This window comes from Hyperoodon ampullatus, assembly GCF_949752795.1.
Source record: "Hyperoodon ampullatus genome assembly, chromosome: 2".
Classification (NCBI taxonomy): Eukaryota; Metazoa; Chordata; class Mammalia; order Artiodactyla; family Ziphiidae; genus Hyperoodon; species Hyperoodon ampullatus.
Window position 1 is genome coordinate 197,406,836 of NC_136915.1, and position 281,732 is coordinate 197,688,567.

General features: G+C 54.7%; 2 protein-coding genes and 1 long non-coding RNA gene across 11 annotated transcripts; all 3 read left to right on the forward strand.

Moving 5' to 3' along the window:
* The first annotated feature begins 15,300 nt into the window (after positions 1-15,300).
* LOC307048865 lies at positions 15,301-16,889 on the forward strand. Its single transcript, XR_013810726.1, has 2 exons — positions 15,301-15,704; positions 16,571-16,889. It is a non-coding gene; the product is annotated as an uncharacterized lncRNA (long non-coding RNA).
* Positions 16,890-77,404: 60,515 nt separating this feature from the next.
* Positions 77,405-225,726, forward strand: NAV1 (neuron navigator 1; the record flags this gene model as incomplete). Of its 8 annotated transcripts, XM_079696769.1 has the most annotated exons (32): positions 77,405-78,126; positions 82,379-82,482; positions 98,623-99,408; positions 143,379-143,481; positions 147,637-148,002; positions 194,512-194,650; positions 195,097-195,394; positions 196,135-196,828; positions 197,307-197,750; positions 198,636-198,677; positions 199,279-199,427; positions 201,018-201,188; positions 202,179-202,231; positions 202,928-202,951; positions 203,059-203,136; positions 205,738-205,821; positions 206,010-206,121; positions 213,306-213,427; positions 214,117-214,125; positions 216,617-216,813; positions 216,917-217,109; positions 217,233-217,401; positions 217,685-217,782; positions 217,947-218,042; positions 218,256-218,415; positions 218,754-218,989; positions 219,610-219,764; positions 219,913-219,984; positions 220,400-220,596; positions 221,042-221,160; positions 222,775-222,972; positions 224,855-225,726. In XM_079696769.1, the coding sequence occupies 32 exons, from the start codon at positions 77,405-77,407 to the stop codon at positions 224,948-224,950; spliced, it is 6,486 nt and encodes a 2,161-aa protein (XP_079552895.1). In that variant the 3' UTR covers positions 224,951-225,726. The 8 variants fall into 8 exon arrangements, with proteins under 8 accessions (XP_079552895.1, XP_079552897.1, XP_079552896.1 ...); XM_079696771.1 differs by lacking the exon at positions 201,018-201,188; XM_079696770.1 differs by lacking the exons at positions 201,018-201,188; positions 202,928-202,951; positions 214,117-214,125.
* A 7,651-nt stretch (positions 225,727-233,377) lies between these two features.
* IPO9 (importin 9) lies at positions 233,378-279,956 on the forward strand (the record flags this gene model as incomplete). Of its 2 annotated transcripts, XM_079697022.1 has the most annotated exons (25): positions 233,378-233,521; positions 237,214-237,322; positions 250,964-251,025; positions 251,248-251,334; positions 252,066-252,267; positions 254,210-254,298; positions 255,017-255,103; positions 255,611-255,730; positions 255,843-255,933; positions 256,099-256,191; positions 256,795-256,946; positions 257,628-257,726; positions 258,607-258,713; positions 259,085-259,224; positions 261,470-261,629; positions 271,863-272,089; positions 273,977-274,125; positions 274,577-274,705; positions 275,311-275,586; positions 275,696-275,862; positions 276,412-276,545; positions 277,865-277,987; positions 278,299-278,403; positions 278,583-278,659; positions 279,008-279,956. In XM_079697022.1, 25 exons carry the CDS (start codon positions 233,378-233,380, stop codon positions 279,116-279,118), a joined length of 3,240 nt encoding a protein of 1,079 aa, XP_079553148.1. In that variant the 3' UTR covers positions 279,119-279,956. The 2 variants fall into 2 exon arrangements, with proteins under 2 accessions (XP_079553148.1, XP_079553149.1); XM_079697023.1 differs by lacking the exon at positions 237,214-237,322 and having other exon boundaries at positions 233,378-233,540.
* Positions 279,957-281,732: the final 1,776 nt, after the last annotated feature.

Genomic DNA, 281,732 nt, shown 5'->3' on the forward strand with positions numbered 1-281,732 from the left:
AACCAGCTTGGTGACCGTGTGACCGTGATCCAGACCCCGGTTTTCCTAGTGTGTGTGCAGTGAGGGCTGGGACCAGCTCCGCACTCTCGAAGCTTCCCACGGAGGTGCCCCTGCCAGCAGAGAGGGGACGTGCTGCTCCCGGGAGCTCAGAGCGTTGGCAGGATCGCTCGCTCCCAGGGCTCTGAAGTCTTTGGTTTTATTATAAAAGTTTGTTTAAATTTCGCGTTCTCCTTCACAGATGCCTGTGTTTGTTTTAATAAAAAGATAATGTTGAAAATTATTTACAGTAAGAGAAACAGAGGTTCTTGGAAAGGGTGTCCTGCCAGCCTCTGTGGACCCTGGACTGTGACAAGCCCAGCAAGGGGCCTGGGGTGGCTCTAAGGCTCTTCCCAGGCTTGATCTGCCTGGATCTGCCTGGATCTCCTTGAATCTGCCTGGATCTCCCTGGATCTGCCTGGATCTTGCTGGATCTGCCTGGATCAGATCTGGCTCTGCAGTGCTGAGGCTGTGACAGGGGGCTGAGGGATGGCCCCGCATTCCTGACCAGGACCCTCAGTGCCTGTCTTCATGTTTCCCGAGGAGGGGTCCCAGAGCCTCCAGGGGTTTGCAGGAGAAATGAGCCTGACGGCCAAAGATCAAAGAAAGGGCAGGAAAGTCCATGTGTAAACATCAGGAGGATAAAATGCTTGGAAGCAAGAAAGGGGGAAATCCACCTGGAGAGGAACAAGGGTACTATGGGGGCTGCAACCGGGGAATGTATTCCCATCCTCAAGCTGCCCTTTACACTGTGAACCACAAGGAATGTTCCAGGGAGCTTGGAAGGTGATTCAGAAATTCCTCGGGGGAGGCCCGGGGCTGGGTCCTCAGGGTGTTGTGAAACAGGCTGGATAACTTTCAGTTAAATCCACCAGTTCCCCTTCCCCGCCCCCCTGGCCCGATGGCCTTGTGAGGCCACGTCCCTCTCAGCGGCCTGCGTCCACACCAGGCCGGTGTGGGCAGGGAGACAGGAGGCACCGGGAGACCGGGGAAAGGAAGGCCCGCTCCCGGGAGAAGTGTGGCCGGGCAGTCTCTACGGCAGACCTGCTTCCACTGCTCCTGATCTGTTCCCTGTCCTCCTGTCGAGGACCTCCAACTTCCCTGTGGTCATCTGGCCAGACAGCAGAGGTGTAAGCAGTAAGTAGATTGAAAATAACCAGGCTTTAGGCAAGACCTTGGACGCCTCTGGTCCATCAGGGTCAATCGTATGAAATGAGACCCCGAGACAGAAGAAAGGGCTGGACGACAACCCAAAGATGAGCTCAAGAGACAGGGTTTACTCTTTATAGGACGGCCGCAGAGGGCAGGGTTGTGGCTCGGTCTCCTTTGTAGCTCACACTCGCCTTGCCTGGAGAGGTGCTTGGCTTTACTTTATTTTTTTATGTTTTACGAATTCCAGCACCAAGGAGTTCATTCCAGTTTGCAGGGTTAGAAGCGGGAGTGAGGCTGCCACCTGCCGGCCAATTTGTGAATCACACCCTCAGAGGCCTCCTAGCCTAAGCAGCCCTTCATCCTTTGTCCACTGGGATCACTTGCTTCTTAAATTTTTTTGACTCTCACTTGAGACATCCTAGGCTCCTAGCAGAGAAGCCAAAAGTCCTGGGACGCTGGTCAGAGAAAAAGGCCTTTGAAGGTAGTGGAAGCTTGTTTGGCTCAGGGCCCTTCTCTCTCCCCGGAATCCTCTTCATCTCCTCCGAGCTGCACCCCCTATGTGCCAAGCGCTGGGCTGTAGACTCGGGGCTTCCCAAGGCCAGGGGACATGTGGGCGCCGGATGTGATGCAGGGGGCCGGCACAGCAAAGAGCACTGGGGGCTCAGGAGGGAGGCTCCCCTGCAGGAATCCGGGACAGATTTACCTGAGCTACTGCACACGCTGATGAGCTGGACCACGTGGAAGTGGACAGACTTCTGGTACCTGCTGCTGCGTAACGAGTCGCCCCAAGCTCAGTAGCTTAAACCCACAGCAGTCACTTACTTTTCTCTCTCGTGGTTCTGGGGTTTATGAGCTCAGCTGCATGGTTCTTGCTCAGACCATACATGTGATGCAGTCAGGTGATGGTTAGCTGGAGTCATCAGGGGGACTTTCCTGCTCACGTGGCCGGCGACTGATGCTGGCTGGCAGCTGGACGGTTAGCGGGGACCCCTACGTGTAAGCTCGCCAGGCGGCCAGGCGGGGCTAAGAGGGCAAGTGTCCTGGGAGAGAGGAAGTCAGGAGGAAGCTGTCTGGCCTTTTGCCAACCAGCCTCAGAAGGTGCACAGAACTCCCTCCCCCACCCTACCCCGTGCTCTGCTGACAGTCCCAAAGCCCCACCCAGTTTCAAGGAAAGGGGACACAGACCCCGCCTCCTGATGTGCACCGTGGCAAGGCTCTAGAAGAGCATGTGGGATGGGAAACACAGCCCATTTGGGAAAAGACAGTTTCCAGAGGTGGGTAGGTCACTCCAGGTGGATCCCTTCAGCTATGCTGCCTTCAGAGGTGCATTTCCTAAGAAAGAAAGTTTTTACTGATGAGGTGTTGCCAAGAGAAAACATGAGGGTTTAGAAGTATCCGCTGAGCCGTCCTCACTAAGACTTGCAAAAACATTTCTCTGAAAAGGAGCCTCAGAGAAAGAGGTGGATGCAGGCTGCCCTCCCGAGGGGGTGTCGGGGACTCTGGCTGGCGGCCAGCATTGACCAAGGCAAGGGAGTAGTGGCCTCTGGGGGAGGGGCCCGTCCAGCGAGGTTCTGCCGAGACGGACTCCCAGAGGGAGAAGAATCCAGTTGGTGTCACCACGGCCAGTGGCCAGGTAGAGCCAGCGACTCTGCCCTGCTGAGTCTTCTCAAGCAGCCACGGGCAGGGCCCAAAGCGGGAAGCGACCAGTAAGGAGAAACCGCAGCACAGCGAGAGAGATGAGGTATGGCCGTGGTCACGTGGTAGCTCCCTGTGTGGGTGTCACACAGGCGCCGGGAGTAGTCCTTGTGCAGAGTGAGACCTGGCTCGGAGAGCAGACACAGCCCGCCGGGAGAAGGCAGGATGGCACCGCAGCGTGCAGGGAGCGAGATCGAGGACCACGGCGGGCCGCGAGGGCCCACGGGCTGGTTGGGCACAGGCCTGGATGCCCAGGACCCTCCGTGTCACCCACCAGCCTTTAGGGAAGGATGGGTGAGCCTGCTTCAAAGGCTGGACGAGCTGGGATGGCGAGGTCGAGCGTGGCTTTCTGGGGAGGGGGATGGGGGTGGGGCTGGCCCTCGGCAGCAGCCGAATGTCTCGGAAACAAGCTTCCGGAGGCACCGCGTTTGGGCCCCGAGACCCAAGGGAAGGGGACCGCGGCCCCTCTCTCTGCGGAGCCTGGGGCCCAGCCTGCAGAGGACTGGTCCAGCCCTCTCTCCAGGACGCAGAATGCTAAAGCCCATCGCCTGTGTTTTCCACTTTAGGGCACTGGCGGGCATCACCCGAGCCCCCTGTGGGCAGCTTTATGCTACTTTAGGAGGATTCGGTTTATTCTTCGTAGTCTGGGCTGCACAGACGTGGTCCCAGCCAAAACTTCCTTTGCTACAAAGGGCTACAGAGAAGCATGAAGTTGGGGACAGAATTGTGTCTTGGTCAACTTCTGCATGTCCAGTGCCTGATAGTATCTGGTCATAGTGTAAAAAGGAAAGAAGAAAAAAAAGAAAAGGAAGGAAGGAAGAAGAACAGAGTCAGATTTTTTAAAAAAAAGAAAAGAAAAAACTGTGCCTGGTGTCCTAGTCACACCTGATCTGGTCAGTTCAGGAGAGCCAGAGGAGTTCTGGAAACATCCATGACCCAGACAGACAGTATATGCCGAGTCAAAAAAGAATGCTGCAGAAGAACACACACAGTATGATTTCATATGTATAGTTAAAATAGTCTATGCATGTAGAGTGTATAACATAGTAAAAGCATAAAGAGATGTATGGGAATGGTTAATGCCAAGGGCAGAATAGTATCCCTTCTGTGGGGAGAGAGAAATTCAAGAGGGGAGGAGCTTAAACTATGTTCTCACACTGCTTTATTTCTTACACTGTATGGTGTTCACAGGTGTGATGGTTAAATTTATGTGTCAACTTGACTGGGCCACGCGGTGCCCAGATATTTGGCCAAAATTATTCTGGGTGTTTTTTGGTTGAGATTAACATTTAAATTAGTAGACTGACTAAACCAAATTGCCCTCCCTAATGTGGGTGGGCCTTGTCCAATCATCTGAAGACCTGGATAGAACAAAGGGGCTGACACCCCCCTCCCCCGAATAAGAGAGCATCCCTCCTGCCTGGCTGCCTTCAAACTGGGACATCAGCTTCTGCCTGGGTCTCAAGCCTGCTGGCCTTCAGACCAGAATTATCCCATCAGCTCACCTGGTTCTCAGGACTTCAGACTCAGACTGGAACTAAACCGTTGGCTTTCCTGGGTCTGCAGGCTGCCAGCTCCCTCGGCAGTACTTGGGACTAGCTGTCATAACTGCCTGAGCCAGCTCCTTATAATAAGTCAGTAAATAAATGAATGAATGAATATCCCATTAGTTCTGTTTCTCTGCAGAACCTTGACGGGTGCAACAGGTATGTTTGCTATATTGTTTTCCATACCTTTGGCATGTTTACAATATTTCACAATAAAATTTTTAATTAATAAATGATGAAGGAGTGTTAAGATGTCAGATGCTAAAGAGATTAAGTAAAATGAGAGCTGGAGGGCTTCCCTGGTGGCGCAGTGGTTGAGAGTCTGCCTGCCAATGCAGGGAACACGGGTTCGTGCCCCGGTCCAGGAGGATCCCACATGCCACGGAGCAGCTGGGCCCGTGAGCCATGGCTGCTGAGCCTGCGCATCCGGAGCCTGTGCTCCGCAATGGGAGAGGCCGCAGCAGTGAGAGGCCCGTGTACCGCAAAAAAAAAAAAAAAAAATGAGAGTTGGAAAACGCACTTAAGATTTAGCTTTCAAGAGGCCAACGATTGCCTTTGCTGGAGTGCCTCAGCACCACATCCAGAGCGGAGGCCTGATGGTGATGGGCGGTTGGTGGTAGGGAGTTCACGCACCCTTGGAGGCTAGCCACGAAGCGAAGGAGAATTCTGGTCTGCTGCTAGGATGGGGGGCAGAGGAGGAGGGGGTTAAAAAGGAGTGACTTCCCTTCTCCCGGGGGCTTCCACACTAATTCTGTCGGAATTGTTGGAGTCTGGTGTTCCTTTGGTCCCGGGGACGATTCCAGTAAAGTTTCTGGAAGACTTAAATTGCATCCCTAAGCTGTACAAAATGATCTTTAAAATATCTAGCCACAGAGGCAAATACTCCAGATGTCAGCTTTCTCGGTAGCAGTTTCCCAAAGAGTGTAACACCAACCCCTCTCATGGAAAAGGAGACAGTAAAGCCATAATTATCCCGTTAGCCCCAGGTCCAAAGGGTGCATCAGACCCACAATAAGTTAAGCTGAAAGTTCATTTTTTCCTTTTTTATCCAGTTGAGTAGTTGAATTTGGCTGGTGGAGTGTTGTTCATGGTTTCTCGGTTTAGGTTCTAGGGAATGGGTAGCAAGGAGCTGACCAAGCCACAGAGGCTGGGAGGACATGCTGCCAGTCTACCTCACTCTTCGCAGAAACACGGTCTGGGTTGTGTTCTAATTCTTCTTGGTCTCATCAAAGGAGCCCGAGCGGGGGAGATTCTGAGCTGGGCTATTTCTTCCCACCCCCTCCCAGACGGATGGCAAGGTTTTTCCGACACTCCATTCTCCCTCGGGTTCCGCCTGCTGGCTACGGGGAGAAAAGTGCCAGCAGGGGTCAGCAGTGTCCCACGTGTGGCTGGAGCCACCCACCCGCCACCTGGTCTATGGGTCCTGGCTGGTCCAGGCAGACGGGAGCTGGAGGTCAGCTTCCTGTAGGGACCTCGGCATCTCTGAGCATCACTGGCTCAAACCTCCCCTCCCTGAGTGGGAGGCAGGGGTACGTTCATTCAAAGACCAACTGACAGGGGAGTGGATGTGTGACCCAGACATCAGCGATGCTGACTCACTGCCCGGTTTTCTCCTGGGAGGTTTTCACGTGTATTGACATGTGCAATGCCATGTGTGGGTTGGATGTCAGAGATGTGTGTGTTGGATTTGCCCCATGAGCTCTTCTCAGAGACCCGGGGCTCCTGGCCGGGTACTCGCACTCTCCACGAAGGCCGGCAGTCCGCATGGCTGTGCGGGCTCCCACGAGGCCTGCCCGGTCCACACCAGCCCCGCACACTCAGCTGGGAAGGGGATTCTGCATCCCAGCATCTCCAGAACGACATCTCTGCGGCGAAGCCACGCGGAGAGTGTTTAGCTCTTGTCTCCAGACTCACCCTTGCCCTTGGCCTCACTGTCCGCCTCCTCCCAGCTCTGGTCGCCTCTGACCCCTCGGGTCCACGCTGCTGCTCCGCTTCACCGCGCCCCTGCCCCCGGGACCGCTCCCCAGCCCCCCCGCCCCGGTGTGGGAGCCCCCAGCGAACCAGCTGGGCCGAGGGGACAGCTGCATGGCTGGAAGCAGCTCCGGGCTGGAGGAGGGTCCAGTCTGTGCCGAGACTCGAGACTCTAGGCCCAGCACTTTCCAGGCGGCCTCCACGCGCAGCCAGGACAGGCAGATGCCCCGCCTTCCCGCCTGCAGGAAGGAGGACCCGGCAAAGCCCGGCACCTGGCCTGCTTTCCCTGGAGAAGAGTTACAGCCGCTGATCCAGGCAACAGGTGCGCGTGGGCGTTCCAGCTGCCGCAGGGCACATCTGCACACACAGGGGAGAAGGCTGCAGCAGCCGCGGGGACACCCCCGGAGGCGGGGGAGCCCAAAGGGCCAGGGGGAGAGAAATGTGGGGGAACTGGTATCAGCGCTCATAGAGCATCCCCCTCCCAGGATCTCAATGTGGGACCCCTGGCCGAGCTGCCCAAAGCAGCCTCACTGGCCCTGCAGCTCGGGGGTTGGAGGCCCGCGTCCTCTTGTCTCACTGCCCAGCCCTCTGGCTGTAGCCAGCTCCTGTCCCCTCCCGGCGGGCTCCGCTCAGCCTTTGCGGGCTGCACCCAGGAGGCTCTCGGCAGCTCACCTAGAAAATGGGGAGGGAGGTACTGGAAGGAAGGCTCTTCATACATGCAAATACTTGTGACCACGTTAGCGCCTCAAACTACAGTCAATGAAAGGGAAGGGGGGACATTTGGGGCTCCCACTCGGAGCCAGGCACTGGGTCCAGTGATTCACCGACATCATCTCATCAAATCCTCCCAACATCCCCGCCAGGTGTGCATTGTCAGCGTCCTCTGTCTCCCAGGGGACAGACCCAGGTCATGGGCACACAGTGAGGATGCAGTGAATCTGAGGCTTGACTACAGCCCTGACCCCAAAGCTGTGCTCTGTCCACTAGGCACCCTGCCTGAAACCTCCCATTTCCTGGTACATCCCACAGCGGGGCCCCATCCCTTCCTCCCGTGGAGGGGATTCCTTGCGCCCCTGCCTCCGTCACCTCTGTTCACCACAGCCAAAGTCACCTCGACAACCTCGTCACCCGGTTCACTTGGCAACTCATACCCCTAACGCCTCCTGTCACCCGCCCGCCACGGAAGTGGGCCCCGCGGCCTCCAAATCCTTGGGGTCACGCCCAGCACCCACGGACCGTCTGGGCGATGGTTTCCACACCCAGCCTTCCCCTCCCCGTGTCCAGCCTGCTCCCCGCAGCCCTAACTCACCCAAAGCTCTTTCTTTCCTCTACCTTCCATGCTTCAGTGTCCCCATGTCCCTCCTTTTCCCTCTCAAGAAATTTTTCTTTTTTTGGCCACACTGTGCGGCTTGCGGGATCTTAGAACCCCGATCAGGGATTGAACCCTGGCCCTCGGCAGTGAAAAGCACCAAGTCCGAACCACTGGACCGCCAGGGAAGTCCCACAAGACACTTCCCTAAGGTGTTAAGAATATTTACTGATATAAGAAAATGTTCACAGAATATACTAGGAGTATCTTACCATTTTACCTGTCATTATGTAATTCCTGAATACATTCTCCTTGTGAAAAACCCCCCAGCAATTCAAACATACGGAAAGAATTAACAATGCCCTGGGTGACTCTTTCCCAGAAGTAACCACTGCTATCAGTTTGGAGACTTTCCAGAGTTCTCTAAAAACATATTTTCATACAGGTATAATGCACATAGAAATATATAGTTTTGTGGGGCATCTTTTGACATAGCTTGGATCAGAGTGTGCTGATTGTTTTGCCACTTTGATTTCTCTTAATGCTCAATATTAAGACTCCACGATCATGTCGTGTACAGAAATAGCTCATATGTAAGTAAGTTCTGGGTGGAGAAATGCTATTCCTTACTGGGACCTTGAGAGTCAAGCTTGGGCTCTGCTCTCTGTCCCGTGAGCAAAACTGGCTACACAATTTATGGGGGCCTGTGTGAAATAAAAATGTGGGGTCCCTTGTTTAAAAACTCGGTAAGAATTTGAAGGGGGCAACAGCAAAGCATTAAACCAAACATGGGGTCCCGTGTGACTGTGCACGTGCCCATGAAGCTGGCCAGCCTGTGGGTGGTTGGAATCAATGCGTCCTCTGTCCCGACAGTGGACATTCCTGCCTCGGCCTCCACCTTGGGCCGTGTCCCTGGATTCTGCACCCAGCCTTCCCCGCTGCACTCTCTCTCCAAGGCCAGAGTCCTGGGCAGTCTTCCACCCGCACAAGCAAACTCCGGCAGTCCATGCCTGCCGGTCAGCATTGCCCTGGGGGCCCCCAAAAAGGGGGGGGGGGTGGCAATCACACCTCCCCCGTGCCTCAGGGGAAAGTCTCATGGGAGATAAGAGAGCACCGAACTACCAACCAAGAGGCCTGGCTTCCAGTCCAGCCCCGCCACTCAACGTGCAGCGTGTCCTGAGCGGCGTGTCCTTAGCGGTGAGTTGCTGACCTTCTTGGCACCTTGGTTTCGTATATGTTGAAGGAGAGGGTGGGATTCGACAGCCTTCCAGACCACACCCAGCTCTGAAAGTCTGTACGTAAGTGACTCTAAGAGACCAGAATGGTAATAACTCATGCATTTACCATACGCCACTTACATGCTCATCTAATGCTTGGGACAGGCCTACAAGGCAGGCGGTGTCGTTCCCGCTTTACAGACAAGGGAGTCGAGACTCGTTAAAGCAGCTGAGCAAGGAAGCGTCTGGGGTGAAGCACGTGTTCTAGAACCTGGTTGTGGTCATGGCTGCACAACTCTGTAGCTTTAGTACAAATCATGGACTCGCATACTTACAAGGGGTGAATTTTATAGTATGTCAGTTATACTCCAAAAAAGCCATTAAGAAGGGAGAAAGGAAGAAATGTGCAGCAGCTGCTGAGTGACAGAGCCCCTCCCCGGGCCCCACATGGTCTCCAAGTCCCCCTTTCCTCTGTGGATCTGCATGGCACCAGGGCACGTGGCCTCGGGTGCCAGGCTGCCGGGATGCAAGTCCCAGCTCCAGCACTGACCGGCTGGGGACCCAGGCAAGATCTCAACCTCAATTTCTTCACCTACAAAATAGAGACAAAAATGAGACGGATGTTAAGGGCTTAGACTAGCAGTCAGTACCCAGCAAGAGCTCTGTAAGTCGGACTGTTATTATCTTCTCGGGGCAGCTCCAGCCAGAGCCAGCCTCCCAAAAGGGAAGCATGTCTCCCTGCCCACCACATTCCTACCCTGCTGGTCCCTTCCAGAAGCACCCCTCTGGAAAAGCCATCTTTGGAAAAACACCGTGACTGGCTGTCAGCAGGGCTCACTTCCTGGTGATAGAAAGGGAAAAAAAGCATCTTCCCCATAAGGCAAGCCTCACTGTCCTGAAACATGCAGCCCAGTGCCAGCTCTTCCTCACAGACCGTTCCTCCCGGGTCCTCGTCTAGACCATCAACACAGGGGCCTGGCACCCTGAGGCCAGGGTAGCCACATGGGGACAACTGCCACACCCATACACCCCCATCCCACTCCCGTGAAGCTCCTTGCTGGTTAACGGATCAAGCCAGAGAGGATGAGGGTTGTTAGTAGACAGTCAGATTTCTATCGCTCAAAAGCAAGTTTTCTCAAACAACCAACGGCATTTTTCACAGAATTAGAACAAAAAATTTCACAATTTGTATGGAAACACAAAAGACCCCGAATAGCCAAAGCAATCTTGAGAAAGAAAAACAGAGCTGGAGGAATCTGGCTCCCAGACTTCAGACTATACTACAAAGCTACAGTAATCAAGACAGTGTAGTACTGGCACAAAAACAGAAATATAGATCAATGGAACAGGATAGAAAGCCCAGAGATAAACCCACGCTCATATGGTCACCTTATTTTTGATAAAGAAGGCAAGAATATGCAATGGAGAAAAGACAGCCTCTTCAATAAGTGGTGCTGGGACAGCTGCATGTAAAAGAATGAAATTAGAAGACTCCCTAACACCATACACAAAAATAAACTCAAAATGGATTAAAGACCTAAATGTAAGGCCAGATACTATAAAACTCTTAGAGGAAAACATAGGCAGAACACTCTGTGACATAAATCACAGCAAGATCCTTTTGGACCCACCTCCTAGAGAAATGGAAATCAAAACAAAAATAAACAAATGGGACCTAATGAAACTTAAAAGCTTTTGCACAGCAAAGGAAACCATAAACAAGATGAAAAGACAACCCTCAAAATGGGAGAAAATATTTGCAAATGAAGCAACTGACAAAGGATTAATTTCCAAAATTTATAAGCAGCTCATGCAGCTCAATACCAAAAAAACAAACAACACAATCCAAAAATGGGCAGAAGACCTAAATAGACATTTCTCCAAAGAAGACATACAGATGGCCAACAAACATATGAAAGGATGCTCAGCATCATTAATCATTAGAGAAATGCAAATCAAAACTACGAGGTAGGGGCCTCCCTGGTGGCGCAGTGGTTGAGAGTCCGCCTGCTGATGCAGGGGATACGGGTTCGTGCCCCGGTCCGGGAGGATCCCATATGCCGCGGAGCGGCTGGGCCCGTGAGCCATGGCCGCTGAGCCTGCACATACGGAGCCTGTGCTCCGCAACGGGAGAGGCCGCAACAGTGAGAGGCCCGCGTACCGCAAAAAAACAAACAAACAAACAAACAAAACTACGAGGTATCACCTCACACCGGTCAGAATGGCCATCGTCAAAAAACCTACAAACAATAACTGCTGGAGAGGGTGTGGAGAAAAAGGGAACCCTCTTGCACTTTTGGTGGGAATGTAAATTGATACAGCCACTATGGAGAACAGTATGGAGGTTCCTTAAAAAACTAAAAATAGAGCTACCATACGGCCCAGCAATCCCACTACTGGGCATATACCCTGAGAAAACCGTAATTCAAAAAGCGTCATGTACCACAATGTTCATTGCAGCTCTATTTACAATAGCCAGGACATGGAACCAACCTAAGTGTCCATTGACAGATGAATGGATAAAGAAGATGTGGCACATATGTACAATGGAATATTGCTCAGCCATAAAAAGAAATGAAATTGAGTTATTTGTAGTGAGGTGGATGGACCTAGAGTCTGTCATAGAGAGTGAAGTAAGTCAGAAAGAGAAAAAAACATTTCTCTAACATAGCATAATGGTGGCCATTATGCTAACACATAATATGGAATCTAAAAAAAACAAAATGGTTCTGAAGAACCTAGGGGCAGGACAGGAATAAAGATGCAGACGTAGAGAATGGACTTGAGGACACGGGAAGGGGGAAGGGTAAGCTGGGATGAGTGAGAGAGTGGCATGGACATATATACACTACCAAATGTAAAATAGATAGGTAGTGGGAAGCAGCCACATAGCACAGGGAGATCAGCTTGGTGCTTTGTGAGCACCTAGAGGGGAGGGATAGGGAGGGAAGGAGGGAGACGCAAGAGGGAGGAGATATGGGGATATTTGTTTACGTATACCTGATTCACCCTGTTATACAGCAGAAACTAACACACCACTGTGAAGCTATTATACTCCAATAAAGATGTTAAAAAAAAAAAAAAGCGGGTTTTCGGAGCGTATACCCCAGGGGATGTGATGCGGGTGGGATGGGGTGGGGCCGGGGTATGAGATGTGTTTTCTGTTTGATAATCGCGCTTCTGCTGGCAAATGCTCAGCACTGCGTACCCCATCTTCTCTTCGGCTCTCTCACTGAACGCTCACCCAGGCCTCGGTAGGCGGTGGTGTCCCCTGGGTGTCACCCCGCTTACAGATGAGCGTGTGCTTCGGCAAGGGCCCCGCCAGAGTGTGGACTCAGGTCTTCTGACACCCAGTGTTTTTCCACTGTTCTTCCAAGGAGGAGGCCAGAGGCTCCCTCTAACGACGTTTATTAAAGGCTCAAGAAATAAAGTGGTGTGCTGTGCTCCCATCCCTGCTTTACAGACGGCTCTGAACGCCTAACAGGAGCTGGAAGATGCAGACAGAACCTCGCGGGCCACATGGGACGTGGGAGCTCTGACAGTGCAAACTCCCGGATCGCAAACGTAAAACAGATTAGCATCGGTCCTCAGAGCTCAAGCTGGCAGGAAATGGGCAGGGGCCCCAGGAAATCAGGCCAGGCCTGGAAATGCTACTTGCTGAGCTTGCTGGGGCTCCCAGAGCCTCTCAACTCAAGCCAGGTCTGAGACCACAGGGTGACAACAGGCTCCTGGGCTGATTTTTTAAAACCTATTTGTCACGTTGACATTAATCCTCTCGTTAACAAATCTCCTGCCCTGATTCAGGATGGGCTCTAAGCCGTGGATGGAGGAGGGGACCAGGGGCAGCTGTCGGGTTTAAGGAGTCACAGGGGGGTCAGCAGGGCCTGGAGGCTGCCTCGCGGTGGGGCGGGGGGATGATCCTGAGCCTAAATCTCATCGTTTCCCTTGTGGCCAGCCCCTCCACTCTCCTCTCCCGGTGGCCAGGCCCTTGCCTTTACTTCTTATTGATTTTCATATTTAAGGAAAAGCCATTTGCTTGATTTAGAGCAACAGAGTCGTCACTGTGTTTGGAGGAAAACTGCTCACAGGCAGGCACTTGGTAGAGGCCTCTCCTGGGCTGGGGGGGACCCGACTTCCCACCCAGGCAGCCCTGCGTCCACGGTCCCTGTGGCTTCTCTCTGCCGCCCTGTCCCACCACCTTGTCTCTCAGGAGCTGTCACTGCCTCTGCCCTTCAGCACAACTAGAGCTGGTCTGTTTATCCCCTGCCCACCCCCCTACCTGTCCATATGCCAGCGTGTTTATCCAGACACACTTCACTGCTGCAGGTCTGTGACTGGGACATTTGGAGCAGGGTCAGGGGACTGGTATGATCAGCCATTCATGAACGGGAGAGAAATACTGATCTCACAGTGGAAGAGATTTAACCCTTACAAAACCATGGCTTGGGACTTCCCTGATGGCGCAGTGGTTAAGAATCCGCCTGCCAATGCGGGGGACACGGGTTCAAGCCCTGGTCTGGGAAGATCCCACATGCCGCGGAGCAACTAAGCCAGTGCGCCAGAACTACTGAGCCTGCGCTCTAGAGCCCGCGAGCCACAACTACTGAGCCCGCGCACCACAATTTCTGCAGCCCACGGGGCCTAGAGCCCGTGCTCCGCAACAAGAGAAGCCACCGCAATGAGAAGCCCGTGCACTGCAACGAAGAGTGGCCTCCACTCGCCGCAACTAGAGAAAGCCCTTGTGCAGCAAGAAAGACCCAACGCAGCCAAAAATAAATAAATAAATAAACTAGAAAAAGAAAACCATGGCTTTAGCCTTCTTCCCCATTCAGCACCCAAGGAACAGCATCTTCCTGCCATTACCAGTATGGGTGGGGCCCCGTGTGCAGCCTCACCGTGGACCAGAGGGCAGTTCAGTCTCTGAAACTGCTTTGCAAGCCTGCTGTGTAATCCTTGGTCCCTAGACCGAGGAGGTGAGGAACTCAGCCGGCCCACCCTATGAGCCCTCGAGAAAGGACAGTGCTTCTTCCGAGAGGACCAGGCTCCCCTTTGCAGGCCGAGGAGCCTGTGAAAAGCAAGAGAGATTCCAGTTAGCACATGGCTGAATGCCAAACTGGATGCAGGGTTGCATGACTCAGAGATCAAAATAATAATTAATGTTTACTGAGTAGTGCCAGCCACTCTTCTGAGTGTGCCACCTAGATTATCACACTTACTCTCCAACAATCGTAGGAGATGGCAACTGTCATTACCCCAGTTTACAGATGAAGAAACTGAAATGGTCAGAGGTTAAAGAATCCGTTCTGGTTCCCGTGGCTGATGAGGAGCAGACCCAGGATATGAACCCAGGCCACCTGCCTTCGAGCCCACACTTCCAGCCACTGTACCTGCAGGGCAAGGCCTCGCCCCATGCGTCCCTCTGAGACAGCCCCCTCCCCTGCGAAGAAAAGGCAACTCATTCCTTTCAAGAACAGAGACCATATAAAAATCCTTTTCCCTGGTTAGTTGGGAACTTCCTCAATGTCACTACCAGTCCACTGTCTAGTGGCCCTTTATCACCCCCTTAGGTCCACAGCCACTGTGACCTGGCGGACTGATTGGACGGGGGTGGGCAGGACTCTGCTGACCCTGCTCCGCTCGGGTTGACCCGTTGCTGGTGAAGCTTTGGGAGACCTCCCAGGGAGCTGGTCCCGGAAATAATCAATCCTGTTTGCTGGCCGGAGCTGGCGACGCCTCTGGTCCCGATCTGGTGGGTCCTTGGTCGCACTGCTGCCTTTCTCCCGGAGCTCGAAGCCTGCTCCAGAAGCCCAGGCACCTGACCTCCGCTGCCCTGTCCCGGGAGGCAGGGTCGGTGGAGGCCGCACTGCCGAGGCTGCACTGGGTTCTGGCCGAGGCCCCACTTCCAGCCACTCTCTCTGGGTCTGGTCGTTTCTTCTCCCCCTCCCTCCTCCCCCTCCCTCCTCCCCCTCCTCCCCCTCCTCCCCCTCCCAGGCCCTAGAAGGAGAAAGGGCCGTGGCAGGGTCGCGAGGTGGGGCAAAGCCCCGCGCATTTTACTGAGCACCTACTATATGCCCGGCCCTTCTGGGGTCTCCCCTCCCCTCTGCATCCGCGTCCCAGCCCAGAAAGCGGAACAGAACAGAGAGGAAGGAAGGGGGCGCGGGCGGAAGGGGGTGGGAAGGCCCGGCCGACCCCTCTGTCCGCGCTCCTAAGCACTGCCGGCCGGCGGCAGCCCGAGGGCGCGTGGGGGTGGGGCGGCCGGGCCTGGAAGCGGCGGGTCCCGGCCGAGGAAAGGCTTGATTGTGCGGAGGCTTCCTGCCCCGCCACCCAGCTCCGCCTTTCTGCGGCCGCGGAGGCGGGACGGAAGGCGAAGGCAGGAAAGGGTTACGGGAATAGCTTTCCAATGACAAAGTCTGGAAGGGCCCGGCGCCTCCGCCCCTCTGCGGGTTCAACTGGCACAGCGCGGGGGGAGCGGGGCGCTCGGCGGCGCAGCCTCCGCCCCCGGCCCGGGGAGGCGGCCGGCGTGTGCCCGGGGCAGCGGGTCACCAGGCTCCGCCCCGCGCCCGGCAGGGGACGCACTTTGTTCGGGATGCCGCCTTCCTCAGCGTCGTGGGGCCCGGGCCGGCGGCGGCCGTAGTGCCACCCGCGACCGGAGCGCGGACGCCGAGACTCCGGGGGCGCCGATCAGCGCGGGAGCCTGAGAACTTTCTCCTCGCGACGTGGGCCTGGCCGGCGCCGTCGGGATGCGTGGACCCGGGGCCCCGGGGCGCAGGCGCGCGGGTGAGTGGCCCGCGCAGGGACCGGGCGGTCGCGGGGTGGGTTCGAGTCTGATGCTCCCCGCTTTGCGGGACTGGGCTGGCGGGTCCTGCGGGGCAGGAGGGCCCGAGCCCCGGGGGGAGTTAGCTTGCGCCCGCGGGAGGCTGAGCGTCCCCGCGGGGCTGCGCGTCTGGTCCAGGAGTTGACTCACCATGGGCCACCCAAGTCCAACCTTTCTGAGCCTCGGTTTCCCTTGCCTTGCTGTTGAAAGTGTGTTGAGATCCTCTGATCAGAGACACCGAGGGCTACATTACACACACACACACACACACACACACACACACACACACACACACACACACCCGCCCACATCTTCTCCTCCCACCCCAGCGGAGCGAGCTGAACAGCTGGGCAGGTGACCTTGGCACACTGTTCCAGAAAACGTTCTCTGGCCCCGGGATGCACTGAGAAGCATCGCACGGGCCCCGGAGGCTGTCCTCCTGGCACGCCTGAGAAAGCTTCCCGGAGCAGCTGGGAGGGAGGGAAAAAGAGAGGGTGGCCGCTCTGGGAGCTCACCTAAGAGTCCCCGGTGCTTGGGCCCTGGAGTCCCTTCTGTTCTCAGAGCCGACAGAAACTGGTCGGAAGATAAAGAACTGGCGGAGTCTGCAGGGGGCAGAGAGGGGAGGCGTGAGTGGGGGCGGTGGGGATGGTGTGCAGCGGTGACGTCCACCCTGCAGAGAGGGTTCCTTGTCCCCGAGCCCAACATGGGAACATCAGCTGGTGAGTCAATGGCACTTTGTTAAGGCAGCCCGGGGCGCAGCTGGCGCCGGCTTCTGGGACGCGCCGGATGCCCCTCGATAATGTGCTGTTTATCTGGCTTCCCGTTTCAGCGGTTGGCACACCATTGGCTCGTTCAAATTCAAGCTGAGAAGCCTGCGGCCTTGTTCGCGCTGCAGAAGTAGAGGGTCTGCCTGGGTTTGCATCCTGCCTGCGTCGTTCCCCTACGCGGTGTCCCCTGCGACTCTTTTCTAACGGGGCTGCAGGACTTCACACAAAGAACCCTCCCCCGAGTAGGCGGAGCTGCCACTAGGTCGACCTGGGCTCCCTTCAGGCCAAAGACACAGATGACTCCAGCCTGCTTATGAATTTTTTGTATCCTGCTTTGAATTTGGGTTTGTGTGTCTTTGGGATTAAACTGGGAAAATGAGACAGGGAGTCGCAGTGATTGTGAGTTTCCTCGCCCGAGATGAGCTTTACAGTGGTCCGTGCTTCCACCAGTGGTTTCTAGGGGAAAGTTGCTGATCAGTTTGTAGGTCTGTATCAGCCTGTGTTGCTCACTTCCTGGATGACCCGCGAGCAGGTCGTTCCTGACTTGTGTACCATGGAGCACGAAAGAATGGCCAGGGCTTTTCTGATCTGTGCTCCAGCCTCTAGGGTCTGTTTCCCGGGCTCCCCAGGTTTAGAGGGAACAGCCCCTACTCTGAAGTCCCCTGGGGGCAGGTTTCCATTCTGCTTTGTGTTTTTATCTCCCTGTGGAGGCCTTCCTGCCCGCTGTCCTGTCTGACCACGCCCAACACTCAGCAGGCATCTTTCAAATGTTTGCCAAATTAATACAATTGGGAAAAAAATTTTTAGGTACCACCCAGAGGTCTCCCATCCAACTCCGGTGCCCATTTATTCTTATTTATGTCTTTCTTCGGGAGTCGTTTGATTTGCCTCCACCACCATCCCCCCAGCCCCTTTTCCCCCTGAAAACCTGGTCCATGATGAGGTTGATTTGTTCACAGGTGGGCAAGCTTTAAGCATGCAGGCCTTTTCTGGAATCTCCTTGGGAAGTCCTGGCCTGAGCAAACTGAGAACAGGAATGCTGTTTTTCCTTCCCTCCCCAAACCTGGCCCCCTCCTGAGTCCTTGGGAGCCTCTGGTATTAGCCCAGCTTTGGCCCAGCAGGAAAGAATGGCCTAGAGAAGAAACAGCCCTTGTCCATCTTTTCAAACTTGTCTCTCTTTTCATCTTTCCATTTTCCATCAATGTCACTTCCCTTTTCTTTTAAAGTTCTTTTGAATTCTTAAAGGGTTTGGCCTTCAGAAGCACTAGTCTAAAGAGGTCTTCCCCTCCCAGCCCCTGCCCTGCCCTCCCCTTTACAGCGGGGAATCAAGGCCTACAGGAGGGAGCGGAGGGGCTCAAAGCTGTGCAGCTGGCGCTGCGGAAGCCAGCCTAGAACGCAGGGCTTCTGGCTCCCCGTCTAGGGCTCCTTCCCTTTCAGCCAGTCACTTCCGTGCATCAGAATGTTTCTCTTCCTAGTACTGCCATCCGTAGATCTCAGAAGATGTTCCATAGCTGTTGGCAAGAGAGAGGGACAGAAACAAGGGGGAAGGAGAGCATCTCTGTCAAGGAACCAACCACCAGCTCGTAGAGTCTAGAACTGAGAAGTGGGTCTCTCCTTGGCAAACACTCCATCTTTCTGGCCCCGAGTCACAAAACGATCATTAAAAACACTTCCAGTTCCTTCTTCAACTTAAAAAAGAAAAAAACCCACCAACTTTTCAAGTGGAAAACACCCCCCCTATGTAAACAATTTCCTGGGCCTCGTCTGTTCCCTCCCCCTCCTAGGAAGGCTGACTCAGGCCTGATTTCCTCCAAGGGGCCTGGGATTTTGCTTCCCAGCTTCCTGTGGCTCTTGAGATGTGAAGGGAGGCAAGATGGCCGAGCCCCACGTCACTCTGGCCTGCCTGCGGCTGGGGTTCCGTTTCTCTTGCACAGACCATCATCCCCATCAGATCTGTTTGCTCTACTTGATTCTAGTAAGAGACACACTAACACACATGAAAAACTAAAGGTGCTCACTGATGCATGCTCCTCCACCAAGGACCATTAATAACGAGATGTCCCCACTTCAAGGGGCCCTGAGACTCTTCTGATGCCCAGTCCTCCGATGCTCTGAAAGCTTTCCTAAGTGGGGTTGTTTTCTCAGTTTCTTTTTTGGATTGTTCACTGCGGTGTGTAGAAACACAATTGATTTTTGTGTGTTGATCTTGTCGCCTGAAACATTTGTTTATTAGCTCTTTTGGCTTTTGTATGGGTGGATTCTTTGGGGTTTTCCATATGCAGGGTCATGTCAACTGTGAATAGAGATAGTTTTACTTCTTCTTTTCCAGTGGATGGCTTTTACTGCTTTTTCTTCCCTGACTGCTCTGGCTGGAACCTCCCATCCAGCGTTGAGTGGCTGGTGAGAGCAGGCAGCCCTGTCTTGTTCCTGATCTTAGAGGGAAAGCTTTCAGTCTTCAGCGCTGAGTAGAACGTTTGCTGTGGGTTTTTCATAAAATCTCTTTATCGTGTTGAAGAAATCCCTTCTAATCCAGCTTTTCTAAGTGTATTTTATCATGCAAGTGTGTTGGATTTTGTCAAATGCTTTTTTTCTGTGTCAGTTGAGTTCATCATGTGTTTTGATAATTACATTGATTTTCTTATGTTGAAGTACCCTTGAATTCCTGAGAAAAATCCCTCTGAAAGCTTTTTTTAAAAAAATATGCAAAATTTCATTTTTTTATTTTAAAAACTGAAGAAAATTTGACAAAGTGCTAACATTCTGTAGTTGGGTGGGTGGGTGCATGTTTATTATAGTTTTCTTTGTAGTTATTGTACTTTAAACATTTAAAGATTTTTATTGTGGTTAAATATATATAGCACAAAATTGACCATTTTAATCACTTTTAAGTGTACGGTTCGGTGGCATTAAGTACATTGTTGTATAACTGTTGTCACCTTCCGCCTCTAGAACTTTCTCATCTTCCCAGACTACAACTCTGTCCCCGTAAACAGTAACTCTTCGTCTTCTCCCCACCCCCCACCCCCTGGCAACCACCAACCTACTTTCTATGTCTGTGAATTTGTGAAAACTTCGTAATAACTAGAAAAGTCAGGACTTTGAGGCATTGAAGGGTTAAAGGACCTCACCCCATGTCCAAAGGGAACATCTTAGAGGGATTTTGATTCAGATCTTTTTGACTTACAAACACTCGCTCAACCACTGCCCCTGTGTCAGAGACGTTTGACGAGCCCGGGTGTAGACATGAGCTGACCCAAGTGTAGACGTGAGCTGATCCAGGTGTAGTCATGAACTGACCCAGGTGTAGACATGAGCTGACCCAGATGTAGACATGAAGTGACCCAGGTGTAGACATGAGCTCACTAGGTGTAGACATGAGCTTACCCAGGTGTCGACATGAGCTGACCCAGGTATAGGCATGAAGTGACCTAGGTGTAGACATGAGTTCACTAGGTGTAGACATGAGCTGACCCAGGTGTAGACATGAGCTGACCCAGGTATAGACATGAGCTGACCCAGGTGTAGACATGAGCTGACCCAGGTGTAGACATGAGCTGACCCAGGTGTAGACGTGAACTGACTCCGGGTCTTCATGGGGCTCGGAGGGCACCAAGGCCACCCCAGTGTGAGCTGCATTTTCCAGCTCAGTGGCTCCATCTTGACGGCCTGTCGGACTCACTGGGGAGCTTTGACCAGGACGGACGGGTCCCTGGGCCCAGCCCCAGATGTCAGCTTCCCTTGGTTTGGACACAGCTGCCCTCGTGACTCTGATGCACAGTGAGGGTTACGACCGCTTGGCGGCTGAGCTGATTTCGTCCCTGGAACCCTTGGCTGGTCACCGCTTTCAGTGACGCAACTCCCTCCCCATCTGGACAGTAAAACTGACCCACTTTACATCCCTCCCCGACTTTAAAATCCATTTGTAAATAGAATAAATGCCAACTTCCGTAGAACTAAACTTTCAAAGTTGGAAAGAACCATGTCACGAAGCCCCATGTTTGCTTTCCAGGTACCACAGGCGCCTCTAAACCATCCCCTCCAGGGTCCTCCGGCTGGGGACCCCCCACGACTGTGTGCTGAAGCCATCTGGTTCTGTATTTGAATGCTCTGTCCTTCAGGGTTCCTCCTGGGTTTATCTTTCGTGGGTGTGACTGCCTCTGGTGAAGATACCAAAGGTGAATGGGCTTCACCAAATGCACCCCCAAATAAAGTGGGGGGCTAGCAATAAACCTCGCAGAGCAAGTGCTATTGCCCCGCATGGTGACAGCCTTTCAGGGTCTGGAAGCAGGTGCCACGCGCTGCCCGGGCTCCTCCTCTGCCCTGTTTCCTTCATATCATCCTCACTGGGTATGATCTCAGGTGTTTTCTGGGAAGACAGATGATGTCATGGTAAGAATTTGGACCATGAAGTGAGGCAGACTGGGAATCAAGTTTCAGGTCTTGACTTTGAACGCAAAGTCCTCAGCACGTGATGAATATTCCACAGATATTAGCGATTGGAATCATATTCTCCCCACTGGCCTCAGTGCTGTCTGTGGGACCTGGGCCGCCAGAGCACCTGGTGGAGACTCCACTTCTTCCCCAGGGAGAGTTGAATGAAAATGCTTCACTCCTCAGACACTGTTCCCCGGTCGCCTGATCTCTACCCTTCCACCACAGTGATTCCTGTGATCTGGCCAGGTTGGGAAATCCACTCGGAGAGTGATTGGGTCACGTGAGCCCATGGAGCCTGCACTGGTCCAGGGACGGTCAGGGTGAGAGTCCCCTCACTCTCCTCGTTGCACGAATCACCCTTAGGAGAAGCCGGGGTCCATCTCCCTCCGAACAGAGGACGGCTCTCCAGTCCCGAGCTCCCTGCACATCGGCAGATCGCCCGTCATCAGCCGGGAAGGCAGCTCTCTTTCTGACGTGTGGATCGCCCCCCAGAGCCTGTGAGCTGGCTGTCCAGCTGGGGACACAGGATAAGGCATAAAGCAGGGAGAGGCCAGTGGCGTCTTTTGCCCTTTCCTGTGTGTGTTGCCTCGTGTTCTTTTGCTGTTCCCTAGCTTTCTGCAGACTTGGAGCGGAGTGTAGAATAGGTCCCCAGTAGGTGACTGTAAAGCCAGTCACCGGTGCCTCTTCGCCAAGCTCATTGGTGCAGATGACTGAGCTGACTGGGCAGGAGGCTGGGCTCCAGGTGCTGCTAAGATGCCAACTGTCTGTCTGTTCTCCTTTAACAAAGGAGACAGCTGACGCCCCGGCCGGGACCCACCGGCGGCTGCCCGCCTGGCCTCGTCTGGGGCGGTTCTGGGAGTCCCTGGGCCCTCCCCGGCACCCCCATGCCACGCACGCACTCGGGGGGGGGGATGGTGGCAGCTGCGGGGTCAGGGCCCGCCCCTGCTTCCCTGGGGACAAGAAAGGCGCCACGACAGTTAGGGTGCTTCCGACCTGGAAAGTTTTTTCCCTGTAATGTTTTATTTTGAAAAGATGTCAAATCAGTAGAGAAGGTGAGAGATAGGACAGCGACTGGATTCTCTGACTGGTAACGCTTTGCTCCGATGCTGTGTCTCTCTCTCTCCATTTATCCACATCAGTGTATATATAATAACACTTTCCCGAGCCATTTGAAAATAACTTGCTGAGATGGTGGTATTTAACCCTTAACTATTGCCCATGCATTTCCTGAGAGTGAGGACTTATAGCCCCACAATCACACCCAATGATAGTGAATTTAATAGCATTATTATATTTAACAAATGGGCCACATTCAGATTTCCCAGTTGTTCCCCAAATGCCCTCTAGAGAGCTGTGCATTTCCCCTCCGCCTGATGTGCTGGGGCCTGAGCTGCAGTTTTATCTCCCGAAAGAGGGAACTGGTGTCATGACTCCTTAAATTGGGACAGGGATGCCCTGAGTACAAAGCAGTTTGATTTTTATGATTTCAGTTTGTCTTTACAACCTCTTAGCGAGACGGGCACTAATCTTCTCCCCATTTCACTGGTGAAGAAACTGAGGTTCGGAGAGTTATCCAAGCGGCCCCGCCAACGTGAGCCATCATTACCGTTCCAGGCTGCATGTCGTGTGATCTTATTTACAAAAAGCCTTGTAAGTGTCACTCACGTGCCTTGTCCTCCCCATCTTGTCTTGTGAGGCATTAGGACCTGCTTATGCTGTCCCCATTTTACAGACGAGGAAAGTGAGATTGGGAGCCTCCAAGGCTGGTATAAACCACACTCCCGTAGTCCAGACACCATAAGTGACCTGCATTCCCTTTGAAGCAAGCTTAGGGTGGCTGCTTGTCGCCGGGCAAAGGAGAATCAAGCGTATGTGACCAAGGGGAGGGGGCAGGGCAGTGCGCAGGAGGTTCTCCAGTTCTCTCGTCTCATCCAGCTGGGGGTTCAAGAGAGTCGTCAAAGTGTCCTAAAACAAGAAAACGAAACTCAAGATTATAGGTGGGAAATAACCAATAAAAGGAATGAAAATAAAATATTGGGAGGAAGAGAAGGAGAAAGATTCTTATTTTCTACTATTTTGTCGGATAACGGTAGATATTGTCTAAAGGTGGCAAGACAGGGAATCGAGTTATTAGTGTATCATCCCTGGTTGTGTGGGGAACCACCCAGAGAACTAGTAGCAGAGGCTCTCTGGGTGCCACTTTTATCACTCCTGCAAATTTTACCCAGTTAGTCCAAGGACCACTGTCAAAGTGTTATATTTTGAGTTCTGTTTCTCATTTTCTCCTCAGAGTTGAAAATAACCATTTTGCATGAATTTAGCCTGTGTTCATCTGGCAATACATTGAGACTCTTTGGCTTGTTAGCTGGTCTGGAGCTGACACACCGGCCCCTCCCGAGGTCCACATCTCCTGTGAATCCAGACCTCTCCGCCGTTACCGATCTCCCTACCAGATGTCATCACAGGGGCACGTCTCTTGAGGCCACGTCAACCCTGAGTCATCCCACCGCTTCCTTTTGCTGGTCTTGGCCACTAGGGGGGCCCAGAACGTGGCCACAGGGTTGGAGTAGTTGTGGGAAGAGGGTGGGAAGGCCCTGCTGAGCTGGCCAGAGGGCCCGGGACACTCTGGCACCACGTCCAGCGCAGACAAAGCCCCGTGTCTGGGATCCGGGTGGGGGCTGGCGGGCCGATGTGTCTGGGAGAGGCCGCCCAGGGCAGAGGAAAGCCCGCTGGGCCACGCTAGGCTGGCCTTCGAGCTGGAGGTGGCCTGGCTGGGTCCCGGCACGGAGTCAGGCTCAGGAAATCCTTGCTCACTGATACCTCGAGGGGAAGGGGTGGGTTGTTCGTGGGTGTCCGTCCCTCTCTCCTGCCAAGGGGAGCCCCGGTCCTGACTCTCCCTGGTGGGTGAGAGGCCACCTCCTGGTCCTCAGCTGCTCCTGGGGCCTCTGCGGTGGGAGGTGGGGGTCAGTCTGACCCGGGCTCCTGTGACACCCCCTCCGGGCTTCCGGCCCCTCGTCTGTAAGACGGGGACAGTCATTGCTACCCCATGGAATGGCGAGAGTCGTCCTAGGGTTAGGGTCAGGGTTAGTGTGTCAGGAGCTGCCTGGCTGGAGCGGATGCTGGTCACTATTGTCGGACGCCCCACGCTGCCCCTGTGGCCGCTGCATGTGGGCCTCAGAGGGTAAACGCTGGCTGGGCCAGTGACAGGGCAAAGCAAGGAGGCCGCAAGCACTCAGTGCCCCAGCCCTGCAGACCACACTTCTGGGTGGATTGATCCCCAAAGGGGTGTTTGTATGCCAGATGGGGAGATGCTTCCCTGCCAGGGCCAGATGGGGAGGGGGGAGAGGTGCGGCTCTAAGATGTGTGATCCCTCTGGGCCCCAGTGGGCTCCAGTCTGCAGGCCTCTCGGCGGGGACTGGGAGAGTGGAGGGACCTGGGGCTCTTCTGGCAGAGCCTGCACACCCGCTGGCCCAGGCTGTGTTTCCAGGACATCACACACAGCCGCGGCTTCGGGAGGAGAGGTCGCAGGTGTGGACGAGGCAGAGGATATGGGAAGGTGGGAGATTTGACAGGATGAGCTCAGGCCCCAGGAGTCCAAATCCAGGCTGGGGCGGTCGCCATGGCAGCAGGACACCAGGGAGGGCTCAGCCTGGATGCCTCAGGCGGAAGGAGGGCCTGATTTATGAGCGGGGGAGAGCGGTGCTCAGCAGCCCCTGGACGGGGGCCTTCTACTCTGTTCGCGTCCACCCGCCTCTGTGTAGTGAAGGTGGCTGGCGCCTCAGGCTGGCCGCGGGCTGATCAGAGCCCGAGCGAGACTCCAGCCTGGAAAGCAGGGGAAGAAAACTCTTGCCCTCACAGTCCACGGCACCCCCCACACTCTGGGCCCTGGGCTGGCCTTTCCCTCCAACCCAGAGGGAAGGAACCCTTTTCTCCTTTTTTTCCCCCTATTCTGTTGTATTTTAATTGGGGTATGATTTACAAACAGTGAAATACACAAACCGTAGGTGTCCCGTCTCATGTGTTTTTAACAAATGAACGTACCTTGGTGACCACACCCCGGTCCAGATATAGAACATTTCCATCAGCCCAGTTTCCTCCTGTCCCTCCCGGTCAGGACACCTCTCCCACCATTGTTTCCCGGTTCTGATTTTTATCGCCAGATTCATGGTGCCCGATCTTGAACTTCACGTACGTGGATCATGTAGTGGGTTCTGTTGTGTGTCTGACTTCCTTCGCTCAACATACTGCTTCTGAGACATCCCTGTTGAATGATGTACTTTGTTCCTTTTAATTCCTGCCGTGGGGACGAACCGGTTTGTTTCTGGGGGAAGCTTCCAATGCTTTTCCTGTTCCAGGAGTCACATCTACCCGCATCACCAGGATCTCTGCTGGGGTTTTGAGAGTGAAGATGAGCTGGATGTCTTTGAGTTGGCAGTGTCGTCTTCTTTGTGCCGAGACCACACCCCGTTTCGTGGCTCCCTGTACGTGGCCCTGGTGCCTTTTCTTTCCTTCATGGGCTGGGAGCTACCTTCCCTCCTGGAAGGTTCAGATCATGGGACAGCTGGAACATCCGGCCCTGCTGGTGGCACAAAGCCGGTGGGGAGAGACACCGGAGGTCCGAGAGGGCGTCTGACCCAGTTTCCGGAGCTCCAGCTCAGCTCTGGTCTCTGGAGGGACCCCAGCACGTGCTCCGAGCCTGGCGCACGGTGGGCTCCCAGGAGAGGTTCTGAGTGGACGGATGGGTAGGGAGGGAGAGCCAGCCGGCAGATCTGCTGTCACAGTCGCCGAGGGCAGCCCTGCAGGGAGGCGGTGAGAGCCGGTGGGAAGCAGCAGGCTGCAGTGAGTGAGTTGCACGTGGGAAGGACCAGGATGGAGAGGCAGCGAGCCTGCTGCCCTGAGCCTGGACCCCCGGGTCCCTAACCCTAACCTGCCCCAGCCTCAGAGCCCTTGTCTGCCAAAGAGGACCAGCCCCTTGTGTCAGCTTGCTGGACCTGTCATCGCAAAGTGCCACAAACGGGGTGGCCTAAAACTACAGAGATTTATTGTCTCGGTTCCTGGAGCTGCGAGTCTGGACTCCAGGTGTCGGCCGGGCTGTGCTCCCCCGCAGACCCGTGCTGGGGGGTCCTTCCTTGCGTCTCCCGGCCTCCCAAATTGCCAGCCGTCCTCAGCCAGTAGACGCATCACTTCGGTCTTTGCCTCTGTCACCACGTGGCCACCTCCTCCCTGGGGTCCTCACGTCCATCTGTGTCCAGATTTCCCTCTACTTACGAGGGCACCCTACTTATCAGGGCAACTCTACTTGAGTGTGACCTTGTCCTAATTAATCACATCTGCAGAGACCCTATTTCCAAATACGGTCACGTTCTGAGACACTGCGGGTTAGTATTTCAACAACGTTTTCTTTCTTTTTTTTTTTTTTGAATTTTTGAATTTTATTTTATATATATATTTTTATACAGCAGGTCCTTACTAGTTATCTGTTTTATACATATTAGTGTCTACATGTCAATCCCAACCTCCCAGTTCATCCCACCACCACCCCCCTTCAACAATCTTTTCCTGATGATGCAATGCAGCCCCTCACATACCACCTGCCTCGTGACATGGCATGAGGCAAGGCATACCAATTCCTTTGTAGCTGTGTCGTGTAAGGCCAGGGCCGGGGGTGATTTTGGCCGGAGGACCTGCTTTAACGTCTCTTGCCCTTGTTCGAATTCCCTCCCCTCTCTGAGTCTCCATTTCCTCATCAGGTTTGGTCTCTAGCTTCTCCTCCAGATCTAAATCCTGTAAGTCTTTGCCTCTGCGGCTCTGAGTTTTCAAGCCTGGGAACCTGGGAGAGCAGTGGGGTCCCTGACAGGTATGGGGAGGTTGGGCCGGGGACCCGTCCGAACATCAGAAGATGCTCCCTCTTGGGCCTGCCCTTTCCCTCCTATGGTGGTTGGACCCTGGCAAGTCCTGAGCATCTTCTGTGTGTAGCCCTGGGCCATTGACCCTCACCTAGTGAGGGCTGGAAGGAGGCAGGCCTGCTATAAATAACACTCTCCGATCCAGAGGCCTTCTTCCTGGGCAGGAAACACAGCAGCCTGAGGGCAGGAAAAAGGTGTTTCCGAAAGAGAGGCCAGAAAAGGGAGAGGCTAGAGGGGGTTCAGGGGACAGATGGGCCCCCCAGCCCCGGAGGAAAGGCTCTGCAGAGGCAGCTGGGCGATGGGCTTAGGGCTGCTCGGGGGACTGGCTTCTGGCTCTGCCTGGGGTCTGTGTTCATGAGAACAGCCCGTGGAAAAGGCCCAGGAGGGGTTTGGGCTGGGAGGCGGGATTTCCCGTGGAGCGAGGATTGAAGGTGCCGTGTTCACTGACCCAGCATCTCTCATGCATCCACCGAACACTCGCCGGGACCGTGCTGGGCTCCAGGACAAGTGGTCTAGGCTCAGTTACAAAAGACGTGCAGAAAGCAAACCAGCGATACAGCCTGGTTTTCACAAGCGCCGCAGAGGCAGCTCAGGGCCCAGGGTGGGCGGGGGGTGGGGTGGGGTGCGGCGAGACAGAGGAAGGAATCGAAGGCCCTGGCGGGGGTGGGGACCTCCTGGGCAGTGAGTGCCGTTGGCTCCCGGGACTGAGTCAGGCAGAGAGTGGCTGTGAAGGGGGTCGGGGGCGTTCCAGGCAGACTCTTCACCTCTGTTCTTCGGGCCCAGACCTTGTTCAGGAAGGGCCTCCGGGGTGCTGGTGGTCTCAGAGCAGCCCTCGTCCCCTCCACAGAGACTCTGGGCCCTTGGGGAGCATTGCCCCACACCTGGCCGGCTGAGAGCACTGTCTCCCGTGTCCTGTGCTGAAGACATGTGAGGGTCTCCAGTGCCGTCTCCTTAAAGAGCCTTAGAAAGTCATCACTCCCCCCAGAAAAACAGAGGCTTGACTCTGCTGAGGTCTCTGCAGTGGCAAACGTCACCGGCCAAAGCTCGGACGCTGGCTCGTCCCTGGGGCAGGGGACGATGGCGAGTCAGCCCGAGCCTGGGAGGAGCCCCGACTCCTGGCCCTGCCCGAGCACAGGCGCCCTTAACTGAGGGAGGGGACTGTAGGCTGTCGTTTCTGTCCAGAAGCTCAGGGAGTGTCAGGCTGAGACACCTTTGCGTCCCCAGGCCACCAGCAGTGCTGTTGAAATGCCACGTGCCAGCCGTGGTCATTCAGCCACGGTGGCTGGTGATCTGGCGCCTTCTGAGGGATCTGGGCAAAGCTCAGCCTCCGCGCCCCCCTTCCTGTGAGGCAGCACTCGGTGGTTTGGGAAGAGACCCAAGGCTGGGCTGCACGCTTGCCTGCGTCCCTCAGCCCAGTCCGCTATAGCCTCGGGGCCCCGTCAGGCCTCCATCAGGACATTAACTCACCTTGGGGCAGTCACCTGCCAAGCCGCACCTGCCCCAGGGGTCCCTGGGCTCAGCCGGAGGGAGAACCAGGTCAGGATCTCACCCATAGCCTCCTCTGCTGGGCTCAAATGTTAGAGATACCTCTTGATCTTCCCACTTCTCAGGTGGGTAAAGTGAGGACCACCTGACCCGTGCCACTTAGACTGGAAAAAATGAGTCAGTAAAGCGCAGGAGTAGATGGCAGGACCCAGTCCCTTTACTGCAGTCACGCTGCGAACTGTCAGACGTGGTCTGTTCCAATAGGAGGGGTGAAGGGGCACAGGGCGGCTGTGTCTGCACCAGGAAGAGGAGGAAAGGGCTCCTGGGGGGCCGGGGCGGGGGCGGAGGGTAAGACGGAGGTGGGGCAGTGGGGCTCCTTCCCTTCCGCCACTTTCCAGTTGTCTGTGCCGGTGATGCGTCCCCCAAACGCCTTCTCCTGCACAGTGGGGACCACCTGAACCCAGCTCGTTTGACTGGTCGAGGGTGGGATGACCTCACCCACATAAGGCGCGGCGCCTGGCCCGTGGAGGGGAGTTCCCTCCGTAACTGGGGTGCTGTCGCGCCTCCCCGCTCAGGCCCGTGGGAGGCTTCCGTGAGCTGGGAGGAGAAGTTGCTGGCGTGAACTGGTTCTGGTCAACATCGCCCCTGACCCACCACCTCCGGTCCAGCTGGAGGGACTGGCCCCGTGCCCTCGGAGGGTCCGCCACGGGGGGTGGGGTGGGGTACCGCCTGGACCCCTGTGTTGGGTGGGGAGGCCGAGGCTCTGGAGCAGAACTGGCTTCTCGGTCGAGGAGCTGGGAGCAGGGCTTTGGGGCCAGCCATGGGCAGGGGGGCAAGTGTGCTGGGGCCGGAGTGTGAGGGAGGGGAACCCGGTCGCCTGGAGCTGTGGAAGGTCACCTCCCTCCTGGGGGATTCCGTTTGGGAGCCCTCGGGAACAGGGTGGTGCCTGTCCACTCTCCTGCCCCCGGGCAGGGCCCGGTGCCACCCTCCAGTAAGTGAGGGCAGTGCAGAGGATTCTGGGAGCTGGAGAAGGGATGGGGTTCGCCCTTTGTCTGCAGGTCCTGCATCTTCCCACCGCTGCCACCAGAGGGCGCAGTTGCCCAGCAGAAGCCCAGTCCCCACGCCCTCTCCTGTGTGGGCAGTGGGCAGTGGGCAGCGGGCAGCAGCGGGCAGCTCTAAACCTTGGGGGCTGTCCCTTCCTCATCCCACTGCCGGCCCAGCTCTGGCCGTCCTGGGCCAGCAATCAGCAGGCAGGAGCCCAGTGACCCTGCATCGGTGGTGGTTTGGGGTGCCCAGGGGACGGCACACCCCAGAGTGGGGCAGAGGGGGCTGGATTGGCGCTGGGCCCTGGGTTCCTTGCCCCATGGCAGGCCCTGAGACACCGGGACTCCCTGAAACCCTCCTCCTGGTCCTTTAGGGCCCAAGTCACTGTCCCACGGCGGGAACCAGGGTCTCCACAATCCAGATCTGTTGCATTGCTGCCTCTGCTCCCTGCAGGGCCCCTTTCCTGGGACTGTGGAAAGCTCCGGGGTCTGTGTCATGAGCCCTGAGGCCAGGCTGCGGTTCCAGGCCAGCCCTGGGGGCACGCAGCGGACAGTGGGCCTGGGGAGGGGTCAGCATCCTGCTGCTTTTCCACCCCCCGAGGCCCTCCCCTCTGCTCCCAGTCTTTGTTCCCTCCAGAGGTCCTGAGTGGGGCGTCCGTCCAGGGACTGGCTTGGGGTTGAGCTGGGGTGGGGACTTGGTGCTCTGAACCCTCTCTTGCTGAGACCCCAGAGTCCCTGCCTTGACCCTGGGAGCCTCGGGAGGTCCTGCCCTGCCCCGAGTCCTCCTCTTTGCTTTAAAGGGAGGGTGTCGGCAGTCCCCTTACTGCTGGGACGGTGGGATGTTGACAATGAATGGATTGTCCTAAACGTCGTGATTTTTTTAATATCGTGAGAGCGGTGATTTGTGGATGGGAAAGAGCAGCAGCTTCCAGCCTAAAGGATGGCGTGGGGAATGCGGGGAATCACCCTGCCCTGCACACATGCTTTGTACTAAAGCGGATGTGGGCAGGCACAGGCCTGGGTTTGAATCCCAGTTCTGCTACTTTGTGGCTGGGTAGCTGACTACGGTGCTTCAGTGTCCTAGGCTGTAAATGATGAGGCTTAAAGGTTAAACCTGCAGGGTGGTAGCTGGCACATGGCAGGCCCTCGAGGGACGTTAGCTTCATTTTCCATCATCGTGTGTCTAGGTTTTCCTTCCGAGTCCTTTTGCCCCAGACGTTCTGTCCCAGGGACCAAAGCTGTTTCCCCAGACTGCAGGCTCCCTTGGGGCCGGGCTCTTTCTCCCGCGTCAGTGTGGGGTTTACTGGAGGCAAGGGCTGTCTCCCCACGCATCCTCGGCCTCTGTAAACTTGGCAGCTAGGCCCTGCCCATCAGACTGGGCGCTGTCTCTGCAGGCAGGGGCTGTGTTTCCTCCTGTGCCATCAGACTGGGAGCAAGATTTTCAAGGTTGGAACAAAGGCACCTGAGGGTTAAGAGTAGTTCAGTTTGACAGTCGTTGAGGAGCAGGTAGTAGCACCACGTACTTGGTGGGCTCTGAGGGCATTTTTGTAAGGCTGTGTCCGGCCCTGGACCCCGGTGTCGGGTCCTTGTTGGCAGAAGGTGTTTCTGCAGTGGAGGCATCTGGGGTGCACATGCAGAGTTGGCCGGGCTGGATGGAGGCCTGGGAGGCTTTGGATTCCAGGCTCTGGGACTCACCACCATCCCCCCGCCCCCCCATCACAGCAGCCCTTCTGCAGCTGGCCACACAGGGACGGGGTTGGTGGGCCTGGCCTGGGGTGGGGGAGGGCAGCGGTGTCCTCTCCTCGGGCACAGCTGCATCTCAGCAGGAAAAGATGAAGGGATCCTGGCAGGACTGGCTGCTTTATAAAAGCGCCTGTGACTATCAGCCCCAATCTTCCCGCTGGGTGGGGCTTAAAAGCCTCGTAGGAAGCAGGCCACCCTGGGAATGTGCAGAACAGGCCCCGGCACCTCTTCTGCTTGAGCTAAGGGGTAGGGGCTGGACTCCAGGCTGGGGCGGCTGGAGGCGAGCTGGCCGTTGGGGGTGCAGGCAGGGCAGGGCGGGCTGGTCCTGTCTCTGGTGTTTTGTCTGTAAGGGAACCAGCAGGTCGCCAGGAAGGAAAGTGGGCTCTGAAACCACACACCTGAGTCCGGATGCTGGGCCCTTTGTGCCTGGATGATCTGGGACACGTCATGGGATCTGTCTGAGCATCAGTTTCCTCTTCCAAAAAGTGGGGGTGAAAGCAGCACAGGTGGTGGGCAGTCGATGAGGTAATGCACGGACTTCATGAGCAGTTTTTGCCAGGATGGATGGCCTGGGCCCTCGACTCAGCTGCCCTGTCCTGTGGGGAAGCCCTGGGGGGGGGGGGATGTGTGAGGAGGTGACAGGCCCATGAAGAGGTGACAGGATAGGCAGTGGGTGCAGACGTGCTGAGCAGGCAGTATGGGGGTGCTGCCCTGGGCTCACCCCTCAGCATCTACAGAAGCAGGAAACATTTGTCCTGGGAGGAGCCTCTCCAGACACAGGGGCCCACACTGGGGGGTCACTGCCCCAGGAAATCACTCTGGGGCAGCCCAGGCTGGGAGGAGTGGGCGGGCCTGGGCCAGGGGTGAGCACACGAGATTACTCGCCCCAGGATGCTGCCTGGGGGCGGTGGGACCCAGCTCCCTGCTGCAGGTGCAGGGGCATAGCGGGGTGAACCCCAGAGCCCCCTAATCCTGAGGCCAGGCAGAATCGGACACCTGGAGTGTGTGCTCCAGGCCTGACGGGGCCACTTGACTCTGGACTGACACGCCCCCCCGCCCGTCCGTTCTGCTTCTCTGAGCCTCCGTTTCCTCATCTGCAATGTAAGGGCACTGACTCCTGTTTGAACAGGTGTCGTGAGGCTAAAACGAGGAACCGGGGAAGAGCCGTGGAGCTGACAAGCAGGGCTTTGCAGGCCGACCCGCCTGGCAGGGCCCCACTTCTCGTTGGCCTCGCACGGGGTCTGGCCCGTCGGGGTGGGGGCAGCTCCCCTTGGGGGAAGGACCAGTGGTCTGAGCTAATCCTCCTCCACTGGTGCCAGCAGTGCTTTACCCTTGCGTTCCCTCACCTGCAAGGCGGAGCTGTGTGCTCCCATTGCTGCTCTAACAGATTTGCACCGACTTGGTGGCTTTGCCCAACACATGCCTGTGACCCCAGGGCTCTGTAGGTCAAAGGTCCGACAGGGAACCACCAGGCTAAGATCCGGCGTGGCTGGGCTGTGTTCTCTTGGGGGCTCCCGGAGAGCCCGTGGCCTCGCTTAGCAGCTTCTAGAAACTGCTCTTACTCTTTGGCTGGAGGCCCTGCCTCCATTTCTAAGGAGCCTCAGCCGGGCCCTCAGCGTGCCACCCTCTCTCTGTCTCTGCAGCGGGGCGGGAAAGCAGCTCTACTTTGAAGGGTCCGTGTGATTAGATCAGGTCCACCCGCCTCATCCAGGGTAATCTCCTCGCTGGCCCTTACCCCTGACCACATCTGCAAAGACCCTTTCGAACGTGTTCACAGGTTCTGAGCATCAGGGCGTCTCTGCGGTCCCGGACCATGGTGGGGAGGGGGTCCCCATCACAGAGAGGGTTGTTGACAGGAGTTAATACGAGTAAACGGGCCGCCCTGGAGAAGGGCTCAGTGAGTGTCTGTCTGGCTGTTGTCTCAGCGTCACCGCTAGTTCTCAGCTGCTTTCCTGAGGGAGAAGCTGCAGCTCCAGTGTCACTCTCCCTGTGCCCCGGTGTCCTCACCATCAGAGGGTCTGGGCAGCTCCAGCTCCAGGCCGAGGAGACACACAAAGTCCCCTTGTGCTGCTCGAGGGCGGCTGCCAGCAGCGGGCACGGGGCCCGGCCCAGGCTCTCCCGGGGATGCGGCATCCACCCAGATTGTGGGGGAACAGAAGGGCTCCTTCTTCAGAGGGCAGCAAGGCTCCAGGCGGACCCCCGAGGGAACTGAAGCCCCTCTGTGGGGAAGAAACCCTCCGTTGTGAGCAGCCTTGCTGTTTGCAAAGCGTTTTACAATCATTTTTATTAGCGGAGCCCCGGGGATCCAAGGACAGTGGGAGGCTGTCACCCACCCCCCGCCTCCCCGGAGCACACTGAAGCTCCCACGATCAGAGGCCAGACCCCCGGGCACACGAAGGAGAGGATGTGACCAGCATTGCGTCACCAGGGGAGCCGGACGTTCCCCCCAACACCCCCCCTCCCCCGTTCACTGAACCGAACCCAAAATCAACGCCCACACGCCCCGCGGCCCCTCTCAGGCTTTTCTCTAAAAGACCAACTAGCAAGGCCGCCGCCCCCTGTCCGCTCCTTCTCTCAGACGCCGTGTGTCCTCCCCCTCAGCCCGGGGCCTTCCCATCACATCCGGGCCTCTCCCCAGCCCGAGCACACACACAATGTCACAGCTTCACTCTGTTCCCCGCGGAGTCCTTCCCTCGGCCCCCGAACACCCGGCAGCTCCACCCTCACCCCCGTTCAGTCGGAGGCCCCCCGCGCCAGGCCTGTGGCCTCCAGGAAGCCCACCGCACTCCCCAGCGCCCCACTCTTGCTCCCCCGGCCCCTCAGGGCCCGGGGACACTGCTCAGGGCTCACTCCCTCCCCGCCCCGGTACTTAAGCTGTGCTCCTGGCTGGGAGAGGCGTCCCCATCTCCCGGGCAGCCTGCCCCGCTGTCCCGTGGCTGTACTAGCCCTAGGCGGGCTTTCTCCCCAGCCCACCACGGGCACACACAGACCCCCTCTTCCCTTGGGAATCAACAGTGTTGCACCACAGACTCCCTGCCAGGGTTCCTTTCCCCACTAAGTTTTTTTTTTTTTTTTTTAAATACATTTATTTATTTATTTGTTTTTAGTTTTGGCTGTGCTGGGTCTTCGTTGCTGTGCGCAGGCTGTGTAGGGCGCAGGCTCAGTAGTTGTGGCATGTGGGCTTCAGTAGTTGTGGCTCACGGGCTCTAGAGCGCAGGTTCAGTAGTTGTGGTGCACGGGCGTAGTTGCTCTGCGGCATGTGGGATCTTCCGGGACCAGGGCTTGAACCCGTGTCCCCCGCATTGGCAGGCGGACTCCCAACCACTGTGCCACCAGGGAAGCCCCCCCACAAGTTTTAACCATTTTTTTTTTTTTTTTTTGGCTGATTGATGGAGCTCACGATGGGGTAATAGAATAGCTGCCACCCCCTCCAGAAGTGACAGGTTACCTCCCTGCTGGTCTCTCTTTTCAGGCAGGCTCCTCTCTCACAGTTAGTGTCACTCCCTGCCTACAGTTCTCTGTTTTTTGTTTAATGTTTTCTCAGGCATTTTCCATATCAAGCAAAGCTCCGTACACATGCTTTTGAACGTTCTTCCTATGGGTGTTCCATAATTCGCTCGGCGGTCTGGGATCCCAAACCACAGGGTGCTGGCTTCGTTAGTCGTTAGTCGGTGTTTTGGAAAAGACCACCCCTACCCCCAACCTCTGGAAGACAAAAGAGACGACCAGCTGCTCTTCACGGGACTCTGATTACGATCTTGAACCAGGTGGAGTTTGGAAATCAGTGTCGCGCCCTGCCCACACCCTACCCTTCCTGCGGGACACTGGGCAGAGCAGCTGGCTACAGGGGGCTGACAAACACCCCACCCTGCTCGCGGGGAAACAGCTTCTGTGGGTGCAGGTGGTTGTCTCTGCGGGGTTCTCTGATGAGGCTGTCCGCAGACTCGAGGCGTGTTTGTGGTCAGAGGGGCACCGATGAACGGGGCTCTCAGCCCGCTCGGGGGAGAGGGGCTACCAGGTGGCTCAGGGCTGGGTGGATGCTGGGCTCTGCCCCCAACCCCAGCTCTGCTGCCACGCAGCTCAGCGAGGTGTCTTGGGCTCCGTATGGTCTGATTAAACCAGCAATCGGGGTCCCTGTGTGTATAGACAGCTGTGTGTACATGTGCCCCGGGCCGTCTGAGGCCCAGAGAGTGAGACCTACAGCTCCCTGGGACCTCCCTTCCAAGCCCACGTGGCCAGTGCCTCCCGTAAGGGCTGTGGCTCCACACACACCTACTTCCCCAGCCACGTCTGCACCCGGGCGTGCACACGGTCCCCGGCCGCACTTCTGGAATGCCCTCTCTACACGGTGCGGACCCACACGAGGGTCAGACCGGGAGACGGAGCCTCCCCGAGTGCTCTCACTGGCTGTGCGGTCAGCTGTGTCCCACCGTCGTCCTCCATCAGACCCCGACAGGCGCTCTGACCCCCGGAGTCCTGGGCCGGAGGCTGCCCCGGCCATCAGAGGAGGCGAGGCGGGCCCCCGGAGAGCAGGGAGACGGTGCGGGCTGGAGTGCGGCGGGGGGGCGCAGCAGCCACGGGCTCTCCCTGCCCCTGCAGTGTGGGGAGGGGCTGGCCCCAGCTCAGAGCGAACCCCTCGTGCGGTGGCCGTGTTCCGGGGACAGCTCTTCTTGTCCCCAGGTGGCAGGTCCCCTGGGAAGATCTGGGCTGCCCATCCCGGAGCCCTGGCGCCTGAATCTGTACTTCCCGGAACGCTCCAAAGCCTACTTGTTAACACAGCATCAGCACCCACTCCCACCTCCACCGCCCCCTGAGGCTGCGGCCCTGATCCCCGTCTGATCAATGCTGAATCTGTCCCTTCTGAGTTTTGGGCGGTGGCACGTCTGGCCCCATCTGGGCCCCGTGCAGTTCCTGAGAGGACCTCCGTGCTGCCTGCACACACGGACCCAGACATGCTGCCTGCGTGATGGGCTGGGCAGACGTGGGTTCAACAGTCACTGTGGCCGTTAGGCGTGTGGTTTTGCCTCCTCGGGCCTCAGTTTCCTCACCTGTAAAGTGGGAATGTTAATGACAGTCACTCCATGAAGTCATCTGGATTCAACAAGAGAATGTGAGTGACACCTGTGTGCATGGAGCCTGTCCCAGGGTGTGTGCTCAGAGGGGCTCCATTGCAGGGGCTCTGAGCCTCAGGCTGCTCACTGACCCCCCTACCCCAGCGTCTATCTGGTCTGAAAGTCCAGACGTGCCTTGTGCACACACAGAATTTTCCGGGGGGGCCTTCTAGACCCTGGGGAGGCAGGGCCCTGGGGCCGGATGGCTGTGTAGGGTGGGTCCCCCTCCACTCCCCCCCTCCCAGCTGCTTCCTGTTAGCAGGACACCCGGGAGAAGCGTGTTTCCTCCCTGCACTGGGCAAACCCCGGCCATTCCCTCACCCCCAGGACCTCTGTTGGGCCCTGTCAGCAGCCCTGAGGAAAGGGCTGAGCTGGCTGGAGGCTTGTCCGAGGTGGACAGCCAGCCCTGGCCAGAGATGCTCAAATGATCCAGGCTTGGGGCTGACGCTGGGTGGGCCACCATGGGCTTTGTTCCAGGGGGAGTCTGCCTGCCACCTCCTGGTACCCAGGGCGACGGTGCGGGGCATCACAGCCAGTGAGAACCCCTCTGATGCTGGGGCCGGCCCCAAAGGGGCTTAGATTTGTGAAGGATTTTGATGTCCAGAACTGACATCACCTTCTGTTCTTGAAGCAAATGACTCCAGGGATCTCGAAGCACTTGACTCAGCCCCAGGGGCACTCAGAGGGTGTCATGGGCCCCTGACCTTCTCTTCACTTCCAGGGTTGTTGAAGCAACCCTCTGTGATCTGACACCGTGTGAGGCGTTCTAGACTGCCAAGGGTGTGTCTGTGTTTAAACAATTACCTAGGAAGAGGCGGGAGGGCCAAAATACAGTCCGTGGGCCTGAATGGGGTCACTTTACTACAAAGGACACTGTACACAGTGGCAGAGCTTGAAAAGAACACAAGGCTTCAGCGACAATGCATTAGTGTTAATTTTCTGACCGTGAAGGTTGGGTGGTGGTCACATAGAAGGTACGGGCTCTAGGAAGTAAACACTACCGTAATGTGGGGTGATGACCTAAAGTCAGCAATTTACTCTCAAATGGTTCGGGGAGGGGGGAAGGTTCTTTGTACTAAAACTTGGAACGTTTCTCTAATTTTAAGGTGGTTTCCAAAAAGTTAATAAAAAATAAACAGAAAAGGTAAAGAAACAAAATAAAAACTACAGCTTTCCACGGACCCGACCTGAGCTTTTTTACATGTTGGGATGTCTCTTGTCCTTCAGGTGTATTTTCGTTCTTTTGCTATTTTAGGCCTGGCTTGAATTCACACAATCTAAGTGATTGACACAAGGCATTGTTGAAGAATATAAACATCACAAATCTGCCACAAACCGAGGTCAGTTGGATTCTTCCCACAGACCCGGAGTTCATACCTAAATTGGGGCAAGTGGGGCGGGGGAGTAGTTGCAGGAAGGGGACTGTGTCCTTAAGCTCGAGAAAGGGCTGATGGAATGATTCTGGTGGAAAAAATCCTCTAGGGAAAGTGCAGTGATGCTGGGAGCTTGTGGGGCAGCACAAAGAAAAGGGTGCCGCTCCCGGGGGTGGGGGCCCCCCTCAGGGTGCATTAGTAAGTCCTTCCAGCCTCCCTGTCAGAGCGCTTCCTTAGCTCAGCTGGACACCCTCCGAGACCCTGGCAGAGGGCAAAGAACCAGGCCCTGGAGGCTTCCGACCACTGGTGGCCCACAAGTCAGTTTACTCCTCATCTGCAGTTTACCTGCAAAATAAAGGGAAACCTATCACCTGCCCGCCTGGCCCACGGGATTATTGTGAGAACCCAGTGTGGTAATACATGTGAAGATGTTCTAACCCTAAAATACGGTATCTGTTTTATTCATTACGATTTATAATTTAGTGTTTATATCGTTTACTAGGATGTGTTTATTATGATAGTGGCGCCGCAGCCATCCTGGTGGAAGCCCCTGGCCTCTCTTGTGTCCTGATTAACCTGACCTGGAAAACACCAAACAAAAAATTAGAGCAGGTTCCCTCCCTAGTAGGAGCCTGTGGCTCACGTGCAGGCCGTGCCCAGGGCCACCCCTCCCTCCCTTGCAGGGCAGCAAATCCAAAGAGCAAGCAGCTGCCAGGGTCAGGAGGGCTTGGCAAGACAGCCCTGAATCCGGTCCCCTCCAGTTCCGGGGGCATCTGGCCACACACCCCGTCCTTATCTGGCCTGCAGCCCCAGGAGGCACAGGTCGGCTGGTGGGAAGGGGCCCCGCAGCCGGGCGCACGCCCTCCGGAGTCTGTCCTTAGAGGAGACAGGAGGTGAGTCTTCAGAGCGGCTGTGGGACATTTGCCTCGTGCCCGGGGGCGGGACACAGGGCTTTTCCGCCCTGTTCGCCACCTGGCTTCTGCTGGAGGGTGTCCCCAGGCTGGCTGAGTGCTGAGACCTGGGCGGCGGTAGCCCTTTCCCGCCCCTGAGCGCGGGCCTGCTCCCGTGAGTGCAGGTGTGGGAGCGCGTGGCCTCCGGGAGTTCCGGTCCCTGGAACCCGGGCCGGACAGCGTGGCCTATTTTCTAGCACCAGCCCTGCAGCTGCCTCTGCTCTGCCGCTGACCCTGGTTGCCCGTTGCTAAGGCAACCGAGCCTCGAGTTTCCTGAGCCTCACAGCATCTCGGCACCCATTTCCATTGTGTCTACGTGCACCCCGCCCCTGCCAGGATGGAGGTGCCTGGGGCTGCTCCGTCCCTGCCAGGCCTGGTGACCGTGGCCTGGTGACAGTGTGTGTGCTGTCAGTGCACCCCGAGCCACACTGTCTTGCGGCACTGGGCTCTGGGCTTGGCCAGGCCGGAACCTCCCGTGCCCACAGCGTGATGGGGGGCGTCGGGCCACCTCCTGGAGCCTGGTCCTCACCAGTGACGCCGCCCAGGCGGTGGTGGGGTTACTGTGAGAACGACATGAGATGGGGATGAGGTCGTGCAGGCAGGGCTCCGAGCACAGAGCCTGGCGCGTTGTAGGTGCCGACCCGTAAGTGGCAGCTCCCTCCCTTCCCTGCGCCGTCCTGGCTCACCTGCCTGAAGACAGTGTCTGCATCTACTGAGCAACTTCTGGGCTTCTGCGGGGGTGGGGGGTGACTTGCCCGCGTTTGCAGCACAGCCGAGGGGCCAGGCCCGGGCAAAGGGGGCCCCGGGGTGAGGACCCTGGGCCTCTGGCTATGGGACCCCAACACTGCAACTACAGGGGCCCCTAGATTGTCCACAGTCAAGAACAGGGGGCCTGGCCAGCCTTCTGTTTTGCCGGGAATTGCTTATTATAGTTTTATTTTTCTTGTGCAGTAAATTTCCCTTCCTAATATGGTTTTGTTTATCCCACTATTAAAGGGGGATTACATAGGAATTTACCCTAAGTAAATGATCATCAGTGTGTACAGAGATCTAGCAGCAAGAATGTTCCCTGCAGGATCGTTTATCACAGTGGAAAGGTTGCAAACAGTGTGAGCGGGCCCAGCACCAGGGGTGCCGACGACATCCCGGTCCAGCCGTGGGCAGGAGGGGACCATCTGCTGTGCCGCGTGCATCCTGGGGAGCGTTCGTTCATTCGTCCTGTCATCCTTCCACCTCCCTGTAATTGTCCACGCGGCTCACGTCCACTGAGCACCTTCGGAGCAAAGGCCTTTACGACAGAGTGTTTTATTCACGTGTGTGTGGATGAGTGTGATCAGAGATGCAGTAGAAAAGTCGGGGGTTCGTGATGGGACGGTGAGGACACTGGGGGAGCAGGGATGTTGGAACACCTCCAGGCTGAGGTGTGCAAGGTGCCGCGTGGCGGTCGTGTGGTGACCAAACCCTCTCCAGCCTGCAGCACTGCAGGTCCCAAGCTGTATTCTTATCTTAGCTCCTGAGAGCATCGTGGGCCAGGACAAGCTCGGGACTGGAGTCCAGAGACCCAGGTGCGAACTCCTCCTCCATCCTGAGGCCTCTGCTGCCGTCAGTGAAATGGGGACTTTAATGCCTGTCTGACCTACTTCCAACAAGTCCTCACTGGGTGCCAAGGAGGCCTTGCAGGGCCCTCTCTAACTGCAGGAGGACATGCAGGGTTAGTTTTTCCGGGACGAGAAGCTCTTTGCCCCAGCAGATGCCCTCAGGCATGGTGTCCAGCTGTGTCCTTCTGGGTGTCCCCTCGCAGCTGTCCAGCTCTTGCCTCTCCCCATCCCATCCGGGCTTTTCCCATCGGACCCGGGCCAGGCTCTGTGAGCCCGGCACCCAGGCCAGGCCACCTGAAACCGCCGTCATCATGGGAGCCTCCACGGATGGGCCCTCCCCTCAAAAGTAAATAATCAAACTTTGTTTAAAACCCCGATGTAGTGTTTATTTGTGTTGGTCAAGCTCAGATTGAATTACATGTGCACAGGGCCTGTCCCTGAGGAATTTACCAACTTGGCCAGACACCCTGACTGATTCAGAGGACGTACAGGCAGCGGGACATCCAGCCAAGGCAGGCCGCGGGGAGCTGGCCCAGAATACGGCTGCTGACCCCAGAGAACTTTTTGTTTGTTTCCTGATGAGGCTGTGTGTGTGTGTGTGTGTGTGCGCGTGTGTGTGTGTGTGCGTACACATGTGCATGCACCCATGCCATATTTAAACTCTCTCAAGGAGAAGGAAGGAAAGAGGGAGGGAGGGAACAAAAGCAAATCTTGGAAGAGGGGCCACGTGACCCCGGGTACAGCCGTGTGCAGCCCCTGCCCTGCCCTCCTCTGGACCGGCTTTTCCTGGCACCGTCCCTCACACAGAGCTTTTGTTACCCCTCCCATCTCGCACACACAACCCCCCTTGCTGTCTTGCAGTCAGGACCCTCCATAATGATAGAGGAATGCCCACACTGTCTTCTGCTCCAGGCCGGCCTGCCTTCCCCTGCGGTCGGCCCCAGACGTGGCTGCCCTGGGTGTGGCCACAAGGAAGCCTAGACCAGCTCAGCAGTAGGGCCGCCAGCCGCTGGCCCAGGCAGTTTTGTGGCTTTGCATGGCCTCCACTGACTTCAAGAGCCCACCCTTCCCAGAAGGCAGCTGTGCGTGGTGGGGTCAGCCCCTGCCCACTCTGCCCGGTGGGGCGAGGGAAGACCCGGCCATAGCCCCCCAGCTGCCCCGAGCCAGCCCTCGGGGCCACCCGGTCTCTAGACGGCCTGGTCCAGCCCAGCCCACAGCAGCTCTGTCCAGGAAATTCTAAGAGAGGCCCCGACAGCACAGCTGCTCTGAGAGTGGACTCTAGGGCCAGATTTCTGGGTTCAAGTTCTGGTGTCTGCTCTTTGGAGCTGTGTAACCTTGGGCAAGCCGTTTAACCTCTCTGGGACTTTGTTTCTTCATCTGTAAAATGAGGACAATAGTGGCATCCGCCAGGTTCTTGAGGTAGTTAGATGAGCTCTTATATGAAAAGTATGTAGAATTGTGCCAGGGACCTGAGGAAAGCTGTGGGCGGTCACATGTTTAGTTTTTTAAGAAAACTGCCCAACTGTTTTCCAAAGTGGCTGCACCATTTTACATTCCCACCAGCAGCATACAAATGATCCAGTTTCTCTGCATCCCCCTCAGCACTTGGTGTTGTCACTGTTTTTACATTTTAGTTGTCCAATGTCTGTGTGGTGATACCTCACTGTGGCTTTAATTTGCATTTCCCTGATGACTAAGGATACTGAGTTTCTTTTCATGTATTTACTTAACAGTCTGTGTATCTTCTTTGGTGAAATGTCTCTTCACATCTTTTGCCCATTTCCTAATTGAATTGTTTGTTTTTTGACTGTTGAGTTTTGCGAGTTCTTTACGTATTCAGCGTACTACTAGTCCTTTGCTGGATGTGTAATTGGAAAGTATTCTCTCCGACTCCATAGCTTGTCTTTTCATCCTCTTAACAGCGTCTTTTGCCAAGCAAAAGTTTTCAATTTTTGATGAAGTCCATTTTTTATGCTTTTCCTTTTATGGATTGTGCTTTTGTTATCAAGTCTAAGGACTCTCTGCCTAGACCTAGATCCCAAAGATGTTTTCCTGTTTCCTAGAAGTTTTGTAGTTCTATGTTAAACATTTAAGCCCATGATCCATTTGAAATTGACTTTTGTGTAAGGTGTGTAAGGTGTAAAACACAGGTTGAGGTTCATTTCTCTTTTTCTCTTCTTTTTTTTGTTTTTTCTTCTTTTTGAGGTTCATGTCTTTGCCTATGGATGTCCAGTTGCTCCAGCATCATTTGTTGAAAAAGTTATCTTTCTTCCATTGAATTGCTTTGCACCTTCGTCAAAAATCAGCTGGTCATATTTGTGTGTGTCTATTTGTGACTTCCTTCTTCGGTTCATCATTGATCTCTGTGTCTATCCCTCTGCCAATAACACACAGCCTTGATTATTGTTGCTATAGAGTAATTATCAAAATTGGGTAGACTGATTCTTCCTACTTTATTCTTCTTTCTCAAAATTGTTTTCGCTATTCTAGTTCCCTTATGTTTCCGTATAAATTTTATAACAACATTCATATCTACAAAAATTCCTGCTGGGATTTTGATAGCAATTGTGTCAAACCTGTATATCAGTTTGGGAGTAACTGACATCTTTCCTATGTTGAATCTTGAAATTTCTGAACATGATACGTCTTTCCATTTATTTATTTATTTGTTTGTTTGTTTGTTTATTTATTCTTTTTTGCGGTACGCGGGCCTCTCACTGTTGTGGCCTCTCCCATTGCGGAGCACAGGCTCCGGATGCGCAGGCTCAGCGGCCATGGCTCACGGGCCCAGCCGCTCCACGGCATGTGGGATCTTCCCGGACTGGGGCACGAACCCGTGTCCCCTGCATCGGCAGGCGGACTCTTAACCACTGCGCCACCAGGAAAGCCCTTTCCATTTATTTAGATCATCTTTGATTTCTTAATCAGCATTGTGTAGTTGTCAGCCTACAAAACCTGTACATGTGTTATTAGATTTGCACCTAAGTATTTCTTTTTTTTTTTTTTTTTTTTTTTTGTGGTACATGGGCCTCTCACTGTTGTGGCCTCTCCCGTTGCGGAGCACAGGCTCCGGACGCGCAGGCTCAGCGGCCATGGCTCATGGGCCCAGACGCTCCGCGGCACGTGGGATCTTCCCAGACCGGGGCACGAACCCGCATCCCCTGCATCGGCAGGCGGACTCTCAACCACTGCGCCACCAGGGAAGCCCAGTATTTCTTTTTTTAAAACTAGTGGTAAAATACACATAACAAAATTGACTATCTTGACCATTTTTATGTGTACAGTTCAGCTGTGCTAAGTGGAGTTACACTGCTGTGCAGGGAATCTCCAGAATTGTTTCCTCTTATAAAAGTGAAACTCCATTAAGCAACAACTCTCCATTTCCCGCTCCCCCCAGGCCCTGCCAGCCACCCTTCCTCTTTCTGTCTCTATGAATTTGACCCTAGGGACCTCACAGAAGTGGAATCACACAGTATTTGCTTTTTTGTGACTGGCTATTTCACTTAGCATAATGTCTTCACGGTTCATCCATGTGGTAGCATGTGTTCAAATTTACTCCCTTTTTAAGGCCAAATAATATTCCATTGTATATATATATGTATATATATATATATATATATATATATATACCACATTTTGTTTATCAATTCAGCCATTGATGGACACTTGGGTTGCTGCCGCATCCCAGTTATTGTGAACAATGCTGCTATGAACATGGTGTACAAATATCTCTACAAGACTGTTTTCAATTCTTTTCGTTATATATCCAGAAGTGGAATTGCTGGATCATATGGTAATTCTATGTTTAGAGGACCTGCTATGCTGTTTTCCATCGCGGCTGCACCATTTCACATTTCCACCAACAGTGCACAAGGGTTCTGTTCCAATTTCTCCACATCCTCACCAACACTAGTTATTTTCTATGTTTTCTTTTTTTATAGTAGCTGTCCTAGTGGATGTAAGGCTGTATCTCATTGTGCATTTCCCTAATGATGAGTGATTTTGAATATCTTTTCATATGCTTCTTGGCCATTTTTATATCTTCTTTGGAGAAATGTCTATTCAAGTCCTTTGCCCATTTTTAAATTGTTTTTGTTGTTGTTGTTGTTGAATCTTAGGAGTTCTATATATATTCCAGGTATTCCTTGTCAGATATATAATTTTCAAATATTTTCTCCCATCCCATAGGTTACCTTTCCACTCTGTTGGTTGTGTCCTTTGATGCACAGAAGTTTTAAATTTTGAAATAGTCCAGTTTGCCTATTTTTACTTTTGTTTCCTGTGCTTGTGGTGTCTTATCTTTTTTAGCAATGCAAATAGTATTATAAATCTTGGTTTCTATGTGTTTATTGTTAGTCTATAAAAATGCAATTGATTTTTCCATGTTTATCTTGTATCTGGTGACCCTGCTGAACTCACTTATTAGTTCTAGGAGTTTTTCTTGTAGATTCCTTGGGATTTTCTTCACAATCATGTCATCTGAAAATTGGAATAATTTTGTTTCTTCCTTTCTGATCTGATGGCTCTTATTACTTTATCTTGCCTTATTGCATTGGCTAGAATTCCCAGCACTGTGTTAAATAAGAGTGATGGGAGTGGACATCTTTGCCTTATTTCCAGTCTTAGGGATAAAGCATTGAGTACATTAGCTGTAGGACTCGTGTAGATTATCAAGTTGAGGAAGTCCTCCTCTATTCCTATTTTTCTGAAAGTTTTTTTAAAAAATCATAAATGGGCATTGATTGTTGTCAGATGTTCTTTCTGCATTGATTGATAGGACCACATGATTTTTCTTTGTTATCTTGTTAAAATACTGGATGACATTGATTGATTTTTGAATCCTGAACCAGCCTTGCATCCCTGCAATGAACCCCATCTGATCACAGTGTATAATTCTTTCTATATATTGCTGAATTCTATTTGCTAATATTTTAGTAAGGATTTTCATGTTTATATTCATGAGGGATATTCGTCGACAGTGGGGTTTTTTTGGTACTCTCTTTGGTTTTGGTACTGGAGTAATTCATTTCATAAAAGGTTCGAAAAGAGGGAAGTGTTTCCTCTTCTATTTTCTGGAAAAAATTATGTAAAATTGGTGTTACTTCTTCTTTATATATTTGCAGAATTCTCCAGTGGAACCATCTGGAGATTTCTTTTGGGGGAGTTTTTAAATTTTGAACTCAGCTTCCTAAATAATTAAATGGTTATTCAAATTATCTATTTCATATTGGATGAGTTATGGTATTTTGTGTTTTTCTAGTAATTCATCCATTTTGTCTAAGTTGTCAAATTTATTTGTGACTTGAGTTGTCAAATTGTGTAGACTTGTTCTTATTATTCCCTTATTATCCTTCTGATGTTTGCAGAGTCTGTAGTGATATCCTCTGTTTCATTACTGGTATTCATAATTTATGTAGTCTCTCTATTTTTCTTTGTCAACGTTGTTAGAAGTTTGTCAATTTTATTGATCTTTTCAAAGAATTCGTTCTTTATTTCATTGGTTTTCTTTATTGTTTTTCTGTTTTTAGTTTCATTGATTTCTGTTCTTATCTTCACTATTTCCTCCCTTCTGCTTGCTTTGGGTTCATTTTTCTCTCCTTTTTACGGGATCTTGAGATGAGAACTTAGATGATTGACTTGAGGCTTTTTCTCTTTTCTAATGTACGCATAATGCTATAAATTTTCCTCTCAGCACTGCTTTAGCTGTGTTCCACAATTTTGATATGTTGTATTTTCACTTTTTATTTAGTTCAATTTATTTTTTCATTTTTCTTGAGTTCCTTCTTGACTCTTAGATTATTTAGAAGTGTGTTGTTTACTCTGGCTTTTGTGGAGTTTTCTGTTATCTTTCTATTACTGATTTCTAGTTTGATTTCACTGTGACCAGAGAACACACCCTACATAGATTCTACTCTTTGAAATTTGTTGATGTTTGTTTTATGACTCAGAATATGGTCTATAGTACGTGTTCCAAAAGCACTTGAAAATAATGTGCATTCTGCTGTTATTAGATGAAGTGTCTATAAATGCTGACTAGATCCTATTAGTTAATGATGTTGTTGAGTTCTGTCCTTGTTGGTTTTCTGTCTAGCTGTTCTACCAGTTGTTGAGAGAGGAGTGTTGAAAATCAAGCTGTAATTGTGGATTTGTCTATTTCTTCTTTCAGTTCTATCGGTTTTTGCCTTACATATTTTGCAGTTCTGTTGTTTGGTACATACACAGTTTGGATTGCTGTCTTCTTGGCAGATTGATCCTTTTATCATTATATTATAATATCCCTTTCAGTCTCTAGTAATCTTCTTTGCTTTGAAGTCTACTTTATTTGGTATCAATATACTCATTCCTGCTTTTCTTTGATTAATTTTACATAATTCTTTTACTTTCAACCTGCCTATTATATTATATTTGAAGTAAGTTTCTTATAGACACCATATTGTTATATTTTGTTTTTTAATTCATTCAACCAATCTGTATCTTTTAATTAATATATTCAGACTGTTTACAATTATGTAATTATTGATGTGTTAGAGATTAAGTCTGCCATTTTATTTTTTGTTTTTTGCTTGTTCTCTCTGTTTTTTATGCCTCTATTTTGTTTTTCCTGCCTTCCTGTGGGTTACTTGAACATTTTTTAGAATTCCATTTTAATTTATCTGTAGTTTTTTTAATATATATAAATTTATTTATTTATTTTTGGCTGTGTTGGGTCTTCGTTTCTGTGCGAGGGCTTTCTCTGGTTGCCTCGAGCGGGGGCCACTCTTCATCGCGGTGCGTGGGCCTCTCACTATCGCGGCCTCTCTTGTTGTGGAGCACAGGCTCCAGACGTGCAGGCTCAGTATTGTGGCTCACGGGCCCAGTTGCACCATGGCATGTGGGATCTTCCCAGACCAGGGCTCGAACTCGTGTCGCCTGCATTGGCAGGCAGATTCTCAACCACTGCGCCACCAGGGAAGGCCCTGTAGTTTTTTAATTGAGATATAATTGACATATAATATTAGTTTCAGGTGTACAACATAATGATTCAATATTTGTGTATATTGCAAAATGACCACCACAATGTCTTTATTTTTTTTTAACTTTCAGTCTTTCACATTCAGTCTTTTTCTTTCAATATCTATCTATCTATTTATTTATTTATTTATTTGGTTGTGTGGGCTCCTTAGTTGCGGCTCACCAGCTCCTTAGTTGCGGTACGTGGGCTCCTTAGTTGCGGCACACGGGCTCCTTAGTTGTGGCATGTGAACTCTTAGTTGTGGCATGCATGTGGGATCTAGTTCCCTGACCAGGGATCAAACCTGGGCCCCCTGCATTGGGAGTGCTGAGTCTTATCCACTGCACCACCAGGGAAGTCCCCACAATAAGTCTTATGATTATCTTTGCGTAGCTTTTTTAGTGGTTGCTACAGGTATTAAATTACATATACATACCTTATCACTGCCTCCTGGTGTTTTCTTATTACCAATTTGAGGGAAGTATAGAAACTTTACTTCTTTTTCTATCCCTTTACCTTCCCCTGTTTATAACATAATTGTCGTATTTCCTTTATATACATTTAGGACATCAGACTGTGTTATAATTTTTGCTTCAAACATCAAACATAATTTAGAAAACTCAAGAGAAGGAAGCCTTATTGCATTTACCCATATTTTTGCTTAATGGGTTTTTTCTTCCTTCCTGATATTCCAAGATTTCTTCCCTTTCATATCCTTTCTGTTTAGAGAACTTCTTTTAGCCATTCTTTTCTTCTGGCAACAAATGCTCCTGGTTTCCCTTCATCTGAGAATGTTCTTGATTTTCCCATCATTCCTGAAGGATATTTTTACTGGGTTCTGGGTTGATAGTTCTTTTCTGTTAGTACTTGAAAAATATTGTGCCACTTCCTTCTGGCCTCCACGGTTTCTGATGAGAAATCCATTGTCATTTCAATTGTTTTTCCCCTGTAGATAAGGTTTCCTGTTTTGCTGGCTGCTTTCAAGATTTTTTTTTTTCTGTCTTTAGTTTGCAGAAGTGTAATTGTGATGTGTCATGTGAATTTCTTTAGGTTTATCCTGTTTGTCTTTTGCTAAGCTTTTTGGATCAGTAGGTTTATGTCTCTTACCAACTTTGGGACATTTTCTGCCGTTATGTCTTAGAGCAGTGGTCCCCAGCCTTTTTGGCACCAGGGACCGGTTTCGTGGAAGACAGTTTTTCTACAGACCAGTGTTGGGGGGATGGTTCAGGTGGTAATGCAAGCGATGGGGAGCGGCAGATGAAGCTTTGCTCACTTGCTGCTCACCTCCTGCTGTGCGGCCCGGTTCCTAACAGGCCACGGACCATGACTGGGGGTGGTGGACCCCTGTCTTAGAGTACTTTGTCGGCTCCATCCCCCTTCCCCTCTCTTACTAGGACCGTGAGGACATGAATGAGGTCTTCTGGTCCCTAAGGATATGCTTATTTTTTTCATCATACTTGAGCGGCTCTTTCTGCTGCTCATCCTGGGCGGTTTCTGTTGTTCTGTCTTCTAGTTCACGGATTCTTTGTTGCGTCTCTTCCGTTCTGCTGTTGATTCCATCCACTGAGATTTCTATTTCAACTCTTCTATTTTTCAGCTGGAAATTTCCCATTTGGTTCTTTATATCTTCTGTTCTCTGCTCCTCATTGCCACTGGCTGGGGGTGGGCATCCAAGCTCCGCCCTGGGTCTCCACTGACAATGAACTGGGGGTCGTGGCCTCACTACCAGTGGGTGGGGGGGTCCTGCTCCAACTTGGCCCATTCTGACACCACCCTGTCAGGGGTCTCACTGCAGCTTCAGCCTGGGGAGGGAGGGTGGCCTCTGGTCCCCACTCAGCATTTGCTGGTGTGGGTGGAGGTGGCTGAACTGTGCTATTGGCTGGAGTGGAGCAGTTATTGTCCACAAGTTTTCTATCTTGCTAGGCTCCCTCTTTCCTGGTCCCTTGGCTGGAGAGAGCAGGCCTTTGTTGGGGCTTTTTTCGTTTGTGCCCGTTGGCGTCACTGAGTTGCTGGCTTCTTCAACTCCAAGTCTGGGATACATGAGGCAGAAAGAAAACCCAGGGACCTCACCACCACGAGAACCTTGGGAGGTTCCCTTCCAATCTGGCTTTTTCTCTCCACCTTTTAGGGTGCTCTTGTGTTTGTTTTATGTATGACGTCCAGGGTTTTTAGTTGTACTTCATGGGTTAACAGGGAGAAGTACTCCACAGCTTCCCAGAATTATTTTTGAACACCTGCCTATGCCAACCTTTGGGGATGCAGAGACAAATGAAATTAATTGTTTGCATTCAAAGAGCTCAAAGGAGAGGAGACAGATGTGCAAACGAATAGATCAAAGAGTGCAGTCTAAGTATTTTGCTGGGAAACTAGATGCCGTGTGCTGGGGGCTGGAAGGCGGTGGGGTGGGGGCAGGGCTGGCTTCTTACTTGAGCTAAACTGTGAAAGATAAGCAGACTTCTGGCTGGACACTGTAGGACAGGGCATTCCAGCAGGGAACACAGCAGGTACAAAGGCTTAGAGGCATCAGAAAGCACCAGGGTTCAGAGAGCTCACTGCAGGCTGTTTGCAGAGGCTGGGGCATGGCTGGAAGGGAGGGCTGTGAGGAAACCCAGGAAGCTGGCAGAGGGAGGGAGTGGGGACGGGACCACAGAGCGCACTGTGTGCTGTGCTAACCTGAACGTTTAAGCGTGAAGTGATACAGTAGGATTTGTATTCCTGGCCAGTCATCCTGGAAGAGATGACACAGGAAGTGCAGAGGCCAGCGAGCAGGGTTCTGTCAGGGTTCAAGCGAGGGTCGGACGTGGACAGCGGTGGTGGAGATGGACCGCAGGGATGACCGCGAGGTATATTTAGGAGACAAGATTTGCAGGGTGGAATGGAGGCGGGAGGAGGGAGCCCCGGCTGAGAGAAGGAGGAGTCCGGCTGTGGACACGCTGGGTCTGGAGAGTCTGAACAGCCCAGTGAGGACGACAGACATGTCTCAGCAGGACGTTAAAGCCGGAGAGAGGAATGGGCTTGGGAACATCACGTGGAGCGGGGAGTGAAACTCATGGAGGCTTTGACACTTGAGATCAGAGCGTTGCCACCATGCTGAGAGGAGGGCGGGGAAGGTCAGAGCAGGCCCCTGGCGAGGCTGGATCAGTCTTACCAGGACCACCTTCCACGTTCCCAGGAGGAAAGCATCACGAGGGGAGCCCGCTCTGTGAGGGAGACACAGAGGAGGAAGTGGCTTCCACTGCTGGCGGGAGGACCAGGCACCTGTGGAGCCAGAGGGCCAGTTGGGCAGGCCCGGGGCCTCCTAAGTGCTGCTGGCGCTGCCTCCTGAGGGAGAGGAGGAGGGAGGGAGGCCCCCGGTGCCAGGGCTGCGCTGGCAGGACTCAGCCAGGAGCCGGAGCTAGGACCCCGGGCCAGGCTCCTGCAGGGCTCGGCTGTGCCCCGCCACACACGGGGAAGAGCGTGGCGTGAGCAGGGGCAGAGAGCAGGGCCTGGGGCCCAAGGGGCTCAGGAAGGGAGTCCTGCGCAGTGCCTGGAACCTCTGAGGGCTTGGTGACCCCAGGGGAAGTGTGCTCTGCAAGGGGCCACGGAGAGCGTCGGTGACCTCGGGGAGGGAGCCGAGGCCCATGTCCGCCCGGCCTGGTGACCCGGGGCCTAGCCCTCGACGCCGTCAACAGGCTGGACCCGACCCCGGACACAGCCGCTCCCCTCGTGAAGTCCAAGCTCACACCCACTCCTGACGTCAAGCTCCAGTGCTGGTTGCTCCCCGTCTCTCCAGCCTTTGGAGCCCGTGTGCCACCTATCTCAGCATCTCCCCCGCTGAGGCCTGGGCGGGGCCAGCCCATGTGGGCGTCCCGGGGCTCCTCTCTGCTTGGCCTGGCCCCCGCTGCACCCGGCTCACCCGTGTGGGGACAATGGCCTTGATCCCCGCACTTGGAGAGGGCCTGTTGGGGCAAGGCCCCCGCCAGGACCCAGCATCCCGGTGCCCAGCTGTGTTAATTGTCCAGGCCACCAACAAGCCCAGCCTGTTTCTCGGCTGCAATTAAGACAGAAAGCTCGTTATCTCCTGCTGTATCATCTGCAGACTCTGCTGAGGGCTTTCTCTCAGGAGCAGCACCTGCAGAGGCCAGTGGAGGTTGGCATTAACCCCTTCCCCGCTGTCGTCGGGACGCTGTGGTCCTAGGAGAGCCAGCTCCGCAGGCAGCTGGGGCTGATGGGAAGGGCTCTGTCACAGCCTCGCTGGGTGACCTTGGGCAGACAGGTGACCTTCTCTGAACCCTGGGAACCCTTTCCTCCCCGCCCTTCTGCCCGGGAAGCTGCTCGAGCTGTCGGCTCCCTTGAGTAACTGTGTACGCCCCGGGTCTTACCCAGTTGTGTACGAACAGTCCTTCCCGCAGTCGAGACCCTGTGCTTCTAGATGAAGCGTGTACATGGCCTGATGACCAGAGCTGCTTGTGCTGGGGGATCTGCTGGCTGGGACCTTGAACTGCCCAAAGGGACTTGAATTTAATAGGATTTGCAGCCCCACGTCGCAGTGTGTCCTTCAGCAAGTCACTTAATCTCTCTGTTCTCTAGTTTCTTCCTCTGAAAAATTAGGGAATCCAACTGGATAACCTCCGAGATCCTTTCCAACTGAGAAATCCCATTACCCACGATGATTTCTTCTATACAGCACAATTTGAGAAGGAAGGAAATGAGCATTTACTGAACCCCTAGCATGTGCCAGGACTTGCACGTGTATCATTTTTCCCATTTTAAATGTGAGGAAATAAGGTTCAGAGAGATTGAATAAGTTGTCCAAAGAGATTGAATAAGTTGTCCAAAGCCAAACATCCAGTACACAGAGGACTCTGGGCTGAACTCCACGTTGATGAGGCTGCAAAGCCACTGCTCCTTCCATGACCCCGTGTACTAAGAGGGCTGCCCACCTAAAGGACTCCTTACAAGATGGGGCTGAATGCAGCGGGAGAAGTGACCTAACTTAAGACAAAGCGGTCTGAATTCTGACCCCTTAACTTCTCTGGAATCATGGTTTGTCCAGGAAAGAATGAATGAGAAAGAACCACATTCCCTCTGGTCTCCAGTGTGATTGAGAGATTGCCTGAGATGTGTGTGCAGACCCTGAAAGAAAAATAAAAGAGTTTATATAATCTTCAGGCAATGGGTAAACTGAGCCCAGAGATGGCGCACAGCTGTTAAATCAGCAGCTGCTCCAGGCTGGGATGAGCTTGTGCACAGCAGAGCCCCCTGCCGCCTGCTGAGACCCCTCCTGGGCCCGTTTCTAGACTCTCCTGAGTCCACAGAAGCTGGCCTGGGCTTACCCATCAGTCGGCTGACAGGCTGGGACAGCTCGGATGCTTCACCAAGGTCCTGATCCTGGGCCTTTTGCACAGATGGCTAGTCTGCTCCTGAGTCATCCAAAGAGAGGGGTCTGGGGAGAGTCTGGAGCAGACAGGGCTGGAGGGGGTCCAGGAAGCTCTTGGCTGGCTGGCAGGGAGCCCAGACCCTGGAGCCCCAGGAGGGAGGGAGTGGGGGAAGAGGCCCTGCGTCTGCAAACTGAGGAGCTCCGACGAGTGAGAGGCAGGCCTCGAGTCCTCACTCTGGAAGCAGCTGACTGAGTTCCTCCCACCCGCCTCCCCGCCCTTCCCTGCCAAGCCCAGCAGATAAGACGATGCTCCCTGACCGGGTTCCCCACTGGGACCGTCATCGGGGGCCCCGCTTTTACCCCCCACCCCGTCTCTCAAGATCTGAGCAGCTCCTTGAGGTTGGGCCCTGGGCTGGATGCCCCATGTTTGAGGATTCTGGATTTGTGGTGCCTCGTCTTTTGCCGAGGGCTTTTCTGTGGAGCATTGAGGGCCTGGGAGCCGCACATCTCAGAGCGTGTCCTGTGGCTTCCAGTGCTGCAGGATGTCCTGTGAAGGGGGCACGCAGGTGGGTCCCTGTGGTCAGCTACAGTTTGGAAAAGCAGTCCAGTCCAGCTGCCTCTTGGAATATCTATCCGCATTAACATAGAAAAGGCTCCACAGAATTCTTTATTCACAGGCACCAAAGGAAAAATCCATAAATTGGATTTGATCAAAATTTAAAACTTGGGGGACTTCCCTGGAGGTCCAGTGGTTAAGGCTTCACCTTCCAATGCAGGGGGTGCGGGTTCGATCTCTGGTCAGGGAGCTAAGATCCCACATGCGTCATGGCCAAAAAACCAAAAACATAAAAAAACAAAAGCAATATTGTAACTAATTCAATAAAGAGTTTTAAAAAAATGTGAAACTTTGGTGTTTCAAAGGACACCATCCAGAAAGTGAAAAGATAGCCCACAGAGTGGGGAAAAGGTTTGCGAATCATATGTCTGACGAGAGTTCAGTATTCAGAATATATAAAGAACTCTTGCACTCAACAATAAAAAAGACAAATAGTAATTTTTAAATGGGCAAAAGACTTAAATAGACATTTCTCCAAAGAAGACATACAAATGGCCAACAAGCACTTGAAAAGATGCTCAACATCATTAGTCATCAGGGAAATGCAAATCAAAACCACAATGAGATGCCACCTCATAGCCACTAGGATGGCTGTTATCAAAAAGACAATAACGAGGGTTGACAAGAATGTGGGGAAATGGGCGCCCTCATACATTGCTGGTGGGAACGTAAAATGGTGCAGTTGCTCTGGAGAACAGTTTGGCAATTTCTCAAAAAGTTAAACACAGAGAGGCCAATTGACCCGGCAATTCTACTTCTTGGTGCATACCCAAGAGAACTGGATGGGGACAGGTTGAGAATTCCCACTTTCCAGAGAAGCAAAGGAGAAATAGACATCTAGAACATGAGGATAATAATATTTAGTACCTTGTAGGGTTGCTGTGACATTAAATGAGTTAATATATGTAAAACAAGGAAGAGAACACTTGTTGTTGTTATTACCTGAGCACATACTATGGGGTCATCACCAAGTGTTAAGTTGTATAGCTTCTTCCTTAAAGCCACCCTATAAGGAGGACATCAGCGTCTCCACTTCACAGATCAGAAAGTGAGAGTCGAGGCCGGGTTGGTAAGCGCCCAAGGCCATGTCACTAGTAAAGGACGGGTAGGGAGTGTAACCAGCCCTCCGACTCCAGGCACCTGCTGCCTCTAGTTCCAGCCTAAAATGTCCCCAGGAGTGAGGCCCTGCCTGACTTAGTACCTGTGCAGGTTTATTGAGGTACACTTTACCGGAAATGAAACCCAACGAGCTTTTACAGACGGATACAGTCCTTTAACTGCCATCACAAGCATGATTTAGAACATTTCCAGCTCTTCAGAAAGTTTCTGTTGATCCCTTGCTTCCTGGCCCCGGCAACCCCGGCCTTGCCTTTCTGGACTCAGGTGGTAGGTGCCCGAGACCAGCGGGGAGGGTGTGCAGGGGGGTGGGGACTGCTGCTTGGTTGGGGGGCAGCTGGGGGCCAGGGCAGAGCCTCTGGTCACAGCCGGGGCTGGGCCAGGCCTCAGGCTCATCAGCTTTGTCAGCCAGGCCTCCCTCCACCTGTTCAGCTGAGCACATGGCCGGGCACCGGGAAGGAAGGGGTGAGGCTGGACGGTCCTGCGGTCCCGGGCAGAGCTAGGAGTCCGCGGCCTGACTGCGCCTCTGACTCTGTGACTGGCTCACCCACGATACCCCCACCTGGCGCTCCTGGTGCCCTTCTGCTGCTTCCTGTTTCTGCAGCCTCAGCGCCATCCAGCCTGGCACCTGTCTTTTTCTTCATCACCTCTCTTCTTACTAGACTGTTCTTTGCTCTGAGGAGGACGATGGGGCTGAGTTCCCAGCCCGCTCCTTTGCCTCCTTGTAAGACGGGCTGTTGGAGCCCAAGATCCCTAAGGCGTCTCTCTGGCTCTACACTCCGGATTTTCTCCTCCACTCACGGCACCAGGGGGTCACCTGGGAGCAAAGAGGCAGAGGAGCGAGGCTGCGTGGTTGTCACCCCTTAGCAGCAAGTGACGGGTTGGTCCCACAAGGAGAAGTGTTCCCCGAGGGCCTCTTTGTCAGGTGGTAGGGAGGGAAAGGGCCGTTTGCATAGCCTCTCAGTGTCAGGGCCAAGCCCAGCGCTCCATCATGGCTGGGTGGGCCCCCACTGCTCCCGCCTGGGGAGGGGCTGACCAGGCCTGGCATCAAGGGGGGGCGGCGTGGGGAGCGGGTTGGCGCTGGGGAAAGCAGCACAAACAAATGTATGCAGATGTATGCAGATGTATGCAAATCTCTGCAGCTCTGCTGCTGCCCTCAGTGCTGGTCTCTGGGAAGGAGACCCACAGCCTCACCCCGGGGCCCCACCCCAGGTGCGCCGTTCCCTGTGGCCGAGAATCCCCCACCCCCATGCGAGGTCCGAGAGAGGGAGAAAGCTGAGTCAGGAGGTGGGGAGGCTGGAACGACAGCGCCATCCCCGAGCTCCCGGCTGCAGCCGCTACTCGGGCCCAGAGCCCCAAATGTCCACCTCCCTCACGGACACGCCGCTCAGGGTCTGGGGCGAGATGAGGCAGGGCTCAGCGACACCTTAGATGCAGGCTGAGCTCCTTTCCCCGCTCTGCACCCCGTCCTGTCCCCCTGGGGGAGGGGGAGGGCCCTGAGGTGTGGGGAGCTGCCCCACCCGGTGGGAAGCCAGCTTTCTAGGTTTGGGCCTTTACTGTTCCAAACGCTGCCTGCCTCGCCCCTCCTCTGCCTTCAGCCCCCACTGCTCCGTACGCACCCCCCCGACGTCTGCCCGCAGCAAATCTTGGCGGAACCAGCAGTGGCGACACAACCCTGGATCAGGGTTTGAGGGAGACACACAGGCCTTGCCCTCAGAAAGCCTACGGTCACTTTGCAAAGGCGGGGACACGGGGAGGGAGGCGCAAACCACCGCCAGGCCTAGAGTGGGGCCTGGAGGGCGCCTGGCTCAGCTCCTCGCTTTGCTGCTGAGGAAACAGAGTGGGCGAGGCCTTCCCTAGAGCACACAGCAGGGTCCCCTGACCACCAGGCCGGTGCTCTGCAGGCCACGCCTTGCTCGCTTGTCCCCTTAGTGGCTGTGAGGGGTCGACAGTGAGTGGGGATCAGGAATTGAAGGATGGAGGCCTTCCTGGAAGAGGCGGTGTTAGGATCGTGCTCTAAAGGCCGAGTCGTGAAGCGTGGCAGGACGAGGTGAATGGTTGTGCCACAGGACGTGAGGTTGCTTTGAGCCAGGTCTTGTGGCCCAGATGGCCAAACGGAGGCTCGCTGTTGGAGAGGCAGCTGGCCCGGGAACATTATCTCCCATCGCAGCTGCACCTGCAGACCAGGTGCGAGTCCAGTGGCGACTGGGTTCCGTGGGTGGCCCTGTCACTCTCAGAGGCTGCTGCTCTCAGCTAGGGGCCACGTCCCCTCACCCTCCTCCCCATCACCAGGGGTCTCTGTGGACAAACACAACAAAGACGTCTCCAAGCCACAAGCAGTGGGTCCCTCGGAAGGCGGAAATTTGGGTCTCTGGGGCTGAGTAGGGGCTGCGACCGTGAGCGCTCAGCGGCTCAGCGTGGGCCGGGGGCAGAGGTGTCCAATCACCCGCGCCGCGCCTGGCTCTCGTGGGCCTTCGGTGCCTGACGCCTTTCCCAGCCGCGGTCAGTCTCCAGCGCAGGCCTGGCTCATCCATCAGTCCCACCATGCCTGTCAGCAGGTCGGGGCGACGCTGGTTCTCAGGCTTCAGTCCGCTCCAGGCCGGAGACAACTTCCCCTCCCTTGAAGGGGCCGGGCGCGGGGCAACTGAAGGCCCCTAAATTAAGACCTCTGCTCTCCCCCAGCCCGGGGACCCCAGGCTCCACAACCTGGACCACTGCCGTCTTTGGCCCTAGTCAGCTTTCCGCCAGGTCGTCAGGCCCCGGGGCACAGCCTAGACACAGATGAGCCAGAGGTTTGCAGCACCAAATCCAGAACCGAGAGCGTATCCAAGTGCTGGGCACCTGCTGGCCCCATGCTCTTCTGATTCCTCCTCGTCTCAGCAGTTCTTCTGGCCTCTGTGCGCCGGGCGTGCACCGTGCTTGCTGTCTTTAGTGCGTCTCGGTGACGGGGCCTCTGCTGGTACTCCGGTGGGGGTGGGCAAGCAGCGTGGCCGGAGCCTGGGTGCTGTCTGCGCTCACCGTCAGGCTGGGGACCCCAGGGCCCCGGGGCAGGCTCCTCCCCAGCTCCGAGCTGGCCCCGCCGGCCCCGCCCTCCCCGCCTCTGCTCCAGCCCGGCTGCGGGGGAGGCCCCCGGGATGGAGCGGGTGTTCAGTCTCACTTTTGGCCCCACGGGTCGTTGTAGTGGGACCACCCCGAGAGCAGGTGGCAGAAGAGACCAAGTGCATGAGCATCCTGAGAGGCCAGGAGCTGGGAGCCAGGGGGTCTGGTCTGTCTGCGGGGATGGGACCGCACACCCCGGCCCCACAGGAGGCTCAAAAGTCCCTCCCGGGCGGTCACCCCGGCACTGTGCTGGCGGGGCTCCTCTCTGCCGCGCTGTGCGCCCCAAGGCCCCCGAGCTGGGAAGGTTGGGGCTCTTGGGACGACCCCGGAGAAAGGAAGGGAGGAGGCACGCCAGAATGGGAAGACGAGGCCGTGCCCAGGCTGCACGGGGTCTGGGGAGGCCGCGGGAAGAAGCCTTCAGAGCCGGTTGCGTAGGGGTCTGTGGTCAGACTAACTGAGGCCAGCTCGGGACCAGTAGCAGAGGAGGAGCCGGGTCAGACCAGGCTCTAGCAGAGCCCTCCGTGGAGCCCACGTTCACCAGGAGGACGGCTGAGCCGCTGGGTTCCCACAGAGGGAGGGGGCGGGCAAGGCAGGCGGGAGGTGGGCCTAACTCCTGAGGGCAGCGGGTCGGGAGAGGTGGGGTGGGGGGGCAGCAGGGCGGGAGCTGGCCCTCGCCGTAGCTGGCCTGGCCCAGCAGAGACCCGAGCAGAGACCCAGGCAGAGCAGCAGGCCTGAGGCAGCTGCACCGCCGGGGCCCTGGGAGCTGTCCAGCACGGAGCCTGCTGAAACCAGCAGGGGCCTGGCCCGCAGGAGGCTCTCCCAGGGGCCCTCTGTGGCCCACTGCCCGCTCTCGGCCCCAGGGATTGAGAGACCAGCGTCGGGGGTCAGACAGAGAAGGGGAGCGCCCAGCAGAGGGTCTGTGCCCCTCCTCCACGGGGACGGGGACGGGGACGGGGACGGGGACGGGTAGGGGAGCGAAGCAGCATGCGTTCAGTTCTGAGCATCAGCAAAGGGCGAGGTCTTTGCTCCGCTCTCCACCTCCTGTGGCCCCGAGGGAGGGACGCGAGCGCATCGGAGGGTCGCTCATGCTTCTAGTCTGACTGTATCACCGGGAGGGGAGTGGCCTGCTGCGGTGGCCACTGGACCCGCCACGTAGCTGGGGACCCAGGTTTCCTCCGCTGTAAAATGAGAGGGTGAGGTTGTCTGCCTCCTGGGTTTTGTGAAGATGAGCTGGGCTGAGGCGGGTGCCGAGCAGGTGGGGAGTGGCCGTAGCCGTCGGCCCTGTTGCTCCTCCTCCGAATGGCAGGCCTGGTCCAGCTGCAGGCCCACCTCTCCCACCAGGCTGGTCGTGAGGGTCCTTTCCCATCATTCCCAGGCTGGTCCATGTAGCCATCTACTGGACCTCATTGATTGAGCGTCTACTGTGTACGTGGGTGCAGGAGGTGCAACGATGCACAAATACGGTCCCGCCCAGGAGAGCTCCCAGCCAGGTGGGATGGGATTTAACAAGAGAGAAGCAGTGGGTCTGGGGTGGGATGAAAGGAAATGACCCCTGAGCAGGAGCCTTTGATGAGAGGAAGGATGAGAAAGGGGTGGGTGAAGGGGGTGAGGAGAGGGAGAGGTCCAGGCCTCCTGCAGCCCGCCTGCTGCCCGTCCCCTACCGTCCAGCGTTTCCCAGGCCACACACACGCCAGCCTCGGCCCCGCTGCCCCCCACACCTTCCGCCACCTCCCGCCCCAGCCTGAAGGCAGCTGCTTACCCGGGGCTTCCGGGTAAGTCTCCTTGTGCAGACCACAGCCTCATGTAACCGCTGACACGCCCCGGGGGCCTCTGGTTACAGCCCGAGGGGAGGATTCGAGAAGACCCCTTCCCACTGTGCCCACTGGGGCTGGAGGCCGAGCTGGGGGCACCCAGCAGCCGGTCCAGCAAAGGGGCGAGATTTCCTCCCCTCCCCCCAGGCCTCAGGAAGCTGTGCACAGCGTCCCACCTGCTTCCTGTTCAGTGGGGACACGTTCCCGGCCTGCTTCCTCCCCAGCTGCCTCTCGTTTCCTCCCTCCCTCCCATGGCCCCCTCAGCATGCAGAGGTGAGGCGTCCCTGCCCAGCCTGGCTTCCTGGGCCCCGGGACCCACCCCCCCACCTGGACTGGACGAGCAGCGGAGCTCAGGGCACCTGGTGCCGGAGTCTCAGGCTCCTCCATCCCTTGAACTCTGGAGCTGAGCCCGAGACCCACGGAGACAGAGAACCAGCTGTGCAGACGGTGCCAGGGGGCCCGGGGGTTCTCCTAGAGGGGACGATGTCCGAGCTGAGCAGGAAGGGTGAAGAGAAGTTAGCTGGAGGAAGACTTGAAGCCACGTGGTAGGGGCAGGCGGGGGGCTAAGACTGGAGGGTAAAGTCCGAGAGGGAGAGGCTGGGAGGTGAGGCTGGGAAATGAGAGAAGTCAAGTCGAGGGGGGTCTCGGGGCCCCCAAGAAGCTTGGTTTGATTACACGGGGGAGTCGTGGTCAGCCCCACAGTTTGGCCGGGTCCTGTGGCCGCAGCGAGGAAATGGTGTGAGTGGACCAGCCGCGGGGCAGGAAAACAAGGCGTCTGTCCTGGTGAGAAATAAAGGGACCTGAGTTAGGGCCGTGGCACGGGGGTGCAGGGGTCACGAAAAGCCGGCAGGACCACAGGTCTGACCAGACATCCTTGGCCTGGAATCGGGAACCTGGCTGTAGCTCTGTGACCTTGGACCATCTCTCACACTCTCCAGTCCTCAAGTTCATCATGCGTCGAATGCATCCCCACCTTATGGATGGAGCCAGGGTGATGGAAGCAAAGGCGGCAGGTGAGGGCAGGCGTCCTGCTGACTGTTGATTACTGGCTGGTAGAGGCCCTGTTAGGACGCCAGCCCTGCTCTGCGGCTCCAGCTTGGTGATGGGTAGATGGGAGAGAGGTGTGCTCTCTCTCTGGGGCCGGCAGAGCCCTCCAGGGGGCATCGTACCCCCATTGCCTTCCTTGGACAGGTGACCATCGTCAGGTGGGGCGTTAGAATCAGGAGGGCTCTGCCCTTCAGGAAGCACTTCTGGACCCTCTCCTGGGGTCGGGGCTTCTGTTAGCCCCACGTGGCCACGAGGAGAACAAGGCAGACCTCTGCCAGCTGGCCGGCTGCCTCCTACGTGGACTTTACCAGTCCAGGGTGGTCCCCCGGGAAGCAGGATCCCACAGCGGGTCGGGGTGGGCCTTCTGGGACGACAAGGTCGCACTGTTCTTGGATCCCTTGTTGCGGTCTTTCCTGGATCCTTGCCTTGTCATTTTCTTGTGTCCAACCCAATCTTTCTGGCTGGAAGGGGACTCCTTTTCTTCTAAAGCCCTCTTTTCAGTGGCAATGGGGAACAAAGGATTTATATCTGCAAAGCCCGTTAGCCAGCCTCCCCGTGACCTGCACTCAGGGACAAGCACCTGAGTCCATTAGTCTGTCGCTGGCTGGCCCAGGTACAGACCCCATCATAGGCCACAGAGCACAAAACAAGTTGGTTGGGGGCTTCGAGAGGCCCTGGCCCACGGTTGCCACAGGGGGGTGGATTTCCTGGCAGTTCTGCATCAGGGTAGCAGCCCCCCAAATGCCGGACTCAGGGCCTGCTCTGATGCTCCAGTCTTGGGAGCTCCTCCCCACAAATCTGTGTCTCTAGGAAGTCAAAGCCCTTCCCGTGAGCCCCTTTTAGGGGCAGGGGACCATCAGGCAGGCTTCCTAGCATGGGCTCTGACTCTTAGCACCCCTAGCGTAATTGATCTGAAAGAGACCATGCTAAGGTACAGAGGGAGGGAGGGAGGGGGTGTCTGTGCCATAAACAAGGAGAGAGATTTAGTGGGTTTTAAGCTCCACAGTCATCTCCAGGGAGAGCTTGAGAGGGGAAAAATAACACTTTATTTGGAAACAGCTCCGCCGAGATGCAGGCCCCTCTCAGCTTCCCTCTTCCTGCTGTTCATCACCAAATCTTCTGTGCTCAGAAACAGGCTGAGTTGTGAAATCAGGCCAAATCCTGGGCTCCGAACCAAGGGGGCAGCTCCGGCCAGGCTGTGTGCCCCGGAGGGGAAGGGTCTGGAACAGGGCAGCTCATCTGTGACTGTGGTCTCTTCGTTCCTATAGCTCTTGGGGACAGAGACCCCACAGTCACCCTTAAAAGTCTTAGTGCCATTGAATGACGTCCATTCGTGCAGAGGAAAGCTCCAGCAGAGACCTGCCCAGAATCCCCCGCGCCCCGTCACTCCCAAGTGCCAGCAGCCCAGATGCTTTCTCCTCGTCCCCTGGAGCACGGTGCAGACAGGCTGGACTTCGCAAAAGAAATTTTAAATTTTAAAATGTAGGGGAAGCTAACTGCAGTGGGGGATTCTGGAACAGAAGAAAGACATTGGTGGAGAAACTGGTGAACTCTGAATAGAGTCTGTAGTTTACTCAACAGTAATGAGCTGATGTTAAGTTCTTTGTTTTCACAAATGTACCGGGATATGTGAAGCTTCAGCATGAGGGCAGCTGGATGAGGGGCACACGGGGACTCTGTACTATCTTTGCAGCTTTTCTGTAAGTCTGAAATTACTTCAAAATATAAACTTTATTTATTATTTTTTTTGCGGTACACAGTCCTCTCACTGCTGTGGCCTCTCCCGTTGCGGAGCACAGGCTCTGGATGCGCAGGCTCAGCGGCCATGGCTCACGGGCCCAGCCGCTCCGCGGCATGTGGGATCTTCTCGGACCAGGGCACGAACCCGTGTCCCCTGCATCGGCAGGTGGACTCTCAACCACTGCGCCACCAGGGAAGCCCAAACTTTATTTTTTAAAAGGTGGAGGGAGAGACAAAAAAAGAACAGAGATGAGTCAGGAAATTCAAGAATAGTGAGGCTTAGCCTGCTTCGGTGTCTGATCCCTCCATCCTCGTGGGAAAGCAGAGTGCCCTCCAGGGGCAAAGCTCCTGCATCCGGTTTATCCGGAAATGACCACCCTCCAGCTCCAGTGGTCCCCTACCTGGAGTCTGAAGGTTGGCCCCCTCCCAGGGCCTCTGCAAAAGTTGAGTCAGTAAACCTGCTTTTTCCCTTTCCTTCTTTCTGACCTCTCTGACCCCCAGGGTGTCTCCCCTCCCAGCTTCTGGTCCAAGACAGACTGATTAAAGCCCTACTGGTCACCGATCCCCATCCAACTCCAGGTAGTGACTCAACTGGAGGAGTCTTCAAACACATCGTCTAAATGGAATCTCACGTGGAGAGCCAAGGTTTAAAACAGATCAACTTGAAGCTAAAGTGGGGGAGGCCCCCCGCACCCCTTTCCACCCACTCATGGGAGCTGCAGCAGGGTCCCCACAAGCCCTTTGGACTGCCGAGCCCTGCCCGGCTTGGGCACCAATTGCTTCCCCCGGCCCTGCCCCCGGTCTGGGGCTCACACCTGCCCCTCCCCTCCCCACCAGAGGGAGGGGTTTTGCAAGCGTCCACCCTTCAGGGGTCCAAAAGGATCACGCCGGCCACGAGTGTCAGAGGGCTGCTCCCCTGAATCTCTTTTGTTGCTGCAATCACAGCTTTTTTCTCCCTGTTTCCTCCCAGCGCAGGAGAAAAAGACCTGAACGCTGTCAGACCCGGAGTAACTGTGTTCTTGAATTAATCCTTTCCTCAACCGTGAAATCACTTAGAGTCCTTCAGGTGTGGGCCCCAGGGCCAGGCCTGCCGAGGCCTCCCGAGAAAAGGGCCCACGCGGAGGCTGCTCTAAGCCGGGCTACCCCAGGAGGGCGGGCTGTCCCCAGGCCCCCCGGCCCACACTCACGGCCGCCCTAGCCTGGCAAGCCTGCCTCAGGCCCAGCAGAAGTGGTACCAGCATCCCTCTGATGCCTGTGGCATTATTGGAAAAGTCAGCTTCGAAACCACAGAGGGCTTCAGCGTTGGGGGCTTGGGCTGGGGCGAGCTGCAGACAGCAAGGCGGCTGTGTGACCACCTGTCGGCCCCCCACCCTGGTCCTGGCGTGACCCTTGAAGCTGGTGAGCCGTTTCCCTGCTCAGCCCGGTGCATTGCTCTCTGAGGAAAGGACCAAAAAATAACAGCAGGAGGGCTTCAGGCTCCACATCAGGAATCATCCCAGAACTTTACGGGCCCGAAGCAGTTTGCGGAGTCGCCGTCCTGCGAGGCAGCCAGTAGTTTGCCGAGGCTCCACCTGCCCAGCTAACCCAGGTCAGCCCTGCCCCCCTGAGCTCCTCTTCTTCTGTGACTTGGGGACGCCCGCGTGGCGGTCCTGAGAGAGTCCCAGCCTGGACCCGCCGCCTCGCTATGACGCGTGCAGGGGTGGCCGTGGTCCGTCCTCGCCTGTGGCTGCTGCCTCTGTGTCTGCCCACAGAAGCCACTGTTCTGGACACGTTCACGCGCTCAGCGATTAGCCTGGAGGATGTGCCTTTGCTTCGTCTTCTGTGCGCCCGCACGCGCTCTCTCTCCTCTCTCCGGGGTCACGTGTGACCTGGGTGCTGGGAAGGGCACCTGGCACTGCTGAGCCATCCCTTCCTTGAAGGAAGACTGAAAGTCTGGGGCCACGCTCTACGCCTCGGAGCACAGACCTGGGCGTGGACTCAGGGATGGTGCCTTGGCTTTTAGGGCATTTAGGGCACCCACTGGGGGCTCAGGACGGGCACAGGCTTGTCATGAGCCCACTTGAATCTGGTCCTCCTGATGGCGTCCCAAGGGACAGACTATTACCCCATTTCACGGACGGACAGCTGGCCCCTAGAGAGACTGGGGGCCTGACTGGGTCTCAGACAGGTGCGTGAGTCTGGGTGGAAGCCAGCTGGGCATTGGGAGCCAGGCTCTCTCCATTCCACGTGACCTTTCCATCCTGGTCATGATGATGGTGGTTAAGAGAACAAGGAATGGTGGGTCACAAAAGGCCCCCCTAGTGACCCTAGCGACCACTTCCTGAGCTCCCGCTACCTGCTGGTTGGCGCTCATCACACCAGCCCTGGGAGGTGCAAGCTGCTGTTCCCATTTGACAGATGAGAAAACTGACGCTAAGATGCTATCGTTTGATGGTGTCACACATCGAGGAATGGGTGGGGCTGAGCTTCAAATCCAAATTTTCGACCTCAAGTCCTGCTCTTTCCGCTGTGCCGGAGGGTCTTCCTGTAGCATTTCCCACTCTGATGTGTAGGACCTTCTTTTTGTTGAAATCTCCATCCATCCTGCTGCAGTGTAAACAGAGCTATGAAAATACAGTACTGTGTGTTTATTTTGCCTTGTTTTTCCTGAGGGCACCAGAGCAAATACACAGGGTGACCCAGCCCCCGGGGACGTTCCGGGTTCCCTTCTCTCTTCCTCACCCGGTCCTCTCGTCGGCTCCCCTCCCCCCGCCCCGCACGTGGTGCTCCCCCAGGGTGCTTCTCCACTCTCCCACCTTCCCTCAGCATCCCTGCTGCTCCCTCAGATCTCATCAGCCAATCCGGTACCTCCAGCATCTCGTTGCCAAGCAACAGGCTTCCTACCTGCCCCATTGTGTTAGAATCTCCATGACGACAAGTATTGCCAAAAGAGAGAGAAAAAGAAGTTAAGTGGTGGTAGCAGGAGGTGGTGAGACCCTGTGTTCCAGGACATGGGTGCAGTTTTGCCAGTAGTAACTTGCTTGCTCTCAGGGTCCCCAGAGGGGGGTCACAAGTAGCCTGAACCAAAACCTAGGAGATGACAAGTCACCAGGCTGACCGTCTGCATGTGGGGCTGGAGATTCTCTCAAGGGCCCAGGATGAGAGCCACAGACATTTTTTATTGAGACACAGTGGGGCGGGGCCTGTGAGCACCTTTCTGTGGGTCAGTACAAGAAGGAAGAGGGAGGATTTTTCGATCGCTGCTTGACTGAGGGGGTTTCAGGAGCACATGGGGAGGCGTGTGTCTGAACAGGGCCACGCCTGGAGCGAGCAGCACTTGGGGACAGGCTAAGACCCAGGGCAGGCGTGGGAGGCGGGGGTACCATAAACAGGGTTTTGGACACACAGGCACCTGCCCAGGGGCCGTGGGTAGGTGAACCGTTTGGATTTTCCCGGTGGGCCGAGCTCCAGGCACTGGCCGATCTCGGCAGCCGCTGCGTCACCTCCACCTGGCCTTCCTGCCCTAAAGGGCTGGAGGAAGCTCGTAGGGAGAGGAGGGAAGGAGGAGGCATGGGAGGAGGTGAGGAGGCCTCGGATCCCCAGGTGCCCAGGCTGGGGCTCACTCCGGCTCCTCTGGCCGCCGTCTCCAAGGGCCTGACGGGGTCCCCATGTGGCTCGCAACCCACCTGCAAGGCAAATCGGGGATGGTCTCAGAAAAGGGGAGGACTGAAAAGAAAGGGGAGAGGGCCTGGGTCAGTTAGGACACAGAGGAACTGCCGACCTGGGTGCATGGCGGGGGCCTCCCAGGACCCTCAGAAGGGCAAAGATGTTTGAACGCAGAACCTCCTGTCCTGCGGCCACAGCAGGGCCTGCTTGGGCAGTATTTACTGTTCAAGGCGGATGGTGCACAGAAGACCCCTCCAGCCCAGGGCCTCGGCAAACCCACCCATCTCCCCTCTTCGCTGGCTCCGCCTCAGTGGTACTGCCGCGTGCTCCACGGCTGTTCTGAGGCCCGGGTCCTCTGCCATGCTGCCCGTGAACCTGGCCGTGAGCATTCTCTGCCTTCCAAACCTCCCCGCAGGACTAGACAGGCCCCAGTCCCAGTATTTGGTGCTCTTCACAGATGGAAAGTTCCTCCTACCCTCTGACTTGACGCCCCAAAGTCGAGCAGTTCGTTTTCTTCTCTGTGTTCAGTGTGGAGGCAGGGCAGCTCTGCTGGCAGGGCACCGGCCCACATTTTTGCCTCCAGTTCTGCTCTCCTGCCTGGCCTGACTGTTCGAGAACGTTGTGAAAGCTCTTGGCGTGTGTGGCCGCAAGGAGGGCCAGGCTCCCCACAGAGACTGCACCCCCCCACTGCTGTACCAGACAACTCGGAGAAGGGTGCAGTGAGTCAGACACTGTTGGGGGAAGACAAGTGGGGTGAACCTTTCTGAACAGTGATCTGCAGTTTGTATCTGAGACCTTTTATGAGACTCCCCCCTTGGACCCAATAATCCCCTTTCCAGGAATGTAGCCTGAGGAAGTCATCTGAGGCTCAGGCAGAGCTGGTCTGGTTGTTTATCACAGTGTTACAGGAAATTGTAGAAAACTGGAAACGGCCTAAATGGCTAGTGACAGTGCGATAATTAAGCAGGGTTTGGTTAATGCAGTCACAGAAGAGTTTATCGGCAATTAACAAGTATGTTTCTGAAAAAATGTCTGAAGATTTTTAAATGAAAAATAAAAATGCTTACTACATAGTAAGCGAAAAGGTGTAAAATGTATGTATATAGTATCATCACAATTTTGTGATGAATATATGTATGAGTGTGAATTGTAAAAAGCCTGGAAGAAATCGAAACACTTAGAAAAGGCTAAGTATCGGCTAGTAGGGGATAGAATTTTTCTTTATATTTTTGTAGATTTTTCCAAGTTTTTCCTAATGAGCATGTTACTTTTTTTATAAGAACTGCCCTTTTTAAGCACTTCCCCTGGGCTACCACGCTAAGCATTTTTCACACTGCTTTAGATTGAATTTTTGTGTCCCCTCAAATTCTTATGTTGAAATCCTAACCCTCAAGGTGACGGTATGAGGAGGTGGGGCCTTTGGCATGTGATTAGGTCACGAATGGGATCAGTGCCCCCATAAAGAGACCCCCGAGAGCCTCCTTGCCCCATCCTCCACGTGAGGACACAGTGAGAAGATGCCATCTGTGCACCAGGAAGGGGGTTCTCACCAGACTCCGAATCTGCCGGCACCTTGACTTTGACCTTCCAGCCTCCAGAACCGTGAGGAATAAAGTTCTATTGTTTGTAAGCCCCACGGTCTATGATATTCTGTTAAGCCAGCCCGAATGGACTAAGACACATTATCTCATTTCATTTTTACATCAACTCCGCGGTGTCACTACCCTTGTTTTTCAAATGAAGCAACCAAAGTTTGAAGGATTTAAGTAACTTCTGCAAAGCCACACGGTTTATAAATAGCAGAACCAGGCCCTGAGCAACACCCCAAAAAAGTTACCAGAAGTTACAGCTGTCGTTCAGGGTAAGCGGCGGATCTGCGTAGCTGTGGGCTTCTGGTCTAAGAGTGCAAACGCCCACATGTGCCCCCTCGCCTGGCCCGGGTCCAGCTCCTGAGCAAGCCTTCCAGGCGGGGGGAGCCTGCCCGGAGCCCCTGTTCTGGGAGGTACAGACGGTCACGAGTGGGGCCTTGGGTGTGGGCTCCTGCGTCCGCCCCCAAGTAGTGAGAGAGAAAAGGGGGTTCCCCCAGCTTCAGCTGAGGCGGGTCTCCCGCGAGCTTGCCGGCCACCTGGGCCTTGGGGAGCTGAGCTCTGGGAGACTCACAGCCGCTCTCTGAGATTGGGGTCTGCCGGGGGAGGGACTCTTCTCCTGCAGCCTGGCACCCGGGCCTTGGGCGACAGCCAGGCCTGGCCACTCCTCCGTGCGTGACTCCCACGCAGATGTGCTGCTGCCGAAAGGGGGATTGTCCCGGCGTGGAGACGTCGTGCGCCAGGAGCGGGGGTGTTCTCTCTGCCCCTCTGGAAGGACCTGACCCCGCTTTCACGCTGGAGTTGCCTGCCCCACTTTCCAGATGGCAAACCTGAGGCCTAGACGTGAGCAACTCAGGGAGATGCTTAGCACTGGAGTCCAGTCCGGGGGTCTGACTCCCAGGCTGCCACCAGCTCCTCCCACGCCCACTCACCCTCTCCCTCCAGGATCTTTGCTCGTGTAACTGGCCCGAGGCAGGAGGCCTGACTTGCACCTCACGTGGGTTTGCAGTCCAGCCCCTCCAGAGGCCACCATGGGGTTGGTGTTCCACAGCGGGCACCAGCCCACACTCCCCAAGGGGCAGCGTCTCCAGGTGGAGAGCTTAATTTAAGAGCAGTCCAGAATCCCCCAGACCCCTCCTTCCCCAGCCCCGTGGCCCTGGGCTTTGGGGCCTGGAAGTATGTGGCGCTTGTTGGGTGATTCCCCTCCGTCCGCCTGGCTGGACCAGCCATCCCTGGACCAGCACTGGAGCTGAGGGAGCAGAAGAAGGAAGTGAGTGTGACAGAGATGGAGCTGCTGGGGGGCCACGTGGGCTCCAGTTTCTCTGTCAGCTCCCCGCCCCAGGCTCCACCAGCTTCTGCTCCGGGGCCCATCTGGAGGCTGAGCAGTCACTTGGGAAGCCAGACCTCTAGTGACTGACTGGCCTGCAGGGTGTCATGAGAGAGGGAAGGAGAGAGAGAAAGACGGGGTATGGCAGGACAGTCGTGGGGCACCTCCCAGGGTCTGGGCATTTGCACCCTCGTGACACAGACCCCAAGCTCTCATCTGCGTTACAGGGGCCCTGCCAGGGGCCCTGGGAGCCCCCGGAGGGGTTTCGGCTCTGGGCTGCGTGTGCTCCCCAGGCCGGCTCAGCTCCCTGGAGGCACTTACAGTGGAGACCTCCAGCCCCCTGTGATTTGTGGGGCAGTTTGGTTTTTTTAATTAATTTTTTTATTGGAGTATAGTTGATTTACAATGTTGTGTTAGTTTCTGCTGTACGGTAAAGTGATTGGGATATACATATACATGTATCCACTCTTGTTTTAGTGGGGCAGTTTTTTTTTAAATTAATTAATTCATTTTGGGGGCTGTGTTGCATCTTTGTTGCTGCGTAGGGTTTTTCTAGTTGCGGCGAGTGGGGGCTACTCTTCTTGGCAGTACGCGGGCTTCTCATTGCAGTGGCTTCTCTTGTTGTGGAGCACGGGGCTCTAGGTGCCCGGGCTTCAGCAGTTGTGTCTCGAGGGCTCTAGAGCTCAGGCTCAGTAGTTGTGGAGCACGGGCTTTGTGGCTCCGCGGGCATGTGGGATCTTCCCGGACTAGGGCTCGAACCCGTGTCCCCTGGATTGGCAGGCGGATTCTTAACCACTGCGCCACCAGGGAAGTCCCTGTGGGGCAGTTTTAAATCATTGATTTTCACTGGCACTAAGTCATTTCTCTTGGCTAATTGAAAAGGAACCAAGGATCCTGACAGTGGAGCCGTTTACATGGATCAGATCAGTAAAAAACGCCACCCAGCTGACACACGCGAGCCTTCAGCTGCGGCTCGGGGCCTCCCCGGAGCTCGGGTGGGCTTCTCTCTCAGAGGCCAGAGAAACAGCCCCCCAAATGGGGACCAGGAAGGCAACTGGACCCTGAGCAGGAAGAGTGGAGGTTAGACCCTGGGAAGAACTTCCAGCCCAGAGAGATGGGTGAGAGATTCTGAGGGGGTGGGCGAGCCCCTCTTCCATCGGGTTTTCTGGGGTCTCCCCTCTTCCCGCCTGTCGGCCTGGACCCAGCCTGGACTCAGCCAGGACCCCAAGGGCTGGAGAAGCCTCTCTGGGAAGCAGAGATGCCGTTGCTGCAGGAAAGCAGATCCAGGCAGCTGCTCAGTCCTGGGAAGCTGACCCGGGGACGGGGCTGGGTGGTTCTCGGCACGAGCTTGACCACTCACTGTAAATGCCAGGAAACTGACCTATTTCACGTCGCCCGAGATGATCACAGCCGGTCCCATTTTTTCCTCTGTGAGAACTTGTTGCCATCTGGCCAGAAAGCAGAGCTGTCTGCAGTTTTTAGGCTAAAGGAATCCCCGAGGGTGTGGGCAGAGCCCTGGCTCTGGGGGTGGGGATGGGGAGGGGATTGCTGAGTCCCACTGCTCGGGGACAGTTGGGCCCCGACTCTGAGCCAGGAGCCAGCCAGGCGGGCGCTGCTGTCCTGAGCCGCCCCCACCCTCCGCCACGTCCCAGCCAGCGGACCCTTCTCCTCGCTCCCTGCCGGCGTGGTGCCCAGTCTGCCCATGGCCCCTGGAAGGGACGACACCGCTGGCTGTCCATCCTGTCCTCTCCACGCTGACCGGGGTGATTGCCTTCTCTGCCAAGGGCCAGACCCGGCTGAATGGCACCCCGCCCCAGTTTGCTGGAGTCCAAAGCCGGGTCTAGAGGCCAAGAGGAGGGGCGGTGGGGCCTGAGATCCTTCTACTGCAGCCCCAGTGCCCACCCACAGCTCAGGTCTTCCGTCATCTCGGTCCTGAGAGGCAGGCAGAGGCTGGACGAGAGAGAGGAACGTTTAGTAAACGGTGTTGCAGGCCTGTCCTCAGCCCTGGGAACCCCCATGACGCCTGGTCTTGGGTCCTTCGTGGAGCCAGAGCACGGGTGTGGGTGGGGGGAGGAGGGCCGGGAGGCGCCCAGGCCCTGCGTTTCCTCCTCTCCGCACGGGGTGCTCCCCTGGCTCCCTCCTCATCCATAACCCGCGTGAGCTGGACACGGTCTGGGGCCCACACACGTGGGATGAAAGTTGTGCGCACACAGTCGGGGGTCGGGCCCACTTTTCCAGGGAGAGCCTGTGAGCGCTGCCGGCGAGCTGGGAGCACTGGAGATGGACCAGGACGGGAGGACACGGAGGGTGTCCTCACCTCCCGGCCGGATGGGAAATGGGCCAAAGGGGAGCGAAGCAAGGGACATGGAGAGAGGGCAGAAAGCCGGAGCCAGGGTGTGTGTGTGCATCTAAGCGTGTAGGCGCGTGTGGGGGGTGTGTGTGAGAGGGTATGTGTGCATACAGCTGTGTGTGTCCCTGCACCGACATGGGTGGGTGCGAGTGAGCGGGGTCACTGTATCTGTGGCGTTTGTCCAAGGGCTGTGGCAGCTCAGTTGCCTCTTTGTCCCCTGGGGTGGTTCTGTCTCTGGGGACCAGACTGGGCCTCTGACCGGAAGTGAGGCCCGAGCTGGGTTTGGCCGTGGGAGGTCAGGGTTCCAGGGTGCAAGAACGGACGTGTCAGCTGGGGTGGGAAACCTGCCCGTGGTCCAGGGCTGCAGCCCAGGGATCTGTCTGTGCTTCCGGCCCCCGAAGGTCATTCCGCCCACCTTCCCGCCTGTGGAAATGTCACCCCTGGGCCGTCCCTCCTCATCCCGCAGGAGGACCTCAGCTTCGAGGGGCCTCAGAGAAAGGACACCTCCCAAGGTTTACTTTGAACCGTGTCTGACTTTGTTTGCCCTCCTACCCCCATCCCGTAGAAACTGGCCGTCCCACAGATAATAAGGGCGTAGAAACTGAGTTTAGAGGGAAGCGTTTATGTTACTGGGACTGGAATGGGTGACAGAGGTTCCGGCGGGAAATCTGGGTAGAACAGGGATAAACTCCGTGCTGATGACCTGTTTGACTTTAACTAGCATTTCTTCAGTGATTTTTCTGGCCAGCCACTGTCTTAAGTGATTTTCTTGTCATTACTCACTTGATTTGTATCAGATGGGGATGATGATGAAGATCCCAGCTGTACAGATGAGGGAGCACGACAAGGAACTCGCTTAGGACCACAAGCCGGACCTGCACGGGGTGGGGGGGTGAGGAGGTGGGGACTCTGCCTCCAGGACCTCCCGCGGTGCAGAGCTGGCCTCAGCGAGTCCTTTTCCACGCGCCAGTCCACTGCCTTCCCCCTTCTTCCTGAGAGGCAGCTTTTCCTCCCTCTCCACGCACCGGGAAACGGAAATGATGTGCCCCAATTCACGCAGCCCCGGGTGGACTCATGGGACCAGCACCCGGGAGTCCCACCTCCCAGGCTTTTCCTTTTTCAAATATCTTTTTCTGTGTATTTATTTTTGTCTTTTTCTCTGTCTCTTGGCACATCTCACCTCTGAGTGCTGTGGTTAAGTGTTCTGACCCTTTTGAAAGGGGCCCCCCGGCTGCGTTTGCAGCACGCGGACGCGGCCCCTTCCCGCCCCCGCGGGAGGAGCTGTCCGGTCAGCACCAGGGCCTCTCGATGTTGCCCGGCGACCGCAGACCCGGGGGGACGCCCTCCTCGCCTCCCTCCCGCCCCCACTTTTGCCTCCTTCTGAGCTTGAGCGAAGCATGTGTAGGCCAGAGGGGGTCCTGGTTCTGGGGTCTTTGGAGCCTTGAGCCAGTAGCTCTGTTTGTCCCCTTGGGGCCGGGGGCCAGAATGGTTCCGGCTGAAAGGTGGGCGGCTGGGGGCGGGCGGGCGGCAAAGCCGGGGCAGGCAGAGCCCTGGCCAGAGCTCGACGGCCTCGGCCCTACGTGATGCCGCCGTTTACTGGCTGTGTGACTACCAGCGCCTTCCGAACGTCTCTGTGCTTTGGTGTCCCTGCCTGTGGAGTGGGGCAACTGCGAGTTGATACACACGAAGCCCTTGGCGGTGGGGGGAGGCGAACGTGCCTGCTGGGGGTGGGGTGCTGGGACCGGGCCGCCCCACCCAGGAAGCCCCCAGCCTCTCAACTCCCCTGGTACCCAGGACACTGTCCCCCTCGGCGCGTGAATTTGTCTCCTTCCCTTCCGGGAGGAGGACAGCTGTCCTTAGCACCATTTCTGCCATCTCTTGAGCACCTGCTGGGTGCCAGGCACTGTGCTAGGTCCCTCACCTTTATTCTCTCGTTTAATCTTTAAGACTGCTTCTTGCAGATGAGGTCTTTGGGCTCAGAAAAATCACATAATGTCTCTACAACCACGTAGCAAGACGAGGCAGAGGTAGGATTGGAACTCAGCTCTTCCTGACTCTAGGGCTGGACTCCCTCCTCGCCCGTGCTCCTGTCCCTCCTGCTGGTGGATGGACACTGGGTGCCGTCCTATCCACATGGACGGCGTGTTTCCTATTGATGCCGCGGCTTCTGAGCCGGGCCTGGCAGGTGCTCTGATCCTCCTTTGCTCTGCTGGGGGCTCTGGGAGACCAGGCGGCCCCGTCTCCATCGCTGGGCGCCTTGTCCATGTGATCGTAGCCCTTACCAGTTGTCAGGCACTGTTCTAAGCACTTTACGCTTATAACTAACTTAGTCTCCAAAGCAACCCTGAGAGGCAGGTCTAGTCTCAGCCTCATGTCACAGATGAGGGAGCAAAGGTTATGGACGTTGCCCGAGGTCGCACCATTGGCAAACAAGCTTTGCACCCAGCACTTTCCTCACCACCCACCAGTCTCTTTGAAGAGCAGGGGCTGTAGGGGCGCCGGCAGCCCGTGGGCTTCGGGCGCGACCATCACACCCTCTGCTCCCCAGACCCGAAACCGCCCCCGGCCAGCCCCGACCCCGCTGCTGCCTCTTCCCGAAGCCTCCCAGGTCCCGCCTCATCTGCAGACTGTGACACACGCTCCCCACGGCGCTTGGTTTCGCGTCTGTCCACACGACGTCCGTGCCGTGATGAGGGTGGCTGTGTTTCCTCCTGGGCAGACTTAACTCCTTGAGAGCAGAACCCGGGGCTCAGCCCTCGGGGGTCCCCGGCACCACGGTCGGCGAAAACAGGGGTCCTGCTGTGGGTCCTTGTGTGGCTGCAATGAGCTTTGTGATGAGGACCCCAGAACGAGAGTGCTAAGGGACCCCCGAGGCTTCAATCCGCTCACCGAGGTGGCGTGAAACTTCAGCACAGGGCACTTGGAGGGTGGAAGAGCAGAAAGGGCGTGTTTAGGGGCAGGGGACCTGGTAGGAGCCCGACACCACACACACACACACACGCACACACATGCGCACACACACACGCACACACACGGCAAGAAGCGGGCTCCTTGCTTCCACGGCCAGCCCCGCCAGCCTCCTGCCCTTGAGGCTCCCCAGACATGTGGGAGGCACCCCAAGGGATGAGCAGCGGTCACAGCCGAGCACTGTGGCTTGAACAGAGCCCCGCCCCAAGGAGACAGACCGTCCTGCTTCTCCGGGACGTCTCTGTCTGGCGCTGAGAACCAGGACAAGGGCTGGTACAGCGCACCTCTTCACCCCCGTACCTTATCCAGCCTGCTCTGGACAGGAAGCGGGGCAGCAGGGAGGCAGAGGGGGGTCCCCTCATTTCCCAGGAGGAGAGCCTGAGCCCGGGGCGGGCACGGGAGTCCCCCAGATCATTTGGTCCATTTAGAACGCAGCACGGGTGCTGTCCTCGGGATTCAGGAGCCCACCCTCAAGAACATCTCTCCCCTTTCTTCCCCAGCACCGCCCCCCCCGCTGGAGACCCGTAACCCCGGGGTCTTCCTCCTCGATCCCCACCCTTGCCCAGGTGTGACCTGCCACTGGACCAGTTCAAATCCTCTTCCCATCGAGCTTTGGAAAAAATGGTGATGGAGCAAAAGCAGCAACTGCATCTGCTCCATTAGCAAGTGAGGAAGAGGCAACCTCCATGGCCTCAGGGCTCTCTGGCTGGAAACCCGGCCAGGCCCAGAGGCAGGGGCCCCTGGATGTGGGGAGAGGAGGGTCTGATCAAGGGGAGCTGGGGGTGCGCTGAGGACAATGCAGGTGAGTGGGGCTCATGGGCAGCACCACCCGGGCGGGACGGGGCTCCCAGGAGAGACGCAGGCAGAGCCAGGATGCAGCTCCGGGTCCTGTCGCAGATACAGCTCCCAGAAGGGGTGGTCTGGGGCACCAGGTGGCTTTGTGCCCCCATTGGGGCTGAGGGGAGAAGCAGCAGCGGGTCATGTGGCACTGTGCCCACCTGTGCAGGACTAAACTTGGGGATGCTGAAATGCAGAACTGTGGTCTGGGGCCCTGCTCATAGGTGGTCAGCTGGTTGGCCCTGCTGGTCAGCGTGTGGCTCAGCCCTGTGTTCAAGGCCCAAGTCAGCAGCTCAGGTCCACGTGAGCCTGTGAGCAGGTCCGCCCTTGGGCCTCTGGTCCTACGAGGCATCGCCAGAGGTGCGTGGAGCTGATCGCTGGGGCGGTGGCTAGAAGGGGTGACAGCAAACCTGCTCTCACCTCCACGGGGAAGGTTCTACTGCAGGTCCTGAGGCCAGGCTGAGGCACGGTGTCCTCTTCTTGACTTAAAGACTCCCTCTTTCCCCACCTGACTCTGGTTTCTAGGTTTTATCCCACCCTCATTTTGCAGACTGGGCATGGAGAGGCTAAGACATTGACTGGAATTCTCACAGCTGCAGGCAGCACCTGCCTGATGCCCTCTGAGTGCCTTTACAAAAGCACTTCCCAGGCCCTCCTGTAGGGCTGTCCTGGGCCTGCTGGGGCTGGGGACACGGCAGGCCCTGCAGGAGAGAGTGTGAGCAGGCGGGGGGCCACTCAGAGTGTCCGTCCAGGCTGTGGCTGGTGGGTGGTCAGGGGGTACATGAGGCAGAAGTGGGGTCAGGCAAGCCTTGGACATGATGCCCTGTGGGTCCAGGTGATGGGCAGACACTGGGGGTGGGGCAGCTGGCTGTGGCCCCCTGGTCACACTGGGCTTTGCCTTCCTTCTGTGCCAGAGGAGGTGGGGGGCTTCACATCATCCAGTACAGGTACCAAGTCATGGACATGCAAAGTAGAGGAAAGGGGGAGGGGTCATGGCATTTCTGGGTCTCTTGGAAATCACTCCATCTGTCAGCAGAGCAGACAGACTCCCACGGTCATTTCAAGCTTAGTCCTATAAATCCATCAACGCTCGAGGGTCTCCGTTGGCTTCTTACAGTTTAGCCTGTGGTCCGTGCTGTGGCCGGCAGCTCTCTGCACAGCAGGGAAGGGCACATCCCGGTGGCCTCAGGTGGACCGGCCATGCTCTGGTGGCCTTTCCTCTGTGCCAGTGTCCCCTGTCTCCATCTCCACCCAAGTCACCGCGAGCATCCTCCTCGTATAGACATTTGCTCACATCTGTCATCATTCCCCAGGGATAAGTTTCTGGCTCTGGGGCTGTTCCCATGGCCGTGTGTCAGGGCCCTGTGGTCCTGCACTCATACCACGACTGGAAATTATAATTTTCTAAGAGATAGTAAATTTGACAGCAACCAATGATAACATTTAATTTTCATCTCTTCAATTTTAATGAAGCCCTTCGTTTTTGTTATGTTCTGGCCAAAGGTATTTATTATTTTATGAATTTCCTGTTCAGCCCTTTGACCCCTTCCTCTACAGGGTGTTTGCTTTTGATTGATTTGGCCGAGCTCCCTGTATGTAAAGGTATTATTAACTCCTTGTCTCTTATATATGTTGCGAGTATATTTTCAGTGTATTCATGGTATGAACCTTTGGAAAGGGCTTTTCTGTCCATACAGGGATTTTAATTTTTATGAACTGAAATCTATCAGTGTTTTCCTTTATGACTCCTACCTTTGATGTGATGCTATAAAGACCTTTCCCACAACAGAATTACGAGACCATCCATGCATATGTTCTGCACATTCTTTCATGATTTCATTTTCTACATGGAACTCTTTCATCTGGAGTTGATTTTCCGTGTCTTTGTAGCCGGCTTCTAATTCCCTTCGAAATGAAAGCCATTAATAGATCAATTAATTCATTTATTAACATGGCGGGGAGGGGAAGCTGGTCAAGGATACATGAGAAAGAAGGGGTAATTCATAGATCGGGGTCTGGAAGAGAAGGATCAGGTGGCAGGGGGTGCCCAGAGGGACCTGCCTTTATCTCAGGGTAGGACACATCTCTGAGACCGGAGGAAGGGGCGGAGATCAGTTTGGCCAGGTCAGGAGGTGGGTAGGGAAGGGGCTAGGAAGAAAGGCTGTGAGCTGGGTGCCCACATCTCCGGGGACAGAGTGGGTGGGTGGGGATGGTGGGGAGGGACCAGGAGGGGTGGTGTCAGTGACAGAGGCTGGTGTGAGCCAGGTGGCAGGGCCCTGACCAGGGCGGCGGTACAAGTTTAGGATCTGTAACTGTGATGGGCTGCCCTGCCTTTGGGCCCAGTGGGATCTGGGAGATTACACTCCACTGGAGAGGTGTCCTGGGGGAGAGCCGGGCGTCAGGTAAAGGGGCAGGTGGCAGGAGCAAGCTGGGGGCACAGGGAGTCAGTCCACCGTGGGCAGAACATTCGAGACTCGGGTACAATGAGAGATCCAAGAAGGAAGGGGCTGTGGGAGGGGAGTCTGCCCCGATCGGTGGACAGGAACGGAGTCAAGGTCAGATTACCCCGTTTGTACAGGGCACTACAATCCCCGAGCACTTTCACGTGTGTGTTTGCAGGAGGTAGAGGGGTTCGCCTCGAGCTGGGCCCGAGACCGAGTCAGGATGTGACCTCGGGAGTCCAGTGCCCCTTCCCGAGGGCACCGCCTAACTGTCCCCATTCTCTCTGCAGCACAGTAGCCCTGGCGCCAGCCTTGCTGACCATGGACGGGACGGCCAGTGTGAACTCTGCCGGCCGCCCTCACTACACCTCCTCCATCCCTGTGCCTCGAGCTGCTTCCCAGACCAGGACTCATACACCGGCCGCCTCTCCCCGGCTGCGGCCGCACCAGGCCGGCCTGGCCCTGAGCCAGGAGCGGGCGGCCTCGCCAAGACTGGGCAAGCCGGGGGGCCCTTCCAGAGGTTCATCTCCCAAGGCCTCCCGGGGGAGAGGCTCCCCCAAGGCCTCTGGGGCAGCGAGGGAGTCAGCTGAGGGGGCTGAAAGCCTCGCCCACTCCCCCTGGAGCAGTCCCAGGGCGACCCCCAAAGCAGCCCTCTCCAGCCGGGCTGGGTCCAGAAGTGCCGGGGAGACGCAGGGCACCCAGGGAAAGAAGAGGGTGGCCCAGGAAGGGATTCTGACCCGCCAGACCCGGGGCAGGAGCCCCTCCCGGACCAGTTCTCGTGCAGAAACTCAAATACCAGGGGCTCCCGAAGGTCGAAAGCCATCTCACCACCCAGGAAAAGATCAAAGAGATGTACCCTACAAAAGTTCTGGGGGCCCCGGGTCTTCGGAGCCTGATGCCCGGGCAGCTTCGGGGCCTCGCTCCCCGGTCTGCAGCCCCGTGCAGAGCGCACGCCCGCCGCCCGCCCCGGGGGTCATCAGCTTCTCCTCGGTCCATCAGCAGAGTCAGCCTGTTACCGCTACCGTGGCCCCCTTCCGCTACAGGTGAGCTGCGGAGCCCGCGGAGGGAGGGGGGCTGGTGGAGAGAATGGAAGGTGGGCGGGGCCTAGAGAGCTGGGGCGGGGTTAGGACCTTAACAGGGGGACCCGGACCCGACTCTGGGGACGCCGCCACAAAGAGGCTCAGAAGGAGGGTGCCTCCAACACGGCCGTGCGTCAGGGTGCCGTGGGTGCTGAAGAGTCAGTTACCTGGGTAGGCAGGTAGGCAGGTCGGTCTCGCCCAACTCACCAGTGGGACAGCTGCCACCACTGAGTTAGACTGGGAGCATGTGACGGGCTGTGCCTTCAGTCCGTGGTCACTGAAATCCCCACGGCCCCCCGGGCCGCCCCCACTGGTGCCCTGCATCTGCCTGTCTGCTGCCTCTCTCTCTCCACTTTCCACGCTGCCTGTGCGTATCTGTCCCCGGGGCGCTCAGACGTGCTTCTTTCTGACGTGGTCACGTTGGGCCACGTCACCACCGTTGGCAGTGGCCAGGCCACCGTTCATACCAGCATGGTTAACAAGCTGGCCTGTCCTGCTTTCTTCAGACACCACAAGTGGAGAGCACAGAAAAATGCCTCCGTCAACTGTGGTTCTTTAATAAAAATATAACTCTTTACTGAAATGGCCACCTTAAGTAAGCGACATTCTAATTCCTAAGTATGACACAGGTTAGAGATGCTCAAATGCAGAGGAAGTGCCTTCCCGGCTACCCGAATGTCCTGGGTTTTCTCTCTGTGCTGATTCGAGGACAAGCTCTCCCACGGTTTGGGTGGAGATGCTCCCTGGACACTGGGTCTCCCAGGCTGGAGTGCCTGGGGTTGGTCGGGGGAGCTGCACCTTTCCCTCGAAGCTAAGAGTGTGACTTGATCCCTGAAAGGTCTTGGGCTCCCTTCCACCACGTAACAGACAGCTGGGCCCCCAACACCTTGTCTGCAGGTCCCACCTCCTCCAGAGCACTGCATTCAGTTACGAACTCCACAGTTTAAAAGGACATTGGTGCACGAAAATACATGGAGATGAAGACGGACGGGTCAGTGAGGGATCCGAAAAGGTGTTACAGGAATGATTAACGGAGCTGAAGCAGTTTGCTTTGGAAGAGGAAGGCTGAGAGAGGGTCTCAGAGCTGTTTTGAAAGACATGAAGGGTTGTCGTGTTGTAAGCTGACTTAGATTCACTTGGTGTGGCTCCAACGCCCTGAATCCACGTCATGGTGCTTAGAAGGTAGGAAGACTCTTGAAGCTCAGGAGGAAGAACTTTCCAGCAACTAGAGAGGCTCACAAATTACCCACCGGTAGTGAGCTTCCAGGCACTGCAGGAATCCCAGCTACCCCACGACCGAAGCAGGCCTCCCCCGGGGACCCCTGCCCCTCAGATCATCCCTTCTGCCCGGCACACCTGACACTTCTTCCCCGTGACCTCCTGGACTTCCATTCTTAAACTGATCAGACACCTTCCTGGGACGGGTCCTTTCCCAGCCCTGACCTGCTTCCCTGTGGACTCTGGGACTTGCTTCTCCTCCCTGAGTTCCTTCCTGTTGAATCCATCTTTGGGGAAAGTGTCTAGGCATTCAGCTGTTCAAGATTTTACATTGTCTACCCTACAAGCCCCCTGGCAGATGTAGAATCTGACATCCTCCAAAAAGGTCAGGACTTTTTCCTCTGAAAGTCTCAATGTGACCTGAACAGACAGGTTTCCTCCGCTCAGTCGCACCACCTCAGCAGGGGTCTTCACCATCCCGCCTCCTAGACCTGCCCCTTTTAGGCCCGGGCTAGGGTTGCAGGAAGAGTGTGGTTTGGGCAGGGCAAGATTGTGGCCAAGGACACCCCAGAGGCAATAGGTGAGAGCCGTGGGCCCCTCTGCTGAGTGCCGGGCTGGGCCACCCCGGCAAGGACGTGCCATCGGCCCCCTAGGGTCACAGACACCCTGTTGTCATGGAAACTTACCCCTGCGCCCTGCAAAGCTCCAGCCCATTGCAGCAGCCGGGGTTGTCGGGCTCCACTCCCCATCCCCAGGCCCCTCCTGCCTGACCTGCTTCTCCGGGGAACGAATCCAGCAGGCGTCTTCCCTGTCTCCTCAGCCAGTGCCTCTCAAGGGTCCGGGTGCGGCCCTTCCCCACGTCCAGGCACAGCCTCCCTTTGGGCAGCCCTGCTACCGGGACAGAGAAGGCGCAAAACGCCCGGGACCGTCTGCTTCCCTCACTGCCCTCCGCCCTCCGGGAGAAGAGCCTCAGCAGGGGTTTCTTTCCCCACGGGGTTTCCCCTTCCCTCCGGGGTGGCCTTCACTCAGACCCCAGTTAGGAGGGTGCGGTTAGCGGTGCCAGGAGTGCCGGCTCGTTGGTTTTCTCCTCTCTGCTTCACGTCCGTCCGGCGTAGATGGTGCTGTCCGTTCCGGCTGGGAAGGGAGGGGCACGGGGGCCTGGCCGAGCAGGGGAGATACAGGAAGAGGAGGTAAAAGTGTGCAGCTCCTGAGGTCGGAGCAGCTGAGGCTGCTTCCTCACTGGCCCGGGATGGGCGCTCCGGCACGTGTGCCCCTCACTCGCCCTTGGGTGGTGGTCAGCACCACAGCAAGGTCTTCCTGTTTGTAGCCGTGGTTCCTGCCTGCCTGCTCGGGGTCACACGGTGCTTAGCTCTTTATGTGTGTGACGTTATTCAGTGAAATGGTTCTGCATGGCCTAGAATCCCCTTTCTGCCCCCAGACACTGCATTATTTATTCATTTATGTATTTATTTAATTTTTGGCTGCGTTGGGTCTTCGTTGCTGCCTGTGGGCTGCTCTTCTTTGCTGTGCGTGGGCTTCTCATTGAGGTGGCTTCTCTTTGTTGCGGAGCACAGGCTCTAGGCGCACAGGCTTCAGTAGCTGTGGCACGCGGGCTCAGTAGTTGCAGCACGCGAGCTCAGTAGCTGTGGCTCACAGGCTCTAGAGTGCAGGCTCAGTAGTTGTGGCACATGGGCCTAGCCGCTCCGCGGCATGTGGGATCCTCCCGGACCGGGGCTCCAACCCGTGTCCCCTGCATTGGCAGGCGGATTCTTAACCACTGCGCCACCAGGGAAGTGCCAGCATCCCTTATTTTAAAAACCCAAGTTTATGCTCATTTCTTTGAAGAAACCTAGCAATTCCAGTTTTTCTTTGGCCTCTCGACATTTAACTGACAGTAGCCCATGGCGAGTGGCCCCATCCTTCCCAGGGCAACGGGGTCTCCTGCTTCCTCTGAGTTCCCCCACCCTGCTCGTCGCCATCCCTGGCGCAGGGGCCTGAAGACCGTCAAGGGCTCCCGGCTGCCTGCGTGGCTTTGAGAGCCGGCAAACACCTCCCACAGCCCTGAACTCTCAGGCTGATCCGGGCCTCGAGGGCATCTCTTCTTCCGCCCCGTGACACAGTGAGGGCCAGAGAGGAGAGACCTGCTCTGCGTTACACAGCCAGAGTCCCGGCTATCTCGGTGCTGGAAATGGTCAAGACTGGAGAGAGAGGGAGGCAGGTTCACCCTGCCCTCCCCGCCCCCCGCCTGGCCCAGGCCAGGCATCGATTTCTCCTCCTGTGTCCCCCCGCACCAAGCTGCCAAAGGGTCCATTTAGCTGGAGACGCGGGCAGGGCAGGCGGCCGGCTTGGAGAGCCCGGGTAATTGCCTATAATAAAAGCTCCTAGAGCCTTTGTTCCTGGGAGCGAGTACACAGTTGGGCTTGTGCTCGGAGGCCTGTGTGCACTTGGGAGATGGGGCCCGGAGACCTCGCCTTTCCTTCCTGCTGCCACAGCAGGCCCAGCGAGGCCTCGGCCCCCCAGGAGTCGAGGTGACCCCGGCCTAGCCCGCCCCTGCTCCTCCTCCGACCTCCTCGCTGCCTGGACGCTGGGGTCCGGGCCCCCTGGGCTCTCCCGAGGGTCCAGTGACCTCAGCTGCAGATGGAGCCCCTCGCGTGGGTGCACAGGGCAGCCTGAGGGCAGGACACAGGCCGCGAGCCTGAGTTACCAGGGGTCCCTCCGCCCTGCGGACGCCCTGCGTTCATGGGACTTGGGGACCCTGAAGGGTGACTCCTGGGGGCAACAGGTGGCCCCCTGCCCTCGGGTGCCCCCACCCCTGCCCCTGGCCTAACTTTGCCTGAAGGCCCGCTGCCTGCCAGGGCAAGGGGCACACATATGCCCACTGGGGGGCCGGCCCAGGGTGGGGGGCAGGGCGCCACAGGGGCACGACTGACCTCCAAGGGGAGAGGCTGCAGGCCAGGGCGGCCTCCGCTGTGACTGACCACCGCTCTCTGTCCCGCAGGGCCCAGACCGATCCGGAGCCTGGCCCCCTCCGCCAGGGCAGCTGGGCTGCTGATGGCTACTCCAGCGCCCCCAGCAGGACTGAGGAGAGCCTCTCGTGCGTGGGTAAGTGCTCTGGGGGCGAGACCTCCTCCTGGTGGGGGGCGCCCTTGGCCAGAACTCTCCTCACTGCCCACAGGGGAGAAGTGGCCCCGCTTGACAACCAGGCACCAGCATGTCAGTTGCACTTTGAGCTCGTGCTGTGCTTGATTCAACACAGGGTCGGTCCACCAAACCCAGGAGTACTGCAAGGTCGGGGCAGCAAAGTAGCCAGTGGGCACCCTGCTTATCCAACGCCCAGGGTGGGTGTTGCTGAGGCCGTGACAGAAAGTAACAAGCTAGGAGACTGACGACCCAGAGCCAGGTCCGAGCCCAGCCCAGAGCAGAGGAGGTGCTGGGCACCTGGCAGGCAGTCCAGGGCCCCCTGCCCAACAGCCTGGCATCCGCCCCCTCCCCCAGGACCACTTTTGTTTTTTTTTTTTTTGCGGTACGCGGGCCTCTCACTGCTGTGGCCTCTCCCGCTGCGGAGCACAGGCTCCGGACGTGCAGGCTCAGCGGCCATGGCTCACGGGCCCAGCCGCTCCACGGCATGTGGGATCTTCCCGAACCGGGGCACGAACCCGCATCCCCTGCATCGGCAGGCGGACTCTCAACCACTGCGCCACCAGGGAAGCCCCCCCCAGGACCACTTTTAACCACCCCTCCCCTGCAGGTCACTTCCCTGTGGCCTCCTGTAGTCACATCTGCCCCCAATGCGTGTCATGCCACTAACGCACCTTGGGAAGCAGAATGTGAGACTTGCCAAAAGAACCCCCAGAACTCGACACGGTGGTCTCCCCCGAGGGCAGGGACACGGCCTTTGCCAGGCCACGGCAGGTTCTCAGTGGGGGATCTCTGGATGGAGGGACCGTGAGGGGTGAATGAGTGCCTCATGAGCCAGGGGTTGGGTTCTAAAGGGGCCCGAGTCTAAACTCTTAGCAGGGCTTGGGTGTGTGTGTTGATTTTCTTGCGACATTAAAAAAAATCCCCAGAGGATGGCTGTGGTCACCCCAGAGGTATGTGAGACTCCGGGAACCAGCTCCATCCTTTCGTTCCCAGCAGGGGGGCTTGCCCCAAGACAGGAATGAACTTGCTTTCGGCAAAGCTGAGGTGGTCCACAGGATTTGTCTTACAGCTTCATCTCAGGGCCCTGCTACCAGTGCGCAAAGCTGGGGCTTAGAGCACAGCCTGACCCTGAAGTCACCAGACACCGGTGGTGGCCACTCCTGCCTTCCCTGCAGGGCAGGTGGTCGGGGTCCCTGTTGAGCCCTCTGCCGGCCTGGTCCCCGTCAGTGCTGGGAGCAGCAGCAGCCCCTCTTCCACGGCAAGCCCTCCGGAGGGGCTTCGTGGGGCAGAGACGGGCGTCTAGAAAGTAAGCCACGCGCTTCCACAGCGGTGCAGGCCCAGGGGAAGCAGGGCACTGCAGGGACAGGAGAGGACCTCCGTTCGCTGGCACCAAAAGCCTCTGAGCATCAGGATGCGGTAACCAGGAAACTATGCAAGCTCTATTTTTGCATCTGCAGTGTTGCGAGTGTAATGGCTTCCTTATGTGTGTGCCACATCATTAGGGCCTGATGGCCTCCAACTACCCAGGCGCCCGCTCACCGTCACCATGCCATGAGTGCAGAGAGGAATTTCACACTAACATCCGCGCACGCTGCCCCCGGGAGCACCGGGCTGGTCGGCTGGCAGGACCCCCCTCGCCAGCTAGATGGGAGGTGTCTGGTGGATGGCAGGGGGGGTCCTCTGTTGGGGGCGTGCAGGGCAGCCTTGGAGGTGGGCTTCACGGCGAGAAGAGAGCCCCCTGCCTCCCCCAAGTCTCCCGGGATGCGGGCAAGGCCCCCGCGCCACCTGTACTCCGGCTGTAGCTGTGGTCACGGTGTCCGTCTTGGCCAAGGATACCCCGAGCTCTTTGACAGGTGGAACGGGGAGAGATTTGGGGTCTGCCTGTGCTTTGTGGGGGCGGGGGGCCTGTTCTCTGAGCCCGAGGAAACGAGGAAACGGAGGAGACGAGAGGAAGGGGGGCCGAAAGGAGGGCCTCTCACTTGTTACTTCTCTCATTCAAACAAGAAACCACCAGGGAGCCAGCTTTGTGTAGCAGGAAGAGAATCTCCCATGATGACTTGCCACCAAGCAGGATGCTGGGCATGGCCTTCGTTTGTCCCAGTGTCCGTCCACCGTCCACCGGCGGCTGCCCTGTCCTCCTCTGCCCCGGGCAGTGTAGGGGCAACTGTGCTGGTGCCCTGACCCTCCCCGTGCCCACCCAGCTATGCCAGGGAGAGCCTGGCACTGGTCCCCTGCTGACGCGCCCCTTGGTTGCCGTCAGCACAAACGGTGCCTGGGCCACCGTTGGATCTTAATTTGGAGAGTCGGGAAGCCAGTGCCGATGTCTCCGGCGCCCACGTGTGAGGCCGTGTGCGAGGGACCGGAAGGGTCGCCCCGAGGTCGACACAGGCGTCTTAATCACTTCCACTTCGTGGCGTGTGTGAGCGCTGAGTGGGCAGGGAATGAAGGGACCTTCTCTCATCCTCACACCACGTGTCACCGGGGAACGAGCCCCCTTCACCTGGCCCCCGCCTGGCTTCTCACACGAGGCTGAGGGGCCCGGGAGCTGGCCTCGCGCTGGGCTTGTTTGCATTTCTCCTTATCCCTCTCTGTTATTGAGTCGACTCCATCTTTAAGCCACAATCAAGTTTTCCACGTTGTGTGGGTTTGGGAGAGAAGACTCCAGATCTGGTGTGTCTTCCCAGGGCAGGAGGGAGGCTGGAACTTCCCTTGGGGAGGGTTTGCTCTGGGCCCCCAGATGGCCGCAGGCCCACCAGGCTCTCTCAGGACTGCAGAGGACTTGGGCTCAAAGGTCCTGGGGGTCAAAGCTGAAACGGACTATAGCTTCACCCAAACCCGGCCTCAGTTTCTTTGGGGAGAGAGAGGCCCGGGGAGGGAGGATGGCCTGCTCAGGGCAGTGTGCGTGGTTCGTGACAGCTGAGCTGAAACTGGGACTACTGCCTCTGACTCCCCAGATGCAGGGAGGACCAAATGCTGATGACAACTACTATTTATTGAGCACTTACTGTGTGCAAGGCACGGCACCAGGCTCAAAGCCCTTTGTAAGCACGTTACACATGCTCTGAGGCGGAAGCATTGCTCTGCTGTAGAGGAGTGAGCTTGGCTCAGAGAGGTTATGCAGACAACTTGTCTGAGGATGCACAGCGCTAGGATTGGAGTCCAGGTCACCCTCTTCCGGGGTCACTCCTGCCTTCCCGTCTGCTGCCGGTTGCATGATTCAAGCTCAGCTGGGTCTACCTCACTTCTGCCAGGTGGCGGGAAGGGGACGGGCCGGTGAGCCAGTCCCCGGGAGCCAGTCCCCACCACCACCTCCCCCGACCTGAGCCAAGCCCGGGATGCCACTGCCTCTGCCTCCCAAGCCTGTGTCCTTCATGCTGCATTCACACCGCCCCCCTCCCGACCCCGCTTCACGTTTCCACCCTCTGGGAAGTTTCGGGCTGAGCCGGGCCTGTGTCCCAGCCATCCGTGGAGAGAGGACGCACAGACAATTGACTAGAAAACACGGCCCAAGCTCTGGGCAGGCGGTATGAGCTGTGTTCTCAGGGCTCATGCGGGTCAGGGCCACTGTAGGGCTGGAGGGGCATAGAGCTCGGGGATAAACAGAGTAGGCGTCTGCGATGGAGCAGCCTTCCAGGACCTGGGACCGGAGGTAATCGTAACACTGAATGGCAGTGCCGGCTCTACGGGGCTTCCTCCGAACCAGGCGCTGCGCTACACGCCTCCACTCCTTCCAACAACTGGGCGAGGTGGGGACCCACACCCTTGCTTGGAGTCGCGGCCTTGCTGCTTGCTGGCTGTGCAGGCTTGGCTGGTTCCTAGTCTCTCTATGCCTGTGTCGTGACACCCACACCTTCTTCCGAGAGTTTTGTGGGGATAACATGCACCCGTACGAGCAAAGTGCTGAGAAGCTTTGCCCGGCACACGGGAGCCACTCAGCGCATGCTGAGCATGACCTGCTGCTGCCCTGGGGTGGGGAGAGGGCCATTCCTAATGTGCCCACCTTAACAGGTGACGGGAGGGTAGGTGACATCCCAAGGTGGTCCAGCCAGGATTGGAGCCCAGCTTCAGAGGTCACACTCTGGGCCATGCCTGCCATGACCTCCCTGCGGGCAGGGGACACGTCCCAGGTCCTGGGCACCGAGGGAGGCCGGGGAGGCTGTGAGATGACCAGTGAGACGGGCCTGGCTCGGGGAGGGCCGCAGAGGGAGAGGCCAGGTAGTGAGGTCATCCAGGGTAGCCTGCTGAGCGGGCTGTGGTACCTAAAAACTGGAGGCATCTGGATTGTTTCTTTGGAGGAGGGGAGGGGGAGGGGGAGCCTGGGGGACTTCTCACGTCATCAGCATTTGGCTGGGAATGGGGCTCACCTCCAGGCAGTGGATTCGGCCCATTTTAGTGGAGGGTCAAAAATAGCAGAGGCATGGGCTTCCCTGGTGGCGCAGTGGTTGGGAGTCCGCCTGCCGATGCAGGGGACACGGGTTCGTGCCCTGGTCTGGGAAGATCCCACATGCCGTGGAGCGGCTGGGCCCGTGAGCCATGGCCGCTGAGCCTGCGCGTCCGGAGCCCGTGCTCCACAACAGGAGAGGCCACAACACTGAGAGGCCCGCATATAGCAAAAAAAAAAAAAAAAAAATAGCAGAGGCTGGGCGGCCCAGATCCCCCGGGACTACCACCCACGAGCGCTCGAAAAGCAATACACAGGGTTGGCAGGGCCTAGCTTCCCTGCTTCCTGTTCCGCCCAGGAACACAGGGCCCCTGTGTTGCCCAACTCCAGAGAATTATACCCATTCACCAAATTTTTATCCAGCGCCGACTACATGTCAGGCACTCCTCTAGACACCTGGGTACATCCAGGGACAAAGTAGGCACAGACTTTGCCCAGTGGAGCTTCTGTGGCTGTCGAGCTGTGCAGTGTTCAGCCTGTGCAACTGTACATGAGCTGCACAGAGGCCCCGTGGTGGAGAAGCCCCAGCTCTGGAGTATGCGTGCATCCCAGTGAGCAAGGGCAGAGCTCTGGCTTCGGGACTCCCCCTGAGAATGTGAGCAGCGGCCACCTTCAGTGCTGGGAAAGCTGGGGTCTTTGATGCTGGGAAGGATGGTGGGAGGGAAGGTAATAAACATCCCCTGTGGCTTTCCTGGAGCTGCACCCCTGTGTTCCATGCCTGTCTGTCCTGGACTCAGCTCCTCCCTGCAGGGCTTTGAGATTCAACTCTCTGGCCTCAGATGAACTGGGAATCTCTCCAAATCAGACCGCCCCATACAACTTCGGGGCAGTTATCGAGGGAGCCGGGGTCGCGGGGCAGCTAGAAGTCTCAGCCACGGGAGGAGCTGTTTGCTAGACTCCCACCACTGTCCCTCTGTGACCGGTGGAGAGACCTCACCTCCAGGGTTGCCCTTAAAGACTTGGCTTCACAAGGCTTTGCCCCCTCCCCGCGGGCAAAGGTGGGCCCGTCCTTTCCTAACTTCTGGGGAGGCCCAGGCAGGTGGAGAGCACCCTCCAAGCCAGTGACATGCAAGTCTTCAGTCCGCCCTGGGCACCACTGAATGGGCAGAAATGGGCGCAGAGCATCCCTGCCCACAGCTCCCCCACCCCTGTGATGATAGGATTAGGGTCCCCGCTGAGAGACCCCCCCCCAAGAAGATGCCCAGCAGCTCACCCAGAAGGAGCTCTGGGAGACGCAGTGGAGAGTGAGGGGACACGGACGCAGGGACCAGGAGGATTAAGCTGAGAATCCCCCCGGTCATAATATTCATCCACACGAGTCCTCTAAGAGGCAGCCCGAATCAAAACCCTGCCTTCCTATGTATGTCTCCTGGGTTATGGTGTCGGGAGCTTCAGAGGCAGCTGAAGATAGTTAAAGGGTCTGGGCAGCAGGAGGGTGGGTGGCCGTGGGGTCGCCCAAGCCCTGGGGGCAGGGAGAGCAGAGAAGCACCTAGCTGTCCCTTCTCTCAAAGGGCGGGAGGGAAGCCAGCAGGTTCTGGGGGGAGAATGGCTGAGGTCAGAGAGGGAAGGGACTTCCAGCAGGAGGGAGGCCCAGGCCCAGGGGCAGTGGAGCCCGGCGGCCCAGGTTCACAGTCCAGGGCAGGAGCTGGACCCTGTGAGCTCCTGCATCCTTCTCGCCTGGGAGGCTGGGGCTCGGCAGAGCTTGCGGGCGTGTGCAGCGGGGAGCAGCGGAGGGAAGCGTCTGGGGCTGGGGTCAGGCTGTAGGGAGGTGGACTCCTCAGCCCGCACCAGTAGGTATTCTGGGCATCTGCGGGGCAGTTTGTAAGTGAATAGTCCCTTAATGTTCATTGAGACAGGAGCCATGGCATTCTTCTGTTACGTTTAATGCCTTGTTTAAAAACCTAACAAAACTCTAATAAAACACAGAGGTGCCATCTGAGCAGCCACCGGATGGGAGTGTATCTCCAGGTAGGAAGAGGCCAGGTTCGTTAACTCAGCCGGCCCAGCCCTCCCTGGCCCAGGTGGGCAGAGCTTTCTCCTTCCTCTTAGAGCTGTCCTTAATTTTTTGGCATCAAGGACCTCTTTCAGAAGCTGGTGGACACTCAATCCGCCTCCCAGACAAATGGACGTATTCACAACACAAAACCTGCATTTGATGGTTGCTTTTATGGGCCTTCTGTATCTGGTCTGTGAACCCAGACTAAGAAATTCTGCTCTGCAGCAGTGATATCACAGGGCTGGCCAGACAACCTGGGTTTGGGCCTTGTGTTTTTCCTCATCTGGCTTTTGGGTTTCTTGGCCCACAGCAAGGTAACAGGATTGATTACAAACGGACCAGTTCTGCCCTAAAGCAGAAAACGGAGTGAGATTGTCTTTGAGCTTCCTCTGACCTTAGAACAGCCAATCCTGCACGGACGGGTCAGAGTGGACCGTAGGTTCGCCTGCATCAGAGGACACATACCCATACAGGCAGTTCACGGGTCTCCATCCCCCATGACGCAGGGCACAGCCAGCACACGCTGCCCTCCCCCTGCCCTGGCTAGAGTTCCTGCCCGCCACCCCCCACCTCTCAGGCGTGCGGTTGCCATGACAACCGATGGCTGATCCTGGTCTCAGGATGGTGTATCTGGGCCTTGCAGAGCTCCTCTGAGGCCCAGTATGCAGTGGACGGCCCAGCAGGTGTGTGGGCACGGTTGCCATGGCAGCATACAAGCCAAGCCCATGTGGGAAACATCCAGACTTCTTACCCTGGTCTCTGCATTAGCCGGGAGCGGGAGGTCTCAGGAGGACTCAGCCCGAGTCCTCTGGGTCAGGGGCTTCCTCCTGCCTCTCCCCGCTGGAAGCCCACCTCCACCCCGACCTGACGTCTTCCTGACCAGCTGAAGTGCAGAGAATGGGGGCATTCTCTTAAGGCCACATAGCGAGTCCTGAAGAGAGCCCGAGACCCCCAAGACTCGGGAATAAGGAAGTTCCCAAGGGGTCCTGGATGTGTTAGGGCTGCCAGGTCCCCTGCAAGTGACAAGGATCTCAGGACAGAGGTCCCGAGGCTGAGCCATGAAGGGCCCATGGTGCTGTGGACAAGCAGCTGGGTCCACAGGAGGAATCCTCCACCCTGTCCTCCACCCCCAGGATTCTGCAGGCCAGTCCGAGTGTGACTGCAGTCCTGGACCCAGGCAGACTCCAGGTGTGGTGGGCATCCGGGCTCCAGGAAGCTCCTGGCTGGATAGGTGGTCCTTCCCAGTCCCCACACCCCCTCCAGGAACCAGGCCTCCTTTTTGGGCTCACGTGCAATTATTCAGCAAGTCCCAAGAAACAGCAGGAACTTGTGGGAAGCTGTGAGAGACCCGAAGATCTGTGTTCAAATTCTTATCCCACCGGCAGCCTGCTGGGTGACCTTGGGCAAGCGTACTTCTCTGTAAAATGAAGATAATGATAGTCCCCGCTTCAGAGGGTTTGATGAAACAGTGCAAGTGACAGGTCTAAGAGGGTCCCTGGCAATAGCAGGTGCTTAGTGGCGGTTAAGACCCCCTGCCCCGCGGCTCCACAAGCATCAGTGAGCCCTTCTTAACTGCTCCATGTAGGGAGACGTCATAGTCAGCCCAGGCTGCTTTAACAAAGGTACCGTAGACCAGGCGGCTGAAACAACAGAAATGTATTCCTCACGGTTCTGGAGTCTGGGAAGTCCAAGGTCAAGGTGCCAGCCATTTCAATTCCTGGTGAGAGCTCTCTTCTTGTCTTGTAGACAACCGTCTTCTCGCTGTGTCCGCACCTGGCTCAGAGGAAGCAAGCGCCCTGGCGCCTCTTCTTATAAGGGCACTAATCCCATTGCCAGTTCTCTGCCCTTGTGACCTAATTACCGCCCAAATGCCCTATCTCCAAATACCACCACGCTGGGGATTAGAGTTTCGGTCTATGAATTTGGGGGGGGGATACCAACATGCAGTCTATAATGGGGGGCTTACAATTTAGCTAGAGGGGGAGCATCTCTCCCTAGGATACAGCTGGGCAGAATTTGACCACGTGGCACCCTGACTGTAATCGGTAGAGAGGAAAGTTCAAGATCAGTGTGGGATGTAGTCAGAGAAGGCTTCCTAGAGAAGGCGGCCCCAGGCTGGGCCTTGAAGGGTGAACTGGACTTGAATTCATAGAAGAGAAGGCATCGGGGAGAAGGTTAGACACAGCCAAGGTACAGGCGTGGGATTTGGCCTGGACCGGAGGGTGGGTGGGAGAGCATCAGACAGCAAGGCTCCCGGGGGCGGGGGAGGGAGGCCGAGTGCTGTGTGTGGGTCAGCACTGGCCTCTGTGGCTGCTGATACCAGAGGCTGGGGGACAGTCCTTCCCTGGGGAGCCCCCCAGCTCACCTCCGCCCGCCATCACGGAGTTCTGGCTTGAAATGGAGAAGGAAGGCGTCAGCACTCAGGGGTCCTGGGCGGGGTGCTTAGAAGAGGAGCAGGAACCCAGTGCCTTGCTGTGCACGCCCGGGCTCCCCTGCCGAGGGACGGAGGTCCCGTGTTCTAGCCTGGGGGTCAGGATGCTTGGGGGCGTTAGGGAGCCGCAGCCCAGCCCTAAATCGGACCTCACCTCCCGGGTCTGAGGCCCTCCGGCCACAGTCCCCACTCCCTGTGGGGCTGCACACCCAGAGCACCCAGCCTCTGAGCAGAGGGCCTACATCCTCGCAGCTTGGGAGAGCCCTGCCCTCCAGCTGGGGACACTGGGCTTCAGGCTCAGGCCCTGTGTCCTCCCTGGGCTCGTCTCGGCCCCCCTACTTCACAGGATGGGCAGGCTCACTCCCGTCCTGTTGGCATGGAGGCTCAGGGCAGATGCGTCCAGGCTGCTGTGAGCTCCCAGGAACGTGGGCTGGAGTTAGACTTCCTCAGCATCCTCAGCCTCCCGGAAGTGCTCCCTGAGACGCTGGGCCAGAAGGCAGACTGGGGCCCACGGTCCCTGGCTCCACTCCCAGCCTTGGGTTTGCTGGGCCTCATTTTCCCCAACACAGGCGGACAGCAAATCTCTTCTGGGCCCACACTCCTGACCTTGCAGCCCAGAGGAAAAACCCCCAACCCTGAAGCTTAGGGAGACTCCTGGGACCAGAAAGGCTGAGCCAGGGCCCTGCAGAGTCCACAGAAACGTCTCAGCTACCAAGGCCCTGGAAAGCAAAGGCTGGGAGGAAGCAAGAGGATCAGTCTGGGAGGGCTTCCTGGATGAGGTGCAAGCCAGCTGGTACATCCATGCTGGACCACTGTGTCCACCGGCTCTTCTCCTCCAGGTGGCCCGGGAGGGCGGGGCTCACGTTCCTGGTGGGACTGCTAGGTGCGCGAGGGAACGTGAGGACTTCTTGCCCATTCTCGCCCTGTCCCCCAGAGGTGTGCAGGGCAGAGATGGGGGAGGAGAGGGTCTCAGCTGTGACCTGTCCCAAGGTCACAAGAACTGGAGCTTCCTCAAAGGGGCAGAGAGAGGGTCTGCCGCCTCCCCGCGGCCCAGGGCTGTAGGGTAGGGAGGGAAGATGTGGCTGGGACGCTGTCCCCGGGCCTGGCTGCCACTGGGCACCAGCTGCGCTCTCACCACGGGTACCGAGAGGTCACTGCTGTTTACAGTCCCCACACATCTGCTCTGAGTCTCGCATTCATTCATCCCATCAATCGTCATTCATCGGATATTTCTGAGAGCCCACTGTGTGCAGAGCCGTGCTGGGTTCTGGGAAAAGTTCATCGTCTGTCGGCCAACCAAGGGTGGGTCCTTGGGAATCACAGAGGAGTGGATAAAGAATGTGGGCTGGATGCCAGGAAATGATTGCATTGGCTGCGGTAAGCGTGTGGGTGGGTCAGGAGAGACATCGCACAGGAGGGCCCTTTGGCCTTGAGAAGGGCCGGGAGAAACAGAGGGTCTAATCCTCTTTCCACGCCAGCACCTCAAGTCTTCCCGACCTTGACCGACAGAACTGTCCAGGCCCCAGTCCTTGGGATAGTCTTGACCCCTCTCTTTCCCAAAGACCCACATCTGGTCCATCAGCAAACCCTAATGGCTTCCAAAGATGCCCAGAGCTGACCATTCCTCACCACCGCCCAAGTCACCACCAGTTCCAAGCCGCCGTCATCTCTCACCTTGATTTCTGCAGTCTGCCCAGGAGCCCCGCCCAGCAGCCAAGGGACCCTTCCCAGGGGGAGCCAGGCTGTGCCTGTCCTCTGCTCCAAGCCTGCCGGGGGGGGGCTCCCATCTCACTGAGTGAAAGGCCAAGCGAGGACCTCTGAGGCCTCCGCACACTGGCCTCCATCGCATCCTGACCTCACTGCCTGCCGCCGGCCCGTCTTTTCTCTCTAGTGGATGTGCCTCTGATCTTGCGATTCTCCAAACACACCAGGCACACCCTGCTTCAGGGCTTTGCCTGGGCTGTTCCCTCTGCCTGGAAACCTCTTCCCCAGATATCCATAGAGATTGTCCCCCCTCTTCTTCAGATCTTTACTCCAATGGACCTTCTCAGTAAAGCCTTCCTTGGTCACCAAATCAGATAGTCACCCCCTGCCCACAGCTGCTTCACATTCCCCTTCCTGCTTTGTCCTTTCTCCTTAGCACTTCTCAGGAGCTGACGTTTCTGTCTATTGCCTGTCCCTCCCATTGGACTGGACGTCCCATGAGGACAAGAGCTTTTGTCTGTCCCGTTCTCTGCTGCACCCGCGGCACCTGTCAGAGCTCGGTGTGGAGGCGCTGAGCAGATGTGAGCACCGGGAGGCTGGCCGTCCAGCTGCAGACGAGACGCCACTCGGGCATCAGCCACCTCCGCAGCCTCCAGCCTGGCCTCGTGCATGTTTCGGGTGCTCAAGAAGTCCCTGCTGAGAGGTGGAAGGACATGGGGGGGTGGGTGACATGGAAGAGAAAAGGGCAGAAGGAAGCGGTCATCAGTGGCTGGAGGGCTTTCCACAAAGGTGGAGGTGTCGGGAGGTGACGGAGGACCTCATCACAGGGGTCAGGTGGGGACACCCTAAAGAAGGTGCCCAGGGTGGGTGGGCTAGTGCCCAGCCCCTGCTCTCCAGATCCTGACTGTGGGCATAGAAATCAAGAGAACCCTCCTCTCTTCTCTGCTCTGCCCTTAGCCCTCGAGGGAACCAAGTGTGGACTCACCTGCCCACTCCCCCAGCCTCAGATGCCACCTTCTCCCAAGGTCACCTTTCAAGGTCAACCAGGTGGGGGCAGCCTAGCCCCGCTTCCCAACTTCTCCTCTCTTCCTCACTCCCCACCCCCAGAAATCCTCTCTCAAACCCAGGGGCAGATCCCAGAATGCCCTCTCACAACCAGGGCTACACCCGTTTCCAGTCATGGGCGGGGGATGGAACATCACACTGCATGCCTGTCCTTGGCCGTGTGCCTGTATCTTCATTCCTCAAGTTGTTTTAAGTTATCGGTCAACAGATGTGGTCAAATCGCTCATCCCACGCCCACTGCAGAGACTGCCAATGCCTTTGGAGAGAGAGGAGTGGGGTGATGAACAGTTTCGGGGGGCTGGAGATTGGGGACTTTCATGATTCCAAACCAGCCTCCTTCCCGAGTCCCCTCTGGAGCCCGGGCAGGGTCCAGTCCCCGCCACAGGCCACTGCATCATCAGCACCCACTCCCTGCCCAGCCGGGCCTCTGCCTCAGCACACAGACCCTCGCCTTCTCTCTTCATTGGACCCTCCCGGCCAGGCGGTCCTGCAGAGTGGGGAGAGGGGACGGGGCAGGGTGGGAGGGGCTCCAGTCTGGGATTGGGGGTGCTGTGACGGGGCAGGATCCTCTCTTTTTAGGAATCACTTGAGGAAGCATATATTGGCTTTATCGACTGATGCTGGAATGGCTGTTGCCACGGCAGCTGAGTGCTCCCACTGCAGTAGAGGATGGTGGGAAACTCAGGGGATGTGAAGGGAATAAAGAGAGCCGCCAGATAGAGGGAGAGGCCTGTCTGGGGAGCGTCTATAAGTTCCAGGATGCCAAGATGACGATCTAAAGGGACCACCCCGTGATCACAGCAAGACCCTTTAGAGAGGGACAGCGGGAAGGTGAGCAGTACCGGGTGGACAGAGGGAGGAGCGGTCCTCATGGGGATCAGCACTGCATCAGCTCAGGCGGTGAGCATGGAAGGTGTTTTCTGTCTCATAAATCGACAGGTGGTGTTTCATGCAGAGGTAGGATGGAGGGGGTCTGGTGCCTGTCTTCTGGAAAACCCTCTTTTCTAGAAGGAGGCAAAATTTCAGGAGCCGTTTATTGAAGGAAGGGGACGGGCATGGGGTTTGGGGCATGTGATATCCCTCGAGAGGAGACACAGGGCAATAAAGAGAGGGGGCAGGGACCAGGCTGAAACACAGGAGCCGATGAGGGGGTAAGATCACCAGGAAGGAAGGAGGATCAGGTCCGGGGCAGTGGGCATCCAGGGACCAGGAAGCGCAAGTGGACAGCGCAACAGGTGGGGTAGTGTCAGAGCAACTCCAGGGACTGACGTGGGAGGAGGGAACCTACAGACGTGGGTACCAGAGACCGAGGGGCCGGACGAGGCGCCGGACCTTGTCTACAGCAGCGCGCACTGGCTGGGATGGACCACAGCGCAAATCATGCTCTTTGGCCAGATGGCAGCCAGTTCATTTCTCCTTGTCTGCTAAGGAGGAGATTGAATTTATGTGCAGGAGGAGAACATACACACAGCAAGCAAACTACTGTAACCTGGTACATTAGGGAACAAGTGTCCCCAGACTCTCAGCTGCTCTTTTTAGGAATGGTGAGATTCCCTCGTGATTGAATTAGCTGTGTCTTGTGCAAACTGGAGGAGACCCCTGAGTAAGGATGAGGACTTCAGAAGCGATCGTGATTTCATGAAAAGCGGCCTGTGTTGGGGGCAGGAGCGCATGATCACCCAGACCTTTGGCACCGACGATGGGACTGGATCCCCTCCTCGAGCTGGGATCTTGTGTCTGGGCTTAAGCATGAGTGTCTCGTGTGTGCCCAGAGGGAAGATTTCCTGATTGGCCTCCTCCTTTGGGCACTCCCTGTGCCCGGACCAAGTTCTGGCATGAAGCCACTTAAGCCCCTTTACCCATCCTATTGCTTCTCACTCCCTATCTGAAATCGCGATCCCAGTCCACCCCTGAGTCTCCTAAGTGCTGGACACAGGCCCAGAGGCCAGTCTGCATTGTGCCCTCTGCCAGGGGACCTTCTAGTGAACTTGCACTCACTGCCCCTGCCCCTGCCCCCGTCCCCCCCCCCACCCCGGTTTGAACCCTTCCCTATTTATACTGCTTCCTACTCCAGGAAGCCTCTGAGATTTCCTCCACCTATTCTCCCACCTGCCAGCACGACCTCTTACTGCTATGCTCATATGTATTGGGGACCTCCTAAGTAAGTGCCAGACCCTGGGGTTACAGCATCGGTGAGACAGCCAGGAGCTCTCTTCTCCGGGGTTGGGAGTCTCCCCCTCGTCATTCCTGTAATCAGTATACGCCCACCTCCGTCTGTCTGCCTGCAGTGAATGTGGTGATGTGCTTGACATTGCTGTTTCCCATGAAAATGAGTATTATTTTCCCAGGTCTTGTACTGTTACCTTCCATATCCTGCCAGACACTGAGTTCCCTGAGGGCAGAATCGCCATCTTTCCCTGTTTCTCCAATGCCCAGCCAAGGGTCCACGTTTCTTACCAAACACCCCTCTGCCTGAGAAGTCTGTGCTCAGTACTGTGGTCAGTGCATCCTCTCTGCCGTGACACCTGGACTTGCAGACTTTATAGTGTCTCAGTCCAGGCCTGGGATGATGGAAGACAGAGTCCTGGGGACAGGACCCAGGAGCCATGCAGGGAGCAGGCCCGGAGCACAGCCCTCAGGCATCCAAATCCACGTTACCAACACAGGGGCAGCATCTGCTCCACCAAGGTGCTGACACAGCTCCATCCCTGAGAGCGTGGGTGCTGGTGGGGGAGACGGACACAGCCACAAATGCCTCTCACGCCAGGCAGGCTGTGATGAGCGCTAGCAGAGTGCATGAAGCAGGAGACTCCAATTCTAGGGTGAAGGGGGGCCTGGGGCTAGAGAGATGGAGGTTGGGGATGAGGTGGGCAGGTATCCGATGGCTAGTGCTTTCTGGCAAAGAGTTCCAGGGCTGGGCCTTCCCCAGTGTGTGGCTCCGCCGGGGCCCACTCCTGCCTTTCTTCTGTCCCTCACTTTCTTGCCAGAGGACCGTTTTGCTTAGGCAACTTGGCCCTGACCTGGGAGGCCGTGGAGAATGGGCAGTGTCGCCCTCTACTGAGGGACAGCCCCTTGCAAACGGCTGCCTGCTCCGTCAGCCTCTAGCCTCCAGTCCCCGCTCCACCCCATCTCTCTTCCCTGGGCCCGGGGGGCAGGGAAGGGAGAAGGGCTACAGGACAATGTCTCCTTTAAGTGCTCCGCAGGCTCCACTGTAGATCTGGCAGGCAAGGGGCCAGTGCTCGGCTTCCTCCTGATGCCCTGGGTTTGACAAAGCGCTTTGCAGGTCCAAAGTCCCTTTAGCTCTGAAGCTGGTACTGTAACCACCGTGAGAGAAGACAGAGGGGGTGTGTGTGCAGTGACTTTGACAAGGTCATACAGTCCACCGGGAACCCAGTCTCCGGATCCCGAGAGTCAGGCCTTGCCTCCAGCGCCCTGAGGCCCCTGCCCAGTCAACCCTGGGCCCCGTCTTTCCAAGCCACCCTCGTCCACCCCCTGCCCCCGTCCTCCGGAGGCATCCTGCACTTCGGGAGGGCAGCCTGGAGCCTCAGAGACTGAAGGCAAGTGGGGGGCCGGGAGTTTCCCGGGCGACCTGGATATTGTCTCTCCACGTCCGCCGCATCTCCCCCCAGGCCCCACGAGCCCACTCTCCCTCCGCGTCCCGAGCCGCCCAGTCTCAGCCCCTTTTACCCGCACTCCCACACCAGCTCAACGGAACCTTTCCACCGCCCCCCCCACCTCCGGGCGCGGCAGGGGGCAACCCGTGCCCCGGAACCTGCCCGCCTCGGCGGGGAAAGCGAGAAGACCGGGTCGAATCCTTCATCTCCCCCTACCCTCTACTCATCCGCCCCTGGCTCTCGGCTGCAGATACCACCCCCTCTCGAGCCAGAAATAGACTCTCTCCCCCACCTCCCGGCGCTCGCGCACACCCCTCCCCCCCACTCCCGGCGCTCGCGCACACCCCTCCCCCCCACCTCCCGGCGCTCGCGCACACCCCTCCCCTTCTCCTTCGGCTCCTCCGCCTCCCCCCTCCTTCCTGCGCTCCGAGCCGCAGCCCGCAGCCTCCGCTCCCGCTGGCGGGCGGCGCGCGACCCACGGGACCCACCGGCCGGCGGGCGGGGGACCGGGTCCCGGCGCCGGGCAGCTCCGAGCGCCGGGCAGCTGCGGGGCTTGCGTTCTTCTTTGATTGATTTTAAGATTTTGATTTGTATTTTCCCCGCCCCGCCCCTTTTCCTCCGACCCCGCCCCATCGCTCCACGGCTTCCCCGCTCCTTCCCTTTCCCCGGCTTCCTTCTTCGCGTTTCTTTCCCCTGCGCCTCGGCTCGCCTCCTCCCCGCTCCCTCGCTCCCTCCTCCTTCCTCTCCCCTTCCTCCTCGGTTTCTTCCGTCCTTTCTCTCCCCTCCCCTCCCTCCCCCGCCTCCTCCTCCCTGCGCGCTCCCCCCCCCACCCCGCCCCCGGTGCCTGCAGACGCGCGGATCGTCCATGCGCTCCTTGCGGGCAGAATGCTGGGCGGCAGCGTCAAGAGCGTGCAGCCCGAGGTGGAGCAGAGCGGCGGCGGCGGCGACGAGGGCGCGGACGAGCCTCGGGGCGCGGGCAGGAAGGCGGCGGCGGACGGCAGAGGCATGCTGCCCAAGCGCGCCAAGGCGCCGGGCGGCGGCGGCATGGCCAAGGCCAGCGCGGCGGAGCTCAAGGTCTTCAAGTCCGGCAGCGTGGACGGCCGAGTCCCCGGCGGGCCGCCCGCCTCCAACCTGCGCAAGCAGAAGTCGCTTACCAACCTCTCGTTCCTCACGGACTCTGAGAAGAAGATGCAGCTATACGAGCCCGAGTGGAGCGACGACATGGCCAAGGCGCCCAAGGGCTTAGGCAAGGCGGGCCCCAAAGGCCGCGAGGCTCCGCTGATGTCCAAGACGCTGTCCAAGTCCGAGCACTCGCTCTTCCAGGCCAAGGGCGGCCCGGCGGGCGGCGCCAAGACCCCCCTGGCCCCGCTCGCCCCCAGCTTGGGGAAGCCGAGCCGGATCCCGCGCGGCCCCTACGCCGAGGTCAAGCCGCTCAGCAAGGCTCCCGAGGCGGCCGTGAGCGACGACGGCAAGTCGGACGACGAGCTGCTCTCCAGCAAAGCCAAGGCGCAGAAGGGCTCCGGGCCCGCGCCCCCCGCCAAGGGCCAGGAGGAGCGCGCCTTCCTCAAGGTGGACCCCGAGCTCGTGGTGACCGTGCTGGGAGACCTGGAGCAGCTGCTCTTCAGCCAAGTGCTGGGTGAGTCCTGCCTTCCCGCCCCACCCCGGCCTTTCCCCTCGTCCGCTGCCAGGGAAGGTGTGGGGACAGCGGCGGGGCTCTCTAGACCCCGGCTCGGGCTATGCGGGGACACTGCGCCCAGATGTACAGGGCTGGCCCATCCCCAGGTGCATATGGCTGAAGTGCGCCTTGGGAGAGATGTCCCCAGGCTGGGGCTCTGCTCTGGCCTGCCGGAGGTGAGGCTGGACAATGGGGTGGGGGGCTTAGCTCTTCAGAAATAGAGCCCATCAGCTTCCTGGGATCTTAAAGTCTAGAATCTTAATACGGCAAAACCTGGGGGGCTGGTGGTGACCTCTGCCGTGTGTGCTCTGTGCTGGGCAATTGCCGGGGAGCGGCCGGCGGGAGCCGACCTAGAGCACGGATGTGGGGAAAGCAGCTGTGAGGGCTGTTTGGCCGCGGAGCACAGCTGAGGCTCCGCGTCCTCTGTGGATCCCCGGTGGGAGCACGAGTCGGATTTCCCGGGTATGGGCTCCGGCAAGGAGACACGACAGGGGCCTGGGGGCAGGCGGGCAGCCAGCTGCCCGCATCTGGACGCGTGTCCTGTACCTCGGCCCCGGCCCCAGGCCTCGGCGAAACCCCTACCCCACCCCCCACCCCCAGGTTTTTAGGGCGTGTGGAAGGGTCTGGGCTTTCGCGCGGAGACTCCTGGTTGACTGGGAAGCCTTTGCCATTTGGCTAATGGAAGCCGAGCGGGCGGGAAGGGAGGAACAAAGCTCGCTCGGGCGGAGGAAGCGCAGAGAGCTGCCCCATTGTTCTCCGAGCCTGAAGAGCCTAAGCAAAAAACCCGGAGCGGGCCCGGAACTGCGCTTGCTTTCCCCGGGGACCCTGTGCCCTGAGAGGGAGGGACCCGGGATGCGCGGGACGCAAGGCCGCTGCGCCTCGGGAGCCGGCGCGGGCCGTGCCGGGGCCACGAGAGGACAGCGGCGAGGCCCGGAGCCGGGCGGCCGCCGTGGCTCCGCGGACTTGTTGCGGTGGCGGGGATGTGGGTCCTCCGGCGCCGAGGGACCCGAGCTTCCCGGGTACCAGGCGGGCTGCCAGCCCCGCTGGGGGCTGGGAAGGGGCGTGTCCGTGCGCGTGTGAGGGGCGGGACCGACGCGGGCTGCGGTCCGAGTGACGGGCAGGACGAGGTGGGGCGCGTGGGAATGGGGGGTGAGGTGCTCGCCTGGCGGCCTGGAGAAGGCAGCGCTGGGAAGACGGGTTCGACCTACCGCGACCTTCCCGGGACCCCCAGGCCCCGTGTGGGCCAGGACGAGGGACCCCCGAGCAGGGCAGGGATTTGGAGCTTTGGATTCAGAGGCTCACAGAGGAGGCCGCATATGGGCTCTGCAGGGGCAATCGGGGGGCTGGACAAGGGCAAAGAGGGGGGGCGCAGCGACCTGAAGGCCCGGCCTCCGCAGGCAGGGACCCGTGGGGATGAGGGTGGGGGCAGAAGCCGAGGGGCAGCCTCCCCTCCCCCTCCCCCTCCCCCACCCTCCCCCCTCCCCCCCTGTGCCGAGTGCTGCCTCCAAGGAGCTTACAGTCTAACGGGGTGAAACAGACAGTAAAGGAGAAAAGAAAGAAAGTAATTGCAGGCACCAAGGAAGGCTTTGGAGAAAATGGGGGCGGGGCCTGCTTAGGCCCCTCTAAGGAGGTGGTACTGAGCTGTGACTGAGGCCAGGGGAGGTGCAGGGGCAGGCGGGGAGAACACTCCCTGCAGGGCTGAGAGGGGGTGGGGTGGGATAGGGGAGAGGAAGGCGGGGGCTGTCCCTGGGGGCAGCGGAGGGAGTGTCAGCGACACAGAAGAGCAGAGGGCACAGCCCCCTTTCAAGGTCAGGGCTTCCCCAGTCCTGCAGTCTCTGCACTGCCCCAGGACCTAGCTGCCTGGCTGAAGCCCTCTTAGTTGCATCTCAAGAGGCAGGGACCACAGAAACCTCGGCAGATAGTCGTAGAGCTGGTGGGCGGGGGGAGAGGCTTTGCGGTAACGCCCACTCAGCACTTGTCATGTCTCAAAGCGCTCCTGGGAGTGAGGGGAGAACACGCCCCATTTCCCAGGCGGTCCGGAAATGCAGGGTCAGAGCCTCGAGGGGCTTGGAGTCTTCCCTGAGCCAATGATGGGAAGGCAGATTCTGCACGGCTGTCCTGATTGCTAAGTGATTGCTAAGTCGCAGCTCTGTGTAGGGGACCTGATTGAGGGAGGGGAGTCAGCGGGCAAAGAGGGACCTGACCGAGCTGGTGTGTGCTGGGCATGGGTCACCAGACCGGCCCTGATGACCCCACGGCGGAGCTGTTGCGGGGAGAGGCGTGGAAAGTCTGGTGAACGTGCTGGACTGACCCCAGGCGGGGCTGGCCCCAGGAGGGCAGTGCGGGGGCCTTGAAGGGTGGAGCAGGGAGGGCAGGGGAGGAGGAGGGAGAAGGTGACGGCCAGGGAGAGCCCCTCTCCTGTGTGGAGTCGGGGAACAGGAGAACCCATGAAGGTGTCCGGGTCGTCGGGACCCTCCCTGGAGAGCAGGGTGGCCCCTGGGGAGACGAGTGGACGCCTCTGCCTCCGGATGATGGTGAAGGACGCAGGATCTACACCCGTGAGGCTCCAAGTCAGGACACGCTTACTCCCTGGGACCATCTCAGACCCCGGAAGCTGCCCAGCCCCGGTTGCTGGAGGGAGAGGGCGTGAGGCAGCCCCGAATAAGTGCCTTTCTGGAATGAAAGGGAATGAAAGCTGATCACCGCTTGCCAGAAATCAGCTGGGGCCCAGATGGTCCAGGCAGGCGCCTTGCCCTTCCCTCGCTGTGGAAGCTGCCAAAGAACTAGGGTCCCACTGGGAAACCCTAGAAACTTGGAAGACTGAGGGGTGAGCGTCCAGGGAAGGGGGCCTGTCTCAGGGATCATATGGCCTCGGACCCTGGTAGACAGTCCATGTCAGGCAGTTCGGCTCCAGAGCGAAGGTCACCGGCCCCTGGCCTGGGTCTGGGGCAGGCAGGAGGCTGCAGTCCTGAGTTCCCTGTGCAGAAGTCCTAAGCTCTCTGACCTCCTCTGGGACTCACGTTCCCCATTTGTGAATGGCAGAGCTGCTCCATGGCTCTCTCCTACCTGTCGGCATTAGGGAGGGGTGCAGAGAGAGGTGGTCGGACCTTGACAGGGCCCCAGGTGCCTAAGAGAGCCTGTCTCAACTCAGAGCAGTTACATACACAATGCCGTCCTGACCACACTCCTCCACCTCCTCAGACCTGGGTCCGAGGACCTCCAAGTGGTCTGGTGACCCCACGCACACTGCACCCCCTTTTCAGCCCTCCAGGCAAGGGGACCAGGTCAGGTGCAAAGGAGCCCAGGCGGCTGGAGCGGCCTGGTCCCACTTCCTCAGAAAGTGTCTGGACCCATGTGAGGGGTTGCCGTGACAACGGTTAGGCCCTCAGAGGCGCAGGCCAAACAGAGCAGGGGAAGGAAGTCAGGAAATTATCCGTTTCTAAGCCAGTGGGTTGTTGTGGGTTTTTTTGTGGGGGGGTGGGAATTTACTCTAGAGATTACATTCTGGGATGCTGTGAATAGGGGGAGGGAAGAAATGGCTTCTCAGATGGTTTTCTTCCTTGTTATTCAGTGCACTGGGGGGTCGGTGGGTGGAGGATTCCTGGGAGTCCTCCAAGATCCAATGCCCGAGCAGCCAGGCCACGTGTGCAAGCTCACCCACACTCTCGTGCCCAAGGCTCCACACGCAGGGCCGTTCCTGGTGCCTTCCCAGTGGTTCCCCAGAGGCCTTCCCGGGCTTGTAGAGCCACAGGTGAAGGAAGGCAAGGCCTGCAGGTGAGTGCATGCCTAGCGGAGGGGCAGCTGGCACAGACCCTTCCCGCTGCAAGGCCTCTGCCTCCTCAAGGGTAGCGCTGGGGAGGACGTTTCTTTTCTCCCCGGGTCCAGGGCTAGGCTTCGGGTTCCACCGGGGCCCGTGGGGTCCTGCTCTTACCCTCTGGGCCTTGCCCTGCTCAGGCTGCTGCAGCCAAAGCCGTCTTCCTCCCCCTCCCCGGGCAGCCACTGGCCCTGTGGATGGGGGACAGGAAGGCCTTGGGGTAGCTCCTGTGTTCTGGGGACAAGGACACGTGGAGGGGAAGTGCCCAGGGCTTCTCTCAAGGGAGATGCCCTCGGTGGTCAGCAGAGGCTCCACCCTCAGGCCCCAGGCCCTCCTGGATGGGGGTTGAAGGCGGAACAGCGCAAAGTCTCCTGGAATCTTGGGCTGCTTGCTGACCGTTACCTCTCGTCCCACCCCCTGACATCTCCTGCGGGCACAACCACCCATCCCCGTGGCCCGTCCCCACCCAGCTGCCAACACCAGAGGCTTTGTCTTCTGCAGACCTCCAGCCTCGCCCTGCTCTGGGCCGCCCCTCCACACCCGTGCCCACAGCCCACAGCCTCTGACCTCGAGGGCTGGGGGTGCAGGCTGCTCCACGGGGCTCCAGGGAGAGTGGGTCCTGCGCTGACCCAGCTGAGCAGAGCCCCCAGGCCCATCCCTGCTGCTCTGCGGCGCCTTCTTGTACAGCCGGAGAGAACCCTCTCCGTGCAGAGCCCCCGCCTCCCCCCCTGGGATTCACAGAACACACAATGGAAATTGTCTGGTTGAGCCACCCACCTGAAGCAGAAATTACTCCCTCCTAGCGTCGTAGGCAAGTGGGTGTTCTGTTTACACACTCCCGGTGACAGAGAGCTCACTACCTCATTTTCCTGGAAAGCCCTCGTTATTAGAAAGCCCGCTGAGCAGAGTTTCTGTCTCCTGAGAGTTTCCACCTGTGGGCGCAGACCTGCTCTCCGGATCCTCTCGGGTCAGGCTGGCCTCCCTCTCAGATGCCTGACTGCATTCCCTCGCATCTTTCCTCCCTTCGCCCCCTGTTCCTCTTTCTCCCGTCTGTCTTTTCTTTTGCAGTAAGACTTGGTAGGAGGAGGGGCCGAGCTGTTCCCCTGATTCCTGGGCCCCGTAGAGTCCAGCCCCCAGCTGGACCCCCCATCCCCCATAAGGTCTGCCCCCCAGCACCTGGCTGACCTGGGCTCCCTCCCACAGTGTCTCCCTCCCACAGTGTCTCCCTCGGCCTGGAGGCCTGTGCCGGCCTGCCAGACAAGGGGAAGTGGATGCCACATGCTTCTCATTTGTGTTGGCTGACCTCCTCCCACAGCCTGTTTGCATTACCCAGCTGCGTCTGATGTCCCCGGGGCCCGCAGCCTCCCTCTCTTGCCCAGGAAGGCCGGGGGGCCGGGCGCAGCTCACTGGCCCTGTGTGGGCAGGCTGCGCTCCTGCGTGGAAGCCTTGGAAGGCTGCGTCAGCCCTCAGAGCGGGCACCGCCCCCTGCAACTTCCCCTACTGTGGCTCCTGGGGACCCGGCCCCTGCAGGGAGAGAAAACCAGAGCCCCCTGGGTCCAAGGCTTCCTTCTGACCAGCAGGCATCAGGGCTCAGACCGGGAAGATACCCCGGGAGCGGTGTCTGTCTCCCGGAGCTGTGCCCAGGGCGTGTCCGGCGTGGTCGCAGCCGCGTGCCCGGAAGGGTGGATCGGCACCTGGGTCTCTGGCAGAAGAAGGGGCAGGTTGCAGGGGTGCGGCCGGTGGGGGGAGCGAGCAGGTGCGGGGTCCCCACTGGCACTGAGGCGGGAGAGCACGGGCACCACCTTGGGCACGTTACAGGTTCACCCCAAGGGCTCGGGCTCCAGCAGCGTCCAGGCTCTCGCCGCGGGCACTGCCTGTTTACCACGCGGCTCTTCTCCAGCTCAGCTCTGGCCAGAGCTTGGCCGGTGGCCAGTGCGGGCCTTGGCCTGAGCCCTCGTCAGGTCTATTTTCGACATCCCGATGATATGTTTCAGGGCCTCTGCAGCGGGAGGTTCCTGCACCGTCTTCTAATTTCCGAGCAGCAGCACTGGCTCTGGACCGACTTCCCAGAGCGCTTGCTCACGTGCGTCGGGCATGCGAAGCCAGGGTGTGGGCCCTGTGTGCCCAGGCTGCTCCCTGAGGAAGCTGGCTCATCTGGAAGGGTGTCCAGTTGGGGTGCTGCCATTGGGAGTGATCTGGTGAAAAGCGCTGGAGTTTTCTTGGAGAGCCAGGCCATCAGCCGTGACCTTGGGCTGCGTAGGGAGGTAGTGAAGGTTGAGAGTGCAAGACAGGCAAGTGTGTGGGGAGACCTGCGCGTAAACCTTCACGTCCAGACGTAAACCCCCGGGACGCAGATGGGGCTGGGAGTCAGGGTGTGCACGAGGGTGCACAGGGGCTGGGTGTGTCACGTGGAGCGGTGCACAGAAACACTTGCACACTCGGCCCCTAGCAGCTACGCACAGACCGAAGGGGTGTGTGTGTGTCCGTGTGTGTGCGTGTGTGCACGCACACAACTGCCCAGGCGTGAAAGGTTCTGAACCACGACCAGGCTGGAACAACTTCCCCCAAAGAGACCCCCCCAGGCAGAGACCGCAGGCGTTGGGGCTCCCTGCCTGGCTCCTGTCCCAGAAAAGAACCTTGAGGAGGACACAGGCTCCCTCTGCCCTTGGTGACCGCTGAGCAGGCCTTCCCTTTTGGGGCGCAGGCAGCCACCCGGGAGGCCTGGCTTCTCTGTGCAGAACCCTCAGCTGCCATAGGCCACGGGCTCCAGCACACCCAGGCTGCGGAGTTGCCTCCCCAGGGCTCTGGGACCTGATGCTCCACGGGAGGAAAACAGGCCCAGAGAAAGTGATGACCTATCGATAACCAGCACCCACAGACCATGCGGGGCATGAGATTCTTGTCCCTTAGGTTTAATGAGTCGCCTACAGCCCACAGTGATCCTGTGACCCCGCGCTTACAACCGAGCTACAGAGACACTGGTCGGTGGGTTGGCCGCCCGAGCCAGGAGAGCAGGTGGGCCGCAGGGCCAGGACTTGACCTTGACCCCTGTGATGTCAGCTTCCAGGAGCCTCAAGACCCCTTCCCCCCCAGTGTTGAGTTCAATTCCATTTAATTCAGGCTTGCTGTCAAGCAGTCGCTGTGGACAAAGCACAAGCTCCTGGGGTCGCGGCTTCGGGCCCCGCTCGTCAGCTGCTGGCCTGCTGGGTGAGGAGATAAGGGTTCCTGCTCATCCCGTGCAGGGCAGACGCTACGGAAAAGTTGGGAAGGGGTTCGGGGGAGAGCAGGGTGGCCTGGAGCCGGTCGGCGTGTGGGGTGAGTGCGGTGCAGTGGGCAGGAGGGGACGCTGTGGACAAGTGACCTGCGCTTCGAAATGCAGGTTGGGATCCCGGCAGCAGAGATGGGAGGGACTGGAAACGGAAGAAGGAGGTAAACGGGGGGCTTCCTCGTGGGTACCGTGCAGCTGCGGGAGAGGTGGGGAAGGAGATGGACGAGCAGCTCGGGGGCGGCCCTGACGTGACCGTGACTGGCCCCAGGGGTTGCACTAGGCTCTGGGCAGACCTTTGGCGGGGAGCTGTCAGGGCTTGCCCCCAAAGGCCCCCGAAAGAGTCCCCGTTCTGGAATCGGTCCTGGGAGAGAGTTTCTGAGCGAGCACACCGGCTGGCCCAGGGCCTCGCAAGTTCCACATCTGTTCGCTGGAGCGAACGTGGCCCTGGCTGCCCCTGCAGTGTCCACATGGGAGGGATGAGAGGAGGACGCCTCTGCGCCCAGAAAGTTTGTCTTTGATGAGCAGCAGCTCTGATGAGGCCTGAGGGGTCAGTACTTTCCTGCCCCAGCCCCCGGGAGAGCCTAGACACATAGCCCACCGCAGAGCTGCATCAGACCATACGTGGCGGCAGCAGCGTGTAAACCAGCGTGAGGACTGACAGAGCATTCCAATGACGTACAACTCGGCTGGCGTGAAAAGGGAGCCGTGTGTAGGGCGGGCACTGCGTTTCGGCTCCAGGGTACTTGCTGCATCCAGGAAGCCTTCCTGAAGGAGTTAGGAGTTGGGAGCTGCTTAAAGGGATCGGAAACACTTGGCCTAAGGGGTGAAGGCATTCCAGCCGCTCAGTTTTCCTTGGAGGGGGTGGGAGGACTGGACTGGAGCTCGCCGGCTGGGAGCCCCAGGAGCAGCCGGTCCTCGAGGGCCTTCCCGGGTAGGAGGGCTCGAGGTGGTGCCCCAGGGGAGGGTCGGGAGCCTTGTACCCAGTGCAAATCCTCCTCCTCCTTTGTTCTTTGGACCAGTTTCCGTGCCCTGGGCATTGCCATGGGGTCCCACTGTCCCGGGAGCTGGGGTGTTTGGCTTTGTCCTGGAGTCGGGTGCCCCCAGGCGTCCAGGAGCTCAGGGCTGCTGGAGGACGCTGGCGTGTCGCAATGGCTCAGGGTTTCCACGGACGGGGATGAGGCGTCGAGAGGTGCCGGGGCGTTCACCGCCTGGCCTCCCTTCATCCGGCCCCGCGGGGAGGGCGTTACAGCAGCGAAGGCCGTGGTGCCCCCTGGGTGGGTGGGCAGGCAGTGCTACTGCTGTCACGTGGACAGCAGGGACCTCGAGGGCCGCTCCCCAGCCCCAGGGTCAGGGCTCAGCCTTGGGCCGCTCGACGCCCTGCCTGCCCGGTGGGGTCGGCCTGAGGCTCAGTGGGCAGCCTGGAGAGGCCGCCCCTGCTTCTGGACGCTTGGCAAGGCCTCCCTGCTGGGCACCTCCGCCCAGCCCGTGGCTTGGGGGCCACCGAGGGCCTGGCTGCAGGGTGTGAGTTCCCGGGAAGAAACATCGGTGCCCAAGACGCCGATCGGCCTGGTACTCTGCAGGTGGGTCAGCAGCCTCCCTCCCGAGGCCCCGTGGTGGTCCCCGGGACACCCAGAGGCAGGAATCACTGGGGATTGACAACCGCGATGACTAGCACTTAGTGGGCACCCACTGTTTGCCAGCTGTGCTGAGCGCTTTGTGGGAACCCAGGTCAGCCTCACGATGAGACACTATTCAAGGGTCACACGCAGACTATTTCACAATCCTCGCGGGCCAGGCTGCAGAACTGGGGGTGCCTGGGGCTCCCTGTTAACGCTGGGAGTTAACCCCGTGGGTGCCGAGTAGTGGGGTCCCGGGGGCAGGGCGGGCGTGGAGGAAGAGTGCTCATTTGCCGCAGGTGTGGGAGCTGTTCATCTTCAGCAGCCAGTGTGACCCCCCTGGTGCGTCGCTGTCGACTGGAAACCCCACACTGACACGGACTGAGACGTGAAGAAGCTTAGAGGAGCCCGGGGTCACTGGGCACGTTCACGTAGAGCTGAGATTCAGCCGAGACTTGATTCGGGCTCATCCAGGCTCTTTTGCCTCTGGCACAAGTAGGCACATCTGCCGCCCTTTGCCCTGTAGACACTCTAGAGCCTTCAGGCTGATGCGGTCCCGAGAGCCCCGAGCTGTAAGAATCAGTTCTCTCCGGCCCTCGGCAAACGTTCCTCAGGTCCCGAGACCCTGCGTCCCAGCATGTCCAATCTGGGAAGCAGACCACAGATGGACAGTCACGGGGCAGCCGTGGCCGGTGCTGGGGCTCCAATGCCCAGAGCTGCAGGCAGGCTATGGGGAGAGGGCTTCCCCCGTGGACAGGAAGGTCGTGGCCACAGTGAGGACGACTAGACTGGCCAGGAGGAGACGTGGCCCTCTGTGTCCGCCTGGGATAAGCTGTTCCCCTGGCCCCTCTGCCTGTGAACCCTGGACCTGTCCCTCGTAAGTGTGGAACTTGAATAAGCCCCGTAATGCCTCAGCCTCCCTGGTGGTCAAAGAGGGGTCAGACTTGCCAGCTGGCAGCTCAGGGAGGGAAGGGCTGGCCCGGGGCTGAGGCCACAGGTTCCGCCCTGTCTTCATCTCAGGGCCTGACTTCTCCTTTCCCCCCCACCTCCTTGCTCCCCCGTGGCCAGTGGCTCCTGATTTCTAGATTAGATTCCGCCGAATGCTGCATCTGCAGGAAGTAGAGGGCCGGGGTGGTGGTGTTAGCTTCATGGAAGATCCAGGGACTCATAATAATATCTGTCAATCATTATGTGATATGTACCAGGCACTGCGCTGAGCACTGTACGCGTATTAATTCATTGAACCGTCAGGAACAACTTAGTGAGTTAGGTGCTGTTTTTATTCTCATTTTACCGATGAGAAAACTGAGAGGTTAAGTAACTTCCCCAGAGTCACATAGCCAGGAAGTGAGGAGCCTGGAGCCGCCTGCAGGCAGACCGGCTCGAGCACCAGCCTCCTTAACCACCGTGCTACCGGGCCTCTCGCCGGTGGAGAGCTCTGGCTTTGCAGAGTTCCACAGACACGGCAGATCCTCTGGGCAGCCGCCCTGTCCTTTATTCTAAACACCGTGGCCCTGTTCTGAGGTCTCCTGCAGGAGTTTGGTGGCACAGGCGGCCGAGCACGTCCCCCGGACCCCCTCGGTCCCCGCTGCCAGGCTGTGGACAGTGTGTGGGGTCTGTGGTTGGGGCACTTTCAGCACAGCTGTGTTCACGTCGCCCCCCTGCACACTGGTCCTGGCAGGACCACGGCCGGCCCGAGAGCCGCAGGGGACGGCGTGTCCGCCCTCGGCCGGAACCCCGTGTCTCTGGGGCCCTGGCTGCCTGGCCTAAGAGAAAAGCGCCAGCTCTGAGTCGTGCAGATGAAGGTCCACATCAAGCCTGATGCTCACCTGCTGGCTGCCCTTTGCCCTACTTGAACCCGTCCCTCATCTATAGGATGGAGCTTACGCGCCCTGCGCGGGGTGGGTAATGGTGGGGATTAAATAGAAGAGGGCGTCAGGGTGCCTGGCACCGCCGATGACCATACAGTTAATTCTGTTGCCGCCTTCCCCGCAGGCCCCAGACCCCTGGCTTCTTCATCCTGATCCCGAGGCTCCGCAGACCCGGTGGCGACCAGTGCGCCCAATGGTGTCACTCACGGATTGGCTTCCGTTCAGCCCTGGTAGTTTAGTTCAGTTCAGTGTCTTGGTTGTGTCTGGAGCCAGCTTGGGTGGAGGGGGAGTTAGTTACAGGACAGGGAGAGTCTTGCAGGGCTGGGGGGGAGGCAGGGGCAGCTGGGTTTGCAGGGGGCGGGGCCAGCCTTACTGAGCATCTTCTGCCCCGCCCGCCTGGTTGCTGCCTTTTGAACCACAGACCCGCACACCTGCCGCTGGTCCACGAGGCAGAACGTGGTGCCCACGGCTCCGGGCTCCTCTGTGCCAGAGATCTGCCAGTCTCCCCTGGGGGGTGGGGGGCCTGAGAGCCATCACAGGAGAGAGGGAAAACACATTCTCCAGAAGTCAGCTGTATCAGAAGTGTTTAAGGTCATTCCTCAGCCGAGTGGCTGTTTAGACTGTGATAAAAAGAAAATAGCAGAAACAGTATGAAAAGAGGGCTTGAAGGTGGGTGTGTGAAGGTGGCAGAAGGAGCACCTTGTGTTCAAGTTCATTACCTGTTCCTGGACTTCAGCTCAGGCCCGGGTCCTGTCCAGATCAGAGACAAGCTGGCAGTGCCCTCATTTCTGGGAGGGATGGGGCCTCAGGCCTGACCCAGAGCTTTGTGGTGGCCTTATCTGTCCCCTCCCCACCCCAGGTCCTCTGGAATCTTCCTGCCCCGTTTCCAGGCCCTCCTTCGGCCAACAGCCCCTCTGGTGGTCCTTGAAACGTCCTCCAGGGCTGAGACATGGAATCCACCCTGCCCACTTGTTATCACACAGCTGGGAGGACATCTGGGGAGGGATGAGGCCAAGACATCCTGGCTCCTTCCTTATCTCAGGGGAGCACAGGTGATGGGGTGATGCTGACCCGTCCCTTCCCACAGGCGTGAGGCTGGGGCCTGGGTGTTGGGGCCGGGGTTGGGGGCCCACTGCCCTGGCGTTAGCGGTGGGATTCTGGTGGGGGATGGGAAGGGACTTGCCCCAGAGGAGCCCAGCCTGGCCTGGGGCTGGGCAGGGGCTGGATTCCTGCCACTTTCCCACAGAGCACAGAGATTGGGTTTCCTGCTGAAATCCTATCTCTGAATCACAGTCACAAAGGTCCCAGCTTCTCACTGCAAGCTGTTTGTAGCAGCTCAGTGTATTCTGACGGGGGTCCTGGAAGGAAAGACACAGAGCACAGTGGTCAGACACGCAGGGTACGGGGCAGACAAACCTGCGTTCAAATCCCGGCTCTGTGTTAACTGGTCTTGAGGCCCTGGGCCAGGTTTGGTTTCCTCACCTGTTCAACAGGTCAAATTGTAGCTACCTTGTTGGATGGCTGCCAGGCTTAAAAGAGTCATTTCTTAATCTGACGTTGCCTCATCATTGCCCGTCCGCGCTCACTGTGTGGGTCGTAGGGGGAGGAGGGCCTGTCCTCAGGGCGCATCAGAGATGAGGGAGACGCAGCCCAGCATCCTTTGTCCTCCGATCCCTGGGTTCCGGGCCCTCCCTCCTGAGCCTTCACGAGCCCTCAGCCCACACCCCCTGCAGCCAGGCCCCTCCGTCTCCAAAACGCCCCTTCTCTCTTTGGGGTGTCCTTGGGCCCTGCCTCCGTCGTGCTGTCTCATCCCCGGGTGCACCCCCCAGGTGCCTTGTCCCCTGGTCCTCTCTGCGCGCAGCACGGAGCCTGTGCTCAGGAAGCTTCTCCTCAGGGTGCTCGTTCCTCTCCAAACGCCGCCCAAACTACAGACCCAGAAATTAGGCAAGTCCGGTTGCGTGCTGTCAGCCTGACATTTGCATTTCATTAAAAGACAGCAGCGTCCTCCCACCCACATTTGTTCCTTTCTCTCCCCACCGCCATTCTCCCACCCCTCCTGCCTTGCTGAGCTCAGGGCCTCCTCTGGTCACCTCCCCCCACCCTGCCCTGGGCACCTGGGCACTGCCTGGGCACAGCCTGTGCCCACTGTGCCCCCAGCACCCTCAGTCCTGGAGCCGCTGGCTGGCCGTCAGAGCCGCAGTGGGCGGGGGTCACCGTGGCTCCCTCCCAGGCCAGGAGGCTTGGGTGAAACCCTCCGGGCTGGTGCTTCTCACTGGTGGAAAAGCGAAATGAAGGGGCCAGAGTTGGCCCTGCCTCCTGCTTCCAGCCTGACGGCTGAGGTTTGGGGTTCCTGCCATCACGTGGCAAATGCCCTCATCTCAGTGACCTGTGCCGGGGTAAACGTTCAGGAAGGCGTCGCCGCGGGCTGCCCCTCTCCCTGAGATTTGGGGAGAGCGGTGTTACTTGTCTGGCGTCCTGTCACTTTGCAGCTGGAGTCTCCTTTGCTGCCCTGAGCTCACACGTAAAGCAGTGGATGGGCAGGTGAAGGCCACCTGTCACAGGTTAAGTCCTGTTTGGATGGGGGTCCGAGGCCGGAGCCGAGGGAAGGGGCCCCAGATCCCACCGTCTTGTCACTTGGACCACCTTTCCGACCCATCCCATCCCAGCCACCAACACCCCCCGGCTCCTCCTTCTTTATCCTGCCCCTCCCCCTTGTTCTCGGCTGTTCAGGGAACACAAACTGACACTCGCGTCAGCCTGAACCAGACAGAACTGGAAGGGGATCTGTCCCCACACCCACTCTCATCTTGCTTCCCTCCTTAGCAAAAAAAAAATTCCAGAGTATCTCAAGCAGCTCTGAGCGTAGGAAAGTGGAGTCTGGAAGAGGGGCAGATGGGCTGGGGGCGGCACAAGCAACTGTCCTATGTCTCCTGAGGTTAGGCTCGACGGGCCCCCCCCCACCCAGGATGCAGGAGCCCAGGATGGTGGCCCGAAGGAGTGGCGTCCCATGCAGGCCCGTCCCTGGGCTCAGCCCGTAACCTGGAGGAGAAAGAGCCTGGTGCTCTTTGGGGTTACGGGGACCCTCACCAGGCCCTGGGCGTCTGCTCCTAACCAGGCGGCGGCGTGGTCTTTGGTGCCACCGCAGTGAACAAAGCAGACCCATCCTTTGTCTTCATGGACTTGGGTTTGGGGGGGAGGCGACCTTAAGCACATAGTCACAGAAGGGAATCCTTAAGTCACCCCGGTAAGTGCCCTGTGGGAGAAGCAAAGGGAGCGATGGTTAGATTGGAGGGGCTGCCGGTCGGGCAGGGCTTCCCCGAGGAGGGGCGCCTTCCCCTCCCACCCCATCCTGGGGCCAGGGGAGCAGCCAGGCGGAGGGCAGGGTGTGCAGCGGGCCTGCAGCAGAGCAGGGCGAGCTTGGGTGTGGAGGAAAGAGGAAGAAGGTCTCGGAGAAGGAGGGGCCCCGCCCGAGTCTGGGAAGCTGGGCTTGGGAGGGGTTTGGGCCAGGCTCAGTTTTGTCCCTGTGTCAGCAGGAAGACAGGGAAGGTGTAAGTGGGGAGAGTGACATCAGGTTCGTGTCGTTCAAAAGTGACTCCGGATACAAGTGAAGGGGTCCCGACGGGAAGGTCCCAGCTGGCGCCCCCGGGGGACACGCAGCAGGCGGCAGGAGTTGTGGGGCAGTGAATGGGACCCCGCAGGCCCCGGGCTGGGTGGGGGACACTCTGGGGAAGGGGTGGGGACCTCATTTTGCCTAGATACTAAAGTCTCTTCGGTGCAAAGCACAGACATCCAAGAACAACATCTGGGGTTTTTTGTTGTTGTTGTTTTGCGGTACGCGGACCTCTCACTGTTGTGGCCTCTCCCGTTGCGGAGCACAGGCTCCCGACGCGCAGGCTCAGCGGCCATGGCTCACGGGCCCAGCCGCTCCGCGGCATGTGGGATCTTCCCGGACCGGGGCACGAACCCGTGTCCCCTGCATCGGCAGGCGGACTCTCAACCACTGTGCCACCAGGGAAGCCCCATCTCGGGGTTTTTTGAACAATAATACCTTTTTGTTTTTAAATGTGAGCTCGTCTCAGCTGAACGAGATTCATAGAAACTGAGCTCAGGAAAGGGAGGGGGCAGTCGGTGTCCTGAGCTGGCAGATGTGGTCGTGACCCTGACGGTGGCGGTGATGGTCTTGGTGATGGTGGTAGAGATGGTAGTGGTTGGTGGTCGTCATGCTTTTGGTGATTGTGGTGGTTTAGGGCATGACGGCGCCCAGGGTGATGGCCATAGCAGTCACTCCGTCTGCAGTAAACCAGGGCACCGGCGATGCTAATGGTTTCTGCCCCAGCTGTGCCGGTCACTCGAGCTAAAGTGACCTCCAGAGAGCCTACTTTGCACTTCCTTAGGCAGCAAGGATTACCGAGCCCAGGCCGTGCTGGGTGCTGTGAGGTTACGGCAGGACGTGGAGGTGGTCCCTGCCCCCGGATTTTGTCATCTTCCCAAGCTGTGACCGAGCGCTCCGTCTCCGTGTCCCATCTCACTCTGCTCATGGTTCCCGCTGTCCGCACCCTCTGCTCGTGCACTGAACGGGGCGCTCCAGACTTGCCAAGCTGCACCCTCTTCAAAGCTGACACCCCCGTGCCTCCTCCCCCACCCCGTCCACACCCGCCTCTGTGCAGACCTGGTCTAGCTTAGGCTGGGCTAAACCGGGAGCGTGGGCTCTGGGGCCAGTTGTTACTCTGTGACCTTGAGCAAATCATACGCCCTCCTGGGCCCCGAGTTCTCTCATCTCTCGCCAATAGAGTGTAATGTTTTCCCCACCCTTTCTAGCTCAGAGCACTATTGGGGGAACCGTGTGAGACCACATCGTGGGAGGCACGTGCCCTTGGTTCTGTGTGGGCAACGTGTCTCTGGTCAGGCCTCCCCCGCCTCCACCGCCTGCTGTCGGGTCAGCAGACCTGCCCCCAAAGGGGCCTTTGTCTGCCGTCCGTGGGAACCACGCAGCCATGACGGAGTGGACCCGGCCTTTATCTCCAGCAGTAACCTCAGGCTATCTTGAGGGAGAACGTTTTACAAGGAAGCTTCTGCAGTCCTCCCCGAGGGCTGGCGAGAGCAGAAGGCATGAGACGCGGGCTGTCCTTGGCGGCTCGATCCTCCCCTTCCTGTTCTCCACCCCTTCCCCACGTTCCCTCAGGATGGAACCAAGAACTCATTCACACGGAGGTCGTCACTGCCAACACCCTCAAGCTGTGGATTTTAGAGGGTTTTCTTCCTACCTTGACCTCCAATAGGAAATACATGTTCTAGCAAATCCAGTGTATACACATTGAGTCAAAAGGGTTTTGAAACAATACTGTGTCCAATGTACTTGATGTTCTGTTTTGTTGAACGTGTGCGTGTCTGTTTTTCTTTAATTGCCAGTTACAATGCACTGAACTGATTTCATGACCCACAGATGAGTTGTAACCTGCAATTTGAAAAGCCCTGCCCTGAAGGGACGGTCTTTCCAAGCACAGAAGGGCCTGGGAACGGGGGCGGGGGCGGGCTAACCCCAACTTTGGGGAACAGCATTTCCCTCGCGCCAGGCGGTGCTCCAGACACTTTATTACAATAGACCAGCTAATGCTCACACCCACTCACTGAGGTCGGTGTTGTGATTGTCATCATCGAGCCCTTGTTACGGGCCAGGAAACTTAAGTTACTTGTTGAAGGTGACACTGCTAGTAAGTGACACACGCTCAACAGCTGGGCTGCGCTGGCTGCCAAGGTGCCTCAAAAACAAGGTGGGCCCACCAGGGGAGCCCACCGCCCATGCCCTGGCTGTCAGAGCCAGGCGCAGGTGCTTCTGGAGGGCAGGCCTGGGTGTGGGCCGTAGACAGCCTGCAAAGCAGAGGGGCCCTGGGAGTCTGCAGCCCAGCAGCCGCCCAGGCTGGACCACCGTGTGGATGCACGTGGAGCGATGCGGGTGCCTGGGGAGCCGGAAGCCCTTTGGGGCGCTCATTAGGCCCCGCACAGAGCTCTGCCCGTGGCCGATGGGCAAGCAGGAGCTTTCTGAGTGGAAAGAGAAGCCGAACTCTAGCCTTTAAAAATAACACCGCTGGTAATTTTAAACATAGCACTCTTTGCAGGCTAAAAAAAAAAAAGCTTAACCAAACACTTGCACTGTGTTTTTAATGAGTTTATTGTCGTAGGCTCTATGAGAGTGCAACTAAAGTCTTGAGAATGCGTTTCAGAGCACAGTGAGTGTGTCCCCGCATCTGGTGGGTTGCTTTTAAGATCTGAGCCGGGCGCTGCTGGTGTGTGGGCCAGGGGTCCGCAGACAGGCCTGGGTGCACAGCGGAGCCCAGTGAGAGGGCGTTAGGAGGGGTGGACGGGGGAAGCACGGGCTTTTCAGATCTGGGTTCTGCTGCGAGGATGGGAGGGAGGCTGAGAAACAGGTTCTCCAGACTGGACCTCAGCCCTCCAGAAGGTGTGAGTGCCCCATGGCCCCTCCTCCTGTTTACAGCTGGGAGCATCGAGCCCGCCGCCCGCCCCCATGACCAGCTCTCCTCCTCAGCTGAGCTCTGTGCAGAGTTCAAAGCCAGGAAACAGGCCTCCAGTCTCGTGGGGAGAAGGTCCCAGAGAAAAGACCCGTTAACAGGGGCGGCTGGGCGTGGACAGTGGGAGTGACACACCTGGGCGGGTGGGCGGGCGCTCAGGGAGGCTCCCTGCGGCTGAGGACCAGCCCTGGCTGGACCGGAACTGCTGCCCAGGAGCTGCCTGGAAGGGCTTAGGGAGGCTTCTTCGAAGGGGAGGAGCAGGGCCTGGGGGAAGCGCACGGATGGTCTGAAGGCGCCTCAATGGGAGGACAAGGGTGTGGGGGCAAGAGCGGGGGGCGGGAGGGTGGGAACCGCTGCTGCTGCTGCTGCTGCTGCCTCCACACCCGGGCCCTCCGGCCTCCAACCTCCCTTCACTTGGTTTCCTGTGAGCCTTGCTTGACAGATAAGCGTGAGGGCCCAGGGCCCTTCTCAGCTGTGGACGCAGAGCCAAGTTCAGTCGCCATGGTAACCCTCTGGCTGATAGGGACTTGGGTTGCTATGGAAACTTGTCTAAAACCAAAAAGTATTATGGGGGAGGGGTCTCAGCAACGAGGAGGGGTAACTGGGCCCCTGGGCAGCAGTTTCCTCCTGGTCTGGGTCCTCCTTCAGCCAGGGCTTCTCTCGGGCCCAGACCAGGGCTCTGAGGATGGTGGAGGGTGGTACCAAGGAGGCACCCAGGGCTCCGCGGCCAGACGCTCCTCCGTCTCTGGGGAAAGTCTCACAGCCGCCTCCCGGGTCAAGTCTGCTTCTGGAAGCAGCAAGGTCCGCGGCCCTTCACCTGCAGCCTCCCGGCTGACAGGCCCTTCTGGCCAGTCACAAGGCAGGGTGGCCAGCCGTGGCTTCCTCAGTGCTGAGTGGAGGGATGAGCGTCCTGTTTCTTGGGCCTCTGGGGAGCCGCGCGAGGCCTGCTCAGACACTGAGCAGAGCCTGCTGCTGTCCACGGTGACCCAGCACGGAGCCCGGTGCGGCCCTTGGCAGGCGCCTCCAGTTACCCAAGAACCAGCATGTGTAGTGTCATCTCTTTCCCTTCATCACCAAGTGGGAAGAGGTTTACAACAAAGCAGTGGAATTTGAGGTGCTTCCAGGCACCCAGCAGATGCCCACACGCGTCACATAACTCACCTTCAGCCCCCTGCTGACCCCCGCCAGCCTCTGGGGCTCGAGTTCCACTGCGGGTCACGGGGCTTCGCCACCTGGAACCATTTTCTGAAGCTGGACGGCAGGAGGGGGTCCTCAAGAGGGGAGAAAAAAAAGAAGCGCTTTCTGGCCCAGCCCATAAGTAGTCCTTCGTGACTGGAAGAATGCATTCCCAAATCACCGGCTCAGGCTTCAGGCCCCCTGCGCCAAAAGGAGCTGATTGCAGCCCCCCTTTCTGAGCCGGGGCTGAGGTCAGAGCAGGGAGGTCGGAGGTCGGAGGCCAGGCGCTGCAGACCGTGGTCTCCCTGTGGCCGCTGCCCCCGGAAGCTGCACCTCCTTGAGCAAGGCTGAGCCCAGCTGCCCACCCTGCAGAGGGGCTCCCTGGGAGCAGCCCCCCTGTGCCTGGTCCTCACGCTGGGACCTCGAGGGCAGAGAGGGGTCAGGGAGCCCAGGAAGTCAAGCAGAGGAGGGTGCAGTGAAAGAGGGTCTCACCATAGCGGTCAAGGCCAGGGTCCAGGCAGCCCCTGAAAGGGGAGCACAGCCTCAGGGGCTCCGGCCCAAACCCTTCCCGGCCTGTGAACCTTTCCTCTTCCCCTCCTGCCAAGCGTTTTTATACCAGAATCATTAGGTGGTTAATAATCTCGTGGACTGTGTTTCTGGCACGCCACACTTTTTAAACTTTGGCATCTGTGTGTAACGAATGTCAGCCCACAACTCAGGCATCCAGGAAAGGTCCCATTCTCGATTGCCTTGAAATCAACTCAATCCTGGTTCTGAGCCCCACCCACTGGAGGGGAGGGGAAGTCACATGTTCACATGGCCGGGGTCCTTTGCCCAACCCCAGGCGTGCACCTGACATGGAGGCTCGGGGTGGGGGGTGGGTCGGGAAGCCGGCAAGGATGCTCCCCCTGGTCCCACAGGGTCCTCAGCACCCTGCGCTCAGCGGCACCCCGGGCCTCCCTCCGGGGGACGTGGGCCTCTTTGCCAGGCTGGGGGCGCCTGGGCCCGTCCCCTTCCTCTGCACCCCTTCATCCCTCGTTCTGGAGGCTCCCCCTCTGCTTCTCAGAGGTGGTCTCTTCCCTTCCTTGAAAATCACCTCCTCTTTAAGGAAGCTTCACCGAGCCCTCGGACTGGCTCTGCTTCCGGCCCTGTCCCGTGTGCTTGAAGTTGGGAGCTTTGTAACCTGGTGGCCCCTCGAGGTGGAGCAGAAACAGAGACACAGCAGATCAGACGTCTCAGGAGTGTGAGGGCTCATCCTTCTCATCCCAGCCTTGGGAGGTGGGTGGGACGAGCATGAATATCCCTGTGAGACGGATGGGGAGCCACGGCATGAATGGACACGGCCGTGAGTTTGTGGCAACGCAGGACACGAATCCAGGCCTCTGGGGTCTCCTGCCCAGACCAGCCTCCCCGAGCTCTGTGAAGGCCTCCGTGCCCGGGCCTCCTGTGCTCAGGACCCTGTGCGTGGAAGAGTTTGTTCCACCTTCCCTGTCAGTCTTTGAGGTGCAGGTGCTCCTGCCCCCATTTCACAGATGACGAGCTTGAGGCCCAGAGAAGGTGGGCGCTAGGCTGCAGGTCAGCGGTGCGGCCAGAACTGGAAGCTGAGCTCTTTACTCTTTTCCTATGGTGGCTTTCCTAGGGACTTCAGCAACCCTAAAAAGGAAGAAACCAGGGAGACAGGAATGGCTTTATCAGCAGTTTTGTTGAGCTCTCTGGCTGCATCCAGCCTCCGACAAAAGAGGCTGCTTTCCAGAGCCCCAGGCTCCATTCCTCCTGTGGGTTCACTGCCCTTCCCCCCACTCACCACACGCCTCTCAGACTCAAGGACACACTCCTTCCAACCCAAACCCAGCGGCTTCGCGGACAAAAAAGCTTGGGGGAGGAAGGGCCCTGCCCAGATCCTCGGGGGAGCTGGGGTGGGAGAGGTTTGGCAGTCCCTCCCCTCCATCTGCTTCCGGTCTGCAAGGGATGCTGGGGAGAGGGAGGCTGCTGGGAAGGCAGTGGTCAGTGGGCCCCAGACGCTGGGGGTCTGGGATGCCCCCCCCATCAGAGCCTGCAGGCGGCCAGCTGGCCTTCTTAGCACCTTCTTCACAAAGCCTGGGGCGGGGGTGGGGGGGCATTCACAGCTCTCCCCCAGGGCCTGGAGGTGCTGGGCGAGTGAGAAACCCAGGCCTCTGATGACTGGTGCGTCGGGAGCCACGCCCCACGAAGGGAGAGGAAGCCCAGTCCTGACACTGGGCCTGGACTCCGAGCACCCCTCCTCCCCCACTGCCTGGGAGCAGCTGGCGTGTGCCCTCCTTCCTTCCTTCAGCCCGTCCAATCAGAACAGCCACTGATGCTAGCCAGGCACAGACCATGTACCAGATACCCTTCTAAGCACTTTGCATACGTTAACTCCTCATAATAAGCCTACAAGTTGGCGTTGTTTTGTTCTCCTTCTGCCTATGAGGAAACTGAGACAGAGAGGTTGGGTAACTTGCCTGGAGCCGCCCAGCTGGGAAGTGGTGGAAAAGGGTTTTGAACTGGTGTCTGGAGCCACGGAGCCGTGCCGGCGGGAGCACAGGCTGTGTGCTGTTGTGTGGACCGTAACCTACCTGCATGATTTGGAATTCTTCTGTATGGAGACCTGGCTTTCCTCCCCGATGTATTTGTTTCTCCATCACTGATCTATATCACACACACTCGTGATTATCTGTACTCTGACTTGTGATCCAGCGCTACGATTTTATCCTGTTGCTCAAATTAATTTTGTTGTGCTGTTTGCCCAGTGGGGTTTGGAGGTGGCACTCTGATCTGGGTCTCTGGAGACAGAGAAAGGAGGAGGGTGGGCTGCGCTGCAGACGGCCTGTCCCAGCCGGGGGGTGGGGGTGCCTCCCGGAGGTGGGGGACCTCCCACGTCTCTTCTCTGCTCCCTCCCTGGCCCTGCCCCTGCCCTTGGCTCCATCACTCACCAAGTCTGGCTGCTTCCACCTCTGGAAATACCTCCCCCACCCATTGTCTTAATTCACGCCATCACCCCATCATGGAAGCACCCCGGCTCCCCTCTCTCCAGTTCACCCCCAGATGCCGCTCTGGGGGCGCCTTCCTCAGGTACAGCTGAGACGCCGTTGCTCCCCACATGGGGGTCCTCCGGTGGCTCCCAGAGGAGAACGTTCTGATTTCTCATCCTAATGTTCGGGGCCTCCACAGTCACGCCTTCCTGCCCCCCTGGTCCCCCCACCCCCCTTCCTCTTCCCTGCCCAAGCCATCTGCCCGCATTTCCCTGAGGAAGTTGAGTGAGACCTGCTAATTGGCTCTGCTGTAAGATGCAAGACCCTGGGCTGAACGGGGTTGAACAGGTTTCTTTCTTGTGGGACTTCTCAGAGCCTGTACTCAGCGGCTTCGTGACTGCCCAGGATCAGTTAGTGGAATGCGGAGTTCCCAGCGTGTGTCCCCGGGATCCTGTTTTCACAGGGCTTTCTGTAGGGCGGTGGTCCGTGGACCCCGTGGGGACACTGCCCGTCTTTGGTCAGGTCAGGCTCTGCAGTTCCCAGAGCCTGCCGCAATGTTCTGGTCTCTGTATCTTGGATTTAGCCACATCCCCAGCCTGAAGCCCCCCACTGCCTCCACCTTCCCCTACAAAAACCTCACCCGTCCTTTAAAGATACTTTTCTTGACTCCCCCCACCCCAACCGGGAACCTCTCCTGGGGTCTTTGGACCCCGCGTGGCAGCGCCCACCAGTTGAAACTGTTTGTTTTCACTCTTTGTCCTCTTGTCGGGGCGGTGACCCCCATTCTGCCCTTGGTCAGACTCTAAGCCCCTCGCTGGTAGGGCCGTGTCCTCATTACTTTATTCTCTTCAGTATCTTCACATGATACATCCCCCTGGCTGTCCGACTGTGCCTCAGAATTGTCTGTACGGCTTTTTTTTTTTGGCTGCGCCACGCGTCTTACAGGATCTTAGTTCCCTAACCAGGGATCGAACCCAGGGCCCACGGCAGTGAGAGCACAGAGTCCTAACCACTGGACTGCCAGGGAGGTTCCCATGCAGCTTTTCATCTTTTAATAAACTTGAAAATTTTAGAATGGTTTCAGATTTACCAAAAAGTTGCAAGGGTGTTACAGAGAGGTGTCACGTACGCTACGCCCAGTTTCACCTGTTGGTAACGTCTTAGTTACTGTGGTTCATTTGTCACAACTCATGAACCAGTCCTGATACATTGTTGCTAACTAAGGTTCATGCTTTGTATGGATTTCCTTTGTTTTTACCTGATGTCCTTTTTCTGTTCCAGGATCCCATCCAGGGACCACATTCCATTTAAGCCTGTCTTCTTAGGCTCCTTTGGGCCATGGCAGTTGCAGTTTCTGTCTTTCCTTGCCTTATTTTTTTTTAATTTTTATTTATTTTTGCTGTGTTGGGTCTTCATTTCTGTGCGAGGGCTTTCTCTAGTTGCGGCGAGCGGGGGCCACTCTTCATCGCGGTGCACAGGCCTCTCACTATCGTGGCCTCTCTTGTTGCGGAGCACAGGCTCCAGGCGCGCAGGCTCAGTAGTTGTGGCTCACGGGCCTAGTTGCTCCGTGGCATGTGCGATCTTCCCAGACCAGGGCTCGAACCCGTGTCCCCTGCATTGGCAGGCAGATTCTCAACCAGTGCGCCACCAGGGAAGTCCCTTTCCTTGCTTTTTTTTGTTGTTTTTTTTGTTTTTTGACCGAGAGGTGTGGCTTATGGGATCTTACTTCCCCGACCAAGGATTGAACCTGGGCCCACAGCAGTGAAAGAGCAGAGTCCTAACCACTGGACCACCAGGGAATTCCCGAATCTTTCCTTGTTTTGATGACCTTGACAGTTCTGAAGAAGACAGTCAGGTGTCTTGTAGAATGTCCTTCAACATGGGTCTGATGGTTAGACAGAGGCTGGATGACCACGGAGGTAAAGTGTCATTCTCACGGCATCAGATGAAGGGTATTTACTCCTAACGTGATCTGTCGTGGCTGTTCACCTTGACCGTCCGGCTGATGTAGTGTTGTGTGTCCCCACTGCAGAGTCACCCTCCCGTCTCTTTCCATGGTGCACTCTGTAGAAGGCGGTTACCTGGAGTGGCCGCAGTCAGGGAGTGGGGGCAGTTAGGCTGTGCTTCCTGCCATGGAGGGTATCCACGTAAATAACGTGCAGGAGATTTCTCTGTTCTCCATTTGTTTAGTTAGGTGAGCGTGCACTCGTGGATGTTTATTTCATTCTTTGAGTCAGACTCTGATACTGCATTGTTTATTTTGCTCTAACTGTTTCAGCATTGGCTGTTGGGTGACCGCTTTCAGTTGGTACCTTTGTCCCTTTGACATACCCTGATTTTTTTTTTTTTTTAATTTCCTTGCTTTGGGGCCCTACAAGATGCTCCAGACTCATCTTGTATATTCCCTGCCCCATTCCAAGAATCAGCCATTTCTCCAAGGAGCCTTGTTCCTTTCATTGGAGGATGGTGTTAGAAACCAAGATCTAGGTGTTGGTGATCTCACTGGTCCTAGGGCGTCACTGCTTCTAGACCCTCTCAGTGGACGGAGCTAGGACATATATGTGTGTATGCTAACCTGAGTATAAGTAACACACATACCTATAATTGTATTTAATATAATGAAAATAATAGACATTAGTTAATACCAATCTGTCCAACTCCAGTCTAGAACCACATGGTTCATTCTAACCTTTCTTTTATGTGGCTTTTTAATTTTTAAAACCCTATTTCTTCTGAATCACAGTCTTCAAGGCAAAGACTGCACTCTAAAGGCACTGTAGCAAGCATGCAGATGTGTCTTAAATTTAATTAAGTTTAAAGGTGCTGCACATCTAAGAAGCTACACCCGCCACCTCACAGATGTGCAGCGTCTCTTACCCCTGGGGCTGTGGGCACATTAGCTTCCACCTTCCCCCAGGTGATGCTCTGTGGGAAGCAGCCTATAATCCTCTCTAATGTGTCCATTACCCCCATGTTTGGGTGTTTCTGCTCATTTCCTCCTGTATCTGGTTCCCAGAACACCTGATACTTCCTGATGTGAGGCCAAATTGTCTGGGATCCATTACTGCCTGCAGCAGACTCTTTCGCAACAGCCCTGCCTGTCCCCCTTGGCTCAGCAACCAGTACTTCCGTCCCCTGTGGTGACAGTCAAGGCATGTGTGTCCCTAAACAGAGTCCACAAAGCTTGAAATGACTTCTGGATCATTTTCCAAATGAGAAACAGGTCCAGGACACATAGCTAGTGGCAGAGCAAGAAGGAGAACCCAAGCCGCTTCCCTCTTCAAGTCCACTGTCCCGGGCCCATCCGTCTGAATGTCCTACACTGGAACCGTGGTGATGCCTGATGGATTCTTAGAGAAGCCGCAGGTCTAACAGCACACCTAGACTAAACACCCCACACATCTGTGGCTCCCTTTCTGCAGGATGTCCCTGTGAGGAGTGCCTGAGACTTTTCTGCAGAGGAGCAGGACAGGATGTCCTCAGCTCACTGAGTTTGATTTCACGCTCTCCTGAGGCTCCAGAGCCGGGAAAGAGGGTGTGGAAAGGCACAGACCTAAGAAGAATCAGGTGACAGCTGTCCTGTCCTCCTGGAGGGGAGGGAGTCATGCCGGTCCTAAGCAAGATCAGGGCTGCCTTTAGCACCTGCCCCCTCCCTGTCTCTGCCCCTCTTCTCAGCCCCGTCCCCCATACTCACTCCTCCCTGGGGGCCGTCTTGTCTGCCCCCCCAGCGTGGCTTGTCCAGATCAGCCCTTCCCCAGAGTCCCCATCAAAACACTTCTTTCTTCAGTCAAGGTGTTTGGAAAGCAGTCTGATTAAAGTACGGGACACGATGCTTTCAAATTTCAGAGATCTGTTAATGCATCTTGACTATTTGGGGTGCAGGCCTTGACTCTAGCAACGGATGCCCCTTTGTTACCTGCACTTGGTCTTGAGTGCGTCTCGGGCATTTCTAACCATGTTTCTTTATGCTGAACTGACAACCTTGTGATTTTATTGCAAGGTTGCAACCATTTGCATTTGCCCACCGCCACCCCACCCCCCAATCCACCTGCTTATTTCAGGAGCTTTTGTAAGTAGACTTTTCTCTGGCTACTCATCCTGCCATCTTTGCCCCTAAGGAGCCCTGAGATGGCTTCCTGGCCGCAGTCTATCCTTTTCTTTTTGGAGAATGGCTCAACCCCTGCAGCCTGCCTCCCCACCGGCTCATACCTTCCCGCTACCCTCCGCAGGAAAAGCCAGGGCAGGAGGGGGCTCACGTTTGCTGCCCTGCAGAAGGCTCCAGCGGCAGCTGATCTGCCACTCAATTGAGAAGCCCCTTCCCGTTTGGAAGGTATTCTGCGATTATGCATAGTTACCCATTAACAGAAACCTTTCAGCTCCTTGCATGGTTCACCCTAAATGCCCTTCCTTTTCTCCCTTGGGAAGTCTTTATAACCACACAGTTGGTTTTTTTTGTTTGTTTTAATTTAATTAATTTATTTATTTTGGCTGTGTTGGCTCTTCGTTTCTGTGCGAGGGCTTTCTCTAGTTGCCGCGAGCCAGAGCCACTCTTCATCGCGGTGCGCGGGCCTCTCACTATCGCGGCCTCTCTTGTTGCGGAGCACAGGCTCCAGACGCGCAGGCTCAGTAGTTGTGGCTCACGGGCCTAGTTGCCCCGCAGCATGTGGGATCTTCCCAGACCGGGGCACGAACCCGCGTCCCCTGCATCGGCAGGCGGACTCTCAACCACTGCGCCACCAGGGAAGCCCCACCACACAGTTTTTAGGAAGGTCTCCTTTGCCAATATACACAGTATTATATAAATTACTCCACGGATAACCAATGACCCTCGCTCTAAGGATTCTACCATCAATATGTAAGCAAATATATTTCACTGATTGAGTCTAGGCAGCTACTACAGGACAGTTTTATAGAGTGCTTTAAAAAAAAAAAAAAAAAAGACACATCCTGGGGCAGGATTTGTCTTCCCTGAAATCATATCACCACACAACCTAGCAGACATCTATCCAGCTCCGAGCAAAGGGAGTGGAAATGAGTGCTGTGTTGTCTGGCACTTTCCTCCATTAAGGTGGAGGGCTGGTAAGAGCTTAAAGCTGAGGACCCTCTGCAGACCCCTAGGCTTATAACCAAAGTGGACCAAGATGGATAGACTTTCCCACTTACAGTAATAATCATAATAGTAATAATAACTGCTACTATTTCAGTACCTACTCTGTGCTAAGACTTAACATATGTTATCTGATTTAATCATCCCAATAACCCTAAGAAGTAGATATTTAATTACTTCCATTTTGTAGGAGAAATTTAAAAATGAGGGGCTTCCCTGGTGGCGCAGTGGTTGAGAGTCCGCCTGCCGATGCAGGGGACACGGGTTCGTGCCCCGGTCCGGGAAGATCCCACATGCCGCGGAGCGGCTGGGTCCGTGAGCCATGGCCGCTGAGCCTGCGCGTCGGGAGCCTGTACTCCGCAACGAGAGAGGCCACAACAGTGAGAGGCCCGCGTACCGCAAAAAAAAAAAAAAAAAAAAAAAAAAGAAAAAGAGACTCCTGAACATTAAGATTCTTGGCTTACATTCTTGGCTTACTCTTAGTTGAGTCAGGATTCAAGCTCAGATCTGTCTGATTCTAAAGCCACCACCTACCCACCCTGGATATGGGTTCTGAGTAGCCTGGAGCCTTAAACTAACGTGGCCCCCACCCCTCCTAAACCGACTTCATTTGCAGACCGGAGGCTGATGGGGAGAATGCGGGGGAAAGCCGGTTTCTCCCAAGCCCTTCCTCGGATGGGAGGAGGTGGGAACCAGGGGTCGTATAGTCCCGTAACCACCTCTGGTGATGCTGCCCTAAGCACCCCTCATTCGACTACGCAATTAGGAGAATGACTGCCCTGCCATTGTATGTCTAATCGCCCCAGAACAGGACAGCGACAGTGCGGGTTATTACCTGTGTCACATTAACCTCATTGTGTTACTTAAACACTAGATTCTTTTGCTGTGCACTCAGCCTCTATAGTTATTCACGTAACAAGCTTGTCGACTCTTAAAGAGGGAGAGAAGGCAGGAGCGTCAGAGTACAGCGGGTTGTCCTGACGTGTAGGGGTCTGGGGGCCCTGGGTCGTGGGTGGGCTGAGGGTGGCTCTGGGGGGAGCGGCGCCGGAGGAGAGGGGGCGCTGGCAGGCTTGTGGGGCAAGTGCATGTCCCCCTGGGGGGGACGGGGGTGTCACACAGCTCATGGGCTCCCTGACCCCATGACACATCAAGGAGAACATCCTGGGAAGAGCAGGGTGTTCGGAGAACATGCTGAGTGAGGGTGGAGGAAGGTTATTAGACATGGTAGTATTTCCCTGAAAAAACAGCTTCCACGTGAAATATGGGCACCTTCCAAGCAGATCAGAGCTGAGACGGAGCCATCCCACCGTTCAGAGCCAGGGATCCCTTTCTGCAGGCCTTTCACTGGGGGAAGAGGCTCAAATATCGCACAATTATCACTGACACCGCCCTGTAGAAAATAATTATTCAGGGGATTCTGAAAGGCAACATAATTAGCCCAATTAATCTCTAGCGATGAATTATTCTGTCCGATAATCGTCTTCGGAAGCAAAGGGTTCATTAGGGTCTCTGGCTGACAGCAGGGGGTCAAATGTCCTTTTATCTCCCTCTTCTGTCCCTGACTTGCCTCTCACTGTTGTGGCCTCTCCCGTTGCGGAGCACAGGCTCCGGACGCGCAGGCTCAGCCGCCATGGCTCACGGGCCCAGCCGCTCCACGGCATGTGGGATCTTCCTGGACCGGGGCACGAACCCGTGCCCCCTGCATCGGCAGGCGGACTCTCAACCACTGCGCCGCCAGGGCAGCCCGAATCTTCTTGCTTTGATAAAGTCTGTCTCCATTAACGAGGAAGCTGGTTGGGGGGCAGCAAAGGCTGGGGCCTGGGCCCCTAGACCTGCTGCCTGCTCCCCCGACCTTGAGGTTAAGGCCTTGATTTATCCCATGGGAACGTGAGGGGCACTGGGTGTGAGCTACGTGACCAACCGGCAGATTGACGGGGGGGTCTTCATGGGCCTCCGAGAAGCAGTTAATCTCAGCACACCCGCTGAACGGGGGATTCTCCAGGAGTTTTAAGGCCAAGGCCCTCCTTCTTGTCGGAACTTACTTTGCATAATTTAATAGTCTTGAACTCAGAGCAGAGGCAGGTGGTGGAACCCAGGGAGGGGAGCTCTGCTGGCTGAGCCGCCCTTTCTGATCAGAATCGCAACCCCAGTTCGGGGAGAGGTCTGAGCGGTCATGGAAGCTGTGTCTGGGGCCCCAGAGCACCTGGGGGCGAGGAGAGTCTGTTCCCCCGGGGACTGGCCACCGTCTGCACAGTGGCCTGTCCGAGCCGCCGGGCGGGGCCCCAGGTCAGCGCCTCTAAACCTTGCTGGTCTCAGATTCCTCTCCCCGGGAAAATGCTCATCGCCCTTGGGTACAAGATCTCGCGTATACGTTCAGGGCATCTGGCGTGAGCGACTCCAAATGTTACGGTCCACGGCGCATGCCCTCAAGGGACTTAAAATCTAGGCAGTGGAGATAGGGGGCCTCAATGTCAACAGTCCTGTGACAGGCCTGCCTCGGCGCTGTTAACCTTTAGGGCCAGATAGCTCTTGGTTGGAGGTGGGCTGTCCTGTGCGTTGTACGATGTTTAGCAGCATCCCTCGCTTCTCCCCACTGGATGCCACGAGCGTCCCACCCCAGGTTGTAACAATCAGAAACGTCTCCAGACATTTCCAACACCACCCCCAGTTGAGAACCTAGTGATAGAGGTGCAAGCGGTGTGCTCAGCCCCCGTGCCAAGGGCGATGAAGTCTGGGTGGGGGCATCATCAGGGAGGGCTCCCTGGAAGAGGAGCTGGGGGAGCAAACCAAGGAAACAGACTTTTGTTTGTTTGTTTGGTTGGTTGGTTTTTTTCAGCCTCTTATGGCTGGAGTCTAGCCCGGTGTTTGATGCACAGGTGCTCAGCGTGTGCTCACGGGGTGCAGGTGTCCCAGGTGAGAGACCAGCACCGAGCGAGGGCACAGGGGCTGCAGGGGTGCAGGCCGCCCGCTCCCTGTCCCGGGGATGAGGAACAAGACCGCGGCTTTGCAGCTCTGACTCAGGGAGCTGTAGAAGGCCTTGTTCTGAAGAGCCTTCAGAAGAGGGCCAGCTGCAGCTGCCTGTCTCCTAAAGCCTCCACTGACTGACCACAGCACCCCTTCTTGGTAGACCTGGAAGGGTGTTTTGGGCCCTGGAGTATGTCTGAACACAAGCCTCCAGAAGTCACTACCTTGTTTGGAGTTGGAGCCTCAGACGTCACCTGCTTTGCCCTCCCTGGCTGCGGTCCGAGCTCTAACTGCAGAATCGGGGAGCAGTGTTCCCACCCAAAGACCCTGGAATGGAGCGCGCCGTCCGTTCTCGGTCCCGGGTCACACGTGCGTGTTGCATGTCCCCTGGGCTGTGTCTTCCTCTTGGGCTGGAGCCGTGAGGGGCTGGGTCCTCCTCGCTCCTCCCTGCTGGCTCATGGCTTACTCGCTTGCTTGATGAGCCCGTGTTCTGGACCCTTGAGGTGCAGAGGGGACACGGCACAGCTGAAGGGTGTCCCCAAGCAGCCGGGGGACGGCGAGTTGAGGGCTACGTCAGGGAGACTGCACCCTGGGAGTCCAAGGAGCCTCACCTAAGAGCCGGCCCTGGGAGGCTGTCGGGACCCTTGCAGGGAAGGGATCCTTGGAGCCCCAGTTTCACGAGTCTGGGATGGAGAGCTTTATTGGAGCTTTTTTTCAATGCGTGTTAAAGAGCCGTACGTCCAGTGAAATATGTGTCTGCCTTCCCAGGGAGGATCACGGCGGCTCCCGGACAACAGGAGTTTATAGTGGCCTGGAAAACGCAGGACAATCTTTAGAGTGAGTTCCTGAGCTCCACGGAAAGCGTTTATGGTGTTAGGGGAGCCGTTTCCCTCTGATTTGTGTCTGAGCAGGGGGAGGAAGACAAGGGCCCCGAGGGGCGTCCTCGAGGTCCGCCCGTGGGTGGGAGCAGGGCTGGGCCTGGATGAGACCCCGGTAGAGGGGGAGCTGCTGAGGCGGAGGCAGGAATCCAGAAGGTGGGTGGGGAGTGGAGCGGGGCTGGCGTGGAAGTCTCCTGGAGGACCTGAGCCAGGAAGATGGGGTGGCAGTGCGGGAGGCGCCGGCTGTTGGGGGCACCTGGGGGCAGGAGGCTGCTCCCTGCCCCTCTGTGAACCTGAGAGTCCCTTGAGGCAGGGCAGGCATGGCAGAGGTCGTATGTGCAGCAGGCTTTATGGAGGACCTGCCACACCTGGCAGGTGCTAGGCATTTGGGATGGAAAGCTATATGGTCTCTGCCCTGGAGGCGGACAGACAGTGAAGACGTGTGGACCGAAGTGGGGTGCACAGGCCATGGACAAGTCTGCCTGGGCTCCAGCAGGGACCCGAGGGCAGGACGAGTGACTTCTACCCAGGCTAGGAAGTCATGGTGGAAAACCAGGCTACCTCCCGTAGAGGGCCTTGAACGCCAGGCCGAGGACTCGAATGGCATCTGAGAGGCACTGAGGTCCCACGTGGCGTGGATGGCGTGGCCTGTGACTCCTTGGTCTGTGGGTGGGAGCAGGGTCTGTGTGAAGCCACCTGAGCCCCTCCCCAGCCTCCGGTCTGGGCTTGGCACTCCTGTGCTGCAGTCTTCCCCCATGGGGGCGGGGAGACACACAGACATCAGTTCAGTCGAGTCTGTTCACCCTGGTCCCCAGGAGCCCTGGCCCGCTGTTCCCATGGCAACCACCAGCCGTGGGACCACGGAGAGCTGGGGGAGGGCAGAGCCCCAAGTCATCACTGGGCTCCCCCCGTTGAGAAGTGGGGGCAGAGGGGAGCGGCTTGCTGTATAATGGGGAGTGAGAACACCGGGCAGGAAAGCGGAGGGCCAGGGGCTCCCTTTGTCCTTTGAAGGAGGCAGCAGTGAAGTGCTGACTGGTGCTGGACCTGGGCACGGCTGACCCCCATCTCTCCTCCCATCCCTCCTTCTGAGCCTGGGGCGAGCCCCGTGCATCCTCGGTCTCATTAATGATGGATGACTCCCGAGAGGGAGCAGGGCTCACCAGCTGCTGGGACCGCCTGCCCTCGCTGGGCTGGGGGTCATTTGCAAGGAGATGGTGGCCTGGACCGCCAGCAGGCTGAGCCAAGCCGTGGACGAGCCCTGGGGTGGTGGTTTTTATTGGCCATCAGCATCATGTCCCTGAGAACAGGTCCATCCTCTGACAGACATTAGAAGCCACTTGGGAGGGGGGGTCTGTGTTCCCCCGGCCCTGTGTTCTGTTGGATGCTTTATCACTGAAGATCTGTGATGGGCGGGATGTAGTCCCCAGAGTGGTGCTGGGCTCAGAGGAGCCGGGTCCTCATCCCGAGCTGCAGAGCCCGCTCTCCTGGTGTCCACCTCACAGGATCAGCACAGGGCTTAAATGGCGTCAGAACCGTGAAGGGGCCTGGCACACAGTAGGCACTTAATACATGTTAAGTGTATTGCTTCCACGGTAGAAGGACAGGTGAGCTCAGTTCTGCCAGAGGGCCTGCGTGTTTCCAGGGGGCGAGCCCGGCCAGGCCCTCGGGGCTTACTTTCCTGGTCCCCACTCTCCTCTGGAGACCCTCCCTCCGGGCCCAGCCCTGCCCCAGCCTCTCTGCGCTCAGGCCTCCTGCTCTGGCCTGGTGGGTTCAGGACGTTCCCTTGCACAGGGGGGAGGATGAAAGCAAAGGACACTGGCTTTTCTGTGTCCACCCGGGTGCGCTTGGCGGCCCTGTCCCGAGGGGGCCTCTCTGCACCGCTGCCCGCACCCACTCTCTGCCCAGCCCCGGCCTCCAGCCGCGAGGGCTCCTGCAGACAGGCTGGCCTCCCCCGGCCGCCCTCCTGAGCCCTGAGTGTGGTTCCTGGCCCAAGCTGGACCTCACTCAGCTCAACGCTCGCCCATCTCTGCCCTTCTAGAAGGCTCCAGCAGAAGGAAGGCCTGCTGGGTTCTTCCGAGAACCCTCACACAGTGGGGACGTGGGGTGTGGGGAAGAGCCGGGGCTCCCCACTGGGAGGGTGTGTCATAGCACACGCCTGGGACGCTCTCCAGGGGCATTTTCCCTGGGAATTTGGTTCCATTCAAGTGGTGACCAGTCCTGAGCCGCTCAGTGGCTGCAGCCCGGGCCCTGGGGGGATTGGGTGAAAGCTGAAAGAAGGCCCGGTGTCCCCACTGCCTCTCCCTGACCCTCCCTGGCCTCACATTGAGTGGGTCCAAGGCTCTCCAGAGTGACCCTGCCTCGCCCCGGCCCAGCACGGGACCAGGCAGGAGCTGAGGCTGGTCCTCCTGGAGGGGGGCAGCGGCGCACCGCCCACGAGCCCCTCCCAGCTCATCCCTCGCCTCCCCTCCCCCTGCATCAGGCTGTGGGGACCGGCGACCCGCTCTCGAAGAAGGAGAAACCGAGGCCCAGAAAGGCCCAGAAGAGGCTGTGCAGGAGCTCTGAAGCCCACCCTTCCAGCGTGTAGGGACTAGCCGGCTACTCCAGGGACAGGCCGGCTGCTGCGGGCGGGGCAGGCGGTGGGGGGGCGGGCGTGGGGGAAGGAGAGGGTGTTGGAGCTCTGCTTTGGCCGCAGCAGGTTCCCAGGCTTCCGGCTGGAGACGGAGAGCTCGGAGGGTCTCCTGGCCCAGAGCACAGCCACAGTCTTGGCAAGCGGGCCACACAGCCTGCCTGCCAGACACTCTAGGAAGGTTCTTCCCAGGCCAGATGATCCACAGGTTCCAGAACTGGGACAAAGCCCAGCGGGAGGACCTTGCCTGCCAGCAAGGGGACTGGCCGCGGCCCCAAGTCCTGGAGGTAGAGAGACGCTGGCCTGGCCCGAGGCCCACTCGTCCAGCCTCCTGGCAGCCCTGCCCTCGTGCATTCCCAGAGCAGAGCAGGAGGGGCCTCTTCCCGTGACCTGTGACCTGTACGGCGCTCCATCCCAGCGTGTCGGTCGGGAGGGGCCTCTGGGCCTCCTGCTCCGTGGTCCTCATTGTCCGTTATAATTTATTTTGGGAAAAGCATGGACTTCAGAGTCAGACTTGGATTCAGATTCCTCCTATACCACTTACACACGCTGTGTGACCTTAGGAAGTTAAGCGGCCTCTCTGAGCCCGGCATCTGTAAAGTGGGGGCAACTACATTCGGGCTTCGGTGCCATGCTCAGCGTGTGAGGCACTAAGTAGATACCGTTCCCTTCCCTTCCTGCCTCAGAGGACGTTGCCTGCGCCTCAGTGGCTCCAGCAGACCTCGTCAGGTTTATGCCAATTTCTCTGCACCCCCAATCAGAAGCCTTCTTTAAAATGAGCCTCCCCGCCTCACTGCTCTGTGCCCAACCTCGGGGCCGGGGGGGGGTGCCTTGGCCTTTGTTAAGCCGGGTCCTTTTGGTGGGTGGTGGGGCTACCCTGGAGGCGTTGGTGGCAGATGGGCTGAGCCTGAGGGTCCCCCTGGGGGCGGGGGGTGTTGGGCGCAGCAGAGGGTCGAGGAGATCCGTGACATAGAAGGCTTTTTCAGAAATGGGAAACCTCCGGGGAGGCGGCCGGGCCAGGCGGACCACAGGTCTGATGGGGAGCAGATGTTCTCACCGGGCTGGGGGAAGTGGGGCGCCTCCTAGAAGAGGGCCTCCCGCTTCGGGCAGCCCTGCATGGCCATGCCCTGCCCCCAGCTGTCCCCACTGGAATTCTCCCTGCAGCCTGGCCACCTCCCCTGTCCCCCAGCATGGCTCTGACATCCTGACCAGGTCACTGCCACTCCGTTGGGCCTCAGTTCTTCCTTCTGTCAAATGGCCTCTGAGGCTACCCCCAGCTCTGACGCGTGACAGATGTTACCATCCACCCTCCTCCACGCTGGCACACAGGCTGGCCGACCTTGTACCCGCAGCCCAGTCGCCATTGTCCCGGGGCCATCGTCCCATTTTACAGATGAGCGGAGTGAGGCTGGAGATTAAGTTCCTACTGAAGTTCCCACGGCCGTGCTGGCTGTCGGCCGCAGGCCCCCTGTGCAGGGACGCCAGCAGCTTCTCGGGGAACGACTGGGGCTTCAAAGGCAGTGGTAGCCTGTCCATCTGACTGTCCCCTCGCTGTGGTGTGGCCCCTCCCTGGGAGCCAGGAGGGGCAGAATCTACAGGGGAGACTGGAAGGTCGGGGTTGGAGATCTCGGGGGGGCCTACAGCCAGCAGCACTGACGTGTGAGGCGCCCGCCCCCAGCAAGGCTGGCACCTTCAGAGGCAGTGCCTCTTGTCACTTGGCCACTGGTGGGTCCTGGGAAAGGCAGTGATGTTGGAGACTCGGGTGGGAGGGGGAGTGAGAGTGCGCAGTGCAGGGGGAGCCCGCCTAGGCTGCCACTGACTCGGATGCTGTGCTCTGGCAGCTTTCTGTCCGACTCACTCTGGGCCTTGCAAACCTCAAGGTGGGCCCCATTTGTAAAGCAGATTTGCTGAACTCGAAGCGCACCAAAGGCAAACACCTTATGGAAAAGCCGTGATTCTAGTACAGACCAGGCCGGCAGGCTCGGCAGCGCTGCCCGGGAGGACTTCCTGGGTGATGGAGTTGTCCTCTCTCTGCTGTGGTGGTCACCAGCTGGCATGAGGGTGATGCTCCTGAGCAGTTCAAGTGTGGCTGGTGCAACTGAGGTCTTAATTTGTATTTAATTTTAGTTCATTTCAATATAAAAGATGCTCAAGTGCGTGAGTCATTGGGGAAATGCAAATTAAAGCTCCAGTGAGACACCACTTCACACCCACTAGGATGGCTAGAATAAAAAGACAGACAGTAACAAGTGTTGGGAAGGACGTGGCGAGGTCGGAGGCCTAGCACGCTGCTGGTGGGGACGATGGTGCAGCCACTTCGCAAGACAGCCTGGCGGTTCCTCAGGTGTTACAGAGTTACTGTACGACCCCATGTTGCGCTCCTAGGCATTTATCCAAGAGAAATGGAAACCTGTGTCCATGTAGAAGTTTGGATATGAGTGGTCATAGCAGTTTTATTCGTAAAACAGGCAAGAATGACCCGAATGCCCATCAAATTATGAACAGGTAAATAAAATAGGGTGTATGCATACAACGGAACATTACTCAGCCACGAAAAGCATGAAGTACTGACACACGGTACGTGCATGCGCCCTGAAAGTAAAAGAAGCCAATCACAAAAGTCAACGTGTTTACGATTCCATTTCTATGGGGTGCCTAGGATAGGCAAATCCACAGAGATAGAAGGTAGATCAGGGGCTGGGGCAAGGGGAGATTGCTAATGGGTCTGGGGTTCCTTTTGGGGGTGATACAAATGTTCTGGAATCAGATAGTGGCAATGGCTGTACAACTTTACAGATGTACTAAAACCCACTGAACTGTGCACTTTAAAAGGGTGACTGTTATGCTTTGTGAGTCAGCGCTCCGTAAACATACTGTATACATATGTCCATTTGTGGATCATGGCCACAATAATGTCAGGTGATAATATCTCTAGAATCAGACCATCTGGTTGGGATCCTGGCTTTACTGCCTTTGGCAGCTTACTTAACCTCTCCGGGCTTCAGTTTTCTTAACTGTAAAATGGGGGTGATAATTGGACCATCTCAAAGGGCTGTTGTGACAGTTACGTGGGCTACAAACCAAAAGCCCCTAGAAACGTGCCTGGCAGGTGCCGGAGGACTTAGCCCACTTAGCCGATACTAATGTTACTAGTTTCACAACCAGAAATCCCCCAGGGCCCCTTGCAATTGTCGCCCACACCTGGGCCCAGCCCTAGCCCTCCCGCATCCTCCTCCTTGCCCTCCCCCCTTTGCCTGCAGATGGTCTTTGCTAATGTGAGAACTGTTGCCATAACAACCACTCCGCTCCCAGCAGCAGCGACTTCATTGGAGCCGGGTGTCACGTGAAGGTTCTGGGCAGCATCACTGTGAGAACGTTGCCAGTAAACCATGAGGGTTACAGGGCAGGAGAGCCGGGCCTGTCAGGGAGGGGGCCACGTCCCCCGGCGAGGCAGGCAGGCCATCGTCGGCAGCAGGCTGGCCCTCTGCGCCCAGGCTGGGGTTCAGGTCTTTAAATGAGGGCAGGCTCAGTACGTCAAGAACCCACTCTCTGACCCTGTAACCGAAGGATCAGAGGGAAATGAGGCAGAAGAGAAAGGAGCAAGCCGGCACCCCTCCAGACAGAGCTGGAGGCGGGCACCCTCTCCGGGTCCCCTGGCCCTCGGCGCTGGCCGCCCTGGACCAGCACGTCTTTCTCTGAGGCACACGGTGCTGGACGGGAAGTAGCTGTGGCAGGACTGCTGTCCAAGCCCTCTTCCAAGTGCAGGCTGAGCCGGGCTGACCGGCCGGCCGTGGGGGCCGCCCTTCGCCCGCTGCAGAGAGAGGCGGCCACTCCCCCGAGGAAGGGCGGGGCTGGGCATAATGTGGGGTGGCAGGGATGACTCTCCTCCCTCATCAGGCCAGCTTTTGCCAGAAGTGAGGCCAGAGCGGGGAGATGGGAAGCCTGCTCCACTCCCCAGAGGCACTCCGTCTGCAGCCCCTGCAGCAGAAAGGCCAGCCGGGTTTCTCGAAGCTCTAGCCCCACGTCCAGGCTTGCCGAGTGGAGCCGACGGGTGCCCAGAAGCCAGGCACTGCAGCCTCTATCCCAGCGGGCAGGCTCCCCCGAGTAGGTGCTGCAAAGCCTTGGCTGTTCTCCAAGGAGGGTGGGGTTAGGGAGGACGTCAGCCCCGGAGCGCAGAGCCAGGCGAAGGGGGTTGTGCCGAGCAGGACGCAGAGGGAAGGAGAGCATCTGGGCGCTGCCCGCCCAGAGCCTGGAGCCCACGCTGCCTGCCCGGCAGCACTGCGGCAGCGTCCGGCGGCGCCTGAGGCCCGGCAGCGCCCCCTGGCGGCCCGTCTCCGCAGTGAGGCCGCGGCCGGGTGGCCTGGGGAGGGCGTCCCCAGAGGAGCGGGACAGAGGGGGCCCCTCAGGTGAGGCCTGGGGATGCGGGAGTGGACTTCCGCAGGGAAGGGACAGTGCGTTTGTGCCAAGGGAGCAGACTTGAGCTGGAGGCCCCGGACACAGCGCCCGGCGGCCTGGCATCGGGAAATGGAAGCCCTGGTTTCGATGGGCGCCTGCTCTGGCGGCCTGCGGCAAGGAGTCTGGATCTCTCAGGCGCTACCTTCTGCATCGCGTCACCCACAGAGGGGGCTTGGGCGGTGCAGATTCCTGGGCCCCGTCTCCAAGCTGCTGCTGCTGAGTCGTAGCCTCTGTGGGTGATACCCTGGCACCTGCCTCTTCAGCACACTCTGGGAGGAGGAAAAGATGCTTTTACAGGCTTTAGCCAACAACAGAGCTACACAGCCAGGCTGTCAGAGTTGCTTCGGGCCTTGGGTATGCCCAGCCCCAACTCCCTTATTTAATCCACAGAGAAACTGAAGCCCAGAGAGGGGAGGTAGCTTACCGAAGGCCCCACAGCCGACTAGCGTGTGCCCGGGGGAAACCAAGAGAGAGCTCTCCACCGGCCCCGAGCCACTGCCCTCGTCTTCCCGCCACCCCGCCTCACAGTGCCTCTTGGCCCAGTGCCCACTGGAGACAAGTCGCTGAGGGTCTCAGAGCCAAGTCTTCTCACTCAAGCAAAGTCAAAACTGTCGGGGATCTGCAGAGACCCCTGCCTGGTGATTCTGGGCCAGGGGAGACCTTCGTGCCCCCTCTCTGGCCCCTCCTGGTTTCCTTTCCTCACCTCACACAAGCACATGGCCGGTACCTTGCTTTGTCGTCCTGGCCCTTTCTGGGTGCTCTGGGGCCACTGACTGCTGGGCTCCGGGCGGGCACTCATTGGTCGAGAGGGCTCAGGCTTCTCTGGAGCGAGGATGGGGACCCGGGAGTCCTCAGCAGGAAGCTCGGAATTTGTCGCGCTGCAGGACTCTGTGACAGCCGCCTCCGACAGTATTGTGACTTACGTGGGAGGCCAGTGAAACGACGGAATTAGTAAAAGAATAAACTGTCCCGCCCGCACGGTGGTGAAGGTGGGAGCCTCTTGCACGGAGGGCCACTCCGGGCTCTTTCTGGGGCCTCTGGGCTCAAAAAGGTGGTGAGGAAAGGAGTGGGGGAGTGGCTGGAGGTGAAGGAGGGTTGCTGGGCTCTACTAGAGGGCAGGGAGGTTTGTGTGCAGCGTCCTTAGTCCTCTGCGGTTTCAGCCCCGTGCCAGCCTCATGCAGGACTGGGCCTTCAGAGGCCAAGGCTCCTGGCAGTCCATCTAGGGCAGGGTTACTGGCTTTCAGAGTCCGCAGAACCCGCCTGGTATGACCTGTGAGCCGTGAGCAGAGACCTGGCATGTGTGGGGACTGGGGGTGGGCTCACAGTGCCCTCCCGGGCTGGACCTTGAAGGTCATGTCCTTGAGCAGAGGAGAGGGACAGAAATGAGTCAGACTCCCAGAGACGTGGGGCTCCGTGTCCACACAGGACGATCATCCACGGACACTGGTTGTCGGGTGGTGACACAGACTCCCAAGGATCTCCTGCTAACTGTTGCTGGGGAAGGGGACCCCTGGCTGGAGCCGAGATCACTTTGTCAGAGAGAAGTTTGTGTTTGTAACTGGCTCTTATTATAATGGTATTTGACCTACGTGTACTAGGATCCCAAACTGTGATGAATTTTAGAATTTAGAGAAGACTTGGACACTACCCTTGGGATCTAATAGGGTCAGGAGAGATTTTTTTTTTTCGTTTTGGGAGTTGTTGAGAGAGGGTGTGTGTGTGTGTGTGTGTGTGAGAAGCTTAGTCCTGCCTGTCCCAGGTCCTTTAGCCTGGATTTCTAGGTGGATCTATTCTGTACTGTCTCAGTTAGTTTATGCAGCTGTCATCCCTGCTGGTGACACGCCTCCATGCCGATCGACCCCAGGACAACACAGAGCGGCCAGTCCAAGGCCTCCGGTGCAGGAGCCCTGGGCCAGGAGCCCACTGGGCCTGCCACCCCCCCCACCTGGTGACGCTCCCAAGCCTTTCTTCTCTGGGCTGGAGCGATGTGCTTTTTTTCCCATTCACGAGATGCTTCTTTCGAGCTCTGAAATGCCAGGACCTGAAAATCTTCCATTCCTCCTGTTGGTTCCCACCTGGTGCAGCCACTCAGAACAGGAGCCAGTCTCGAGGCTGGACCCAGATGCAGTCCTCTGGAGGCCCTGCCCCGGGCTAAAGTGAACATGCGCTCCAAGACGCAGTGCAAGTAATTAAGAGTTCACCAGGCAGTTACAGCGGTTCACCTAACTGTCAGCCAGTAATTAAAGCTGTACAGAACTTGGGGAAATTTGACTGCTGAGTCCCTCCTCCTTCCTGCAGGCCCCTAAATCTCTTGGGGTCCTTATCCTCGTGCCCATTACGTCAGGTTTCAGATCACAGGCCGAAGAAGGGCCCTGAGGCCCAGCACTTCCCACGACTGAGACGGGCTCGCAGGGACTGGGGATGAAGATGTACCATCGCTGCAGTGCAGGGGGAGGTGGGCCTGGTGACCCCTCCACGTGTGAGCGAATCCCAGCGGAGAAGGTGGGGTCCACCTGAGCTGCACCTGCAGGAGCGGCACTGCCACCTGCAGGTGTCTGAGTGTGCCCACTGCCCGCCCCGCCCCCGCTGTACCTTCGGACAAATTAGAGCTGCCTCGTGCAGAGAACCTCCTGGGCACCAAGCGCCCGGTTCAGCTCTAATTCTCCCGACTGTGCCACCGGGCGGGTTCGCTGTTCTCTCTCTTTAATAGAGCGGACAACTCAGAGGAGTGGTGAGACGCCTCGCTCCAGGTCAGACGTGCTGGGAGGGCATGCCTCAGGCTCTGCGTTCCCTCTACCGCACCACCCGACGGCACTCCCCCCCCCGCCCCGGGTCTTGGCCCTTCACGGTCTTGCCCTCCAGAAGCCTGTCTCCCTGGTTCTGACTCCAGAGCAGAAGGGACCCTGTTTGCCATCAGCCTCCCGGGGTGCCGCCCTGTCTCCAGCTCCAGTGACCCCTGTGCCCTGGTCTTTTCCTTCCACACCTGCGGTAGGGGACACGTCCACACAGCTCTCTCCGCGCACACGTCTTTGGGACAGCAGAGCGGAGTGTGCATGATTCTGATGTGAGGGTTTCCACTGCCAGCTGGACCCTGGGGAGGTGTGTGTCTGGAGGCGTGTGTGCGTGTTTGGGGCCCTGTGTTGTCCTGGAAAGAACAGAGCTTTGGAGTCACACAGACATGGGAAGTGCCTAGTCTTGAGCCCACCGTGTGGTGCACACTCAGTGAGTGGGTGTTGCGTGCATTTGCACGAGTGTGTGTGTGTGCACATATGCGCACCTGATGTCAGGTTTCCTTGGTGGCTGGTCCTTACCCCAGGGACTCCTGATGGAGCCAGCAGGTTGTCTGTGGTCTCCTACAAGAAACACCGCCCCCGCGCGTGCTGGGAGGATGCTGTTTGTGGCGACTGTGTTACCGTGGTGACGGCTGGGTTGCAGGACGCTTGCGTCTTCTGAGCTCGGGGAGCACACACATCCTCCCGGCTGCTCCATTTGCAGGGTGAGGCTTGGAGCGGCAGTCAGGACAACTCGTGCTCCCCGCCCCACCTCCTCGTCACCCCATGACTGCTGGGATCCCTACCCTGCCTCCCCCCAGCCCTGCTTCTCGCACACACGTACATGCACCCGCACACACACAGGCACACATGCTTACTCAGGCATGCACCACGCCCTCCTCTTGCGGGTGAACCCTGTCCTGCAGGAACTGAGAAGCCAGGCCCCCGGAGGAAGGCTGCGAGGTGTGTCCTGATCAGGGCCTCCAGCCCAGGGGAGAGGTGTGCTCTGTGGCCACGGCGAGGACCCTGGCGGGAGCTGAGTCACACTGCAGGGGCCCTTTTCCTCATTTGCACGAAGGTACTGCATAGACTGGGAGCGTCCTGAGTGCGTCCCTGTCCCACACGGGGGCCGGAGAGGAGCTCCCGGGCTCCCCCCAACCGCCGCTCTATTTCCTCCAGCCTCTCCCCCATACCCAGACCTGACATTTGACAGACGCATGGAGGCATCATGACTCAGCCAACAAAACATTGTCACAAAGTCACGTGTGCCCCGATTACCTCCCCGCCCCATCTCTGATCTCTGCAGAGATGGTGGGAAAGGGGTGAAGCTTGTTATGGGTTGGTGGTCAGAGGTGGGTAGGGTGGGGGGGTGAATGCCTTTGCAAATGCAGCTTATTCATATTTTAAAGCGAAAAATTTAAAGACTTGCTTCTGGGGTCGGGGATGTGAACATCAAATTGCCCTCCTCCCCCTCCCCCTACGCCCGGCCCAGGCACAGGGTCTGCAGCTCCTTGAGCCACAGAGGCCTTCCCTTACATGCAGCTCAGTCCTCTCGTCCTGGGACTCCCGCTGCACCCCCAGAGATGGGCCTGTCACCTGAGAATGTGGACACAGCCAGACTCTCACCACCAGCTGCACCTGAGCTGAGCCTTTAACGAGCAGGGTGGCATGCCCGAGATGGCCACCAGGGGACGCTGCTGGGGCTCGGCGGGAGCTGTGGGGTGGCACCTCTGCAGGCTCTCCAGGCCTTGGGGCCGAGAGCAGAGCCAGGGCCCCTAGCTCTGTCCCCAGTTCTGCCCCCGCCTCCCCCCACCCCCGCATGCCCACCTACACCTGGGGTGGCAGCCTGATGCCACATGTTCTTCACTGATACGTTTCTGCACCTCCAGCCAGTCGTCCCCCCGCCCCTGTCCCTGACCTCAGCCTCCCGTTCCTCCTGTGACCATGTTGGACTGAGTCACTTCCAAGGACTCTTGTGGAAAAAAAGACGTCTTCCTAATGGGACACGTATCCATCCATTCTTTTTTTATGTGTTTTTATTGTGGTCTCATCCATCCATTCTAGAGACGGTCACCGAGCACCTGCTCTGTGCCACCGCTGGCTTGGTGCCAGCGATGCCGAGATGCCCTGTGATCGATGCAAAGAAGTGTGAGCTTCTTCCTGGACTTGACTGTGCCCTGTGCTCCATGTGAGGCGTGGGACCCTGTCTCTGAGGCTCAGTTTCTCCTCCGTGAAATGGGGCAGCAGCACAAAGCTCCCCCATGTGCTGTGAGGCCCCACCTCGCTGATGCCTGCCTGGGGTTGCCACACACGGTGTCCGAGTCACCCTTGGTCCCCTCCTCGGGGACGCTCACCCCTCGGAGTCGTGTGCACCTCTTCCCTCACCTCTGCCAAACCCATGGAAAGCATTGCCCTGGCCCAGAAGCCCCTCCACCCCATCTTGGTCCCCACATAGGCCTTTTAGGAGCAAGCTTTAAAAATATACGTACACAGACAGGGTCCCTGTCTGTTCTCCACACCAAGCCATCATTACAGCCACGGAGCAGCTCACACGTGACCCTTGCCAGGATAAAGAGGCACTGGCGCCCACACGCCCCCAGGAAAGGGAGGTGGCTGGGCTCAGCGTGGAGCCGGTTCTCTGGAAAGGTGCCTCCGAGGCTCTAGGAAGGCTTCCTGCAGCCCTCACCTTGCCTACCAGACAGGGCAGCTGCCTGCCAGCCGGCCGGACCTAGGCTTGGGGAAAAGTGCCTCCTGAAGGGACTCAGAAACGTCCCCTTCGGCAGCTAACAGAGCTGCACACTCCTGCTGGGTCTGGGTTGGGGAGGGCCCCCGAGGGTCTGGATCGGGGGCCCGGTAGCCTGTGGGGTCAGAGCTCTGGGGTTTTCCCCATTGGGGGATCTGCCTGCATTCAGTGACTGTGGGTCCCAGGTCCCCGATAAGCCGTGGAGCAGGGTGGACTGTGGTGTGTGCTTCATCGAGGCTCCCTGGATGGATAGGTGGAGGAAAGGGGAAAGCCCCTGAGTCTCTTCATGCTCGGTACCCTCAGGCTTTCGGATGTTTCCGCCCTGGGAAGGCGATGGGGCACATTTCTGTCTGCTGTGGTGGAGTCGCCTCTGTCCAGGCTAAAGTCCTGCCTGGAAACCAAGGCTGGGTTCCATGACCCAGATCGTGCAGGGTCTGCAGTGGGGCTGCACCCACACAGCCTCACCTGGGCTCACACCGCTGGCCTGGGGTCTGGATGCCCTGTACTCGGCCTGTGCCCCGGAAGATGGCTGCTCACTGCCCCCTGCCCGCCAGCGTTTCAGGGGCTCTGGGCAAACTCTCCCCTGAACCCCAGCGGCAGATGCTCCCAGCCTGGGGCAGGCTCACACCAGCTCCTAGAGCCAACCCTCAGCCCCTCCCCCTGACTCTGGGGTCAGCGACATCATGTTGGCAGCCTCACAGTGGGGTACTTATACCCCAGAAACTGGCCAGCACTACCCATTTGGGCATCCCCACCTCCGAGAGCCAGTTGTTAAACATTTACCAACACATCTCCAGAGATGGGGTTTCGGGCAGACCTTCCGGCTGACCCTGACCGTGGGGGCCTGGGCCGGGGCCTCTGCTGGGAGAAGCGGGGCCCCCCAAAGTGACGCCAGGCTGGGGTGGTCTCGCGGGGCTCTGGGAAGACACTGAAGGCCGGTGCCTGCAGCCCCCGTCCAGGCCCGGGACGTCAGGACTCCAGGGCATGTCCAGGGCCCTTAGAAAGGCCTGAGAGGCAGACCCTCGTGCCCCCGGGACCGGTCCCCTGGGGATATGGTCACCTGCCACCTCCCGGCCCAGCAGTGAGTCCTCTATGCTCATCCAGCTTGTCCTCTCCCCACTCTAGATCCGGAGTCCCAGAGAAAGAGGACGGTGCAGAATGTCCTGGATCTACGACAGAACCTGGAGGAGACCATGTCCAGCCTGCGAGGGTCCCAGGTGACACACAGGTGAGAGCCAGCTGCCCCCTCTTCCTCCCATTGTTGGGGGGCAGGGCCTGCGACCTTGGCCCGAGCGTGCGAGGTCGGTGGGCGTCCGAGCCGTGCGCGCCCAGACCCCGGGGCCACGTCCGCGTGTCCACAGGAGGAGCGTGGCCTTGCCTGGTGTCTCCTGCTGGAGACTCAGGTTTCGTTTCATTAAAGCTGGAGCATCGCTGGAGGGGGGGTGGGAAGCCGGAGCCGCCACGGGGCTCAGGCTGTGATCTCCCACGTCCGTGTCCCTGCTGGGTGCCCGTCTCCTCGTGGTCACAGGGGTCATTAACTACCCTTCTCTTCCTGTCCTGGAGCTTCCACGTGCCCTTCTGACACCCAGCCTCCTTCTTGCCCTTCAGCCGGTGGCCAGCACGGTGGCCCAGGTTCCACACCACGCAGACCCCCTCCACCTGCCCCCCGCGAGCCTCGCAGCCCCCGCCAGGACCCCTCCCACAGCATCTCCCTGCCCGGTGTCCTGGCCTCAGGCTCTGCCGTGACTCAGAATTTCCCGCGCTGGCTCCTTGGGCTGCCTGGATGAGCTCATGCTGTCAGCTCCAAGGGGGACAGAGAGCCGGGCTACACCCCGGGGGGTAGAGAGCAAACAGCCAGGATTGAGAAATCCTGGGGGCTGTGCAGCAGGAAGGTGGAGAAGGGGCCTGGAAGCCGGTTCCTCCCCATCTCCTGGGGTTGGAAAATGAGAGCAAAGTTGGGATCTAGGGGCAGTGTGAAAAGGGCTTTTCTTAGCCCAAGTGTGTGGCCAAGTTATATGCAGACCAACTTTACATACCTCCAGTGACAGAGAACTCATTACCTCTCAGCCATCCGTTCCTTGTGGGGTGGCTGTGACTATGAAGTGGAGCTGAAGTCTGGCCTCAGTGGCTCCCACCCATCGGCTCCAGTTCCCCTGCGGAGACTCCCTCCTCCTTCCTTCCCACACTCTTTGCCCAGCCCCATCCCATCTGGACACGCAGCCCTTTGCTCCCAGATGTCTGAAATATTTTACATGATGAAGCAAAGCCTCTTCTCTCGGGGGTTACCTCTGCTCGGGCCAGCAGGACCCCAAATAGTGATGAAAGGGATGTGATCAGGGAGGGCTGAGAAAAAAAGTGGATGGTGGGGCTCTGGGAGGCCCTGGGACTCAGGTCCTTTTACATATGTGTCCAGCCTCCAGCCCTCCCAGCCCTGAGCAGAACCCAAGTGGGACAGGGGTCTGGCTTGGCTTGGCTCACCATTTTAAGGACCCAGTGGATGAAATCTTGAATGTCCTCTTTCCCCCAGCCAGGGAGGTTGTTGGAACAGTGCTCAGCACCAAATCACCCGCCAGCCCCATGCCAAAGAAGGCAGCAAGAGCTCCGTTCCTGAGAGGGTCACACCCCAGATGACTCAGCCACAGGGAAAGGGCAGCCGCAGCAGCCCCGGCCTCCTGTTCCCCCGCCTCTGAGCCCCCAGCTCCCCAGCCTCCTGGTGCCCCGACCTCTGAGCCCCCAGCCCCCCAGGTTAAGGCACCTTGACCCCAGGCAGGCTCTGCTGCTTTCTGCTTGGGGGCAGAGTGGGAAAGAGGCCAGAAGCCTTTTGCCTAAAGTTGACGGGTGTGTGGGCAGCGCCTCTGGCCTCTGGCTTCTCTCTCCCTTTATGGGAAAAGAACCAAGAGCCCTGAAGCTGGTTTTTCTGTTTACTGTGGACCCAGAGCCACTTCCTGTCTTAGGCTTTGGTTTATATTATTCCTGGTTCACGCTTTGATAGCCAGAACAATGATTCCCTGAATTTTTACGGTTCTTTTACTTTTTAAAGTGCTTCCCATCAATCAGCCCTTCCCTCGGCCCTGGGAGTGGACAGGACGTGTACACATGCCCTGAGTTAGAGAAGGTGCAGCGGGGGCCTCCGGAGAAGGGGTCCCGTGCCAGAGTCTCACGAGCGGATCAGGGTGGCTTCTGCGTCCAGCGAGCTGAGAGCCCGGCCGGCCGAGTGCAGGACAAACACAGGCTCTGTCCTGGAGGAGCTTACAGTCCAGTGAGCGTGTCCAGCAAGGTTATTTTCACCCTGGAGCTCACAGGCTGCCTCTAGATTCGGTTCCTTTTCAGAAACCTTTCCTCCTATCCGACTTCCTCTATTTCCCTGGCTTGTTCCCCCGCAAGGAGAGAGTCTGGGTCAGAGGGCTGCGGCCGGAGAGGAAGTGGAACTGCGCCCTCAGCCCACCCCAGGCCCACCATGCCCTCCACCCCGAAAAACGTCCTCCCCAGAGAGGAGCAAGACTGAAGGGTGGAATCCAGGACTGGAAATCAGGGACCCAAGTTCGAGCTAGAATTTCCGCCACCGACTCAGAGGTGTCTGGAGGTGTGTTTGGGGACCAAGGGGAGCAGTGAGGTCGAGGCCGCGAGCCGGGAACAGAACCGAGGGACCTGGCGCTCGGCACACCCACACGCGACGCTAGTTTTGCTACAAAACAGGCTCCCCTGAAGCTCTCCATCGTCCTGTCACCAGGGCCGTCATTGTCCTCTTCCTTCTGCTCTTCGCCCCCTTGTCACGGTCAGCTTGTTTTTACTAAGCCCCTACTTGCTGCACAAGGCCCGGTACTGAGTCTCACTTCGAGAACTCGCCTGCTCGTCCGTCCTGGGCTCACCCCCGCCCATGCGGTCTTGAGTGCCAAGCACCCGCCAGGGCGTGCAGAGGGCAACCCGCCGCGGTGAGCGAGGCAGGCTGCTCCCCCTCCCCCAGGACCACAAGCACCCAGGGAACTGCCGTTCCCCCGAGGTCCGAGTCACTAGAAAGGGAAAGTACCCAGGGTACCACACAGGACAGACAGGAAGTCCCAAGGGGAGAAGCTGGGTGTGCACCAGGCCAGGAAGTCTGGTCACTGATTGCCCTGCCCATCCTGGTCCCCTGCTCACCCACAGGACTTCTGCAGGGACCACCATCAGGGTCAAGGCCCATACAGCTCCCTCCAGTTTTTGATCAAAAAATAAAACTCTGTTTTCTCAGGATTGACAGAGACAATTTTGGAGGATTTTGTTATTTTCAAGGAACTTCACAAAAACAAGAAGAGAAGAACCAGTGTCTCACTCCATCTGACCCCCTAGAGTGACTGAGAAATGGGTGTGTTTGCAGATTACAGATTCCTGAGCTCTGTAACTCAGGTTTCCTTTGCCGCCCAGCTTTCGTGGCCCACAGATCCCATCTCATTTATTCAACCCTGTCTGGCTCTACTTAGGCCAAGCCACCGAGACCCCACGTGTGGTTGATTTGGGCTGGCACCACCGCTAGGCTTGGGGTGGGATTGTGGGTCTCTGCCTGTCCAAGCAGCCACCTTGGCCCCTGAGGGAGAGAGGCATCTCCTTCCCCAGCTCCAGACCCCCTGGGCTCAGGCCATCTAGCACTGACCTGCTTCCCTGGCCTGGCCGAGCAGGGCCTGAGGCTTCACCCGCTCCGTCCATTTTCCCACGTTCTCCCCTCTGTCCAGCTAAGGCCGCTCTGTTCTCTGGTGAGGTTCCGCTGCTTCTCCAGATGCCCACGCCTTGGCTGGGGCTAGTCTTTCGGGGACCTACATGCTCCACACCCCACTCCTGACTTTGCTGTCTCTGGTTTGGGAAGCAACTAGCCCTGAATTCACTAACAGAAAAGAGGTGCTAGACCCCCTGAACAAAATGAATGAGCGAGGCCTTCCAGTCTCAGGTGACTCCCCCAGATCTCGTGGGCCCCTTCCCGTGCATTGCACACCTTCTGTATATCAGGCACCGTGTTAGGTCTTTACAACTCTATATATGATAAAGTTGCTATTATAGTTTTATCCCCATTTGACAGATGAGGAGATGGAGGCTTGGCAAGGTTGATGACTTGCCCCGGCCCCCTGACTAATAAATAGTAGAAAAGGATTCAAACCCAGGCCATATTATAAAACCTGTGCCCTTACTGTGTACGGGATTCCTTCCCTAGCGCTCACCGGCCTCTTCCTTTGCCAACCTGAGCTGACACACCTCAGGGCAACATACACCCTAAGAGGCCTCCCGGAGGCCCAGGAGCTCGGGCAGGCGGGCAGAGGCGGGAGGGCGGGAGAGTGGAGGGAGGCATTACAGCCGCCCGAGGACGGGGCTCAGAGCGCTGGACTGGAGAGTAACCAGTGCCCTTCCGCCCGCCCAGCTCCCTCGAGATGACCTGCTACGACAGCGACGACGCCAACCCCCGCAGCGTGTCCAGCCTGTCCAACCGCTCGTCGCCCCTCTCCTGGCGCTACGGCCAGTCCAGCCCGCGGCTGCAGGCCGGGGATGCGCCGTCGGTGGGCGGCAGCTGCCGCTCGGAGGGGCCACCGTCCTGGTACATGCACGGGGAGCGCGCGCACTACGCGCACACCATGCCCATGCGCTCCCCCAGCAAACTTGGCCACATCTCGCGCCTGGAGCTGGTCGAGTCCCTGGACTCGGACGACGTGGACCTCAAGTCCGGCTACATGAGCGACAGCGACCTCATGGGCAAAACGATGACGGAGGACGACGACATCACCACCGGGTAGGAGCGGCCCGTGGGCAGCTGGGGGGAGGACAGTCCAGCGCGCGGACGCCAGAAGGGCGGATGGACCCCAGGGAGGGCGAGGGGACCACGGACGCGTGGGGGGAAGGAAGCTGTGCTGTGACAAGGAGACCGTGGGGGGCCTCGTGTGGGCGGTCGCGAGGCTGCTGAGGTTGGGCGGGGTGTGGGCGGGGGCGACGTCTGAGGAGCTGATTGGTCAGCGAAGGTGCCCCCTCATTGGCCCCTGCGGCTGTCATTCTGTAGCAGCCCCGCCCTCCGTCTGGTCTCCGCCCCCGACCCGCTTGTGGTCCGGGCCCTGGAGGATCCCTTTGCTGCACGCCTGCACGTGGGACAGCCTGACCTCCCTATTTGAGAGTCAGGGTGACAGGGTCCCTTTCCCTTGAGGGACTACTGAGAAGAGAAGCCAAGGGCGTGTGTTGGGAGCGCTGGAGAGCGGAGCGCAGTACTAGCTCTCCTTCCAACGCTGGGCCCCAACCCCTATCCCCATCCCACCCTGGCCCCCTTCCTCCTCCTCTGGTTTCCTCCTTTGCAAACCTCTGCCAGCGCTGCAACTTCCGAGTCTGACCCAGACTCGGCACCCTCCGTCAAACCCTTCTTTCCCGTCTTCCTCTTCTCATCTTTTTCTGCCCCATAGACAGGGTGGGTTTGTGGAGCAGCTTTTAGGGGGTTGGGTTTGGGGAGCAGCTTGCAGGGGTGGAGCAGCTTGCCGGTGGGGGGGCAGTCTGGGACATGAGGGGAGAGGACAGGAAGAAAGAATTGCTAGGGACTTCAGGGTCCAAGAGCTGAGACCAGAGCACTGCACAGTTTCTGGAAGCTCTCAGGCATCTCCGGCTGGCTCTACCTCCACTCGCCCTTCTTGGTTTGCTGGATCCTCCCAGGGACCACACGGGTAGCCGCAGTGCCCCTCCCCATACCCCTCGGAACTACCGCTCCCCAGTGAACAGCTGGAAGGGAGTGGAAGGTAGCTGAGCTCCAGGCTGTCCACTGCTCCCCACCCCAGGGATGTACTGGGAGGACTGGACCTGGCAGGGCCTGTCCTGATGACAGGCTGCTTTGGAGCAAAACAAGTGACTCATGAATGGGGTTGTTTACTTCTTGTAAGCCCCAGGGGCCGGCCCACCTCTTGCTCCGATCCGCCAGCATGGGCCTGGGGCCGGAGACAGTTGTCCAGCTCCTCGAGGGTGCAGAGGCTGGGCTAGGTGGAGGAGAGCCTGGCGTCTGGTGCTGCTCTGCACAGCCTCTGCCCCAGGAAGCCCTTCTTCTCCTCTGAGGAAGTGTTAGGTCCCTGCCCTCTGACATCGCCCAGCTGGACAGGGCAGAGAGCTCCCACGTCCAGGGCTCTGCCTTTGGAGAGACCCCAGTCTGAAGCAGGTGGTGGGACCTCTGGCACCTAACCAGCTGTGAGCATGGGCAAGTCACTTAAGCTCTCTAGGCTTCGGTTTGTCTATCTGCCCAGTGCAGATAATAGTAGAACTTACCTCAGGGTGATGATAAGGGTTAAATGCATTAATTACGTAAAGTGCTTGGGATAATCCCTGGCTCTTTGTAAATGCTCAATCCATGTTAGTTTGTTTTTATTGCTATTATTATTGTTACTGTTATTGTTAAAATCACCCTCTAAAGGAGGGGAGGGACTCCTGCCCTCTGAGGGTCCCAGGCTTGCCCTCAGGGACTGGGCAGTGCAGCAGAGCCCCATCAGAATCGGCAGCAACGACAGATGTAGCAGCAGCTGGCCAATCCTGGGGACATAGATTCAGGGGTGTGTGGGTATGGAGTGCTGGGCGGGGGAGCCAGGAAAGACGCCTTTTACCCAGCCTCTAGCACCTTTTCTTTGTCCTCTTTCCTCTGGACAGTGTGTGTGCTCCTGAATCAGTGCAAAAGCAGAGTTCACTAGACTGGCATGGATGGGACCTTCCCTCCCTGTGCACTCATGCCCGTCAGGCCTGGGGAAGCGTGGGGTTCGCAGGGAATACAGAACAGAGTGGTGGTACCCACAAAGTAGACCTCACTGCGAACTGCAGTGCTGGTGCCAAGATAATTTCACATGAGTTTTTACGGTCAGTCTGCGATTAGCAGCAACTCTCAACAAGCCAGTTCTAAGGGGGCTCTGGCGTTAACATCCCCACCAGCACTGTCAACACACCCATCCTTCAATGCCCTTAAGCAGTCAGAGTTGAGGGGAATCCATTTATAACCCCCAGTAATTTTAATATAACCAATCACTCCTCATTTTTGTGTTTTCACAGTTAAGTGTTGTGTTTTTTCACTAGAAGCAGGGCATCCTAGGTTCCAGCAAACCTGAGCCACACTTGCCCAGCCCTTCTGGTCCTCCCTCTCCCCCTGTGGTTTCCATCCAGGTTTTGTAACTTAGAAAACGTCCTGCTCCTAAGAAAATTGCTTTTCCTACTCATAAAACAGGCAGGGCTATTCCCTTCTCACCTACCAGTGACAGCCCATCCCTTCCCCATTGGCCACTGCCCATGACCATTCACTTCCTGACTCCCAGAAGGCTCAACACTGGGCGAGCAGGACAGGTGAGGCTCACCGCTGGGCTTTCGCTCCCCCCTTCCCCCCGACCCCAGCTGACACAGTCACAGGCCATCCAGGTGAGACATGGAGGATGGCAGTGACCCCGAGGCTTTCTCGGTGCCCCCCGTCCATCCCCTGCTGGAGGATCGCCCACCTGGGGCTCTTCCCAAGCCCTTGTTCAGTCCGGAATCAGCCCTCCCCGCTCCATCCAAATGCCTGGACGTTTCCCGGGTTGCCCATCTGGGTGAGCTCAGGGAAGGCAGATTCTTCAAACTGAAGCTCAACAAACTAGGATGAGGAAGGGAACGCAGCTGCTAAAACCATCATATACTTGAAGTTATATATTTAAGCAATTATAGTAAAATATGGTTTTATAAGTGGCTAATATCTTAACTGCTTTTAAGTTTAAGAGTTCAGTGCTGGTAATTACATTCAATTGCTGTGTCACCATCACTGACGTCATCCCCCGGACTTTTTCATCTTCCCAAACTGAAACTCTGCACCCGTTAAACCCTGACTCCCCAGCCCCCTCTCCAGCCCCCGCCCCACCCTTCCTCTTTCTGTCTCTATGAGCTTGACTATTCTAAGGACCTCACAGAACTGGAAATCACACAGTATTTATCTTTTTCTGACTGGCTTATTTCACTCAGCATCATGTCCTCAAGATTCATCCATGTGATAGCAGTCGGAATTTCCTTCCCTTTTAGGGCCAAATAATATTCCATTGTATGTATAGACCACAGTTTGTCTATCCATTTACCCACTGATACACATTTGGGTTGCTTGCTATGAACGTGAGTGTACAAATATCTCCTCAAGAATCTGCTTTCTATTCTTTTGGGTGTATTCTCAGCAGTGGAATTGCTGGATCATATGTAGCTCTATTTTTAATTTTTTCGAGGAACCACATACAGTTTTCCAGAGTGGCCGCACCATTTTCCATCCCCACGTGCAGTGCATGAGGGCTGCCTTTTCTCCACATTCTCGCCAACACTTGTTATTTTCCATGTGTTTGTTTTTTTATAACAGCCATCATGATGGGTATGAAGTGGTTTTAATCTGCATTTCCCTAATGACTAGAGATGTTGAACATCTTTCCATGGGTTTATTAGCCATTCATATGTCTTCTTTGGAGAAATATCTATTCAAACCCTTTGTCCATTTTTTAATCAGGTTGTTTGGTTGTTGTGGTTAAGTTGTAGGAGTTCTTTATATATTCTGGGTATTAATCCCTTATCAGACATATGATTTGCACATATTTTCTCCCATTCTGTGGGTTGCCTTTTCATTCTGTTGATGGTGCCCTTTAATGCGCAAAAGTTTTTCATTTCAATCAAGTCTGGTTTATCTCTTGTTTTTGTTGCCTACACTGTAGGTGTCATAGCCAAGAAATGATTGCCAAATCCAGGGTCATGAACCTTTTCCCCAATGTTTTTCTCCAAGAGTTTTATAGCTGCTGAGGCTTTTTTTTTTTTAGTTTTTTAAAAAAAGTTAATTAATTAATTTATTTATTTTTGGCTGCATTGGGTCTTTGTTGCTGTGCGCAAGCTTTCTCTAGTTGCGGCGAGCGGGGGCTACTCTTCATGGCGGTGTGTGGGCTTCTCATTGCGGTGGCTTCTCTTATTGCGGAGCATGGGCTCTAGGTGCGCGGGCTTCAGTAGTTGTGGCACACGGGCTTCAGTAGCTGTGGCTCGCGGGCTCTAGAGCGCAGGCTCAGCAGTTGTGGCGCATGGGCTTAGTTGCTCCGCGGCATGTGGGATCTTCCCGGACCAGGGCTTGAACCCATGTCCCCTGCATTGGCAGGCGGATTCTTAACCACTGCACCACCAGGGAAGCCCCCTGCTGGGGCTTTTTAAAAATACAAATTCCAAGTCTCATGCCCGGCCTACCTCTCCTACCTCAGGTAGCCGTATTTTTCTGACACTTCTCAGTGATTTGGGGGCTCGTCTGTCTTCCCATAAAGTTAACAAATCTTCTTCATAGTAACCCCGACAGCATCTTTCAGCCTTGATTTGGGTGGGCACAGTGCCAGGGGGTGCTTATTCCACTCCAAATAGCATAAGATTACAAAAAAGCGTTTAAGTATTCACCTGAAATCTGCTTCACTTCTGCCTATTGGTTCAAATGTTGTCATCTGAGAAAAACAGATTAAGTGGAAGTCTTCATCCGAACATTTCAACATGTTCTTAATGGTGGTTCAGGTAAGTCTCTTCTCTACAAAAGAAAGGGTCCCCAGCTCATTTCAGTGCTTCCTGAAATGACCCAGTTTTCCAGATCCCACCTGTCCTCGTTACCCTCCTGTGGAAGCTCTCAGGTTGTCAACGATCCTCTTAAAAATTTGGCACCTGCACTGATCTGCACGGTCCTGGCAGGGTGGCATCCAGAGCCTGACACCGTGGACAGCATCAGCTTGGCTGCCGGCTGTCCTAGGTGGCAGCTCAGGACATTTTTACCTCCTGAAAAGAGAAAAGGAATTTGTTTTTCTAAAAATAAGATGGTCTGGAATTTAATCTAAATAAGGAGATGAGTTCCACAGCCATCTGCTCACGCCTAGCCCCCAGTGATGGGGTGGGAGGTGGGGATGCTGCACCTACAGAGGTGAGTGTGGGCTCCGGCGGGGAAAGGGAGGCGTGCGTACGGGGGTGTGTGTGCCCTCCAGCCCCTCCCTCCTTTGACTTGGACGTGCCTCTCACTGTCTCCCCTTCCGTCTGTGTAAATGGTGGTCTGGGTGGGTAGGAACCCCAGCTGCGTCACCAGCGGCGCTGCTGTCACGCCCTCCCGGGGGCGCCCTTCACCTGGTGTAGAGTAATCTCTGCAGTCCTGGCAGGACCGCTGTCTGGGGACCTCGACCAAGGGCCGCAGAGCTTTAGACAGAGCCCTGCGGGTGTGCCGGGGGACGGCGGGGCTCCATCGTCGGGTGGTGCTTGCTCCGCGTGGCGGCTGGCTGCGCCTGTCCTATCCCTCTTCGTCCCCTCCTTCCCCAGCCTGTCCTCTTGAACCGTGCTCAGGAGCTCGGGAACAGATGGGATTCGTTTCCTCCTTGGTGCTGAAGTGTCCTGACGTTGAAAAATGTCAAATAAAATAAACTGTAGGCCCCGGTCTCCTCCCAGGCTGACTTTTTGCTCCCAGAGGCAGGAGCCCAAGCCTTAAAGAAACCCTCCCGCCTTGCTGAGTGGCCTGGGCCTGGGCAGCCCCCTCCTGAGAAGAAACGTCACTCACTGGGCTCCAGGTGGCTGATCCCAAGATGCCAAACCCCGCCCCCTTTAGGGACAGAATCCTCCTGCAAGGGGCGCTGGGTTTGTAGGGTTTGTGCAGAGAGAGGAGGACTCTGGAATGTGAGTGGGCAGGGAGGAGAGTCTTCCTCCCCTGCCCCTGTCTCTTCTGTTTCCTGGCAGGCATTCTACTCCGTGGGCGGCTGGACCAGGCCGGGCTTTTGCCCGTGGAACACAAGGATTGGGGCAGCGGGGTAGGGGGCCATCCTGGGGAGGACCCGGCATTCAAGTTCAGGAAGGAATCAGTTCCTGCCCTTGAAGGGCTTCACATCTAAAAGGGAGGAGGTTGCCTGCTGTATCCATGGCAGCAGCAGAAGTGAGGTGTAGTTGATGCAGACAGTGGCTGTTGCCTCTTTGGGGGTAACATCTAACGATGACCTGCAGCTTCCCGCACGTGGCCTCGGCTGACCTTCTCTGGGTTCAGGGGAAGGAGCATCTGAGCATCCGGGGCGCCCTCCTGAGCCCCCCTCTAGCTTGCTGTGTGGCACTAAGCAAGTCCCCAACTCCTCTGAGTCTCCGTTCGCTCATTTGTAAAAAGGTCATCATTTGTGCCTTGGGAGGATGAACTGGAAAAGAGTTAAGAGTGCTCTAAAAAGTACGAAGAACTGTCGGCTTGAAATATTTATTCTGGTTTCAACTTACGGTTCTGTTCATTTAACTGGTGGCCTCTGTCTTAATTAGGGGCTGTTAGAGTATCCACATAAGAGTTCTTCAGCTTGACAGATGAGTTCACAGAGTTTGGGCTTTGACTCTGTTGAGGGGGGTGATCTTGTTTGGCTTTTTTACAGCGTCTTGATGTTCTTTCCGTCCTGTGGTGCAGAGTTAAATGAACCGGCCTTTGAGCACAGGCTTGCCAACATGGCATGCCAGGACTGGCGGGGTTGCAGAGTGGTGTGGAGTACGGCTCACGGCTAGACAGAGCCCTGGCTCTGCTCATGAGCTCTGTGTGTCGCTGTGGGTGCCTGCTCTCCCTCTGCCCGAGTTCCCCTGTCTAGAAAAAGCAGAGAGTCGTGGTACCCTGGTCTGTAAGGCTGGTGCGAGCACCGAATTAGTGAACGTGTTTACTTTGTATATAATAAGTGTTAGATGTTAGCCATTTGGTGACTGATGGTAGCAAGCTGGTGGCCCTAAGCTGTCACACGCACCTTCTGAAAGATAAGACAGTATTTGGAAAAGTGTGTGTTAACCTTCATGCTTGAACATGATGTTTCTGAGCCTCACTGGGAGGATGACAAACTAAGTGGTTTACCAAGCAGGATGGCGGCATCCTGACCCACTTCTGCCTGTTCATGCAGTGCTACCGTGTGGCAAAGGGTGCCCCTGTGTGGCTTGGAGACGCCCGGCCACGGGTCCAGCATGTGGCTGTGCAGTGTAGCAGAGTAATTGCACACAGGACCGCGCAAGTGACCATGGTTCCTTTCCCGCCGTGACCTGGCTAACGGGGCTGTCTGTACCTCACTCAAACACGTGTGTTGTACATGAAGTGTGTCCTGGGATGGAGTCCCCAGAAGCAGACCTCGAGACAAAGATTTGCGTGCAAGTGGTTTATTTGGGAGGTGATTCCAGAAAGCACTGATGGGGGTGGGGAAGTGGGTCAGGGAGAGAAGGAAGCCAGTGCAGGAGGCGTTCTGTGTGACCACTGTTGAGGTCAGCTGGGCTTGGGGCTTCTGGGGGATTACATGCCCACCCAGAGGGCCAGGAAGCCTGGATATTTATCTTTCGACTCCCAGTCGTTACTGGTTGAGGGCGGCTCCCAGGGTCATTGCATCCTGGTGTTTTCTGCTACTTCACACAGGCTGAGAGTCACAGGTGCCTGCAGAGCGGCTGTGTCTGTGTTTACAGGAACAGTAAGTACAGAGGGGACATAGGTGGGATACAAGGGACATCAGTTATAAAGAGGGAAGATGGGAAGGGAGGAGGCTGTGGAGTCAGATTCCTGGTCTGTTGGGATCGAGGGGGTACAGGGTCTGTTCAGACCCAACAGGGTCGCTGGAAGGTTGGAGTAAGCCAGGTATTCCAGAGGGGCAGCTGGATGTGTGCTGGTTGCCAAGGCGACGGATGCAGGCAGAGGAGGGGCCCCTCTGGTGTGTCCTAGTAACCTACAGTTGAGCTGCTGGGTTTTCCCCGAGTTTGATGATATACAAGCTGGTTGACAGTCAAGACGGATAAGGGTTGCAGAAGCCGTTGAGACGGGTCTGGCACCTCCGCACCAGTCCTGCCCGCCTGCCTGCCTGTCCACTTGTCTCTTCTTCATTGTCGGCCTCCTCCTTTCCCCACCCACACACCTTATGTTCTGGGATGAGCCAGCTGGGCTCGTGGAGTGCTGGAAATTCCATGCAGTCTGATATTACAGGAAGAGCCCACGTTTGGAGTGGGCTCAGATCCCAGCTCTGAGGCTTTGGGGAGGCTGTGCGTCCATTCTGGGGGGGCTGGTCCAACGGGAATAGGGTCGTCGTGAGGATGTTATGGAGTACATTGTAATAACGTGCTAGGTATACAGCAGGTGCTCGGCAAATGTTACCTCCCTCCCTTCTCTCTGTCGGCGCCTAGAAAAGCAACGCTCTGAAGGTCTGAAGGCTGCCTGCAGAGGGGGACTTTCCCAGCTCGGGGGTTGGGGGCTGATACCTAGTCGCTCACTTGTCTGTGCCCGGTTCCTCCCACCACCCCTGCTGGAAGCCTCCCCAAATTCACCCCATTGCAGTGTGACTGCTACCCGACTCGGGGTCGTCCTGGAACTTGTGTGTATAATTTGTGCTGTAGTAACTTGTGCTTTTATAATTCTCTAACAATTGCACGGCACATGTGGTTTACACAACATTTATGTGGCACTGTCTTATTTAATCTTAACAGCTCTGTGAATCAGGTATTCTTTTCCCCAGTTTACAAGCGAGGAAAGTGGAACTCGGCTTCACTGGCTGGCCAGGAGCTCATAACTTAAAAGTGGCAGCACGGGAGCAGAAGCAGGCGTCTCCGACACCTGCCCTCCCCACGCCCTCCCCATCCCGTGCTCTCTCCAGCTCGCCCGCTGCCTCCATGTGTGTGTAGTATGTGTGTCCCTTAGCTTGGGGGCGGGGGGCACAGGCCTTCCTGCCACTGCAGAAGGAGCTCCCCTCAACACCCAGCAGGCCACGCTGTTGGAGGCCCCCTCCCGGAAGGCCCCTAAGTGACTGCTCCGTCTTCAAGGAGATAGGGTCATGCTTTGCAAACCACAGAGCAGCCACAGTCGGAGCTCAGGGCAAGGGCAGAAGGAGCGCCGCGCGCCTCATGAACACAGGCTCTGTTGACCGCGGCTCAGAGGCTGAGCTGTCCCAGGACGCTCGCGAGGGGCCAGCTCTGGCCTCTGGGGTATCAGATGTCTCTGGCCAGGCAGCAAAGGACCATTCACTGTGGCTGAAGAAAGGCCAGCAGGCCAGGCTGGGCACCCACCCACTGAGCTGTGCACGGGCTGCCCCAGAGAGGCTGCGGGACTGAGTTGCTGTTGCCCGTACGTTGGGGCCATGCTGGAGCTGTAGCACAGGCGGACGCATTAAGGTCTGCATTTGGAAAACAGGCAGAACGGGTCAGGCCCTGAGAGGCCGCAGGCGGGCAGCTATGGTAGAGACCGACCCATGCTCACGGATCCACAGGTCAGGGTCACGGAGAGACGGGTGGACAAGCTGATGCTGGGGCTGGTGCGGGCGGTAAACAGAGCCAGTGCGCGGGATGTGCAGCCAAGGCGGGGCGAGGCGAGAGCCACCCAGACACGTGTGTGAGGGGCTGGATACAAAGAGGCTGTGTGCACACCGGCTTCCCTGGTAGAGGGCAGGGCGTGCGCCAGCCAGACAGGCCGGAGAGCGTCTGAGAGGTGGAGGGACCAGTGTCTCACCAGCCCGCCTGCTCTGTCCGCCTTGGCCGGCTCGTATTAAGAGGGGTCCAGGGAGTTCCCTGGTGGTCCAGTGGGGAAGATTCTGCGCTCCCAGTGCAGGAGGCATGGGTTCAATCCCTGGTCGGGGAACTAGACCCCCCATGCATTCCGCAACTAAGAGTCAGCATGCTGCAACTAAGACCCGGCGCAGCCAAATAAGTAAATAAATATTAAGAGGGGTCTGCCCCGTGCCTTGTCCCTTCCTTCTTGTGGGGCGTCTCCAGCCAGACCCGGGGACACGCCTCCACCATAGCCGCTGCCCTCTGCTCCTGACCGCTCAGCCCCGTCCAGCCCCTTTCCTGTCCCCGCTTCTCACTGGCCACCCCTCTCGATCTCTCAGCCTCCTCTTCCTTGTCTGGCTTCTGTCTCGGCCCCTGTGGGTCTGATGACAAGGGGCAGAGTTCAGGAGCAATGCTGTCTCCGTGGACGGAGCCCGGTGGTGGCACTTCCGGCAGCAGAGGCTCCCAGGACGCAGCTTTCTGCAGAGTGTCACTAGAAGAGGAGGCACAGCTGTCACCTGCCTGTCACCATCCCCCTCTGAGCGGCAGGCCCCTGCAGGCGCCCTGTGCCCATGCTCACCTTTCCTCGGACGGTCCCCGTGTGAGGTCCTGCCCTTCCCAACTCCGAGCGGTCGCCCCTGCGGTCTGGGTGGCAGCAGCCGTCCCATCCCTTGTGGCTCCTGCAGTCCCTGTGGTTAGTCTCCTGTTCTTGAGAGCTAGACCGGCGCCATCGATGGGGCACTGCAGAGTCCAGCTGCCCCGGATTTATCCCTGGTTTGCCGCTGTTGCCTGCATGACCCTGGATAAGGGACTTAGCCTCGCCGTCTGAAAGGAAAGGGGAGGACAGCGCCCACCTCATGCTGCTCATTCACAGGGTCAGTAAGTGCTTCTGGAGACCTGCTGTACAGACCCTTGGGGGAACAGCAGGAGAAAAAGTCATCATTCTTAAACTCATATACAAAAGAGAGAAGGCAAACAAGCCAACAGGTAAATACGTGGTAGGTCAGGTGGTGCTGTGCGCCATAAAGGAAGGTGAAGCAGGTGAGGCGCAGAGTGGTGGGTGGGGGCTGTCGGGGAGCGTGGTCAGGGCGAACTCTCCAGTAATTGATGCCCAGAAGAGCATGTGCAAAGGCCCTGGGGCAAGAATGGGCACGTGTTCAGGGAAATGCAGGGAGGTCCGTGTGGCTGAAGCAGAATAAACAAGACAGACGGTGATCAGAAATGAGGTCAGGGTGTAGCCAGGGGCCAGGTAGCACAGGTGAGGGGCAGCCACAGGCAGCTTCCAGGCGGAGAAGCAATGAGGTCTGACGCGTGTTGCAAAGGGTCTGCCCGGCTGCCCAGCAGCGAAAGGAAGCTGCTGGGATCATCTGGGCGGGGCGGGGTGGGGCGGGAGGCAGAGATTGGAGCTCCAGCTCAGGAACGGGGAACCTGGGTCAGCGGGCGCTTCGGCTAACCTGAAATCACTGCGCTGTCCTCGGGGGGTCTCACACTCATACACACACTCACACACACTCGCGTCTGCCCGGGGGCAGCTAAGGGTCCGGCAGGCCCTGTGGAGGGCGGGCAGCCTCCTGCTGTCTCCGTTCCCACCGCCCCATCTGTCCTGCGCTCTCAGAACCACACAGAGACGCTGAGGTTTGGGAGGATGTGAAACAGTTGCCCACTGTGTGCGAGCTGGCGGGACGCCGCCTCTCCCAGCTGCAGGGTGGCAGGGAAGGCAGGCCTCCTCAGAGGTTGTGTAAATATTTGGGAAGCAGGCACACAGCTGGGAGTGGGACCCCCTCCTCCAGCTGGCTCGTTTGCTGCCCCAGGGACATCTCAGCCGGACCTGGGACTGGGCTTTGGTCTCCCACCCACCCTCCACCTCTCCCTCAGAGCCCAGGCTGCCCTGGGGAGGGAGTTGGAAAGGAGCGGCAGCCCCGCCCCGGAGCCAGGCGGCCTGGGTCTGCAGAAGGGCCTCGCGAACACCTGGGCGCCGAGCCAGAGGAGCTCTAAGGCTGTTTCGGCTCTGACACTCCAGATCTCCAGCCATGAGAAGTGCGTCTGTGCGGGGCTCAGGCACAGCCCTGATGGGTCCAGAGAGGAGAGAGCTCGCCAGGGTCATGCACAGGGAGCCCTTGAAGGCCCGGGCCTCCCTGAGACGCCAAGAAGTCCACCGGGGATCCGACAGCCCCTGGCCTGGGACCCACGTCATCACGGCTCCTGTGCCTGTGGCCAGAATACCTAAGGCCACGCTCCCAACCTTCCTGAGCTTGAATGTCCTAAAGCAAGTGGAGAGTAGACCAACACCTGCCTCACCCTAGTTCGCTAGGTTGTTTGAGAATGAAATCCTATTTTATGATGTGAACGTGCTACCCAGAGGCCGGGAATGATTTTTATAGATTTCTTCTATCAAGGTCACAACAGATGATTCCCCAGAATTCAGTGGGGTCATCGGGGGACCCGGGGGTAGGTTTGTAAAAGCTGGGATTAGAGATGTGGTGAGGTCATTCCCCACGGACAGCGTGAGGCCCCACCAGTGTGGACACCGGCTAACTCGCCGCCCCCCGCCTCCCCGCATGCTGGTCTGATTCTCGTCACCCCTCTCTGTGTGGTGAAATGCTCTTTGTTCTGTCTGCCCAGAGGCTACCAGCTTGGTGCGCGCGGCCAGGACATGCAGGAGTCTCCGGGCCCAGCTTCCCCCGTGGGCCGAGGGGGCTTGTCTGCTGGCCGAGACTTGTGCAGGGGCAGAGGCTTTCCTACCTAAAGGAGGGAACAGCCTCGTAACTGAGGGGAAAGAGGGGAGTAGGCATCGGTCCAGAGACAGAGCCTGCCCTGGTACCTAGTCTTCTGAGGGGTCTCACTTCCCCGGCTCACCAGGAATCAGGGGTGCGGTCAGGGCCCAGACAGGTGAAACGGGAACTCAGACCACGTGGCACTTCCTGGCAAGTCTTTCTCTTCTTTTCTTGCCTCTAGTCTTGCCCCGTCTGCCTTGAGACTGTTGTTAGGGAGACGACCAGGGCCTCCCACAGTCTCCTGGGATGTCTCTGTTGGAAACGGAACGTTGGTCCAGAGCCCTGGGGACTGAGATCCAAGGTGTGTGTGGCGAGGGGTAGGGGAGGGAATCAGGCTGAAAGATGCATGCGTGTTAGTCTGGGCCCCGTCCTGTGCTTTGGACATTTCCTGGCCTCCCCGTGCCTCAGTTTCCCCCTTGCAAAGAGCCACTCTGCTGGGCCTGGCACAGGGGACACACCTGATCTTGGCTCCGGAGGGCTCTGTGAAGAGGAGCACAGAGGAGGCTGCCGGGCCTTTGTCCTCTCTGGCTGGGTTTTCTTTCTGGAAAAGAGCCTAACTCTCAGCTCCCTCTCAGCAGGTGTCTCCCCCTTTCACCCTGCCGCAGGCTACAACTCTGCAGCCTGGGACCCAGAAAGAAGAGCTCAGTCACCCCTGTGTGCCCCTCACTGTGGTCAAAGCAGCTGGGCCACCGCCCCCCATACTTGGCCACACCGCCGTGATGGGCAAGGTCGGGGCTGCTGACCCGAGAGGCTGCAGTTCCCTGTCTTCACAGAAGCTCCCACACAGCACTGCTGTCCAGTTACCCAACATGCCTTGACCTGGTGGCTGAGAATAGCAGGTGCTAATTTGCATCCTATTTATTTAAGGAGCAGAATCTCCAGGGATCCTGTCCTTACCCTGTGGAAGCCTCTACCAAGCAGGAGGGTGGGTCCCAAGGTGGAGGAAGGTAGGGTCTCCCGTGCAGCCCAGCTTCCTCGAGGAGGAAAGAGGAACTTATGGAGGGAAACCTCAGATTTTTTTGGGTTCTGACAGGAACCAGTTCCAAGGAGGAGGCGGTTTACAGATCCTCCAACCCAGAATCCTCTTAGCAGGGGACTCAGAAATCTGGGACCCCTCCCCTGGGCTGAGCTGCTGGCTGACTTGCTCTCTTTCTGGCCAGTTCCCCCATCGCTGTTGGGGGTGAAATGCAGGGAGGGGAGGGCTGCAGGGAGGGTGGGCGGCGGCTGGGTGTGACGCAGGGGGAGAGGCCCACAGCTCAGCAGGGCTGTGAAGGTCCGTCATGGTGTGTGTGTGGCGGGCAGGGGCGGGGAGGGGCGGGGAGCGGGGAGCGGACGGCTCAGTTCCCTGCACAAAAATCTAGTGCTCCAAGTAAACCCCTGTGCCTTACCCCCTTCAGGCCTCCCCTCCCTCCCTCCCTCCCCGCTCTGCCCAGAAAGCCACAAAGGAGGAAACCTGATGGAAAACGCACAGCTAGATCTAGAGAAAAACATCCCCTGCTGGTGACATTCCTCTGGCTGAGACAAAGTCATTTTACCCGGGATTCCATGCTGGCTGAAGCTAAAGAGAATCCCTCACGGTGCACGTCCCGTGTAAGCTGTTCCCCAGATGACCCAGGCGGGCCCCAGAGCAGAGAATCCATCCCGCTCACCCTCCATTTAGGCTGGTGGTGAGGATGGGGTGCAGGGAAGCTACAGAAGAGCCTGGGTGGGGCCTGGCCCGGGGCCGTGAGGTGGGAGATGCTGCTGCAGAGCCTGCCTTGCTCGGATTCCCCCCAGAGCTGCACAGCCTGGACCCTGGTGCACCTTTGCTGAATCTCACCACCCAAACCACTCAGAGAGAGTAAAGGGAATGGAACTCGATTCCCCCCCATGCTAGGGGGTCGCCTGACAGCTCGGTGCTGGGATCACTGCAGCTCTTTACTCCCCTTTGGGCTCAAAGCATATTTAGAAACCTTGGCCGCAGTGTGTGCACCCTCAGAAACAGACCCCTCCCCAACTCAGACTGTTCAGAGCTCCCTCTGAGAGGTTTCCCACCCTCCAGAGCAGCGGTTCACCCCTTAGAGCTGCAGCCCCAGGTCAGTGGCGCTGGGCACTCAGAGGACTAGAGCCAGGCGGGCTTTTAGGGAGAAGGGCCATCCTCAGAGCACCGTCCACGCCTCCCTGAAGGCGGGGAGTGCGAAGGGGCTCTGGAGGAGTGTGACTCGTACTGGGGCCGCCGAAGTTCGGAGATGAGAGGCCTAGGGAAACACGCTGGCCTGGGTCTCTGCGTGGGGCTGTCACACACGCTGCCCAAACCCAGAGATACTGCTGCTCTGTGGTTCAAGCTCAGGCCTTCGAGCCTTTGAAAAAATACCGTCAATGGCGTTGTTTCTGTTGCTTTAAGAAATCGCGGATGTAATCTGTCCATATCTAAGACACAGTCTTTCCCCTTTGCCCGGTCACTTTGGGGTTGGGAGCGACTTAACACACTCAGCCCCTCCCAGGAGCAGGGATGGGCTGGAAGAAGGTGGGGGCAGCAGTGCAGCCCCCGTGCGGCCCCTTCCTCCGCAACGGGGGGTTAAGTTACCAGGAATTCCCCGAGGAGAGAGGCGCTCTGTGGGAGAGCCCTCCCACTGATCCCGCTTTTTTTCTTACTCTAAAATCTTTACATCTTGGGATCCTTTTCTTCCCGATCAGTCAACTGGAAATGCCTGCTAGATGCAGGCACAGACCCTTGCTTGGTGTGACCTGTTCTTTCTCCCCACAGTCAGCCCCAGCGTGCACGCCTCCCTGTCCACACCCCCCCCGCCCCCCACTGGAGGAAGGTTAGCCCCACCCCCCGCCAGTGGTCAGCACTTCTCAGGAGGTCGCCCACCCTGTAAGGAGGACGGCTACTGAGCAGCCTCTGGCTCTTGCACCCCGTCTTCCCTTCACCCCCTCGGCACCCCCGCCGACCTTGTTGCAGGCGCTGTACTGATCCCGGGCTCTTACTTGGTCTGATTTAAAAGCCTGGAAAGGGCCCAGGAGGGAGCTGGGAGGAAGCCCTCCGGGGAGGGTCCAGCTTCCCCGACCCGTGCCCACCAGCGCACGCGGGCCCCCTGTCCCCAGAGACCTGGGATGCCCACACGCGTCTGCCCGCGTAGCCCAAGGAAGAGCCCGGGTCGACCCGCGGCGGGGCGGGGGGGGGGTGGTGGCCCGCAGCCGGCGTCGCGGGGGAAGGAGGGGGATGTGACCCGCAGCCGCCCGGCGGAGACCGAGGCCCCGGCCGCCGCGCACCTCCCGGCCCCCGAGCCCCGGAACGGCCGCGCCGCGGCGGCTCTTTGTCTACCTGCTCCGGGCGTTAAAGGGCCCGCTCGCAGTCGGGGCTCGGGACCCGAGGCGGCGACGGGAAGTGGGGCTCTGTCGCTTTAAGTGCAGCTGGAGCGGTGAGTCGGGCGGGCGGGGGGAGGAGGCAGCGAAGGGAGAGGGCTGGTCCCGGGTCTCCGGCCGTCCGCGTGGCCGCACTCAGACCTCTGCTGGTCGGCCGGCCGAGCGGGTGCGGCGTCGGCGGCGGGGTTCCCGGCGGCCGAGGGCCGCTGCGCCGGGAGGATGCTGCATCTGCCACTGCCCAGGGCGGGAAGGACGAATTTCTCCCGCAGGTAAGCGCCCCGCCGCGCGCCGGCCCTTCGCTGCCGCAGCCTTGCGGGGGCGGGGTGGGGTCCGCACGCAGGAGGGTCTTGACCGCCCTAGCGTCGCGGACCTAGGGGACGGCAGCGCCACCCGAGCTTCTGGCTCCCGAGCGTTTGGCCTGTTGGCCTTGGGGTTGGAGGTCGGGGTGCGGAGGGGTCTCGGGAGGGGGAGGAAGACAGGGCGCGTGCGATCCCCGGGGTCCCGGACGGACCTGGGACAATAGCACGACTGGGCAGAACTTCCCTGGTTCCCTGCAGTGCGGTGGGGCCGGGGGTCTTGGGGACCTGGGGAGTGGAAAGCGAGGGGGCTTCGCCCCCAGCCGGGTTCCCCCGGCCCCAGAAGCTCTGGGGGTCTTCTGGGGTGAAGGGAGGTGGTGGAGGTGTAGGCTGAGACCTGAGTGGGCGCCGGGCTGAATTTATGACGCCACAGCCGACTGGATCCCTCAGGGAGGAGTGAAGCCCGGGACCCTACTCTGGGAGAGGATGAGAGCCGGCTGCTTGGGGAACAGACACCGGCCCTGTAAGGTGAGGGTCGGGCACTCAGGCTCCCCACTAAGGGGCAGTGACTGTGACCACTGTGACCGTGGCCAGCCCAGGGACCCCGCCAGCCGGCTTAGAAACCACGCTTCCAGGAGAGGATTAGGGAATTCCAGCCACCTGAGGAAGAGGGCTGCTGCTGTCTGCTGTTCCTGGGAGCTTCCCACCCCGGTGTGCACCCTCCCTCCCCTCAGCCTCCCTTGGACCTGGCGGGCTGAAGGAAGTTGGGGACTGGGGAGTGGAACGGGAGGCCGGATGCCGCTTGCTGTAACCACTCCACCCCCCCAGCCCCTAGACCCCTGACTTGCAGCCTGTGCTCCTCGTCCCCCGAGGTTCCTGGGAGGGAACCCATTGCAGTTCTGCCCACGCGGGCTCAGGGTCAGGGCAGAGCAGTGGGTGAGGCCTGGTGAAGGGGGGCATCCCCAGCACCCGGAGGCCCTCGGAAACCTGTCCTGCTGGCCTCCAACTTGGGACGCTTGGAGTCACTTTGCTAAGCTGACTGGTGGGCTGGGGGTGTTGTAAGAGGAACCAATTCATAAAGAAAGAATATTCTAGAGAACAGAGGTCTATTCAGGGACCTGTGGGAATTCCTGTTTCTGGTGGGATCCCGGGCGAGTCCTGAGTCCCTGGCCCTGGCGAAGGCAGAGGGGAGGGTGCCTTCCTAACCTCCCCTGACCCCACTTCCACCACTGCCACCCCAGCTCAGAACCCACTCCGGATCCACACGGGGTGTGTCTGAGGACCGTTATAGTTGCACTGGTTCTACTGTTACGTTCTCCCCCCAGCGCCCCCCAGCCCCATGGCAGAAGAGGTGAAAATCTCCTGGTTGATCCCAGCACCCTTCGCTGAACGCACCACGCCTTTCTTCCTCCCGTTGCTAGGTGACCCCATCACGCCTTGACATGGAATCCTCCCTGCTCCCTTCCTCTGCCCCAGCCCGCCCCACCCCTGGAGACCCAGGCTCTGTACAGTGAGCTCAGCATCCGGTCCTGAATCCACAGCTGTTGGGTACTCACTCACCTAGCTTGTTACCAGAATCCGACTTCTGGGCAGGTGTGCCAGGTGTGCCCTAGCCTGAGGACACAGCAGGTCGAGTTACACCTACTCAGCCTGCCAGCTGCCTGCTGGGGTATGGCTGGGCTGGGCCTGTGGTTTCCTTTTCACGCAAGCCCAAAACTTTCAGGGGGATTGTAGTTAGTAGGCAAGGAAAGAGGGGATGTCATAAACTGGAGGTCAGGCCGAGAATTGCCAGAGTTCAAATGTAAACTTTAACTGCCCTGGCTCTCATCCACCGAGGGAGGGCTTAGCCCAAGCCTTCACTCTGGGGACAGCTCAGAGCCTAACTTGTAAATGATGTTTGATTGGGGCCAACAGGGATCAAAGAGACGCTTTCCCTGCAGGCTCAGGTCCCCCGCACTCTGCAGGAGACAGCTGGGGAGGATGTGAGTGAGGTCTCAGGGTGAATGGCTTAATTGGCCCTCCAGTATCTCCAGGACCAGCTTTTGATGAGCTGAGCTGTGATCAGTCCTGGGCCTTTCCTCCCCAGATGCCTGGGAATATTGCATCTACGGGGGAGGCGGTTTCCACTGGTGCCATTCTCGCACATCTCAAGTGTTAGGGTCTCTCCTGGAGACCCCTGACTTCTCCTGCCCCAGCAAACCCGGTCCTCAGTGTCTCCCAAGCAGGAAACCTGGAGTGCAGGCATCAGTCCCATTCCGCCCTCCTGGACTCCCTCCTGGGAAGGGCCCTGAGCTAGAGCCTGGGGACCCTTGGGAATGGGACCTGCTCACAGAGACCCTGGGGCAGAGGGTGTGGACCTGGCACAGAACCAGCCCCTGTGCGGGGACAGAACGCCTCGGGACAGCAGAGCCAGTGGCTGCTTCTGGTTTAGAGGGTTTTACGGGGCTAGGCTTGCGTGCCAAGGGCAGGCTGCACTTGCTGGCTGGACCTCTCCCTGCAGAGCCCTGCCCTCTGATTGGGAGGCAGGAGGAGAGAGGGCAGAGGAAGGCTGGGTGTGGCGGCAGCCTGTGCGCACATCTGTCACTTCTAACCACTATAACAAGACGCTCCAGACAGCGCCTGTGCCGAGGGCTTTGTAAGTGCTTGTTTAATCCCACAGCAAGCACAGCAGGTGCATTTTACTGTCATCCCATTTCACAGATGAAGAAACTGAGCCACACGGCGGTTCAGTGAACCTACCTGAGATCCCAGTGGTGGGATCTGCCTGACTCTATAGTCAACCTTTAAACCCTGCCCCAAGGAACCTGTTCTCACTGACACTAATCTGGGCCTGGGGGATGCTCCACGCTGAAACCGCAGAAGCTGCGGGTAGTAGCAGCCTCACAGAGGTCGAGTGAGAGCTGGCCTGACCGCTGGTGGGTGTTGTGGGAAGAGCCCTGGACTCGGAGTCCACCAACCCGATCCGGACTCTGGCTCCACTGCTGATTCACTTTGTGACCTTAGTTGCTTGGCTTCTTGTCTCAGTTTCCTTCTCGAGCTCCTGACCCGTCCACCTCGTGGGATGTGGGAATGACAGTGAGATGATGTGACAAGCTGAGTGCTTTCAACACCTGAGCCTTCCCGGATGATATCGCACAGCCAAGGTCCCTCCCAGGCAGCAGGGCTCCCTCCTCGATTCTCCAGGCCGCTCTTTCCCTCAGCATCCTTCCCTGCCATCTTGCTAGGACCCTAACGAAGGTGCCCATCAGTGTAACAGACTAAACAGGTCTCGGCTTAGAATATATCTTGGATTTTTACGTAAATTCTTAATTGTTTGTCTTCAGATTTCTATTCAGTCCGAGCTCTGTGCTAACTAGGATAGCGTATTTATACATCCTATTCTTGATGGCAAACTTGAAAAAAACTTAATCATTAAAAAAACCCAGCCGTTATTTATTCAACCTTTACTGTGTGGTAACTTTGGGCCCGCCACCGTGCTGGGTGCTGGAGGAACAGCGGATTCCCGAGGAGCTCACATCTATTCATTTATTCAACAAAGTGTCGTGAGTGCCCCCCAGATGCAGGCACAGTGCTGGGAACAGGGGACACAGTGGTGCGCAGCCCCTGCCATCAGGGAGCTTGGAGTCTTACAGTGAAAACAGACTAACAGAAGTAGCAGACACATACATACGGTATTTGGAATCGTAAGGCACGTGAGAAGCAATCATGCAGGAGGAAGCAGTCTGTGGAGGAGCCGGGGAGGCGGTCGCTGTGGTACCTGCTCATACACGCGGTAGCTGGAAGCAGGCAAGGCAGGAGGGCTTCATGGAGAAGGTAGCGTTTTCCTCGAGCCTTGAAAGTAAAGTAAGAGTTTTCCAGAGGAACATGAGCTCCTTCGAGAAGAGAGGGAGGAGCGTTCCTCGGTAGAGCGGTTCTGTGTCATCTTCCAGCTTCTCTGCCCAGACCCGCCATCACCGGGGTACCTCCCATCACACAGACTCCTGGTCTGAGATGGAATCCTCTGAGACAGACAACTGTATACATTCTCACCTGCTCAGCCCCCACCAGGAATCCTGCCTGAAAACCTTTGATCCGATAGCACAACTGGCTTGTTTCCTCTGGACCTGGATCCAGTGTCATCTCACATTAAGTTCATGGTCAGGGTAACAGACTGCCCTCACCCTTGCCCTTAAAGCAGAGTGAAATAATGCTACCCCCATGGAGAATGCATAGCTTGTGAGAATTCATCCTCGGCCTAACTGTCTTGGGATGCCTCGGGAATTTCCTAGAAATAGTACATGCCTGGACATTCCTGGACATTCCTGGCCATGTGAAGCCTCTATTGAAGACTGACACATTGTTGGGGGAACATGTTGAGGAGGAAAGAACATCATGACCCCTTCAGCCCCACCCCACCCCACCCCCGCCGTGCACGTGTGCACGCGCACGGCCGCCCGGCCGCTGGTCCTGTTAGCACAGTCAGGAGATGCTCGGTGTGACCTGTGTGCTCACAGAGGGGGGAGCACATGTGAGTTGCCTCATAAACTAGTTTTCCTCCTTAATATGTTGCTACCGGGGCCATTTGAGTAGCAGGTAGGTTATTCAGAAGAGGAGATTGGAGCGAAGACGTGTACCTGCCTTCCCTGCTGGGTGTCAAGCTGGGTGTTGTATTTTTACCTTGTTTATTCCGCACGACGATCTTGAAAGGCTGGTGGTGACGTGACCATTTGGGGGCTGCGGGTGTGTTTCGGGGAGGGCAGTGCCTGTCCCAGGTCACAGTAAGTAGTGAAGCAGAAATTCATCCACAGCCTGGCTAGCTTCTCTGCCCATCCCACTCTGGGCTGGATGTCGGGCTAAGGGGCTTGGTGCTTTCTGTAAGCTCGAGAACACTGGGGCTCCCTCAGGTACGGTCGCTTTCTGTAAACAAGAGCTGCTGATATATCAGCTTCTCCGACCTCCAGGGAAACTGCTTTCCAACTTACCTATTTATGCTTTTCCCCCATAGTCATTCATTACATGATGGTGGTTTTGTCCAGTCACAGATTCCTGGGGGCAGGGACTCTTATTCAAGTGATGCATATATGGAATTAATAATGGTCTTTTGATGATGACAGCAAATAGCCAACAGGGTCCCATCAAGACGGCTTATATAACAGGTCAGATGTGGATACACCATATGTTTTGAAATTTTATTTTATTGAAGTATAGTTGATTTACAATGTATTAATTTCTGCTGTACAGCAAAGTGATTCAGTGATACATATATACATTCTTTTTCATATTCTTTTCCATTATGGTTTATCAGAGGATATTGAATATAGTTCTGAAGGGTGGGTAGGGGAGGGATGGACTGGGAGTTTGGGATTAGCGGATATACCATATTTATCCTGTGCCCTGTCACGCTCGCTCTTTAGGGTCAAACGGCTATGTGAAATAAAAGCAGATCAATTCTCCACCAGCACGTACTGATTAATTGCCTACCGTGTGCCAAGAATCGTTCTGATCACTGCAAGGGGAACAACAGACAGCTTACTTCAATCCACATGGTGGTACGATTAACTTGTAACAGAGTGGGATGTTGGCTTCTAACACTGAGAATAACAGTAGCTGGAAATAGGAAGCAAGCAAGTCAGAAACGGAAGAGATTTACACCCAGGTCAGGGAGCAGCAGTTAGGAGGGCAGTGAGTGTGGCGAAGTCACGGAAAGTTCAAATGCAGACTGGAAAGACATTTGGGGGAGGATTTCAGTTATGCAGGAAGAGGGAGGGGCCCTGGGCCCAAGAGGCACCTTGGGAAGACTTCACGGGGCAGCGGGATCAGTGGGTGACATGGGAAAAGACTGGAATGAGGGCGCATCCCCCGCCATCTCTGATGTCTGGCCAGGCCCGTTCTTGAGGCTGTGTGGGCAGGTTGTCCGGTGCACGCTTGCTCCTGCAGGGGTGTGTGTACTCACACGCGTGTGTGCATGAAAATGTTGTTTTTCAGCTTGGAGCATTCTCCCACGGCTTATTTGAAATTCTTCTATAAGGCTATACCAGACGACCAGGTTTTGATCCTGGTGACCTGCCAACTGTGTGATTTTAAGACTAGGTTTTTAACAGCTTTAAAACAGGAGTAGCATTTCTGCCAGTGGGTAGAATTATGGCTCAGAGGCCCAAAAGGAAAACAAATCCTTGGGATTTATTCTTGGGTGTCCTGGGTGTCTGGAGTTTGAGCCCCTGTACACAGCGACTGAGGCGTACATCCTGGAACTGGTTCCTTAATTCTCTCCTAAGGGAGGCGGAAAAGCATGGCCGGTCCGTCAGATCTGGGAACGGAGGCCTCTGTCTGGGAAGAGCTCCCGAAGGAAACCCTCGTTAACGCCAAGGTGTCTTTCCACATTCTAGATATTTGTGCCACTTCTTCCTATTTACTCTGTTAAGTATGTGTTCCATTCCCATAATTTGTACTGGTTCTCCCATGTAAGCTTCTTTCTCATAAGTTCTAGGTAAATATCCTTGTAATTTCCAGGCCCTGGGTTCCCAACCCAGATTTCCATACCTGCTGCTTCGGAGAGCTTCTCTTTGGGGCGTTGCTTTTCCAGAACTCAGCTCCCACAGCAGCCCCTCGGGGGTGGGCCCGTCATACATGGGCTTCGTGCTTAACAACTTTGCCTTTCGGGCTTGCATCGAGCTGCTCTTGGGGCAGACTTCTGAATCACCTTCTCCTGCAAAGGTGGCTCCTCTGAATGAGGAAAACCCATGAAGGCCACTATTCTCAGTGCTATAATGCATTTTAGAATTACCTTCAAAGTTCAATGAGCTGTATGTTAATTGATTAGTTTTCCTCCATTTTCCTTGGCCCACTGTTAACGGGGCCAGCTCTTATAAATGAACTGTGAATGAGGGGATATATATATAATAAGACCTGTCTTCTCCTGTGCGTTATAGAAATTGCTTTCCTCCTCCGTAGATGCACCCTGTATCTGCATTATCTTTCAAGTGCTTTTGTCCTGGAGGCTGTATGGAAAGCCCAGGCAAAGCTGTGGTCCCAGAGGATGGGGGCTGTATAGAAAGGGAGATGAATCTAGGCCCCTAGACTTCGGTTACCTCAGCCGGGACCCCCAGAGCCTCCACCAATCTGCCCTCCCAGGCCTCAGAACCAGCGGGTGGAGGACCAGTCCCTCCTCGCTCCCAGAAACCCTTGGGGTGGGGGAGGAAAGCATCGCTTGCTCAGGTGCCTTCCTGCTATCGAGAAAGCACGTCTGGGAATTTGCACAGAGCAGTTCATGGTGGGAGCAGCTTTGATCCCCACAGAGTCCGAAGCCCCTTGGGAGAAGCCTTGCCGCTCCTGGAGGATCCCCGGCCTCGGTGACGGTCTGCTCCGGCGAGCCCCCAGCCACTCCATGTCTCTTACAGAGTCGAAGCAGGACTCTATAACCCACCACGATTCTACCAGTAAAATAATGCAGTTGTGCTGTGAGCCCAGAGATGCAGAAATAACCTGAATTTTGATTTCTGTCATGGCCACCTCTGGTTTTCACGTTTAGCAAAGAAATCCAGCGGTGAAGCAAGGAGGAATATTTGGGAAGCAGGAAAGGTCAGAACCTTCCTGCAGTGGTTCTGGGCACCAGACATAGCAGGGCCCTGCCCCTGACTTGCTTCTGCGCCCCCGCCCCCGTGCCCTCCCGCTCCGCCTGGCACATCCAAGGCCTACAGAGAGTTGTTTGTTCCCAAACCTGTTTGTGCCCGTTGAAATTGTGTCATCTAATTATTACATAACTTGATGAAGTGTGAGTGTGAAAAGCAAGTTGTTTCTATAAAAACTACATCACTGGAACTTCCCTGGTGGCCCAGTGGTTAAGAATCCACCTGCCAATGCAGAGGGTGTGGGTTCGATCCTTGGTCCGGGAACTCGGATCCCACGTGCCGCGGAGCAGCTTAAGCCCACGTGCCGCGAGTACTGAGCCTGTGCGCCACAACTAGAGAGAAGCCCACACGCCAAAACTAAGACCCGACGCAGCCAAATAAATAAATAAATATTAAAAATAAAAAAACTACATCACTGAAGACTTTAGGGGGCTTGAAAAGGCAAATTGTTAGGAAAACGGTGGTGGAACTGGGTGTAGGATTTAAAGGTTATGGGGAGAAAATTGTGCCATGAGAATCGCGCCCCACTTCAAAGACTGATGCAGGATGGCCTCCTGCGTGTGGGTCCGGCCGTGAAGAGCGGGGGTGGAAAACACACGTGTATCGGGAAAGCCCTGCCGGTTCTGGGAACTTGACCAGCACTGAGCTTCGCTGGCGCCCTTCTGGGGAGTTTTCTGTAACAAGGCTGAGTCTGCGAGGATTTTACCGGAGCGAGCCCTCAGGAAGGTGAGGAGGGGCCTTCCCTGGGCGTCCTGCAGTGCAGAAGAGCGCCCACCCCGCCAGGGACCTGGGTGACCCGCGCGTTGGCAGGGGGGCCGCCAGAGCAGCCCTCTGGTTCCCTGCCTTACACATGGGGGCTTCTGCTAAAGATGTTAGCAGAAAGCTTTCCTCTCCTTAAAAGGGGGCTTGCAGACTACCAGCTTCGTTCTTTTCTGGCTCTCTTCAGATCCATGTTAGACAGAGCTGAGCTTGCCCCACGTGAGGCTCGGGGTGCCTATCTTTGGTGCCCAAGTCACCTCGTCTGTCCGTTCATTTTCAGCTCCTTCCGGTGGTGACTGATGCACTTTATATTTACTCAGACCTAACGGTTGTCACCTCCAAAGGGGACCCCCTTAGGGCTTTGTTCTTCCAGGTCTCTGAAAGGCAGGCGGGACTCTGGGCACAGCCCCTTCGGGACAGCACAACCCCCTCGGGACAGCACAGCCCCCTCGGGACAGCAGCGGAGTTGCAGTGGCTCTGCATCCGATAAGAATGGAAGAAATAACAGGATGTTTTCATTCCCATCTGTTGCCTGAAGGCTCCTTCCCCAGAAATAAAACCAGTTGGATTTTGATTAACTTTCTCTTCTTTTAATTTCAGTCTTCCTTCTTTGGACTTCTTTAAGGATTATGCCAGAAGCTCCAGACTGATCAGAAAGCCTCAGAACAGAGATTCCAACTTATAGTTGCCCAAGAAAAGCATGTTAATACCCCAAGTAATTTCCTAGTTGGTCATTTCCTGTGTTCTCAAGATTGTTATTTTTTCCTAAGATAGGTATCTGTAGGTAACAAAAACCATTCTCCCTCTCGACCTTGGGGAGGTGACGTGGCAGGAGACACCATGAGGGAAGCATTAGCGGAGGGGCCGGGGCCGGGGGGTGGGGGGAAGGCTAAGTGTACGATCTGTATGCAGCCAGTCTTGGAGTACGTTTTCCATGCTGAAGTGAAGAGATGAAGCACCGGAAGTCTAATACTGACTTTGCCACTGATTTGTTCCGGGACCCAGGGCGAAACTCCCAGCCTTAGTTTCCCCTTCTTTGCAGGAAAACTAGGGCCACCGCCGTGGGGAGGCTCACGTGAGATGGTTCGGAGAGAAGGGAATGTCTGGGTGGAGAGTGATGGGTCAGGATTTGCTACAGGATGACAGCAGTCCACTCTCAGGGGGTGTTGAGAGCAATAAGCAGTTCCCAGAGTGGCTGGGCACGTCTGTTTGCAAAGCACTACAGATGCTTCAGTACCTGATCTGTGAAAACTGCATAGGACATCGGCCTCTCAAAACTGTTTGCTGTCTCTGGCATTTGCAGGTGAGGGTTGGAGAAGTTTGAACCTTTTCCGTTCCTTGTTATTTTTTCCTCCATTCATCTTTCATCCTTCAGCGGGCAGAATGTCATGCCCAGGGCAGGGAATGCGTGTCTCTTTACCGTGCCTGAACACCTGTGTGTAGTTTGTTCCTCTGGTCTAAGATCTTTACTTCATCTCCTTGTCGGTTGAGAATTAAGATTCCTTTTCTTTGCATTCTTTTTGTTCAAGGCTTTGTAGTAGGTGAGAGATGGGCTTACTTTCACATGCACAGAAAACTCACCCATAAAACGCGGGTCTTTTACATGCACTAGCTGGGTTTTCCTCTGATGCTGACCTTTGACCCCCACGCACAATGTGGTATTCAGCCGTCCTGCGCTCTGAAGTGAAAATCTTCAGAGCCCTCAACAAAGATATGTCACCGAGAGTAAGCAGTCCGTGAACTAAATGGCTCCCGATAAGAAGGCGGTTAATTTGGCGATAAAGATGAAGGCAAAAGGTCTCTAACAATTACAGTGCCCACCGAGGCCACATCACTGATCCCCCCACGGTGGGAGTGACAGCTCAGCCTTCCTTAACACCTAGATTAAAGAGACAAGTAAAGTTTTTAGTCAATGGGCTTTCTTAGTGCTGGGATTTCTTTGGATAAACCTGCCCAGTGTTCCTTGGTAGAATTGATAAGAGCGGAGAATCTCGGTGCGGGGAGCTATTCAGCATGCACAAATCCAGAGGGCCTCTCGGGAGCACTTCTTTTGAAATCCTGAACAAGTGCTCCTATTCTCTGGTTTTCAAGGACGTAAGCATTTATAGGCTGGTTGGCAAGAAAGAAGACTTCATAAACAACACGGGGTCCCAGGCATCACCTTAGACAAAGCGCAGAGAAGGTAACAGATTATAGCATTGCCTTTTTTTTTTTCCGTCTTGCTCTCTGGAAATGTAAGGAAAGACTGAGACTGAGGAACAGGCCTTGGGTGTTTAATTGTAAGGTTGGTTGAGGAGAGGGAGACGGAGCGGCGAGGTAGGGAAAAGTCAGGGTTCGGTTTACACCAAAAATCATTTCCCAGGGCTGTGTTCAGAACCCGTGTCTGCCAGTTGTGTGCGGACATCCAGATTTCCATGGTGTGAGGAAACTGTTCTTTTGCTGCATCTACCTCACAGCAGTAGCTTGCAGATTTTTCCTCCATGAAGCTTTATTTTTGGAAACCACTCTAATTCACATGTTGGGACCTATTATTAACTGCTCATTTTATGCTGTTATTGGAAATCTTTATATCAGGAAAGAATGTACGGGTTGTTTTGAGGGGAAGGGAGGCTCGAATTAAAAGTTACCTTACCTAGCATCTCAGGTCTGGGGTCTGAGAACAGATTGGAAACCCATATCCCCCCAAGCAAAGAAAGCTGTCTTGGTTGTCTGCCCGTGACTGTCTTCCCAAATGAAGGGCCCTCACGGATCTAAGAGGTGGCTGTTTCGAGGCAGAAGATGATCATGTAAACACTTGTAAAATTGTCTCTTTGGGAGCCACAGCGGTGTAAGTACCGCAGTCCACCCTCCAGGACAGCGTTGATGAGGAACTACACGGCGTGTTTCATAAATGGAGAAAGAAGCAATCGCACCATGTTACATTTCAGCCCATAATTGGGTGGTTGGAGAAGGCCCCTGTTTAATTAAATTCCAGCACGTGGTGTCTGACAGGACGACTTGGCCTTACACTTGACCACCGGCTGGGTTTGGAGAGAAGCGCCCTCCACAAGCCCCTGCACACTGTGGCGTCAGCTCAGATGCTGTGTGTTCTTGGCAGGAAAGGGTCTCCCGCAGCCATGGCGGGGCTCCCACCTCAGGAGCTCTCAGGGGACCTCAAAGAGCTCAGCACGCAACGTCCCTGCAAATTCTGCCCCTGGCTTTCATTTTTAAGCTGTTCTGGGCAGGCTCCACATAGGACGGCTTTTCGTTAACATGAGGGGCTACATAAGTGTTGGCCTCTGGTGGGTTAGTGTAGAGGATTGTTGTTGTGAAACCAACGACCCTCCCAGCTGCAGGAACCCAGGTGAGCGCCCAAGGGACATAGCCGGAGGGACACAGCCGGAAGGGAGCAGGAAAGAAGACAGGAGCGAGGCAGCCGGAAGGAAGAGTGCAGGAAGGGTGGGCACAGACCTTCCGCGAGTGGACCAATTGGCAGCCCCCGCGCCGCTGACGGACAGGGCAGGACGGAGTGGGCGGGGCGCTAGTGGACCCGCAGGCCGGCCTGGACCCTCAGGCCGGCCTGGTCTCGGAGGGGAGGGTATGACTGTGTCCCGGGGACATGTGGCCATGGGAAGGCCTTGCTGACCCCCGGTTAGGGGCCCGTCACCCCTGCCCCAGGGCCCTGAAGGCCCCGCGGAGGCAGGTGTCGCCGCAGTGTCCACCGAGCCTCGCCCAGCGTCCTGCCCCTCGCTGTCAGGGGCGTTTGAGTTTTACCCATCGTCCCGAAGAGCCCTTCGCAAAGCGCCGTCCAGGAGGTTGGACTTCACACTCGAGCCACGTGGGTCCCGATGAATCCCCACGAGGGGAAGGTGGTGGACAGGGGTCCACAGAGCCCCCCCCGCCACACCCAGGCCAAGGCACCTGAGTCGTCTCCAGCTGCCCGGCACCCTCCCACCCCTCTGCGGCGGGCCCGTAGGGGCACATGGACCGCTGGCCTTTGCAAAGGGCGGGAGCCTGTGTAAGCACGTGGGAGGGCCTGTCGGATTGGCCGCCCTGCCTTCTTGCACTCAAGCCCTCATCCAGTTACCGAGACCCCTCTCAGGAACGCCGTGTTTGGGTTTTCAGGCCTTTTGAGGTCTAGGACTAACCTTATTTCTTCTTCACGATTCTCGATCCCAAACCTCAGTAACTTGGGGTGCGGTGTAAAAGCGGTGGAGCAGATACAGATTATGACTGACCCGGAGACCAGCTCTTTGTGCAAAGGGCCCCTGGAGGCGGGTGAGTGATCTCGCCCTCCAGTGGAGCACCGTTTGGAATGCTGCCAATAACACACTGCAGAGTGACGCCAGACGGGTCCCTAGAGATCCGAGCAGATGCCCGATTTAGTTCTGCTAGTCTGTGACCACCCCCAACTAGAGATGTCTCTCATGATGGGAGTATTTATAGTCTATACAGTGGTTAAAGGCAGGTCTTAACAGTCAGACAGATCTTGACAGTAAACAGAAGCCGTGGGTCCATGGGCGGGCACGCAGCTCTACTTAAGTTTCTCCTCTCCTATGCGTGAAATGGAAGTAATATCGAACTCCAGGCTGATACGAAGATTAAATGCGGTTGTACCTCTATGTAAGTGCCCAGCACAGTGCTCAGACACATATTTAAATACTGGACACGTGGTAACTATTGTTTTCGTAACCCGGTGACATTCACAAAGAAAAATAAGATTAGAATATGTGCTTGGATCAGCGCCAATCTGGCATCTCCACTAGAAGATAATGTAAAAGGCGTGCGCTTCTGACAGAAGCAGGTGCCATGGATCGGTTTAAAAGGCAGCGTATTAAAGATGCCTTTTAGTAGTGAGCATTTCAGAGTCACTGTTTGGATTTCCACACTGCATTAGGCGGTGGAAGAGAGGAGAAACTGCTGTGATTTGAGCAAAGCTTATAGACAGACAACCAAATGGGTGAGCTTGGTAATTCCTCTGACTCCACAGACTGAAGGGGAACATCACCTTGGCTCCAGCGTTTCTGATGTTGGCTGTAGTATGACTTTCATTAGCATCATTTAAGGGTGTTTTCCGGAAAGCCTTGAGTCTTCAGTAGAGCTGCAGACCTTGCTTTGGTCAAGTGCAGGGTGTTGCCACGTGTGTGTCCAGCAGTGTAGAGTCCTGTTGGCCATGTCTGACCAGGTGGGTGCAAATCATGGTTCCTGTTGGGTCACACCCCAGCTGCCTGCTGGTTAAGTGAACAGCAACTTTGCACAGAGCAGCCTCAGCCGACTTATACTCGGATTGTTTTGCTACAACAGAAATCTTTACTCTTGGAACCACACAGCTTAACAAATGTTCAGTTATGAAGTGTACCCTTAAATTCTCCTACCTTCTCATGACCATTTCTTTTGAAAGAATGATATCAGGGTGCCAACGGCGGCATCAGATAAGCTTCCCCAGTAAGAAATTGAGAAGCCTCCCTGGCAATACGCTGACGCTCCTTTGAGGCCTCAGCTTCTGATTCTTTGCGGAGAGAAAACTGTTATCACCTTGGACTCCTACACCTATGGCCACTGCCACTCTATATGATCGACACTTTGAGATCGGAATTTAAACGAGGATACGACATAAAGAGGAATTGCAGCTGTTACGGGAATGAAGAAATCCAGCCGAAGTCACTGAAGTCAAAACTCCAAAGGGACCTAAGTAGGCTGTATCAAAAGTTTCTGGAACCTGGAAACCAGCTTCATCTTGTATCTTATTTATGACTCTCCACCCAGCCCGGGATGTTTCTCTTCCTTTATATTCAGTGAAGGTACAACAGTTTTTGTGCGACCCTGCATCTGACTTGCATTAGAGTAACCGTCCTCGTCCAAGGTTGTTGGCTGAACTTCTCCCCAGGGATCTCAAGAGGTTGTGAGCTCCTGCAAGAGGTGCTTGCATTCTGCTCTGGATTGCTTTCTCAGTGTTGTTCGTGGAAAGGAAAACAAATTAAGGATCCGGATGACACTCCCTGTGTGTGCACTGCAGGTGTCGTGCTGTCAGAAACTTTGCGTTTATCCTGAGCTGATCCTCTTGGTGGACGTAAAGGGCACTGGGGTCTCTGACCGCGTGTTGCCGGGATGGGGGTGGGGTGAGGGGACCAGCGTGCCGGCAGGCAGGCTGACGCGGGGACGTTTCTCTTTAGGTCTTAGGATTTGGAATGTGTGTTTGCCTCTGTTTTGCTGGCTTTCCCTTTGAACGTTCCTTGTTTTGTTTTTCTTTGGTAGATTACACGTGGACAGCATTAGGATAGTTACAGACAGGAAACTTGGGTGGCTCGTTGCCCTCTGTTTTGAATCAGGATTTTTGACTGGACCAGGAGTCTCAGCAAATAGAAAAAAGACGATTGCCTCAGTTTATGTAGAAACACTAGGAAGAAGTTGGAAAGTGGACTTTTAGTTTTAACGGAGTAAAAGAGAAAAAAGGTGATAATGGAGTGCCAGGGACTCTGGGGTGTGAAGATTGAATGTGATACAGAGAATTCAGCAGAGGGGAGTGGTGTGTTCAAAGGGGAGGCCTGGCAGCGGTGGGGTTTGTGGCGGAAGCCTCGTTCCGCCAAGAGAGTAGCTTACAGGCTGGGGGTGTTTACTGCCAGCTCAGCATCTCACACCAGCAGTCTGGCCCAGACCCTCCGGAGCTGCCAGAAACTGTTCAGAGTGCACAGATCCTCAGCCCGGAGTGTGGACTGGGGCCTGCTTCCCATCCCTTTTCACCTCTTCGGATGCCCGCTGTATGCTCCCAGGGTAGTTTGCCATCTGAAGATGAACATCGGGACCTCTTTGTTGCCGTGACCATGACAGAAACGCCAGGGCGTATGCCCTCTGCCTGACTCCTTCCATCCTGTCCCTGAGGCAGGCTCTGTGCTTCTCACTGAAAAAGGCGTTCGCTTCTGTCAACTGCGCATAAATCATTCTGAAAGCTGCAGATATGTTTGATTCCCATCCTACTTTAAGGCATTGCCCAATTCCAGTGGGGGATTGGCAGTGAGGGGCAAGCAATCCTAGCGCTTCCTTTTTTCCTTCTCTTTTCCCCTCCCTCCCCAGCCCCCAACCTTTTATTTTCCTGAGTCAAGAGGAGCCAGTAACATTGCTGGGAGAAAAATCGTGTTTTGACTTGTAAACCGAGCAGCTTAGATCAGAAAGGCACGGAAAGGGAATAAAAGCAGAGGTCTTTCTTAGTCCAGAGTTGCTTTTTGGTCCGAGACTTGTCAGTTGAGGAACTGTTATTTTCCTTTTCGCTTTAGTTTGGTCTAGCCCAGCAGTCAGCAAACTTTGGGCTTCTGGGCCGTGCCTGGTCCACCGCCTGTTTTTGTTTGGCCCGCAAAGCAAAGAATGGTTTTCACATTTTTTAGTGAGTGGGGGAAGAATTAAAAGAAGAATAATATTTTGTGACACATGAAAATTATATGAAACTCAAATTTCATTGTCCATTTAAATAAAGCCACATCCATTCATTTACTGTTGTCTGTGGCTGCCTTCCTGCTACAAGGGCACAGGGGAGTGGCTGCAGCAGAACGTGTGGCCGTCAAAGGCTAACCTAGGAACTGTCTGGTTCTTTACAGGGAAAATTTGCCAAGCTCTGCTCTAGGCACTTAACCTGAACCTGTCCTACTTTTCAGAGTATCGTCAGTCGTCTTTTAATTCCTGATTGGTTTAAAGAAGATGCAGAGGTGCAAACACTGCTGTGTCGTGTCCTTTCCATCAGCCGGGGATTTGGGAATTGGGTGACTCTTCCCTGTAGGTGGGAAGTGGGGAGGAAGCAGGAAGTATCTTCTGAAATGTTAAAACAAACAGCATTTTCACCCCTTTCCAGAAATCTACGGAATGGGACGTCTGTGTCGGTTTAGGAAGAGAAGGGAATGTTGGTTCCAAGCAGCGCCCTATTGACTGTTCTTAGAGCCTCTTTCTGATGGAAACTCAAATCAGGATCACTTTTCACCAGTTGACACCTTAATTTTGTGACTCTTTAGTTCTTGTCAGGATTTGCTTTGCCCAAGTTAAGAATCAAAATTATCTTCCCAGATGTTCGACTTCCCAAACATTTCACTTCGTAGGTGTGGAATGACCTATTCACACCTGGGGAAATTGAGGCCAAGACAAGTAAGCGAATTCAGCTCTGGGAGTTAAGCGCAGTGGGGACAGTGCAGGGTGAGCATTCCAGAGTCTGCCCCCAAGGGCTGCCGTTCATCCTCCCGAGGTGAATTGAATGGCATCCTGGGAGGATTTTCCCTTTTCTTCAGATTCCCAGTTATTTTTGACTCTGTGTAGGATTTACATTTCCTCACTTGGAAACGTCTGAAAGAGAGAAAGGTGCCTTTTTTTTCATTCCTGCCCCTGTGAAAGTAGGAGAGGAGGGGGAAGGCTTGGAGCAGGCGAAAAGGGAGATCTCTGAAACAGGAGAGAACTCAAACAAGCTTCGGCCAGCCGAGTCAGCACTCTCACCCGCAGTTGGTCCTCATTAGGGAGACTCGCGTTAAACAGCTCGACTTTCTGCTCTGCTGTCCTGTGCGGAGCCCTGCCAGCTGACACGGCAAAGCTTAAGCCCACACCTCGGAAACGGTCTCTCATTACTCCCTGTCTTCTCACGTCTCTGTCTCGCCCACCACCCTGCAATGACCCTTTCCCACATTAAGATCCCAATAAAATATATCGATTCCTCTAATCCAGCTGCATCCATTTTGTCCCACAAAGTGCTAGCCCAAGCTGTTTGCAGGACTGAATAGTTGCGTAGCGTGTCATTAGGGGGGCACATGTAGAGCCTGGTTTCGTCGTAAAAAGATGACATTTCTCCAGGATTGTACCCCTGCCAAGTCAAAGCAGCAATGATCACTCCTTCCACTCTGCTTGCCTCCTTGCTTTTCTCAACCCGTAGCTTCTACTGAGCCCGGCTGATGGATTTGGGTATTTTATTTCAGCTGCAATGACCTACGGTATCACGATCAAAAACCTCATGTTAGTAAATCCCTGAATGGAAAACTGCCTGAATCATGGAGGTGGTCAGGGTCCAGTGTTTTAATGTATAAATAAAAAATAAGCTAATTATACCCAAATACCAAAGGCTGGGTGGCTTAAACAATAGAAATTAATTCTCTCACAGTCCTGGAGGCTAAAATTCCAAGATCAAGGGGCCGTCAGGGTTGGTTCCTGGTGAGACCTGTCTTCTGGCTTCTCTCCGTGTCCTCCCGTGGAGAGAAAGAGCTCGGGTGTCTCCTACTCTTCTCAGGACACCAATCATATTGGATTAGGGCCCCACCCCTGTGACCTCATTTAACCTTAATTACCTCCCGAAAGGTTCTATCTCCAAATATAACCACTGGGGGTTATGGCTTCAACATAAGGATTTGGAGGGACACATTTCCATCTATAACGATGGTCTAAGAGTGAGAAACTGTCTTAACCTTAGGGCAGAGATTAAATGCCAGAACCAAGAAAGCAATGCTTGAAGCAGGGTGTTAGAAGCCAAGATGATAATTTAAAAAAAAAATTTTTCCGGGTCATAGACATTTGAGAATCCAAAGGTATGATCAGACAACACAACATTGCACATACGCCTAGAATTTTGTATATTAACTACAGGAGCACCCAGTTCTCCAGAACAATTAAGTACTCCAAGCTAGCAGGCTAAGTCATTCTTTTGCTGCTGCTGAGATGGCATCTCTTCAGATTCAGACACAGGCTTTAGCTTGACTGAACGGGGTTCTGCTGAGGACGGGCCTGTGATCCCACTGCCCCCACTGAAAACACGTCGACCTTCTAGGAGAGGAGAGTGCACTTCACTGGCCGTGTTGACGGTGGTTGACTTGGCAAGGAAGGGGTGAGGGCAGCTACAACTGGGACCCAGTGGATAGAAGTCCCCTCCCAGTAAAGCACAGGAGGAGCCATTCCACACCCTCGGTGGCAGAGCAGCCTGTGTGTATTTACACCAGACCCTGTCTAGATGGCACGGGGAACTTTGGCCCTCACTGAGTGACTTAACAGACAAGGGCAACAGTGGAAATGGGTGATTTCACAATTTGGTAGGATGATCAAGGTACAGTAGGGCATGGGGTCTAATTTTCTCGGCTTTCACTTGCGCTGGGTTTGATCTCCAGGAAATATTTTCTGAATTTGTGATGCTCCTCTTTGTAATCTTCCCTGCTGGGTCTGAGTAAGAATTCATCACTGAGGTGTTGCACCAGATCTCCTAGAGTGATGGGCTCCTAAACGGTGGTGCCTGTTTTCTCTCATGTTTCGTCTGTGCCGGTAGTGCCGGGTAACCCGTCTGTAGAGATGAAATCTGAATTTTAGGGTCCCCAGCCATCATCATTCACAAAGTTAGCCTCAGCATTCGAGAGTTGAACAGAATTCCTCAGATCTGTGATTCAAACTGGAGTTCAGGAAGTGTCTTTAACAGGTTGCTGAAACCATCAGTTTTCGTAGGGACTGGGGTAGAGGTATGAGCTAAGCTGCCAAAATATCAAGGGGGCCAAATAAATTTCCCGAATCGTGCACATCCTCCAGTTTCCTATCGGACCCTGGGTACCTGGTGCTGTAGAGTTCCTTCTGCTTGGTGATCTTTACCCTTAAGACTCGGCAGACCGTTAGCCCCAGACGTTTACATTGGCTTCTTCTCTGCCCCACCCCCTCTTCTTCTAAATCTCTCTGTGTGCAGTTCATCCTTGTTGGCCAGACCAGGCTGGCTTGCCGTGGCCTCGGCCAAACCACAGACATGTAATGAAGCAGGCGCTGTGCTGCGCTCGCCCTGGAGAGCTGAGGCCACGCGGGCGGGTGAGAGCTTTGCCGGTGCCTGAGCAGAACGTCGGTCTCTCTACGTGGCCTTGATTCATTTTCAAAACTGAACATCACACAGTTGCTCAATTTCACTCTGACTCCTCTGTGATCTTGTCTTCTTTTTCTTCCGTTTTAAATCACTTATCCTCTTTAACCTTTTGAATGCTCAGGACTGTGGCCAATATTTCAGTCTATGTGCCCAGCAATTCTGCCACATCTGGTGCCATCGAGAGAAGCACCATTGGCGTTTAACTGCAAACCACAGCTTTTTCAGGTCATGGACCAACTGTAACCACTGTAGCGGCTAATGAACCCCAGCTCTGCGAAGCTGACTTTCCACTGACCAAAAGTTTCCTCCAGGACAGCGCTTTCCAGTAGAAACATGGTGCAAGTCACATATATAATTTTAAATGTCATAGTAAACACATTTTAAAAAAGTAAAACAGGTGGAGTTAATTACAATAACATGATTTATTTAATCCAATATATCTAAAACATTATCATTTAAGTATGTAATATAAAATTATTAATAAGATATAGTGCATTCTTTTGTCACACTAAGTCTTTGGAATCTGGTACTAAGTCTTTGAAATCGTACCGCACATCTCACATCATTGGACTGGCTACATTTCAGGTGCTCAGTGTGTATCTGCACGTGGCCAGTGGCTACCATATTACACAGACCTAGGAGGTGACCACCTGGTAACCAAAGGGGCAGGAGGGTCACTTGCTGAAGGGGCCAGACAGGAAGCATCACCAACCAGATGCCTTGTTAGGAGGCATCGCCGTGGCTGTGAATGAGCTCTGGGGAGGCCCTGGGCTGGCTGTCACCCGAGTGGCTCACCTCCAGGAAAATGCCTGGAGGAGAAAGGATCAAAGACAGTGAAGAGTGGGATCTCTTTGGAACGTTGGATTGAGGGGAGTCCAAGATGTGTTCCCTTGTTTACAGAGGCACCGAACTAGGCCTCAGCCAGGACAGGTTGTCACCTCTGTCGTTTGATCCCAGAACTCGGCATCTTCCTGTTGTTAAGAGTTCAGAACCCACTACCGCACTTCTGTAGCAAACAAGTGCTGCAGCCCAGGCCAGACTCAAAAGGAAACACGTGTGATGTTGAACCAGATGGAAGTGCCCCCGGTCACCGATCTTCTACCTACAAACTTGGCGGTGTCATGTGGTTTAGCCCGTTACCTTCCATCCTAGATGGTGAGCAGGGAAAGCTGTATCCTAACTCTAAGTGGTGTCCTCCCAGGGAAGCTGTGGATGTTTCCAAACTAGAGCAAGGATCAGGATATCCACTCCCAGCCCTCCGGGCAGCCTCCCCAAGAGGACAGGGTAACTTGGAGTCTCTTTACGTATTTATTCCCACGGGGCTGGTCCTGAACCAAACTCCATGTCCTCCTTTCTGGTTCCCTGAAGTACAGCAGTTTGAGTTGTGGGGCTGCAGAGCCGTCTGGGGGGTGATCACCTAAGGCACTTGCTTAGTAAGATGTTCCTTTTGTCTTGAGCCGCAGCCATGCAGGCCCCAGGGCCCTGGAGCCAGCGCATCACGCTCGCACACCCTGGCTGTCAGGTTGCCTCCACCCTGGGCCTGATTTATGCTGACTCACCACCACTCACTGCTGCTTGCTTAACTGCCTGGCCTGGGCAGCCGACTACTAGCCCCAGCCAGGGGGATGTGGCAAGGGTCGTGTGTTGGTGACTCTTGGCTCGCCCGATGTTTGTAGGTTTCATGGTATAGAGTCGCCCTCGTTGGTTCAGCGATGGGCACTGAAAGCCTCCCGGGTCTGACTCTGGCTTCTTTTTACAAGCAGCTGGGAATTCAGTTTCTGGAAATCGGGTCCACTGTGTGGTCAGAGAGCTTCCTGCTGTCCTGGGGCGTGTTTCCGTTCAGATGGCAGTGATACCAAGATGGAGAGCAGGAAGGCCTCGGCGTCTGCTGGGGCTGTAACATCAGGCTCCCAATTCCGTAAACTTTACCTGCGAGTAAAAAATGATTCCAAAAGAAAAAAACAAAAAAACAAAAAAACAGCCCAACTCTTATAACCAGCCTATTGTATGGCGGATATTTCTCAGAGGAGAAAATAAGGTTTCAGAGCTCTGAAACCTTAAAGTAGTAAAGGAGCCATAAAGTGGTAAATAACCAGAGAGGTGTGTTTGCTGCTTCACCAGGCACGTATGTTCTGGACCAGAGGAATGCCGATTCAGTGTTCGGGTCTGCCTTCCGAGGACCGTGCTGGGCTGGGGAGAACTAAGGAATTTTCCTGTGCATCACAAGCCGGCCCGCCCTTCCCATCCGCTAGCCCACACCCTTGGCCCTCTGACTCCCTTGGCCACTTGAGTTCTGCGGGAAGACGTCTGGGAGGGGCGGCCAAGAGCTACACGAGTGCTGGTGCTGTTCCCAGGGGGAGGGTGCGCCCCACCCTGTGCACTGCCCTGGGCCGGCACAGACACAAACAGGGAGCGTCCAGTTGAGCTGCCCGCCCCCGCCACGGTCCTTATTCTCGCCCCACAGAGGAGATGGGTGCACCCACGTACCCCGGTGCTAGGAAGTGGGCAAGGGAACAGCAGAGGGATCAGCTGGCTCGCTTACAGCCCTAGACGGAGGGCTTAGAAATTTATTGAAGGAATGGTACAAGGTCACCACACACTGCCACTCCCACCCGACAGCAAGAAGGAGCTGGAGAAGTGACAAACATAACTTAGGAAAGAAAAAAATAAGTATCTAAAGATGCAAAGTATTCTAACTAAACTCAATTCCAGAGAGGATGAACCCTTCCTGGGAGAGAAAGAATGCTCAGCTGCTTTCATCTGAGGGGCCCGGCGGGAGGCAGAGGGTTAACCCGCCAGAGATGAGGATAAGGAGAAAACAGCTGGACTTTGTACAAACTTTCAAAGGCTACATGCGAACTGGCTACAAGGAGACTTAGTCACAGAGCAAGTACGTCCCCACCCACCCTTAATTCTTTCCCCCAGGGCTTCCCTGAGAGCACACAGCAGACGTGAGCCAATGACCGAGGGCAGGGCAGAAAGATGGGACAGACACCCTTCCCCATCTGGGGTGCACGGGGCATCCACGGAGCAGCCGGAAGCAGCACAGCACAGAGGAAGCTAAGAGCAGGGCAGGAGCGTGGAGGAGACCCCCTGCAAGGCACAGGGCCCCTCTCTGAGTGCACGGAGGTGGCCACCACCAGCTAAGAGAACTCGGTGGTCCTGCAAGCTGGCAGCTGGGCTGTAAAGCGTGGAGAGACCTCTGGGGTCTTAACCGTGGTCACGTCCCAAGCCCCATAGGAAGGACAGCCTTGATCCTGCCCCCAGGACGTTTGGAACCAACTTTAACCAACGTGACAACAAAACCCGGACCTAGCTCTACTGCAGATGAGACCGACTCGGCCCTCAGACCTAGCAGCCTGACAGAGGAAGGGGCATGTCGTTTTCTAGGTGTGCATGTTGCCATCCACTTAACACACGGCATAGAATAAGCAGTTATGAGACCTGTGAAGAAACTGGAAAATATCACTGGCAGAAAAATAGTCAATAGAAGCAGACCAACAGATGACTCTGTTGTTGGAATTAGCAGACAAGGATCGTCAAATTTTTTTTTTAAAGATTTATTTATTTATTTATTTATTTTGGCCTGCATCACGTCTTGGTTGCGGGCTTCTCTCTAGTTGTGGCATGCAGGGTTTTTTTTTTTTTTTTTTTCTTCTTTAGTTGTGGTGCACAGGCTCCAGGGTGCATGGGCTCTGTAGTTGGCAGCACGTGGGATCTAGTTGAGGTGTGCGAGCTCAGTGGCAGTGGCGCATAGGCTTAGTTGCCCCGCGGCATGTGGGATCTTAGTTCCCTGACCAGAGATTCAACCTGCGTCCCCTGCATTGTAAGGCGGATTCTTTACCACTGGACCACTAGGGAAGTCCCTGTCAAATATTTCTAATAGGTATTTTTAAGGATCTGGTAGAAAAGGTGGATTACATTCTTGAATAGACAGAGAATTTAAGCAGAGATCTAAAAGTTCTACAAAGAGAAATTTTATCAATTCCCACTGAAGTGAGCATTCTTTGGAAATAAACTACCAGTCATTCTTAGAGAACAGCTGTGAAGCATTTCCAAACCGTAACCCATTCTCTGAGTTTATGCATCCCTGCTTTCACAAGCCAGGAATTCAAGTCTGCCCGCCATGTACAGACACTGTACGAGGGGCACAGTCCTACCCCTCAGGGAGAGGTAGTCCAGCAAAGGGATGCACGGACATAACTACCTAAAGGCAGAATGCTCTAATGGAGCTAGAGGTGAGTTTAAGAAGACATAAAAGAGGATGCGATTTCTCCTGACGAGGAGGATCACGGAAAGCCTCGGAGAAAACTGGGTGTTTGGTGTGGGCCTTGATTTCAAGATGCAGAGCTGGGGGGAAGCCCACCGAGGCAGATCGGGTCTATGTGCATCCCTGTCGAGTGCCGTGATGATGCCAGGGCTCCAGAATCTTCCGCAGACACAGACCATCGCACAGCGGTCAGGGGGGCAGCTCCGCGTTGCAGGCCTGTGCTTCTGAAAAGACATGAGGGGAGCCCGCCGGCCACCGAGGCGGAATCTGCAGGGACTAGGAATCAGGAGCAGAGACTAGGGGCTGAGCACCGTGCTGGCCCGCGTCCTACACGGCGGGGCTGTATTTCTGGATTTGGTCCGAGAATGAAATCACCCCTTACTCTGAGTCCTCTCGTGTCTGTGGTCTGTGCTTCCGATTTCATGTTTCATTTACATCTTTTCCCCTCTTTGTTCTGGACAGTCATTGTCAAGTGTCCACACAGCTGACACCACCCTGTAAATGTCAGCTCGGTGGATGTTTGCCACGTCGACAGCGAGCTTAACCCCGAGCAGAGTTTACAGGACTTGAGTTCGGAGGGCCTGGCTACAGCATCTATCCGTGCTCTGTCATACGCTACGCTCGCGATGGCTCACGGACGGTCTGCAGCAGCGGGATGTAGAGTTTTGATTCCATTGTCTCAGCAGTGAGGAGCTAATGAAGGTTTGGGGAAGCGCTGGGTCGGGCTTCTGATGATATTCAGTGTGTACTGGACGGAGGGGAAGCTCTGTCGACAGTGGGGGGGATGGAAGCCTTTCACAGGGCTTCAGCTGAGAGGTCGTTAGGTTCTGAACCAGAGCAAAAGCAGGAGAAGCGTAAAAGAAGAAAAGATGGACAGGCCGGTAGCATTAGGCTGTCCAAGAAGTTCATTCAGGATTTTCCATAAGATGTTACGGAAAATCCTGAACGAACTTTTTTTTTTTTTTGCGGTACGCGGGCCTCTCACTGTTGTGGCCTCTCTGTTGCGGAGCACAGGCTCCAGACATGCAGGCTCAGTGGCCATGGCTCACGGGCCCAGCCGCTCCACAGGATGTGGGATCCTCCCGGACCGGGGCACGAACCCACGTCCCCTGCATCGGCAGGCGGACTCTCAACCACTGAGCCACCAGGGAAGCCCCTGAATGAACTTTTTGGCCAGCCCAATAACGCAGTGGGGAGCGGGAGGATGGGGTGCTCAAGGAGGGAGGCGAAAAAAAGGCGTTGAAGACGCATCGAAGGTTTTGGTCGGATGACAGGGGAAAAAGTCATACTTCTAGCGGAAACAGGAAATGAGAAGTTTGAGACTTGGAGTGAGGATTAAGGGGCACGAGGAGGCGGGGAAATAAACACCCTGCAGAGAAAATGCCCTAATTTACCTTCTCCCCTGTCGAGCACGTTAGAAAAATCCCCTGACAAGGGATGTTTTTGTTGTTTGTATGTGACTCAGTCTCTCGTGTGCTTATTCAGACTCTTTTCATCTTCTATTCCAAGGGTGGGTGAAAACGAGGAAGTGTCATTGTTCTTATAGTAACTGTCCCAGAATGAAAACTTGTACACCATTCAAAGTAAATTGTGTAAAATGGTGTAAATGCTCAAAAGAACATTTCTCTTATACATCAGTTACCCGTTAGTGATTGTTGTTTGGACTTATAAATAGATTGGATTATAAAAGAATATTAAGTTCTCTGCGTTCTGTTTTTCTTATGTGCTAGTAAATTTAGACCTAGATTGTTGCTGCCCAGCCCTCTTTTCTCCACCTGAGATCTATGTGAGAAACACATTCAGAGAGAAACAGAAGGAAGAGAGCAAAACCCAGCTTAGAGTGAGCAGAGATTCTTTGTGGTACATGACAGCCCTCCGGAGCTCGGGTGGGGCCTGACTCCACTTTGTCTGTTCCTTTTGGCGCTGTATTTAAGCCGCTTTCCTTCCCCCCACCGCTGTCTTGATTGGCGAGGCAGGTACTCCATGGTCCTCTGACTCACTAGTTGGTAGATTTTTTAAACTCTTCTAAAGACTTTCTGTTCTTACACCTTAAACAGCCATGTTTCAGGAGAGACAGGGTCCACCCAGCCTCTTCTCTCCCGCGGCTCTTGATTCTTCAAAAACTCAGCTCAGGACTTCCGTGGTGGTCCAGCGGTTAGAACTTCGCGCTCCCACTGCAGGGGGCCTGGGTTTGATCCCTGGTCGGGGAACTAAGATCCCATATGCCACGAGGCAACTAAGTCCACGTGCCGCAACTACTGAGCCCACGTGCCACAACTAGAGAGAAGCCCGTGCGCCACAACGAAAGATCCCGAGTATCACAACTGAGACCCGACGCAGCCATAAATAAATGAATGAATGAATGAATAAATAAATAAATAAATACTTAAAAGAAACCCAAACACTCATCTAGATGGTTCCTTCTTTTTTTCTTTTTCTTTTGGCCACACCGCGAGGCTTGAGGGATCTTAGTTCCCCGACCAGGGTTTGAACCCAAGCCCTCGGCAGTGGAAGCACCGAGTCCTAACCACTGGACTGCCAGGGAATTCCCTTCTGCCTCTTCCTGATTCCAACACCAATATCTCCTCTCCTCGCTCCACTCAAAGTCTAGCCGTCAGAACATCGAATCCAAAAGATCGAGCTCATTTAGGGGAATTTTGCTGCTGTGATAAAATTCGTTTAATATATTTCACAACTACCCCCAAGAGTAAAATGACCAAAAAGGGGGATTTTTTTTTTAATCATAAACCACAGGGACAAAGACTAGAAGGGAGAGACAGTAGCCACATCTGGGGAAGCTGGAATCAGAATGGCAGGTGTGAACTGATTTATCAGCTCGAAGGTGAGTCCTAAGCCAACAGTGGGGACAACTGTGCAGCACCTCTGTTTGTATCCCAGGACCCTTAAAAAGCTTGCTGACTTGGTGACATCAGGTACCTTTAGAGGGGGAAGAGATGAAACTAAAAACAGGAGGACTGGTTGGAAATTTATGTAAGAAACCCTCAGACTCTCAGGTCCCCTCCTCCTACGAAGGCTACAGCCGTTCCCCTAGTCGACAGAAGACCGGAAACTCTGGAGAGAATAGAACAGGGGTCTCTGCACTCGTGGGCTCCTGGTACAGTGAAGGCTTAGATTTTGAGCCAGTATTGAGTGAAACTTCGCATATTGAATGTTGAGGCCCCCAGGACCTACCCCAGCTCAGCTCTCAGAACACAGGTCATCCCCTCCAGGCAGGAGGGTGGGAGATTCATCTCTAGGACATCTGAGCAGCCCCAGAGAAGAAACTTACATGAATCAGTCCCATTGCATCTCCCTATACCGACGCCATCGCTGACAAGTCCTACCTGTGTACACAGAGCTTCCAAGGAACTTATGATGAGGGTCCCAGTCTTACAGATGAGGAAACAGCCAAGGGTCGTCAGAGATCCGAGAAGGTCTGTAACACAGAAGTCTCACGAATACAAACAGAAAAAAGCAACTTGGAGCTAGAAACTAGGCAAAGAGATGGTAAACCTGCCCCTCCGAATGGATGAGTGAATGAATGTCTCTGAGAGTTAAAAGAAGAGGTTGTGTCCTTGAGAGAAAGACCGATATGGTGTTTTCAGAAGTACCCTTGGAAATGAAAAATGGTAGCAGAAATGGAGGCAATGGAAGATAAAATTGAGGCCACTGCCCAAAAAATAGAGTTTATGTGTGTGTGTGTGTGTGTGTGTGTGTGTGTAGTGCTGGAAAATAAGAGAAAATCAGAATATCAACCTCAAAATCGATCACCTAAAATAACTGACAGTCTAGAAGAGAGCACTGAAAAATGGAGAGGAGAAAACCATCAAAGAAATAATCAGAGAAAATTTCCCGGAGCTGAAGGGCATGAGCGTCTAGATTTAAAGGGCCCAGGAAGGTATCCAACTCAATGAGTAAACACAGCCCACACCAAGCCCCATCATTAATGATACTTCATAACACCGGGGAAGATGCTAAACGTTTCCAGAAAGGAAACAAAGAAACAGGTCACATTCTAGGGACAAGGAATCCGAATGGCAACAGTAGAGGCTAGGCAATGGAGCAATGCTTTTGCATTCTGAAAGGATACTATTTTCAGCTCGGGATTCAATGCCTGGCCAAAATCTCACACGTGAAATAGCATAATGACATTTTATAATGTGTCAGATCTTATCAAGTGTGCTTCCCAAGCACCCTTCTCCAGGAGCCTACTGGAAGAGGTACTTCACTAAAACGAGAATGTAAACCAACAAAGAGGAGGCCTGAGGTTCCAGCTTAAGATCCTCCAGAGGGTGGGGTGTGGTTCCGGATGCAGAGCGCAGACAGCTGTGGACAGGGGGCCGCATGGGGGTGCTCTTGAAGGAAGCACAAAAACCGTTACCCGTGGTTACCCTAGAAGTCCAAGTGGGAGGGCAGGAAAGGGGCGTTTTTCCTTTTTCTCTTTATATTTTTACATAATGTTTGAGTCTTGACTAGAGCATGTATTACTTGTCTAATTTTTCTTTTAAGAAAGAAAATATGCTCACTCCAATGGACATGCTTAATCCTTCAGTCATGACAGCAGAATTTTCCTTTTGTTCAGGGCCTGCAAAGGAATTTCTCTAGGTCAGGGGTCCCCAACCCCTGGGGCCCGAGGACCGGTACGCACAGCAGGAGGTGAGCAAGCAGAGCTTCACCTGCCGCTCCCCATTACTTCCTGAGCCATGCCCCTGCCCTGCCCCCAGTCCGTGGAAAAATGGAAGGAAACCTTCAAATCCTGTAGCTAACCTTGCCCAGTAATTAGGCTGGAACTTTCTTACTACAGGAGAAAGTCTGTGAGTTGGGAGAGGAGGTCGTTGTGGCCAGGAGGAACTGAGTCTCTGAGAAGATAAACACCCCTCCCCCGTCTTAGCTTTGGGCTTTCTGTCAATGCAGAGCAAAGGAAGGGATTCTTTGGGGTTGGTGGACTGCAAAATCCTCTTTGTCCATAGGAGTTTTCTCTGCCCCAAGGCCTCGATTACCCGTAATTAATCTCTGTGCATGGACAGGCTTCTTGTGTATCTGACCGCTGGAAATTGTTTGTTTGCCAGAGATCTTATCTTGACCCAGGAGAGCTGATAGGGTGATAGGATCCTAAAACCAGAATTGATCTTTCCTGCTCAGTATGTGTTCTCTACAATATGGGGTTCAGGGGAGGTGTTATTTTAGCCCAGGACAAATGTGAGATTTAATATATGTCACAAGTGGGGGGGAGAAGAGGTGGGTTGTCATTTAATAATGGCCATATTTCCTAGTAATAAAGTCCAGCTCGCTCTGTAGTGTGGTCTAATCCCCGTGCTTTCTTTGCTCTTTCTCAATGTATTTGGATTAATCCCTGCAGAGCAACAAGCCAAAAGTCCAAACCACCCACTTTCCTATTCCCAGCAAATAAATCAGACGGAGGCCAGCTGAAATCTGGGCCAAGCACTTAGATGACTTGTGTGTCTGATTTTTGTTCCATGATATGAAACTCAAAATAAATCTAAAGGGAGAAGTTTCCCAGATACCAGCTAATTCACGGAAAACATCTTAAGCCTCTTCGGCACACACGTGAAGCTGATGAGCAAACTCACTGTGGACGGAGATGTGACGGTTTAGAGATAATTCCCACGGAATTAGTAAAGTCTTACTAAAGTCCCGTGTTCAGTTTGAGGCTCTAAAACTGAACACGGAATTTCTGAAGAACTTTTTAGGGTCCAGAAGGAAGAAATAGGTCCAGAAGGAAGAAATAGAAATGGGCAAAGGCTTGGGAAATGGGACCTTTGAAAAAAGGTCGTAGGAGATGGAATTTGAGCTTTGAAAATAATGTGTGAACAGCAAGAAACTTGTGATAGCAAGCGTGGATGGTCCAAGAGGAGATTGGTATGAACGGTAGAGGAGGAGGCGTTTCGTTCAGATGTTAAGAATAAACGTTCTGACTGTGAAACTCGTCAAACAAAAATCAATAGCCAAGTGACTGTGGGAGAATGACCGAGGCTGTGTCAGCCTCTCTGAATATACGGACCAGGGTTCTCGATATGAAGACGTACAGACAGATGTTTAACGACATCTCTCCCGGGTACCACAAGTCTGATATTCCAAGCAATTGGCAGAGAAATGAAACCATTCAGCACACATTTGGCCCCTCTGCTTGGCCACGGCACCTAAAGTGGGTCACTTACCAGAAGAGCAGTACATGCTCTTAAGAAGCGGGACCCGGTCCCAGGATGGGGTGAACCTGATAAAGAGGGGGGCGGTGAGAAGTGATAGGTCTAAGCAGCTCTAGAAAAGATCAGTCTTTTTCCGGCCCTGGTTATCAGGTGTGGAAAAATGTAGAAAAGGGAGGGGAAATACCTAGAGAACACATCTAGAAATAAAGATATAGTAGTTCTAAGAATGGAGGCTCTTTATAGGGACGGGAAATGGGTTTGTGTGATTAGATCGATCCAAGAATTACCTTGTCTCTATAATACACCTTTCTGTTAAGGAGATTTAACATCTTCCTTGACCAGATAAAGCTAGTCCCTTCTTTTAATTTAAATTTAATATTTATTGGAGTATAGTGGATTTACAATGTTGTTCTTGTTTTAGCTGTAAGGCAACTTGATTCACTGTATGTCTAACACGTATATCTTTTCTTTTTCCTGTTCTTTTCCCACATAGGTTATTACAGAGTGTTGAGTAGAGCTCCCTGTGTAGTCCCCTCCTTTTATGAAAGGACATCACCAAATTACAGGGAAGTTTAAATCACTCTTTGCGTTGCTGGCAAACGCAGGACTAACCCCCAAGCTTTTCCCCTGCTGGCCGGTCTGTATGCTGGAGTGCAGCCATTCTGCCCTCATTTTGGTAACTGTGTTTCTCGCCGTGGCTTCCTCCTTGACTGCTAACCTTTCTCTCCTGTCCTGCAGCTGGGATGAGAGCAGCTCCATCAGCAGCGGGCTCAGCGATGCCTCTGACAACCTCAGCTCGGAAGACTTCAACGCCAGCTCCTCACTCAACTCCCTGCCCTCCACGCCGACGGCCTCTCGCAGGAACTCGACTATAGTGGTACGTGGGAGCGCGCATGCCTAGGCCCCCTTCTGCAGGAGAACCACGGGGCAGACCGGGCCGTGCCTGTGCGCGGGGTGGCATGTCCACTCACCTGCTCCGTGGGATTGGCTCCCACGTGCCCTTGGCCAAGTCCTTCTTGAGCTGGTGGAAAGAAATCCCTAGCTGCCGGGCAGTCACCTAAGGCGTGAGCTGCTGTCCTGGCAGGCGGGCCTCTATCGAGCGCCCACGCCAGTTCGGAGGGATGCCCGTAAGTGCTGTCCCACCTGGAGAGGAAGAGGAGCCCGGGATCTGTGTGCTGTCCTCTGGCAGCCTGGAGGTGCGGGCGGAAGGCTGGTTCACTGTCTGCTCTGGAAGAGTCAGGCCACCCGGCAGCCAAAGTCCCTCCCTCGGCCCAGTCCCCCCTTCCCCACCTGAGCGTCCACTCTGCCTTCTCTCGTCTCCAGCTGCGCACGGACTCCGAGAAGCGCTCGCTGGCAGAGAGCGCGCTGAACTGGTTCAGTGAGTCGGAGGAAAAGGCCCCCAGAAAGCTGGAGTACGACAGCGGCAGCCTGAAGATGGAGCCCGGGGCGGCCAAGTGGCGGCGGGAGCGGCCCGAGAGCTGCGACGACCCATCCAAGGTTGGGGAACTGAAGAAGCCCGTCACCCTGGGGCACCCCGGGTCCCTGAAGAAGGGCAAGACCCCGCCGGTGGCCGTCACCTCCCCCATCACTCACACGGCCCAGAGCGCCCTCAAGGTCGCAGGTGAGCCGAGTGACAAGGGACCGGGGGGCCCAGGGCCAAGTCCTGCTTCCCTGGCTTCCTCACAGCCGTTAACCCTTGGGAGACGGCCAGCCCGCACGCTGCTTCCACATGCTGTCCACCCTAGTCTCCAGGCCGTCCCGAGTCAGGGAAGACGGGCAGTACGGTGTCCGTCGTGCAGATGTGGGCATACAAATGCCACGTGCTTAAAGCCTAGGCCCAGATGTAGAGGAGGGGGGAGCCTGGCCTGACCTGCCTCACACTGTCCAGTGGTTCCCTCTCCTCTCCTGGGACATGCGGGTGATGCACTTGTCTTCCTGAGGGCTTGTTTGCCATCCCAGGGAGGTCCTGGCCGTGTCAGAATCATGCCGCTCCCAGAGTGGCTCCGTGGTGACCCGCGGCCTCGGTCGGGCCCCCTCTAGTCCCTAACCACCGGCAGACACAGCTGAGTCCCGTCCATTTGCTTCCCTCCCCTTCCCTCCCTGGACCAGTGTTAGACGGCATTCCTTCTTGATCATCTTTGTGATCGCCTTCGCCATTTCAACCAGAATGGGACACCCTACCCTGGGGGCGGAAAACAACAAAGAACAAAACAATCAGTCGGAGGCCAGTCCCGCCCAGAGTCCCCTCCCTGCTAGCGAGAAGGGTCCTCAGCCTGCGGGCTCCCGCTCACCCGCCCACGGCGCCCCTCCTCCCAGGGCCGGAGATGGTGGCCTCAGCTCACTCCTGTCTGCCCTCCGCAGGCAAACCCGAGGGCAAGGCCGCCGACAAGGGCAAGCTGGCGGTGAAGAGCGCCGGGCTGCAGCGCTCCTCCTCGGACGCCGGCCGCGACCGCCTGGGTGATGCCAAGAAGCCTCCCTCGGGCATCGCGCGCCCATCCACGTCGGGGTCCTTCGGCTACAAGAAGCCCCCTCCCGCCACAGGCACGGCCACCGTCGTGCAGACCGGGGGCTCGGCCACACTCGGCAAGGTCCAGAAGTCCTCGGGAATCCCCGTCAAGCCGGCGAACGGACGCAAGACCAGCCTGGACGTGCCCAACAGCGCGGAGCCCGGCTTCCTGGCTCCAGGCGCCCGTTCCAACATCCAGTACCGCAGCCTGCCCCGGCCGGCCAAATCCAGCTCCATGAGCGTGACCGGTGGGCGGGCTGGCCCCCGGCCCGTGAGCAGCAGCATCGACCCCAGTCTCCTCAGCACCAGGCAGGGCAGCCTGACGCCCTCCAGGCTGAAGGAGCCCTCCAAGGGGGCCGGCGGGCGGGCCACCCCAGCCCCTGTCAACCAGACGGACCGGGAGAAGGAGAAGGCCAAGGCCAAGGCCGTGGCCCTGGACCCAGACAGCGTGTCCCTGAAGAGCGTGGGCTCCCCGGAGAGCACGCCCAAGGGCCACGCGAGCCACTCCCCGGCCCCCAAGTCGGCAGAGCTGCCGCCAACCCCCCTCAGGTACCCAGGCTGGGCGCTTCCTCCTGTCTGCCCGCCCGGCATCCTCCCAGGGTTCTGGCGCTCCTTAGACGGGGTGGCCTGTCCCCTGCTGCCCCTGGGCCTCCCCCATGTTCCCCGGGTGCCGGGCGCCTCTTCCGTCTTTCGGAGCTGTTCTCAGTAACCCCCGATGTGCTGTGAGCCTCTTGGAGCTCTTGCCTGGGTGGTTTTGCTGTTTTATTTTCTCACACACACAATCCATTTGTGCGTAAACCCACCCTTGTCTCCCTTATGCATGTGCTGCCCCCTCGTTAAGACTTGATGGTACCCAGGTCAGATTTCCTCCCTCGTATTTCCCAATGGCATTGAGAGAAGCCCCCCGTGCTTTGCAAAGAGCCCGAAAGCGAGGAAACAGGACCAGGATTTGGCTGAGATCCCACCTGCCTGTTGTTTCTCTAACTCCGTGATCCTAAATGTCCTGTTTTATCGTCACTTCTCTCAGGGCCACGGCTAAGAGCTTTGTCAAGCCACCCTCCCTAGCCAATCTGGACAAGGTCAACTCCAACAGCCTGGATCTGCCTGCGTCCGCTGACGCCCACGCGCCGAAGCTCCCAGATGTGCACACTCCGGGCCCGGCCGCCGGGGGCCCCCTCCCTTCTTGCTTCAGCCCCAGCCCAGCCCCCATCCTCAACATCAACTCCGCCAGCTTCTCCCAGGGCCTGGAGCTCATGAGCAGTTTCGCTGTCCCCAAAGAGACCCGCATGTACCCCAAGCTCTCAGGCCTGCACAGGAGCATGGAGTCCCTCCAGATGCCCATGAGCCTGCCCGGCGCCTTCCCCAGCAGCGCCCCCGTCCCCGCGGCCCCCGCGCCCCCCGCCGCCCCCGCAGAGGAGGACACCGAAGAGCTGACCTGGAGCGGAAGCCCCAGGACCGGGCAGCTGGACAGGTAGGTGGGCGGGGCCGAGCCTGATGAGCCCGCCCCTGCCTCCGGGCGTGTTTGACTGCTGCTCTGTGACCTTCAACACTGTGTGCACGTTAAGTAACCTCTGCTTCTCAGCAGCTCTTATGAAACGGGATTTCGTTTCTGTGTTTAAATGCTGATTCTCACCTGCTACGTGAGGAACCAGTACCCAGACATTCAGTGACTTCCCCAAGCCCTCGTGACTGGTTTAACCTGCCATCCGAGGCTTCTGCTTCCTCATCATTGGCCCCAGGTCATCCCTATTATGTCACATCCTGGTTTTCATCCACCATAGTATGATCTTTAAAAAGCTAATGAGAGGGAATTCCCTGGCGGTCCAGTGGTTAGGACTCCATGCTTTCACTGCCCGGGGCCCGGGTTCAATCCTTGGTTGTCGGGAAGCGGTGCTGGGGAGGGGAGGGGAGGAGGGGGAGTGGGAAGCTAATCAGAGAAAAACATCAAACATCTCAGATAAATTTCTCAAATTGTGAGCCCAGAGGCGGCTGTGGCTGACCTCCCCTTTGTTTATGGAGACGGGGGACTCACAGTCGGATGCCCTGGGTCCCGGTGTTGCATCCGTCAAACTTCTGGTCCCAAACTCTAGCTCCTAAGATGGACCCACATGCTTCTCTTTTTTTTTTTTTCTCGCGGTACGCGGACCTCTCACTGCTGTGGCCTCTCCCGTTGCGGAGCACAGGCTCCAGACGCGCAGGCTCAGCAGCCATGGCTCATGGGCCCAGCCGCTCCGCGGCATGTGGGATCTTCCCGGACCGGGGCACGAACCCGCGTCCCCTGCATCGGCAGGCGGACTCCCAACCACTGCGCCACCAGGGAAGCCCCCCCACATGCTTCTCTTTTTTTCCTCCACAGTAATCAACGGGATCGGAATACTCTTCCCAAGAAGGGGCTCAGGTAATACCCCTTACGTGTGTTTTTCTCTCCTATACCTGGGGCTCCTGGTCTGTATGAAAAACCATAACTCACCCTGTCCCAGGCTCCAGTCATGCATGCGGTGCCCCTTTGGGCCGGTCACGTGTACCTGGTTCCCGTACCTCCTCCCAGGCGCCCACCCAGGCTCACTGTGGTGTGTGCGTCACCTTGTAGCCGGGGCTCTGGTGACAGGAGAGACAGGCTTGCACATGGGACTCACGCACTTCCCTGCACCAGCCTGTGCTGTCTGCCCCAGTCCCGCCAGAACCCCCCCTCCAAGCCTGAGGGAGAGCGGGCCACCTCTGGCCACTCAGGTGGGCAGTAGGTCCTGCAGTCCGGTGATTCCTGCTGCTGGGAGGTTCGAACGCCGAGCTCTGTCCCGGGCCTCCGTCATCTCGGCCCAGCTCAGGCAGCCCCGCAGGGACATCCCCAGCCCTTCCGCCCCTCCTGAGGTCCAGGAGGATGCTGCTCCCCCCACCAACACCCAGCCCCAACGGCTCCCACCTCCTCGTCCTGCTTTTGGAGCCCACCTCTGAGCTCAGGGGGTAGAAGCCCAGACCGAGCTGCCGCCCGCCGCCCGCAGGTACCAGCTGCAGCCCCAGGAGGAGGCCAAGGAGTGGCGACATTCCCACAGCATCGGGGGGCCGCCCGTGTCCGACGACCAGCCAGAGCTGCCGTCGCCCCCTGCGCTGTCCATGTCCCTGGGCGCCAAGGGCCAGCTCACCACCATAGGTCAGTGTCCGCAGTCACCGCCATGCCGGGGGGCAGGCAGGGCAGCGGGGCCTTGGGTTTCACCTCATACTTGGTTCGCGCCGTGGCGGCCTATTCACGGGTCTCAGTTCATCCATCCATCATGAGACGCACGGCCGAGTGCGCCTAGACCCTGACCTGAGACGTGGCCCCTGGGCCCAGGCTGTGGGGTCCTCGCAGCATCAGAGAGTCTGCCTGTTGGCGTGGAAGAGCCGTAAGGGAGGCCCAGAGCAAAACCCGGTGCAGCCAGAAGGGAGCCGCCGCACCCAGCGCCGCGACACAGTGTGGGGCAGCTGGGGAGGCAGGGGTGGGCGGTCGAGTGCAGAGGTGGGTCTGCCCCAAAGCCAGGCCCGTCCAGCCCTGGAGGCAGGGCTGAGGGAGACCCGTGCTGGCCTCTCCCTTCCTGGTGTCTGAGGAGAAGGGGAAGCTTGTGAGGAGGAGGCGACTGTGCTTCAGAGACGGGAGGGGCGAAGGCTGGGGCTCACGGCCCTGCTTCCTGGGGGGCCGAGTGCCGGGGGCCCTGGAGGACAGTGCCCGGGCCGGCCTGTTGCTTCCTTCCTGCGGCTCCAAATCCACTGCCTCTTTCAGCGGAGCGAAGGAAGGCAGTAAGCAAAACCTGAGGACCTGTGACCCGCCTGTGGGACGACTGGGGAATCTGAGAAAACTAGGAGTCGGGGTCGTCTTGCTAGAGAAGGGTGCGATGCTAAAGGGAAGGTCATCTGGTCCCTGAGAGCCATTAAAACGAGGGCGGGGCCAGCTTGCTGTCCGTCTCCATGGAGACCACACAGGGGGATGAGGGGCCGGGCCAAGCCACGATCATCACCTCACACACACCAAAGGGCCCCAAGAGAGGTGGGGTTGTCTTCTTCCCGGGTCTTCCTGGAGACTGGACGTCCACGGAGTGTCCAAGGAGCGCCACCCCCCCCGCAAGCATGCAGGCTGAGAGGCAGGGGCCGGGGGGGCGGGGCTGTGGGCCAGCAGGGCTGTACAGCCTCCCGGACACACTCGCCGGCTCTGGCCTTCCAGCCAGGGTAATGCTGGGCACCGGCCGTGTTTCTGGTGAATGCGCCCAGAGCGGCGTGCTTTATGGGGCATCCCGCTCCCCTCCGTGGTGCCCGGCCGTGCGCCCCACAGCCTGACCCCTGTATCTCGCTGGTTCTCTTCATCACTCGGATCTGAGTCTTGCTCTGAACTCTCAGGCCTCCCCGGCAGCCAGTTGTGTGTTAGAGAAACACGACACCCCATTTTCATCAGCACATCCAAGTGATGCGAAGGTTTCAGAAAAGTTGCCAGGCCCCCAGCCTGACCTTCGAAAGCGACCTCTCCGGGGCAGACAGGCCCGAGGGAAGGGCGTTCAAACACGCTCTTCGCCCCTGGCTCAGCGGCAGGGTCCTCCTCGTAGGGCTTGCTCTCCCAGGCACGGCCGCCTGCACACCCGCCGCCCGCCGGCCTCCTCTCCGCCCCTCCATCCGCCTCTGCTCCTGGCGCCCCCCCCCCAGGACCCAAAGCTGATGCCCCTGCCTCTTCTCCCGCCCTCCCCTCCCTCTCCTGTCCCCCCCTCTGTCCTTCCAGTGAGTCCCACTGCGGCCACCACGCCAAGAATCACCCGCTCCAACAGCATCCCCACCCACGAGGCGGCCTTCGCGCTGTACAGCGGCTCCCAAATGGGGAGCACCCTGTCCCTGGCCGAGAGACCCAAGGGGATGATCCGGTCAGGATCCTTCCGAGACCCCACGGACGACGGTGAGACTTCGTGCCAGCGCGGGTCATGCTCCTTCCAGCTCTGCTGGGTCCCCTCGCGCACCACTGCCGCCAGCGTGCACATGTCTGCTTCCCAGAACATCCAGTTGGGCCATTTCAGCTCGTCCTTCCCATCCCTTTGAAGGGTCTGGGGGGCCAGAGACCTTGGGTGGCACCGTCTACCCCTGGGGCTTTGGGATGGAGCCTCTCCTGGGGGCGGGGGAGGGGAGGCAGCGTGGAAGGCTTATTTAGACGGCGCCCTCGGAGCACGCCGCCACCGTCCTCCCATCCCCCCAGTCGTCAGAGGACAGGACCGCTTACGGGGACGCAGAGGTAGCTCTTAAAGCCTTACGAGAATTAGGCATCTCATTCCTCCATCAAGAACGTTCCGAAGACCAGCTTCAGGGCGGCCCTCTGGGCGTGGTGGTCAGAGCTGGAGCCCGGCTTTCTGGGGGTGACACTTGGTGACTTCAGGACGCTCATCCCGGGGGCCTTCCTTGCCGACACGCTCCGGTTCTCTCAGTAGGGCTGTCGTTCATGAAGAATCAGAATGAGTGTCTTGCACTTGGAGACTTTTCTCATCTGAACGGTCCCCACTGCGAAGAGGAGGCATAGGCAGCATTGCGTTTCGTTCTGAGCAGCTCTGATGAGAACTGCCTCTTCCTCAGCAGCGACAGTGCTTTTTCCTGATGGGGGAGGCGGGGACCCGTGCCCGGGAGCATCTTCTCTCCCGGACCCCTGCGCCCTCGGAGGAGCAGGCCAAGCACAGGGCCCTCAGCCCGGCTGTCGGGGAGCACGGGCCGGAGTGGGCAGGCCAGCTCTGCCCGGAGCTCCAGTCCTCGGCGGGGCAGCCAGCCGCGTCCTCTGTTCTGTTCTCCCTCTCTGCTCCAGGATCAGAGCCCAAACCCCCGCCTTAGCGCTCCTCCCGGGAACCCTCCCCGGGTTCCCCGGCCGAGCGCTATGCTAACCCTTTGCGTTCTGCTTCTCTTGCAGTTCACGGCTCAGTGCTGTCCTTGGCCTCCAGTGCCTCTTCCACCTACTCCTCAGTAAGAGCCTCGCTTCTCCCCCCAGCACCAAATTGCGCCCTGGACCCTCCTGGGGGTGGGGCGGGGCGGGGTGGGGGCCCCTGGAGCTTAGGGCACGAAGTGGGCGCTTCTAGACCTCGGTGGTCCTTCCGGCCTCACCGCCAATCCCTGAGCGACCCTGGCGCCTTTTGTGCGTCCTTTGTAATACGGAGAATCCCCCGGTCTTGGAGGCGTTCTGTGCCTGGGAGGGTGGGCCGCGCTCAGGGACCCCAGAACCCTCGCTGTGTGCAGAATCTGCCGCATGTTCCTCGTGGGCCCTGGGCCCGCGTCAGCCCGTGAGGCGTAAGCTGGTCCTCAGGTTCGTTCTGCCCCTAATGCTTTACTCCTTCGAGTTGGTGGCGACAGGGTTAGTCCTCAGATCAGCAGTTTCATTTCCTAGCCTTCTTGGCAATGGCAGAGGTGGCTGTGACCTCTGCTCCAGAGGTCTGTTTTATGGAACCGTGGTCTGGGGTCTGAGCCCACCTGGTGAAGAGCCAGGCCCGGCCACAGGGCTTCAGCCTCTTGGCGCTTCTGCGTCTCGCTTCCTTGAGTTCTGCGCGCTGCCTTTGCCTCCGTAGTAACGGCCTTTCTCTCTCTCTCTCTCTCTCTCTCTCTCTCTCTGTGTCTCTGTCTCTGTCTCTCTCTCCCTCCGACCCCCCTTCTGTGCTCCTTCACCAGGCCGAGGAGAGGATGCAGTCTGAGGTAGGGTCCCCAGCCTTCGCCTGGCCTCCTAACACCCCTGCACCCCACTTCCTTGCGAGCCTTACACCTCTCCTGCCACCGTAAGTGCATCTCCCTCTCCTTCACAGCAAATCCGGAAGCTTCGCAGGGCACTGGAGTCATCCCAGGAGAAAGTAGCCACCTTGACATCGCAGCTCTCCGCCAACGTGAGTGCCGGGGAGGGGACAGCCGGGCAGCTGTCTGGGCCCAAACTAGATGAGTTCAGCCCCAGGAGAACTGTCTCATAAGGTGTCCCGTGGGCTTTGATTCCAGGCAGCGGAGGATCTGGGGACTGGTCTCCTCCTCCGAGTCGAGATGTCTCTGAGGAGCCATTTGCACCCCCACCCTAATTCATAGGTGTGGACGAGTGCCCGTCCGACGGTCTGTGAAGCCCCTAGAGAAAGAGAAAAGGGTTTATATCAGTGGTTCTGCGTGCAGGTGGGAACAGCCTTGCCACTGGCCGTGGACAGAAATAGTCACGGATCAGAATCATAGATCCCTGGGAACCCTCTGCCTTTGCCCGTGTCTTTGTTCACGCCGTCGCCGGGCAGGCACGCGGCTGGGTAGTGGGACCCCACCTGGGAACGGCAACGCTGTTAGGAGGCCAGCCCGGGCTCCGGCTCCGCGGCCACGGCTGCCTTGGCTTCTTGGGCCCCTGAGCTTAGCTGGGGAGCCCGCATTCTTGTCGCCACCCTCACCCTGCCCAGAGTACTTCCGCTTAGAATGCGTTTCTTGTGGCCTCGGTTTTTCCACCCTGTGAGATGGGGAGAAATGAAGCTGCCCCCCAAACTAGGCCGCAGAAGCCTCTCCCCAGCGACCGAGCTGCAAACAGAGAACATAAGAGCCATTTTCCCCCAAAGCTGTAAACAACAGCTGAGCCGGATCTGCGGAGCTTTCCAAGTGTTTGCACAAAGTAACCATGTCTGCAATTTCCGCAGTCCTTGCTGGTTTTTTTCTCTTCCCTTCCTCTCTGGGGAGCCCAGCTGTCAGGCCTGGATCTCACTGGAACCAGGTAGAAGACCCTGCACCGCGGTTTTGCGTGTTTCCAGTACATTCGGGCAGCGGGGTCCTCACCACTCTGGTGGTTCTCTTTGTTCTCTTTATTCTCTTTCCCAAACTCTCAGTTGGTCCGTTGTATTCTTACTGGCTTGCACGAAGCTCGTATCAAGCCTTTTCCCCACAACTGGGGACCCATAAGAATCGTAATAGAAACAAGACCCGTCTCTTCTGTCCCTGGCGCCTCACCCAAGGCCATCACGTCTGGCAGAGCCCAGGAAATTCATGTCTGGGAGCCGGCAGCGGGGGAGGGGTGTCAGAGAGCATGAGCTCGTCTGGCTCATTTACACCCTGTCAGTGTCGTGCTGTCCAGTCTGGGCCAGAGCCAAGAGAATGAATGTAGAAGGTGACTCTCTTAGAACAGGAAGTTCCCTTTGGCTGAGAGGACAAACTAAACGCTCAGACACGACGGTCCTGAATTTTGGAGACAGGCTTTCGCTGAGGGTCAGAGTCCTGGATTCTGGAAGGTTCTCTGCTGTTCTCAGGGTCCCCCAATTCCAGACCTTGTGTCCTGTTCACCGGGACTCCCCAGCTGCCCACGCTGGGCACAGCCTGGACGCCTTCCCCCTCCCACATGCCAGCCTTTCTTCAGACCCCCGGTTGAGCCCCGAGGGCATACAGGCTCCCTCGTGGGGCTGGGGGTGAGGGAGGCTCAGAAGAGGGACAGGATGCGGGGCGGCAGCCCCCCCAGAGGAGGGGGAGCCCCAGACGGGAAGAGGCCGGCACGGAAAAGCCCCGAGGAGCTGGGGTCACGAGGAGGCATGTGCTCACAGACGGGCAGGGATGTAGGGACCAAACAAGAGGTGACCCAAGGCCAGGAAGGCAGGAGCTCCCGGTCCAGCAGGTGGAGGTAACCCCATCGTGGCACAGACCTGCCAAGGAGCCCGGCCCGGACCAGAGAGGCCTCCAGCCTGTGTCAGGAACAGGGGGGGGCGAACACTAGGGTCGACCCCCAGGGAGGCAGAACCACTGGCCGACGGGAAGCAGGGGTTACCGGCCCCCAGAGCTCTGTGTGGAGTGCGCCCGTCCCTCGAAGGGCCACAGTTCACTCCCCCCCAACCACGGCCGTTCCTCTCCCGGGGCGAGCGTCCCCCTCTCTGGTCCCAGCCTCAGCACGCACCCCTTCCCCGCAGGCCTTCCTGCTGGCAGAGCTGGAGTTCCTGCCCCTCCCCACTGCTGCCCCCACCCGGTCCTTGGGGGCCCCTCGCGGAGCCGGCCCGACACCTAGTGGCCAGACTGTGGAATTGCCGCGAGGTGGCCCAAGCTACCGCTCCAGCCCCAGGATCAGGGAAAGAGCAGCCAGAACCCAAGAATGGAGGCCCCCTGGGCGCGGGGCTGGGAAGCTGTCCCAAACCCGTTCTCTGGGAGTGATGGGGCCCTGGGGGAGGAGTTACACCAGGATAAAGCGATGGGCCCTGAGGTGACGCCCCCCTGGAAGCAGGGGACAGTCCCACCTCTGCAAGCAGTAGGTGTCGCATCTCTAGACGCCTCCAAAGACCTGCCCCACCCTGATGCTGTCTGTGCCGCTTCATCATTCAAGGAGCTGGGCCCCCCAGGAATGTTCTTCGGGCCAGAAAGGGAAGCAAGGTGTAAGAGCCGCTACGCGGTTGGTCCGCTCTGAGACCCGCAGTCAGCTTAGCCACCTCCCACAGACGTCCCCTCCCTTCCCCGAACCCAGGCACCTGGGGAACCCCCGTACGTGTTTGTTTCAGGCCAACCTGGTGGCGGCTTTTGAGCAGAGCCTGGTGAGCATGACATGCCGTCTGCGGCACCTGGCAGAGACAGCCGAGGAGAAGGTGAGAGCCCGGGTGGGGGGACGGCCAGGCCAGGCCGGCGCCCTCCCTCCTGCCGCCCTGGGTCCTCCACCTGCCCCGATTCCCGGCCCTCCCCATCGGGTCTGGAGAGTCCCGAGCCCAGCCCCTGGCCGGGCACAGAGCAGGTGTCCCCAAGCCCCACCCGTGACACCACTTCGTTTCTCTCTCAGGACACTGAGCTACTGGACTTACGGGAAACCATAGACTTTCTGAAGAAGAAGAACTCTGAGGCCCAGGCCGTCATTCAGGGGGCCCTCAATGCCTCAGAAGCCACACCCAAAGGTAGGCCTTCCGGCCACAGGGCTGGGCTAGAAAGAGGCTTACTGCAGGATTTCTCTCCACCTCAGGTTTCTAGAAGGGGAGGGCCCTCGGACGGTCAGTGGGTAGCAGCGGGGCACAACCCCACCACCCCAGACGGTGAGGGAGAGGAGAGGGTCCTCACCTCTGACCTCAAGTGACTGTCGAAGACAGTCGTTAACGTAGCACTTTCCTCTCACAAATGCAAGGTACTCCTGCTGTACAGCCCAGCGGTCACGCTCCTTGGTATCTGCCCAAAGGAGCTGAAATGTTATGTCCCCACAAAAACCTAAACATGGATGTTTACAGCAGCTTTATTCCCAGCAAAACTCGGAAGCAACCCTGATGTCCTGCGGTAGGGGAAAGGATGAATAAACTGTGCCATAGCCAGACCACGAAATGTCACTCAGCATTATAAAGAAACGAGTTATCAAACTAGGAGAAGGTGCTGACCGTGATAAGGGCACCCTGCTGACTGAAAGAGCCAGTCAGGAAGGGCTGCGTGTTGTGTGATTCCGACGGTGTGACATTCCGGGAGAGACGGAGACTCTGGGGACAGTGATGGGGTTGTGGCTTTCGGGGCTGGGGGCGGGGAATGGCGGTGGGCAGGCAGAGGATTTGCAGGGCGGTGACAGCACTCTGTAGCCTACGGTGATGGGGGATATGTGTCCTTATTCGTTTGTCCAGACCCACAGTATGTACCACCAAGAGCGAAGCCCAGTGTAAACTCTGGGCTCCAGGGGATGGTGACGTGTCAGTGCAGGTCCATCGATTGTAGCAAATGTAGCTTCTGGTGGGGATGTTGATAGTGGGGGGGGCCGTACGTGTAGAGGGGCAGGGGGTAGTGGGGCATCTCTGTACCTTCTGCTCAAATTTGCCCTGAACCTAAAAGTGCCCTAGCAAGTAGTCTAAAACACTAGCACTTTCTGCTTTGACATAAACATGTGCGTGTGCAGACATGTGTATAACCCCATTTGATCCTCACTTCGGTTCTCCAAGGGGAATGAATCGACTCTTCAAATGAGACAGAGATCACATGGATTCCGTGGGGCTCAAGTGACAGGTTAGCCTGGGATGTAACAGCCAGTCAAGCTTTGCTAGAGAAAGTCAGGATGAGGGGTGATCTGGGCGGGGGGCTGGGGGTGGATGCAGGTGGTCACAAGGTGCAGCCTTCCGGTAGGAGATAAATAAGTACTAAGAATGCAAGGTGCCACGTGATTAATACAATTAACACAGACAGCTGCATGAAAGCAGTTGAGAGTAAATCCTAAGAGTTTTCTCATCACAAGGAAAACACCTTGTCCAGGGCTCCAGCCTCAGCTTTTTCTTCTGACTGTGCACACTCTCCCTAGTGTTCACGTCTATCTGGTAGCTTCTGTAATCTCTTTTTCTTTTAAATTGAGATATAATTCACACCTTTTTAACACGTGCAATTCAGTGGGTTTTAGAATATTCATAAGGTTGTATTTACAACCATCACCACTATCTAAATCCAGAACTTTTTTTTTTTCTTCTTTTTTTTTGCGGTACGTGGGCCTCTCACTGCTGTGGCCTCTCCCGTTGTGGAGCACAGGCTCCGGACGCGCAGGCTCAGCGGCCATGGCTCACGGGCCCAGCCGCTCCGCGGCATTGGGATCTTCCCGGACCGGGGCACGAACCCGTGTCCCCCGCATCGGCAGGCAGACTCTCAACCACTGCGCCACCAGGGAAGCCCTAAATCCAGAACATTTTGATCACCCCACAAAGAAACCCTGAACCCCTTAGCCGTCACTCCCTCCTCCTCCCTCCTCTCAGCCCCGGCATCCTCTAATCTGTTTTCTGTCTCCGTGCATTTGCCTATTCTGGACATTTCATGTAAATGGAATCATGCAGTATGTGGTGTTTTGTGGCTGGCTTCTTTCATTTAGTTTAATGTTTTCAAGCTCCATCCATGTTGTACCATGTGTCAGGACTTCCTTCCTTTTTAGGGCTGAATAATAGTCCATTGTATGGATGGACCACACGTTGTTTATCCATCATCGGTTGGTGGACACTGGGTTATTTTCACTTTTTGCCTGTTACGAATAACACGACCATGAACATCCATGCACAAGTTTTTGTGTGAACGTATGTGTTCAGTTCTCTTAGTGTGTAACCAGCCGTGGAACTGCGGGGTCCTGTGGTAGCTCTGTCAACGTCTTGAGTCACTGCCAACCTTCGTCAAGACAGCCGCACCCTCATCCTTCTTCCCCGCAACGTGAGGGCTCCGGTTTCTCCACATCCTTGCCAACATCTGCTGTTGTCCTTTTCTGTTATAGCCATCCTAGTGGAGGTGAAGTGGTATCTCCTTATGATTTGGGTTATAATTTCCTCAGTGGCTAAGGATATCATGGGCATCTTTTCACGTGCTTATTGGCCATTTGTATCTCTTTATGGAGAAATGTCTGTTTAAATCCTTGGCCTCTTCTTCAGTCAGGTTTTCTTTTTACTGTTGAGTTTTAAGAGTTTTTAGTATATTCTGAATGCTAGCCCCTTATCAGATATATGATTTGCAAATATTTTCTCTAATTCTGTGAGTTGTCTTTACTTTCTTATACTGTCCCTTTGTAACCGAAAGTGGGGTCCGGCTACTCGCCGCTCAAAAGCCAATAAAGAGGCCAGGTGGTGGAAAGGAAAGTTTACTTTGTTTTGGATGCTGGCAGTCCGGTGGGGAGGACGGACCCCTGTCCAAAGGCCGACTCCCCCCACTGACAGTCATTGGGTGAGAGCTTTTACAGGCAGAGGGAGGGGGCTCCATGCAGAAACAGCACAGTCAGCTCTGATGGTCATCTTGAAATTGGTCATCGGTGGTCTGACCAGCGTCATCTTGATTCTTTTACGTACAGTTAATCTTCAGTTCCAGGGTCTGTTTATTCCCATTTCCTTGATGGCAGTTCTTGGAATTGTGGCAGCTTATCTCATGGCTACAGCCTGCTCATCATGTAGTTAACTTCTTCCACCTGGTCAGGGTTTCAGCGTCTATAAGACAGCTCACGGGGTACGGCTCAGAATATTATCTGTAGCCCTTGAGGAGGGACTGAATGTCCTTGACCATGCTTAAGGACTAAACTATTATTATTTGGTCTCCTTTGACTGTTGTCCTTTGTTTCTGCATTTTCTCACTTCTCTCATTAAACTTATTCTTTGGCTAAAGTTTTTCCACAGACAGACGGCAGGGTGAGGACATGGGGGTGGCAAGGACCACAGGGTCCTGCTCCGTTTCACCTTGAAGAAGCAAAGCTTTCCATTTTGATGAAGTGTAATTGATGTGTTTTTTTCTTTGATTTGTGTGCGTGTGTGTGTCTGTGTGTGTGTGTGCTTTAGGTGTTGTATCTAAAAAACTGTTGCCTGATCCAAGGTCATGAAGATTTATTCCTGTGTTAGCTTCTAAAAGTTTTATGTAGTTTTAGCTGTTTCATTTAGATCTTTGGTCCATTTTGAGTTACTTTTCCTATATGGTGTGAGGTAGGGGTCCAACTTCATTCTTTTATAAGTGGCTGTCCTGTTGTCCCAGCACCATTTGTTGAGAAGACTATTTTCCCCATTCACTTATCTTGGCAGTCTTGCAGGAAATCAGTCAACCATAAATATATGGGTTTATTTCTGGATTCTCAGTTTTATGCCATTAATTCATTCTTATGTCTATCCTTAGCAGGTACCACCCTGCCTTGATTACTATAGCTTTGTAGTAGGTTTTGAAATCAGAAGTGTGGGTCCTCCAAATTTGATCTTTTTCAAGATGGTTTTGGCTACTCTGTGCCCTTTGTTTTCCCATGTGAATCTTAGGGTCACTTTGTCAATCTCTGCAAATTATCTGGCTGGGATTTTGGTGTAGAGATTGTATGGGCTCAGTATGGGAATTTGGAAAGTATTGTCGTCTTCACAATGCTGTCTTCCATGACCGTGGCATGCCTTTCCATTTATTTAGATATACTTTAATTTCTTTCAGTAGTGTTTTGCAGCCTTCAGTATACGTCTTGCATTTCTTTTGCTGAATTTAATGATTGATCCTGTGGTAAATAGAATTGTTTTCTTAATTTCATTTTCAGATTAGTCATCACTAGTATAGAGAAATACAGTTGATTTTCTTGTATGTTCATCTTGAATGCTGCAAACTTGCTGAGTTCATTTATTAACTCAGTGGGTTTTACAACTTCTTCGTCTGTATGTCCCTTTTCTTAATCTGTGTCACGCTCCTGAATCCCATATCTCTATTTCCAACTGCTTAACGCTCTCCCTTCTGCACTTTTGCCCACTTCAGGTATAAACACCTGCCTGGTCACTGAGCCCACCGATAGGAGCGTCATCCTTTACGTCTCCCTGTTCACCCTGTGTGGTCAGTTAGCTGCTACACATAATAACTCACACATAGATCTGTCTGTCTGTCCTCCGCTGTCTTGTCACTCCCCTGGCTTAGGCTGTCACTCTTCTTCTGGGTTATCACAGTAATTTCCTAACTAGTCTTGTGTTGCTACCGTCCTCCTGTCACTCTGCCCTCAGAGTGATCCAGCTACATCAGTTAACATCAGAAATCGTTGCAATTTGAATTTGCTTAGGTGTAATACTGATGCTGTGAGATAATGCCCTTATTCTTAGAAGTGTTTAGTGGTAAAGTGTCACGTCTACAACTTGCTTTCAAATTGTTCAGGAAAATGTTCTGTGTGTGGGTGTGTGTATGTGTGTGCACGTCTGTATGCAGAGAGAGTGTGCACTGGCACAAATATAACAAAACATCACAGTTGTTATATGGTGGGGAGGGCCTGTGGGTGTCCTCCCTTGTGCTGTGCTTTAAGTGTTTCTGTGAGTTTGAAACGTTTCAGAAAAGCAAGTTAAAAGGAAAGAGAACACATGCAAACCCTGCAGCAGGAGCACCGCCCTCCTCCTGGTCTAGGATGCGCTTTCTCTCTGGCCGCATCCACACCTCCCATCACTTCTCCTGCGGGCTCTGCCCCAGCTTCCACCACAGGAACAGCCAGCCTTTGTTGAGCACCTCCAGTACGCCAGGCACTGCTCTGAGCATTGTACTTACGTTACCTTGTTTATTGCAGGTAACAACCCTATAAAATATATTTTACAGTTGAGAATAAGATCAGAGAAGACAAGTCACTGGCTCAAACACAGCTCCTAAGCGATGGCTCTGGGACATTGAGCTATTTCTAGTTTCCCGAGTACACCTGATTCTTCAGCTATATGTGTGTTGAATGGATAAGTGAATCCTGTCCTTTGCTTTCATGTTTCCCTCATTCTTCTTGACCCAGGTTCAACTTGGCCGTTAAAGAACTCATGCTTAAAGCAATGATGGCTACTTTACTTTGCTTGTAAATAGGTAATGTACATGGCACAAAATTTTAAATGCACAAAAGATTTCTTAACTTTTTGAAGATTGTTTGATTCTAAAGCACGTCCTTTGCTCTTAAAAGTACCATAGAGCATATTTGAAAAATCTAATTGACAGGCTCACAGCTAGTTGGACCCCCAAGTAACAGATGATAGATACTTGTTTTGCTGCCTTTCATTTTGTTGTTAAGTAACTAATTGTAAATTAAATTTATCACAAAAGCAGTACACGTTCTGGAGGAAAATGTGAAATAGGGATTGGCAAATCCTGGCCCATTGGCCAAATCTGGCTCACTACCTGTTTTTTTTTTTTGTGGTACGCAGGCCTCTCACTGTCGTGGCCTCTCCTGTTGCGGCCTCTCCTGTTGCGGAGCACAGGCTCCGGATGCGCAGGCTCAGCGGCCATGGCTCACAGACCCAGCCGCTCCGTGGCATGTGGGATCTTCCCAGACTGGGGCACGAACCCGTGTCCGCTGCATCGACAGGCGGACTCTCAACCACTGCGCCACCAGGGAAGCCCCATAGCTCCATTTTTATACAAACAAAAAATTCTTTACTTCAGTTAAGCATATTCCCTTGAGAAGTTTGCATACCTTTTAAAAAAACTGGAGGCACGCTAGGTTACAGCAAAACTTGGTTTGATAGTCATGGAGCGAAGCGTTTTCCATGTGCTTTGGGAGCGTGGTGATTCTTTCCTCGGATCCTAGGATCTTGTTTTCCCTGTGGTATGAAGGGAAAACTAAAGTTGAAAGATCCATTGCTGGTCAAGGAGAGGCGAGAAAAGAACCAGCCACGTCTCCTGCACTGAACAGGGGAACAGCTGCAGACAGGCACCTCTAGCCCCCTCCTTCTGTGCTAGGTCCTGCCACTTTGCCTTTCTCCTTGTTTTTGTGAGACGTTGCGCATAGTCACCCAAGATGCTAACCCTGGAGGAGGCTGGGTCAAAGGTGCACGCGGGGGACCTCCCCGCCCATTTCTCTCCAATTTCCTGTGAACCTCTAATGATTTCATAATAAGGTTTTAAAACTCCAGTCCTCTCGGCACAAGGCAGACTTCCTTCGAGGGGTCCCCAGGGCTCGCACCGCCGGGCTTGTCCTCCAGCATCCCCCTCGCTGATGCCCCCTCCCCGGCCCTGCTACCCAGCCTGAGGAGCCCCAACACACAGCCAGCTCCCTGCACGGCCTTTGCAGGGACAGTTTTCCAGCCCTAAAATCATTTTCCAATGTTCCCGCCTGAAGAGCTTTGGTTCTTTCAACACTCAGAGGCCTTCTCCTTTATTAACCCTTTCCTTCTCCGTAGTAGAAAAGGGCGTCAGTTTGGTGCCATTGCAGACCTTCTCAGAGAGCTGAAAAGCTTTTCTGCCCATCAGATGAGGAAACTAAAGCTTTTTGGGTTAAATGTGGGGCACTTGGCCTTGGACCCCCCAGCCAATATTCCTGGAGAAAGTCCTGAGGGCGTCAGGTCCCTGTCTCCATAGGACTGTGGACGCCTGGCCTGGGCTGCCCCTTGTCACACCTGCTCAAGCCGAGCGCACTGGATTCTGTGCTGCTTTTTCTCCTACTAGACTGGGAGCCTCTTGAGGACGGGGATCATTTCCTACTTGTTTTTTTTTTTATCCCTTAACGTTTGTTGATGTTGAAACGTGATTGGCAGTCAATAAAGGCTTGTTGAGAAGATGATCCAAAAACATGAAGAGTGTGGACGAGGAGGTGGTGGTTCCTCCTCTTTCTCCTGCGGCGAGACTTGCCCTAAGCCTCACGCCGTCTCCTTTAAACCCACCGTGTCTGTGTTCGCCCCCTGTGCTTGGCCCCTAGAACTCCGGATCAAGAGGCAGAACTCCTCGGACAGCATCTCGAGCCTCAACAGCATCACCAGTCACTCCAGCATCGGCAGCAGCAAGGAGGCCGATGCCAAAAAGAAGAAGAAGAAGAGCTGGGTAGGTGAAGGTTTGGGGGAGCCGCATGGGACGCTGGGGGACCACACAGCCTCAGCACGGGAGCCAGCCTTCCAGAACTCACCACGATGAGTCCCATCCGATAGGAGCCCCTGGTGGCGTCTGCCCAGAGCAAGGTCTGCCGCAGCTGCCCGCCCCCTCCCCCCGCCAGCCATCCCCTCCAGCCCTGCACACATCTGATGGGCAACAGAAGGATACATTCAGAAGGGAACGCCCCATCTGTCTCCACCCACTCCCATACTGTGGACAGAAGATTTTAGGAACAAAGCCACTCATTCTAGATGCTCCTGGAGGTCATTTCTTCAACTTTTTGGAGAGGTATTTGTGGAACTTTCCAGATTACCTCAAAAGGAACCTTTGTATTACCTGACCGGTCCAGAGAGTGTTGTTTTGGTTGTTTGTTTGTTTCCCAGATAACCCTAAACCGACTTGGGATGCCCTTTCTGACACTCTCGAGGCAGATGGAGAACACCTCCAGCCCCTCTGCTGCCCATGTGGAGGAGGGCGGCCCCACGAGGGCATGTGCCACCCGCTGTCCCCGTGTGATGGGCCCCCCCACAGACCTTTGTGTAGTCCAGACAGGGCCCACCGTGTGAAACGAGTGATTAAGTGTTGCTTCTTTTTTTTTTTTCCCTTCAAAATGCTGACTTCAAATCCCTATTTTTTTCCAGGTCTACGAGGTAAGACACTCACTCCTCTCCGTTTTCTCTTTGCCTTTGCCATACCCTCTCCATCTCCAGAGCAAGCCCCTCCCCCTAAATAGAGACGGCCACTCACGAAACTAACTGTGACCACCTCCGCCGAGCCCCTAACGCCCCCCACCCCGCATGTCCATCCACGGCCGCCCCATGAGGACAGAGGAGAGGTCTGGACGGGCGTCGCGCGGGAAGGCTCTGCCCCCTGCCCGCCCCGACCCCGTTCCAAAGTCCACCTGTTATAAAAGCAGTCAGACCGCGCTCCGCCTGTCCGGAAAGCTAGCACCCTGATCTTTTGATCCATCAAACCCTAGAAGCCCCAAATGGAAGAGATTGCCAGAGGCCAGTTCAGTTTGGGGGTAGCCTCAAGATTTAGCTCTGGAGTGAGATGAACCAGAGAGAGGTGAGCGCTGGACCTCAGGTTACCCTAAAGCCTGAAGCCCTCTGAGCAGCCATGGGGTTTCCAAAGACCTTTCGGGGATTAGGGTATAAAAGTCTAAGACAAGCAGAAAGTGAACCCAGAATTTCCATGACAAACCAGACACATTAAGGTCCACTCAAACCCTCTCCCAACATTGTGCTGGGTGTTGTGAGGACAGGAAACACGGAGTCTGTGAGCTCAAGGAGTCTGCAGAATTGCCAGGGAGACAAAAATACTGCCCATATAAAACTGGTAACAATCCAGCAGTGTCAAATGCTTAATTCAGTGAGGGAGGCTCAGGGAGCTCACAGACGAGAGACCCGTTCCGGAAGGCAGGCCCCAGGGGACTAAAGCTAGGGAGGTGGGATCGTGATGGGCAGAGAGGGGTATGCGGAGCTTCCTGCAGAACCTGGTCAGAAGGGGCGGCCCGCAGGGAGCAGTTCCCTCCCCCAGAGCCTGACCGAGGGGCACAGGGAGGAAGGACCTGAATGCAGGGGGTTACTGAGACTTGAGTCTTAGGGCAGCATCACCCCAGGTGAGTTCCACACCAGCCCTTCAAGATGCTCGGATCTGAGGAACGCTGCCTTCTACATGCACGTATCTCAGGACAGAGTCCCGGTTCATTTCACTGGATCCACTGTTTCCGGAACTCATGTGACCACGGAATGCCTCACCACCTCACACCACACAATGCACTGCCCAGCAGTTCTGCTTTGGGGACACGGAACCACGCAGAGCACTGTTCCCACTTCGGATCTCGGTGATCTTAGAGGGCGGGTGCTCCCGGCAGACGGGTGTCACGGGACCTGTTCCTGCGTGCGCTCACACACACATACACACTCATTCATACACAAACACATTCGTACACACTGGTACACACATATACACTCATACACACACATAAACACATTCGTACACACTGGTACACACATATACACTCATACACACACAAGCATGCACGGCTTCCCGGGAGGCAGGGGCTAGAGAAGTCTTCATCGGGTTGAAAATCAGGAAGCCCGAGTCCTAGTCCCAGGTCTCCACCTCTGCAGAGAACGGTGCTTCCTGACACTCTTGAGCCACGTGATGGCATGTCCCCTGCACACACTCCCTTCCTCACATCCCCATCACCAGATGGGTCTTCCTACGTCCCGCCTGGTAGAGACCCTGACACGCCCCGCCTGTGCCAGCCACCACCTGCAGCTTTCCCAGGCTCCAGGAGACACACATGGGAAGAGTGCCCTCAGATTTGCACTCCCTTCTCTTGCTGTCCCAGCGATCTGGTTTGCTTTGACCCCTCCTTTACTCTCTGTGTCCGGCTGCCGCTCCGTCTCCCTGTGTGTGTGCGCATGCTAAATGGATGCATGTGACGGGTGTGGGACAGAACCCTGGTTTCCCTCCCTCATCCCTAACACCCAGCTCATCAACACCCAAGACCAAGCCAGTTACGGTCAGATTATAATCCCCTGCGTATTTGGAGGAAATGCTGGGAGGTGTCCCTTATTCTGGGACATTTGAGTGGAAATAGTCAAAAGCACTTGTATCTGGTTGTTTTCACCATCCTGTAATGTGCGGAGCGCAGGAGGCACTAAAAGAAGCTTGGTTCCGCTCCCTTCTGTTGATTGCACAGAATCGTAGTGTAAGTTTCTGGTGGGTAGATTCTGATCCCATGAGCCCTGCTCAGAGGTGGGTCCTGAGGCCCAGGTGAGCCAGGCTGCAGACAGAGCAGTTGCTGGTCTGCGGGAGGTGGGATGGGGTCGCCGAGAGACACGCCTTGTGTCCCGGGGCCTCCCCTCCGTCCTTTCACAGGTGCGGCTCCCCCACGGGGGAGGGAAGACCCAGAAAGTTCCCATAGCCCAGCAGCCAGTCCCACTCTCTCTCAGCCCGAATTCCTAGGCAAGTCTCCCGTCCGTATTCCATGAAGCCAGTGAAGCCTTTGGGGGGGGCCTGCTTACCGACACATCCCTGCCTCTGGCCTCTGCCTCAGAAGCCCCTCCACCCTCACCGTCTCCAGCGCGGAGCCCTGACTGCTCTCTCCCCGGATCTGCTTTGTTCTAGCTCCGAAGTTCCTTCAACAAAGCTTTCAGCATAAAGAAGGGGCCCAAGTCCGCTTCCTCCTACTCTGACATCGAGGAGATCGCCACGCCCGACTCCTCGGCCCCCTCGTCCCCCAAACTGCAGCACCAGGCTACGGAGACTGCCTCGCCCTCCATCAAGTCCTCCGCCTCGTCCTCCGCGGGCACCGACGCCCCCGAGTGAGTGCCCCCCACTGCAGCGCCCTCTCCCCGGGCAGTGGGACCGGTTACCGCCACCCGTGGGCTCAGCGGCTAACGCCCGCCGCTCCCTGCCTCCTTCCAGGGGCCCCGCTCCCCCGGCCCCCCACGCCCGGCTGTTCCAGGGCAGCGAGGAGGAGGAGCCGGAGAAGAAGGAGGTGTCCGAGCTGCGCTCCGAGCTATGGGAGAAGGAGATGAAGCTCACGGACATCCGCCTGGAAGCCCTCAACTCGGCCCACCAGCTGGACCAGCTGCGGGAGACCATGCACAACATGCAGGTCAGTCCCGGGCGGGGCCGCGGGGCCGCGGGGCGGGGAGGGGCTCCTGGACGGGGCGGGGCCGCGGGACTCGGCGGCCGAGGCTCCAGACGACACCCCCATACACCCCCATTCTTGCCGCAGTTGGAGGTGGACCTGCTGAAAGCTGAGAACGACCGGCTGAAGGTGGCGCCGGGACCCTCGGCGAGCTCCGCTCCAGGGCAGGCCCCGGGATCTTCGGCTCTGCCATCCCCTCGCCGCTCCCTGGGCCTGGCGCTCACCCATCCCTTCAGCCCGAGCCTCGCAGATACAGGTACCTGTTGGGGATAAGGCCCTGGGCGGCGGGAGAGAAGGGAAGGGTTCGCCCCGCTCGCTCTGGTGCGGCTTCCTTGGCTCCGGGACGTACCGCCAAGCCGCTGCCGGTGTCCTGAGACACCGAGGGTGGTTGTGGTCCTAAGACCTTAATCACTGTTCAGGCTTGGTCTCCAGTTTCAGTCTTGGGTTAGATAAAAACTTATCTGGAAAGGCTAGTGGCAGGAAGATGTAGGAACGCCTGTGGATACCCCCCAACCAACAGTCCTCTTTCTCACTTCCAGACCTGTCTCCCATGGATGGTATCAGCACCTCTGGTCCAAAGGAGGAAGTGACTCTTCGGGTGGTGGTGAGGATGCCCCCACAGCACATCATCAAAGGGGTAAGGAACTTCGGGGGGGACGGTGACACTGTCGTTTCTACCCAAGGACATCTGGGCTCTAAGGACCCCCTAACCCACAGCACTCAGCTCCCAAGGCCTTTTACGTTCTCCCCTCCTTGGAGCCGTCTGCCCTGGGCTCACGTGCGTCCACCCTGGCCTCACAGGACTTGAAGCAGCAGGAGTTCTTCCTGGGGTGCAGCAAGGTCAGCGGGAAGGTTGACTGGAAGCTGCTGGATGACGCTGTTTTCCAGGTGTTCAAGGTAAGGGATGCGAGAACTCGGAGGGTGTGCTGGTCCTCTGATGACACTGGGGTCTGGGGTCCTCTGAGGTTTGTGCAGGAGTGCTCAGCGGGACAGACATCGCGCCTCCCCTTCCCCATCGACTTCTGTGCCCTGTAGCACTACCTTCCTCGTGGCCTTCACGTCTGTGTGTGTGTCCTGTGCATCTCCTTTCTCTCCCTCCTGTCCCGTCAGGACTACATTTCTAAGATGGACCCAGCCTCGACGCTGGGACTAAGCACCGAGTCCATCCACGGCTACAGTGTCAGCCACGTGAAACGGCTCCTGGATGCGGAGCCCCCGGAGCTGCCCCCCTGCCGCCGAGGGGTCAACAACATAGCAGTCTCCCTCAAAGGTCAGTCCCTGCTTCTGGGTGTGGGGCTGAGGATTGGGGGGTGGAGACCATCGGGTGGTCCGTCACGCGTTCCTTGAGCAAGAACTGGTTGAGGGGCTATAGGGTGAAGGTCACCGTGAGGTGCAAGATGAACGAGCCCGGTCTCGACCTGTCCCAGGGATGTTGTCGTTTGCAGGACATTTCTGCCCGGCCTGGGCTTCCCCTCCGCCCACCCCCGTAGCGCACGGCCTGCCCCACGTTTCCAGAGCCAGGCCTGGGGGTTCCCGTGGGGTCCCCGGGTGAGGAAGGCGAGCCTCAGGGCCCCGCCCTGGCTCACACCGTCGGGGGCTGGGGTCCAGGTCTCAAGGAAAAGTGTGTGGACAGCCTGGTGTTTGAGACGCTCATCCCCAAGCCCATGATGCAGCACTACATTGGCCTCCTGCTCAAGCACCGGCGCCTTGTCCTCTCCGGCCCCAGTGGCACCGGCAAGACCTACCTGACCAACCGCCTGGCCGAGTACCTGGTAGAGCGCTCCGGCCGCGAGGTCACCGAGGGCATCGTCAGCACCTTCAACATGCACCAGCAGTCCTGCAAGGTGGCCGCCCCCCAGCCTGCCCGTCCTCCCTCCCCTCCTTGCCTCCGCCTCGACCTCCCTGCCCCTCGGTGACCCCCTTTCCTGTCTCAGCCCTGCTCCAGCCTCCTCCCTCCCCGGGCCTCCGGGAGCTCCCACCCCAGCAGGGACCGGGGTCCACGCTCCGTCCCCTCATGTCCCAGTGGCCCTCTGCCCGCCTCGTCAGTGCCCCCCTTCTCTTTCATTCCCCTTCTCTCCAGGATTTGTCTCTGACTGTGGTCTTCCTTTAGGGAAGCACTCAGAACTGTCACTACTGTGCTGTCCCCTGCCAGGTCCTGCTGCCTCTGTGGCTTCACACCTTGGCCCCCGCCTCCGCCCCACGGGGAGGCGCGTCCATTAGGCGTGGTTCCTGGTGTAAATCCATTGAGGAAAAGCGTGTGTTCCCCAACCCTGTGGGCTCTAGGGACCACTGCTGATCAGTCTGGGGTGGTGCCTTCCGTAGTTCCAGGTCCAAGCGCGTCAAACGGGAACCAAGGCCCCAGGGCCTCCAGAGCCAGCTCAGCTTCTCTGAAACCCTTCCCTTCAAGGCTCATCCAGGGGCTCACTGCTACCGAGTGTTGACGCACTGCCTTTTTTCATTTCAGGATCTGCAGCTGTATCTCTCCAACCTGGCTAACCAGATAGACCGGGAAACAGGAATTGGGGACGTCCCCCTGGTGATCCTACTGGATGACCTGAGTGAAGCAGGCTCCATCAGCGAGCTGGTCAACGGGGCCCTGACCTGCAAGTATCACAAGTGGTAAGCTGGAGTCAGGACTAGCTTCATCACAGTGGGCAGCAGGAGATCCCGGTCCAGCCCAAGCCATGAGCTTTCCATGGGCGTCGTACGTGGCAGAAAGCAAGTGTTCAGACAAGTCTAAGCAAATCTTTTCTCTCTCTTCCCACAGTCCCTATATTATAGGCACCACTAATCAGCCGGTGAAAATGACACCCAACCACGGCTTACATCTGAGCTTCAGGTAAGGACTGTGGCCCTGGATGAGCCTTCCAACCCTACCCGAGTCTGTAAACCAGCTCAATCCAGGATGTGGCCAGAGGAGCAGCAGAAGGAAAGAGAAGTAGTGCAGCCCTGTGGGCTGGGGAGAGAGCAGGTGTGTGTGCTGTGGCAGTGCAGGGGGAGACGGACCCCTGAGACAGGAAAGGACTGTAAAACTGAGAGGTGTGGCTTCGTGGCTGAGGTTCAGGTTCTGTGCCCGCACGCCCCTTGTCCAGGCCAGTGAGGTCAGATGGTTACCTGAGGGGGGTCACCGATCTGAGTCAGCTCTGCCGCGGCCCTGAGTTCAGCGGACCCCACGGGCGTTGGTGGGAGGAAGGGGGGATGAGCCGGACACGCCCCCACGCACTCCGCCCCACCCTTCGCATCCCTGGCTGCAGGATGCTGACCTTCTCCAACAACGTGGAGCCCGCCAACGGCTTCCTGGTTCGCTACCTGAGGAGGAAGCTGGTGGAGTCGGACTGCGACGTCAACGCCAACAGGGAAGAGCTGCTGCGGGTGCTGGACTGGGTGCCCAAGCTGTGGTACCACCTGCACACCTTCCTGGAGAAGCACAGCACCTCGGACTTCCTCATCGGTATGGCCCGCCCTGCCACGGCCTCCCGCGCCACACCTGGGGGCCGGGGTCGGGGGCACTCCCTTTCCTTCTCATGTCTTCAGCGCACAGAGTCACCGACCCCGTGCCCGAGTCACCGCGCAGGCGCCCCCGGCGCACTCCGCACCCTGAGTCAGCCATCATTTCCCCACGATTACTGGGAAGAAGGGGGAAGGGACCTCGGGGGAGTTTAAAGCTTCCCCTCGCTCCCCCACCTCCCGTCCGCCCAGGGAGGCATCGTTCACGAGGCTACAGCCAGGCTCTCAGCTCCCGCCCGTCCTGACCTCAGTCTCAGTGTAGCCCAGCCCTGCGCTTCTCTCAACCCTGTGGTTATGAGACCCTCTGCCTGGTGTAAAGGAGTCCAGGGGGCAGATGACCAGGGAAAGCAAGGTTCTGGGCCGTCTTCACGGCCCCATCCTCTTCCCAGGCCCCTGCTTCTTTCTGTCCTGCCCCATCGGCATTGAGGACTTCCGGACCTGGTTCATTGACCTATGGAACAACTCCATCATTCCCTACCTGCAGGAAGGGGCCAAGGACGGCATCAAGGTGAGCCCGCCCTTGACTCCGCTCAGCCCAGACACCAAGCTGGCCCACCTCACAGAGCGGAAACAGGGTTAGACACGGGGCCACGGAGATCTTTAGGATTTCCTCCTGACAGGTCGGGTGAGGCACTGGACAGGCCACGCTGCTTTCCTGCCTTCGGCCAGCGTTCAGCGAATCGTTAAATGACCACTGACCGTGGGGCCGTGTGTCCAGCCCTAGGCCTTCTGGCTCTGCTCTAGGGATCAGGGCAGATAGAGAAATAATTGAGCAAAGAATTAAGTAAAACCCTATTACAGCCTTAGCTCATTACTAACTACTAATAAAAATGTCACTCTGGGCAAGTTACTTAAACTGTTTAATATCCTCCTGTGTAAAAAAGGAGGTGGTATAAATTCTGTTCTGCCTAAATCACTGGCAGTGTTGCGAAGGCAAATGAAATACGTGAAAACACTTGTAAAAGTAAAAGAGTAAGAACTTGGTGTGAAAGGAAAATGTCATTTTTTTTAAAACCTTAGTTTTCTCACCTGTTAATTAGGGCATGATCCAATGACCTGTGATGTGGTGACTAGACCCTACTGGTCACGTATTATCCATAGAAGTAATGCGTCACTGTGATAGACACTGCCTGATGATATGGTAGATTTCTAGAGATGCAATGTATCATTATTTCATTTAATTTGCATTATTATTAATAGTTTTCCAACTTACATCATTTTTTTAAAGCTCTTTTGTGTTTTTTAAATTTTTATTTATTTATTTATTTTTGGCTGAGTTCGGTCTTTGTTGCTGCACGCGGACTTTCTCTAGTTGCGGCGAGTGGGGGCTACTCTTCATTGCGGTGCGCGGGCTTCTCACTGCGGTGGCTTCTCTTGTTGTGGAGCACGGGATCTAGGTGCGCGGGCTTCAGTAGTTGTGGCTCGCGGGCTCTAGAGCGCAGGCTCAGTAGTTGTGGTGCACGGGCTTAGTTGCTCCGCAGCACGTGGGATCTTCCCGGACCAGGGCTTGAACCCGTGTCCCCTGCCTTGGCAGGCAGATTCTTAACCACTGCGCCACCAGGGAAGTCCCCTGACTTACATCATTTTTACACAGATAATATCTCATTTCAACAAAGGTGAAATTTCTTTCAAAAAGTATTACTAGGGCTCCCCTGGTGGCGCAGTGGTTGAGAGTCCGCCTGCTGATGCAGAGGACACGGGTTCGTGCCCCTGTACGGGAAGATCCCACGTGCTGCAGAGCGGCTGGGCCCGTGAGCCTGCGCGTCCGGAGCCTGTTCTCTGCAACGGGAGAGGCCACAACAGTGAGAGACCCGCATACTGCAAAAAAAAAAGTATTACTAAACTGAAAGAATTTCTTACTTGGAAAATAAAATCGTGGGGTCGTAAGATTTGTCCATGTTAAGTTTTAATGCAGTCTGCCAAATTATCCTCCAAAATGGTTTCTACCAATTTATGCCACCTTATTTTACTTCCCTTGTTGGGAAACTCAAAGGAAATCCCACAGGGATCAGAGCCTCAAGCTTTATGTTTGAGGAAGTACACACGCCACGAACAGACTCCACGACCAAGCCTGTCATCTGCCGGTTCCTCGCCCAGTGATCTCATTTCTCCTTCTCTCCAGGTTCACGGGCAGAAAGCCGCCTGGGAGGACCCCGTCGAGTGGGTCCGGGACACTCTTCCCTGGCCGTCAGCCCAACAAGACCAGTCAAAGCTGTACCACCTGCCCCCACCCACCGTGGGCCCTCACAGCATTGCTTCACCCCCTGAGGACAGGACGGTCAAGGACAGCACCCCCAGCTCCCTGGACTCCGACCCGCTGGTGAGTAGAGGCCACTCTAAGGTGAAAGTCAGAGTGTCACAGAACTGAATCCTCGTCCACAGCCCGCTGGGGCCCGGAGGCCGGGACAAGTGTGAGGCCAGGGGGTGGGAAACTCTGGCCATCAGAACCCTGGGCTAAGCTACACAGTGTCACCCGCCAGCAAGGTGTGTGTCCTCTAGCAAAGACCCGGGTCCGGGCGGAGCCCAGGTGGGAACGGCGGCCAGAGCTGGAGAGCGGTGGGACCCACGGGTGCTTGCCCTGCTGCCGCTTCTGCTCCCTGGTGCCGTCCTGCGGGCTGCCGCGGTCCAGGGACTTCAGGAGCCCTTGGAAAGTAAGCTGAGACAAGTGACAAACTAGGGGAAATATCTGCAGTGCTTGTAACCAAGAGAGGATTGACACCCAGAACACGTGACCCTTCCCCCCAAAACTGCCACGCAGAACAACAATGGGCAAAGGAGGCAAGGGGCAGGCGTTGGCTAGAGGAAATGCAAAGGGCCAATAAAGGGACTTCCCTGGAGGTGCAGGGGTTAAGAATCCGCCTGCCAATGCAGGGGACACAGGTTCGAGCCCTGGTCCGGGAAGATCCCACATGCCGCGGAGCAACTAAGCCCGTGTGCCACAACTGCTGAGCCTGCGCTCTAGAGCCCGCGAGCCACAACTACTGAGCCCACGTGCCACAACTACTGAAGCCCGCGTGCCTAGAGCCCGTGCTCCACAACAAGAGAAGCCACTGCAATGAGAGGCCCACACACTGCAACAAAGAGTAGCCCCCGCTCACTGCAACTAGAGAAAGCCCGCGCACAGCAACGAAGACCCAACGCAGCCATAAATGAATGAATGAATGAATGAATGAATGAATGAATAGATTAATTAATTTAAAAAATACTATTAAAAAGGCCAATAGAAACAGAAAAAGACCCTTCCCCTCTCTAATCACTGAGGAGACGTGTATTACAACAAGGAGATAACTGTTTCACATTTGCAGAATCGTGTGTGTGGGGAAGCTTGGACCTTCGTTCTGCTGGTGGGGGCATTTGTCAGTCACTGTTTTGGAGGATGATTTGGCAGATGGCCTGAAAAACTTAAGGTGCACAAACTCCAGGACCTTGCAATTTTACCTTTTCGAGTAGGAGATTCCTCTACTTTAGTCCTAAGACATTTTATTTAAATTTTGACCTTGTAGAAAACAGATGTCCTCTGTGTCAAAAGGCTTTTAAATCGGGAGGATGCTAATATGGAAACAGAGGCTGGAAGGCAGAGCCATAGAGAGGCAATGAGGCTTCCTTCGCTGAATGGAGAGTCAGAGTCGTGAAGTGTTGAGGGAAACTGAGGGAAGAAGGGCGGGAGGTGGGACTTCCCCGGCGGTCCAGTGGTTAAGACCCCGCACTTCCAATGCAAGGGGTGCGGGTTCGATCCCTGGTCGGGGAACTAAGATCCCACGTGCCGCACGGCACAACTCAGGCCCTGCTGAAGCGATGGGGTGGGAGCTAGGGAGAAGCAGGTCCTAAGGGCACTGGGTGCAGCCGCTGGGCCGTGGTCTGTTGCAAGGAGAGCTGTTAGATGGTCTTTTGGCCCTTCCCACCTCTTCCTGGGACTGGCCGGGGAGCACTGGCACCTTGCAGGGCGGAGGTGGCTCTGCCCTCTGGCCTTCCCCGCACATCACGGCCAGAGCAGCACCCTACCTGCCCTGCACTCCCGAGGGCTGGTCCCCGCATTCGAGCTTACACACAGGGTGGAAGCAGTCATCTTGGCCTCTTCCTGAACCAGCCGCAAACTCTCTGGGCTCTCAGCCCCTTGCAGACCCAGGACCAGACCCACAGTCTGATTTTCTGTGTTTCCCAAAGTCCCAACTCTCCGTAACTGTCTCTCCGCCCCTCTTTAGATGGCCATGCTGCTGAAACTTCAGGAGGCTGCCAATTACATCGAGTCTCCAGACCGAGAAAGCATCCTGGACCCCAACCTCCAGGCCACGCTCTGAGGGCCCGGCGGCCAGTCACAGGACAGCAGGACGCGGACGCTGCTGCGTGCAGCCTCCTCTTCCCCGCTTCCTCCTGGGCGCTGGCTCTCTGGCCACGAGGACAGGAGGGGGGAGGTGGAAGGAGGGGGCGGCTTCCTGGTGCTGCACCTTCAAGAACTCCCGGTGGGACTGGCGGGTGGACCTGTGTCCCCAGGTACATTTCCTGGCCTCCTCTTGTGACTTTGGGGAAAAGATGATCCTGGGTCTTTTTCCTTGGTTTCTTGTCTCAATTACAAACTCCTGAGCTTTCTGGGGAGGGGTTCAGAAGACATCAAACAAGCCTGCAGTAGTTCCTAACTGATGCTCACAGACAACTCAGAGACACGGCGCCGTGGGGGAATCTGCTGGGGGAGGCGGCGGCTCCCCAGACCTTCCCGCGGACCTGCCCAGTTCCATCGCCACTGCCAACAGCTCTCCCCGCACCCCGAGATTTGGCTGCAGCCCAGAAAAAGAAGCATGTGATTTTAAAACGTTGAAATCAATCTGTAAAGGGTTTAAAAAAAAAAAAAAAGAAAAGAAAAGCTGAAGCTGGAGGGAGGAAATCCGTTTGCCTGGGCAGAGAGCGTGCCGCCCGCCCTGCCCTCTGGACCACATGGGGGCACCGACGAGACAGCTGTGATCTGAGAAGTTGCCAGACCCCAGAGGTGCCACCACAGCCTTCAGAGAAGCACCGCCGGCTCCGTCTCAGCCTCTAATTTAACACGCATGAGTCAATAAACCCTACTTTTTTTACTTTTTATTTTTGTTTTTTGTTTTGTTTCCATTTTCCCCTCCCATTTGCCTATTTATTCTCCTCCTCTTTTTTTGGTTTGTTTTTTCCCATTTCCTCCCACGTCCACGAGATGCTCACGTTGCTTTTCCAAGTCGCTCTTTGGAGAGCCCAATGCCACCTGATTGGCACCAGTTAGACACCTGCCATGCCACTGTGTCTGCCACCCTTGGGGCTCACATGGGACATGTAGCATTGGCTCAGCAGTGGGACAAGAGGGACGTCAAGGTCCCTTTTGAGAAAACACACACTCTGCCTGGAGCCCGGCGGCCAGCCTCTGGAGGACAGCGCATCGCCTCACCCTGATACAAGATCTAATCTGAGCTTCCCCGTGGACTGGAGGAAAACCAGAAACTGGAAATCTCTCTGTCCTGTGGCCTGTGGAGCCCCTCGCTGCACTATTCTGATGGCGACCGCTTTGCCCAACTGAATCCAAAATCCCCAGCCGGCCTTTACTGTTGGTTTAGAACAAGTGACTAGTCCCTTAAGAGCGGACATCCACGTGAGATGCTCCCAATCAGAATATAAGGAGTTTGATTTGGTGGCAGAGATCTGCCTTCCAAGGGGATCCACTTTTTGCAGAAGTTGCCCTGAAGTTTCGGCAGTCCTAATTCCTTCATTGGACAAGCACTTGTAGGGCGCTTACTGTGTACAAGTCACTAGGTTAAAAAAAAAAAAAAAGACGTGGGCCCTTACGTTCACACTCTAGTAGGAAATGTTAACTTCCATTAAATGCATACATCCCCTTGTTTTCTGGACCTTCAGGATCACCTGAGAAATGGAGCCAAAACCCCAGGAGGCAGCCAGCGAGAAGCCCGTGATTAGCTGTCCAGCGCACTGGGTTGCCTGGTGAGGCTGCGGTTTGGGGCTCTGCAGACCAGGGATGTGTAATGAGCCTGGGCCCAAGTGTTTGCTCTTCAGACCCCCAAGTAGCACAAGACCTTATCAGAACCTACAGGCACGCTAATCACTCACCAGGATAGCTCTATCCCGCCAAACCAAGGAGCAGCTGCATCTGAACCTTCATATCAGAAGACTTTCATTTAGGTCCAAAAGGTGGTCCAGATTGCTCCCTTCAAAAGCTTCTGCATTCACCTGGTGGCTGCCATGGGTGACGGGCTCGTCTCTGCTGGAGACGATGTCTGCTGATGCTGCTAGAGCCGTGGAGACCCCCAACTCAGCCGGAAAATATGCAATTCTGAGCGGGAAGAGGCTGTTTGTCCAAGGATGGTGCTGACATCACTGCCTTAAGGTCTCTGCCGTGCAGGAGGAGGAAAGCCCCGGAGCTGGGCGTTCTAGCTTGGAAGGATGGGGAGACACCCGAGCGGGCCTTCTCTGGGCTCTGGCCTCTCGTGGCCCCTCCCCGGCTGCAGCCCCGTGGCCGGGCTCAGGCTCCCAGCGCTGTCTCCACCCGGGGGCTGAGCCTTTCTCTCTGTTCTCGGTGCTGCCCAGCCAGTGCCTTCGGTCATGGGCGTTAACTGGCTACTTGAGAAAAAGGAAAGGGGTGACCCTCTTCCTCCATTCCAACTGCCTCAGACCCCCAAAGCGATTCCCGCTTCCCTGGTCACCGTGGATACCACCGCGAAGTTTACGTGGATCCTCAGCAGGCTGGCTCTGGAGGCCTCAGGTTCCGGCGTTTCATCTCCGTTCCCGGATCCACCGCTCTGCTCTCAGCTGGCTGCTGCGTCTAGCCCGGGTCTCCAGCCGCTTGCCTCCAGAAAGCGGGATCCCATCTGGCGAAGTGGCACTGCCCCTCCGCTTTCCCTCTGGAGCCTGGGCCCCTGTTTCCACTTGTCCACCGGGGCCCCTGGCTGTGGGCGTGGATCATCCCCCAGGAATCACGGTGACATGGCGACTGGGGCAGGCCGAAACTCCTCACGGTGCTAGGACCCTCGGGGCGCTCCTCCGGAGTCCTCTGGAGCTGAAACCCGAGCCCCACAGCCTCCACCCTGGATGAGCGGCACGTGCAGATCCACAGCATTCTCTGCCACCTACACCCCTGCTTCTTGGTCGAGACCACTGGGATCCCTCAAAAAAGAAAAGCTGGGTCCCAGGGCTAAAGTCTCAACGCCCAGCACCTTGAGAAGAATCCGGCCTCTCCAGGACTGGAGTGTGTGCCTCCCCCACCCCCAGCCCCCAACTCCTTTCCTCACCAAAGCCGGCGAGCAGACCACGTGGCTCAACGCCCAGCCCCGCTTCAGGGCAGAGGTGCGGCCGCGGCCCCTCGTTCCTGGATGAAGGAGACCAACGCATTTTGTCCAGTGTATTTGTCCTCAGCCCCTGCCTAGGCACGAAAAATAAAGTACTAGGTGACGGAGGCCAGCAGAGGACCCGATGTCTTGTGTGTGTCTCTCTCACAAGAGCAGTTGACTGCTGCCATTTCCTATCTTCTGAGCTTCATCGAGTATTTTTTAAAACCTCTGCTTTGAGGCAGCTCTGCGGTGCTTATCTCTGTGTGCGTGAGTGTCATCCCAGCATCTTTGTCACGTGGTCAAAGCCTCGGGAAGCTGCAGGGAAGTGGGGTTTCCTGAGGTCCTGGGGAGCCCCTACTGCAGAGTCCTTAGTGGTTGACAGGCTAAGCTTTGGTCACATGCTAAGCTTTGGTTCTGAATTACCAACTTTCTCACTCATCTATCCATACTCCTTAAGGACCCAAGACAAAATAGTGATTTTTAAAAATTTTTTATTTCTTGCTTTCTGGTTTTCCTGGTTTGGGCCTCATCTCACCGTTTCTTCACTCCTAGCTCCCTGAGACAAGACTCCCAGTCTTCAGAGGGGCACTCTTCAATCTCTGAGGTCCCTTTATTTCCTGTACTTTTCCAAGAGGAGGAAGAAAGCAGTGGTGACCTGCGCCTTCCCACCAGCACCTCACACACACCAACCCTGCACAGGGGTGAAAGTTGCCTGCATGAGTGGGGCTTGGCCCTGTAAGCTGGGATCAGGGCGAGCCTCCATGCTACTTTAGGGACCCTTTATTGCAAGGCGTTTGGGAGAGGAAGTTGCGCTTGTCGTAATCACACATTTAACGAGGCATTCTTTCTAGGGCTAAAGTCATCTGGGCCACCAGATGTAACTTCTCATCATACTTTTTTCCCTTTCCTTAATCCTGGGCCTTACCTAAGCTGAAGCTAGTAAGTAGACTCTAGTCTACTAGTAAGCAGCCCCCCTCAACTGATGGGCTGAAATGTGCTCTTCCAGAGGGTTCACTAGTGGAACCCCAGTACTCTCTTATGATGACTGATAACTACTAGTGAGTTCTGGTCCATGGCCCCCACTTACAGCCCAAAGAGGCCGTAAGAAAATGGTCTTAGGGACACGGTGTTCCCAGAAGGCCAAAGCCTGAGGATGCCCTTTATAATTGAATCCGTTTTATGTATTCATGATGCCTCAGTCAACCTGATCAGGGATATAGGGGGCCACCACCTTGGCTTGCCCACTGCTGAGGGTCCATGTGTGCGTGTCAGCTCAGCCCAGCCTGGAGCAAGTGCTCCAGCCACAGACCCTGCGAGAGACGGCATAGTCTGAACGTGAGGACACCAAGAGAAATTTGGAAGCTGCAGAAATACCAACACAGTGGAAAATTAAGCCTGTGTGTAGTGAATCCTCCCAGTTTGGTGTTTTGGTTCTTTCTTAGTGGTTATGCCATGGAGAGTTTTCTGTGATAGGCATGGTCATGGAAGTAAGTGAACACTTGGTCCCTTGATTCATCTCTCTCTCTCTCTTTTTTTTTTTTTTTTTGGCTGTGCCCCTCGGCTTGCAGGATCTTAGTTCCCTGACCAGGGATTGAACCCAGGCCACAGCAGTGAAAGCGCCGAGTCCTAACCACTGGACCGCCAGGGAATTCCCACCTCTTTCATTTCTTTTTTTTTTTTTTTTTTTGCCTCCTCTCAACTATTTATTCTGATTTCTCGACAAGTGAGTTAATTGGATAGGCCCCCGTGACAGACATTCCCTACTCAAATTCATAGCTTTCTGCCAAAACAACATATTGTGTGCTGCTATATTTTCTGCATCGGAACTGGGAGCTGACGCCCACCTCTTTCATTTCTTAATATGTTCTTACATATGTTTCCAGACCAGCAGTGTTGGCAGCATCTGAGGACTTGTTAGAAATGAAGTTCTCAGAACCCATCCCGGACCTGTTGAATCAGAAACTGGGGAGAAGGCCCAGTGATTCGTGTGTTTGTTTGTTTTGGGGTTTTTTTGCGGTATGTGGGCCTCTCACTGTTGTGGCCTCTCCCGTTGTGGAGCACAGGCTCCGGACGCACAGGCTCAGCGGCCATGGCTCACGGGCCCAGCCACTCCGTGGCATGTGGGATCTTCCCGGACCGGGGCACGAACCCGTGTCCCCTGCACCGGCAGGCGAACTCTCAACCACGGCACCACCAGGGAAGCCCCAGTGATTCGTGTTTTAACGAACCTCTTGGTAATTCTGCACACTACAGTTTGCAGCTCACTGTGTTAGGGAAAGCCAAGGGTCAGAGTCCCCACACTGGGGCTTTAGGACCAAAAATAAGGTCCTAGGTTATAATTCAGACTTTAACATTAGTTTCACAGTGTTCTCATGCTTCCTCATGATTCTGTTTTTCCTTTCATTTAACAGAAAGGACGGGTATGTGTGCCTTTGGGTAGAGGTTAGGGGGGAATGCCTGCATCTCCTAGTCAAACACAACCTTCAGAGAAAAATGTCATGGCTCTGAGATTCCTAGGGGCTTCCCAGGGGGACGCAGTGGGAGAGCTCTTCCAGGTAGCTCTTCTGCTGGGTGACGTGTCTACTCGGCCTTTTTCTGGTGATATGATAGGATGAGAACGGTTTAAAAATGTGACTTGCATTTCCATGAAAACTTGTTCTCTTAGCAGCATCCCTCGCCCTTGCCCCAGTTCTAAAGGGCACTGCCAGGTCTGAGAACCTGCCAGAACCTCCTGCCCCCGACACACACACACACCCCGGCCCTGCTCAGTCCGCAGGAGAAAGGTTGAGGCAGTGAAGCACCAAGTCGTCGGGGTCGTCCATCCTTTCCCGGCACCGGGACACACAACTACTCATGGCGATAGAATAAAAAGAATTTTTTTTTAATCTGAAAGGAGCTTCATATCTTTCCAAACTCACAGACCCCCGCTGGTGGGCCCGTGTGGGAGATGAGGTGCGTACAACTGGTTTTGTTTCAAGTTTGTCCGTTTTCCTCATGAGAGCACTTGTGGGTGGAAGACGAAGAACCATCTGGCATTGGGCCTCCTGGGCTCGGGGACCAAGCAGCTGGAGGAGGATGAGAAGGCTAGTGAAGCGCTGCACTAAAGTCACCCCGGGCCCTTCGTCCAGCTCCTGTGGGGTCTCCCCGCATCCACGCCATGGCTTGTGTCTCCAGACAGAAGATGTGGATGGGAAGGCAGGGGTTCCCATCCCAGTCCCATCCCAGCCCGTCTCTGGGCCACTGCTGTGCGAGGGCCTCCCACTTGCTGTTTTTTGGTTTTTGGTGTTTTTCTTTTTAACAGAACAATCTTTTTCTCAAATGAATTCCAGCCCCTGCTGGGTTCCTTTCCTTGTCCCTAACGCACCCGTCCTGTTTTAGGCAGCGCTGTTTGTGTGATGGAATCTTGTTTCTCAAACGCATGGCGATCCTCAGGTGGAAGGTGGGCAGGAATCTTTGCAACCCTTTTTTTTTTTTAAATTTATTGTGCACAAACCCCCAAACCTGGATATGTGTGTCTGTGTGTTTATGGTTTTTATCACTGGCCCTCCCTCTTTCAACCTACCCCCCCTTTATATCTGATGTAGAGAAAGTGAGCCGTTGTACATAGTTGCGGTAACAATCATAAAGAGAGCTGGGCCGTGCCCTCGGTGATTAACCTTAAAGAACAAAGTGGTTGAAAGTTAAATCCATGCCGGGGGCCGCAGAAGAGGCCTTCCTCCATCACTGCCGGAGGCCCCTCACCTGGGCCCTCTGTCCATCAGGCATGTCTCCTCCCACCAACAGTCACCTGTTTGATGCCATTTGCATTTCAATAAAGCTATCTTCTGTGTTGTCCTATAGCTCTCTCCAGCTCCCTCTGTCTGGTTTCTGTTTCCATTTATCTTCTGGCCCGTGCCTTGATCGGGAAGGTCATTTGCCGAACCCAGAGGTAAGAGCCACCTGCCTGGATATCTGATCCTCAGTCCTAAGTAGGACCCTCTCGGCCCCTTTGGTTGAGGGTGGGGTGAGGTCCTGCTTGCAGACTGGACGCAGCCTCCTTCACCAGAACTCGAAACGTCCTGCCCAGACCTCGGGGCTCTTTGAATCCTCCATCCACTGCCTCGATGTTTGAAAACATACCACCCTCTGGACTTGCCTAAGTTTTCTTCTTGGGGTAAAAGTGACTAAGCCTCTGAGAAAAGAAGCTGTTCTGATAGAGTTCTGCTTCTCCTGGCCACTGAAAGAAGGAAAATAGGAAGTCCTACTCTGCCCTACTGTGGAACTGTGGCGTCCAAAAGGGCATCTTTCCCCTACGAAATTGTGGTGACACAAGCCACCTCTGCCCTCTAGTAAGAGGTGGCAAGTGGGTTTAGAGCTCTCCTCAAAATAAATAATCGAGGAATCATTCTTTCGCAAGAATACTCAGGCGAGGTGACTTAATTCCTGTGGCCAGCTTAGCCTCTGAAGTCTTAGAACTGGGCTAGGAATTGCTAACTGGTTTCCTTTGCCACTCGGGAAGGAGTTATGGTTCCTAGAAACGTTTTCAAGGCACTTAACCTGAACAGCTTACTAAGAAATGCCTGTTCCCATTTGCTCTGACCCTGGCACTCCAACGACAGCCCCATCCCTGTGCCGCCACGTGCTTGGCCCTGCCCTGCACTGCTAACCCCTCTCAACAATCCTCTCCGCTTGCTCCAGGCTTTAGGAGTGTCTCTGCACCTTGAGCCATGTCCCCGAGCAGCCCAGGATGGCCATATTAACTACTTATCCCTCCACCCTGTAAGGTCCAGCCATAATTTCCCTGGAAAAAAAACTTTATACTTTCTCAGCTAGTAGGACTTATTCTCAATAGGACTTGTAAGCACTTGCTCTGGACGGAATTCCCTTTCCCACGCTGCTCTCTCCTGGCCAGCCACGGTCCAACCTTGAGGTTGGGTTCATCCACCTGAAAAACCAATGGACTCCCCACTGCCCAGTCCACGCAGATTCCTTCCCCCGACCTTTGGATTCCTGAGGCTAAGAGATGAAGACTCTCACTTGTTTCGGGGCAAAAGCGGTTGGTTTGAAAGAGGAGCTAATTCCGACCCTCTCCTTAAAGCCTCGTCCACCCATCCCCACCCCACCCTCTCCTGACTTGGTACCTTACGCGTGAAGGACCCGTGCATGTGGAGTCACAGGTTACGAGCTGCGCTCCCGGCAAGGCTGCCCAGCCGCCGTTAAGCCGCAGGAGAAACCCCACCTCCTGGTCCCCCGGCCAGGTTCCTGCGGAGACGGTGCAGTTCTCGTCCCCGCGGCAGGTGGCGCTGTCTCCGGAGGCTCGGGCCGCGGCCCCGCCCTCGCGCGCTTGCCCGGCCAGTGCGCCGGCACAGCCTCGCGGATTGGCCGCGCGCAGGAGCCGTCCGGCGGCGGCGGGTTGGGCCGCGGGGCTGGCGCGCGGCGCGGAGCAAGATGGCGGCGGCGGCGGCAGCTGGTGCGGCCTCCGGGCTGCCGGGGCCGGTGGCCCAGGGGCTGAAGGAGGCATTGGTGGACACGCTCACCGGGATCCTGTCCCCGGTGCAGGAGGTGCGGGCGGCCGCCGAGGAGCAGATTAAGGTGCTGGAGGTGACGGAGGGTGAGTGAGGCGGGCCGTCGCGAGGGCGGCGGGTCTGGGCCGCGCTGACCACTGGCCGCGCTTCGGCTGGAGGCTGGACACGGGGAGGTCGGGGGCCGGGGAGGCCTGGGGCCGCTGGGGCCCGGCCGGGCGGAGCGCGGGGCCGGGGGCGCCGGGGGCGCCGGGCCGGGGCCCGAGGCCGGAGTGGGGGGGGGGGCGGGGGCGGGGGCGCGTTCTCCGCCGGACGGCGGTCCTGGGCGAGGCTGTCAGCTGGGGGCCTGGCGGGGCCTCCGCACGTTTCCCCGGGAATCAATCACGCCTGTGCGGCCGCCTCCCCTCCCCGCCGCGTCCCCGCCGGTTTTCGGAGCGGCCGGCACTGTTCGGAGGAGCCGATCGTCCTTTGTCTTTGTGTCTTTGTCCCCCTCCTCCTATTGGAAGCTTGAAAGTGATGGAGGAGAAAACAAGCCTTTGGCTTGAGGTTGTCCTTCAGTTGCTGCCGAGCGGGCCTTTCTCCAGGCCCGGGGCAGCCACGCTCCGAAGAGCATTAGATCCTGAAACAGGAGGAGGGAAATCCGCTCGGGGTTTATGTCAGGAATACGTCTGGCCTGTCGGGGCTTCGCTGGCAGAACTCCAAACCTGCGGACTCCTCCAGCTCAGCAGGACGGTCCCACCACCTCTCAGAGTGTCCGTAGGAGTTGGCCCGCCTGTGGACTGAGGGTTTTTATTGAAAAGAACTTAAGACAAAGCTCACTTAAATTTAATTTTATATTCTCCCGCAGCATGAGAGAGTTCTTGAAGAACTAAATTATCTCTATTGGAAATACGTTGAGATTTGGGATCTAGCAGGTTAAGGACCATTTTGAAGGCCCAGTTGTAATTGTCATTGTCTTGTGAAATGTCAGATCCTATAAGAGGAGCTGTGCACAGATTGACCTGTAGGAGTTATTACAGCCTACTAGGTGAAATTCCTTTATTCACGCTACCGTCTGTGCCTCCCTTGGGTGTGAAGGAGAAAGGGTGACAGAGCAAAGGCACCTCATCACATTCAAGTTGCTACTAGAATAAAGTTGAAGGTCCGGTACCTTCCCTGAGTGACACCCAGGGTTCCCGGTGCCCCAGGCGTAGGTCTGGTGCTTTCCTACAAAAGGTGAACCTTCGCTCGTGTTTGAACTGTCCAGCAGCAGCTCCGATTGGGCTCTGACCCCTTTGACGCTAGCCAACACCATGGTCTCATCTAGGCAAAGTCAGTTATCATCTTCTTGAGATCTTCTTGAAGTTCTACTCTCCTCCTTCATCTTTTTGGGTCTCAAAATAAGAAATTAAACAGAAGTGCAGAATTTTGCATTTGATCTAGGCCACTGATGGGAATAGATTCTCTCTCTCCCTCTCACACACAGACACACACACCCCCCACACACACCCCATAACTTACCGGGAACCTGCTACCAGTGTGCTGTGAGCCGTGGAGAGGCTTTGACACAGCAGCCTGCTGTTGGTGACCCAGTAGGAAGGCATGTGACTCACAGGTTTGGGATGTGATGTGCAGGGCTGAATCAAGTCTGTGGAGTTGAATGTGGTACTTTGGACCCTTTGGGGGTTGTTTGTGTTTTTAAATAGTCTAATTTCTTTTGTTTATTGAAAAACTGTAGAAATCCACCCCTTTCAGTAACCTCTTTTTGAGGTGGCGGATGGTGATCCGTTCCTCAGATACAGTACCTTGCTTCTCTCCTTTCCTCTTCTTGTGGCCTTTCACAAGTTGTTTTTTGCCATGGGGTCCAGAGTACCTCCTGTCTTCTCTTCAGTCTGAATGTCACACGTTTCCTTTGCGCGGCCCGTCTCTTTTCCTTTAATGAAAGCAGAGCACGTGCCTTCCCAGCCCGGCTTTCGCCAGCAGTCTGGCCTGAGGAAGCACGCAGGGCATTGCTCCCACTGTTAGAACACCCTGCAGGCCTAGGCGAGCAGCCGTTCTTGCGAGTGAATGAATCTTTTCCACTCCTTTGGAGTTGCTTCATGTTTTCGTTTTATCCTAGTAGAAGAAACCTTGCTTTCTGGTCCTAGGAAACACACTTCCTTAAAACTTGGAGTTGATGGGGAATCTGGGAGTTGGTGTCTGTTATTATGTGTGTTCTTTCCATCCTTTTTTGGTTCCGAGAGGCCCAAGATTGGATGACAACCAGATCTGGTTGTTTCTAGTCCCTCTGTCTCCTCAAATAACCACACTGTCTTTATGAGCCGTATTACTGCCTCGCATGGGAGACTGGTCCCAGCCGATCCTTCAGATTAACCCGTCTATTCCCTTTGACAAAGGGAACAATTTCTAATTTAATTTGGGGGGAAAGACACAGGTCGGCTGTCAACTCTCTGTTAAGTGGACAGATAAGAGAGGTTGCCGTGCTCTGACCAGATTCTGGAGTAGAAGAGATTTTAAGAAGCAGTTATCTTAGAAAACTGAGGTGCTGGAGCCCAAAGTACATCCAGGTCATTCAGTCTGCCAGCTGGTATTTTCCGGGAAATAACTTGCCCATTGTCAGTTACCATGTTTTCCAGAATGGGAACCTGTCCTCTTAAGCCAAGAAACGGTGTGTATGTCAGAGATCCATCTGACTCGTATAGTGGGCTAATTCTGAAAGGATGAAGATAGGCTATGCCCACCAGCCTGGTGTCCTGGGATGGTGTTCTTAAGTCCCTGTGCTTGCTGTTTTCCCTAGTCACGTGGAATCTGAGGGAAACCCAGCAAACCTTTCTGACTAGTGAAAGCCTGTTTCACAGGGCTAAGTGGCAGAGGAGATGGTGCCACTAGCCACCCTCTTCAGACAGCACTCACATCCTGAACTGAGAAACTTATTACTTGAAAGTTGGAGGTTCCTCTGCTATACAGTTTTCCAACAGATAATTGGTACCCTTTTGTTTCCTTAGGAAGACTGAGATTTTGAGTTTTATCAACAGGGTTTGTAGGAGTTTAGTTCTACCTCAGTAAAGTAAGAATTAGTCTTTTTGATCTGTTAGAGCATTCTTCTAATTCCATTCTATTTAGTAGGTGGGATCATATCAAGCATCTTATAAACATGGTAATTAAAGAGGATAGTTTGTGAACTGCCGAAGGTCTCTTACGTCAAAGTCTAATGTCCTCTACTCAGCTTTATGAGCTCTTTTTTGGTGACTTATTACAAGATCATGATTTTTGACAATGTCAGCTCTTTTTTTTTGGAGTATTTATGCTTGACTTTTTTATATCTTAGAATGAAGTTATTTCCTTTTTTTTTTCTTTTCTGTTTACTGTCCTCTGAGAGCAGCATCACCGGAGTGGTGGGATGTGTTGCTTTCGTTCTGAAGCTTTAATTCTCCAGGCCAGCCAGTGCAGCAGAGACTTTCTTATATGACTAGATTTAGACCCTAGGTCATTTTCTTCTTTTAGTTATTTCTTTTGTGTGTTAGAAGTGAAGACATTTGGCCTTGACTTAGTCTTTTCTGTCTTGCTCCCAGCAGATATGTCACAGAAGATACATTTTTTCTTTCCTCCCACCACCATTATATTGAGCTGGGGAGGGGGGATTATCTCTCCCTCGCTTTTCCTGACATCCGACGCTGCCTAGATATCTGTGTTGATTCCCCATCTTAGGTGCCTAGAGAGATGATCCTGCTGGTGGAAGTTTGCTTTCTGGTTCTCATGGGCGCTTTTCTGGCTCTCTTCCAGTGTAGCGTAAGCACTGTCACCTGCGAAGGGAGCCCTCCAGGATCCAGACGCACTCCTGGGCGTGTGGCGGGCACTGAGCCGAGCGGAAGGCGGCCACGCTCGGAAAAAGGCCAGTGGTGCAGTTTTCTTTTTCCTTTCAGCTGTGGTTTTGTGAAAAACCCTGTGAGAAAGGGGGACTTCTCCAGAGCTCTCCTCAGAACTCCCTCCTTCCCAGCCAGTCCCTGTCCCCAATTCTTCCTAGTAGGAGCCTTCCTGACTGTCCAAGCCTCATGTCTCCAGTCGACCCTTAAGACCGGGAGCATGTATTTCTCAGCTTATCCTTTCTCCTCCATGCTCTCCTTTGGATCTTCCCTTCCCAGCCAAGTTATAGAAGGATCGTGTTTTTGCCAAGTGGGGTGAAATGAGAGAAAGAGGAGCGAGGAAAACCAGAGAGGCGGCAGAGACTAAAAGGCCAGAGAATGATTAAGGAGACAGGCAAAAGATTCCTTAGGAAGTCAGAGGCTACCATTTTGGGTTGGATTAAAGGTTAATCCAGAACCACTTAAGAGTCAAGGTACAAACCCAGGGTACAGGGTACAAATCGAACAGGTCTGTCTTTATTCACCTTGGGAAAGGGAACTAGAGAAATTAAATTTCTTAACGAAAATGGCTTTAGAAAGCTAACTTCATACAGCCCACTTGAGAATGTCCCCCTTTGGCCTAACGTCATAGATTGAATCTTAGTTTAATCTGGAATTGGTCCTTTTCAAGCAAGACAGAATAAAACAGCTCTGTCTGTCTATGTCTCTTGTATTTTCCCTCCCTTAATCATCCCAAAGTAAGTTATTCAGCTGTTCTTTCTAATGCTTTCTAAAGAAATTGTTAATTTCAGAAAAATTGGAAATCCCCCAACACACACTAAAATATAAGTACTTTTTTCTTTATGGATATACTTAGTTATACTTCATCAAAAAATATTGTATGATCTCTGTTAAGTGAATATCTGTATATAGGATTTTTCCTACTTCACAGAAGTCATCAGTGCATAAGGCAGTGGTGTTGATCAGAGTTAAAGTAAGTCAGAGAACTTGAGGGTTTTTTCTGGCTTTTCATCCTATGAGTTTTATAGAGCACAGAGTTCATCACCCGCACACCACCACTGTCACGTCTTGTCAGTGATGCTTCATATAGCTTTTAAGTAAATTAAAATTAAACTAACTAAAAATAAAATTAAATTTTATGATATGAAACTCTTTTATGGCGACTGATATCCTGTATTTCTAATGGGTATATGGTCTAGACAGACTAAATTAGGTTAAATAAAATAATAATTGATATTTTCCCTCATATCTCTCTATAACCTAATGCACATGAGCTCTTTGTCTTTGAATTTGGGGGGTTTCCAACCCAGAGTTGATCATGTCACTGTTTTTGAAACTCCGGGAGCCTGTAGGGAAGAAAATCTATTCTGTTTATCCATTCTGTTTTAAAAATTTGTCTTTAGATGATACTCTTTGAAGGTTTTCTTTCCCATTAAAGCTTTTGAACAGAGAATCATGTTTTTCCAACTTTCGAGCTTCTAGTTTCCTACGTGGAGGAAATAAACTTTCAGAGAAAATCCATTCTTTAATGCTTGTTGTGGGTATGAATCCCCTGGCTGACTTAGGTTTCTGGGCTCCCACATGGATCTTAATCTTCTGATGATCTCTCCCTCTCACCATCTTTTACAGTCTCAGTGATGTGTGAAGCACGGTGATTGGTGGAAATTGGGGTGTGATCTCTGATAGGTTCCTGACAAGAGGAATTTAAACATTATGTTATAGAATGAAGAGCTCCCAATTATTGTGAGATCCTCACCAGAGCACGACTACCTCCTGGCGCTCAGATGGAAAACACGTATTCACACTAAGCTTTTCTTTAAAAAGAGTGAACTTGAAGTTCTCAGGTTGATGAGAAAGGACCCCTGTGTAGAGTTTGCCCGGTCTTCCTGCTGTAATGACTCTTCTGGTCGGTGGGAGTGTGGACTGATGGAGAAGGCCTGCTTCCTTCTCCCTTCTGTGAGCCTCGGCGCGGACCCGACAGCAGCATCTGTGCTTATTGGGAGGAAATTATTCAGATTGGTTTAAGCTTTATAGTTTCCACTCATGTTTCAAACCCTCCTCAAAAAAGTCCTATTTTATACCTCAGTATCTTTTTCGCACCTTATGATTAAAGATTTTGTTTATCTTGATCTCATTACTTTGTCCCTGTAGTGATGATCCAGAAATTGTACTCTTGGCAGGAACATTAAAAATGCATATCAGAGTGCTCCATGCAAAAATTATTGAAACAGTGCTGTAAAAGAAAACACTGCGTGGCCTAGGTAATTTGTGAATGTGTTTATAGTCATTCTGAAGGACCTCATATAGGCTCACCAGAATTGGTTGACAGTACCCAGGGAGCTGAGGCTGGGTAGACAGTGACATTCTTAGCAGACTTAGGGCCATAAAGTTAGCATCCATTGTCACATCAAGTATCTGAAGTCAAAGGAAGTTACAGAGCATTACAAGTGCTCTTTCTCTCTCTCTGTTTTTTTGGTTTTTTTTTTTTTTTTTTTGGCCACGACATGCTGGGATCTTAGTTCCCTGACCAGGGATGAAACCCATGCCCCCTGCAGTGGAAACTCGGAGTCTTAACCACTGGACCGCCAGGGAAAACCCCACACATGCATCTTAGAGTGGTTTTTTCCATTAAACTTGAACATTGGTTGGTACCCAAGAGGTCTTCCTAAATTACGTCTGACTCATCTGTGTTTTAGTCCATTTGGAAAGTTGATTCCCATATCTTTGGGTTGTAGGCACCTACTGTTTATTCTGTTAAAAATGGGTTTTTTAGACTTACCAGAGGCTGAAGTAGCCAGATTAGCCCTAAGAATTAGAATGGATTTCAGTATCTTTAGAGATAATTCTGCAGGTGTGAAGTGTTTGCTTGTGATTTAATCACTTAATAAATGCTTTAGAAAGAATGTGGCGGCTTTTTCGGTGGTCTTGCGAAAATTCTCCTTTCCTGAGTGACATGATAGGTGCCGTAAGGTTGTATCAGTAACTGAAGCTTAAAATAAGGGTGTAATAAGAAAGAGTTAAGAATCTTAAGAATTCAGTAAGGTAGCATAAATTAAAAATACAAAAAATTAAAATATAAAAGACAATAGCCTTCATATACACAAACAGTGAAAGGTTAGAGAATATAATGGTGGTTTTTTAAAAACCGTTTACAATAGCAACAAAAAGATTAAATACTTAGGAACAAAATAAACAGGAAACGTGCAAAAACCTATTAGGGGAATCTTTTTAAACATTCCTGAAAGCCTTAAAAGCAGACATGAAATGGAAAGGTGTGCGCTGTCCTTGGATAGGACAACTCAGCCTTCTAGATGAGTGAGAAAGGTTGATTCTGAAGTTCATAGAGAAATAAGCTTGGAAGAAATAGCTCCAAAAACACCAAAAAAGGAAAACTGTGAGGAGGGACTAGTTCTACCAGACATTAAACCGTTATGTAAAGCCTCTATAATTAAAATAAGCAGTGCGGCACTGGCACACAAATAGGCAGATAGAACTGTGGAATAAAATAGAAAGTCCAGAAGTAGACACGAGTAACTATGGAAATGCAGTATTGATAAAGGTGGCATCTCAAATCATTGGGGTAAAGATGGACCTTTTAATAAAGGTGCTGGGACAATTGGGTAGCCGTTTTGAATTAGATCAGTATCTCACACCATACAAAAAAATTAGCTTCAGGGCTTCCCTGGTGGCGCAGTGGTTGAGAGTCCGCCTGCTGGTGCAGGGGACACGGGTTTGTGCCCCGGTCCGGGAAGATCCCACATGCCGCGGAGCGGCTGGGCCCGTGAGCCATGGCTGCTGAGCCTGCGCGTCTGGAGCTTGTGCTCCGCAACAGGAAAGGCCACAACAGTGAGAGGCCCGCGTACCGCAAAAAAAAAAAAAAAAAAATTAGCTTCAAATGATTAGGAATCTAAATATTTAAAACATGAAACCATAAAAGTTTTAGAAGAAAGTATGGGTGAATTTTTCTTTATCCTTGGCATAAAGAAATGCTCTCTAACTATGACTCAAAATCCGGAGGCAGTAAAAGATTGATAAATTTGACTACATTAGAATTTTAATTTTCATGACAAAAAACACCATATAAAAAGTCAGTACCGGGCCTCCCTGGTGGCGCAGTGGTTGAGAGTCCACCTGCCGATGCAGGGGATACGGGTTCGTGCCCCGGTCTGGGAGGATCCCATATACCGCGGAGCGGCTGGGCCCGTGAGCCATGGCTGCTGAGCCTGTGCATCCGGAGCCTGTGCTCCGCAACGGGAGAGGCCACAACAGTGAGAGGCCCGCGTACCACAAAAAAAAAAAAAAAAAAAAAAAAAAAAAAAAAAAAAAAAAGTCAGTACCAACAAAGAAAATTATACCTAGGCCTATCATATTCAAACTGCGGAAGACCAAAGACAAAGAGAGTATCTTGAAAGGAGTCAGAGGAAAATAGTACCTTACCCATAGAGGAACAAGAATTAACAATTACATTGGACCGCTCTTCAGAAGCCATATAAGCGAGAGAAGAGTAGAGTGAGATATCTCAAGTGATGATAGAAAAATATTACCACCTAGAATTCTGTATCCTCTGAAATCAGCCTTCAAAACTGAAGACTTTCTCAGACAGACAAAAATTGAGGGACTTCATTACTAGCAGACCTGCCCTGCAAGAGATGTGAACAGGAGTTCCTGAGAGAGAAGGGAAATTATACATTAGAAACTTGGATCTCAAAACAAGCTCAGAAGAAATAGAGATGAAATTTTTTTCAGTCAGAAGACAGCTGACAAAGTGAGAGATTTTCACAGCATATACCACAGACAAAAGGATAATATCCTTAATATATAAAGAACTCTTAAAAATTGAGAAACAAAGGACCAAAACCTCAGTAGAACAATGAGGGGGTGGGGCATGGACAGAGAACTCACCCCTCCTCCTAAGTGTCATTAAGAAGGCATCAAACACACACAAATAGTGTAAAGTCCCTCAGGATTTAGAGAAATACAAATTAAACAACATCAAGATATCATTTCTCCTCCATCAGACTGGCAAAGTTTTTAAAGCATGTTCTGTTGGTGAGGTGGTGGAGAAACACTTTTTTTTCTTTTTTAAACTTATTTATTTATTTATTTTTGGCTGCGTTGGGTCTTCGTTGCTGTGTGCGGGCTTTCTCTAGTTGCGGCAAGCCGGGGCTACTCTTCATTGCAGTGCGTGGGCTTCTCATCGCGGTGGCTTCTCTTTGTTGCAGAGTATGGGCTCTAGGCGTGCAGGCTTCAGTAGCTGTGGCTTGCAGGCTCTGGAGTTCAGGCTCAGTAGTTGTGGCACACAGGCTTAGTTGCTCCACGGCATGTGGGATCTTCCCGGACCAGGGCTCGAACCTGTGTCCCCTGCATTGGCAGGCAGATTCTTAACCACTGCGCCACCAGGGAAGTCCTGGAGAAACACTCTTTAACAGTGCTAGTGGGAATGCACGTTGGTGCAGTCCTTCTGGAGGGAAATTTGGCCACACCTGACAACACTACAAATGCACTTACTTTTGAGCCAGCAGTCCCACTTCTGGGAAAATACCCTGAAGATACACATTTAACAATATAAAAATACATACTGAACACTATTATTTACTGCAACATTGTTTATAAAAGCAAAATAATTGGAAGCAATCTAGTTGCCCATATATAGGAAGATGGCTGAAAAAAGTATGTGTATCCATACAGTGGTATATTATGCAGCCGTAAAAAAGAATAAGGAATCTTGAGGAACTGTTTTGGAATGGTTTCCAGATTATAATGTTTTTTTGTTTTTTGTTTTTTGTTTTGTTTTTTTTTTGCGGTACACGGGCCTCTCACTGTTGTGGCCTCTCCCGTTGCGGAGCACAGACTCCGGACGCGCAGGCTCAGCGGCCGTGACTCACAGGCCCAGCCGCTCCGCGGCACGTGGGATCTTCCCAGACCAGGGCACGAACCCGTGTCCCCTGCATCGACAGGCGGACTGTCAACCACTGCGCCACAGCGGAAGCCCCCAGATTATAATGTTAACTGAAAATAAGCAAAGTGCAAAAGAGTGTAATATACTACTTTTCATGTAAACAAGAGGATACAAGAAAATACACATGTATCTGCTTGTTTATGCAAAAGAAATACAGAAAAGATAAACCAGAAACTGATTGGTCACCTACGTGGAGCTGCTGGGGAAAGGATGGAAGGAAGTTAGTAGGGATGAGGAGGGAGCATATGCCTTTTTGTGTAGCTTTAACTCTGGAATCATAGTAAAGTTTTACATACCCCCCAAAATAAGTAAATAATTAAAACCAAACAATGGAAGGGTGCAATTAGTAACAAATGAACCTAACTGTATTACAGATGAACAGTGTAACTACTACTAGGCGTTGTGGGAGGAAAGAACTAACCTAAGTAACTGTGGAAAACAGTATTTTGGTTTTTGGTTTTTTAAATTTTCTTTATCTTTGGCTGCATTGGGTCTTCGTTACTGCTCACGGGTTTTCTCTAGTTGTGAACAGGGGCTATTCTTCATTGCAGCGTCTGGGCTTCTCATTGCGGTGGCTCCTCTTGTTGCAGAGCACGGGCTCTAGGTGCGCGGGCTTCAGGAGTTGCAACGCACAGGCTCAGTAGTTATGATGCACGGGCTTAGCTGCTCCGCGGCATGTGGGATCTTCCTGGACCAGGGCTCGAACCCGTGTACCCTGCATTGGCAGGTGGATTCTTAACCACTGCACCACCAGGGAAGTCCCTGGAAAATAGTATTTTGACTGCATATTGTAAGACTCAAGTCAAAAAGGACTGTACACAAAAATTGTACTCCAGTTAATATATCTGTTTTTCACAGGAGCGTTAATAGTTCTGTAATTAGTTTCTGTGTATACTAAGATTGAACAAATAAGTAATTTTACTGTAGATAATGAGAGCCACATTTATCACTATCAGAGAAAGCATTACAAATAAGGAGGACAAGCAGGGTGAACCTTGAGATATTGGATCGGCATTTGCGTTATCAGTAGATAGACGGATGGATTGGCAGGCGGATGGACGGACAGATGTATGTGTAAGTGTAGGTTAGTATGCATACATATATGTCGTAGTGCTGTTCTCTGAGAGGGCCTAGAAGCAGTGAGCACACGTAGCGCCCAGATCTTGATCTCTAAATAGCATTCTCCACTAAAAAGCACCAGGGCTCCTTGGAGGAATAGTTGATTCCAGGGTTTAGGCAGAGAAAATACAGGGTGAGCCTAGAATATCCTGTGATAACAGAATGTAAGGAAGGGCTTGAAAAACGATGGGATCATGTGGAAAGGCCTGCAAGAAGGTGTGCTGGTGGCCACAGTGGAACAGCTGAGCAGCAGAACAAATAACGAGAGTGTTGGGTTAACACTCATGGAGTGGGGCTTCCCTGGTGGCGCAGCAGTTGGGAGTCCGCCTGCCGATGCAGGGGACACAGGTTCGTGCCCCGGTCCGGGAGGATCCCGCATGCCGCGGAGCGGCTGGGCCCGTGAGCTATGGCCGCTGAACCTGCGCGTCTGGAGCCTGTGCTCCGCAACGGGAGAGGCCACAACGGTGAGAGGCCCACGTACTGCCAAAAAAAAAAAAAAAACTCATGGAGTGAAATGAACAAGCATGGGTCCACATGGGTCGAAATAAATGAAGGAGACAGGACAGTGCTTCCTTACAAAAGAATTGGAAGTAATTAGTAAGTGTAAAGAGAATAAGAAATACAAAAGCACCACAGGACAAACAACACAGTAATAATTGTTGCAGGCAGGATCCACAGATGGATGCTAAAATCAATCAGTGAGTGTTTGAAGAGAAACAGGATATGAACATAATCTCAAAGTATCTCTCTGAAGATTTTTGTCATTTATAAAGGGAGAGACAGTACCTTTATAGTGGAAAATCCAGCAGACCCCACATTACCAAGTGGTCATGGTTAACATTACCAATAAGAAAATTTATCAACATTATGGTACGCTAAGGACACAGCATCACTTCCCTGATATTCTTGCCAAAAATGAATGACCTCAATCTGATCATGAGGAGACGTCAGTCGAATGAACATCAAGATGTGTTCTACAAAATACTGACCATTACTTATCAAAAGTGGTCGGGTCATAAAAAACAAGGAAAGAATAAGACTGTCACGCATTGGAGGAAACTACTTTAAGTCTAAAAATTATTTCAAAATTAAACATTAAAAAAAATAGGCATAGGGATTTCCCTGGTGGCGCAGTGGTTACGAATCTGCCTGCCAATGCAGGGCACACGGGTTTGAGCCCTGTTCCGGGAAGATCCCACATGCCACAGAGCAACTAAGCCCGTGCACCACAACTGCTGAGCCTGTGCTCTAGAGCCCATGAGCCATAACTACTGAGCCCGTGTGCCACAACTACTGAAACCCGCGTGCTTAGAGCCCGTGCTCCACAACAAGAGAAGCCACCACAGTGAGAAGCCTCTGCACTGCAATGAAGAGTAGCCTCCTCTCGCCGCAACTAGAGAAAGCCCGCACGCAGCAATGAAGACCCAACGCAGCCAAAAATTAATTAATTAATTAATTTTTTAAAAAGGCATAGATTATTTTCAGTAGTTTTTCACCTGCTTACCTGGATAAGCCTTGAACATGGAACATTGCCTGGAACAACTTTTTCCTGATATTAAGCTTTTGTATTGCATAAATACCCTTTGGATGGCTATTTCAGTGGAATCTAGTTGTGATAGTTAGCACTTACCATGGAAAGTAACTTTAGTTACATCGATAAGAAAGCCAAACAATGTACTCATGATGGAGCAATGTACTCATGATGGGCAATAAAAATAATAGCACAACAACTGATTTTTTTTTTTACGGAATTTTTGTTTTTCTTGTGATGAAAACTTTTAAGATCTAGTCTCAGCAACTTTTCAAATATGCAACACGGTATTATTAGCTGTAGTTGACATGCTGCACGTTACTTCCCCATGACTTATTTATTTTATAACTGGAAATTTATACCTTTTGACTCTCTTCACCCATTTTGCCCACCCCCCATCTCCAGCTTCTGGCAACCACCAGTGTGTTCTCTTCGTCTGTGAGCTTGTTTGTTTTGTTTTGTTTGTTTGTTTTAAATTCCACATATAAGTGAGATCATACGGTATTTGTCTTTCTCTCTCTGACTGACTTCACTTAGCATAATGCCCTCAAGGTCCATCCGTAGTGTTGTAAGTGGCAAGATTTCATTCTTCTTTATGGTTGACTAATATCCTATTTTGTGTGTGTGTGTGTGTATCTGTACTCATACATATACATACATACCACGTACGTATTCTTTATCCATTCACCTATCGGTGGACACTTGGGTCCCGTTTCCACATCTTGGCTATTATAAATAGTACTGCGATGAACATGAGTTGGATATATCTTTTTGAGTTAGTGTTTTCATTTTCTTTGGATAAACACCCAGAAGTGGAATTGCTGCCTTAAATGGGAGCTCTATTTTTAATTTTTTGAGGAACCTCCATACTGTTTTCCATAGTGGCTGCACCATTTTGCATTTCCATCAACAATGCACAAAGGTTCCCTTTTCTCCACATTCTTGTCAACACTTGTTATCGCTTATCCTTTTTTTTTTTTAATACTTATTAACTTATTTGGTTGTGCTGGGTGTTAGTTGTGGCAAGCAGGCTCCTTAGTTGTGGCTCCAGGGCTACTTAGTTGTGGCATGCGAACTCTTAGTTATGGCATGCATGTGGGATCTAGTTCCCTGACCAGGGATCGAACCCGCATCCCCTGTCTTATCCCCTGCACCTTCACGGAAGTCCCATTATTGCTTATCTTTTTGATAATAGCCATTGTGATAGGTGTGAGTTTATCTCATTGTGATTTTGATTTGCATTTCCCTGATAATTAGTGTTGTTCAGCATCTTTTTCATGTGTCTGTTGGCCATCTCTAGGTCTTTAGAACAGTGTATATTCAGGTCCTCTGCCCATTTTAAAATCTAGTTGTTTTATTTGCTATTGAATTGTATGAGTTCTTCATATATTTTGTATATTAAACCCTTAACAGATACATGATTTGCAGATATGTTCTCCCATTCGGTAGGTTGCCTTTGTTTTTGGTTGATGGTTTCCTTTGTTGTGCAGAGCTTTTTAGTTTGATGTGGTCCCACTTGTTTTTGTTTTTGTTGCCTTTAATCTTGGTGTCAAATGAAAAAAAAATCACCAAAACCAATGTCAAGGAACTTACTGCCTATGGTTCCTTCAAGGAGTTTTATGATTTCAGGTCTTTTACATTCAAATCTTTAATCTGTTTTGAATTGATTTTTGTGTATGGTGTGAGATAGTGGTCCAGTTTCATTCTTTTACATGTGGCTGTTCAGTTTTCCCAGCACCATTTGTTGAAGAGTCTCTCCTTTCCCCATTGTATATTTTTGGCTCCTTTGTCATAAATTAATTGACCATGTATGTGTGGGTTTATTTTTACGCTCTCTATTCTCTTCCATTGATCTGTATGTCTGTTTCTATGCCAATACTACACTGTTTTGATTACTACAGTTTTGTAATACAATTTAAAATCAGGGAGCATGATGCCTCTAACTTTATTCTTTCTCAGGATTGCTTTGCCTGTTTGGGTCATTTGTGGTTCCATGCTGATTTTATTTTTTATTTTTTTTATTTTTATTTTTTTTATTTTTTTTTAGAAGTGGGAATTTTTAATGTAATGGTAAAATTGTAAATAGTCACAATATTTACAGGAACAATTTGGCTGTGCACAACCATAAAAAGCATTTACTGATTGCTTGCTATGTATCAAACACTCTTGTTAGTATATATATTAGCTCACATAATCTCATACCAATTCTGCGGTAGATACTACTACAGATGATATACAAATGAGAAAAATGACGTAGAGGATTTGTGACATGGTTAGTGAGGGGCAAAACCAGCTTTCTAACTGAAGCAGCCTGACCTCATCGTCCCACTTCAAAATTAGTAGTCTGTTGCCCTGATGGGAGACTTTATTTATTTATTTATTTATTTATATTAGTTTCTTCTTTATAACAAAGTGAATCAGTCATACATATACATCTGTTCCCACATCCCTTCCCTCATGCTGATTTTAGAATTGTTTGTTTTGTTTCTGTGGAAAGCGCCATTGGAATTTGGATAGGGATTGCCACGGCAGCTCAGGGCCCAGGCTTTAACGCCACTGATCACAGCTCTCAAGTGGGATGGTGAGCCTGTTGTAACCTGTGCACCTGCCATGACCAAGCAGTTCTGAAAGCTGCTGTCTGTTCTCAAAAAAGTGCTGTCCAGTAGGAAGAATGTGAGTCACATGAACGTTTTAATCATCTAGTAGCTAAAGGGTAAAAAAGAAACAGGTAAAATTCATTTTTAATACTGTAATCATTTAACCGAATGTATGCAGTGTATTATTTCAATATGTAATCGATATAAACTTTACTAAAATATTCCACAGAATTTGGTTTCATACTGCGTTTGCAGTCTGGTGCAAGTCTTACATTTCCAGCACATATCAGTTCTTGGAGGCCGCATTTCAGGTCCTCAGTAGCCACTTGTAGCTGATGGCTGCCATATTGGATCACGCAGCCCTGGAAGGCAAGATGCGAAAATTAGGGTGCGCTCTCGGTCTTACATTCTGCTTCCTCTTTTCACAAATATATATTTGATAATTTACTTCTTTGCAAGTATAAATTAGATCTAAATTCAAACTTTTTTTCTTGTGGTAAAATACACTTAATATAAAATTTATCATCTTAACCTTCTTGAAGTGCATAGTTCAGTGGTATTAAATACATTCACATTGTTGTACAGCCCTCGCTGCCAACTATCCCCATTTCTTCTTGTAAAACTGAAACTCTATACTCGTTAAATAGTAACTTTCCAATTCCCTGTCCCTCAGCCTCTGGCAGTCACCATTCTACTCTCTGTCTTTATGATTTTCACTACTGTAAGTACCTCATGTAAGTGGGTACGTATGTACTTGTCTTTTTGTGACTGGCTTGTTCCACTTTGTGTACTGTCCTCAGGGTTCATCCATCATAGCAGTTGTTTTAGCCTATTGCAGAATTTCCTTCCTTTTAAAGGCTGAGTAGTATTCCATTGTACATATAGACCACATTTTGCTTATCCATTCATCTGTCGATGGTCACTTGGGTTGCTTCCACATTTTAGCTATTATGAAATATGCTGCCGTGAACATGGCATACAAATAAATATCTCTTCAAGACACTGCTTGCCTTTCTTTTGGGTATATACCCATAAGTGGAATTTGCTGGGTCATATGGTAATTCTATTTAAAAAATTTTAAGGAGCCACCACTGTACTGTTCTCCGCAGCAGCTGTACCCTTTTGCATTCTCACTAACAGTGCACAAGGCTTCCAGTTTCTCCACATCCTCTCCAATGGCAGTTTTCTGTTTTTTGGATGGTAGCCATCCTAACGTATGTGAGGTGGTACCTCAGTTTTGCTTTTCATTTCCCTAATGATTAGTGATGTTGAGCATCGTTTCATGTGCTTATTGGCCTTCATGTATCTTTGGAGAAATGTCTGTTCAAGTCTTATGCCCATCATTTAACTGGGTCATTTTGTTGTTGTTGAGTGGTAGAATTTCTTTATCTAACTGGATGTTAATGACTTATTACATACCTATTTGCAAGTTTTCCCCTTCTGTGGGTAGCTGCTTTTACTCTGTGATAGTGTCCTATGATGCACAACATTTTTTAATTTTGATGAAGTCTAATTTGTCTAGTTTTTCTTTTGTTACCCATGCCTTTGGCGTCACATCCAAGAAATGATTGCCATATCTAATGTCATGATGTCACGAAGCTTTTGTCCTATGTTTTCTTCTAAGAGTTTCATTGTTTTAGGCCTTATTAGGTCCTTGACCCATTTTGAGTTAATTTTTTTATGGTGTGAGGTAAGGGTCCAACTTTCTCCTTTCGCACATGGATATCCAGTTGTCCCAGCACCATTTGTTGAAAAGACTGTTCTTTCCGCATTGAGTGATCTATTCCATTGATCTATATGACCGTCTTTATGTCAGTACTGCACTGTATTGATTGCTGTAGATTTGTGTGAGTCCTCCAGTTCTGGTCTTCTTTTTCAAGATTATTTTGGCTATTTGGGGTCCCTTGAGATTCCATATGAATTTCAGGATGAGTTTTTCTGTTTCTGCAAAAAGATGTCATTGGGATTTTGATAGGGATTGCATTGAAGGATCTAAATTTTAATTTGGGAGTCGGAGTTGTTTGTAGCCTCCCAGTATGCATTTGTTGCTTGTTAGAAACTGCTCACTTTATAACAGTTGCATTTTTAGGACTAAGCCTGTGAAGCCAGATTTTCTTAGACTTCATCATCTCTTCTCTGGTGGTGTATATCTGGACAACTCCTGAAGTCTCACCTTTTAATTTTCCTTTGGGGTTAGATAGCAGCGGTGTTCGGTTAGATACTACGGGAGGCAAGACGGCTGTGCAGCGATTGGAGGAAGTGAGAGGTGCTGGACCATGCCTCGCGAGCAGCCCTGCCCCACGCCTCCTGCTTGGAGGAGCCGGTCTGAGCAGTCATCGGCGCTCTTGCAGCCACTGAATCAGGCTCCTCTGAAGTCTTTCCTGTGGCATCAGGGTTAGAGCTCAGTAAACCGTTATGGCTTTCCTGGGCGCCCTTGGACTCACAGTAGACTTTTCCCTTCCAGAATTTGGTGTTCACCTGGCAGAGCTGACCGTAGATCCCCAGGGGGCATTGGCAATCCGTCAGGTAAGTCGAGACTGATTGGCCCAGTTTATAAGTAATTTCCCTGTACTTGGTGGTGAAACTTTCTTATGGGAAAGTGAAAGAATAAGGCCACTTTATAAATAACTTAGAATTTTATACCAGATTTAGATAGACTTCAGATGAATATATCGGGCCGTGTGTATGGTTTGTATGTGGGAAGAGAGTCTTTTTCTTGCTGTGCTACTTGGCTTACTCTTTTCACAGCTGGCATCAGTCATCTTGAAGCAGTACGTGGAGACTCACTGGTGTGCCCAGTCAGAGAGGTTCAGGCCTCCTGAGACCACAGAAAGGGTGAGGAGAGGTACTCGACTTGTCTGCCTGTGGAGATGTGAGGGCTGTTCTCTGACCACAAGGAGCTATCAGAAGGCCGTGGGGTGACTGGTAGCTGGCATTGCGGGAGCCATGCTACAGATGAGAGAGCTCGAGTGCCAGGTGGACCTGGGTGCAGATGCCAGTGTGCCTTTTACTGGCTATGAAATACTCAAAAAATATTTTAACTTCTAAGCTTCAATTTCCTAAATATCTAAAATTCCAACTTTAAAGAGTTGTTTGAGGGTTACATGAAATAATGTTTCTAGTTAGTCCAGTGCTGTGCAACCATGCTGGGCCCCCAGGAAATTTTGAGGTATAAGGTCTAGAGCAGCCCTGTCCATTGGAGCTTCCTGCCGTTATGCAAACGTTCTGTGTCCGTGCTGTCCAGTACAGCCGCTCGTCACGTATGGGTGCTGAGCACTTAGAATGTGGCTAGGGCAACTGATGAGCTGAATTTTTAACTCCATTTAATTTTAATTAATTTACATTGAAATGGCCGCATGTAGTTGGCGGCTACCATAATGGACAGCGTAAGTTTAGAGACCACAGTTAGACTCTCTGGATGAATTACTTGTCCAGTTGGCGTATTGGAGTTTTCCATAGATATGCGGTGTCTTGTACACATTGCTTTTCCAGCACATGAACTGGATAGGACTCTGCCACTCACTTATAACCTGGTCTAATGGCAGGTGGGCTTTTCTCCTCTCCAGGCAAAAATCGTCATCCGGGAGCTATTGCCCAATGGCTTAAGAGAGTCGATAAGCAAGGTGCGCTCCAGCGTGGCCTATGCGGTGTCAGCCATTGCTCACTGGGACTGGCCCGAAGCCTGGCCCCAGCTCTTCAACCTGCTCATGGGGATGCTGGTGAGCGGAGACTTAAACGCAGTCCACGGCGCCATGCGAGTGCTTACAGGTATTGGAGACCATCCCCTGGTTTTGCCCCCTGCGTCCCACGCGTCACCCTCCCTGCTGCTCCTCCCAGCTGTCACCTCCATCGTACTGATCTGTTAGAAACCACATTGCTTTCTGTTTATATAAGTTTGCGAAAGTCTCACCCCTGTCTTACCTCCTTCTCCGTGATCTGCTAGCTTACCTGAAAGGTATTCTTACATCGTTAGGAATGCTGTTTCAACCTTTTCTGAGTGTCAGTCAGTTTACTAAACTTGGCATTTGGGCCCAATTTTACTAGTCCGTCTAATATTGATAGTAGATAATACCAGTTCTATGTCCAAAAGCAAATCACCCCTCTCCTTTTGTTTCAAACCCCCTCTTCCCGTGCTCCAGCTGCCTTTTTGCACCACCCAGTGTATTTTTATTGATTACATGTGACAGGTGCTCAGGGCATAGAGCTGACCTACTGAAAAGGTCAAACGCTCCTTGCTCAGATGTTCCCTGCCCCGCTTATCGCCCTTGTTTCTCTTGTACGGCATATTATTCAGGTGACTCCTCCTACCCCTCTCCGTGGAATGAGCCTTCTAGGATTCTTTACAAGCTCATGATGCCAAAATATCAATTAACAGACCTATTTTCTACTAAGGAAAGGAAGCCTATTCCCTTCCAGTCTTCCAACACAAAGTTCAGCTTCTTTTTTAAAAACCTGGAGAAAAGAATAGTTGTACATTTGTATGAACAGTTGGCTTGCTCAAGAGCCCGTGTTGTGCTTGACTAAGGAAATCATTGTTCAGTGAGATGACTTTTCTGTCGGCCACAGGGAAAGAGCTAGGGAAGTGTGTGTTCTTCTGCAAGTGGGTCGCTGCCAGCCTGCACTCCCGAATAGCTGCTCGACACGCCTTCACGTGAGCCTGGGCCGCGCTCCGGCAGCTGCAGCTCAGGTGTGCGTGCGGGGAGCAAGGGTACTGGTGTGGGGGCAGGAGCCCGGCAGGAGAGCGGGTCTGACTCTCGTCAGGGCTGTTTAAGGTGCTGTCCCAGTCTCTCCAATCTAATAAGGCTTCCCATTAAACTTCGCTGTTTACAAATGACAGCCAAGGCTAATGGTGTGAAGGAAATGCAAACACAGCCGCCAGGGGTTGAAATGAGTGATCCATGAGCCTCAGCTTTCTCTTCGCTCTCCAAGAACTTTGGAGACTGATGTCGCTGGCATCCCGTGCTTTTTCTGACCTGATGAGTGACTTCAGAAAACTGACTTTGGACTTAAGCTTGTAAAGTGTTGATAAATTGAGACTATCCAGAGTGATCATGAGAGTAAAGCAGCAGATAGACGAGAGGACACTGAGGCTCGAGGACTGTAGTCCACGCTCAGCGACACCGTCCAGAGCCCTGCTTGCTGTCTCGGTGCCTCGTGAGGTTTTGGAAGTGAAGGGAAAGCTAGGGCCCACATTTGCCTCACCTTCCTCAAGTCTCATTCCGCGGCCAGGGTGCTCTTTGCCGCCTTGATGGGGTATAAACCCCCTTCTCTTCCTCTGAGCAGTGGCCTGACCTCTAGGTCAGTAGACCTCGTGCCCATCTGCAGGGTGGAGCTCAAGCCAGGTAAGTCTGCACAGACTTTACTGTGTGCGTCAGAACAGCTTCTTGGGCAGGGTATTGAAAGCGGGACAAAGGTGAGACGCCTCCAGGTGCACCTGGATGGTGACAGTGGGCACAGACTAGATTAATTCCGAATTTTCCTAAGGCAGCCTCACAGGGATTTTTACACAGTTCCGTTACAGGTTTTCTTTCTTAATCTCGTGTATTCTCCTTTATCTCTGTGGTCTCTTTCCCTTCTGACCAATAACTGGCACTGCTTCCGTACGCCCAGGTACGTCTCCCAACCAGCGTCTCTCCCTGTGTGCCGCCTAGAAGCAGTTCAACAGTTTTCACACGGAATGTCTTTTTAAAGCAGGGCTTTCTTCTCGTAGAATTCACTCGGGAAGTCACGGACACCCAGATGCCGCTGGTTGCTCCTGTCATCCTCCCAGAGATGTACAAGATCTTCACCATGGCCGAGGTATGGGTCTCAGCCGCGCCATCCAGCAGGCAGAGCTGCTCGGGCTCTGGCCAGCCGCCCCGCTCAGGGGGAGCCCGTGTGCTGGCTGCTGATCCCCAAACCTGAAGACAAGAACTGACAAAGGCTGAGTTGGGATGATGCTTAGGCGTTCACTTACAACTGCGAGGACAAGCCTGTGATGAGAGAGTGAAATAGCTGCAGTCTCGCCTCGCATCTCAGCCCTGCTGCCTTGGTGCTGCCTTGGTGCTGCCTTGGCCTCGCACGGGGCAGTCCACCCGAGCTTGCTCGCCTCAGCCGAGTACATAGGAACAATTCTATCCCTGCACTGTGCCTGATAAGCCCTTACTTTACTCTGTATGTGTTTGGTTAACCTCCCTACTCCTCTCCGGCCCCAGCCAAGGGCTGTGTTTTGAAAGAAATATGTTGACCGTGTTGGGATTTCAGGCCGTACCCAGCTTCATATTTTTGTCAAATTAACCCACAGAGGCCTATATGTAAGGCTGGTTCTAATAAGTTCTAACATCGTGTTGCCTTCCATTCTCTGGATTACGGAAGAAGTCTGTCTCTTGGACATGAGTGATTGACATTTCCTGTCTCTCTAGGGGATCCAGTCCCATGTCAGGATTGAGTAATCACAGTTTAGTCACACGCGCGCGCACGCACGCACGCACGAACGCGCACCCACCAGTCTCATAGCTACACTGTAACTTGTTTCCAGGTGTATGGTATTCGAACCCGTTCCCGAGCCGTGGAGATTTTTACCACTTGTGCCCATATGATCTGTAACATGGAGGAGCTGGAGAAGGTGAGTGAGCCTTTAGGTTGGTAACAGATGGCCTGCCTAGAGGTCTTCGGCACAGCAATGCCAGGTTGGACACTCGCCGTGTTGTGGATGCAGTGAATGTTCTGGTTGAATTCCTCATCTGCGTGTAGCTTAGTTTCCTTTCGTCTGAGCCTTATTTTTTCTAACACCTCCTCCTGCATCTTTTTCACGCTAGTCATCACCCAGAACTTCACTGCTCTTTTACCTCTCTCCCATGTGGAGCCAGCCTAGCTGAAAAATACCAGTTCCTGGGATTGAGAAGCTGGTCTTATGTAATAGCTTCGAAGAAGCTCCTGGTGAGGAGCTGCCAGTGTTGGATAAGGACACAGCAGGCCTTGGGGACACCTCCAGTGACCTTGTGGCCACACCCTTCTGATTGAGGCCCGAGCCTGAAGGGGTCTGGAGGCAGCGCGGGTCTCGGTGTTTGGTGCGTGCACTGAGCCCTTGATTCGGGCTGCGTCCAGTACTGACTTTGGTTTCTGCCGGCAGGGTGCGGCCAAAGTCCTGATCTTCCCTGTGGTGCAGCAGTTCACAGAGGCCTTCGTCCAGGCCCTCCAGATACCAGACGGCCCCACATCTGACAGTGGGTTTAAGATGGAAGTCCTGAAGGTAAATATTTACTGCGATGGAGATGCTGGGGGTTTGAAGAGTGGTCTGAAATCAGTGATTTTTCTCCCATATCACTTGTAACTCTTGGGGTTTTCTCTCTTTAACTTCTCAGGCAGTGACAGCCCTGGTGAAAAACTTCCCAAAGCACATGGTGTCCTCCATGCAGCAAATTCTGCCTATTGTTTGGAACACCCTCACTGAAAGTGCAGCTTTATATCCTTTCCAGAAGGTCGAAGGGACCTGCCACCCCCATAGTTGGGAATCTAGCCTTGGGTCTTAACGTTCACGTGGTTCCACTTTCTTAAAATGCCTGCTCCTGGTGTTGGGGTGTGTACGGCATATGCCCTTGTAGAGCGTGTCTAGAGCAGCCTCCAGATTCTGTTTCTTTACTCTTCATTGTACTTATGTGAGGACAGAAGTAAACTACACAGAGGAAGTAGAAGATCCTGTGGATTCTGATGGTACGTGGCGTGTCTCATCTCGACAGGTGCACCCCTTAGTGGGAAAGGGAGCCAGGAAAAGACAGAACAGAGGCGGGAACTCAGAGGCTTCCTGCTCTTAAGAGAGTGTTCTCACCGAGTTTCCTCTGAGTGTATTAGATGTGGGGAAATGAGAAGTTGAAAATCATTGATCTGTTCCTCATAGGCATTTGCGTGAGTCTCATGAATTGTAGAATTTCTGAGTAGAAAATATGTTCAGTGTTTCTGATTCCTTTTTTTTTGGCGGGGGCGCGGGGTGGGGTGTGCCTCGCTGCGCGGCTTTTGGGATCTTAGTTCCCCGACCAGGGATTGAACCCATGCCCTCGGCAGTGAAAGCGCTGAGTCCTAACCACTGGACCACCAGGGAATTCCCTGATTCTTTTACTTGAAAAACCAAAGAGTACTTAATGGCCTCAAGTCCCTTTCTTTGACTCCTCAGCCCCTTCTTCCATTCCCTGGAGAATAATAATTAGCAAGTGCTTTAACTACTCATTAACTTACAGAGATAACGTAGTTCCTTTCCAGAATCTGTGCTTTCCTTTTGCTTTCTTGTCATTAAAAGCTTCTCTTGTGTGTTTCCTGTAGGCGAAGTCCTGGGCTTTGAAAATCTCGTCTTTAGCATTTTTGAATTTGTCCATGCTCTCCTAGAAAATAGCAAATTCAAAAGCACTGTCAAGAAGGCCTTGCCTGAGTTGATTTACTATCTCATCCTATACATGCAGATCACCGAGGAGCAGGTAACAGCCTGTGGGAGACAGTGACCGGCTTGCATTCAGAGAGTGCAGCCTGCATGTGGGGTCTAAGTCAGGTGACCAACTGATTTTGAAAAAGAGACACCTGAAGAGTAACTTCATGGGAAGTTCTAGAAAGCTCTGATGTCATTATGTTGCCGAATCCCTGGGTGTTGGGGTTTTATCAACTCCTGTACTAGGTAATTGGGCTTTCAGAGTACTAATACTTTTACATCTATAGGACCGCCAACCAAAGGCCCAGATATCCAGAAGAGCCTACCTTTCTCTATAAGTAGTGAGATATAATAGAGTTCAGATCATTAGCCTGGTTGGTGAATCATTAGACCAGAAAAGAGCATTAAAAAATATGATAATGCCTGTCTCGTGTGAACAACACAAGAATGGACATGATTTTCCACTAAATACCCATCAGACCTACTAGACTCAGCAAATTGACGTATCTGGGGGTAATAGCCAACTACAGTAGGAGGGGCCAGCAGTCAGCCACCTTCTGCAGCGGCCTTTGCTGCTCAGCTTGTTAAAGGGTTCGCTTCTCTGCACCAAAAAGAATAGCATTCTGTTCAAGATAAAAACAAAAGGCTGAACCATTCCAGTGTGTGGATGAAAAGAGGGAACATACGGAGCAGATGGGAGCCTCAGAGAGACCTGACTTCCTCATCCTTTCAGATTAAAGTGTGGACAGCCAACCCCCAGCAGTTTGTGGAAGATGAAGATGATGACACTTTCTCCTATACTGTTAGGATCGCAGCCCAAGACTTGTTGCTGGTAAGAGGGCCACCTTGATACTTCAGCCAAATGATCCTGAGCTATTCCTCTTCTTTCTAGATCTCTAACCCAAGCTGAGCAGTGTTGTTGGGTGACTTTGTCTTAGGCTTTTGGGGGATAAGAAGAGCATCTCGAGTGACGTCTGAGACTCCGGAGCTCCAAAGTCACTGCTCCCGGTTCTTATTTACATGTAAATATCAGGTGTAAGAATTGTGCAGAGGATAGTGTTCTAATGGGTAAGGGTGGTTGAATCAGGGACTTCTCAGGTTAATTCACTCTTCAGCAAGAAGCTGTAGCACCAGCTAGAGGTTGGCAAATTTAAAAAACTTAGATGGCTGAGAGGTTGAACACCCAGATGGCTGCTCATGTTCCTTTGGCTCTGACTGGAGCACAGGACTGTCTCTAGGCTGAGGGTCTGTGAAGAAGCTGCCACCTGCCGCCTGTCAGGGGCGAGGCTTGTTCTTGTTGTTTCCTTGTTGGTGAGCACTCCTTGTTATCCTGTGGTGTTTCTAAGGCACCTAGGAAAGACCACACCAAGTTTCAGCTAGTAGATGAGCCTTGTATTTCCACAGTCAGGCTCCCAGAGAATAAATATCTGGTCCCCTGCCATTCAAAGCTGAATCTCTCATTGACCCCTTAGGCTCTGCTGAATGTAGCCAAAGGGAGCTGTCCATTTTGTGAGCTTCACAGTGCTTGGGCACTGTGGAAATATGGATACTACTTTAACGTAGAGACCTTAATACAATTAGGGGCTGTATTTTGAACGTACCTAATTGGGCTTAGCCGTGTGTATGTGAAGGAGTTGGAACCATTCAGTGTGCAATGAAGCTTGCAGTTTAATTTGCACAGAAACATTTGTTAGCGCCTCTCCTCCCACCAGGCTGTGGCCACTGATTTCCAGAATGAGAGCGCAGCAGCCCTGGCCGCCGCAGCAACTCGGCATTTACAGGAAGCTGAGCACACCAAGAATGGCAGCACCGGACATTGGTGAGAGTGGGCGGCGGGCGTCCCACTGAGGGACGTGCTCTGGGCATCAGGTCGGAGGCAGGCGCGTCCTTGCTTTGCATTATCTGTTTTAAAGCACTTCTTCCCATCCTTAAAACAGTTGGCTAAGATGCTTTTATTTTACCCCGTTTTAAAAAGGTTTGAAAGGAAGGACTTTTGCTTTGTTTTTAATTAGAAAAACCTGTTATTATTAAATTACACTGTTTTCAGTTATAGGTTTAGATCGGAAGAGCAGCTCAATGCACTTTGGGGTCAGGCTGTGCTGAAATGCCCTTTCCTGAATTGGCTTCCCTCAAGCGTCTGTCTCTTTGACCGTGGGTCTGTGTGACCAGGCTGTGGTGTCCCTTTGGCAGGTGGAAGATCCATGAGGCGTGCATGTTGGCCCTCGGCTCGGTGAAGTCCATCATCACCGACAGCGTGAAGAATGGCAGGATCCCCTTCGACATGCATGGCTTCCTGACCAACGTTGTGCTTGCAGACCTCAACCTCTCAGGTAGGTTTCAGCACCGTACATAGGCCCACCATCAGCTCAGTTCTGTTGTTCACTTAGGCAGGTAAACCTCGGGGTGAACATTCTTCTTCCACCCTAGAGCTTGAGCTCGTCTGAACCTCTAAACTGCCCAGAGACCTTGACTCAAGCTTCACCAACTGAGAGACTAGGATTGCCTCGTTCATAGTTCTTCCATGCTGTTCTCTCACACTGTTCTCCCAATCAGCGCTCGAGTCCCGGATGTTTTCTGGCATCTGAGTAGAGTGCAGATTTGGCTGCTCTGCCTTGAGACCTCTGGTGCAAGCTCTGTCATTGCAAAGTCCCCACGCCCTCAGGCAGCCTGTGTGTGGTTCATCCTTTCTGTGTGCTTCTTGTCAGTTTTCTCAAGCTCTTCTGTCTACATGATTAAAGTTTCCGTTCTCATGTCCACGTTCACTACTAGCCTTAAAAAGTAGCCTCGACTACGTGAGCCTGATTTCTCAGCAGTGCAGGGCAGCGGCTGAGAGATGGCGTTGTCTCTGTGCGACGATCTCCGTGCCTTGTTCTCACCCTCAGAGCCCGCAGTGCTGTCTCTGCTTCCTCCCTGAGTACTTAAGTTGTGGGACCCCTGCGTCGTCGATGCCATGTCAGTCCACTCACTGCTTCCTCTCCATAGGATGCCCTCTGGGTAGCTTAAGCCATTGGAAAATGTTCTACACCTCTCCTTAGGCCAGCTGTTATAGGGCATCTCAGGCCTGAGTCAGAATTAAAATGGTTGAGCGTCCAGAGCTCAGGACCCACTGAGCATGTTCCTATTTATTCTGCATTTACCACATGCTGCATTATGTTGTGGTTGACAAATATGTTTTCTTTCTCCTACTAGCATGTAAGATATTTGAGTACAAGCCATGTCTAATATGTCCTTTTGCCCCACAGTGCCTGGCACCTAATGGACATAGTGTAATTACGTGTTGAATGACAGTGTTGGAATTTCTCAAACTCACCAGCATATTTTTTGTAGAACTTGCCCTAGCAAAGCTTTTCTGTACAAGCCATTCTCAAACTTTTTGGTCTCAGGACCCCTTTACACTTTAAAAAATTATCAGTGATCCCAAGGAGATTTTTTTGTGAGTCACATGTAGCAGTATTTAACATATTAGAAATTAAAACTGAGAAGCTTTCAAAATACAAGAAATGCAAGCATACGTTCCATTAGCTGTCAGAACCATGGTGTCACACATCAGTAACCTCTGGAAAATTCCACTGTATACTCGAGAAGGAATGAGAATGAAAAAAGACAAATAATGTCTTGGTATTGCTATGAAAATAGTTTTAAATTTTGGGACTTCCAGGCGTTCCTGGATGGTACTCTCCATTATATGAATTAGTATGTAATTATTTGGCACCGTTTGCTGGGTTCTGTTGAATAGGTCCCATCAACTAAATGTTTATTGTACAGGTAACTAAGTTAAGCCCTATGACAGCTGAATAAGTATAGTCTCTGTCCTCAAGCATCTTATAATAGGCAGGGGGTAGTAATCCTTACACCAGTGCCTAGAATATCAAAAAATATATTTGTATCATGTTAGAAAGCTAAAGACATGGGCTTAAAGTGGCAGAGGTAGTTAGGATTACTTCAGCCCAAGAGATCGGTGAGATAATGCAAGGAGAGGTGAGTGTGTTGGCTTATAAACAGAGCACAGAAATGGCAAAGTAAGATGTTGACTTCCTAGGGAGGGGTGTGTGCCTGAGTTTGGAAGGCACAAAGGGAAATGAGAGGTAATGCTAGAGTCACTGATCTGAGGGGGCCTCGAATGCCGTGCGAATTTAGATGGGCTTTATTTGGTAGGCTATGGAATTTGCTGACATTTTAAATAAAAGCATGACAGAGCTATAAGTTATAGTATTCCAATAGTGGTCCAAGAGTAGGAAAAAACTGGCAGTGGAGAAGACATCTAGAGGACTGACTAGCAGTGTGGTAAGGGGTGGTGAGAGCTGTGGTGGGAACAAGGGTGGGGGGCTTTGTAGTCTAGGAATATTCAAAATGTACTTTGAAAATAGTGAAAAGTGAAACTAGGGAAATGATTCTGTGCCATAGGTCATTCATTTGCTTTTATCTTTCAAGATCATGCTTTTTCTCTCCATTATGTTATGTATGTTAGGTGGTATCCAGTTACTGCAACAAACTGAGGAATAGAGGTGGGGAGGAGGGCGGGCAGTAGCAGAAGCTTGTATTATCCAGCCCCTAACTGCTCTCTCTTCCTCCCAGTGTCTCCTTTCCTCTTGGGCCGGGCCCTTTGGGCTGCCAGTCGGTTCACTGTTGCTATGTCCCCTGAATTGATCCAGCAGTTTCTTCAGGCAACAGTTAGTGGTCTTCATGAGACACAACCCCCATCAGTTCGAATTTCTGCAGTGAGAGCCATCTGGGGGTGAGTACACCACCTTAGGACAATGGAAACTGTTCTAAGAGAAAGTTGCTCAGGGTAGAAGTCCCAAACAGCAGTTGTCCAGTGGATTATGTTGCTTGGAAATTTCTGAAGATCTCCTGCAGAATGGACGTTGGAAGGACAGGGAAAGAAACCATACCAGAAACATGGCTTCTGTGAGTCCCGGATGCATCCTGTCCCCTTTTACTCCTCGTTCCTTTTCAATTCACTCCAGCTCTGGAATCATCTAGACCAACTCTCTGTCTTACAGAGAAGCAGAACCTGAGGCTCCGAGAGATAACTAACTTGCCTAGGGTCGCACAGCAGCGGGTCTTAGAAGCAGGCTTAGAGTCATTTGGTTGATTGATTGCCTCTGTATTGGAAACCAAATTTGGGATAATGTAGCCTGGAAACACTGCTTATTTTTTCCCATTTTTACCTCTCTTTGTCACAGCTAGCGTACTAGTGGCTCTATTAGTTCTTTATTTATATTCCTTCTCAGACCACAGGGAGTATTGATGTTTTCAAGAGTATTTTCAAGTCCAAACTTACAGAGTCTCAGTTGAATCCTAAGAATTGCTTGAAACCCTAAAAACGCAGAGTTCACCTTCCACCTGCCTGCGCTACCTCCTTACCTTTTGAAGCAGAGATTGAGGTGCTGGCATTACTATGTGTCTTTAGAAACCATTGCTGGGTGGGGGTAGCGGGGGGTGTGTGTCGGCAAGATGTCTGAATAAGATGTCCCTCACTCTTATCCCTCCCACAACAATTTGGCATCTGTCCAAGTGAGGAGATTGTCAAACTCGGTGCCATCTAAGGACAAGGAGAGCTGTTTTGAGAAGACAGGCCCACATCCCAGCCACTGACTTCCGACCATAGTCCCGGCTACAGCCCCATTTGGCTTTGGTTCTGTCATCGGCACGGTACACCAAGGGACCCAGGGGGAATCTCACCCACCTGTATGTCAGATAATAGAAACACAGACCTCGGTCCCAGCTGTGGATCTTGACGTGGTCCAGGACCTCCTGGAGAACACTGACTGAGACAGTTACCCACAGATGAGAGAGCCTTTGTCGAAGTCCAAAGCCCAGTGGAGAAGTTCTAGCACACCACTGGAGCAAAAAAAAAATCCAAGATTGGACACTTGGAAGAGGTCAGTCAGTAAAGCCTGGAGGAGGCGACTGCTACTTCAGATGTGCAGACAGCAGTGCAAGACATAAAGGAACATGAAAAACCAAGGAAGCATGACATCACAAAAGAAACACAATAATGTTCCAGTAACCAACCCCAAAGACGTGGAGATCTGTGATTTATCTGATAAAGAATTTCAAAACAGCCATTTTTAAGGAGCTCAGTGAGCTACAAGAAAACACAGAAAGACAATTCCATGAAATCAGAAAAACAACTCACAGACAAAATGAGAAGTTCAACAAAGAGAGAAATCATAAAAAAAGAACCAAACAGGGCTTCCCTGGTGGCGCAGTGGTTGAGAGTCCGCCTGCCAATGCAGGGGACACGGGTTCGTGCCCCAGTCCGGGAAGATCCCACGTGCCGCGGAGCGGCTGGGCCCGTGAGCCATGGCCGCTGAGCCTGCGCGTCCGGAGCCTGTGCTCCGCAACGGGAGAGGCCACAACAGTGAGAGGCTCACGTACCGCAAAAAAAAAAAAAAAAAAAAGAACCAAACAAATTCTGGAGCTGAAGGATACAGAGAATGAAATAGAAAATGCAGTAGAGAGCATCAGTAGCAGAATGGATCAGGCAGAAGAAAAAGCCTGTGAAGTAGAAGACGGAACCTTCAAAATTATCCAGTCAGAGGAGGATAGAGAATAAAGAATGAAAAAGAAGGAAGAAAACGTGAACTATGGGATATCTTCAGGAGAAGCAGTCTACAAATTATTGGAGTCTCAGGAGAAGAGAGGGAGAAGGGGCAAAAAGCTTTTTAAAGAAATAATGTCTGAGAACTTTCCAAATCTGAGGAGAGATTTGTACCTCCTAGTTATAAAGCTAATATATCACCCCAAAATTTCAATCCAGGGTGATCTCCAAGACAAAATGTAGTAAAAACTATCTAAAATCAAAGACAAAGAGGGAATTTTCAAAGCAGCAAGAGGAAAAAACTTTTCTCTCATACAAGGGAACTCCCATAAGGCTAGAAACAGATTTCTCAGCAGAAACTTTGCAGGCCAGGAGACAGTGGGATGATATGTTCTAGGTGCTGAAAGAAAAAACTGCCAACCAAGAGTGCTTTAGCTAGAAAAGTTGTCCTTCAGAACTGAAGACAAGATAAAGACTTTCCCAGACAACAAAGCTGAAGGGGTTCTTCACCACTAGACCTGCCTTACAAGGAATGCTAAGAGGAGTTCTTCAAGCTGAAATGAAAGGGTGCTAATTAATAATGTGAAAATATATAACACACTGGTACAGGTGAGTATACAATCGATTCGGAATACTCTGATACTGTAATATGGTGGTGTGTTAACCACTTTAGTATAAAGGTTAAAGCATGAAAGTGTTAAAAATAACTAGCTAAAGGGCTTCCCTGGTGGCTCAGTGGTTGAGAGTCCACCTGCCGATGCAGGGGACACGGGTTCGTGCCCCGGTCCAGGAAGATCCCACATGCCTTGGAGCGGCTGGGCCCATGAGCCATGGCTGCTAAGCCTGCGCGTCCGGAGCCTGTGCTCCGCGATGGGAGAGGCCACAACAGTGAGACGCCTGCGTACTGCAAAAATAAATAAATAAATAAATAAAAACTAGCTAAATACTTCGTGATTATTATTATGAATACACAGTATAAAAGGAGTTAAATCGTGACATCAGAAACATTAAAGGAAGAGAATAAAGCGGTAGAATTTTTGTATGCAGCCGAAGTTAAGTTGTCAGTGTGAAATAGACTATCATATCTATAAAATGTCTTAGGGTAGCCACAAAGCAAACATCTATGATAGACGCACAAAAGATAAAGATAAAGGAGTCAAAGCATTCCACCATGGAAGATCACCATTCACAAAGGAAGACAGCCAGAGAGAAAGGTCGGGGGAACAGGGGACTACGGGAGAGCCAGAAAACAATAAAATGGCAGTTAATAAAATGGGCTCACTTATCAGAAATTACTTTAAATGGATTAAATTCTCCAATTAAAAGTCAAAGTAGCTGAATGGATTGAAAAAGAAGACCCAACTATATGCTGCCTAAAAGAGACTATGGGTTTTAGTACACACATAGGCTCAAAGTAAAGGGATGGAAAAAGATATTCCTTGTAAGTAGAAACCAAAAGGGAATGAGGGTATCTATACTTTTATCCGACAAAGTAGACTTTAATTCAAAAGCTGTAACAAGAAACAAAGGTCATTATATGATAAGGGGGTTAATTCATCAGGAAGATACAACAATTATAAATATATGTGCACCTGCCATCAGAGCACCTAAGCATATTAAGCAGATATCAATATCTGAAAGGAGAAATAGACAACAGCACAATAATAGCAGGAGATTTATATCCCACCCTTAACAATGGATATGCTCATCCAAACAGAAAATCAATAGGGAAACATTGGATTTAAACTATACTTTCAACCAAATGGACCCAATAGACATACAGAACATTCCATCCAACAGCAGCAGAACATACATCCTTCCCAAGCATGCAGGGAGCATTCTCCAGGATAAGTCATGAAGCAGGTTTTAGTGAATTTAAGATTAAAATAATACCAAGTATCTTTTCTGATCACGTTGAGATGAAACTAGAAATCAATTACAGTAGGAAAACTGGAAAAATCACAAATATATGGCAATTAAACAACACACTTCTAAATAACCTGTGGATCAAAGAACTCAAAAGAGAGATCTAAGGATATTCTGAGGGACTTCCCTGGTGGCGCAGCAGTTAAGAATCTGCCTGCCAATGCAGGGGACACAGGTTCGAGCCCTGGTCTGGGAAGATCCCACAAGCTGCAGAGCACCTAGGCCCATGAGCCACAACTACTGAAGCCTGTGCACCTAGAGCCCGTGAGCCACAGCAAGAGAAGCCACTGCAGTGAGAAGCCCACACACTGCAACGAAGAGTAGCCCCCACTCACTGCAACTAGAGAGAGGCCGTGCACAGCAGTGAAGACCCAACACAGCCAAAAATAAATAAATAAATGATTTTAAAAAATAATAAAGATATTCTAAAACACACGAAAATGGAAAATATAAATACCAAAACTTATGGGATGCAGCAAAAGGAGTTTTAAGAAGGAAGTTTATAGATAAAAACGCCTACGTTAAGAAAAAAGAAAGATCTCAAACAACCTAACTTTATACCTCAGGAATTAGAGAACAAACTAAGCCCAAAGGTAGCAGTAGGAAGATGAGAGCAGCAATAAATAAAATGAAGAGCAGAAAAATATTAGAAAAATTTAGTGAGACTAAGAGCTGGTTTTTGAAAAGATAAACAAAACTGACAGACTTTAACCAGACTAAAAAGAAGAGAGAGAAGACTCAAGTACAGAATCAGAAATGAAAAGGGAAACCGTACAACTGATAACACAGAAAGACAAAGGTTCATAAGAGACGACTGTGAACGGGTGTATGCCAACAAATTGGATAACCTAAAAGAAATGTATAAATTCCTAGAAACATACAGCCTAACAAAACTGAATCATAAAGAAATTGAAAATCTGAACAGACCAATAACTAACAAGGAGAGCGAGTCAGTAATCAAAAACCTCCCATAAGAGAAAAGCCCAGGACCAGATGGTTTCACTGGTAAGTTCTACAAACATTTAAAGAAGAATTAATACCAGTCCTTCTCAAACTCTTTCCAAAAAATTGAAGAGGCGGGAACATTTCCAAACTCATTTTACTAGGCCAGCATTCCCTGATAACAAAGCCATACAAGGACACTACAGGAAAAGAAAACTACAGGCCAGTATGCCTGATGAATATAGACGCAGAGATTCTCAACACAATACTAGCAGACTGAATTCAACAATGCAGTAAGAGGATCACACACCATGATCAAGTGGGATCTATCCCTGGGTTGCAAGGGTGGTTCAACATACATAAATCAATAAATGTCATACACCAGTTAATAGAATGAAAAATTAAAAAATCACATGAATATCTTAATAGATGCAGAAAAAGCATTTGACAAAATTCAATACTCATTCATGACAAAAACTTTCAACAAAGTGTATAGAAGGAACATATCCCAACACAATAAAGGCCATATATGACAACCCCCCCAGCTAACATCATATTCAACAGTGAAAGGCTGAAAGAAAGCTTTTTCTCTAAGATGAAGAACAAGGTAAGGGTAGCCACTCTTACCACTCCTATTCAACATAGTACTGGAAATCCCAGCCAGAGCAATTAGAAAAGAAAAGAAGTAATGAACTATCACAAAGAGAAATTTAAAAAACAATCTCCTGTACAATTGCATCAAAAACAATAAAATGCCTAAGCATAAATTTAACCAAGATGGTGAAAGATCTATACGCAGAAAACTATAAGATATCAATGAAACATTGAAGAAGACACAAATAGAAAGATGTTTCATGTTCATGAATTGGAATAATGAATATTTTTCAAATGTCCAAACTACCCAAAGCAATGTACAGATTCAGTGCAACCCCATCAAAATTCCAGTGGCATTTTTCATAGAAGAACAAACAATTCTAACATTCGTGTGGAATCACAAGAGACCCTGAATAGCCAAAGCAATCTTGAGAAAGGTAAACAAAGCTGGAGGCATCAGACGTCCTGATTTTAAACTATATTACAAAGCTACAGTAATCTAAACAGTGTGATATTGGCATAAAAACAGACACAGAGATCGGTGGAGCAGAACAGAGAGCCCAGCTATAAACCCACACTTATATGGTCAGTTATTTTATGACAGAGGAGCCAAGAATATACAGTGGGGGAAGGACAGTCTCTTCAATAAATGGTGTTCGGAAAACTGGACCCTTATCTTACACCATGTACTTAGGTCAACTCAAAATAAATGAAAGACTTGAACCTAAGACCTAAAACCATAAGACTCCTGGAGGAAAACATAAAAGTTAAACTCCTTGACATTTGTCTTGGCAATGATTTTTTGTATTTGGCAACAAAAGCAAAAGTAAACAAGTGGGACTACATCAAACTAAAAAAGCACAGCAAAGGAAACCATCAGCCAAATGAAAAGGCAACCTACTGAATGGGAGAAAATATTTGCAAACCATTTATTTGATAAGCAGTTAATATGCAAAATATATGAAAAACTCATACAACTCAATAGCAAATAATCTGATTTTTTTAAATGGCAGAGGACTTGAATAGACACTTTTTCGAAAGAAGACATACAGATAGCCAACAGGTACATGAAAGGGTGCTCAACATCATTAGTTATCAGGAAAATGCACATCAAAACCACCATGAGCTACCACCTCAAACTTGTTAGAATGGCTGTCATCAAAAGACAAGAAATAACAAGGTTGGTGAGGGTGTGGAGAAAAGGGAGCCCTTGTGCACTGCTGGTGGGATTGTAAATTGGTGCAGCCACTGTGGAAAACAGTATGGAGGGTCCTAAAAAAATTTAAAAATAGAACTACCATTTGATCCAGCAGTCCCATTTCTGGGTATATATCCAAACGAAATGAAAACAGGATCTCGAAGAGGTGTCTGCACTCCTGTGTTTATTGTAGTAGTATTCACAGTGGCCGAGATATGGAAACAACCTGAGTGTGCATCGGTGGTTGAGTGGATGAAGGAGATGTGTGCATGTTCAGTGGACCATAATATAACTCAGCTGCGAGAACGAGGGAAAGCCTGCCATTTGCAGCAGCTTGGATCTACCTTGAGGGCACGGTGCTGAGTGAAATAAACCTCACAGAGGAAGACAAATACTGCATGGTATCACTTATATGTGGAATCTTTTAAAAAGCCTAACTCAGGGCTTCGCTGGTGGCGCAGTGGTTGAGAGTCCGCCTGCCAATGCAGGGGACACGGGTTCGTGCCCCGGTCCGGGAAGATCCCACATGCCGCGGAGCGCCTGGGCCTGTGAGCCATGGCCGCTGAGCCTGCGCGTCCAGAGCCCGTGCTCCGCAACGGGAGAGGCCACAACGGTGAGAGGCCCGCGTACCGCAAAAATAAATAAATAAATAAATAAATAAATAAAAAGCCTAACTCATTGTAAAGGAGAGCAGGAAGGTGGTTGCTGAGGGTGGGGAACATGGAGAGATTGATAAAAGGGTACATGCTGTCGTTGGTCAGATGACCAAGAGCTGAGGATCTAACGTGAGATATGGTGACTGCATCGTTTAACGGGACCTAGAAATTAGTGTTCTCACCCAGAAGAAGGTAAATCTGAGATGATGGACCGTCAGTGACCTGGATGTGGGAAATCTTTCACGCTGTGCATGTACGTCCAGTCATCTCAGTGGACATAGCTAACCATTTTATAGGTCGGTCACGCCGCAATAAAGCTGAAAAGAATTTAAATTTAGTTTAAATTTTATATTACTCTTACAATCAGAAAAAATATGTGAAGAGAACTCTCTTTTTTTTTTTTTAATAGTTTTCAGTTCTCTGACTACATGGGCATTGGTTTTCTGGAAAGGTGTAACGGCTCTCTCTGGAAAAGTGACAAAAGCCATGAACATGCACAGCAAAGAAATGGACACTCATACCTGTTTATAAAATTTTACATCATGTGTGGAAGAGTGGACCCCAGGTTAAGAGCTTCCTGTGAAGGGGTGCTAGCTGTGCTTTCTTTCACAGACAGGATTCTCCATTTGGCCATTTCCCTCTTCAGTTTTCCAGCCAGTTTCAATCTGGTTTATATTCTCATCATGTCATTGAAACTGCTCATTCTCATGTCACCAGCAACCCTTTCCTGGTCATCGTACCACCTTGGCTTTTCTTTCTTTTACCCCAGTTTTAATATATTCATTCATGTCGTGGTGTATGTATTATTGCAAACTGCCTTAAACCATTTCTGAAACAAGATATTTATTGACAGATACTTCCACTTGTGTCTCATTTCTCTAATCATATTTATGCCAGCCTTTCTCCAGAGCTCCAAATTAATGTATGTGCTTACCGGCTATGCCAGGATGGGTATCTTACAAGCACCTGAAAACTAACACATCCACTACTGAGCTTACTGTTTACCACCTCCAGGCCTACCCTACCTGTAGTCCCTGTTATAGTAAAAGTACAGATCTTGTACCTTTAGATCTTATACCTAAAGACAGAGGTCTGTACTCCCAGAGATGCCAGCTCTCTGCCAGGGCTTGGTTCCTTCGCCTCTCCTCCCTTCCTCCCTCTCCCACTGTGGCTGCCCTGGCTCGTGTGCTCAGCTTCTTGTGCCTGAAAATTAAAACTCATGGCTCTGGTTGTGCTCTTCGAACTCTGGGATACAGGTACCCAGAAGAAAGTCAGAGTATACCGGACGGTCCATGAGGCCACAGGAGAAATACAGAGCATTTTCCTGGGATGTCGGTTTTCCTTGAAGACTGTGGGGTAGGGCAAAGAAGAGATTAGGTGTTAGGAGTAATTTGTAAAAAAAAAAAAAAAAACTTTGATATACACTGGCTTCCAGGATAAAGTCTAACCTCCTTAGCTTGGCATAGAAGATCCCATATGATCTGGCCAGATGATGCACTCTGTGGTCTCCCGGACTCTGTAAACCCTTCAAATGAGAAGCCACGGGGAGAGGTAGGGCACAGCCCAGTCCCAGTGGAGGCAGATGCAGAATCCAGTCTGACGAGCCAAGAGCTGCCCACGGCCAGATGCTGGGCCAGCCCTTAAGGAGGAGTTAGGTTAGAGCACGGTGGCATTGAACACAGAGATGTTAGAGATGAGGGACTCCCTGACAATCCAGCGGTTAGGACTTGGCACTTCCACTGCCAAGGGCCTGGGTTTGATCCCTGGTTGGGGAGCTAAGATCCCACAAGCCGCGCAGTGTGGCTTAAAAAAAAAGATGTTATGGACCAAAAACCAAAGAATCTGAACAAATCTGAGATCTAAGCCCACAGGTTTACCAGTCACTGTGGATCTTTGAACCCAGCAGCTGACACAAATAATATGGTTGTAAGACACTTAAAAATTAAGTTAAGAAAAACCATTTATTGAGAACCTGGGGTCGGGGGGCCTTGTTTCTGCACTAGGTTTTTTTAACATAGAGAAACAATGTTTTTATTGACTTTTATTACTGTTCTGAAAATAACAGAAGTAAAGACTTAGATGATATATTTTTAATAATTGTATCCCATTGGACATGATAAGCAGCACCCAGTAAATATTTATTGATTGAATAAGAGGCGAATAAGATAGAACTATGTATAGAAAACAAACTTTTTTTTAAGAAATAAAGTTTCCTTTTTTAAAATTTTAAAATTTTTATTTTGTATTGGAGAATAGTTGATTAACAATGTTGTGTTGGTTTCAGGTGTACAGCAAAGTGATCCAGTTATACATCTACATCTATCTATTGTTTTTCAAATTCTTTTCCCATCTTGGGTATTAAAAGAGTATTGAGCAGAGTTCCCTGTGCCATACAGTAGGTCGTTGTTGGTTATCGATTTTAAATATAACAGTGTGTACATGTCAATCCCAAACTCCCAGTCTATCCCTCCCACCCCCCCGTAACCAGAAGTTCGTACTCTTAAGTCAGTGAGTCTGTTTCTGTTTTGAAAACAAACTTTTAAACCCTGCAAATAGTACACCAGTTTTGTAAGTATGTGTGAAATGTTTATATACATTGATCTCATCTTAGGATGCAAAAAAACTGCAAAAAGTATAAAATCTTTATAACATGGAAGTTAAAAAATAGTCTCTTACTAAATAACAGTTGTATTGGAAAAGATTTAAAAACACTGTTTGGAAAATTATATATATATATATATATATATATCTCTTAGGAATGTGACTAAAACAATAGTCTGAGGAATCATAAGTCATTTGACTTAATATCTTAATAATTTGGATGTAACCATGACTGGGATTTGCTTCAAAACGAAATAGAGGGATGAAAGAAATTTTAAAGGAAATAACAAAGACCAAAGCAGAAATAAATTAGAAAACATAGAAATGGTGGTGGTGATAGTTCTAAAAAAAACAGCCACAGAAAGATGTAAAAACTTAATGAGCTCTAGAAGTAGCTTCATAAAAGCTTCCCATGTAAATGCCGTCACACGTGATGCTGACTGGAAACACCAGGAACTGAGGGACCCACTGGTGAGCCGTGCTTGCTTCTTTCTTGCCCTCCAGTTATTGTGACCAGCTGAAGGTCTCAGAGAGCACCCACGTGCTGCAGCCCTTCCTCCCCAGCATCCTGGATGGCTTAATGCACCTGGCGGCTCAGTTCAGCTCCGAGGTCCTCAACCTGGTGATGGAGACCCTGTGCATCGTGTGTACGGTGGACCCAGAGTTCACGGCGAGCATGGAGAGCAGGATCTGCCCGTTCACCATCGCCATCTTCCTGAAGTACAGCAACGGTACGTGCGCGGCGGCGGGGGGCGGGGGGCGCGCGAGCGCTGCCCTGGCTCTGGTGGTCTCAGCAGTAGAAGCGAAGAGTGTGACTTTGAGTCAGCGAGAGTAGGGTCGCGCTGTAGATCCAGCAGCACAAACAGCAGAGAACCTGTGCCTGTAACAGTCACCGTCTGGTCATAACTGGGAAGAAAGCTAACCAGCAAGACGCATAATCTAGGACTTTGACAGGAAAGTAAGGGAATTGAGCAGCTAAATCAAAAGCTTCCTAAAAGAAGCGGCCTAGAACTCTAACTAGAAAAGGAAAAGTGAAGGAGGAGATACATGCAAAGGTTTATGAATAAGGTGTTCATTGCGTGTTTTTTATAGTAGCAAAAATTTGGAAATAATGAGAGGTTAATTAATTATGTCCATAAAATGGAATGCTTTGCAGCCGTTAATAATCAAACCTCAAAGGAACTGTTAAAGCCACGAGGAAGCGCTCGCCTTGTAGTAAGTGAATAGATTGTTTTCCAAAATGCGTAGAATATAACCCCAAGTTTTGGTTTTGCTTTAGAAAAGGATGTCTGTGTGGTTATGTATATAGAAAAAACACCAGAAGAAAATGCATCAAAATGTTAAGGGTAGTTATCTCTAGGTGGTGGAATTACAGGTGTATTTTTTCCTTTAATACTTCTGTGCATTTTAAGTTTTTCTGCAGTGAGTGTGTATTAGAAATATTAAGGACATTTGTATCTGAAGAGCGAGTATGGAAGCTTGGAAGGGGGTTGGTTATGTAACGTGATGTCGTACTAAACATTTTATTCAATTCGTTTTTTCACTTAAAAATGTGTCCTAAGGAGGGTTCCACACTGCACTCTTAGATAGTCCTCATTTTCTCTGCCCGTCACATAGTATTTATTCCATAAATATCATCATTTATTTACCCATTCTGTTCATGGACCTCTGGGTTGTTTACAGTTTTTGTCTATTATGGACAATGCTGCAGTGAACTTTTAATGTGTGTCTTAGTGCCCTGCACACTGCATACGTTGTCTCATGCTAGATAGAGGAGGGCATTTGTATTTTTCTTACACAAAGCAGGTCGAGCTGAAGTTGCATTTCCTCACGAGGCTCTGCTTTTGGAAGGCTTTACCTCTTGCCCTCCAATGGCTGTGGGAGTTCTCGGGCATGGTGACCACCCCCAGGAGATGTACGTGGTCCTCGTCGACACGTGGGAACCTGGGACGAGGCAGTGCTTGGGCAGTTTCTGAGACTGATGTCGTCTTAACACAGTATCAGTGGGGGCTTTTTTTTCCCCTTAAGCATTTGTTTTCATAATCAGTCCAAGTTTCACAAGAATGCAGACGTTAAAGATTTGTCCCAGAAAAAGAGGCAGGTTTTGTTTTAGGAATAGCTGTTGCTGACTCGTCCCTGACTTCGTGTGATCACACACATGCTGTCTCCCAGACAGCTAGCAGCTCTCCCTGCTTTTCAGGTTACTCAGGTGGCCCCAGTAGGTCCCGGGTCAGTGATGTGTAATCAAAGCAGAAGTTGTAAACGTATGGACACCAAGGGGGGAAAACCGTGGTGGGGCGGGGATGGTGGTGTGCTGAACTGGGTGATTGGGATTGACATGTATACACTGAAGTGTATAAAATTGATGACTAATAAGAACCTGCAGTATAAAAAAACAAACAAACAAACAAAAAACAACTAATACTAAACTCTCTTTGGGTTATTTGTATGGAAATATGTTAATATAAATGTTTCAGACATTACATGAAATTTCTAAAAAAAAAAAAAACAAAGCAGGAGTTGTTCACTTCGGTTAGGGCCAAACAACAGGCAGCATTAAGGCAGAAGCACACACAGACCACCGGGCGGGGGGACTCGTGTTGCCTTCTCCACTTCAGATCCTGTGGTCGCCTCGCTGGCTCAGGACATCTTCAAGGAGCTGTCCCAGATTGAAGCCTGCCAGGGCCCCATGCAGATGAGGCTGATTCCCACCCTGGTCAGCATCATGCAGGCACCAGCAGACAAGATCCCTGCGGGGCTCTGTGCGGTATGGCAGTCGTTACGGGGCCAGGGTGGGGATGAGAGAGCGCGAGCGAGCCCCGCACGAGCCCCCCGAGATCCCACCCCGCTGACGCCGACCAGCAGCGTGATATGTTCACGGGGTGATGTTCCTGGGCTACTTCACCCACAAGGACAGTGGGTGGTTCTCGAGGCTTTCAGAAGGGAGCTCTTGTTCCCAAGGTGCCCTCGGTGATTGGACAGTCCCGTGATGACACTGTCCCTGGCTGTCCAGTCAGCCTCCGCCCCCGCCCACCCCTGTGGCTTCTCAAGTGGTGAGCTGCCGCCAGGAGACTGAGAGTACCCTCTGCTGTCTTCTTCCAGCAACGTGCCTTTCACGATGAGTGTCTCTGGGTTGGTGGGTGGGCTCCTCACGGTGAGGATCTTGTTGGTGGGCCCCTCGGCCCTCCCCGGAGGCAAGCCCGACCTCTCTCCTGCAGACGGCCATTGACATCCTGACCACCGTCGTGCGGAACACGAAGCCTCCCCTCTCCCAGCTGCTCATCTGCCAGGCTTTCCCTGCTGTGGCCCAGTGCACCCTCCACACGGACGACAACGCCACCATGCAGGTATCTCCGTGCAGGTATCACCACGCAGGTGTCTGAGCCGCGGGGCACGTGCAGCGGGCCGAGAAGTCGGACACCATTTCCTGCCTTTGAGATAGAAACCCCTCAAATCCGCATTTACCCAGAGGACCCAGGAAGGGTTCCGACTGCTAAAACCAAGACGTTCTGTGCGTCTCAAAGGTGTGAGTGCCAGCCATCCTACTGTCTGTGTCTGGGTGTTGCTGCGGCGGAAGAGATCATAGACGTGCAGACTAATGAAGTCAGCAAAGGGATCAGCCTTTGGAAATCTGTAGGCAGCGTGGTTGGTGTGAGGTCTGCTTTATTCTCACAAAGACCTGCAGTCCCCCCAGTTACTGCTGTGTCTTAGCTCTGTTTGCTCAGTACCAGAGGTAGAGCTTTACGGTTGGAACTCCGTTTGCGTGTCCATTCTCCCTTTGATGAGAAGCGCGCGTTTCTGAGCCGGCCACTGTGGCATGGCAGAGACAGGGTGGTGCGCGCCTGTGTCTGCAATGGCGTGGCTCCAACTCCAGCGGGATGAGCCCCCCAGACCCTGCAGACGGAGGGCTCGTGTGCCCGCGGCTGACCTAGTCCCCTCCGTTGTCTCCCAGAATGGCGGTGAGTGCCTGCGGGCCTACGTGTCGGTGACGCTGGAGCAGGTGGCCCGGTGGCGCGACGAGCAGGGCCACAACGGGCTGTGGTACGTGATGCAGGTGGTGAGCCAGCTTCTGGACCCCCGCACCTCCGAGTTCACCGCCGCCTTCGTGGGCCGCCTCGTGTCCACCCTTATCTCCAAGGCAGGGCGGGAGCTGGGGGAGAGCCTGGACCAGATTCTCCGTGCCATCCTCAGCAAGATGCAGCAGGCGGAGACGCTCAGCGTCATGCAGGTAGGACGGCCCCAGCCCCAGAGACGCTGGCGAGGGAGCGGCCACGCCGCCCTCTGTTTCCTGCCTGGCTGCCTGAGTCCCTGAAGCAGGTGTCCTCCTGTCCCCCCAGTCCCTGATCATGGTGTTCGCCCACCTGGTGCACACCCAGCTGGAGCCCCTCCTGGAGTTCCTGTGCAGCCTCCCGGGGCCCACCGGCAAGCCTGCCCTGGAGTTCGTGATGGCCGAGTGGACCAGCCGGCAGCACCTCTTCTACGGGCAGTACGAGGGCAAAGTCAGGTGGGGCCTCCTCCTCCTCCTCCTCTGGGCGTTCTGCCTCTTTCCCTGACTTGACCTACCCAGCTGCCCGTTGCATTCCTTTTCCCTCTGTTTCTTTCTGGCTAAACTGTATATTCAAGTAGCTGCCATCTTGAAATTCCCAAAAGATCGTCGTTGCAGGTAGAGTGTGTGTTTTTGATCTCTGCTGGCTAGAGACCCTCCCCTGCCCGCACCTTCACCCAGCCAAGTGCTGCTGGCGGCTTCCTCTTCTCCATAAACCCAGCTTTCTGACTTTTTATCCTGGACTTGACCCGCGGCGTCTCATCGCCCCACACTCCTTCTGGTGCGGACACCGCTGTGCTGCTCACCCACTCTGGCTGTGTTCAGGGACAGCTCTCACCCGACCGTCCTTAAGAACACGAGATCCCCTTTTCAGCCGGACTCTCTTCTGTCCCCTAATTAGTTGTGAAAGCACCCTCACCCTCCACGTGTCGGGACATAACTGCTGGTCTCCTTGGAGTGAACTCCAAGGGGGCAGCTGATCGGCCCTTTCTGTCTCTTCCTCGCCAGCTCTGTGGCGCTGTGTAAGCTGCTCCAGCACGGCATCAACGCGGATGACAAGCGGCTGCAGGACATCCGCGTGAAGGGGGAGGAGATCTACGGCCTGGACGAGGGCACCCGCACCCGCTCCAAGGCGGCCAAGAGTGGGTGACGCTGCTCCCCTTACACACACACCGCCCCCACCCCCGCCCCCGCCCCCGCCCCCGCCCCCGCCCCCGGGCCTCAGGACACCTGGGCTGGGAGGCGGTTCAGACATGATTGTTAGTGGTGGGTTTGATAAGAAGCGGCAGAAAACCCCAGGTGAACAGTGGAGCGGAGCGTGTGGGTCCTGCTGCTGCTGAAAGTGGACAGGAGTCCCAGGTACAGGATCCCCAGCGTCCAGCTTCATTCTGGGCCTCGGATACCCACTTCTAGTGCCTTTGTGTCTGATTGCCTTTGGCCCATGACTCCGGTGATGTGTGGGCAGAGCATAGAGCTGCCTTCTTTTTTTTTTTTTTTTTTTTTTTTTTTTTTAATAATTAATTTATTTTTTGGCTGTGTTGGGTCCTCGTTTCTGTGCGAGGGCTTTCTCTAGTTGCGGCGAGCAGGGGCCACTCTTCATCGCGGTGCGCGGGCCTCTCACTATTGCGGCCTCTGTTGTTGCGGAGCACAGGCTCCAGACGCGCAGGCTCAGTAGTTGTGGCTCACGGGCCCAGTTGCTCCGTGGCATGTGGGATCTTCCCAGACCAGGGCTCGAACCCGTGTCCCCTGCATTGGCAGGCAGATTCTCAACCACTGCACCACCAGGGAAGCCCCTTCTTTTTTTTTTTAATTTACCATCTTAACCTTTTTTTTTTTTTAATTTATTTTTTCTGCATTGGGTCTTCGTTGCTGCACACAGGCTTTCTCTGGTTGCGGAGTGCACAGGCTTCTCACTGCGGTGGTTTCTCTTGTTGCAGAGTGCAGGCTCAGTAGTTGTGGCTCACAGGCTCTAGAGCGCAGGCTCAGCAGTTGTGGCGCACAGGCTTAGTTGCTCCGCGGCATGTGGGATCTTCCCGGACCAGGGCTCGAACCCGTGTCCCCTGCGTTGGCAGGCGGATTCTTAACCACTGCGCCACCAGGGAAGCCCTAGAGCTGCCTTCTTTAACTGCAGGTTTACACTCACCTGTGCTGTTTCTCTAACTGCAATTCCCAGGGCCTGGAGTGCTCCACCCTATGCAGGTCCGTGGTTTCCAGGCTTTTTAACCAGCAAAACCTGTCTCCTCTAGTCCCTGAAATCTCTCATCTTTCCTGACTTCTAAACTCCTGTAACGTGGCACAGAATGAAGTTATTTAATTTTCCGTTGTGCCTCAGGGCTGGGTGTGGTCTGGGCAGTGGAGAGCCAGGGGGCGGTGCACTGTGTCTGGTGAGCAGCCTTGCTGTGTGGGGGGCAGGGAGCGGCCCAGGGACAGTGGGACATGGAGCCTCCTCTCTCCTTCGCAGACCCTGAGCGCTGGACAAACATTCCTCTGCTGGTCAAGATCCTGAAGCTGATCATCAACGAGCTGTCCAGCGTCATGGAGGCCAACGCCGCCCGCCAGGCCGCCCCTGCAGAGTGGAGCCAAGGTGCCTGCCCTCCCTGGAGACTGAGCTAGCAGCCGGGCCCCGGGCTTGCAGGTTGCTGACTGGGTGTGCTGATCTCCAGGGTCTGCCTGCAGCACCTCGGGGGTGGCCGAGAGGCCAGCCCTTCCGGCTCTGATTGTTCTGAAGAGCCTCTCGGCCTGTTCTCTCCCCACCAGCACGCTCAGTTTTTCCAGTCGGACTTGGTGGGGGGATCTGGCCTGGTCCTCCACCACTGGGGCCTACGGGGCTTTCGTGTCCTGGCCGGTCCGGGTGTGGGAGTGCGTGTGCTACAGCTGCTTCTCGGCCCCGTGCAGATGACTCCAGCGACATGTGGGAGGACCAGGAGGAGGACGACGACGAGGAGGAGGACGGCCTGGCGGGCCAGCTCTTGTCCGATATTCTTGCCACGAGTAAATACGGTGAGCGTCGAGGCCAGCCCTGCGCACGCCAGCACCGAGAACGGGGCGCCCAGGGAAGGGCGAGCGGTGGGCCCGCGAGGGACGTCCCTTGGGCTTGTGTACCCCTTGACCTCAGCCATGTGGGTGCTGCCTGCCCCCGTGCCTGTGCCCTGACCCTCCCTGGCTTGGTGTCTCTCCAGAGGAGGATTACTACGAAGATGACGAGGAAGACGACCCTGATGCCCTGAAGGACCCTCTCTATCAGATCGATCTGCAGGTGAGGGTGTCCAGAGACACATCAGCCCTGAGCAGCAGGGCTCGGCACCATTCCGGGTGGACCTCGTCTTGCCCGGTGCGCAGGGCTGGGGGAGGGCAGGCTCTCTGCTCCCAGGGGCTTCCCGCCTCTGCCCCGTGCTGGAATCCAGCTTCCTGGGGCTGTGTAGTCAAAGTCCTAGGGGTGGATTGCAAGGTGTGGTCTTGGGAAATCCCTGTGGAATTCAGTCTCTGGGTTGAACCTTCCCTAGAGCCAAGGACAGGACGGGCAAGCATCCCTCGGGGCGCCGGCACTAGTGTGAAGGCCAGTGGTTCCCGCCCTCAGGGACGCCTCCCTCCTCGTTCCCTCTAGGCGTACCTCACGGACTTCCTCTGCCAGTTTGCTCAGCAGCCCTGCTACGTGGTGTTCTCAGGCCACCTCAACGACCACGAGAGGCGGGTTCTGCAGACCATTGGCATCTGAACCGGTCCTCCTCCCGCCCCGACGCACACCGTTTTGCGGCCCTCACTGGCCTTGAGATGCACTTTCTTCTCAGCCGAGAGCGGCCTCTGCAGAGTGACACTGACAGTACAGACCAGGCTCACCAGTGCCATCACCTAGGAATGCTGGAACACAGGACATTTCCCAAAGTACACTGAAGAAGCCCGTCTCTGGAACCTTTTTGTCCCCAGCTGTGCCCGCCTCTGCTCCTAGAGTCCTCTGCTGGCCGGGCCAGAAACATAGTGCCCAGAAGGGTTATGTGTACATGGATTATTTGGCCTCACCTGAGGAGCACCGGAAGTCACGACCGTTATATTCTAAAGTGGACCTGTTTCCTTTCGCAGGACATCTGACGTGTTCAGATAGGAACACCCTCGGGAGAGAACGGTGTTTTCTGCCCCCCACCGCAGACGCGCTGGGCCTCGTAGGACCGAGGGGAAGCCGCGCCAGGGACCCCGTTCCTCCTGCGACACTGAGGCTCCCCGTCGAAGGAGGTCATCTTGGTTTTGCCTCGTTGCATGACACAGCCCCTCCCCGACGCTGTTCCTCTGTATACGTGCACGCACACGGGATAAGCCAGTCAGATGGCAATTTGTTTTTCCTTTTTTAGAAAAAAAAAAAAAATGGGGGAAAAACAGATTTTTTAAAGACGTCCACCTGACCCAACCGTATTTAACATGCCTCTCACACGCATCCCCACACAGTCTGGTATCCAGAGGCTCCCCGTCTCCCTCAGGAATTCTCTAAGGTGGGTAAGTTGTAGCCCTCAAATTTGCAATGTGTATTTTTCTAGGAGAGTAAAGTAATCTTTACAAATGAATTTAGTCTGCATGGTATAAGGTGTCTCAGCACCTCTGCCTTCTATTCCTTTTAGAAGGAAAATTAAAATGAGGGGAAAGGCTTAGGTAGAGCCGTGTAGTAGACACCCTTGTGTGTTTTAGCTGACCTAGAGGAAATGATCGATTCTCCTAGTTGGGAATTGTCTGTGGTGGGTTCCAAAGTGAATGAGGAGAAGAAATCGGGGAGGAAGGTGAATTAGCCCGGCAGCCCCTTTTTTGGTACTGCCCACACCCAGCGCCCCATCTTTAATAGCTGCAGAGTATTCCTTTAGGGTGGTGGTCTCAGCGGGAAATAGAATATAAACGGAATCTAACTCTCTCAAGGAAAGACCACCCCCCACGGGCACTGATTCTGTGGGGCTGCCTTGGGAGCCTTGGGACTCGTTGCCACTAGGTGCCCCTGCTGGTCACTGCCCCCTACCTGCAGTGGAAGGCCTGGGAGGGGGGTAGTGTTTGTGTGCCCGGGGCTGCCAGCCAGGCCCTGAGCTCATGCCGCCTGTGACCACTGCTCATCCCCCCGTGGTTCTGGTGAGAGGACGGCAGGTCTGGCCACTGGTGCTCGGAGACTCGCCCACGGCTGTAGGTCTGAGGCAGGGCTTGGTGCTGATGGTCCACCAGGCCAGGATGTCCCGGCTAGGCACAAAGGAGTGGTCTCGTGCCCGCAGCGTGGGAGGCGTGGGGCTCTCTCACCCCGGCCGGGCCTGCTCTAGGAAGATCGCCTGCACCCAGTGCCGCAGCAACCCTCCAGCGAGGTCCTTTCCTCCTGCTCTCCGCTCGCTGGTTCTGGGGAGGACCGGGCCTCCTGCCTCAGAACTCGAGTCCTGAAGGAAAGGGTCGCAGCAGCATTTAGGGGGCTACCCCTGCCCCGCAGACTTCACGCTGGGGGCGAGAGCAGAGGCAGCCCCCGGCGTGCAGGCCCTTCCTCGTGCTTCCAGAGCGTGTTCACACGGCATCCCGTTTACCTGACAGCTGGTTCCCCTAGACGTTGCCATTCTATCCTTGAGGAAGAGAGTTCAGAGACTGCACCCGTTGTCAGGGCAGGACGTGAAAAAGACCTGCCGGAGGCCCGGAGAACTGACAGAAAGTCACTCTCTAGCTCCTCCTTTGTGTCTGTCTTTTTGGCCAAAGAGAGCCAGCTCCAGTATGGAAAGGGTGGGGCTACCTGTCTGCAAGGAGTTGGAGTTCAAGATCAGACCGCTGGAGAATAAGAGCCCTTGGCTGTTCTGAGATCCTTCCGGCCCCCTGACCCTGAAGAACAGCGGCCAGGACACCAGGGCCTCGCCCAGGGCTTCACAGAGCTCTCGGTGGACAGAAGGGCACGGGTACGAAAGCGCACAGGCGGGAAGGGAAGCCGAGGAGCGCACGCCTGGCCTTCGAGCGCCGCTGCTTGGGGAGCACGATGAAGTGCAAAAGAACGAGTGACGCAAACTGGCCTCTGTCTAATTTTAATAACACACCACAGGACACCTGGACACGGTCAAAGCAAAAGCATTAGGAAAGCAAGAGTGGGTACCTGTCCACCAGCTCTCTGCAGGTTAACCCATCGGTTGGTTTACGGTGTGCCCCAGGGCACTGTCCTCAGCCCTCCTTTGATGTAAGTGGCTGATGAGGGTTTTTTATGCCTTACCTTCCAGAAGAGGGTTTGAGGCCATTTACAGAAGAAATAGGTACTAGACAAGGGCGGGGGAGGCACTGATCCTATTCTCAGATAGGGTCCAAACATCTCTACAAGCTGCAAAAAGTGGGCAGAATCTCTG